This window comes from Molothrus ater, chromosome 5 (genome assembly GCF_012460135.2).
Source record: "Molothrus ater isolate BHLD 08-10-18 breed brown headed cowbird chromosome 5, BPBGC_Mater_1.1, whole genome shotgun sequence".
In the NCBI taxonomy this organism is placed as follows: Eukaryota; Metazoa; Chordata; class Aves; order Passeriformes; family Icteridae; genus Molothrus; species Molothrus ater.
The window spans coordinates 42,766,347-43,054,704 of record NC_050482.2 but is presented as its reverse complement, the minus strand read 5'-3'; the positions used below and the strand labels follow the sequence as shown (position 1 = coordinate 43,054,704).

At 38.1% G+C, this 288,358-nt stretch overlaps 1 long non-coding RNA gene across 2 annotated transcripts; it reads right to left on the bottom strand.

Annotated features, from left to right (window-relative positions):
- Positions 1-125,427: 125,427 nt before the first annotated feature.
- Positions 125,428-267,657, bottom strand: LOC118698451 (uncharacterized). Of its 2 annotated transcripts, none has more exons than XR_004981883.2 (3): positions 267,335-267,657; positions 139,300-139,360; positions 125,428-129,345 (listed from the first exon to the last, which is right to left on the bottom strand). It is a non-coding gene; the product is annotated as an uncharacterized LOC118698451 (long non-coding RNA). The 2 variants fall into 2 exon arrangements; XR_004981882.2 differs by lacking the exon at positions 267,335-267,657 and adding an exon at positions 223,309-223,416.
- Positions 267,658-288,358: the final 20,701 nt, after the last annotated feature.

Below are 288,358 nucleotides of genomic sequence, written 5' to 3'. Positions count from 1 at the left end.
TTGTCAGTTCTAAATACTAAAAAAAAAAATATTTGAGGAAAGATCAGAGTAGCGTATCTTGATCTCTCAAAACTGAGAGTTCATTTTTTTCTCATAAGAAGTAACATTTTAAAGAAATATAACTATATTTGTGCTGAGAGTTAAAAGTTTGAATCAAAACACAATGCTTTGAAATTACTAAGCAGTTGTTTAACTTTGACCTGAAATTCATGGTTTACATTTTTGATTTGAGGAATCTTTTTTCCTCTTTACCATGATATTTTCTCCTCAGATTTGCTCTTTGATCATGAGTTGGAAGCTTGAGCTGCAGTTTTGGAAAAACTTCACTCAACGTTCATGTGATGACAGTTTCTTGAACATGAGTGGTGCTGCTGAGGAAGAGTAAATGAAAGATCTGTATAAATTACTTTTCAGCAACCATGAATCATGTTAGTGTTGGTGCAACTATCCATGGTTTTGGCAATGAAATGCAAGCCTGTGTGTAATAAATCCAGTGAAGACTTTAATCTTTCCTGATGAAATGCCAGTCAGTCATATCAAATGGGATACTGGACAGTCATCAAATGAAAACAAATGGGCAGTATGATCTGGAATAAGGTGATCAACTTCATTTTAATCTGTGGCATCCATGAGTTAAACACCTCTATGACCTCTCCTGAGTGTAGAAAGGGTACTTCTGCAAACATAGATATCAAACAAGAGTACTTACAAAATACAGATTAGGCAGTAAAGTAATTGTCTAGCTGAGTTCTCCTCTACTTATTGGGCTTGATTTCTAATATAATAAAGCATGATTTGCTCCTGTAACCCTCAGAATAGCTATTTGGTTTAATTCTTAATATTAGCAGGAGTTGATACGAAAGCAGATCAGAGCTTCAAGGAAGCTTTTACCTGATTCTGATAGGATGCTGATCAAGGATCTGATAGACCTTTTAACTTCTGTCTTTTTGCATTAACTATATGCTGAAATTTGAAAGGCAAACACTCTGTTGAAGAAAGTACTAGTACACAAATGTTTCTTCTCTCCTACAGAAGGCCAAATTTCTACACAATATGTACATGCATTGAGGTCTCAGAAAACAGGAAAAATAAGCAAGTGAGTAGATAATGAGAAACCTCTGTACTGTTTGAGGACAAATGTGGTGACCACCTTTAAAAAAGCAAACCTTTGAGCAAAAAGTGCTAATTATTTCCTTTGGAAAACTTACCTGTATAAGTCATATCCATTAAGTTGATAATGTGAAGTGTAAAAGCAGAGTGCTATCAAGGTTTGATATTTTCACAAATTCTTCTTTTTCACTTTTAGAGGGTTTTGCTATTCCACTTAGGACAATAAAATAACTTGATCCATTACAGAATGCTTTATTCTGATCTGTTTTGCAAATAGTACCATGAAAGAAATGTGTACAAATTCTAGAGACAAGGGGAAGTTTTTAGTGTTAAACTCAGCTGTGAATGAACCATGGCAGTTTGGGTTTAAATCTGAGTTTTGCATTATCTGCAGGAAAACTTCAACAGATCAGTTAAAATAAGTAGAGATGAAAGTTCTGTAGAGTGGTGGCACTTCAAATTATCTTGACTTTCAAGTTTTAAAGAAATTCTTTGCAGAAAAAAATGCTCAAGTTAGGATGTTAGGGACAGATGCGCCCGATCTCACAGGAAGCCTGACAGAACATTAGCATTTTTTATTGCATTTGGACTGTCACAGTGAGATGACAGATCAATATTTCAACTCAGATTTTTTATCTGGTGCAAGGCGTTCTAAAGTCAGATTTAACACATCACCAAACTATCACTTCAGGGTGACATTTGTGGCCCTGTGATATTTGTGGCCCTGTGAAAGGCCAGTAAATGGTCTGCAAAACATTTAAGTCTTACTCACCATCTCTAAATAGATCTTAAATGAGACCTCTATCTTTGCTAGGTCTCAAATTAGTCCTTGGTTATTGAGAGAAATTTGCTTCCCTGTGTGTGCACATCACTTGCTAGGAGGAAGGACAGCAGTATGAACTGATCTGGCAAGCCTTGCCAGACACATGCTGGACATAGGCTTCTCTTCAAGCAGGACTGTGCTTCAAGGCAGAACACCTATCCTTTCATCATAATACACAGCTTTTGTTCACAACCATGAATACTGTATTTCCAGCTGACCGTGCCACTGGCACACAGGAAAAGGTCAAAGAAGGAAAATTAAATGTTTCCATTACTTTTGTGGTGATGTTTGTTGTAGGTGCCTGATGCTTTGTTCCCACAGCCTGTGAAGGAACACTTTAAAATCAGGAGGAATTAATCCAACAATCTGCCCATGCCTGAAATTTCACCTCTTGAAAAGACTTGAGTCAAGCAGCTGGGGCCATGGGAAGCCCAAGCGTAGAACCTAAATCTCAGCAGACACAGCAGCACTGCAGAATGCTCAGTTTATCCTGAGTGTGAAAAAGAAAACAGATGGCAAATGAGGTAAACATAAGGAGGTACCAGAATTAAGAAAAACAGATCATATGAAAGACAACAGAAGAAAAAGGCACATGAGCAAAATAACACTGCAGTCTTAAAGGATAACATTTTAAGAGAATTCAGTAAAAGATTCCCCAGAGACAGAGAAATGTCACACCTGAGATGCAATAATCATTCCAGATGTGTGGAGACTCAAAAGTGGTCAGAAGTGGTGCAGGAGATCTTAGATGATTTGAAGAAACCCATCATATCCTGGGGCTGCAGGAGGTGCTAGTAGATTATTGTCTTCTAATACTATTTGCCTGCAATAAAATTAAAATGTAATAAGGAAGCAATTTTAAGTTGTGCTTAAAATAATATTTTCAACTCTTACATCCATGTGAAAAAGTAATTACTATTACCAATAATACCTACAAGTACTGGAAGCCAAGTTTACTACAAGAGTAGTTCCTGTAATATTTAGGGTTTTGACATGTTATGCATTATTAGCTTCACTATGTTCCCCTTTCCTGTTAAAAAGTTTATTTCCCTTGTTTGCAGTAGATTTTTTTAAAAGTACACTTATTAATAGTCTTATTTTTTTTTTTCACTTTTAGATAATATTGCTAGAAGGATTTATAAAGCCCTGAACCTATTTTAGGAACTGCATAATACCTTGTTTCAATTGATTACGTCCATGGAAATTAGTGTGAAATCCCCCAAAAAAGGACATCTTATTTCATTCCTGTGGTGAACTACATGTATTTCTGTAATAAGGGAAAACAATGATTGTGTTAACTTTTTTATGACTTTTAATGAACAATTTAATTTTTCTGATAAGCTTTTCTACTGGTATCTACATACATAATTTCATCTCATATGTGACTTTCTATCTTTGTTCAACAACAATTCACATTAAATAAAAAGGATTTTTTATTCTAATGTAAAATATATGCCTACTTTTCTGTGCGCACACTAAAGACTTCTGTTATAAGATAAGGAAAAAAGTAAATTTTAAATGTCATTATCAAAATATTGTTGGACTAACATCTTTAGATGAAGTCTCAAGATACATATTGATTTACACAGGAATGAAGAGAATAAATAACCAATTAATTTCAACGAGCAAAAATTTCAACAATGACAAATAAGTCAATCACAAAAGATAAAAATCTATTATAAAAAATATTGAAAACTATTTCAATTTGGGGAATGAATGGTAAAAAATTTACTTTAGATTTCAGATAAATTGGAGCCTGGGAAAATTCTACCTGAAGTTTGCCAGGACGAGATCTGGAGCAGAATCCTCCAAACTGTTTAATGCCAGGTAATGACATTAGAAACATCCAACAGTTAGAAGAAAAAATGACAATCAAAGCAAACCATGAACACTTTGCCAGGTGACTGGAACCACTTTTCTCCTCAAAGGGTGGGAGATGAACTGGAGTTTTACAATTTATTTGCATTGTGACCCCTTTCATTAGCTTAATGAATTAGACTGCTGCAGCCTCATTGCCTTTATTAGGGATGTGAACATTATGAAAAGATAGGTCACTTAGTGGTTAAGCAAACATTGAATTTTTCCCTCTCACTTTAGGGTGTCTTTGCCATTGTTTTCTCAAATTTTCCACAACAGGCAAAAGTAGGACAGAAGTTTGACAAAGCTGTTCTAGCCACTGTACTGTGACATCTGTGGGGACATTTGTTTGTACATGCCAAACCCCAGATAGGCATGTGCAAGTATGTAATTACATCTTAACCTGGCTGGTTAAATGTCTGCTTTTCCACATAAAAATTTCCAATCTTAAGTTCTGTGAAATTCATCCAGCAAATAAAATCTTTGATAATTAAAAAGTCTGCATTTGATCATGGTCAACATAGCTTGAAACATATTGTCATATGAGGCTGAGATGTCTTTGAATTTGGTTTTCTCATCTATGTTCATTACCTTTTAGGGCATCACTGTTCAAAATACATTATCTTCCTATGTAAGGAGCTGAATTCACACTTTCTCCAGCATATTATTTGCTATTAAAGTGAAAAGAGAAAAGAAGACAAATGAAAATTTCTCCTCAATTGCATGAAGCGGAATTTTGTACTTACTTGACAGCTAAACATTTTTTATCCTGCCAAGTTCTGTACAAGAGTTTTGGGAAGCTCTCTTCCCATCTTTTCTGAGATAAATGCAGATTTCAGTCAGTTATTCTTGACTCCTTTTCAAGCTACCTGATCTACAGGCTCTGAGCAGCCCCTGTTACAGTCACAAAAATCTCTTCCCTAGAAGCAGCACTGACTGAATTGAGGATGGTAACTAAAATAATGTGTTCTTCTCTGTGAGCAATGAAGAAAGAGCACACAAATGTGGACCATAGACAGGACATTGTACTACATCAAAATCCTCTTTAGAAAAAGCTCTGTGGTAGTAGGCCAGCCTGGTAAGTCTTCCTCTGAGAGGAATCTCTTAATCTGATCTATATTCACCATATATGCACCCCCCACCTTTTTTTCTTCAGAGATATTAAATGATGTGGTGATCTCCAGATCCACAGAACAGTAAATGACTTAAAATTGTTTTATCTGGTTAAAGATAGAATATTTTATTTAGAGTTCTTGGTCACTGATAGAGAGTATTTCAGTGGAAGGTCTGATAATACAGTGGAAGAAGAAGCTGTTCCCAGAAAAATGAATATATTAATTTACCTTTGTTTTCATCACTCTATTGATTGATGAATGAGGTTTCTCAGCATCTCTAGTTCAGTTTTCTTACTGCAGTTACTGTGACTTACTGCCTTCCCTGTTTTTCTGCTGAAGTGACTGAGATGTGCATCACATCTTATGGACTGGTAACCTTCAACTCTGGCTCCAAGCTGGACTAGGTGTGCTTTGCTTTACTTTCCCCCACAGTCCAAATGTCTCTTCAGTTCAGATAGCACTGCTGCTTTCTTCTTCACCCTCTGCCGTTTTTTTTTTTTTTCAGAGGAAAACAGTGTGTGCCAGTGGATAGTACACACTCTGATTTTAGCTTCACAGTGCTGGCTGGAGTGTGTGCCAGGTCAGGGCAGTGGGGACCAGAGTACAGCACACCTACACCACAGTGTTACTGCCAGAGGCACCTATTCTGGTTCCCATAATTATAAACACGTTAGTTGCCTTGTCAAGAGGCCAATTAATGGCTGAATCATCTGTTATTTTGAGAGCAACATGTCATTTTTCACATTCTGCTTGGATAAGTTTCCTATAGAAGCATTAGTGGTAAGTATTGCTAATAAACCCACCTCTTTAATTTGTGTCCCAGTGCTCTCCAAGTAAAACAGAAGACAGTGATGCAAATATAGGAAGAAGAGCTCGCTTAAGCTGACTAAAATCACTGGAGATATGAACCCTCACAGGCAAACTCAGTGCTTGTCAGTTTGCATTACCTTCTGATCTGAGAACACCAGAAATAACACTGATATGCTCTTTCTACAGTCTCAGCCAGCTGAGTTTTCAGCAGCCCATGTATGCCTTGCCATGAGTTTGGACACAGATGAGCAAACTTGTTTGTCCTTCCCCTTGCTGTTGTCACACACAATCAGGTCCTTTAAAAATTCACTTGTCGAAAGCAATCAGCTTCTGCTGCACATATCAAGGTCTGCTACTCAGGGTTATGTGCTGTCTTTAGTTTCCTCATTTGTCTAGAGCAAACTCCAGGTACATTCACCAGTTTTGGTGTTGCCTTTTACACCCCTACACTAGCAAGGAAGGATTGATCCAGGTTTAATGCTAGCACAGTGCTGGCAGGAGTCCCTGCCCACTGATGTTCTACCAGAGGAAAGCACCTGCAGCTGCACAGAGCCGCCAAATCTGCCTGTGCAGACAGATGCACACACTGGCAACCAGTGCAAACTCAGAAAAAAAAATACCCCAAGCCTTCAAAAGCTACAGGAGCAAAAGCAGAGAAGTGAAATGCATATTCAAAGTCTCCCAGAATTTTTTTAATTGGCTAAGACCCTTGAAGTCTTCAAGTCCAGCCATTAACCAAGTACTGCCAAGCCCACCACTAAACCACATTCCTACACATCAAATGCACACATCTGAATACCTCTGGGGATGGTGACTCCACCACTTCTCTGGGCAGCCTGTTCCTGTGCTTAACAACCTTTTTGGTGAAGATTTTTTTTCTTTATATATATATACCTAAGCTTTCCCTGGATCCTGTTGAGGTTGTTTCCCTTCATCCTGTCATTTCTTACCTGGGGAGGAGACTGATCCCCACCTGGTTACTGCCTCCTTTCAGGAACTTGTAGAGGGTGATAACGTCCCCCTTGAGCCTTCTTTCCCCCAGGTTAAATAACCCAGCTCCATCAGCCACTCCTCATACAACTGTTCTGTAGACCCTTCACTAACTTCTTCTAGGTATTATTTTCAGCAGATTTCCAGTGGTGCTCTGGTAGGGGCTAAACCTGGCTTTGGGCTGAAAGCAGCTCAATCAGCAAAGTAGTCACTTCTCATGCAGTGGAGAAGGGTAGTTTAAAGCAGTTTATGTCAGGCTTCTTGCCCTTTGCCCCTTTTAGTTGGTCTGCTATCTCTCAGACTTGTAATTAGATATAAATTAAAACCTCTGGAGTAGCATCTTCTCCTCTCTACTCTTCATCTACACAACAATGGTTGATGCTGAGTTCAGTTTTTGATATATTTTGGTAAGCAAGGCTAAGGTATTTTCCTGGGCATGTAAACATTGATATACCTGGGCCATCAGCAGCTATGCCAGGGCACTGCCTTGCCTGGCACCTGTGTCTGCACTGTGCATCCCTTCAAATTCCCTGGTTTTCTCCCCAGCACCTCTTTACTGGTGCAGAGTACTTTCTCTCAGCTTTTCCTGATAATTCTCACAGGAAAACAGTCACTAATATAAATTTTACTGCGAAATATGTGTTCTATAAATAGCCTGGAGTTTGTCTTCTGTGATATTTTTATTTTATAAACTGAAATATGAGGCTTTCTTGACATGTATATCTCAATGGTTACTAGCTAGCTAAGGATTTGGTGGCTAGTGGATCAGAATTGATAAATATCATTGATTATCATTAATCATGTCATTTGTTATTAAGACAGAGCAAGAACCAAATGTATACAAATATTTTTCCTTGTCATATACTCAAGGAATTGCAAGAGGATTGAGGCCTTTGAAAGCAACCTAGGAAATTTTGTGGTCTATTGTGCATTTTAAAGCTCCAAAGAAATGCAAAACAAAATGAAATGTCTGGCAGCCTGAATTAACAATAGCTGCAAGTTCTGAATAAGCAGAATTAGAAGAAAACAAATAGAATTTCTTCATAGTAGCAAACCTTTTCAGTTTATCCTCTGTAATGGGTTTTTCATTATCTGATATTCATTCTCCTTACTCCTTTGATCAGGCTATCCCTTCTATCACCACAATTTTGTGAATAATGTCAAATCCCATATTTAATCCATCTTCTCAAATTGTTAGGGGAGTGTGACTGAACTTTTCCACCATGGAAAAAGAATAAAAATTGTTCACTGTTGGTCTTTCAGTCCTGTTAATGGACTAGAGTGAAGGTATTCCTATGGCACTAAGAAATGCTCTAAGGATTCTTTTCAAAAAGAAAACTAAATGCATCTGTCAGGTAATTAATTCATGTACTGTAGGCTATGCTGTCATGCAGACTTTTCAGTCCCTATCTTGACTTTCTGATTTTGCTCATCAGCTCAGCTCCATCTGCTCTAAACAGTTCCCTGGCCTGTTGATTTGCTCCCAAAAGTGAAGAAGCAATGAGTTACCGGCACCTGAGAAAACAAGGATTGATTGCCACAAAGGATTTAAACTTGAGAAAATAAGAAGCACCTTTCAATCTATATCAGAGATCCAAGTAGCCCAGTACACTGTCATCAACCCACATTTCCACTTCTGGGTTGGCACCTAAAAAGGGATAGAAGTGGAGCTTGTGTGTATCTCCTCTCCAAAGAATAAAGAATGATGAGAAAAAAGAGAAATAGAAGGTTTTTCTTTCTTGTACTAATGTCTTTTGCAGAATCAATATGTGGTATTCCTAAGGTATTTCTGACAGCTTCCATTCAGAACCTGAGCTACAGTATTTGAGAAGCAGAGGTTGAAAAACATGCTTTTAGGCAAGACAAAGGAATGAAAGTGTATTCCTTGCAGCTTGGTTATCTACAGGCAGATATTAGTTTGTTATAAATTCGATGAGTTCTAAAACTGAAATACTAGCAATGATCTGGGTTTTCCTCGTAGACTTAAATAGACAGACAGACAGACGGGCTTCTGATCTTTCCCACACCTCAGTCCAGGAGTCACAACTGACAATAGCTTCACAATGCAAATGATATCTCCTTTGAATTACCACTGTATTATCTATTAAAAAAGAAAAAAAAACAAGAAAAGTATGATTGTACTATTTCTTTACACTGCAGGAATGTTGTGAGTATATGCTGCTTACTTTTTCCTGAGTAATCTCTTAGAAAAAGTGGTGTTTGTGGTGTCCCAGGAGGCAAAAACTGTGCAGGCACAATGGTGCAGGCCCAAGCAGAAGCCAATGCTCCAGTGCAGTGCACAGAGTCAATGACATCCTGAGTCTGGGCAGGCATTTTCAGCATGGACAGTCGTCATGGAAGGCATGAGCCCCAGACATGCCTCCCACTGCACAGCAGAGATGTGACATCACTGGCATTGAGTTGCTGGGGGAGAGCAAGTCCATTCTTTCACCATTTTTAAGGTCTATAAACTAAAGAGTCCTGAAAATTTGCCTCCTTGTTTCAGTTTAACAGAAAAAAAATCATTCTGTGTAGACATGCATTTCAATTTCAGATATGCAGAATTTTTTTTCATCTCACAAATACTATATGCATAATACATGACTATTCAAGGCACTTCTACTAGGAGAGCATAATTTAGAAAAGGTGTCTTATCAGGTGGAGGTACAGTAGTGCATATTTGATGACACTTCTGATTGCTAAAATGGTTTCATCTTTGTTTGATGTTAATTGGGTGTAGTTTTCATTGTCTTAATTTTTCATTTACTTGGAAGAAAGATTCTGGATGCAGATTAATTTCTAGGTGTGTCCTTTTTACAAGAAAAATATCTAAATTCTTTTGTACTTTTGGGAAAAAAATAAAAAAGAAAAAATCATACCCAGTCTTCCTTCTTGGTTTCTAAATGCAAAATCATCCATGAGGACATTAGAAAAAGCAGCTGCACCTAATGTGATGTGTTGCAAGCCATCCTTGTATCCTGAGGCCAGGAGCTGCCTTGCTGAATATGCTTGTAACCATATAAACTCCTGGTGCCTTTTTCAATCACACACAGGAGTAGTTGGGAGTAGTCATAATGTCCTCAGGATTCATTTAGAAACACCACATAGCAAACTACTCAAGATCTAGCATGACTCAGTGTCTGGGAGGTGTCATTCTAACCTTTTGTTCTCCAGACTGAACCTGAGCAGTGTGCTGCAGCAGCTGATTCATTTCATTTAAACATACAGTCATGTTAAGGAAATCTGTTCAAATATGCAGTGTGTAAAGTTTGATTAATTCAAGATGTTTGAATTTAGACACTCTGGTAGCTGTAGTAGCCCTGTAATTAGGATCATACAGGGTCTAATTTGTCTTTGATTAAGTAGGTACTCAATTAAAAAGTCCCATGAATATGTGCATAGAAAAAATTCATGCACTTTTTCCTTATCTAGATATTTTTAATTACATAAAATATACAACTTAATTGTTGTGTAATCATAATACATTTTTTCTTGCATATTCTTAATAAAATATTTTTATAAAAACACAGAATTATGGTATCAGAAAAGTCTCCTGTAAAAATAACAAATGGTCATATTTCCTGACAAGCAGGCATGAGTGTTTAAATCACAGCAGATCCTCATCAAGCTTGCACTGTTGATAATTAGAGGATATTTCAATTGATCTAATAACTTTTTTTTTCTCCAAAATTGATGCAAATATGGCTGGTAGGGTGTATCACACTATTGATGCATTCAGAATTGTAGTTTGCCTCACCCCATGCTCCTTGTGACTCAAGCCAGGCTGTCCATGCAGATTAAGTGCCTGCAAATTTGGAGCATCTGAGTTTGGAGACCCTGCACAAAAAATACAGACAGAGGAGGAACAACCAATGCATTCAACAATATCTATCCTTACAAAAGATTTTGTGAATTAATGCATCATTGCAAGAGACATGTGAATTGATGCAATATGTAGGACATATTTTCCAAAAATCCATTAGAGAAAAATCAGTCACTGAACCATACAAAATTTTTGCAGTACCAAAGTAGTGTGTGAAGACAGCTTTTGTAGCCTAACCGGTTGATTTACTGAAGCATAATTTTGCCACAAAACTCAAAGTGCAGAATCACGAAACTCAGATTTTGGGATCCATGTCACAAAAAGCACCTGTTTGAACACTGTACCTGAGACATATCAGCAGTGAAAGTAAAATATTTCAGACAGCCTTATAAAATAAGATTCAAATACTGCTCTCATACCTGGTTAGGGTAGCACAAATTCTTTCTTTCTGTTAGAACATTAATAAGTGAGCTCAATGACTTGTTACTCTATCACAGACATTTGTTAAACCTTTCCTTTTCTGTACCCTGTCTACATTTCTTGCCTTTATGGAAGATACTTATCTTCCATAATTTAGTGCTGAAATCATGACAAATTAAGGACATAGACAAGACAAGATACATAAATACAGTCATAGCTTGTACTGTAGGAACTTGAAAATTAGGCTCCCAGGAGCAGAAAGAAGTCCTTTCTCATGTTCTGTCTGCAGAAATATTTGCCTAATTTTCTAACTTCTATTCCTACTTTCAGGCACGTCTTTATACATGGTGATTTCTGCTTAAAATGTCAGGGTGTTATTCCTTCTCTTTGAATTGAAGGAGTTCAACACACAAGTAGTACTCTGTCACCTCAGAGATTAAAAAATCAACCATGTAACTACAAGCTGCGGTTTGGGCTTATGTTCCAACATCACTGCTGGAGAAGCAGCAGAACAAAGTTTCAAGAAAAGAATCAAGAAAAGGGGGAAAATGCCTAAAATGGATGTGTAGCATTGCATTCTGCTGGTGGAAAATCGCCACCATCACTAAAAGGGATAAGAATAAAACCTTTGTTTACACTTAATGTAATGTCACTTGGAGCTTCCTAAAACCAGCAAGATATAAGAATAATTTCTGTGTAGTCTTCTAAAAAAGAATGCTAGAAATAAAGGGCAAAAAATAAAAAACCTCCCCACCAAATTTAAAAAAAAAAGGTCAGTACTTCAAAGATCCTCAGGTGATTATTAAAAATATAATACCTAAACAAAGCAGCAGTGAAGCACAAGGTGGTATTATAAATATACATATGTGTGTGTGTGTATGTGTGTGTGTGTATAAAAGTACAAAGCAAAATAAAAGACCTAAATTCACCCACAGCAGAAAAGTTTTAAACCAATAAGAAATAACTGCACTTTAGTTGCTACAAGCAAACCCTTAAGTTCAAATAAGGAACTGAATACCCCAGGCAGGAGTCCACTTTAAAAGACAACACTTTAGTGAATAATTCGCATGAACTACTCCCTAATGGGACTACAAAAGTAACTAAAAAACATAGCCCTTTTGAATTTGCTTCAAAAAAAGCTGCTTATCTGCTGAAAAATTCATGGTGGTCCATACATTATAAAATCTTAATACCAACTACTGCAAAGGCAGGATATTTTTGAATTGTTTCCTTACGTACTTGCTTGAGAAAAAACTCCTCAAGACCTTCAGCAGCAGCTGGTGGAATAGACTGATTTTAGGTAGATTTTGAGATATTTTTTCTTTCTGCTCTTTTTTTGTTTTACTTTCTCTTTTTCTTTAAATCCTGCCCTTTCATACATGTGCTTTCTAATTTACAAGCCAGAATGTATTTGTTTGCTTGGTGGAACTTTCTGTTTTCATTTAAAGCTTGGGTAGTATTTAATGGTCATACAGTGGATTACTGGAATGGTCTTTTCCATCTGTCTAGAGGAAGCAAATCCAAATAAATGCCAGCTACACTAAATAATTTTGAGTCCAAAGAGCTGTGATGATTTGAGTCCGTCCAAGGACCAATTACACCAAGATCAAATAAAGGGAAAAGATTTCCTGTTGGAGTAGCGGCAGGCAACGGCAAAGGAAGGTCTCTAAGTCTGCTGAAGAAGTTTTGGTATCTGTAAAGAAGAACTGGACAATTTCTTTATGACAATATCCAGGGCTTGACATGTCTCCTAACCAGGTGTCTTTTACTCTTGTCCAGTAGAATTTTTTTCTTCTTTTTTCCTCCAGTGATCAAGTTTTACATCTAGTTTATTGGTGAAGTTGACCTCTACTTCTTGGCAACGGAGTTTGCAAGATAAACAGTCATTAATACCAATAATCAGAAATATTTGTGTGTATTATTTCACATTTAAGTTTCCTCTGGCTTCAGTTGTTCCTAAACCTGCATCCTGCCTCCTCATTCCCTTATGGTACCGTTTGTCCTTCTGATAACCCTGGAGTAATATTGAAAATTCTCTAAAATGAGTTATCTTCATTTTAATTCCCTGAAATGAAAGAAATAAATGGGAACTTATTTATGATGAAGTCATTAATTACTAATTCAAAAAATCCAAAGCAGAAGGGTACACCACCCCCTAGTAATTAAAATAATAGGTTTTCCATTAAGATAGACTATGCCAATTTATGTATTTACTCAGAAAAATTTCCTACAGTTTGCAAATAAAGAATGCATTGCACTCCTGCAGTGTGTTCGAGAACAAATATAGATAAATCCTTCACATTCACTTTAAAGTAAAAACATTTGGCAGCCTGAGAAACTTGCTGCTGGAGATTATAAATGTCTATGACTAGCATTCTGAATTCAGCATGATATTTACTAGTTTAATTTTTACATCTTATGGTTTGGCTATAGCTGTATATTGTATCATTTGAAATTCTGGAAGTATACACAAGCAGTTAAACAAGCAATAGGCTGCAGCATAAAACAAGCCTTTAATTTGGAAATCTAGCTAGTTCATTTCCTCAAAATTTAAAGTCTGCCTCTCTTTGTATCTTTCAAAAAGTATTTCCATGTATTGCAATTTACCATCATGTAATCTGTTTGGAAAAGTAAAACAATAAAGCCCTAGCTTGTTTCTCATCTAAATGGTAGCTAAGATTGTCTCAGCAGGGTGCTTCAAAAGCTGGGGGGACAAAAATGTCCTTGTGAAGACAGGCAGACAGAGCAATGTGTTAATTATTGGATGTTAATGGATGAGTATTATTCATAATGTACTTTCAGACTGTTTTTTATGAAAGGAATGGTCTTTCTATGGCTGCAGTGGTCAAAAATTGAAAGCTAGTAGATATCATTTTTAATTACGTAGTATAGAGAATAATAATTTTTATTCAATTGAATTGCCAGCATTTGTTTCTTAGTTAAATATCATTGACAGCATAGTGAAGTACTTGTAGCTTTTTAATACTATTTTAAGAGTTAGGAGAAATGTTAACCTTTTGAAGGATTGTGAAATAAAAGACTAATATGGCAGCACTGCAATATCTGAATAACGATACCTTATAATCTTGTTACATGTTTAGTTTCGGTATTGCTGTTTGCTAGACCAGTGCAGGCACACTGCTTCCCTCATTGTTCTGTCACTCCCTGCAAGAGCCCAGGAGAACCATTTTCCTCTCACTGCTGCCAAGAGCATGGCTTAACAACCCTCCACAACCAAAAGAGGGATCAGGTCAGGGGTTCATCCTTCTTACCTGCCTGGCCCAGGACATAACCTCATCACAGAAATAAGAAGAAACTAAACTGAGAAAATGAATACAGACTAAGAGCAATTTCTATGCCATGTGAGAGAAATCACCCCACAAATCATAGCTGTCCAGCCTCCACTCCCTTCCCTAACAGATCTATTGCTCTAATGAGTCCCATTAGTATAAGGTCTTGTGGTCTAATTAATCTTCCTCCAGCACGTTAGCTGAATAACAACCAGAGGAGAAGCCTGGCTGTTCTCTTCACACTTGGTAACTCTTAGGTACCCAGCAGTAGGATTTTAATGAGGAGAAATTATCTGTGTCTTTCAGGGTGCAAAATTTACAAACTAGGTTGGGATTTTGTTTTTGAGCAACTTTTTCTTTTTTTTTTTTCTTTTTTTTTTGAGACAGATGAGGGTTATTTCCCCCTCATTAAGATGTTAATGGAATGCTGACAAGTGTTTTGTATTTTTAACATAATTAACTGTTGGGCTATTTTTGTTCTTTTCAAGCTATTTTTCTGTGTGCCTTTTTTTCCCAAGTAGCTCATCATATAATTAGGGATAATGAAACTGTTCAGTCCCAGAAACACAAAACCAACAAAAAAAGAGAAGACCTCAGACCCTCTTGATTCTTTCAGAAGAATGAAAAATTGATGATTTGTGAGACAGGTTAAAATAAACATTATACAGATTACATTCATGTATTTCAAGATAAACGGACCCCAATGCAGGACATTAAGGACCCTGTTTTGAAAAATGAACTTTTCTGTACTTACCCATTGAAATGTGCAGATGCTTACTGAAAACAAAAAGTGTTGCTGAAAACTACTAAAGACAAAAGATGGAGAAACTGTCTCGTAAAGAGAGCTGTGCCACTCTGACCTTCACCATTCTCAGGCTGAGCAGCTGCTAAATAAATACATTATTCAGGAATAGATAAACATACAGCATGCTGCTGCAGAGATATCAGTGGTAAAAGGATTTGAACAAGACTTTTTTTGATTTTTTCCTATACATTGAATGAATTTCATCAGTTGAATCAAATCCAATAAGCAGAAAAAAAATTCTGTGAATTAAGCACACAGTCTAGCCAGGTGCTGGAAAACCATGCAATTTGGAGACAGACTGATAGGTACAGCAAGACTGAGGAGTAAACCCTGTCCTCCATCTAAATGGTCCATAAATAGGTTTTTGAAGAGAGTCTAACACACTAACATTTTGCATATCTTGCTAACTACTGGCCATAACAGCTCTAATCAGATGTGATATTTTGTACAATTTCCTCACCAGAAGGTAAATGTGTATTTCCCCATTTTTCACTGAAATGTTCTCACCTGACCAATTTGTAGGCCTAGCAAAATTCACTGCTGGTTAGTTTACACACTGGTGTTAATTTTTACAAACAGGGTTATGAAGAGGAAGTGATCTGAAAAGAAAATAGAAGCATGATGAATAGCCATATCATATCACTGCAAGGAAGTGCTTGGATCACCTTTCTGGCATTTGAAAGATATGTGGATGCCCTTAGGGGCATGGTTCAGTGGTGGACTTGTCAGTGCTTGGTTGGTGGTCAGACCTGATGTTCTTGAAGGTTTTTTCAAAAAATTCGACGATATTGTGTTCCTTAATGCATAGCAAGCATTAACTTTGTTCTCTCACTCACATACCTTTTCTCCCTATTTTATTTAAAGAAAGTATTGTGAATACCCCTGTGTTTAGGAAAGTTGAGATAAACCCCAAGTAGCTGACAAAAGTTTACATTTGTCATTCACACATATAACTGATATTAATCCATAATGTGATAATATATGTATATTGAATGAATATACTATATGTGTGCTAAACAAAAGAAACATAATTATTAATTAAAATCATGCTTAAATGCTATAGAAATTTCTTATTGGAAGTGAATTTTACTTTAATTTTTTATTTTCCTCAGTTTATCTTGGTCCTTTCAAGTAATATCTGCAGTTTTGCCATTCACTTCTGTGACAAATGACAGTGACCTGCTGGGCAAGGTCATATTCCCAACCCAATGAGTTGTATCACGTCATTACATGGGAAAATAGAGGTGTCCTCCTCTAAAAATAAAGGTGTTTTGTAATGATAGCATTACCAATCACAGCCCAAATACTTGCCCACTTCCTGTCAATCTTTTGATCCTTTCTTTCTCTACTTTCAAGCAAGAGACGAAATCTCTTTGTTCTCCATCTGAGTCCTCCCCAAAATTCTCCAGCCTACTATCTAGCTTAATTTTCCTGAGCTTGTACAAAAGAATTTGTTTTGCCAGATTAAGGCACCTGTGTTGCTACTTCCATGGACTGTGAACTGTCCTGAACAGAGATTAACTGTGCACATGTTTTTGCAGAGAAATTGCTTTAAGATGGTTTAGTCTCATGGCATAAAGTCTTTGAAAAGTACTGAACATTCTTTATAACTTTTATTTCTTCAGAATATACCAAAGAGTTTTACCTTTTACAGTTATAGCTGCCTTACAACTCTGAGTCCTACAGTAAAAAGAAGACCTGGGAAGGGAAATTATGGTAATTCTGCAGGATCATTTGCCATTCTACCTGCAACTCACAGATTGTTTCTAAGCTTGGTTCCTATTTTAACTTTTAAATAAACAGAATTTTCAGCACATAAACGCTCCTTGTCAAACACATCTCAAATTTTTGGCTTGTCAGCAGCTTAGAACACGAATGAAAGACTGAAGCAGCAACCCGCTGTGTTAAAATAGAATGAGCATAAAGAGCTCCTGCAGGTAATTGGGAGTGCACTGCTTTTTTTCCTCTGCACTGCAAAATATTATTACAGCTCATGAGATAGCCCAAAACCTGTGTCAAATCACAAAGTGAAGTGAGAATTGTAGGGTCTCAGCAACCTTAAAAAGTCACTCCAGCTCTCCAGCTCCAGCACTTTGTACAATTTCTGGCTACAGCATCAGTTCCACTTCATGTACAAGAGACATCTCTTCCTTTAATCACACCCTCCAGTATATTCCTGGGTGTGGGAGCAAGAGCTCACTAGGGTAAAATGATTCCTTTTCCCAGCTCTCATAGAAAGCTGTTTGAAACCTTGATATGAGCCACAATAGGAGTTGCCTGGTGGTCAGGGGCAAGCAGGAATCACCCACCCATCAATCCTCACATTCAGCAGGACAGCTGTACAGTTACTGCAAAAAGGTTACAGCTCCACTGGGGGGCTTCTGCATGTGGCCACTTCTTCCTTGAATATGTCCCTGAAATTTTTTACCCCCCAGCAAGCCAAGATTTTCCCCTGTGTTGTTTCTAAGGAACCTCTACTGTCACCTGGAAGGAATGCTCCCTTTGAAACTGCTGTCCCACCTAAACTTTCTCATCCCAAGCATAAGAAAGATTGCCTCCAGCCAGCTGTGCTCCCAGAGTGAAGTTTGGAGACAGGGCCAGCACTATTCCAAAAATACCAGCAACACAGAGTTTTAAAAAAACCTTTGTCTTTCATGATGAGCACGTCAGTGGAAGTACGTTGTCATTCCAGGCAGCTTCTGAGCACTTCTGAGAAATTAAGGAGCTCTATGAATGACTGACTGGGAGTTCCCAGATTTCTAGCTGGCCATCAAGCCCTTGTAAAGCGACCTGACAAACTGGCTTAGATTTGCACTGTGACTCACAAGGTGAATCATTCAGCTTTCATTAATCAAACTTTCAGAAGTTGACTTCAAAGAGGTGCACTGTGGCTGGATCTAAATTTTAATGTACCTCGTGACACATTGCACCAAAATCAAAAGCTGACCTCAGGAATAAGCAAAATTAGACTTTACAGATATTTGTAACAGTAATATTTAATATAGCAATGACAGATTATTTATCTTTCTACCAAGTATTTTAGGATCCTACAAACAATTTACGCACATTAAACATATGCAAACACAAGAAAAGGCAGAGATTATCAGGGGCAGCTGGCACACTTGAGTTTCAGAAAATCCAGGTGTTGGTTCTCGATGGGAGTCAGGCAGATGGCCCTGAATGCTGGATTATAGCTATTCTCACTCTGCAAGGATTCCTCAGCTACCCAGCTGGGCCATGGTACAGTCACATTTCATGGTTCCCATTTATGTTTGCAGATGAATGATACTGTGACTAATTTGGTGGCATAATATATAACATCTTAAAATGAATACACTCCCTAGACTCTTTTTATAGTGTCAGTGACTTGGGCCAGACTAGATAGCATGTATCCCAAATGGTGTTTTGGCAAGAAGACAGTCATTTCCAGATGGATCATTTAACAATTTTAATTTTTCTAACTAAATTGCATTCCTGCTAAATGAATGTGCTGTGGGTATTTACAACTGTAGGGATCAATAGGCCATTTGATAGAGATATTTTGGAAACCTACCTCAGAATATCTATCAGGCTTAAATTGCACAGAACTATAGAATAAGGAAAACCATTTCTCTGTCTTTAGATGTAAAAATATATACACCAAAAGTAAAAAGCAGAAGCTGTTTTGGGAGACACAAATTAATTAAAACATTTAAATATGCATATGAAACCAAATGTAGTCTGATTTTAAAAACTCCATAATGCGTCCAGTATTGGATGCCTTGTACCTTTAGATTAATTGAAAATATTGTTAATAACATTAGTTTCATATGGCAGGTTTTAGTTTCTATGATCTCTTTCCTGAGAAAAGAGCTTTTCCTGAATTGTAGCAGATCTCACTATTCTTCATATATGTGATGCCTAGAGAAAATTATAATGTATAAGGTGAATTTTTTGCCAACTGAAATCTCCCAGGCAATCATTCCTCATGAATGTGAAGGGTGTGACAAGATAATTATTTGCTCCTTAGTTATAAATATTCACTGACCCTCTGTGTCTGCTTCCAAAGGGAAATAAAGCTTTTACAATTTTTATTTCATTGCAATAAACTGTGTGATTTCCCTGCATGCACCAAACATTTATTAATTGTGACTTTTTTTTCAGGCAGCTGTGAGTCAGTAGTGAACAGGGGCACCTGTAAGCCAAGCAACCCAGTGTGTCATTTTCTCAGGTTTCCTAGTGTGAAGCCTGAATATACATGTAAGGCTCTGCACCGGTTCTGGGAAGACTGAGGGGTCACCGGGGAGAAGCCCCAGAGTCTTGTGTGCTGGCCATCACAAACTCACTGGAGCAGATCCATCATCAGTCCAGCCCTTCCCTGGGGAGCAGCCTAGCCATGAGCTGAACTGCAAGTTTAAATGGTTTTAGTGCAGAAAGTGACCAGAGACATATGAGATCAACTGATAGAGTGAGATAGAAAGGAGTGCTCAGGGTACATAAGAAGAGTTCAGGTAGGTTTGGGTTCCCTCAGTCTCAAATGGGCTGATTTTCTCCTTTACACTAATGCAGTGTCTTTTCTTTATAATTTTGTCTTTGTCCTTCAGATCCTTGGTTTATTTCAGTACAGACTCAAGTATCCAGTACGTGGGATGCGTTTTTACTGAAACATTTCAAGGCAGAATACACAATGTTAATTCAATACTTTTATTTTTGATTGATTGGGAAAAAAAACTGTAGAGCTCTTGAGTAGAAATGCCTGGTATTTGGTATTTGGTTGATTGCTTCTCACATTTCCATTAGAGTGACTGTTCAAAATGAGTCACATAGCTGAACTTGTTTACTCTAGTTCTTGTCACAGGTAGACCAACAGATCACCAAGGCTTGCATTAAAATGTCATTGCATCCAGATTATGTGTGATGTCTGACAACCTCTCCAATAACCTCTTAATGTTGAGAATTGGGGCTGTATTGCTACACTCCATAAGAGAGACAGAACAAGATGGTTTTGTCCCTTAAGGACTAGTCTAGCAGAATCTTGAGTCACAGTAAAACAGATTTCAAAGGAGTTGAAGTGTAAAGCAGAGACACAGGTTGACAGACCTATGCTTTAGTGGACCTGCCCACCTGGGAAAGCACATGTATCTCAGGCAGGCCTGATTCTTACTGTTTATGCTGTTTTAATTGTGATGGTAAAATAAGGAAAAAATATTCCTGTGGGAGAAGAAATCTCTTTTATTAAACCAACAATTATGGGTAAGTGTTTGAATATCTAGAAATTACTATTCTTTGGGCTTGAAACAGAGAAACAAGCATTAAATCGTGTTCATTTGAAGGCCAGTCTTCCGTGCCACAATGGCAGCTCTGCAGGGGTGAGCCAGGCTCCATCCCAGGCAGCAGCAGCAGGCATTCCTGAACCCAGTTCTGACTAATAACACTCAAGGAGGCTGGTTAGAGAAAAAGGTCATAATGATCCATAAGCTCTTTCACATTTAAGATGTTTTTGTGTTTTGGGTAAAAAAGCCCTGTGATGAGTTTTGGTCTAGCACTGAACAAAACAGTGGTTTAAATAGTGTACCTTCAGATCAAATGAACATTGACAAATATTTTGATATGAAGCAAAGTGAATTTTTCTCCAGTTTTTTATAAGCATGCTAAATAAACCCCCATTTTGTGTCAATCAAATCACACTACAGTTTGGGTTTTTTTGGTTTTTTTTTTCATTTCATTTAAATTAAGCATTGAAATACAACTCTTTTATTTAGCTGAAAATTCAAGCTTGCTATTTATTTGGGGAATAATTTTTTAATGCAAAACAAAACAAGTTGCAACAGGAAAAATTGCTTCAGTAGAAGCACTCCTGCTACAGGACACATAGGCAGTACATACCATGGCTGAGACCAGTAGACTGTCTATGTTAAATCATCAAGTAAAGATATGTATTCTTGGGACTAGCTTAGAAAAGTCACTTTCTGTACAAATAAAGGGAATCAAAACTGTCATAAGAGTAGTTTTGTACGTGTTTGTTAATTTTACAGTGACAGTGTTAACATTAAATAAACATCAAAGCTCTGCCATCTGACTTCAAACTTTGACAGGTCTTGACTTATGTGTAAGGATAGCATCACTGACACCAGACAACATATTGTAATAATTTATCTCATTCCTAATTTCATACTTCTCCTTATAATTTTTTATCTATTTTCACTGGACTGTTTCTGTTAAAAATATTTCCATAATGCTTCCCTTGTTTTGAGATATTGTGGTTTAAATTTTCGTTTTTGATAAGCACCAAGGGATATGCTTCAAAAATATTGTCAGCCAGGGAATATCCCACACAGTCCATCCTTCCAGATATTTTCCTCTCCAGGGTGAACTTCAGCCTCTGCCTTGAAGACACAGCTTCTCCTCTTGGACCCTGAGATACTTTTTTACCTTGAAGGAATTTTCAAGAATCTCTCTGGCCTCACTTTTGCTCTGGTCCCAGTGTCTATCTATTACTTCAGCTCAAAAGTGTCTTAAGTTTTAAGATGGGTAATTCTTAATGGAAAATCAAAAAGAAAGACCTGCTCAGAACTAAGCCTGTGTTATGAAAGGGTTCATTTTCTTCAAATCAACATTTATTTTGAAATGGATTCATTCAAAGAAAATTTATTTGAATGTTATTAATTATGTCTTAAAAAGGAGAATGGATTTCCTCAAAGAGTCTAGTGAATTAAATTCACTTGTTAAAGAGATCTCATGAAAACATCCATATCTGCAAGTGTGTTCAAATTTGTGTGGAGTTTAATTATGCAAGTTCACATCTTCTGGAGGAAGGACACAAAGTGTCTTGAAATTTTGAATAATTTGTAAGTACTAGCAACAGTGACACTAATTCTCAATGACAAAATTGCTAACCCATGTAATTATTTTATAATCTATGATTTTGCAGTTTAGTCTTTCATAATAAAAAGATTGAACATATTGATGTCACATACTCAGAATAAGACATTAAAACCAAACATCAATTTAGGAATTAATTTCTATTAAATTCAGGAGCCTTTGAACTGAACAGTAACTGCTGTCTAAACTCTAGGGACTCTGACCACAGAACAACAGCCAAGAGGCAAAGCCTGCTTAAGGCGTTTTAGGAGAAGGGCAGGCAAAACGAACTGTTACTGTCTCAAGGATATAGATAAAATTAGCCAGTCCTTGGGAGACTGATTTCCTGGATTTGTGTTCACAAGGGGATGGATGGTTTGTTTTCACAGCAGAAGCTGCCTTTTCTGCTAAGTCCCCTGCCTTGCCCTAGCAAGGCCATGTCATTGCAGAAGGACCTGACCGTCAGGAGTGGTGACGAGAGAAAGCATTCTCCAGAGATGTGGCACAGGCAAAGCAGCAGGGAGCAGTTCCTGAAGGGCTTTATCTTCCATTTTCACCTAACTGTAATGCTTAAGATTTTGTAAGGTGTTGGATGGCATAGAAGAAAGAGAAACCTAAAAGAGATGCAGATGGTGGTGCTAGCTGGTATTCTGTTTATGCATGGTATAAGAGAGAATTGATTGAAAAATCAGTAAGAATTTAGGCGGTGATCTCAAATGAAGATAAAATTTTACCTATGAGGTTGCACACACGCAGACATGCCTCCATCTGTGTTTGGGTAGAACAGTGAGCAAGAACATAGGTGAACAAGCCCTCATTTTTACTGTTTTATATTGTTTTTGAAAACTCCTAGAGTGGAGTTAAAGGAATCTATTCTTTGATCCATAACAGTTAACAGAGAGAATAAAGACTAAAATGAAAGAATTGTAAGAGATCCCCTTCCTTTAGGGTTAGGTCCCATTTGCTCCTTATTGTAATATTATTCATCTATTTTGTATTATATTTCTTTGTGTGTGGACATATTGAAGTAATTCTTATTAATCTGACTTGAACATATTGTTTTCACACTCACATTCTGTTAATTTTCCTTAGTTTTTCATCACTGAACATATTTTCTCTAGAGAGATGTATTTATATTTGCCTATATTAAACAATTTTTATTCATTTGCACTTTTTACAATGTTTTAAAATATGTCACTAGGTACATTTTTTGGAAAATAATTCACCAAATATATTTGTGTCAAACTGCTCAACTTTCCAGTTTCACTCTTCACTTCTTTCAAGTGTTTAGAGTTAATAGAAGTTGCATTTATGCTTTACATTATGCACCTCACCTTTTCCACAATGGGATATAATGCAGTTTTACAAATCCACAAAACCTAACTCAGATAGCACCCAAAGCTTTGTAAAGGGGGCTCTTTGCAACAGACTACCAAAGGATAAAATCATCCACTGATAGAGGCTTAGAATAAACATTTGAAGACTGAAATCCATTCATCTATAAACAGAGATGACATGGTTGACATTTGCTGAAAAAATAAGCAGAGATTATCTTTTCATAGTGGCAGGAGGCTGAAAAAGAGTTGAAAGACTGGGTTCTTTTCTTCAGACGGGGAGTTCTCTTCCTCCTGGTAAGGTGTGGTAATCATGGTCTTTATGTTTAAATGCAGCTAATGAACAGGCATTGTAATTCAGACTGCATGCAAACAAAGCTAAAGAAGTTAAGAAATTAGATATACCTTCATGAAGAAACAAGAGTCTTTCACTACCTTCACCTGGAAGGACAGAAATTTTAAAGATAATCTTTGTCTATAACAGTATCAAATTTATTGACTTTGCAAGTTCAGAGTTGGCAGCACTTATAAATAACTTAATAGACCTTGTGTTTTCTTTGGGGAAGCAAACCTAAAATATACCTAAGGTGTAAGTTGCATTCAGTAATATAAATCCTATTATTATTATTATTATTATTATTATTATTATTATTATTATTATTATTACTATTACCATCCTTGGCATGCCTCTATGGGTCTTTTTAAAATAAATAAATACCTATATTTCAGGGAAATATTGTAATAGAAAAATAGAAATATATTTCAGGATATCAAATGTGGAATTAAAGAAAAAAAAAAGAAAAGCATGCCTAAGAGCTTGAAAATTTCCAAGTTAAGCTGGAAAAAGAACTAGTCTGAAAAGGAAGGGAAAGATGGATACCAAAAGAGAATGTGTACAAATGACCCTTTAAACGGGGAATAGCAACTCCATTTGCACTGGATTAGAAAACACAATTTTAATACTGCTTTGGTAAGGGAATGTAAGTGCAAGTAGTGAGGCAGGAGAGTACAGTATTCCACACTGGTCTAGGGTTACCTGTTTTGTTAGCAATTTCAAGGACACGGATAATATAAATGAACAACACCTAAAATAAAAATGTAACACACTCCAGTACAGTGTTCCTTTTCTGTGAGACATCTTTACTTCTTTGGTCAGAAAAACCCCTGTTTTTCTGGAAAGAAAAAACCAGCCTGAGAGTTAAGTGGTGGATTTATTTTCCACAATGAAATCCCAAATATAAATCATTCTTTATTTCCTGAATATGGCTGGTTTCCAAAGAATTTTCCAAGCATGTGTTTCACTTTGCTGCTGCGACATCCACTGTCTGGCTACAGATGCAGATGATCAGAGCTGATTCCCACCCCTCCAAACTCCCTCAGCAACAGAATTCCCCTGGGAACTTGCTCACAGAAAAGCCTGGATCCCACATGCTCATCCTCACCTCCATGTGCTTTAACTCCAGGGCTGAACCTAAACCAGGCAATGCAGGTCCAGCACAGGAAGCATTGGCTGTAGGAGGCTTTACAACAGCACAACTTCCTCAAAGAAAAAAATGTTGTGGAACAACATCCAGCTGCTCTATACTCAAAATACAATATGTAATAAATAAATAAAAAAGTGAGCAAACTGAACTCAGAGAACTGGAGGAGTTAACACAATATCTGCTAGAAGTAATAATATCATACTGTAGTTTTGTTTATTATGCTTCATTATTCTACCCATCTTTCTGGTTTTGTTACTGACCAAAACAGTAAATGCAATGCTAACTTACATGCTATAAATAGTCTGCTGACTTCTACTCCAATTTGTCAGCAGTAATCCTCGTGTGTGACAGGCAGATGGAAATTTTTTTAGGATTTTATTTTTCCTTAATTCTTCAAGCAGACAACTTTGTGTCTTCTCACTGTTCCTCTTCTATTGAGTCCAGTTTCTTCTTCCCTCATTCCAAAGCCAAAGAAAATTCGGTATTCCAACAGGAGAAAACAGATTCAGTTCATTCATGTCAATCTCTCCAAATTGTTTGTATTTGCTTTGCAAAAAACTGAAGCTTAGAAACCAAACCTGTGTAAGCCCATGTCTGCCAGCAGACAGCAGCTGTCAGCAAACCAAAGCCAATCACTTTTCATTGAGTCTGAAGGAACTCGAGCTTTTTACCCCCCTTGTTGCCTCTTCGTCCTGCCAAGGATTTCACAAAACAAAATCTTCTTCTGCAAAAAGCAAACAATCAGATTGGCTTTTCAGAAGGGATTGGCATTTCATTGTCATCTTCTTTGCTCATATAAAAACGGATTTTGTATTCTGCTGTTTTTGGGACTGGCCCATACACTGCAGCTCTGTCACATGAAAAGCCACCAGTGGATCACTGTGAGGTCTGCACTGGGTACCTCACTGCTCAGCTGGTGCAAGTGGTTAACATGTTTGGGCGAACCAGGGCTGCAAGCCTAGCTGAATCCTGAAGCCATGCTGAGGATGATGAACCCAAGCAAACAGAAGGGATGAAGGGAAGATTCTGCTGGCTCCATGTGAATGCAGGTCTGGGGCTTCAGGGCTTGAGCTAAAACACAGGTGGGATCTCACAGGCTGCACCTATCCTGCATTGCAGTCCAGTTTTTAAAGTTATTAGAAATGTCTCTGCCTGAATGAAGGGGCAAACGAGACCATATGCCAAAGTCAATATTATAGATTTTATTTAATAGTGACTATGAGAGAGAGAGAGAGAGAGATAAAAAGGAAGAGAAAGTAACATAAAAGAGCTGGAGGGGACAGAAAGATACTGGCAGATACAAATTAAAGTGAATATCATAATGCCATGGATCCTAACAATGTTCCATTGATCCTCTTCATTTGGTGAGGATCCTCTCTTCTTAGTGGTGAGGGTCCCCCCAAAAAACATAGAATCCAATGGGTTAATATATGCTCAGGCCAGGTGGGAATGCCCAGATAACCCTCCTGAGTGGGGGCAGGTTTGACACAGTCTCTTGCAGCAGGCTCTGGGTCTGTTGCCTCCCTTCACATCACACGCAGTCTTGTGGTGCAAGGTCTCAGGAAGGAGTCTGGGTAGCACTATTGGGGTTGTTTGGTGGATTGTGACACCTCCTCAGCTGCCTTTCACATGAATGTCCCATGGATGTAGCCTTTTGAGGTTGAGCCAGTTTGTGGTGAGCCAGTTTGTGTAAGGGAGGATGAGTGTTCACCACCTCTGATCTGAGGTTATGCCATGCCGAAATTCTCCTCCTCCTCACTTCATTGTGGGACAGGTGTGTCTGCAAACCTGGCCTCTGTGGGCTGTGGTGTCCCCCACCCCAAACCCAGCCAGGGATGATTTTTCTGTTGGATTTGGCTTTCTTGTGGATGCATTCTTTTCCCTCAGCCTTGTTTACTTTTCCCTAGACCTGTGATGATTGAACAATGGTGTCTTATCTTGAATTCCCTTAGGTGGCTTAACTCATAGTCCAAAGTTCCAGTCAGGCATCTTCAAGGAGGGATGGGCTACAGTGGTTGTAGCTTCTTTGTACAGTTTTTGTTATAATGGGCAATGCTTCATAACAACGCTTAAGGCATGAACCATTTCAGTCTCTGGCACCTGGTGAACATGAAACATCTCTAGGTTTCTGCCAAGATCACAACCTGTATTGATGCAAACTCAGATATATCATACCATTTATACTCTTCATAATTTAATTGTGTTAGACCCTCATGGCCCCACGTAAACTCACAGTTCTGTGCCAGGTGCAACAAAAACATGCAATTCAGAGATAGACTGATGGGTACACTAAGACTGGGGAGTAAACCCTGTCCTCCATCTAAGTGGCCCATAAAAGATAAATAGGTTTTTGAAGTGAGAGCTGCCTCCAAAAAAAAGTGCAAGCATATATCACTGTCTTAATTAAAAAAACATGTGAGGTAGTGCTAGAGTTGAAACTGTCTGGTGAGCAGGGCTTGATTGAATAAAATTTTAGTTAGGAGCCTGCATGTGCATGAAACACCACAGAATAAATCACAAAGGAGCAGAAATGTAGCACATGGCTGATCAACAACTGCAGCGCTTACTAAGGAAACATAAAGAGCCTTGGAATGAAAAGGACTGAAGGCAAAGAAGCTCTGTGCTATTGCTTGATTCATGTTGCATTCAGAAAATCAGGACTTTTGTTCACTCTTGGTGAGTAGATATGATTCCTCCTAAGCTGCCTGAGACATAATCAACTTCTCTTCTCAGTTGAAAGCAACACAAGGAGCCCTGGAACACAGTGAACTGCTCAGGTCAAAAAAGTGTATAAAAAGGCATAACTTGTCCTGATAGAGTTAATGTTGAAGTGGCAATAGAGCTGTTATGAGGGCTGCTGTCCCACTTGCTCTTGCCACAAGGTGTTAATTTCTATCTATGACTTAGGGCTTTTGCTGCCTTAATTTTCACTCGAACCTTCAACACCAGAGCTGTATTTGGAATCAGTTAGGATTAAACCTACATTATGAGAGAAGACATGCATATTCTGACCTTTCCTGATAATATATACTTAAGGCTCACAATAGCATACAGGCTGAAATTAATTTGTGTGAGTTTGCCACTTTATCATCTGTGGAGCAGTTTTCTCCCATGATGGAGGCCATCCTCACCATACAATTGCATAACACTTCTGTCATCTTACAGGTCCTTACTTTTGTTGTCAAACCTTCTGGACAACCAGCCTGTGTGTGCAGCTTTCTGTGCCTGCAGCCTCATGAAAGAAAATGTCTGTGGAAAATCCAATTCATTTCTTTCCTTGTGAGATGCTTCTCCCCTAGCATTTATCTAACACAGGGTAAAGGCAGAAAAGAGGGATGGGACGGCAGGTCCACTTCTTTCCTGGGAATGTTTTTGAAAGCTGGCTTTTTCTGCATGTGTATTCCTGATAAGGAGGAAATGCAAGACAACGGGTGTATGAGAAAATAGCAAATATTCAAGCACAGAAACACTGCTTGTTATGAGGCATATTACTTTGTTTTTGCATTTGGAGTGTATTTCTATATGTCTATATTTACTTTTTGTGGCTGAGGAGTAGATGCACCCAAAGCACTTATATTTGAATTAATATTCTTTTCTGATATTGCTGACATTTTATTAATATCTAGTAATGAATGAATTACATAACAACATAACAATAATAGTACCTTAGTTTAATGTTGATTCAAGAAAACCATGGTGTGGAGCTTAAGTTTCTTATTCCACATCACTGCCTCATTGCAATAGAATTGTACCATCTTTTCTATTCTATTCATAAGGCTTGTAAAAAATGTCTCTTAACTGTTTTCTAGTAAAATATTTAGGGGTGACTGCAAAACAAGTTTTGATCATGCTACAGAAAACAACATCTGAAAAAGGAATGTTAAAAGTGTTTGACTCTTGGAACTATAAATCTATTTGTTAATGGTGAATTCAGCCTAAGCATCAAGAAACTTTCATGGTAGTGTTTTACACAAAATCATACTTTGGCTTCTTTTCAGTACAGTATTGCATAATTCCTTTAAGGTTTTCTGAGAATAAAAACTTGTACATATGGTCTACTGATGGCCTTAAAACTTTCCTGGGAAATGGTGTTCTTTATACATTAACTCATTCACAAATGAAAAAGGCAGACCCTGTAACATTATTGTCTTCAAAGCATAATGCTCTATGTGATTTTTTTATTCTTAACTCTCAACACAGTCAATTTTCCAGCAGCCATAGTCTAATAAAGAGGAGAAAAGTACTTATGCTACCTGGTCAAAATAGTCTCTTTGGATGAGCTTGCTTCCCTGCTGCTGCTTTGACTGTCCTGCTCTTGAAGGACGTGGTGCTGTGCCCCAGTTGCTCCTCAGCGACCATTTCAGTGAACATGATATCTACACAATTGCCTCTGATCTAAATTCAATATCTTCCTCTAATCTCTTATTTCTCTTGAATAATGTCTGTTCAAAGAAAAAAAGAAAAAGAGAAAGAAAAAGATAATGAAAAAGAGAAAGATAAATTTTGCGGGGATGTAAAAGACAAATACATATATTTCCCCTTTATTGCTTCCCTGACACAACTGCCTCCAAAATAGAATATAGAATTCTTTCTTTTCTTTTCTTTTCTTTTCTTTTCTTTTCTTTTCTTTTCTTTTCTTTTCTTTTCTTTTCTTTTCTTTTCTTTTCTTTTCTTTTCTTTTCTTTTCTTTTCTTTTCTTTTCTTTTCTTTTCTTTTCTTTTCTTTTCTTTTCTTTCTTTTCTTTTCTTTTCTTTCCTTTTCTTTCCTTTTCTTTCCTTTTCTTTCCTTTTCTTTCCTTTTCTTTCCTTTTTTCCCTTTCATTTCTTCTGTTCATTAAATGACCACTCCTTCTCTACCTCCCTCTTTTTCTGTGTTTTTTGGCAAAGCTGCAAAAGTAAAAAACAATGTATTGAAAATTAATTCAGATTTTGTTGTTGACTTGAATAAAACTATTGACTTGCATGATGCTCTTCCTTTACCTGCAATAGAACATTCCTTGATTAAAAAACCTCATATTTTAGAATAATGTGCTGGGGTAAAGTGTTGATCCAAACTTATTATTTGGCCTGTATTAAAAATGTGTGAAATACATATCTGTGTGAACACAATACCTGTGAAATACGGACTTTAACAGTAAGATTATAATATTTCATGCACTCTTTGCCAGTCCAACTTCCTTAAATACATTCATGTATGTTTTTGACTCAACCCTTAAGAATTAATTTTGGAAGGCTGATACTGCCAAGACCACTGAGTGTTTGAGAACTCATCTTTCTTATTCTCTTCATAGCTGAAAGCCCATAGTGCATGCTTATTCCAAGTCCTTGATAACTTTCATTAATGCTGTTTTCTTCTTTGAATATTACATGAGCTGGGAGTCAATGTGCTTAATAGGTAGAAGAGCAAAGAAATTCAACAGTAAAAAATGAGCAAATGAAGTGCCTTTTTTTTGATGAAAAATTATGATCTGCTTGGGAGGTGCAGAGTTAAGATTTTAATTTTAAAGCAAAAGATAATAAATCCCCCAGTGCTGGCTCTTTCTCTCTCACCTTATTTGCCAGAATGATCCCTGGGGTGGTCATATAAACAACACTTTTGCCATGGTTTGTTGTATAACAGATATCAATTGGGAGAGGATATTACAAGACTTTAAAATCAGATTTGTTTTTATTGCATTCACTTCTCCACTTTGGAAACTAACTTTGCACTCTTCATGTGACTTTTCTCATTGAAGATCAGAAGTCTAAGAGTTTTGCTGCTGACAGAATTATAGTATAGATCTTCTAAACATTTTGCTGCATGCATAAGAAAGTTGATTAACTCTAATAAGCCTAGCTCACAATAGTGCACTGAAATGTTATTCCTTTAGAGTTTCTTTTGGCAATCTTTATTTGATTTAATGTAATTCAGTAAGTATCCATACAGATGCCTCATCATGCCCAAAGAGACAGCACTGACACCAGCAGTCAGTGCTGCATCTCAGCATTAAAATTTTATACTGCTTTATGTAATATTATTGTGTAGTCTTTAATTAAATCCAAGACCTAGAGGAAAGTGAGGGCTGTGCATGCTATTTGTATGCTGGTAACCATGAAGAGCACCCAGAAGAAAGTGAAAGGAAAGACAACTGTTTGCCAGTGCTGTTATTTGCAGTGAATCTCTTGGTTAGTTGTAGCCGTGTGTGGCAGCCAGTGAAAGGAGCTCTTAACTGGCACAAGAGAGAACTCAATGGTCATGTGAGTGAGCCCATGAGCACTTGGCAGGCTGTGGCTGTTTGCTCTCCATGGCTGGGTGAACACAGAAGGAAGCAGCCATGCCTAGGAGTCTTTTTGGATGACGTTTCATCGACAGATTCCCCAGGCACAAGGTGGCTCTTCCAGGCAGTTGCCCAAACACTCTTCTGGGTGAAGACCAGTTCTTCTGAAACCACCCCAGAAGGATTCATAAGAGGGAGATGTCGTTGAATGTGTCACTGTCTATTCTCTATGAACATTGAGACAATGATAAGGGGTTTTTTTGACACACTATGGCCAGAAAGTGATGGATACAGCAGACTCCATATCAGACTGAAGCTGGTGGGGCTGAGAGGGAGCTAATTCTCAAGTCTAGTTCAGAAACAGCAATGACAAAAAGTCCCTTTATAGACAGATTTGCAGGGAAATTAAGAGAATATGCTGGAGACAGCACCAAAAAAGCCCATAATTAGAAGTATAAACATTGGAGTAAAATCTAGGAGTTTCTTAAAGGTATTAGGCAATAATCCCCTAGAAGGACAACTCCTTCACATCAACCTGATTTTAAGAAGGTATTGCCAAGAAGTGGCTAAGAAAATCTAATCTGCTTTTGTTTTATTATTTTCAATCTCAGAAAAGAATCAGAGTGACAAAGGTAATAATAATATATCCTAGAACCTTAACATTCCATTTTCCCCTTTTTTTTTACTGTCCTATGTATTTTGAGCCTTACTCTCTCTCCTTATGTAGAGCAGGTACAGCTTCCTTCTAGCAGCCACAACGTAATTTTCTAGCTCTCTATGCCTTTGCTCTTTTCCATGAAAAATTTCCCTTTTTTGCCATCTTACTTTGTTTACACCTGTAACTTTGTTTTAGATAGTTCCCATTCTCCTCTTACTCCACTCTTATTCATTCTTGTTTCCTCTCTTTGACAAACGTGTCTCAGAATGAAAGACAACTTAAATCAAATAAATACAAACCAACTTACAAAATAACTTACTCTTTTGTTAAGAAAAATTATAAAACTTTGAAATCCATTAACCAGAAACCCTTTAGGACTTTTCAGTATTGAAAAACAGAAACAACTTCTACAAATGCATAAAACTCTTGTTCCTAATTTTGTGTGGTTGGGAAAAAAAATGCTAAACACAGACACATTTTCATCTGTAAAGAAAAACTGTCATTTGTCCAGAACTGAACATTGCCCGTTCTGGGCATTAAGCCAGGATGATTTAGTGAGAAGGGAGAGAGGAGCCTGCACTTGGAGAGGCAATGAGGAAATGCTTCTCCGACAGGTTGATTTAAAGGAATGGCAGCTGTGTGAAAGTGCTGAAGGAAGAATTGTACATTACATTTTGAGGAAGAGAGGTTACTGGGCACCCAATGGAAACAGATATGAGGGAGTGATAAAAGCTAAAGCCTTTGTAAAATGTACTTGTAGACACCTGAAATTTTGTGAACCTGTATATTTGGGATGATGATATTTTTCCTCTGTAGCTTAATATATCTTAAATAATGAGGAACAAACCTCCTAATAGCTGGCAGGGAGGCTGCCCTGGAACATAGCAGCTGTCTGCCACCTCCCTCTTTGTGTGTCTCCAGATGAAGGAGATTAACTGGCTTTCCAGTTCAGACGAGAATGTAGGAGCTTTGATAACATGGTCAGATTTTAATGATCATAAAAATATCCAAATCTGATTCCAGCAGGTTTGAGTGCAACATTTTGCACAGCTCAGTAGATGATTAATTAAAAATTAATGCCTAAAATGCATTGTCTCTTCTGCCACGGTATTACTGTTAGCCTGTGTGTGAGTGATCTGCCAGAGCTGGTGTTATAGATGGGAGACTGAGGGCTTCCATTTCCATGCCCAAAGTGTAGCATTTCCCGAACACACATGGACTGCTTGTCATCCCATTAAGCTTCAGCTCAGACTGTGCTCACAGACAGGCTGTATGTGCAAAGCTGGCCATGGCAGAGGCAGAAGGAAACCCTGGGTGTGACAGCAGTCAGTGTCCACTTCCCATGGACAAGGACTTGTTAGCATGAGTTTAGGGGTACCTTGTTGGCACCTTCCCGTCCTGTATTTCATTTATTCTCCTGCTTTCCTATGAGACCACTTTGTCACCGCATCCAACAAGCCATGACTTGTCCCAGAGTTGTTTCTGACTTTCTCTGGGGACTGTCTGTGTGTGGAACTTCACTTCTCTCTAAGCCAAATAAATTTTCCAGAAAGCACCAGTCAATTTTGGATGCATCCTTTTTTTCAGAGATTCAGCTTCCTCGCTTTCTGCTAAGGGCTAAAGATGTCTCTGCTAAAGCTACCTCCCTTGATCCTAGACATTTGTGAAGAATTTATTAAAAATATTGTTTTCTGCATGACAGAATATTTTAATACAAAGAGTCTACAATACTTTAAATTGACTGAATTTCATTATCTTCATGCACAATATCTCATCTGGAAATTTTCCTTAGCAAATATTATTAGCATGCAGTTGGTGCAGTAAGTCTGGAAGGAAAAGGTCTTATGTAGTTTTGGGAGAGTTATGAGTCACTGCTATTTTATATCCCTATGAGAAAATACTGTAATGCATGTAAGCCTTCATCCCAAACCATAACTAGGTTAGCAGTATTTTGCCTTTCCACATTCCTCCATGGACTCAGTTGATATGATATTCCCCATTTTTTGTCTTAAATCATTGCATAATGCTGAAAGGTGCTGTTCAAGCATCTTTATTTCACCCTACTTTTATGCAGTGAATAAGTAACTCCTGCAAATAATTTGTACATGGGTTGGGTAAACTAAAATACATTTGTGAGACACTAAGATGCAAAGATAACATGTAAAGGCTTTGGGTATATATTGTTACAATTCATATGAAATAAATTTGTAAATAAAATTAAATATTAAGAGATAAAGGAAAAAAATAGAACAAACAAAATCTTTAGAATAAAATATTTCATTTGGAACAGATGGTACAAGCTTTCAGTTGTGAGGAAAAATTTATTAGATCATGGAAAAAGAAATTTGAGAGAATCTATAAGTCATGTAAAGTCATTAGGGGTAACTGCTGCAGATATTGGAGATGCTGGAGAGAACAATCTTGTTTTAACAATGCAGTTCTAAACAGTCAGAGAAGCATGCTGTGAGCACCTTCTAAGAGAACAGTGTAAAAGAGCTGGAGCAAATAAATAGCTGATTGTAAATGTCCACTTAACCTTCCTGCAAGAGCTGAAGTGCCTTCAATGGATTTTTATGGGAAGTGAGGAATTTCTAAAAACTTGTTTTCCCCAAATTACAACTAGTCCCCATGTATTTTATTTAGAAAGAGGGAAAGTATAGTAGATATTTTTGCCCCCGACGAGGGGGAGAGAATGATGCATCTGACTCCATCTTATCAGAAGGCTAATTAATTACTTTATTATGCTATATTACACTATATTACATTACATCTAAACTGAATCTGCCAAGCACTCAACTCTGCACTCCACTGCACAGACTCTCCTGACTTTCAGCTGACAGTCCCAACACACACACATGCTTGACCCTGATAGGCCAAGGAAACAAAACACCACCACTTTGGGTAAACAATCTCCGTATTGCATTCTACTTTGGCACAAACACAGGCACAGCAAATGAGATAAGAATTGTTTTCCTTTCTCTGAGGTTCAGAGAATGTGAAACCCAGAAATATTCTTGGGAAGAATTGTGCCTTGCTTTTCTCTGTGAAGATAAATGTGGCTACAGGAAAGAAGGAAAGGAGCTGTAGGCACGTGGAGACAAGAAGGAAATGTAGCCCAAAGGAGCAACATGAGCCACTTTTCACAATCTGGCATTTAGATTCATCATATATGAATTTTAATATAGCCAAATATAAAACCCTCCTGTTACAGAGTGTCATATAAGAACAGAGGTGAAAAGCCATTGCAGATGAAATGTTGGAATTTTTTCCACTAACTCCAATGATATCATGATTTCTGTTAGAGCGACTTTCCCCATTTAAAATGGGATGGCATGGGTGAGGCTTGAGTTCTGTTCTGCATATTCACTTGCAAGGGCTAAAATGGATCCACCACTTCTCTATCCTCTCTTCAAACTCTGCTGAGTACTCTGGCCAAGTACCTGTCTTAAATTACCTCATATTTGTTTTATTTATCTATCATTGAAAGCTATTTGAGTCAAAGCTATTTGATGTTCACTATGTAAATTTCCTAAAGCAGTGCATTTTTGTGTGTTAAAATTTGAAGTAATTTCCGCTTATTACACATAGCAATATTATTGATTGAATTATAAAATAGTCTATGGCTATTGCGAGGAACAATATGAAAGTGAACTTTATTATTGTTTTATTTTAATTTAATACGTCATTCAAATTACCACCAGCATTGTGATTTTAGTTTTAATATTGTTTTGGGAGCGATGCAAAAGGACAGACAACATAAAAAGAAGATGGTTTGGAAAATAATCATCTGAATCTGGTTGTAGTTAAGTAAAGCTGAGAACATCCTGACCTTCCACACAGCCAGATGTGGAAAATATACTTCAAAGTCTTCAAGACCAACCTAATGGCATACAAGATTAATGGGTGCTATTCCTGAAGGACATAAAGGGCCTTATAATCTTGGAATCCATGAAAACAAGGCATACATGTGAAGTACAAACTGATATTTTTTAAATAATCTGGATGAGATAAATTTCTTATCTATAACTGAATAAATGCTTTGAGAGGCTACTACCTCTTCAATTTGTGTTTTCATTTATTTAATTTAGCAATACTGTAACATTGGCTTCATCTTTCAGTTTGTGTTTAAGTTTTATCAAAGAAAACTAATTAAAAATAAGTGTTTTAAAAATATTTTAAGTTAAATATTTACAGAATTTCTACTATTTGAAGTTAATGTGTGTGAACATTAATTTCCATTTACTGGTGCAAATGGAAATTACAGACAACAAAATTACCAGACAACAAAATAATTTTATTTAAAATATAAATTGAGTTAAAATTTAAAACTAAAAAATTCTTCAGCTTTTAGCAACTAATGCAAATGAAGGGATTTTTTTCTTTTCAAGCCAGGCTATCACTTAAAAAGCAGTATATTTGGGGGAAAAAGTATAACTTTTTTATATTACACCCTGATAGCAAAATTAAAGTTAGTAGAATTTTTTTTTTCAGTTATTATTTGATTTTAAATGCTGACATGTGGTAGGATATTCACCATGTCCTAATATAACTGTATACCTTAAACAAAGGTGTATTTTCCTTCAGGTTTCATATTTAGGGACCTCTATCTGTGTTTCTTTTATGAAGTAGAGCAACCCCAGCCACAAACGACTACACAGTATTCCTTGTTATAAAGAATAAAACAGCCAGTCTGTCCAGAGAGGTTGTTGACATCAAACTTTTAGCATTTCATGCTCTTCTTTTTTCTCCCTTTAAAGAGAGAAGGGAGAAAGAAAGTAAAAAAAAAAACTAAAAACTAAAACCCCAATAACCACAACTCATACCCAGTGAGTTCTACTTTATTCAATAAAATGGAGGAGCAGGTAACTTGAAGAATTGGTAACAAGATATGAAGATTTTTATCTCCCATGTGAATGATTTGAGCACAGCTCAGTGTTCATAGTGGCTGAATCTGTCCCCAGGAGACTGTTGCTCAAGTGAAAAGCCTGTTGATCATTTTGGTACAATGTCAGTGCACTGTGTAAGTGCATCTTAGTAACCAGCATCACAGCTGTCATCTCTGCAGCCTCTGCAAGGAGGATAGAAAATAATGCTGGGGAATGAAATACTCTCTCAAATGAATCATTGCACTGGGGAGCCCTCAGACACTGAAATAAAAATGCAGGTGAAGCTTTCACTGTGGCTTTTTCTGATTTTGTACTTGTATGTACACATGGGAATTGTCTGGTTTGATCCAGAGCAGGAATGAGTGTGCCAGGCCCAGCAAGAAGGCCCAACCAGTAACCCATGTAGCATTACACTGGGTCAGCTCGTTAAGGGATGAGCTTTTAGCGATTCCAGTCATCAATGCACATATTTCCATTCTACTATTTATCCTATCCATACCAAGGAAAGCAAAAGTCACTCCTCAACCCCATCTCCTCTGTACTTAAACAAATGGATTTGAAATAGAATTACTGTCAGACAACTCAGCAGTTTTAGAGCTCTAATGGAAGCTTTTCCCCTTGGCCCCTCCTTGCAAACACTTAAGTAAATTAACAGAGTATAGACAAAGCCATACACAGATCAAAGGAGCAAATCATACTAAATGGCTTAAGACTATTTAATGTCCTCCTTTTATACAGAAAATGAACCTTTGCTTCTGTTTTCACAAGGTGCAGCCCCGCTTTAAAGGCTGTCATATGAGGATGAATTAACTCTCTCCACCTGTCAGAGGATCTGTGCTTCTATTCCTTTCCAACAGGACATTTATCTTGCCTGCAAAACCAGAAAATTTGCTCCAATTTGGCTTTTGAAATACTAAAATAATTTAAAATAACCTGCTTATGATGCCAAGTTCTCTCCATTCTATACCCACTTCCCCTATTTTCTGACAGGATATTCTTAGCCCTGTCTTCTCCAAAGCACCTTATTCAGAAAAACCAAAAATCTGCTAACTTCCACACTGTACCTTATTGCTTCTTTGTCTGTTTCTACTTCCCTTCCACAAAGACATGGATTTGTTAAATGGCAGAGATTACAACTCTCCCCATTTATGCCTCATTTTGCCTTTTCAGGTGATAATGTACTTTGTTGCTTTTTCTTCCCTGTAGTTCTAAATTTCAGACGTTAATGTGGTTTACCTAAATATGGGCATAATTGTTTCACTGAGGAACAAGATAATCTATTAGCTGTTCTGAAAACTCCTTCTCAGCTGCAAGAGCATAACCAGGATTACCCTCTCATGAGGGATGGGACTGTACAATGCTCAGGGGGAAAAAAAAAACAACACAAAAAAAAAAAACACCAACAAACAAAAAACACAGAAGAGGAGCTTTGAGTTATGGGAAGAATAAATCTTTCAGAAAAGTATATATCTGTCATCTCAGACAACCCCCATGAGCAGTGGAGGCACCCCAGCTGGGAAATGCCATGCTGCAGCCCAGCAGCAGAATTTTATAATGGTAGGGACTGGCAGTAGATTTCTGTCCCTTTTCAGGATGGAAGCCAGTGGCTCTCTGATTCCACCTCCAGAAAACACATGAGCATGGCTGCTGCTGCTCCCAGCTGGGGAAGCACACAACAGTGTGTGTGCAGAACCACTGTGCTCCTCACAGCTGGCCAGCTGCAGCAACAGATAAACGTCCTTCTCTGCAACAGGGGAGGTCGAGCTTCCTCAGCCCAAAAGAAACAGTCTTCCTCTGCTTAATAGCCCTTCAGCTGGAAATCATTAAGGAGCAGATAAGAATAATATGATGATGGCTTGGGGAGAAGCATTTTACATCTTTGCCTCTTCTCTGTGCTTGAAGGGGCTTTGCTGAGCTTGAAGGCAGTTGCGTGCCTGGAGCTGTGCCGGAACAGACAGTCCTCCCTCCCCAGCATGGTCAAACTGGCATCTGACTTCCATTGCCCCAACTAAGAGAGCTACTTGAGTTAAACACCTTGAGGCAGGGACCTGATTAGTTACAAGGACTCCAAGGTCCTGCCAGTTACAGGAATGGTTTGTCTCATATTAGCAAAAGGCGAGGTCCAAGGTAGGTTTGAATGCATGACATCCCTTCAGTGTTTGCTTTTCTTTAGTCTGGCACCTCTTGCTGCTTTATGAGAAAATGTATGTAGCCAAAAAAGGGGACTCAGCAACTACTCACAATCACTTCAGCAGCATCTTTTATAGGAATGGAAAAGGACATCACTGTTTGTGTGTGTGTTTTTGATTTACTTTTAATAATCTTCATATTTGCTAAGTTGGTGGCACAATACAAGTTTCTTTGGAATGGCAATTTGCACAGAACTGTGAAATGTCAAAAACTAAGCTGCTGTGAAACAAACATCTGTAATTATAATACATAATATTCCCTGCAAAATGCTTCAGGCCCAAAAAAATTGTCAAAGCAGACGACTGGACAAGTGCACTGTGATCTTCAGCTTATGATGGCCTGACCCACCCACTGAATCATTGCCATCCTAAATGATGCAGGGTAACCCTTTCTTTCTCATTCTCTTATTCTGTGCTCCTCTCAAATCAAAACTTTTCATCATCTGCTGTTTGGCTGCTGTCTTTGGTAGGGGGTGGGGATGGGAGGTTTAGTTACTTTAGTTTTCCTACTCACTGTGTGACTTCAGCAGCAATCTTTCTTTAAAATTATTTTTCTTCATTTTTGAATGACTAATTTTTTGCTATATAGATGACTCATGACAGCATTCATTTGTGAGATACAAGTGAGTGCTGGAGGTCTTTGAAACAGCAAAAGTAAGTCAGTGCCAGAGGAGGACACCCAAAATTCAGGTGCTGTTTGTTCCTTGGGACATTAGAGCATTGAACAGGAAGGGAAACAACCTCTTTTGCAGCCTTCCAATCTCCATGTTTTCTCTTTCTGTTCCTATTACACCAGGATGAAAACCAGCTGTTTATCAGCTCATAGTTTGCTTTGCTGATTGTGGTTTTGGCAGACAAATGAGATTTCCTCTTTTGTGCTTCTTGTATTTCCCACAGTACCAAAGTCTATTAGAGGGGAAGAGTACTGAATATTAATTCCAGACACTGCATTGTAAAGTTGTACCTGGCAATCCTGTTCAGATGCATTAACATTCCAGTTCAAATACATTAACATTCCCAGACCCAGCTCTGACCTCACTTGTGCTGATTTTACACTTATATAACTGCTGACAGATCAGGACTTGTCCTTAATTTACACTGAGCTGCTTTTACTGCCCGTTTGCAATGTTTACAAATGCTTGGTTATTTACTGTACTTCTATTCATCATCCTATTTTGTAAAGAAGATTTGTATCATTTATCTCACAAGGCCGTGGCATGCATCACAATAGATAGCATATTTTTTATTCTTTTCTTTACAGTTTGATTTATTTTCATTATTTCTTTTAATAGTCTCTTAATCATCCTTCTCAATTAATATTGCCATAAGTTATGTAAAATATTTGCTCTTCATTGTTCTGCTTCCCTTTCTAGATCTTGCTAAAAGATTTCTCATGTGAGGACTAGAAGCTTTTAATGGCTTTTTTCAGTCATGAAGAAAGCCGGCAGCAGAATAGAGACAACCAGCTTCCTAGCTCTGAGCCAGAAGACCACTTTTCCCTGCACTTTTCGTTGTTCTTGGCTGCTCTGAATCCTCCAAACTTCTGAGTTGAATAAGTATTCACTAGAAACTGATGAATAAACCTAATGAATGTTCTGTGACCAGTCAAATTCATGTTCTCTTTGTTTCCCTTCATTTATTTATACCCAGGGGGAATAAAATTACTTTTATTCTAAGTTTCTAAAGCAAATTAAAGGTAATTGACAGCCTTGTGCTGCTTGCTGCTGATTATTGAATGAGAGTGAAATGAACTGAAAAGCAGTATTTCTAAACTGATCTAGTCCAACTTCCATTTTTCTACAGCTTAAGAGTTACATTTATTAGCATTCTTCAGCCTTTAGTTAAAAGGAAAGGGAGAAAAAAAAAAAAAGAAATGATCTGTGAATATCCTCAAGTCTTTTATATATATATATATTTTTTGAATGCATTCTGGAGCTTCTGATAACAGCATGTAGACCAGATAAGACTAGCAGGAAATAACAACAAAAAAATCTGAGACAAAATATTAGATAACCTTTGGAAGTAATTTCCTCAGAATCAGACGAGTAAGTTCCAACATATATTTTATCTTGTTGAGTATGTTTTTAAAGCAAAACGTAAATTGTCTCCATGCAAATGCTATTTCATGACAAGAATAATAGTAAGTAGTTATGCTCTTACCATAGCCCTGCACTGTCTAGTCAGCTGCTAACACTCTTTAATAGTACCTTTTTTCCTGATTTTTTGTGTAGTGATTCAATCACAGCTACTATTTTGAGCTGCTTTGTGCTTCGGTTTTAAATACATTCAGCTGGTTCTCATTGGTTTACAGTGGCTGAATAATTGTAATAAATGCTTCTTGGTTTCTTTGTTTTACCAGAATGGCCTCAATTACTCACCAACTCACCAGTTTGAAATTTGCTTCAAAGAAATGCATGCTATGTTACTCATTTCCACTTCTGGGTTCCATAAGGTTTTTTCTTTAAAAAAAAAAATCCAAATTTTCCATGGGAGGAGCATACTGATTCTTGATTCCCAGCTTTATCCACCTGTTGAGGAGAATTCAGACGCAGCAGAATTCCCAGCCTGCCACCAGGCAGTCAGCTATGAGTAATTACAGTTGATCGAATGTTTTCCATATGCTACTTGTAAATAGTAAGGGACAGATTTGAAGGTGGTCAATCAAATTCCAGCTCTGCTGACATCAATGGAATGAGGTGAATTGACAACAATTATTGATAGTAATGCTTTCCCACTAAAGTCTCTCACATCAAACTGCTAACCACTAGCAGGCACTGATAATTTCTATTGTATCTCACAGGTGTATATATTAGAAGAGTTCTTTTCCATTCTAAAAGTGCTAAAATGTTTCAAAAGCTTCTTACCTACAACCTCCAAGAAATATATCACCATTTTAGTCATTATTATTATTATTGCTGTTAATATTACTGCTTCTAAAGCTAGTTTTACTCACTAATCTTTTGCAAAATCATGAGGAGATAATGCAGAATTCATTATTTCCTTTGTCTTGCCATTATTTCTAGGATTTGTAGCAACTTCTTTTAAATTAATGAGTCCCAAGAGCACCCATTTTCTTTTGGGAGTTTTTCAAATACAATAAACTATGATTAGTGAATGCTAATCATTTGTATAAAAATTATGGGGAGAAATTATGTTTAATCAAGTTAATCTCATTGTCTATAAACAAGCCTTTGACATCCTTTTAGGAAATGGTTGTATCTTTTAGGGCATCTTATCTCTCGGGCTGCAGGATAAGAAAACAGGAAAACTTGCTTGTCTCTGGTAGTTGACAATATTAATGCTGATAAATTTATTTGCAAGAAGCACCAAGGTTGGAGTTGGATGGCAAATGTTGCTCCTGTCTATAGAAAAGGATGTGGAAGGCATCCTGGGATGTAGAGGCCAGTCTGTAGTCTATGATGAGGTGCAAGAACATTGTGCTCTTATTCTCTGCAGCACATGCCAAAGTTAGTGAGTTATATGCATGTTGTGGGGGAGTTAATGTGTGAGTTGATCATCATGCAAGGCAATGCTTAGTAACTTTATTCCATTTACCCTGACAGTTTGCCATAGAAACAAAGATATAAATCCCTGCAAATCTGAAGAAAATAATTAGCTGTAGTGTAATTTGGGATTAATAAGATTGTTATTTGCTATTTGCCATGTTGTTGCCTCTACTGTTTGATTTATGAGAGATAAATTGATTTTCTTAATACCACATTTTGATTTTTTTTAGGCAGACTTGCTAATGGCACATTATACCTAAAAACATGTTGCTGCACTGTGAGCAAATCCTTCCTTCCCTGAGGCTATGGGCCTTCAATTTCTCAAAGTCAAAATACATAGTCATTGCAGTCCTTAAAATAAGTACCAAGTCTTATAAATTGCTTTTTCTGCCACTGATATAAATGATGGCTCCTCATTCTCAGATTCTTTGAAAATTTACTTCCCCCCATAAAAGAAAAAACTTTTGTAATGCTCCAAGGAAATGGATTTGCCTTGACCTGAAGTTTCTGAGAAGTTCTCTGCATGTTTGTGTGGGCAGTTTCAATAGTGCACATAGCACAGGTTGAGAAGCACTGCAGAAATCAGGAGACATTACTCAGAGCTGTGAACCTGTTTCTATAGAATTCCCAAAATAAACAAAGATGATTCAGGGATATTTTGCACCTAGGAGCTTTGTTGTTTTGTTTCAGTGATTATATTATTTTACACTGATAATCAATTAGCAATGGTGAAATCATGATCGTTTTTTGTTTTATTGATGAATAATTGACTTTCATGTTCAAAACTAATGAAATGAGGAGAATCTAACTGAATACAGCTATTCCTTTTCTGGGGAGAGGATGGATGAGAGATTTATGTGCCAGTATTCTACATTTAAAAGGGTAAAAATACAATCTGATTTCCTTCAGACATAAAAAAACCTTGTATGTGATCTGTATAGCAAGCATCACGTAGGATTTATGTGAGAACAGTTCAGAATAGCATAGTTCAGTCTTTTCTTCTTTCTAACTGGATTGTAGCATATTTTGCATTAGCTGTATCTTTGCTTCAAAAGCTATTATTATGTCACCTAAGCAATTTTTCAATAGAATACTGCTGAAAAGCTCCTTCCACAAAGGGAGAGAAAAGACTATTAAAAGAATCTGGAAGATTAAGAAAATCCAGTGGTCTACTAAATAGTTTACTGAAAGACTGATCTTCAAAGTCCAGAAAACAACCATTACAAAGTCCAGAAAACAATAATTGCAAAGCAAAGGCAACAGAATAGAATATAAACAAAATAAATCTATTTAAAACAAATTACACGGAGGTTGAACGTTTTCATTCTACTTTCAGTAAAATCACTGGCAGTGCTGTCAGATCAGTGTTCAAAGAATAAAGAGCAGGATTCCTGGAAAAGAAATTCCACTTTCATCCTGTAAAGTGATACAAATTATCTAAAACACATGGTCACTGCAAACAACAAAGGGGAATAATCCACATTTTTTACCATTAAAGGAAAAAACTTTGCAAACAAAGGCTGCATTGTTATTGATGCTGATATCTAAAATTAAACTTTGAAGATATTTGTGCCTGTTATAGGAGGAACAAACATTCTGATGCGAATGTGGAGTGGAACAAAGCTGTGAAACTGTGTTTGCTATTCCATATATTTACAGATGAGAAATTGAGTAAAAAAATACTTAAATAACCTTCATGTGTTGTTTATAGGAGTTCTAAGTGCTTAATGATGAAAAGGACAGTTTGTTTTAGTTTTCTTAGTAAAATTATTAGTTAAATGCCTCCAAATCTCAAAGCACACAAAACACCAAATTGTTGTGGGTACTGGAAAAGGGACTAGTCAAAAGGGACAAATGTGTGGCATAAATAATTATTTTATCACAAGGAACTGGACTTTGGAGATTACATTTCTGAGGTCAATGAAGTTACTTGCATTTTGCACTACATGCAGCCTTTCTTGATCCTGTGTCTGGGGAAATGAAGAACCTTGAAATTAGTTCCATATGCCAGTGGACCTTGTAGGAGTATAAAACAAAGAAATGGTCCTTTTCAGCCTGAGTTCTAATCCTCTAAGCCTACTTTAAGGTTTCAGATTTCTTTTGTCTCAGAAGGTAATAAATCAAAGTAAGTAGCATAGAATATTGATCTTCTGCACACCAAAAAAAAAGAAAAGCAAAGGGAAAAAAAAAACCTCACCACCACCAAAAAGACAAAAAAGAATAATCACCTTGTCCAGCTTTATGCTCTTATCTGGTCTGGCTTGAATATCAAGTGCTGGTTAGCATTTGTTTCTTTGGAGGGTAAAATAAATGCAAGAATTCCATCGCCTCAGTACACATAATTTAATTTTATCAGCCTGAACCTATGTGTTCAGTCCAATTGATTCTCCTGTTAAGAAGGAAAATGGCTTTCCCTCAGATCTTTAATGTCTTCAGACCTAGTGGGAACCTGCATGACCATCAAACAAAGACTACTACAACACTGAAACTATTGAACAACTATCACAAGCCCACTGCAGTGATCTTTAAATAAGGTTGCTTTTTATTACTTGTGCTCCCAGTAGGCAAAAAATAGATTGAATCAGAATGAAGTAAATTGCTCTGTTTAGTTCGTGCAAAAAAAAAAAGAGTGGCTGAAGTGGACAAATTGCATCTATTTTTTTAAATTAATGCACAGTAGCTCTTTTTTAGGTAACAGAAGGAAGGTCAAAGGTTATTGCCCAAGAGATTGATGGTTTTCCCAGTGTAGCAAGGAGGACTTGTGAAAATAAAAGTTCTACTTTTCTGTGATAAGTCTAGAAGGAGGAAACTAACCTTGTGCCCCACTTCTGAGTAGAGCTCCAGCATTCTGCTTCAGCAGACTTTTCAGAAAATGGTCCAGGAAGTTTGCTCACCCGGAAAATTGTTGGACTAATCAAAATTTAAGACCTTTCCAGAGCTTAACCTGTCTCAGAGTTTCAAAGTTTCATTAGGAATTAACCATGAAGAGCTGAGCCTACATGTCAGTCACAGAGGCACTCTGATGCCAGGAATGGTGTCTGGCTGCCCACAGCTTCCCCACCAAGTCCAGGCCCCTCTTCTTCCTCAAGACAGTGAGGTAATGTGAGACCTGTTCTGTTAGAATCAGCCTGGCAGGCCCTGCATTATAAAATAATCATAAGAAAGGAGATGGAGCAAATGAAAAGAATACACATCTGTCACAGTGGATGGACTTCTAAGGAGAGGATTTTTCCACAGCTTTGCAAATAGGCACAGCCATGCATGATGTCTCAGGTTGGAGGCAGACACATGAACTTTTCTGCCTCATGGATCTCCTCTCCTTCTGCTAACTGTTGTTTGTACAACATTGTTTGGTATCTTCCACTGACGTCTATTCTCTTAGCAGCAAACAGTGGAAGGATGTGACACAAAGTTGTTTCTCTTTCAGGTGCTGGGACATGGTGGATCTATATGAAACAGGCATGGGAGCAAGCACACTGGGATTAGGCTACAAGATATTCATCCTATATACTGACATTCCCTTTAAAGTCAGAGACAGTTTAAAGAACTGCTTTCCTCCTCACTTATGCATGTACACAGACTAATGGCAACAGGAGTCTGCATTTTGGGGTTTCAGCTGCCTCACACCATTTTTTTAAATTGATGTATATATTTTCTGATTTTTTTAATTAACAGCAAAAATCTTTGTCAGTCTCTCTGTACAAATATCATAGCTTTCATTTATAAAGCTGCCCAAAAGCCATCCTGTTAAGGAAGACTTAGAATTTCAGTTTATGGCAAAAAGCATTTGGGGGTGAAACTTCTTGGCAGTGAGAAGAGAGCAAGCTGGGAAGCCCCAATGCTGCTGCCTGCCATATCAGAAATGAAAATCCTGTTATATTAAAACATTGAGAATTCAGGCATTATTTGAATTCAGAAATATACAGTATTCAGAATTCATTATATACCTGTCACTTCTGCAGAAAACATCTTCTAAATCCATTTCATATCAAGAATAATATTTAGGAGGATTTAAATAAATATACATAAAAATATAGCATAATTTCTCCACAATTCTGTCAAAACATATTCTGTCAAAGCAGTTTGGGGACAATCTGGAAATCATCTATTTCATAACCAACTAAGATGGAGCTACACAAAAAACAAAGAAACCCTCAAAAACTAACACAAATGCAGCAGACAAAAAAATACGGATTTAACCTAAAACAAAATTTTGGTACAAACATTTTCAGTCCCAATTATTGCTGTTTACTGCATTTGAAAGGCAAATCTCTCAAGTGCCACTAACTTTAAGTTCTGTCCTGAGCTTTTATATAAACACAAAGAATTGGTGATATTTAATTTTTGGTATCACAACAAAATAAAAAAAATATGAGAGATTATTATACTATAAAGTCTCAAGCGCCCCATTATTTATTTTCCATCATCCTTACTCTGTCTCAAACATTTATATTCTCAGAAGTAAAGATAAATGTCCTTTGGTATATGCATTCACATATTATTCCAAAAAGAGAGCTTGACTATCAATATGTATCTGTTGATACTGTTGAGAATACAACTCCCTATTTAGGTTTTGAAAGCCCCGTTTTCAAAATAAAGTATGAAATTAATTATTATTTATTTAACAAGGTTTGTTGTTGCAATTCAGACTGAATCTGGCTACACCTCATTATAAGTGTTCCATATCCAGAAATTTAATTTCTCTTTAAGGACATCTACTACAGACTTCCTGTATAAATATATCTACTAAGCTTTTAATACCTGATAAACAGTAAGCTACAATACATTTATTTTCAGAGCAAATGAAGAATAGCAGTTTCACATAATTTCATGGTATGTAGTAAAACACTAATCTCTTTGAGCCATAAAATACACCACAGCAGATACCTGTTATCATTTTACTAAAAAATATGAAGTCATTATTAATTCATTCTACATAAATTATGGTAGCCATTAATCACAATGACCTTGTTTAGCATTCAGATTTTTCAAAAGACTATGATAGCTTGGAGATTCAGTATTTTATTCCAGAAGGATTAAGTCAATTAAGGTGATGCAAAATCATTATTTTCATAGCAATATAATGTCCAATTTTCACCTTGATTAATAGTTTATAACTTGAAACTTTTACTAGGTTTCCACTTTGTTTGATTCGTGGAAAAATGCAGGTTTTGCAAATTTTTTTTTTAACTGATGAATATTTCAGTCCAATGGGAAAAAAGCAGAGCCTCTTAAAAACTGAGCACATAAAATTACAAAGAGGCAAATCTTGTATATGTTCTGTCTGGGTAGACCAGATAGAATGCTCATTGCATAATAGGGAACATTTTACCCAGATTTATTTCAACTCATCTAGGGCACATAGAAAGAATTCTGAAGAGAGATCCCAGCCTGTTGTATGACAGATAATACCATATCCACTGCATTTTCACATTCAAGCAGAGGCCATATCTTGTTCATTTTAACTTAAATGCTCTGTAAATACTTCCCCAAAAATTAAATTGTAAATCTTATAATTTATTATCATAACAAGAAATAGTTTGCTCTAAAAATTATATTGGCAAAGAAATGTCCTTGAACAACAGGTGAAAGGTGTGGATAATATTCCACATAAAAAGACTACTCGAATGGCACCCCAAGAAGTTGAAAGCATAAATATTTATGATATCTTCTTATTTCAATTCCAGTTTTAGTACAGTTCTTACCTTCCTTCATTGCACACAAATAGTGGTAGTGACAGATTCTGCACCTGGATGGGGCATCCCTGGATGTATGGACAGACTGGAATGAGAGGCTGGTGAGCAGAGCTGCAGAAAGGGACCTGGGCTCCTGGTGGATGGCAGGCTGAAGATGAGCCAGCAGTGCCCTGGCAGCCAGGAGGAACCAGACAACCTGGGGTGTCCTGGGGGAATCAGGCACAGCATCACCAGCTGGGCAAGGGAGGGGATTGTCCCCTCTGCACTGCACTGGGGTGGCCTCACTCGAGTGATGGGGGCTGTTTTGGGTGCCACAGTATAAGAAATAAAGCTATTAGAAGCATCCAAAGGAGGGCTACAAATATGATGAAGAATCTTGAGAGGAAGCCATACAAATGGCTGAGGAGTAGCTGAGGTCACTTCCTCTGTTCAGCCTGGAGAGGAAGAGACTGAGGTACCTCATTGCAGTCTGTGACCTTCTCAAGAGAGGAAGCAGAAGGGCAGGTACCAATATTTTCTCTGTGGCCACCAGTTACAGGACTCAAGGAAACAGCATGAAACTGAGCCAGAGGAGGTTAATTTATATACCAGAAAAAGTTTCTTCACCCAGAGGGTGGTTGGGCCCTGGAACAGGCTCTGCAGGGAGGTGGTCACAGCACCAGCCTGACAGAGTTCAAAAAGCGTTTCAACATTGCTCTCAGATGCATGGTGTGACTCTTGGGCTGCCCTGTGTAGGACCAGGAGTTGAACTTTGATAATTCTTGTTAGTCCCTTCCAACTCAGAACATTCTATGATTCTACTAGTTTATGAATGGCCTTAATATAGGTTTTGCACAAAATTCAAATCCTGTGAAGTTATTCATTCAGCACTAACACAAGCCTAGTTGTTCCATTTAGTCATGTGGTAACTACACAATCATCCACAGTGAATTTGTGCCTCCATGTAGTCCTGCTCAAATCAATGTGATATTTCTTACCTGCCCAGCTATGGATGCGGATTCGCAGTACTGTTGCCTGCTAGAACAAAATCCTGCTTGACACAAGTGTTAAAAGTCAAGCTGGCACATCTTATCTGCTGCTCTAAAATTTGGGATCAAATCACTCTTATCAGAATTAGCAACTTCAAAATTTTGTTGAAAGGCAAAGCTGAAAAACAAGAGAAATGAGGTAGCATTTGAACCACAGAGAAAACCTTGTTTGTTGCAGTGGAACAATGAGAAAAGGTATTGGGACATAACTAAAAAGGTCAAAAGTGAAAAGAGAAATGAGAGAAGGGAGTAAAAAAAGACACACTCATCCAGAAGAGCAGATGTAAGGGTTGAAAACAGGTGAGGTGCACTGACAATTATAGAAAGAGAGAGGTTTGCTTAGTCAGAGCTCTTTTTTTTCTGTGAATGAGCAGAAAAGAGAGAATCACTGAGTAGCCCTTTTACACTTTTATTTCAGTTGCTGCTGAGCTATAAAAGTATGTCCTGACTTTTGAGACTTTTGACAGAAGTGAAATTAGTATGGCGTGCAAGTATAGTTTCTTTGTCTGAAAGAAAATCACATGTATCACATTTTTACATTGTAAACTTCTAAAGATTAAAAGTTGCAAACTGTCAGAAGCCTTATCCCTTGTAAATCCGATCTAGACTGGACAAAGGCACCACTAAATACATTGAACAATGCCAGATTGCACTGCTGAGAAGTTGCACTGGATGACCTACTTGGCCTTTGCTGCCTTTAAATTATGTAATTCTCCTTAATGCTTTATTAAGGTTTTGAGACAAAGCCAATGGCTCCTAAAAACATTTGCCAATCCTTTTAAGAGAGAAAACTAAATAAACCCTCAAAGATCCTCCCAGAAAATTTCTGTGGCTAGTGGAGGAGAGAATGCTCCTTCAGGGAGGGCTTTCTTTCCCCCTTTTTATTGAACATTTCCTCTGAAATGCATCTAGGGTAATGTTTTATAAATACCTCTTGGCAGTATTTTTAAATCCCTGTCAGAATGAGATGCACAACTGCTGCTGGAGGAACAGGAGTGGAACTGATCTGAAAGGTACCAGCAGATGTCTGCAACAGTGTGGCTTGGTGTGGCAGCAGCTACCCCCACAGGGTGCAGAAAATGAAGAAGAGGGGCACAGGAACCTCAATGCCAAAAGCCGTGCCTGTGGTCGGGAAGTGTCAGGGAGCATGAGCCTGGGCCAGGAAGGGTTTGGAAAATAGTTGGGCAGAGGACAAGGAAGGCTTTGAGATCACAAGAGTTCAGTGATGGATAGAAAAAGATGGGCTAGAAGGGCTTAGAGCAGCTCTGAGACTGAAAAGATGAGGGACAGGAGTCCTGCGGCAACTGAGGGAAAGCTGGGAGGCCACTACTCTTTTCAATCACTCAGAAAGACCATGGGCACTTCATGCTCATACTTAATGACAGTACACCAAATTCCCTGGGCATTTTTGGGGTAGCTCAGACATAACCCAACTGCATAATGTTTTCTCATCGAGAAATACCACAGGTCCTCACTGCATGTCTAGCAAGACACTCTTAGTTTTCACCCACTGTGTATTATCTATGACATGAAATACCATCTTACTCCAAAATGTGCTGTCGTCACACCCTATATTCACTCACTGCACTAGTTAGACTATGTGTCATAAAATATCATAAATGAGGTTGGAAGAGAGTGGGAAAGTAAAGGTTCTAGAGAACAATAGATGAATCCAAAGATTCTAGGGCCTACCACAGAAAGAGGTTTCCCCAAAAGGGCAATTTATCTTTGCTTTACTGGATATACTAATTATGTCTGGGCCAAGATGGAGATTTGCTTTTCCAAGCTGAGAAGTGGCTGGTTTTCAGCCCTGGGGACAGGTGAATGTTTGGGGAAGCCTAGATACTGGATGAGAAGCTCGTGCTTGCACTGCATACAGAGAGACCATATTTGCATTGCCTCTTCCACAGCAGGATGGTGGTCCAGTGCATTTTTCATTCTTAATAATCGACTGACCCGAGCTACATCATAAGCAGGTCTGTCCTTTAAACTGAAAGAGGGTAGATTTAGATTAGATATTAGGAAGAAATCCTTTACTGGGAGATTGGTGAGACACTGGAACAGGTTGTCTAGAGCAGCTGGATGCCCAGCCCAAGTGTGGAAGACCAGGTTCAATGAGGCTCTGAGTCTGCTCTAGTGGAAGGTGCCCCTGCCCATGGCAGAGGGTTGAAACTGGGTGACCTTTAAGGTCCCTTCCAACCCAAACCGTTCTGCAATTACAATATGAGACCATCACCTGAGACTAGAGATTCATTTGTGGTGAGAAGAGACCAAATCACTGGTATTCCTTAAGGAGAGCCATCTAATGGGATGCTGGAGGTGCATCTCTTTCCCAGGTGAGACTTGAGCTGGGGATTGCTGGGCACCTGGCATGCTCAGTATCAGAGTGATTCACAGGCTTCCTAAAGATATTCTGATGGGCCTGAGAGCTGAGCTCCTCTCTGCCAGCCTCCTCCAGCCATGCTGTACTCAGGATGTCCTGGAGATCACTCCTGGAGTCAGACACTGTAAGCATTCCAAGGATTCACTTTGAAAGCCAAACAAAAGCTTTGGGGGTTCTATAGCTGTGCAACACAGACAAAGCCAGAAGCTCCTCTTTTGCTGATATATCCAAACACACACTCAACACAGACCCACTATATCTGCTGTGCCTGTGCCATGCAGAATTCCTCTGAAACTCCTGAGACTTGTACTGCTTTCATTTTGAGAAATGCCACAAAAATAGTAGATGCCTTCTCTTGAAAAAGAGAGAATATATTTCAAATGAGCCTTAATATATATTAATATATATCATTGATATCTTCAAAAATGAACATTTATAAAATTAACTTCTGTTTTTATCAACTTTTGTACTGCAGAGAAATGTTGAAAGTTGCTCCAGGAGTAAGGACAGTTATTTGATGGAAAGAGAGCTGACATTTTATATATAAACACACATAAATAAATATTTTCTGTGGAAGCACTGCTGTAATACAATTCATTTCATTATCCTTACAACTGTTGGTATATTAGCTGGAGGAAGGAATAAATGTATATATTCTCTGCATGCTTCTGCAATTGGGTATGCATCTATATCCCAAAAAATCCCAGCACAATCCCTGTGTTGTAGTCTGTGGCTTCATTAAAATTGCGTACAACACTCTTCCATAACGTGCATGTTCTGTTGTGAGGAATAGAATAATTTTCTCTGTAAAACAGACTGCTATGTAAAGCAGAACTGAAATTCAAGGAGACTTATTTTCTTTGTTCCTTTGTAACCCCAACACTACATTCCTCTTCATCACTATGCTAAACCTGAAAAGACTTCTATTAATAAAAATTAGAATTGGAGAAAATATATTACACCATCTCTATGCCTGTTAAATTAATTATAGGCAAGTGATGAACAAAATTGGGATTCATTATGCATTCTATGACAAAAAGAATAATTTATAAATTCAATGTAATGTTATTTCTTCTGTAATAGCAAAATGAATCATCAGCTTTTAATTTTCTGCTATAGCTATCTAAACCCTTTTTAATAAGGGGTTTATCTATCTCTTGAGGTGTCTAGCAAAGTCTGATGGAACTTCTCAAATTTTAGTTATGACAGACTGCACCAGCTAAAAAATTGCAACAGGCTAATTGCTTTCAAATTCAATTATCTCTTAATTATTACAGTTATTGTTATATATTATTCCTTGAATTTTTATCTTAGATTTTACCACATATCCAGCTATATTTCATCTACTGGACTTCACAGGGTATGCCTCACAGGCAAGTAACTTATAACTTTTTTGGTGAAAATAAATTAATTAATCAATAGTCGTCAACTCCAACACTCAGGTATGTTTAAAAAATTGATGCTGTGATAAAGTTTGTTAAAAAGCAAACCAGTAATAAATATTTGCATTGCAACCTATTATGTATTTTGGAATAACTGCTGCTTGTTTCTAAATGCTGCAGCTTGAATGTCTTTAGTTCCTGTAGAGGCTATTGGAATTTTAAGGACTAGTTAATATGGTGCAGTTCCAGCTCAGCCCCAATACAGAAGAATTTACAGCATCTTCCTGCCAAAGTTTGGCATGCCAATCATAAATTGACTGTGTATCTATCAGGGCCACCATTTAAAATGGGATATCAAACAGGATTTGATATAACTATATTTTTTGTGTGTCACACAGAAAGGACAAAACCAAATTGGCCAAAGACAATATGGCCTGTCCTCTAAGAAAAAACACCCAATAGTACAGAGATTTTGCCTACTGCTATGACCTCTATCCTCTGTGATAATCTGCACTGAGATACATGACTACAACCTGAAGGATAAAGAAAACAAGTCATACTGGATGAATAGTGGGTTTGGAATACGTACCCTGAAGTTCTTAGGATTTTATCTGATTTCAGCCTTGAATCTTTAAACTAAATCTCTTAGAAAATGATGTTTCCATATACTCTGATGAGAAAGTGTGACACTAAAGCCCACCTGTATCTATAGAGAAACCTTTATCTCTCCACCTGACACACATAGAATAGGAATCCAGATGCTTAAAAATGCTTTTGAATTCTCAAAACATTCAATTTGTTAAATGTTTTCAGCTTGTGATGGAAACTAGACTTTTTATTCTGGGAAGCCTAATAATTTAGCCACCCTTAAGAATCAGGGAAGATATCAATGGAATGTATTAACATTTTTTCATTTCTAACGTATTGTGTACTTATGTTATAAATTTCATTACTGAATTATGACTGTGATCATAGATCTGCAGCAGACCAGCACAGGAAGGTACTCCTGCTCTGGTAGAACTATTAGTATCTCTGACAGTGAGGAATGAATAAGCTCCCTAGGGCAGGCTATGCTCTCTTCTTCTGTGTTTGCATTTTTCACTGCACTCTCAAAACTCAGCTGAGGACCAAAGGTTCTTCAGTGCACCCCTGGCACAAGCAATGCAGATAATCCCATTATCTTCCACCTCACAGTCTTTTTCGTGTTTCTGTCATCGTGGAGAAGTATTTAACATAAGGTGGAATTTATCTTGCCTAATTTTAGCTCTCTAAATGTCAGGAATCAAGTATAAACTGATTGCTCAAGGCAACCTGTAGTCAGAGGAGAAAGACAGGCTTCTCCACACAGCAATTCTTCCCACCCTGCTTTAGGAATCTCAGTGAATTCCCATGCTCTGACAATTTCCATCTCTCTTTCCCTCCCTTGAAACAGGACACCAAAGACCTAAGATTAAAGTGACTGCTCAAAAAAATTATGTATTCCCCTAAAACTCCAGTCTTAAAGTCTTGCACTTTCTAAAATGGTAAAGGAACTGTATATTCCTCTATTTTTATCTTCCATATTTATTAGTTTTAGAAATATATTTAGTTTCTTAAAATAGATTTATTTTTCTCTTTCTATGGTTTTTGTGTTTGATAATGTAACTCCATCACTATTCTCCATAGCCGGAATAGCTGAATAAGAGGTTTTTCTTTAAATAAGAACCCAAACTGCATTAGGATATTTATTACTGCAAGGCCACATTATCTTAAGTAGTATAATGCTCACATTTTGAATATTATGGCTGAGAACGCTATCAAAATTAATTTTACTCTGGTATCAATGAAAATTTATTGTTGGGAGCTTTTTCAGCCATAATGAAAGAAGAGCAGTAAAATGTTAAAGAATGGCATTGATCTTCAAGAGCTAGACAAACACTTTCCAAAAAACTTAGGGATACCATTGCTAGCTTTCCTCAAAATTGTGGTTGTTACAGAAGACATATGGCCTGCTTTATTCAAAAGTGAATTCCTTTGTCTTGAAGGCTCTAATGCACCACAGTAACTGTATGATGATAAGATCTGTAATAATAGTATAATAATAAAGGTTTGAAGGAGTAAACAAATGTTTTCACATTGGAGTGGGAAGCATTGCCATTTTTCTTCTGATTTATGAACTCGAGTGAAAGGCCTGGTCCCATGGAGTTGAGTAGAGTCCCCAAGGGTTGTTTTACCTCTCTTTGTATTATTGATGTAATCAAATCTGACCTTGATATTTGGCACTTCAAAAAAATTATAGAAAGGTCTTTCACAGACACCAATTTCAGTTTGACACCTCACTGGCAGTTTGTAGATCTTAAAAATTACATTAGGTGCTTGTGTTTCAGTTTCAAGAAAACCTGGAATTCCTTGAACCAAACTGCTTGGAAAAGGTGTGTAGTGAATGAATACACATACAGTAAAAAAGAAAACATTACATATAAAAAGAGGACACATAGTGATTTATTTTATTTAAGGTCAAGAAAAACAGCACATATTGAATATATATTAAGTCATTGCATATATTCACAGAATAATACTTGGAACCTGAAAGGCATTTGAAGGCTTTAAATTCCATTATTTTTTTTAGCTTTCCTATTTTCAGTGGTAATTTGGGATATGAATTGCTTCTGTCCTCAACTATTTTATTTACAGCAGCACATTTTTAAAGTGAGCATTATTTATTCTTATAATAGTCACTCACATGTTTTAAAAATTTTATGAATAAAACCAGATGTGTAAAATTCTTGCCAAATTTGCAGACCCATGGGTAATGCACAACTCTAAAAAGAAGCTTATCCTATTTAATTATTGTGGAAGCTGAATCTGGCTTTTATTTAAGCAATTTTTAAGCATAAGTAAGAGTCATTTATGATACCAGGATCTACCTTTTCTCCTTTGCTTCTTTCTTGCCAGAATATATCAATATTTTTGAAAGAACAAGATTAAGGACAGGTTCTCTCCCTTAGAGAATATGTGTACAATTTATGTTATTTCCACTTGAAGTGAAAGGAGTGTTCAGCAATGCTAGTTTGGACCATCTCCGGTAAAGGAAAAGTTTCCATCAGTTCTTGTGTTTGTTTCATGCCCAATGCAAATGATGCATTTCAAAACTTCAGTCAAGAGCATTTGGAAATGCTTTGAGACCCCCAGTGGAAGCCACTCTGACCATGCAAACTACTCTTAAGATAGACTGAAAAGCCAGCTATATCAGACTAAAATAGTCCGTGATTTTATATTGATTCTCTCAACCTTATCTAAGGAATTAAGTATTTAAGACAAATTGTCTGCTTCTCTGCATGGTTTCCCACCTGTCTGCTTGCCAGAGAGCCTGAATGGTGTGTCAGAATGCCATATTCTTTCAGCCACAGAATTTCCACCTGCCTGTGGAGTCATGTTGCTGGCTTCTCAGGGATTTAGGAAGACGGGATGTCTAGCTAAAGAAAGAGCTGAAAATGAGATGATTTGCTGTTTGTTGTTCCTTTTCTTCTTAAATGGATTTTTTAAATTCTGATTCCTCTTTCACAGAGACAATAAATCCAAACTTTTAACTTTTTATTTCCATTCAAGGATATTATTACTTAAAGTGAAATATATCAGATTTCTGGTGGGCTATAGCTAATACTGTATCTTTTATCTTTCTCAGGTCCTGATTGTGTGGGAAGCCAAAAGTACAGTCAATCTTTTAATATAGAATCTTGGGCAAGATATTTGAGTATCTTGTTCTATGTTTTTTCTGCCAAAATATATACCTAGTGAAATACAGGTATTTGAAATCCATTTCAGATATCCATCTCAGTGGGGACCTTCAAAATATAAATATTTGCCAGGTTTATGTGACAAGATTAGTCTCACTTATATTCTACCAGAAATTATTTTTGTATAAGAAAACTTTGAAGGCTGACACAAACGAGGTGAATTCCCACTATTTTTCAATCTATTCTTCCAGTGGAAATCATTTTTTTCAAGACAGGTCCATGCCTAACTCTGTTTAAGTTTCCATACATGTAAAATAGATCTATGGTTTGGATATCCTTGCCTTTCCAAAATTTGAAAGTACCTCAGAACTCTGAAAACCAGCGATAATTCAGCATTAGAGCTAACAGAATGAGTTTTCCAATTTAGGTTCGGCTGTTCTTGTATTTTACCTTGAATACTGTTTAAGTCACTGCAGGAGTAATTAACTAAAAGGTGGATTTTAAAATATGATCTTGCAGAAGAAAGTGAAAAAGTGAAGAGGATAGCAACTTCTAAAGAAATGGACAGTCTTTCACAGTATTTATGTAATAAATACTTTTATTATGTAATAACAGTAAGTAAGCATTTATGTAATAGCAGTAATAAATAAGACTATGTAAGGAAGACTATGTAAACAAATGTATGAGAAAGGAGCAAAAAGATAAATATTTCACATAAAAATGTCATTCACAGCAATACAAATGGAATGGTGGTTAACTTACATTTAAAAGTAGATTGGTTCAGAAAAGGAGAATGAAGTTGAATATGGCACCACTTTTCAAATGTTAGTTATTGACTCCTTGTAGCTCATCTTTTCTTTCTGTGGATGCCTATATTAAAAGCCTATTTTGGGTGCTCATTACCAAAACAAAAATTGAAAAAATGATGACTTTAAATTGAGGTTAGATGTATCTATATTTGAATCCTAAAATAAGTAAATAATAAAAATTGAATGGTTTAGAAAATACACGCGTAGCAAAAGTACACAATGTCATTCTATTAGAGTGTCATAATTTCTACAAGAATACATTTCATGGGGAAGACAAAATAATCATGACAGCACATCATGGTAGAGTAGGATGTGTAGCTGTTCAATGATGTTAGAAAAAAGAAAATGTGCTGGTTCACTGGTTATCTTTTCTGAAGGGATTAAGAAGTCAACTTGTCCAAAATAGAACACTACTGGCTTTCATTCTTGCTTTCTTAAAAACTGAGCTAAATGTCATCAGGTGATTTTCACGAGGTTTGAAGTTTAGTTAAAATTCACAAATACAACATACCTAATCCAAACTGGAAACCCAGATCATGTTAGAAAACATTCTATCATTTTAAAATGTTTTTGACCACATCCTAGTCGAAGCCACTTCAGATTCCATCTGAAAACTGATACAAACTTCTGTGCATGTACATCTTCACAAACTGTCCTAAGTTCAAAGGGAATGGTTTAAGCAATTTCTTTTCTGAGAAGTATTTTATGGGACAGACCACCAGAGGGAAGTACTGAACACTCTTAGGAGACAGCATTTGAGCAAGTTTTCATTCTTGAATGAAATGCCATATGGCTGGGGGGTGGGATTTGCATCTCTGAGGAAGCTGTGACAAGTGGCAACGTTTATTTTTGCCTTAATCTTTCTGTGGCTTCAGTTTTTAAAGCAGACTTTTCTCCTGAAGAAGTTTAGATTTTCAATCCCAAGAAGGAGATTACATATAATTTCTGAACACCTTTGCTGCTGTTCACATTTGCCTGGACTCTGTGCAACATATTTCTAATCAACAATAAAATAACCTCTTGGTCTTGATAGGCTAACATTTTAAGAAAATCAACAGTATTTTACACAAGCCTTCCATGAAAATAATTTTCCATTTATTGCCAAAAGAATAAAGAGATTGTGCAGATATGCGAGTCAGGAAGATTCAGCAATCGCACAAATTCAAACATAATGCAGTACGGAGGGGTCCATGTGTGTGTCCATCTGTCAGAGGAGGGGAAGAGCATCTTTGGTAGTAGGCTTGCCAAGCTGGTGAAGAGACCTTCAGACTAAAGTTGCTGAGGAAAGGGAGCTGTAATCCATCTCACCCTTACCAGTATCAGCAAGAGATGCCCAGAACCTGGAGAGGAATTGCAGGTCATCAGGAGAGCACCTAAAGAGAAGCACAAAGAAATCCATTCCACTCCAGCCAGCAAGTTGACTTCATAAGAGTTCAACTTAAATGCTCCTATCAAACATATATGAAGTGTGCAATAAACAAGATGAGTTAGAGATATACACAAACTATCAGGGCTACTATCTTATTATCACAGAGCTGTGGTGGGGTGGTTCCTATGACTGGGGAGAATGCCATGCAATAAAACCCTGTAGGGAAGAGGGGCACAAGAAGGCTGGTTAATATTTAAGGATCACCTCCTCCAAGCTCAGGAGGTCAGACTGGATGGGGATCTGAGCAATCTGTCTAGTGAAACGTGTCCCTACCCAAGGGGGGGGTGGGGGTGGTTATAACAAGATCATCATCAAGTTCTCATTCCAACACAAACTGTTCTATGCCTCTATGATTCTATACATCCAAAGGTTGGCAAAAACACCTTTATACCTCCTGCAATTTAAAAATGTGCTCTGCCTGGTAGTGCAATTTAATCAGAAAAATTTTCAAGTGCGTAACAACTTTATTGATCCTAAAAACTTAACAAAAACAACATTATTTAGTCCCGTATGACAGCAGATGGCACTCTAAAACTGTTGGCATGTACATGCATGACTGCATATATGTAGACATACACAATCAAAAAACATGTTTCTTTCCAAATAATGAGGCTTTGGAAAAGTCTGGGATCTAAGATTGTGATGCTATTTTTTCTCAAAAAATATTTGAAATACAAAATCTTTCCATGCAAGATTTTAGAAACATTGTCACATTGGAAGATCTCCAACAGAAGGGAAATAAAATATATTTCTAATATTTTAGTTTGTTTTTATTGTCTTTCCATATAATAAAATCATCTTCCTTGAAAATAAGGGTATATTTACTTATAGACAACAAAAAATTATACATAGATGTGGGGTTTTTTTTCAAATGCCAAAATGGAATATCTGCTCAATATTTACCATGGATCCCAAAAAGTATTTAACTTGTTAAGACTGTATTAAGAAGAGGAAAGAGAGGAAATATGGACTCCATTGCAGTCTTCTTTGCATATGCAAGAAATATGATCATAGCATTATATGAATTCTGTCACCTCATTTTGAAGTTTTGTCAAATTTTATTTTCTCTTATATAGAAGGAGAAAGAAAAATAAGTAGTAGATTTAATAAATTATTGAAGCTGGAGAAATCTGAGAGAAGAACAATAATTATTCAAGCAAGAAGCAACAGTAGTGGGAAGAGAACAATACCATTTTTGAGAATAGATTGTAACTGGATGCCAAATTACCCTACTATTTTTGACCATAGTGGGTGGTTTTGCTTGAATAAGGACTATAGTGTTAAAGCCAAATATACATGCAATACATATGTTTGAAGAACCAAAACTCTTGAGACTCTGGAGTACAGTCTGTAACTGGAGGATCAGATCTACCTTCCTTTGTAATATAAACAGTCCTGGAAGAGAACTGACCAGTTTTTATAGTAGCTGTGCTAATGCCAAAAAATAAAATAACTTCTGTGGTGACAAGGAGAAAAGTTTTTTTGGTTATTCCTGTTTTCAGGAATCTCCAGCTAACAAAAGAGGCTCTAACAGTCTGTACTCTTGAAGTACTGAAGACCAAATTCACCAAGATAATATTCCTAAATTTTTCTGCAGTCCTAAACAATGGCTCTATATACATCAGTTTAGTTGCTTTCTGGTCCCAGAGGTGCCCACCTGATAGATTTTTAGCTCTTCCTCAGTGTTGACTTACATGAAAAGCTTGATGCATAAGGCATGGCTGGGCTGGTACTTCTCCCTCTGTGTTTCTAGAAGGGAATGGCTTGGCAAGATTTCTCCTAGCACCAGTAAGCACACCCCAATAAGGACAACAAAAAGACAAGTTTAATTTTTGCTGCTGTCTTGTCTTTTATCACTGTGTGATTGCTGGAATACCCATAACAAAATGAGGAATTTAGTTTTTAGAGGACAAAAGCACACTAAGAAAATATTTTAATGTTCCATGTAACCTCCTGTAAGAGTGTCTGGGTTTATCTGGAAAGACATTTAGGGAGAAATAGAAAAATTCTGGAGGATGTTATGATGAAACCAAGCTGTAGAGTAATAACAAAATGAGGATCAATTGGATTGGAACATTAGGAAAAAAATAAGCAGAAAAAATTGTCTTTGGTTCATAGCTTAATGGTAAAACAGTGGCAATAAGACAGCTGAATCCTAATCCTTTTCTAAACAGTCTTTACACAGTGATTGTTCCTTAAATCTTTATAAAGCCTCTGATAAGGACAAGAAATCTATATATTTGCCTCTATGGTAAAATACAGAAAAAGCAGTCTAGCGTTGTGTTGCATTTTGCTGTAGAACAATAAATCTTGCTTTCTTTTTCACAGTAAGAGAGCTTCAACAGGAGGGGATGAAAATATTCCCTCTTTCTCCCATAGTGCATTAAAGTGTCTATAATGGTTGAGGAACACTAGAAAATACAGCTGAGTGTCCTGTTGGGTAGACAAGAGCATGAAATAAGCTTTTTCCTGCTTCTGGATGAAAGCTCAGGTTGTTTTCCCAGGAGAAGCTGTTTATATAGCTGTCAACTAAGAAAAGTAAACCTTATATTTTTTTTCAGGAGTCTTTTTTGTGCTTGATACACTGTATGGTGGCCTGTGAAATGGCCCAGGGACTCAGGAGGCAGAACATGTCTGGGCAGTCTGGGACATGCCCCTTCTCTCTGGCAGCATCTGAGCTGGGCAGGACTTTGACTCAGCTTTGGGCACAGGCACCAAAAGTCATGTTTCACTGGAGTGCACTCTTTTAGGTTTTTCACTATCATGTGAGGCCTTGGGTGCAGAATGCTGGGGACTGAGGGTCTGATCCAAATCTTTGGCTGTTAAAAGTCATTGACAGCAATGAGTTTTTGGTATGGCTCAAGCCACTACAACTCTTCTAGAATGCATTACACAGAACATGAAGCATTTGGAAATTGGCTGAGGAAGTCAGAATGGTGAAATTCATGCTTGTGTTCATCTCCTGCAATTATTCCAAGCCCTATTTTCAATCTGCATGCTGCTTATTTTCAGTGATTCCCCCTAGTGTGCGATTCATCTGGCTTGGCAGCTGCTCTGTGTGCAGTACATTTCAAGAAGGAAGGGGACAGAAGCACAGGCATGTTTCCAAGAAAACAGATAAACTGCTTTGGTGTCACTGACGTGGAAAGTGGGTTAGTCACACTCTCAAAGACTGGTATTCCTGATTGGTTTTCCTTGTCCAGAGCAACATATGGCTGCGCTAGCCCACCACTTGGAGTATAATTCAGTGGGTCTTCCCTGAGAGTAGAGCAATGAACTTAGATTTTTAAGTTTACTATTTAAATGATGCAAAGTATTCCACTGTTTTAAGGCAGCATGTAAAGCTGATTTAGGGATTACTGTTATGTCGCTTCTCTTTTTTTAGATACGCTAAGTATTTATCTATACATTTAAACCTTTATCCAGACAGAGAATAGGTAGGCAGATTAGATGACAGAGAACTAACAATTTTCACTCTTTCAAGCACAAAAAAAGCTTTATTCATTTGACAGTTTTCAGTTAACCTTTCCATACCACAAGCTTGCTAAATTCCCCTTAAACCTAATTATTTTTAGGATTCAGATTTGATTACAAAATCTAACACAGTATAATCAAAACAAAATATGGCAGGTTATGGGATGATGATATGAAATGTGTGTAGCTGTGGGTTGTGAAGAAAAGGAGGAACATGAATTATAATATTTGGTGGATCTGAAAATAAAAGGAAGCATTTTCTTCTTTGCTTGTTAATATGCAGGCATGTGCTTAGCACTTACCTAACAAAAGCCAGTAATTTCTTTGTCCAAAGAAATACAAGAAAATCTTAAAATCCCAGAGTAATAAAATTTGGTAAGGTTTACAGTGATATATCACATGCTTACTAAACTTAGGCGTGTATAATGATTCTATTTAATTTCTTATTCTCTCTTCCTCCCACTACTGATTGAGTTGATTGGTACAACCTTAAACTGAGAAACTAATGGCTCAAGGAATCACAGTACTAGGTCTTGAAGACATTTCATTGGTGTTATTTTTATATTGTTGCAACTGCATCAATTTCAGTGAATTACTTCTGATTTACACTGGTGCTTGTTGCACCACTGATATTTCAGTCCAGTAATCTTCCCATGCAGAAGGTGCATATTGAATTTTCAAATAATGAATACTTCTGGTTGAAGAAATGTTGTTGCCATGAGGAAAAAACAAGCCCTGCTTGAGAATCCAAGTTGGTCTAGTAAATTTTAAGAAGACCAGCAGACACAAGAAAAGCAACTCTAAAGCAGAAGGAGAAAATTTGTTTGTGAATATACATTTTTTTCCTTTCTCTAAGAGGTCATTCACCCAGAATGAGCACACATTTAGCTGTACTGGAAGCTATGATAGGTAGGTCACTGGCTGTGGGATATGAGTTATTACATTGTGAAAAATTAATGGGTGCCATAGCCTCTTTGAGCTATGCACAATTATACAACTGCTTGAAATCAGTGGATATGCTGAAAAAATGTAAAAGGCTCAGTAGATGTATTCATGCAGTCCCACACAAATGCTTTCAACTCTCCCCTCAAAGCCAAATTCCTGAAGACCCTGTGCTATCTGACCACAGAATCAATGTCACAGTATGCCACATGATAAATTCAGGAAGCACTACAGGATTTTCTTATGGGAGTGATCCATGGAGCACAACCTCAGGCCTTTGGTGATAACATCCTTTCATCTGCCACTACAACCAAAGCCCAACAGCCTCCCAGCTTGCCCCTACCCCCAAGCCATGCTGCAGGGTGCTGCTCTGTGTGTTGGCTGGCAGGCACAGGCTCTCCCAGGCTCCCCTCTGCCAAACCTGCAGCTTCAGGGGGGTGCAGCCCACCCGGGCACATCTCAGCAGCAGCAGCAGCAGCAGCAGCACACTTCCTTTCCTATGCAGGCAGAAAAGAGTGCACCCTACACCAATTCTTTAGAAAGATGACTCTTAACTACATTCTCTGGGGTTTTTTTATTATTTGTGTCACAAGAACAGAATATTGCCACTCAGACACATTCTACCATATCAAGAGTCTTCAGTTGCCTTGACAGGATTGCTCACCTGATAGAGGCATCTACCTGCAATGAGCAACCTGTTTACTTAGAAATTTGGTAGGAACTTTCCAGCCTTCAAGTACATTCATCCAGCAATGCTCAGGGATCCAAGAGTGTCCCTGGCCTCTTCAAAAGAACACTGTTTGTATCAAGTAAGAAGAAACCACTTGTGAATCTATTTTGGGGCAGCCTGATGACAAGTGGAAGGAGGAAAGATGGGTGAATCCCTTAACTGGGTTGTAGAACACATTTGAACCTCCAGTTACCTAAGGAGAGGCAACTGAAATAGTCCATGCTTGAAATGGCAGGATCCACCTGACCCTGAATTTAATATTAAGACTTTTCCTTCTTATTTTAGCCCTGAAAAAATATTCTTTCTCAGAATGGCCTCAAGCATTGCGCATGTACCTTGAGCACAGAGGTTGTGCTGGATGTGCAGCTGCTCATACATGAGGCTAACATGTGCCGTGGACTCAAGGGACCACAGCACTTCAGAAAAGAATGGCAGCTAAGCAGCCATTTCCTCTAGAATGTACTCAAAAAGCAAAGCCTTAAACCTGCATGACATATTCTTATCCTGACAAGTCTATCACAGAGGATCAATAAATAAAAACCACAATAAGCCTACAAAGGTCCCTGTACAGGGATGCATGAGCCACAGACAGGATGAATGGGCCCAGCTGAAATGTAGGCATGTGTATGTGACAGAACAACTTGAGAAAAGAGCACTAAGGCATTCTTATCACTAGGGTTTTAGGGATCAACATTGCCCCAAAAATCTTGTTGACTGTGATGCATGCAACCATAAAACTTTATCTATGTGAAGGGAAGGGCTGGAAATGAAAAGATTAGCCAAATGACCCCATCTTCTGGGATCAACCTGAAAATGCATTTGTGATGCATTTCACACTGGCTGTAAGCATGTCTTGTTGATCAGCTTGACTCAGTAGTGAGATAGCAACAGGGAGAGGTTCAAATTTATCCATAGTTTGGCAAAGAAGGTCTGAAAAAATATTAAGGGCAACAAATATAAGACAAGGGAGAAGATGAGAGGGAGTTTTAAAGTCCCATTTCATTAATACTTATCTTAAAGTATTTATTTATATACTGACAAACATGTAAGAAAACACAGTACCTGAATGAGAACCACCCAAGTCATGACCTCTGCCCTTTAATATGATACTTGATTGAAGGCTGTAAACTCATGCAAAGCCTTATTAAAGCACTGTTAAAGAGATGTCGGAGAGACAGACCCACTAGGATTAGTGGATTATAAATGTAGTTATGCTCTATACTGACCTTAAACTACAGTCATGTATTTAATGCTGGTACATTACTTATGGAAGTGAAAAAATGGTGCTATCTGAGACCACATTCATAGTTTTACCAGCTACTGGTTTCTTAGAAATGCTTCCTGTTCATATGATGAACTAATTCTGAAGGGGAAAATGTTGGTAAGATTTTATGGCAACCAAGAGACACTACTTACTGAAAAAGTTATTAGCTAAAGGTCATAACTGCATTCCCTTTAAATGCCTGATTTTGATATAGTTTGGAATGCTGCCTACCTTCTAGAAGAACCTGTGGCTATGTAGTTTCAACAATCAGACATTATGCCTATCCTGTAGTTATTTACGTTTCAGTTGCTAAATTATAGCAACTTTCCATTCAAAACACCAGAGTTTCTCTGTAACTATTTGTCTCCAATAAGAGAGGCTATGCAGGGAAACACAAAAGATGTCTAAAGTCTCCACGATTCTTTTTTTTAATCATGGCCATAATCCTTATCCTGAGGACAAAAAAAATGTAAAGCATGAATAGGAAAATAAAGAGAAAACAATACAACTTATCTTGTGTAAGTAATGGAGATACTAGACCTGCATAAACACAGTTAGGAGTGGGTTTGATTTGTTTCTGAGTGAATACTACTTATGTTCCTTAAGGAAAAGCAAATCCTCTCTTGTAGCCAAAGAAAAGAACTTTCTGAAGATAATGGTTATTTTTAACAGTAGTCAATTATTTGTGGCTCTGTTAAAATTTTCTACAAATTCGTATCTGAGAGGCTCTGTTAAGCTAGGAAAATAAAATTAATGCATACTACCAGCAAATTTGTTTGAGGATTCTTTTCAATATAATTCAAGTTAATTTTTGGCTATTTGAATTTGTCACATATTTATAATTAAAGACCACAGAACCCACTTTTATTCTAACCGGTAATCTTTGTTTCTTCCTGCTAAAGTCACTGTGAAAGAGCTTGTTGCTTCTCCCTCTAAAGACTTTCATTCTCTGCTACTGTTATACCATAACAATATTAGCAATGTAATGCCAGAAACATTAATTAACAACCTATTTAGTGAAATTCACATCTCTGCTGATTAAAGCCAAAAGAGACAGAACAAGGGACGTCAATAGAACTGTTCACAGATCCTTTTTTCCCCAAGTATATATATGTTTGTGGGTGCTAAAAGGAAATATTCAAAGTTGTTTTCATCAATGCAAAGGAAAATCACACATGTCCATCTGTCGCAGACAAACTGATTATTTTTGAAAACTCTGGGAAAAGAAGTATGCAGAAACAAATATGAATTTTTGGTTACAGGAAAGCCAAGCACTTCTTGTTGTTCCTCACCTTCCCTAAATCTGTTTTGTTAATATGTAACAAGAGAATTAGTCTTCTTTTTCCCCACATAATTTTTTAGATTTCTTCTATCTACTATAAAGAAAGCAAAAAATCTCAGACTCCTTCCATTCAGTCCATTTATAGACTGCCTTTAAAAATGTTTATTAAAGTTATTACACTCTAGGATTACAGTATTTTATCACAGTGTTTTACTTTCTTAATAATTCTAAATAAAATGGAATTGATCTTTTTCACTTATTCTTTCTTTCAGACATGTGGATGTTGTTTTACTGGTGTATATGTGAAATGCTAACCTGATTTTCACAACCATAGGCTACATTTCATTTCTCAGTTATTAAAAGCAGAAGCATGCAACTTGAGGTTTATTATCTCATGTGGATTTAGACAGGAGACAAATTTTTCCTGGGACACAAATATAGTCATACAGGGACCCATCTTGAGTCAGCACATCTGGTTTACCTCACCTGCTCTGAAAGATTGCCGCTGATTAGAGAATTTTGGAATTGCACTGCAATATGTATTAAAACAAATCAGTAAGACCTTCTTTGGACTCACCTAAGGAGTCCAAAGAAACCCAGATATAAAATTGCTGAATTTCATGTGTTACAGTTGCTTTCTCACTCTTATGCCATCTACTGTCAAATGGAACAACAAATCATGATAACATGATTTAAAAATTAAAAAAAAAAAATAAGGCTTCAAATAAATAGGATCACAAACTAAGGAATAGATTTTCAGTCCAAGTCTATTAGTGGAAATTATATTAATAATCAAAAAATAAACATAATTGAGGAAATTTAACCTCTGAAGAGCAAATGTACGCCTCCCAGATTTGAAAGGTGTGAGTTCTTCCAAAGAGTCTGAAATCAAGTGGAAAGAAGGTTTCTCAAATGACGCACCTTTGGATTTTCAAAATCTGTTACAATGTTTTTCAAAGAAACTAAGCTTTCGTGTGGAAAAGTAGTAAGTTGTCTTGTGGATCAGTACTTGGTAGAAAATTAAATAACCAATTACAGCAATAAAGGCTCAGTTTCCAAAAAGAAAGAGAGGATTCTTAGGGGAGTCCCATATGGAACTGTCTCAGGGACCAAGCATATTCTTAAACAGTCTGCAAAAGGGACTGAATTATTACCCAAAAAATATGCAAGTAGTAAAAGAATAGCCTTGATGATCAAAATTAAAATCGACCATGGTGTTCTGAAAGAAAAAAATCTCAAATATTTTGTAATGTTGAGCAGCAGATTAATAAAATGGAAAATAAAATTCATTGTTAGTGGTACAAACACCCTCAACTATACATACAAATGAAGAACTGAATTAATTTCTACCACCAGAGGAAGATATCTGTATGTCACAGGTTTTGAAATTTTCATAGCAATGCTTAGTCAAAAGGAAAATTGAATGCCAGGAATTTGTGGAAAGATAATAGGAAATGAAACAGCAAACTGCTATATTCATGTACAAATTCCTGATGCCAACACCTTTTAATTATTATGACTTGTTCTGGTCATTCCACCTCCATAAAGATACATTAGAATAAGACAAGAAATTATACAAAAGGCAACAGGAAGGGTTAAGAAACTGGAGAGGCTTCTTTCTACACAAGCAGAGCCTAAACTCAATAGAATTTAGCCAAAAACCGCAAAGGAAACACATAACAGAAACATGGCAAAGAAGGTTAACATTCAATAACTTGTCATTGTTTCTCACAACACCAGACCTGGAGTGAACTAAATCAAATCCTGAGTCATCAAGTTAAAAACAAAGAGTGGAAGTATTTTTTTATTTCAAAATAAAAACACATATGAAAGGTTCACGGATGGGTAATAAATACAGCAAAGAATAGGCAGCCTCTGTAAAACTCATGGCCCAGTTCATATCCTGAGGAAAATATTCTATTGAATTTTCCTGCTTTATCCTCTTTTCTAAAATAGCCACTTTGTTCATTTTTACAGAGAAGGGACAGTGACTTAATTTCTCTATGCCAGATCTTCTGAAGCTGTAGTGCCCTCAGGTCATACATAAGAACAGGAGGAATCTCCCAGATTTGTTATAAGCACGGTGAAAGAAAGCTGGTTGAATTTTGCCTTGGAATCCATGCTATAGTCAAGGTCCATCCAAGCCTATAAGTTCTCCCCAGCAGGATTTAATGGGAATAAAATCACCATATTAGGAGTCAAGAGCATCTGGCAGTATGGTCAGTGCCACAGGTCTCCCCTTATGACTACCGAACTACAAAATAGATAAAAAAATACTAATGGGACCACCCTGCAGAAAGCTGTCAGCCTTTCAAAGGGCAGTGACAAAAGCTATCTTAAGATTAAGTCTGGTTTTATTGGCAATTTCTTTAACTTCAGAAATTCCTTTAGAAAGTTACACTATATATAGTTCTTACTAACCTTATTTTTAAAGTAACCGTGTTGAATTTAAGAATTTGTTGAAAAGAAAGACTCTGCTATTGTAAGGAGGTTGTCATTGTCGAGGGATAGGGGTCAGCTCTAGCCATTAATCCACTTTCCAAAAGTCTCATTATCAAGAAACAGGAGTTCCAAAGACAGAATTAGGTCTGTAGAAAACTTTTCCTAGGAATTTTTCAGATTTGTCTTGCAACACATCATAAATATAAAAAGAATGAGATAGTATCTTTGAAGATTTAGAGAATTTTACCTTACCTCATCTGATAGGTTTTATATCATAAGTCAAAAAAACACACAGGGAGTGAAAAAAACATTGTGCAACAAGACCAAGATAGAAGAGAAGGCAGTGATTCAGGAATGATAACTACAGATATTTAATGGTAACAGCAAAAAATGCCATCCCTTCACACAGCATCTGAGCACTGACCTAAATGTTATTGGCAATGCTAGGCACTCATGCACCTGCTAAGGCACCTGCACTGCATCTCCACTAATGAATGGAGAATGACATGAACTGGGAAGACAGACAGAATGTCTACAGCTGCACAGTCAGAAATGATTCCTACAGCTCCTCTGAGCCCTGGAAATGCTGCAGCAGAAAATTCTACCCATGGCTGCAAAAGCAGTACTGCACTGGAAAACCAGACAGAAACGGTTTGAAAGCACTTGCTTGAAAAAAAAAAGAAAAATCTTATTTTTACTACTTTTAGTTATTGCAGACACCCTTTCAAATTGAGCATTGCAGACTTAAATGGGGTTATCACTCATAGACTTTTAGAAATGCTGAACTTCCACATCTATCAATGGAAGCTGGATGCTAGCAAGAACCAGATTTACATTTACCCAGTTTAGAGTCATCATTTTGGTTGCTCTGATAAAATCTGGTTCCAGTTAAGCCACGTGTTGTTTTTGACTCAGTAGGACCAGCATTCTTCAGAACAGAAGAAAACTCCTTCACTCCCCTTGCAGGTTATTTATCAACTGGCTCTACTTTACCCTTTCATTCCCATGTTCATTCTCACACATTTACAGGAAAGCACATATATATTTCCACACATTTCATGTATGTGTCTGTAGCACTCTTCTAGTCTATGCTGGTAGATACTTCCCTGGACATCAAGGGTAGGATTTTTCATACCTAACTCCACCTATGTCAGAGTTTATTCTAACCATTTAAGTAAGAAAACACTTCCAGAATATAACTTATAATAGTGATGTTTAAAGTTTACATACCAGTCCTCTAAAAGCTGCTTTAAATGTCATTCCTGTAACTGACCATTATCTCTGAGTCACCACAGTAGACTTTGAAAAGTACTTGAAAATAAATTACATACTGCACATTTTTATAACCAAAATAACCTGCAAGGTCGATTTCAGTGAATCAAATCATAGCAGCTTTCTTACAGACAAATAAAAAAATTCAAAGCTTTTTGAAGCTGGCAACAGGTATTAGAACTTAAATGGCAAAAAATCTTTTGGAACAGTTCCTCTGAAAATGTTTGGAAACCTCCTAAAAGCAGGTCATAGAAATTGTACAATAAGTCCCCTTGAAGGTGGGTACCATTAATTATTGCTACCATAGCAATGTGTCCTTTTTTTGATTAGACAAACACAAAATTTTGCAATTTTGTCCGTTCATTTTTGGTTTCAATGTTAAATAATATTAGGTATTGTTATCTCCATTTAAACACTAGTTTCACACTGCATATGAATAGAATTAAGAATATACTTTATTGGTAGAAAAGATGTGAACAAGTAAGAGCACACAAACACTGCAATTATGAAAAAAATCAAAATATCCTACTTACTTTTCATTCTATTTATTGGTTAATATCAATCACTAAAGTTATTCATGCTTGGGACAAATAATAATTGAAAAATCCAGGAATTTCAGATTTCTAGTAAGGCAAGACTAAAAGTTTGAAAGCCATCAGGTACTAAAAATTCTGTGAAATATTTGTGATGCAATACAGTGGAAAACTAAAATGGTAGGGAAAGGAAACAAAACATTTGGCTGCATTGCTTTTCTACTGAAGACAAACAAATTCTATGTCTTCGAGACAACAGGCTGTCAGTAGCTGCAGATCAGGTACATTTTCATTCAAATGCAAATTTAAGAAAAAATTTTGCTGATCTCTGTGCAGATGGTCAAGCCTAGCTCTAGCAAAGTTCTTCCCATTGTAATTTTAACTGTCTTCCATGACAAAAGTGAACTATTGATTTTGGGAAGGAAATAGTTTTTTGCATGGCTTAACTAAAAGAAATAAGGATAAAACCCAGATCCATTAAACTCAAATAAATCAAACATCTGTCTTCTCAAGTTGCACCTTCACTTCCCTTCCTCCCAGCCACTGCACAGGGTGCCCATAGGCACAGTCACAACAGAATTCCATGTCAGTGTTCCTCAGATGATTAAGCCCCTGTCTGTGGGCATCAGCAGAAACATCACAGTCATTACACACCTGACCACCTAAGCACCTAAATGTGAGCCATCCCTCTCCATCAGGCACTCACCCAGTGTTTGTTTCCAAGCACATCTACACTTGTAGGCTCTGCTCAAGAACAGGAGCATTGTAAGCTTTCTTAGACCACCTGCCTGGAAAGTGGAAAAATCTGCTCAATAGTGTGTGAGTTTAGCGGTAGTAAAAAGATTTGTGAACCAGTCCTAAACGATGGATAGAGCCTGTTTCTTTATTCCTAGAGGGACTATTTGAGTGAAATGCATACACAGCCCTGAAATCAAGAATGGGAGGCTTCTGTCTATGAAAGACCTTTTCACATAGCATGTACATTTCTATTTCTATTTCTACATTTCTATGTACATTTCATAGGCTTTCTATTGAAGCCTGTGAAAGGCTTCAACTTTCTATGTGTTTGAACTTTCCTACAGAGACATATAGGCACTCTGAGCAGGAGGGAGTAGAGTTAAGAGCAGAAATAAGGCACGGTGCTCTCTGTGACCTCTGTGCCAGACAACAGTCCTGAGCACAGCCATTTCACTGGTCTAGAAGTGGCAGTATTTGCTGTATTTGTGCAGTATTTGTCACTAACCTACCTGAAGCAAAGGGATCACTGTGAAGAAAAAGTGCAGAGAGTCTCTGGCCAGATGGCTGCATGTCCATAAATCTCAGCTGTACACACAAGAGCAGAGCATGTCTGACACCTCTGGTCACGCAGACGACCGTGGGAAGCATCAATGCTGCCGGTATTGCAAGAAATCTTGAAATACCAGGCATGTTCTGCAAAATCCCCGTGATCAGGATTTACGTTAGAAAGAGGATTTTGTTGGAAATTTAGGTCTACAGTAACCCCATTTTTTAAATCTGTATTAATGACTTACATATTTAAAGTCCACCTTGGTCCTAGTAAAACACTTCTGTATTTGGCTCTGGCCTCTTGCTGCTGTGTGTGGATGTGTTGGCTCAGCAGTGTTAACAGGAGCAGAAGGCAATAAAAGTTTATTTTTGTTTTAAACAGTGTAAGCCAATCTGCCCTAGAACGTGCACAGAGAGTTGTTACATTATTTAACAAGGTGCCACTTTTACTTGGTCACTTTTTTAATAATAACTACATTATGCTGCTAGATGTGCCAACTAACATAAGTTTTCTTTCCTCCAACTAAAGATCACACTGTGAAGAAATTCTTTGCCAGAACATGGGATTATTTATATCTAGTAAGAACTTCTATGAACTAGTTAGTGTTGCCAAGCACTTACTCTTTTGCTGGAGATGGTTATGCTAGGGCAGAATTACTCTTTTTAAAGTTACTTCTATACTTTAAAATATGCATAAACAAAAGAATACAAATTGAAAATAAACCACAAATGTAGTTCCAATGCTGTGGTTGTCCAGTTAAGAAGGGAAATATAAGGCTTATTCAGACTTTCCTGAATGCTTCCACGACAGAGTTAGAGCGTTCATTTCCTCAAAGGCAAAACCAAACCCAAGAAGATTAGTAATTAAGGGATTGGCATTCTAAACCTGAAAGCTCTAAGATCCATGCTAAATGACTAACAGCCCATTCAGCACCTATTTCTCACCCAGATATATGGAGAAAATTACATTCCTGTTTCAACCAGCAGAAAGAAACAAAATATTATCATTGACAAATTTGCTCCCATTGCAAGTGAGAAGCAGCACAGGCATCCAACATATGTGCTTTACACACTTTGTCCAAAGTGGCAAATCTGTTTAGTTGGGAAGGGAGCAGACTGGGTTGAAGAACAACTTGGAGTGCGACAGTAGGAGGATACACTACCAGCATTATAGCATTCAAAAAGCACTCCTCAAAGGGCAGAGGAAAACTGCATGGCTAAGGAATGCCAGCATCTGTAGCCAACGGCGTGTAAGACAAGCATTATATCCAGCTGCTTTCAATTCCCCAGCTCAAAGGAGCAAAACCTCATTCATAACAGAGGCAGCCTGTAGCATGAATCTGGGGTATGGTGTAACCTCAGACCTCTGCTTCTGCATGCAGCGGGAAAGAAGCTTTTCACCTCTCTGTTCTTAGGTTGAAGCTCTGCTTAGCATCATGGGGGAAAGCATGATGGCAGGGAACCACGAGCCATTCTTGTCATACCATAGACAATGATAAAAAGGAAGCAGACACTGAATGTAAATACTTAGGCACGTCTGTGTGATTCCTTCTTTAAGTTGTTGACTGGTCTAGTGTTCTGGCTGCTTCTCTAACACTAAAAAGAGTCTATGGGAAGTATAGCTGAATGCATGGAACTTGTTTTGTGGCATTGAAAATGTCTTTAATATAGGGCCTTTTAACTTCTGAATTATGAGAATTGATAGGCATTTCTGAAGTAAAGCAACTGGGGCTCAAACTGGACATTAGAAAACATCTCTCCTGGGAGCACAAGATAACAATCACAGAGGCTGTAGGATCACCATCCCTGGAGGTTTGTTGAAAACCTTTGGAGACTTCCAAGATCCAGCTAGGCAAAGTCAAGGCTGATCTGATCCAGTTTTGGCAATAGCCCTTCTGTAATTAGGCTTATCTGAAGACTTTAATAACCTAATAGCTGATAAATATAATATTGTTTAAGTATTTTTTCAGAGACTCTGAAGCATGATTAAGTCTCACCAATTAAATGGTTGATAAGGGCTGATTTCTCTGCAAGGGAAAGAGTAGCAACAACTGTTTCCCAATGTTCTTGGCTGTATCTGGTAAAAATGCTCAGCACACAGAGTACAGCCTGTAGATGCTATCAAACTGAGTTTTGAAAAATAAAAAATATCTTGTCTCCCTGTGTGTTTCTTTGAATCTCAGTAATTGTACCCTTTCTTTGACTGCTTTTTGCAGCTTCTCCTTCTTAACTGATATTTTGCATGCAATACAGTATCATTTCCAATTTGAATCCTTGATCAGCTCCACTTGTCCATTGATATCACATTCAAGCTGCTTACTTATTCACCTTTGTGCAGTATTAGGTGATAAGCTGCTGCTTATTCACCTTTACTATCTGCTATCTACTACTACACTATCCATACTTGCCTTTTAGTTCCTCCCTTTCTCTTCTCTTCACTGTCCCAAAGGTATACCTTTCTTTCCTGCTACTACTATCAATTTACAAAAAAGAATGTTTATTATTTGCCTTCTTCTATGCTTCCTTCTTCTTTATTAGTACATATTAATTTTATCCCTGTTTTGTTTTGGGGGGTTTTTTTCTCATTATGTAGTTACATTCTTCAGGGGAGGAGCTATTTTGAAATCAATGCACTTTACATTTTTTCTATTTGTAACTCAGGATTAGCAGAGTAGAGCCTGTCAGGAGAGAAAAAACCTTTGGATTACTCCTTCTTTGTCAGCTAATCTCACTGAAGCATATGCCATTGTCAACTAATACATAGAAGTTTTCTCTATACTCATGTTCTTACATCATCTCTGCTAAAATATGTTCAGGTAAATCTGACCATGACTCATATGTTTGCCTTAACAGTTATTTAGTCCATTATGTTTACACCTAAATATTATATTTAATATAAAATCTATACTATTTGGATGTTTTACTTGAATGTGTTATGTTTGATATAAATGAAACTATTTCAGATTTAAGCATTTTGGGAAACACATTGTATTGCTATGTTTTAATCAAATGTGGCTCACACTTTTGATACTCTGTACATTTTTAAAAATCATTTCAGCTTTGGTAGGACTTGTCCTTCAATCTCATCTATTCCTGGATTTGAAGGGAGAGAAGCATACTGTACACTTAGGCTGCTGGGGTGCCATGCCTGACAAACATAAGCTTTTAAGAACAAAATCCAACTCAGTTTAAGCAGCATTCCTAAACCCGCCAACTGTTTACTTGAATCAAACCCAAATTGTTCAACCAGTCTTCTTTTAGCCAGAAGATATTATCTTTTCAGAGACCACCGTGGCACTGAAAATTCTAAACTCTCTGATCAGCTGTCAGATGCCAGCTGCCAGCTCATTGCATGCTCGAAGATAACTAGAAACTCTATGTCTAGTTTAAGGCAGTTTCAAGCCTTCAGAATGCTGGGTAGCTCCAATAGGGGTTTATTCCTCTAAACTCACCTCCTTCACAGGAGACATTTTCCTGGGACTTCATGACTAAACAGTCAGAAGTCTTGAACTGTAGAAAGCATTTCTTTTATATGTCAAACCAGTTTCATCTAGATGCAGTTTCTTTGCTGCTACAATCAGCTATCGACTGATCATTAATTCAATTTTATTAATAGGGAGCTTTTTGGACCTTGACTTATAACACTGTGCTTTAATGCTTCTTCAAGCAGAAGGTTTTCCCTTCTTGAGAAAGATAAAGCTTAAGTCACAGGGTAGTATCAGGAGAGCATAATCATCTTTTCCTATTTTCCTTTCACAATGCAAATCAAGGAACCCAAATGATTTTTACATCCTTCTTAAACTCTAAATGGAAAAATGTATTCAGGGACAGATGGAATTCTCTATCCACATGGACTTTTTGTCTCATCTCAGCTGCAAGCTGTTCAAGCCACTTTCCAGTAAGACCATTAGACCTTTCAGCTGGCACAGCTTTCACTTATCTTGTACATTCTCTAGTCCTGTTCCAATGTCTCTGGTCTATTATTTAATTTGGCAGACAAACACACTCAACTGTCCCAAATATATTTTCTGGCCCCCTGTGTTTCATTAGCTGCCAAAATGTCAGTATAACCCGCAGCAAAGGAAGTAAGAAGGACTTTTTGTATGAATGTATCTGATTCATTAATCCACTGGGGCAAGTTTTCTTGTTTCTTTCTTAAAAAGTGAATTGTGACTCATAGACATGTTTAGTGCCATAATAGAACACCCATTTCTTGTTTCAAAAAGCTGACCTAAGAGATTGTGACATACTGCTCTATAGCACCTTTAGGAAGTGGCAGTTCCCAGGAAACAGGAGGCATTTCTGGATCACAGAAGCAAGGGCTTTATCAACAGCTCCCAGAATGGCATATTGCAGTATTCTTGTAATCTTAGTTGTGCTAAGAGATCTGACTGCATATTATTTTGCAGTTGTACAATGACCAAGTATCTCCTTCTGCATTTCCCGCCAGGCTTCCTTGTAAAGTTGTAATATGACAGTATCCAAGTAAAGGGAAGAATTTAGTTGAAAACATTTCACTGAAAAGCATTCTCAAACAATACCTTTTCTGTCAGCCCAAATGATGAGCAATACTAAACTTTTCACCAGAACTTCTTTTTTGTTGCATGAATATAAAGAGGTACTAAATGTAAATACCGATTTTGTTTAGGAAATATTATGGATTTTAAATACTATACTCACAGCTGTTTTCTCACCCTTTGTGGAGCTGCAAAACAACAACAGGTTACATTAACAACAATGTACAATAGCAACAGCATATATTAATTCATGCATGACGTTTTGCACCTGTGGAGATACTTTCTACAGAAATTTTAGTAAATATATATATTGTCTTGAATTTTTAACATTTGGGTTTATTAAAAAGGAAAAAAAACATTTAGGTAGACTGTTTCACTACAACACTTATTCAATTGCTTCTTTTTGCAAATAGCTGACTTTTCTGGAAAACTAATGCACTAAAACCACATCAGTTTAAATATTGCGGACTGCTATCCCATCAGAGCTAGAAGTCTCTTCAACTTCTATCAGTACGTTTCCTGAATATGGAATCATATATTTATGAGACAAACATCTTTTGACTCTGAGCTTTTATCAGTATGTTGCTGCTATCCAGCATATTGCTCCATATATATTTTAATATTAGACAGGAGAATAAAGTATTGTGACATCTGGTAAAATCAAAACACTGGTGAATCTCACTTAGGAAGAGAAGCCCTGTGCTTCTGCCCAGGCAATATCAAAATCTGTTGTGCTGTTTCTAGGGATAATAGTAAGAGCACCCTCATTGTGGTAGAAAAGAATGTCTCATATGGCTTAATGGAAGAAATAAATTATGATCAACAAAGTAGCAAAAATAGCACATTGATTTTCAAAAGGTGGCTAATGCTAACTTCTTAACTACCTGCAGTCCTTGTTCCAAACCATAATTAGAAAGTCTTATCAGAAGCTCTGTAAATTAGCACTGAAACTAATTTGGTCACGTGGCCTATAATGCCTAGTGACTAGTTTAGACTGGAAAGGAAGGCTGGCAGCCAGCAATGTGGCCTCAGTATGCTGATGCACTGCAAGCTCCATTCTTCCCACTCTCACATATGAACATGAAATCAATTTTCACTGGTTTAATTGCCATTTAATTGTGAAGATTTTCCCCTACAAACTCATTTGCCACTAGATGCCACTAAAGGTCAAACAGGCTGCACAGAAGGCTGAGCATTGACAGCATTGTACTGACAGTGTCCTGCCTTGATGTCCACAAGATGCACCTCTTCTGAGAGAGAGGCAAGAATTCACACTTCTATTGGATGTGGCTATAAAATGGATGGAACTGGTCACATATGCTTAATCATAAATGTCACAGTGTCTGGAGATGGTTTAGGGATTTATTGAATCCCTCTAAGCCACAGGAAAATGAATTAAACATATCAGGGAATTCCTGTGGGTTCACAGTTTCTGAACGAAAGTGTGCCACTGGGATGGAAAGGAGTATAAGAAAGGTGTAAATGAGACAGCAGTTAACTCTTCTGAAGCTTGTTTTAGACCACAAAGGAGTAAAAATATATGTAGAAGACAGACATGTAAAAATTCCCAGCATAAGAAAGTTAAAAGGAAAATGCTTTAAAGTCCTGATATGGGTCCATACTGCTGCTGAGAAAAAAAATCTCTGCTGGTTTTGAGGTGAGGGAGAGTTGACAGGGAGGGAGAATGTAGCATGCTTTGTTTGCTGGGTTTTCTATGTTCCCCAAAGATCCTTCTTCCTCTTTCTGTTTTATGGGGAACCATTCTTCTTTCTGTTTTATGGGGAACACTGTCTTCAGATTGGATTGTACCTGTCTATCCTAACTGTCATGCAGAGAGTGATAGCAAACTGCATTGTCCAAGGAGAGCTCTGAAGTCCCTTATGTTAAGGAGGTAAAATCCTGTCATTGCCATTTCCTTTGAATAAGACATGATGTTATTTGGAAACACATGGTTTGATGTTCACAATATGCATACACACCACTCAGAGTTTTGACTTGGTTTAGGCATTTGGTTACTTCCCAGAGAAGATTAGATATGCCCCAAAGAAAGGAATCTGTGGCCAGCATATTTTTCTGTGTGTCAGGCCTTCAGGTTTTTTTACCTATGCATGGGGTATTCCTCTCAGAAATGTTGGTTTGTTGTTTTTTTTGCTGGAATTTAGGATTTAAGACATTGTTTCTGTAGTTCTATGTAACTCAAGGTTAAGACAAGCAATGTTAACACCATCACTAATATTTTGCATGTTCAAACTTGTAAATAATTTGGGGATAGCTATATGAAAATGCAAAAGACAGTGGAAGTCTGAAAAATGTTTATGAAATTTTTAATTGTCCCAACAGTTTGAAAAAAACTTGTCCCCTATGAATTTTTCTCAACTAAGATGGCTGTTTAGGATATACTTTTCATGAAGTATAAAACTCCATGCTTGCTAATGAGTCTATGCAGGGAGACTGAAGCATTATAAAGCATTATTCAATATTAGCTATGACCCTACTGATTGGCTTACATTTCACCAGAAAAGACCATCATAAAAAAATACTGTGATTTGTGTTAGTTGTTGTGGCTTATGGCAGTTGGCCTTGGCAAATAATTTAAATATGGTGTAAACAAGCAAATTCATTTTAGCAATGTGGAAGTTCTATAGGGGCTTTCTTATTTGTGCCAGAAAAAAATAGGCAGGTTATTTCCCCAGTTTCCTTCATATGAGTGCTAAAATGTGTCCAACAAAAAACAGGTTTAGGACATGTTTGTCTAAGCCTCTGTACAGGTCAAGAAGAGCAACCAATCAAGTATGATTCTGTCTGCAGCTTAAAGCAGAGATGGGTAAGATTTTATTTATAGGGTAGCACAATGTCCAGTACTACAGAAATCCACTGCACTCATGTCAGCTTCCCATCTGCAAGGTGATTCCTGCAGACCATTCTGCCTCCCTGCACTTTAGGTGATGAAACTCTATCCTTGAATCCTGGTGAGGGAAAACACTTTGCTTTTTGCTCTGATAATACCAGTGGCTGTGACTTAAATGAGAAGATGGGAATAGAGCTCTCATGGACACACCCAAATCATCACTTACACGACAGCACATGTAGAAAGAAGGAGAGGAGACAAGTGCCAAACATCCAAATAAATGGCACTATTCACACAAGCCAAAAAGGAGGAAAGATTCAGCATGTCCAGAACTAGAGAGTGAACTGAGGCAGGGAACGTCTGCAAGGAACAAGTATGCCGATGAGAAGCTGCCTTCCTTACTGCTGTGCAAAGCTAAGATCTATTGATAATCCAGAAGTGAACTGTATTTGCTGAAAAATCATTTCACTCAGCAGTGTTGGCTAGTGGGAGACTGGGAAATGCTTTGGAAAAATAAAACTAAAAACTATAAAGTAACCAAGATCTAGCTCCTTGATTAAGGATTTATTTATTTATTTATTTATTTATTTATTATTTATTTAGTGTTGTTTTCTTTACTGTTTTTAAGATTTTGCTTTCAAAGTTGGACAAGTTTGGAAAGTACAGAAACTTCTCAAAAATCATTTTAATTTGGGAAAAAATAAGGAAAGAAAAGATCTTTAGCTTCCATCCAAGTGGGTTTAAAGATGCAAAGTGTCTGTATGTACAGCTTGATATTTCATTACAGTGCTTTGGCACAGGACATTTTATGAAATAATGATTATTTGGAGCTTTTATGGCATTTGGCTTCGTTCCATATAGGAGAGATATCAAGATTGCACCTGTTTATGTCATTCAAAAAATTATTTGGCTTTAGTAAAGAGAAGAGTAATCACAGCTAAACAAATTTCATATTCAGCACCTAAAAGGCATATTTTTATCTGATTTAGGGAAAAAAGGGTAAATATTGTGGCTGCTTCCCACCATGGCTCTCCTGTTAGGAGACACTTGTATGAGAAATGCCTTCAGGCACGTCTAACCAGTTTCACCAACCCCACGCGCAAAGCCTGTCACTGTGGATCCAAACACTGTCTCCTGTCTGCCACTTCCAGTGTGTACTGCAGCCATGTGTGGTCCTCCAGCTGAAGAACTTGGGGTAGTTTGTGCTTTTTTCAATCACTGCTCCAATTGCCCCCAGTCAGTCAACTAAAATTGGCTCAAAGAGTGTCAACTTAAGGAAGTGCAAGACCAGTAACTTCCTACAGACTTTCAACATCAGATCAGGCGAATAAGGCAAATCAAACAACCTCTGAGTTATACAAATGTTTTTCCTTTCAAACATAGAGAAATGCATTTCCTCTATGTAAAACAGTATCAATGAGATGCCAATGTCTGTTGCCATAGTTCCTTGCTTAAGGGACCATGTGTTTTCTTTCCTTCCCAGCATTATGAGGTCATACCTTCATTGCAGAGAGTTTGGTAGAGATCTATTTTTAGATGCGTTACTGCAATTGCATGAATGACAATTACAAGCAAAATAGAACCTAAGGTGGTACTGCCTTCAAAGCAACTCAACAATCGCCTCCGGTAAGCAGAGATAAAAGATGGAATAAAAAATTAGGAAAGAAAAGGCCATTTTACATCTCTGGAAAGAAATAACAGATCATCTTCTCTCTTACATTTTAGATTCTGTGATTATAGAAGTCATTAATTTATATTGTTTAAAAGTTGTCTTAACATTAACTCTCGTAAAAAAGTCCATAGGTGTGCAATTGGAATGAACTGCAAGCTAAAGAATAAGAACTATACAGAAAGATCTGGGGAATTATGTTATTTTTGCTTACAGCAGAGATGACTGAGTTGTGGGAGGAAAGATGAGCCAATGGTCTTCACATATTTTAAGTGAAACTGTCAGAGAAAAAGAATATAAACTGCACTCTTTGTTCTCTGAGAGAAGAACTAGGGGTAACATGCAAAAATTGTAGCAAAGATCTATATTAGACATTATAAGAGAGATGTATAACTGTCTGGTGGTTATTTACTAGAATAGTTTGCCCTAGGACCATGAAATTAGTGTGGCTCTTAGGTTTCAGGAAGCAGTAAGATGGTCATCCTTCAGGGGTGGTTCAGAAACAGCTGCTCTTGTCTTTGTCTTTGACCTGCAACGCTGTGTCTGGCCTTACTTTCTATAAGTCCAGAACTGGCCCAGAACCAGGAGATGCAGCAGCTGGCATAGCCTGTGCTGTCAGAAGCTGGCATGGTGTGCCTGCCAGCCCAGAGTATCCTATGTAGGAAAGCTGCCATAAAGTGTATCAGACAAGTACTGCTGGCTCAGTCTATCTGTTAGCTTCCATATATACTATGGCAAGGATTTAATATTTAATTCATTTGAAGAAGTGTTGCACAGGAGGCAGAGAGAGAGAGAAGAAAAACCTCCAAGAGGACAGGAAAAGGTCTTTATGAAAATTTGGAATCCTACTAATATTTTTTCAGATTGGGAAAGTTTTGACAGCTGATTCTCTGAAGTGATACAAAGTCCACTATAACATACATACAATTAGTAACATAGATAAAATTAGTCCATACTGCTTGTATGTGCTTTCAAGTGCCTTTGGTGTATTTGGTCTAAACTGAAAAACAGAGGTTTTTTATGGATATGGATGGATATGAATATAAATGGATATAGATAGTTATTTATATATGTGCTTGCATACTAATATATATACATACATACATGCCATAATACAAAATTTCCTAGTCATTATTAGTACAAAACTGTCCATATAACTAACTATGTGTATAGCTATAAATATATAAGATTTCTATGTATATATATGCAAAAATGTAACGAAATATTGCAGCCAAACACACTTTGTCTTTCAGATTACTGTTATTTTTGTTCAATTGATCAATCCTCAGAAGGAGCTTCACTTTCATGAGACTTTTTGGACCACTCACTGCCGTATATATTCTGGCTTTTTAAATCATTAAGGTCTATACAAGGGTCTGTTCTGCTTTTCTGTCCACTCTGCGGTCTTCAGTGCCCCAAAAATCTGTTTTACCTTCAACTTAAAAATTGGATTGTATTTCTCTTTTGTCCATCATACCAGACTGTTAGGGGGACAAGGCAGCTGGATTTTGTTCAAGTACATTGTACATTGAAGACCTCACTTCTAGGACAACCAATAATCACTGTACATTTAGGTCAGTATCTTCTTGTCATTTTAACCAAAAGGAAAACTTATAGAACCCTTTTTTAATAGATTTCATATTGGGTTGAGAGAAAGAGTTTGGGAGTATTGAAGCCAACTGTTCCTGCCATTTCCAGCACATTTCATTTTCATCTACTTGTAGTGAAATGAAACACAAAAACCACAAAATAAAGTATGGGAAGAAAGGAGAAGTAATGCTTTTGAGCAATAGCTCATTGCTTAGAATAGAGGGGGTGGGGGACAAGTATTCAATTCACTTTTTTCTTCAAATCCCACCTTTCAATGCCTGATAGGACTGCATTGTGTGTTGTTCCAGAGGAAAATGTTCTCGAGCTCTTCTATTCATGCTATTCCAATGTGTATAAAATGCTGAAGCATTCACGGAGAGCCATACTGGCACCTCTCAGGAGAGCCACTGTGTGAGCAAGAGATGTGATGTCTCTCACAGGGTGAGACAGAGAGAAGCACATCTACAGAGGCACAAGAAAGAGAGCAAGAGGCAACACACAGGGCACTAGACCTTGATGAAGGGATGGATACCCACACCCGTGGGTCTGCCTCTTTCTGCATGTGTACTGCAATGTCTGCTACCTGTGCAGCAGGGCTTGGAGTGGGGCAATCAGCAGTCCCAGAGCTGATCACCAGCTTCTTCTGTTTATCCAGTACAGATGCTCTTTAAGTGGATGATACAATACTTTTTCTCCACCATCCACATATGCCTTTACCACCAGTGGTTGTCTGCAAAACTTCTGAGATCCTTCTAGGGCAGCTCCTGACATTCTCTTCCAGAAAGGAGCATGGCATCTGCAGGAAAGCAGAAATCAGTGTGAATCCTAACTGCTTACAAGGACAGTATGAGCAGCCAAGGTGATTTTTGTCATGATCTGAACACCTGTGATTTAAATTTACCCATCTGAGCTGTTCATTCTAGGTTTCCCTTATAACCAAAAGACATAAATAGGCATACATAGAGCACAGTTCACCTTATTTATTTCATGCTTGAGCGTGTCTAAAATAAGGTTAATGCAGTCTATCTGAAGTTACTTCTCCTGTTGACTATCAAAGGAATTCAGGTGCCTAGTGCAGTACAAAATCTTCTTTATGCAAAACTGGAGAGAGAATCTCGCTCCAAACTCAGACTAGTCTGTGAGGTTCTAGCAGCCCTGATAATAGTTGACCAACCACTATTTAAAGAGCACTCACTGAGACTCTCTCTCTCCCCTTACCAAAAGGCTCTGAACAGTGGACACTGAAAGGCTGAGGAAAAAGCACAGATTTTCTTGTTAGCATGGTTACCTTTTATACTGTGATTCAAATTCTGGAGGGCTTGTTTCCAACTGCTTTGCTTAACCAGCCACATGGTCCCAAATAATAATGGGTTTATAGAGATAGATCACAGAAGATGGTGGATGATTTTTCAAACTTAATTCTCCTCTGACACTGGTGTTAACATGAAACCTGATATGATCAGCTTATAAAGCACTTTTTGGGGATGTATATGTTATATTCAAGCACTCACCCTCTACTATGAGCCTAGTACTGTAAAATGCCATAAATGTAGTGTAGTGTAGGTAAAAGCCCAGACAGGGATGAGTAAGAGTTAGATGTTTACCCATACACAACTTTGACCAGGCCTGGCTCCACTACTGACCCTGTAGCTACAGCCATTCTGCAAAGTGAATGGGGCACACCTCAGGGGAACACCCACACCTCACTGATTTGCCTGACAAAACAAGTGAGTATGGGCTGAAAGCAGAGTGAGGCACAGCAGAGCTGTGAGAGGCCAATCCAGAGAATGAGAAAGAGCTGCCTGGGAAAGGGACCTCTTTGAATCTCGGTTCTGAAGAGCAAGTTGGTAATGGCATGGTAAGACCAGTAAAGATGTCAGTCTAAATAGAGAAAGACCTCAGATGTACCAAAGGAAAGTACAAAAAGAAAAAAAAATTATAAAAGGTAGTAACTATCACAATATTTTGTATCTAAATTATATTGCTGCAGATTCCTCATGAATTTTGTTTTATCTACAGATAATCTGGGTTTTCTTCTTTTTTCCTAAATTGATTCTTTATAGGATTTGTGTGGGTTTTCTCTTGTTTCCATGGTATTTATTATCCAGCCATTTGCTTTCTATTCTGAGTTGAACACAGAATGAAAAGCTTGAGTTACTGGGGCAAGATTACTACTTGCTGTAAATCAGGACAGTAGTATCAACTTCAATGAAGTCACTGGTCATTTATATCATCTGACCTTTATAATTTTATGATGTAGCATATTATGAAGAAACCTTGAAAAGAAAGGCCATTTGTTTGTTAGGCATCTTTGTGTTTGTTAGTATTGACTTCCAGAATAAATGAATAATATGAGGCAGCAAATGCACTACCAGAATTCAGTCATATAACGCATTACAAAAGAGAAGGCAAAATAAGGACAAGCTGGACAGCTCCAGGCTCACTGAACAAATGGTAAATGCAAGAACTTGATATTTTTGTTTTCATAGAATTTAAAGATATTTTCAACATTTTCTTCTCTTTTCAAGGAAAGATGTAGGTCGTGCAGCTTAGGCACAACAGCACTTAGCACAGGCAGTGTCCTGCATCTTCATTGATCCCTACAACCTGTGAGTTCCTGTATTCACAGATTTGTACTGCCACAGACAGAATCAATGGTGATCATTTTGGTTTTTTGTTTGGCTTTTTTTTTAAAACCTCCTCCTTCAAAAACTGAGTAATTTCTTCTCTGAGACATGCTCAAATGGACAACTTACCCACCAGTGTGCTTATTTACCACCATGAGAACTTCTTCCCATTTGTGATGTTATAGCATCCCTATGGCAACTGCAGCACTTGCTTACTTTGGAAAGTCATTTTAGGAAAGTATTGAATTTATTTTTAGCTTCTTTTAGTGAAATCTAGCATCTGGAAATGAAGTGAGCCAGCACCATGTTTCTAGCCAGAGCAATGCAGAAGAAAGAACTACTGGTTTAAATCATATTATTTTCATTATTATTTAATTATTTCTGTACTTAATACCTGAGAATACCCAGCCTGGGTCTATGTCACAGATTTGTATGTTTAGGAACAGCAATAATGAAGAACCAAAAATCAGTTCAGATGTCACTTTTCTGTTTTCAGGAAAAAAAAAAAAGTGAAGCTATATTGCCTCCTCAATGTATATTGTGATAATGGGAAAAGTAATTAAGAAAGTCAACAATAAACATCACCTACCATCAGAAGCAGCAGGCATTAAACTCAGAAGTTTGTTCTTTATTAATGGTAGGAGTCTCCATTCAGTCTTGCCATAATCTGGTAGTACCTATCTGATAGTCTAATTACTAAAATTATGAGCTTGCAAATCACATTTTCTAGTTACTTTTCTCTCCTGACACAAGTGTTAAGTAACCTATCACACATGTTTATGATTTACTGCTCTTTTCCATGTTTCATGACTGTATTTGATCAATCAAGCTTCACAGGGAAGCTAGAAAATGCTACATAAATTAAACCTGGAAGAGAAATTAATGTGCCTGCTTATCTATCTTCACAGGCAAAAGGGCAGATACTGAACAAAAACAGTGAGACACTGTGGCAGGTAATGTTGTAGTGCTCCAAAGTTAAGAGCACACTCCTAGTTACTGAGTTCCTAATGCCAAGGAAGGAGCTGAAGATGCTGTGCAGCATCAGACAGAGGTTAGGCTCCTGCATCACATATCACAAGCAATCTAAGCCCTGAAACATTTTCACCAGACCACAAGAAGGAATAAGGAGGAGAACATGTCTGAAATAATTTTCCATAGATGAAAATTTAAAAAACTCATATGGCAGTAAGTTCTAAAAGTTTGATTCCTGCTGTGTAAAGAAGCACCTCTCTGGCTCCAGTAGTGTGAGACTTGATAAATAACAGTTCTGCCTTCACCTTACCCACTGCCTTCAGGAGTTTTAAACCTCAGGCTGTCATCCTTCAGACTTCTCTCCCCAGAAAGAGATCCCATCCCTTTAGTCTCTTCTCAGAAGATGGCAGCTCCATCTCCTATCATCATGCCTTGTCTCTGGCCTTGGGTTTCCAGGTCATCTCCTGGATCTCTCAGTCTTGATTTTTCTGACCCCTCAAAGGACTAAGTTTTGGAAAGCCCCCATAACCTGTTGGTAGTGGTACTGTTTTGTAAATAGCAGACTAGGAGTAGTTCCTAGGAGCCTTTGGCTTCCTCATGGAGGTTCTCATTTGAAAGCCATAGAGCAGCAATGGCAATCCATTTTTCATCTCTCTCAAGACAATTGCAGGATGCCTACTCTGTACATTTGAAATCACCTTCACGAGGACCTGAGCTAGCTTAACATTGTCAGGATTATTATTAAGCCATGTCAAACAGCACATGAAATTTTTTGTGTCATTTTGGGTTTTTAGCTTGCCTCAAACAGTCAAATATCTTTCTTTGAGCCTTTCTCCTGAATTTAATGATGAACATGCTTTTTAGGCAACATGATGCTTTCTTGAATGTTTGCCAGCATGCTCAGAGCCTTGCTTATTTTGCATAAAATAACCATAATGATGTCATATACTTGAATCCTAAGAATAAATATACTTTTTTCTTCTTCTTCTTCTCCAAGCCCCTTCTATGTATAGATTTAGTGTGTTTCATAATGCTCTCAGCTTTTTTTTTGGCAGCTGTGCTCTGGAACATTTTTGGCATGAACACTTACTTCTTGGCACTAATACAAGCTTTTATTACACTATATATATTATTTCTTTTCAATTGTTCTGGTTTACTATATAAATGTGTCTCTTACAGTTTTCTTTCAGTGGAGTACAGTCAAAATGCTTAAGTTCTTGCATTAATAGGCAAGGAATTTCCATGCATATGCTTTTCTTGCATTCAAAGGTCTACACATTTATATACTCCAAGTGCTTTTGTTCATAAAATGTGGGAAATACAACCATGAGAACAGTTTTTTTTTTTTTCTCAAATAAATTAGTTCAATAAGCTTTCTCTCTTTGATTTTGTCAATGTATTTGGGAGCATATATTATGGTGGGGGGAATAGTATTTCCTGTCATCTATTGATGGGCAATTGATTAAGATAATCAAAAAGATGCTCCAAAGTGTCAGGTTTGCTGAGAGTATAGAGAAGTAGATCAGTAAATATTAGGAAATTAGGAAACCCTTAATTCACATGTATAAATACACTGTCACTATTAGTGTGTTTTGGGTTAATATGCCATATTGTCCAATGGCAGATGTATATAGTGCATTTCTGGACACTGTACGTAATACTGTGCAGCAACAGATTGCAGTAAGTCAAAACTAGTACCTCTCCTTATTAAAACACTGAGAGTAACATTTTTTTGATGAATACATATTGGAAGTTACCCATCTTCCTTTTAGATTCTATCTGCTTACACATTCTATTAGTTTATGTACAGTTTACTTAAGTATTTGCTGCAGCATTTTCCATGAATTACAGTTTAGCTGACTGTATAATTTTTCCCAGCTCATCCTCAAAAAGAAAAAGGTGGATCTGTTTTCTCTATCTTTTGGACTCTCAGTCATGCCCTCCTAGGATCTGAAAAATACCCATCTTCAACCCTGGAAGTGCTCAATCCTGTTCCTAAAACATAACATGGAATTATGCTTAATATTATGTCCTTAAGAGATTGCCAGCATTCCTCTAGGCGTTTTTTTTCCCTTGAACTTTCTCTGAGGAGAATGTTAGTTCACAATTCCCTGGATATTATTGAAAACTATCTTGAATCTTCTGGGTTTGTTACACCTTTTCCCTTATTTTTCTTCCTACCATTGTGACTTTGCACCACCATTGCCCGAGTTGCATTCAGTCATTACTAGTTACTCTGTAGTGTGGAGAATCAATCCCTTCTGTTGCATCCTTTACTTTCTCTATCAAATCCTCAGCTCATTCCATGAATCTACTGAATAGCTTCAAAATTCCTCTCCCAGCAAAAGTTCATTTAGTGCCCTGGTAAAACCACTCAGTTCCCTGATTCAGAGAATTTTGTTTCTTCTTTATCCAAAGTTATATCCACCTTGACTCACTTGGCTGTCCTGGGGTGACTCAATGGCTCACTATAAACCCTAGTCTGATATACTTTTCATCATTTGCTGTCATGCCTCAGATATCTTTGGGTTCAACAGCATTCTGGACTTCAGAGTAGATATATCTTTGAGCTAGATCAGCACTCCTTCCCTTTTCAGCTTCTGACCTCTCACATTAATATAAATATTGATTTTATTGTTTTAAGTTTGTATGGTTTAAAATTTTATATTCATATTACCTATTAAAGATGACGTAAAATAACACATATTTAACATTTATTATTGTATTTTATTAAGTTGCTAGTACTAATATCATATGACTTGTGTATCATGAACTTTATCTTTCTATTATATCATTAAATGTTTATTATACCATATAAGTCATACTATTGATCAAATACCAAAGCTTCCAGGTGTATTTATATGCCACATTTCTTGTCTTTAGACATCTAACGTAATCAGACAACTGATTTTCCTATTGTTTGGTGGTTTCATTTATTTAGTTTTTGTCATGTCTAGAACAACTAGGTGCCATTTATTATTTTTTCTCTCAGGTTTAAAAAACTGTAAGTTCTTAAAAGCCTCTTACATTAATAGTGAAAGTATTTCGTTCCCAGTCAGCAACTGTGTATTCAAACCTGAATTAAAACCATCCTTATTATGAGACAGACACACCTTTTAACCATCCTAGCCATCAGTCCAATAACAAAAGGGAAAAGTCAAAGATAATTCAACAAGAAAGTATTTTCAATAATGTAAAAATTTAAAAAATAGATAGTCAACTATATTGTCAGAAAGAGAGTTTTAATCTTGAGAAATGAGATATTAATTTATTTAAATTAGATACTAATTTAGTAATTTAGAAATGGAAAATATTAGTTTATACAGACCTCTGTGGAATATGTCTAAGAGATTATAAGGGGAAATGTTAGGGGTTGAAATTACAATAGAATATGTATTGGAAGGATTAATTTTAACCATCAAAAAATACTTGTGTAATAAAATCTATTTGTGTAAATCACTCTGATAATCAATATAGAAAAATAATCACCTCTACAAACTATGTCTTCCCATCCTGAGACATGAAAGCATCATGATTTAGTCTCTCAAATTGCCTTTCTTTCTTAACTTCAGAAGTAAAAACGTAGGATGAGCAGCTCAGGCTGCATCCTAGCTTTTAGATTAGGTAAGATTAGTCTGGCCTAATTAATAGCAACGTGGAACAAAGGAAACTAAAAGACTCTGCTGTTCTTCAACGGGAGAAGTAATAACTACGGATAGAAATTGGAGGCTATACGAAGAAAAATTGATAAACAAAGCAGCATAATAAAAATACTACTTTTCACAAGAGAAAACAAGTGCAGATTCAGTGCCAGATTGGGGAAAAAAATCATGATCAGGTCAAAAATCAAGAGCCAAGAGGCGGTGAGAGCAAGGCACTTTGTGTATGTGTGAAATGAAGGACATGGCAAGAAAAGCTGAGGTATCAGCATTGGCTAAATCAGTGGGGGGTTGGAGGCAGTAACAGGCTTCTGTGCAAAAGTGAGAAGCAGGAGAGGGACATGATTCTGTCTACAAGGGAAACAGGGCATGGTTTAGTTTTAGAGAAGGGACAGAAATGATGGTAGAAGAAGTAAGGAGGAGAGATAAGAAAGCAGTAGTGAGGAACTATGGAAGAATTTTAAAAGTTTGAAAAAATGAAACCTAAGGAAGGACTAATAGCAGGAACGATCAAGTGGCAGGCAGTGATTAGAGGTTTTGTAGAGAAGGACAATCCCATGTACATACAGAGACTGAAAAATACTATGAGAACAGTCTGTGGGACAGAAAGGAGCCATTTGGACCTTGGGTAACTGAGAAACATAGTCTTAGGGAAAAAAGATGCCCTTGTTTCAGTATCAAGAGGAGACTAGTAGTTAAAGTCATCAGAAAAGAGGTGCCACCCTTTCCAGAAAAATAAAATTGCTTAATTTTCAGCTGAAAACGAAGGTGTTTTAGCAAAGATATTTTGTTGTTCAAGACTTCCACAGTCCTCACAAAATAACTGCAAATGGTATCATGTTTTGATTATAAAATGTAATTCAGAGTGATTTACTATTGAAAAACAGTAATAAAGAGATGGTTGTCAAAACAAACACTCTAATCTGCTCCTACAATTTTATTCATTATTCTTATAGTATAGTATCAATTAATTAACAGTATTTCCCTTCCCCTCCTCTCTTCTGCTAAAAAATGGCAGGACAACTGTGACATAACAGTCATATTTTTGCCCTTAATTGTCTTTTATTAAATGTTTTAAGATGTGCTACTGCACATAAGGGAAAACTTATGAGAAGCTAAATGACATGAACCTCAGTGATACAGACATTATTATAACCTGTAGTAAAGATAAAATACAGCAAATGGAATACAATATGTTTCTTTTCCAATAAGGTGAAGGAGTTTTCTAACATAAGTGCCAAAGTAGAAGTTAAGCCTTTTTTCTTTCTGTTGATGAGACTACAGGGTTAATCTGTTGAATATTAACTCTGAAAATAATCTGTATGGAGAAGATTTTTCAAAGGTACAAACTGGATTTCAGAAGTTTTACTGATCTAAGTAGAAAGTGAGTACAAAGACAAACTCTTCACTTTGAAAAGTCTTCCCATCTCTGTATGTGTATGTCTATACGCAGATGCATGTATTCTAGTGTGTGGATATACACATGTATGTGTGAATGTGTGTGTGTGTATATAAAGATATGTATTTATATACTTATGCTACCTTCAAATGGCAATGGGAGAATCAATGTCTCCGTCAATCAGGAAAATTATTGTTAGATTTACAGTGGAACAGAAGATTCACTTTTTCCTTTTAACCTTGCGTTGAAGTAATATAGATCTAAAAGCAAGAACAAGGACATTTAAAGCCATAAACTTCAAAAGACTTAATTAATAGTAATAAAAGTAATAGGTAAATGACTGCCATCTATCATGAGCAGAAGATCAAGTTTGCACCCTAGATCATATCCATTTGGAAAGCAACTTGGAACAGAATCAGTTTAGGTTACAAGAAATTTAGCCAGACAACTACTTGCATAACTAATTTGGCATGCATTGTTTGTAATTTTGTACATATTGAGATTGGATTTTCAGTACTTCTTGGCAATATGCCATTGAAGTCTCTGTATAATAAATCTTAATACCTGGGCAGGAAATGGAGACAGATATTAACATTTTTCTAGCTAGTGTAATGTTGTTTCTGGGCAAAGTTTTCAAAAATCTTCAGGGTAATTGTTCCTATTCAGAGGGATAGGACATGAAGATATTTCCTTTCAACTTCAGCATGTAAAAGTTCTTAATTAACATTTATATCTAGTCTAAGATGACATTTCTTTCTCTGCTTAGCTTGCAGCTCTTTCAACTATTTTGAGGTAGAGTGATGTGATTTCACAATTATTGCACTTTAAGAAGCCTATTTAACTAAGAGTATAAATCTTTCACACAGACATCTGACATTCATACTACTACATTAAATAAAGAGCAAACAAAAAACACTGGATGCAGGAATTAGGAAATTGGGGTTCAGATTGTGTAACAGAAGTAACTTCAGGTCCCTCAGCCACTGATGTCTTTGAAATGTACTGAGAGAACAGTGCTAAATGAAAAATGTTTCTGCTGTCTGCTATCATACTTTTTACCCAGCATAATTGAACACAAGGGTCTGAAATGAAAACCAACTATTCCTAGAGAGCAGAGGGGAAGTGAATTAGACTGCTGTCAGGAAAAGACTTTAATGACTTTAAAAGAACTTTTAGTATCCCAAGTAGTGATACAAGGGCCATTAAATGTTCCACACCCAACCTCCCCTCCAGTGGACTGTCAGGTTTTGAATGATGACTTCAAGTTCCTGAAAACTTGCCATTTCCTAGTTTTTATTGCTACAATTTAAATAAGAAAGAAAAATTAAAGCTGGGTGAACTCGGTGACTTATTAACCTGAAAAGAATTATATATTTATGGCATTTGTATGTGTTTTGATCAACTGATTTTTATGCTGCTCTCCTTGGACTCTGTTACATATTGTGTTTTAGAAAGTGTTGAGAAGTTTGTTACCATCAGAAGCCAGAGCCATTAATCTAAACTGCTTGTGTTCTGTTAAACAAACATTTGATAAAATTACTCCAATATTAATAAATGCACCTTCAATGACCTGTGGTGGTAACAGACCAAAATTACAGACATTACAAAAATACATATTTTGCAAGAATGATAAAGGATATCACTCAATGAATTTTTAGTTGCTTGGAATATCCTGTCCAAATGCCATGAGCAATTTTAGGCAGAGACACTTGAGTATACAGGCTTTCTAATGATAAAGACTGATGACAATTTTGTTCAGAAAAACAAAAACTTGATATGATCAAAGTGGCATTGTGTAATCCCTGTTTTAAATATAACCACTTAACATTGACAGATTTGTGAACTGTAATATCTAAGGTTAATATCTACCAAGTAATTTCTAGGTTTCTGTTCTTAACAGAGCAATACATATGGACATATGAATATCTGAAAGCCATAAATTTGTTTCGTCCTTATCAATCCTATTTCAAGCAATTACATGCACAAAAAATCAGAGAATACAAAAAAGGAATTATTAGGACTGGAAATTCCTCTGACTTTGAATAACTCAGGTCTCAGGCACAGTTACAAGCTTCTTTGTTGTTCACATTAGTGCAGTGAAATAAAAGTACCAGATACTCTTGTTTATTATGAATGTTTGCTTTGGAATATTCTAAAAAAGGATATTCCAAAGCAAACATTTTTAAACCAAGGTTGCCAATATAGAAGATAGAAATCCCTGAGGAACATAGTTATTGACAAATAAAAAGACCATTCATATAATACACATTTTTCCTTAAGTCAGAAACAGAGATTCATCAAGATAAAGTTATACCTAAGAGAAAGAAAACTGTATTTTCATATTTTATATATCACAGAAAACTGTGAAAATTCAAAGAGTAAGAGATGAGAAAAGACAAGGTCAAGAGATTGCCTGTGTCAGGATTTTGAACACCTCAAAGTGTATGAAGTCTCCCCCAGTGCCAAGGAGGTTGGCTGCCTGTGCCCTGAGGGGGTGCCTCCAAGCAGCCCTGCACCATCTCCTGGGAAAGAGAGCCACAAGGATCCCAGCCTGTGGGAAAGTGTCCCCAGCCACTGCCACCATTCCTGCCCTGCTCACCTTGTGCAGGTGCTGCAGCTTCACCCTTCCTGGTGGCAGCGTGGCATTGCCTGCCCTGCCAGCCCCCAGCCCTAGAACAGCCCTCTAGCCCTCTTCTGCCCAACTGTTCCCTGACAGTTAGGAACATGCTAAGAGAAATGAAAAAAACAGTAACCATTTTCATAATTGCTATTCTTAAAGAATGGCTTAAAATGCAGATGTACTAGTCTGCCTGTCTTTTCTATAAATAAAGCCTAATATCTGCCACATCACTCAGAATTGCCTGCAGGGTAAGCACAGTATGCCATAATAAGAAGGTCTATCAACACTTCTGGTAGCAGTTTTTATTTGAAATCTTGGTATTCATCAGAATACATTTCCACGTTCACTAACACATCAGCAGAATCCTGTTCTTTTCACAAAAGAGTTACTTCTTTCTCTTCAGTCTTATTTCTCTGAATTTCTTATTCAGGTCTTCTGCTAACATTCCTATTTTGTATTTTATTTCATGCTTAATATACTGTAATGACAGATATGAAAAAATGTATCAGTCACTCACCATAATGTACATATAATTCTCTTAAATTTCCTTTAAAAGTAAGTTCTGTTCCCTTACAGAAACACATAAAGTACTTTCTAGCAATTTATAGATTAAATTGTTAAAATGAGTTAGTACAACTTCATTTGTTATAATAAGACTCTCTGTGGGAAGCTAATTCAGATATAAAATTATGAATTCTAATTTAATTTGTAGAGAAACAAAAAAGATGTATTACTGGGTGAATAAAGTGGGATGAAAAAGGCCACTGGCAACTACCATTTTACAAACCCATCAACTGCAGAACTGTGGAAGATTCTCTACTTTGCAAAAAAAATCTCAAACACAGGGGCTACCTTACAGCCTCATCCTCCAAATAGTTAAACTCTTAAAATATTTATCTGTCTATGCATGATACATACAAAATAATATGTTTAACAAGAGGTGTGATTCTAAGCCAGGAACTTGTTTTCATCTCTGCTGCTACGTGACTTTTTAGTTCAAGTTTCAGTTCACTATTTAGTAAGTGGCATTTCTCTGTATCTAGAGAAAAAAAGCAAACCAACAAGTTTAATGGTTAAACCATCATTTCAGTTGTTCTGGTCATGAAAAAATTGCATTGAAAGCAAAACCCCTTTTAAAACCTCCTGTATTACTATAGTTGCAAACTCTGAAGCACAAAAGACCATGCTTGGTGAGACATAAGCACCACTGCTAATGAATTTTTAGTCTAATGCTATTTGTGAATTACCTGGTATCTCAACCTACTTGTTGTTCCCCTTAAAATTCCTTTTGTACTTAAATTTTATCAAACTACCATAAGTTATTTTTCCAGGTAAGTAATTCCCAAACCTATTTTACAAAACTTCAACTGTATCTGTGCTTATTGAATTTTTTTTAATGCTTGCTATAGCATGACTGGTTCTTTCAAAACTGCTGTTCATTCAGATCTACTTTTTTACCTCTCATCCCTTATTCTTTCAATGCATTCTCCATCAAATTATTATTTAAAACTTTTTCACTCTTTTCATCTTTTTCCACAGTGGAGAAATGTAAGCATCCACTTTTATTTTTCTTTTTATTCTCTGAATGCTTTATTCACAATAAGCAGTCACAATAATTATTTTTAGATAATAATCAAGTTTTTAATTTGTTTCGCTTACCAAGATCCCCCAAAGCCTGGAGGCACAAATTCCTTGACATAGTCTGGCCAAAAATTAGGAAGTTTTTAAGGCTTGCAAAATTGCATATAATAACAAGTTTCTCAACACTATCACATATACTGCTCTTTGCTTTCTGAAAAACAATCACCACAAACACCCTTTCAGTTTGAGGTGACAGAATTGAAACAGTTTTTCCACTGTCCCTGGTTTGTGTTCTATTTCTGATAATTATCTCATTTCCTATCATATGACTCACCTACTTCGACTCTGAAGTGCAGACTTGTTTTGCTGCTAAACACACTCGTTTGTCTCATTATTTTCACTAACTTTCCTCCTTGTCACCATGGTTCATACAGGCTGGGTAGTGACACAAAAGGCCTGTGTGCTTCTAAGAAAAACAGACTTTCTATTCCTTGTTTACAAGGATGTTCTAACTACTGCTAGTGGATTTCTGAGCACCTGGAGGAAGCCTCCATCCAAGCTTTTTTCTACAAGTTGCTTGCAAACTGCTACAAACTGTTTCAACTAACCCAAAGGGAGTCTTTGGAATTTGCTGTAGATGTGCTTGGCTCCACCAAAGGTTAATACAAAATGAGCAACACAGTTTCCCTGCAGAAATGGTGTAGTCTGAGTAGGAAACAGACAGCTGTTTCCTAATTGTGTTAGATCATCAAGGAGTGAACTATCTTATGTGTAAGATAGTTCACCACTGAGCTTCAGTTAAAGGCTACCAAAAGTGCTCATTATTAACATCCTTAATTGAATCTGATATCAAGAAGGAGACAAATTTGACTAAATCTTCCATGCAGCAGGTGACTTAGGGCACTTTCCTGGTTTAATTCTTTGGTACATAACCAGATATAAATTCATGTGGAAATTTTACTTTCATTAGGACACATAATCCTCTACCCAACCAGATTTTTTGAATTATGTACTCAGGAATTCTTCATTAAAGTTCTACCTCTGCATTGAATTAGTCTGAAATCAGCTGACAGACTCAAAAGTTATTAGAAGTTCAGGAACACACATGGCTGACAAACCTGCTATGATGACACAGAACAAATAGGAAAGTCTTCTTAAATAAACACAAACTTAAAAGAGAATAAAGAACATATATGCATTTATCAAAATTCCTGGGCAAAGTTTGATTTATTTTTTTTATGATTCATGAATAAGTAAATATTCCTTATCAATATCAAATAATTATCCTTCTTGTTACTGTAATCTGGATAAAAATTATAACATTAGTCATAACTAAAAGTAGTTGGAATTTTGAGGAAAATCTAATACTGGAGTAAGTATTAGAGGGCAAAATATGAATATTAGAGTGATAAGATCAAATTATAGAAATGATAAATGTTGTTGTCTCATATCTGCACAGAATACAATGGGAAACTGTAGAAAATGCCCAAAGCTTCTTTGGTTCTGTTATACAATTCATTCCTTTGTGGCTACACTAGAGAACTGTCTACTTGGCAATTTGACTGTATTTATGTATTCCATGTACTACTCAGTAAATGCTGGTGTGGGATTTCTTTTTGAATAATTCCATAATGAGCTTTGAAACATTACCCCTTGGGTAATGCAGTAACTTATGACAACTATTCATACTGAAGACAACTGTTTAATTAAAAGTATTTTTTTCCTTTAAGGACGATGCCTGGCAACCACAAGTTTCTGTATATTAGCATAAGACACTTACTGTTTAATATAATATATCAAGTGTAATGAAGGTACATCCTGTAATTGAAGAAATGAGCCACTGGTAGAGTGAGAATTAGCCTGTATGAATAGCGAGAGGTGGTGAAATGAAAAACATATTTCTTACAGCTTTTATTAAATTGAAAAGTCAAACATTGGCACCATGAATGTTTGTACAATTCCTTTTAAAGATCAGCTAGCAATATCTAATTTTCATTATTTAAATTTTGCACAATGTTCTTGGTGACACAGTTTTATTTTGTAGTATAGAAATAACTCATTACATCTTTCATGATTTTTTAATATATGCACTCCCAGCTCCTGTAATGTTTCTGAGGCCTTCATTTCTTTAAGGCATTTTCTGAGACATCAGCTCTTGGAGATGAGGAGCAAAAACATAATTCCAGTCTTATAAAAACCTAAATAAAAATATTCCTGCCTGAAAAAAGTACTTTGACAGCATGCTATAAGCACACCTACAGCCTCAAAACCCAAGAGGAAAAACAAAAAAATGTGCTGTTGGCATTTCTTAGTTATTATCTTATATGTGTTGAGAATGGACTTAACCCATGATTTCTGACTGTCTGGAATTGGGGAAACCATAATATCACCCCCTATCAAAAGAGAGCTCTCTGTCAAAGAATGACTGTGGTTGCCCCTTAGACTGTACTGTGAAATAGTGCTTTACTGCAATAGCATGTTGTCTCTGAAAAGCAATTTTATCTTTTTATAAAAAGCAATATAGGATTCAAGAGAGAGAATTATGCTCTGCTTGTGTATTTGGCTTTATGCATTTGTGCCCACCAGTTTAGGCAGGGAAGTGTAATGGGAATAACCAAGGCAGTTATTTTCAGAATCAGTGTGAAAACCAGTGCAGATGAACTCATGCAACAGACAGGAAAATTATTATGTGTATGTAGATACACCAGACAAGTCCCAAAAAGTTGTAGTGATTGGCCTAGGAATATATTATTTTTTGGTTTTTGATAATTATCTCATATCATCTGGAGATGATAGAAAGACACATCAAGGACTTTGTAGCCTATTTTTAAGTGCTTTATTTTAATGCTTATTTCCCTTCTGTTTTTGCATAATGCTTCTGAAGAGAACATTTCCTTCTATTGTAGATAAGACTGTTCTATTGTCACTTTGCCAGTTGAGGTAAAAGCATTTCTAATAAGTGCTCAAATTTAGAAGCTGCAGAGCAGTTGTTTGTCAGGTGTGGTACAGCAGGAGAAAAAGCCTTCTGGACCTCAAGAGAAGTTTATTTTACATAATTCTTATACACAATATTTGAGTGGGAATCATGCCATCTTATCCTGAAGAATATAAACAAAATAGACATAGAAACAAAAAGAAGCACAGAGAAATTTGCTAAAGGGAAAGTGAATGAAAATCACACATCTCTGCTGCTATGACTTGCTATGGAAAATATCAGGTACTAATCTTTTTTAAGAAGTGCAAGTTTTCATGTTCAAAAGCCTTACTGCAGTACCATCTCCCATATATTTGCCCCACCAGGACTGTTGTTCCTAAGGGTTGTCAGGTGGAGATGGACAGTTTGTTCTTGGGAAGAAAAAGTATGAGGGATGCCATTTATTCAAATTTGTCACTACTTTGCCTTTGATCGAGACTGGAGGTGAAAAGCCAGAAAAGCTTTTACTGTTTTGGAATAGAGGCAGATTTTACATAAATGTCACTCATTATATCCCCAAGTTTTCAAGCCACGATTTTTTAGTCATGTGCAAAAAATCAATCACTGTAAGGTTCTTTCTTTTGTGGAGAAATAAAATGAGGAAAAAAGATAGTACATCAATAGAAGTTTTTAATTTAAAAAGGTCTTGACATCAGTTGCTGAAGAGACATACTGAGTTTCTAAATATCTCACCTACTCCCAAAAGCCTGAACATATGAAGTGAATGACCATGCCTAACTTATTTACACCCTAATATCCAGGAAGCAACAGTGAAGACAATATGAAATTAATAGCAATATATAGGTCTTCTTTTCACATCCTTTTCATAATAAGTCTTTTCTGCACAGATGGCAATTTTGGACTATGCTTCACTATAATCATAACAAACATAGACTGAAACTTTTAAATAAAGAAACTTATACTGTGTCATAATCATTTCTGTTTCAGAAGTACAACATTCTTGAGATCAAAAAAAGCTAATTACCAATTTAAAATCAAAGGTTCAAACTCTGAGTCAAGACAATTGCATTTATTCTCATTATCTTTGCTCTCAGATGGATGTATTTTTTACAATAGCTTCCTTTGCTTCACAAGAAGGTGCTGAAGACAGAATCAATATTTTTAATAGAAGAGATGAGCTTCTGATGTTTTTAAAACTTGTTCATGTTTATTAAAGATGCCAGACAAATGCTGAAGACATTCAAATGTCAGTCAAATATTTAAAATTCATGCCCAGTTTAGACAAATAATTCAGGAAAACAACTTCACAATGCCTTGTTTTGAAGTTCTGGGAACTTATAAGGATAATATCTGTTGTAGTCTGCATTTACTACACAACACCAAATGTCTACATACAGATAATGAACCTAGATGGGCAGGATTCACATCACTAATTTTAGTAATCTAAAATGTGAGTCCAGTCAAAGTCAGTCTTGTACTTGCCTCTATATTTTATATAGAAATTTGGGCAGCTCCTGAGAGATTCTTCTGGTCTTGGAGAGAAATGAAGGCAGAAGGCATCAGCTGTCCTCCAGAAATGACCAGTGACCACGGACACAAATTATGAGTCTGATTCTTGAAATAGATGAAGATGCTTAATTTAGGGTGGGCTTTTAGCCTTTCAGATTCATAAAGAACAAGATTGCCCTAAGACCCTGGGGCTAATTGAATAATATAGGAGCTGCACAGACATGTGACTGAATTTCTTTCCTTTTAAAAGGGCATATATCCATACACATGCATATATATGTGTTAGTATATATCAGCTTCTAAATAGCAAGATAGATATAGTATTTTAAAATAATATTTTAACATACATTGTTTTGTTGTCTTTTTTATTTTTTTCCCAGTTAAAAGCAAAATAAAAGGACTTTAATTTGGATCTTAACTGCAAAGATAGTCTGCACTTCTGCCATTTTTTACCTCTCTGATCATTCTTTGCTATGGCACCTTCCTAGAATTGTGGATCCATTGTAACCTATGGATCTGTGCAGTTTAGCAGGTACAAGAATGATATAATGAGACTTTAAGCAAGTTGGCGTAACAGCTGATACTTATGCCATAGTCTGAACTATACTTTTGGGTGAAACATATTGTCTTGGCATTGCCTTACAACATCACCAACATGCTTTCAGATCTCTCAAATATCTAATCAGCTAGAGCAGAGAGGCTGTTGTCCTATACCTATCATGGCTTCTTACGAACTGTGTTGTCTATAATGATCTTAAACATTTGCTGAATGAGGGCTAATGTTACAACCTTGCCAGAGAAGTACATTCAAGTGTAAATAAGGCTTCTGTTTTAAAAAATTAGGTGAAACATTTGGACAAAAGGGAAACAGTAATAATCATTATCAGAAATTTTAATGTCATAGTTGATGGGAATTCTACAGACAAAATTTCCATGTAGCTTTGGATAATGGCATTCTGAGATTGTAGTTCTACTGAATTTAATAGAATTGCTTCTATTTAGAAAACTTCTGGTTTTAATGAATGTACTATTTCTTTTCATATTTACAGAGTCCTTTTCTCCCCTGACATTTATGAACCATCTTCCTTTAGAAACAAACAGTACAACCACGTCCATATTGATGAGTAGTGATTCTCTGGGTTGCTCACTGATTATGATGGGACCACATACCCAAATGACAGCAAGGCCCTGGGTAGCCATAGTTCATCATTAAGCAGAAGGAATTCAATGGAAAAGCTCCAGGCTGGCTTTCCAACAAGTGTTCACAGAGTTAATTATTTTTAAAAGGACAATTGCTCAAACTAGCTAATTTAGTAATGGCACTTGTTTTATGTAAAGTACAAATAATGTCTGCAAAAACTAAATACAGAAGCTTGCATCATTTACAATAACTGATACTGTAAACAAAACATTTGGTCTTGAAATGTCATTGCTTTTCAGTCAGTATTACTTACATGAGATTTTCAAGCCAATTTTCCACAATCTCATTTTGGGAGGAGCTGAGGCATAAAATGGCTCTTCTGGAAGCCATTGGATGTTCTGAGTACACAAAACCAGTAAAGATCTGACATAAAAGTAACCAAATGAGGTTTTATATGTTTAAGTTCTATTGCTTGATCTAAGAATTAAGGTCTAAGGTTCCAACATCAGAAAGTGATTTCTGATAAAATACTCTTCTGGTTATTAGTGAATGCAGACAACTCATTACGATAACAGTGTTTGCCCAGTAGCTTCCATCAGCAGAATCTGATGCATGCATATCTGATGCATCCCACAGGTAGTTGAGAGTTTTTCAAAGGCATTTTCTTAGCTTTATGGTGAAAATAAGTTACACAAAGTCCCCAAAGTGTAATACTTTTCTCTGAAGAATAATTATTACCAAATCCTCTTTCCTATGTGCAAATGGATGATCACTATGCACTAGTAAAACGCCATTCTCTCAAGTCATTACAGCTATTTACACAGGAATCACATGGCTGAAACTATTGTGCAAGTAAGTGTATGGAATGAAACTATTTAAATATGGGGGGTTTTAATACCATGGTGTTTTATTTTTATGTTTTCTTTTTACTTTATAAAATGAGAGATTGTATTTTACATGTGGTGGTGGTCCTGAATAACAAGAATGTTTTTGTAAATGAGTTTGCCAAATACACTACAAAAAACACACAGTAAATTAATGCTGAAATAATTTTCATTAGGAAGCACCATTTTAACAAAATTAGGCAGATAAGAATGAACTAGTTGAGACATTTTTAAAGAATAGCAAGTGTACTTGTTTTTTCTTAACTGAATTCATTTTCCCATAATTTATTGCCTTTATTGTCCCCCTAATTTGCCCTGTTGTCCTATCTTGTGTTCCTTACAGACAACTTTTTTCTTTTATTTCTTCTATTGCCCATACCCTTAGAGGCAAGGATGGAGGGTAATGTGGATCACTAGTCTACCTAGGGAACACAGCAAAGAATGAGAGCTGTTTTCTTCTCTTGAGGAGAATGATAATTTCTCTGATTATTCAGCCTTCTTTCCTGCGTTGTTGACTTGTTTCACATGAAGTCATATTGCAAAGTATTATAGTAGCAAAAGATGTTGGTAGCTAATTTATTTTGCATTTCTTCTATATTATAATTAATGTTGGAATTTCTTTTAAGTTCTTAAGTCCATAAAGGTTCTTAAGTCCATATTGTGTCATATACATTTTTATGTGATTTTACATGCAATTTACCTCATCAAGCTTTAATCATCTAAAAGTTAGACGTGACATCAAATCTAGGATGGTCATCCAGGCACCATCTGTCTTTAACAGAGAGGCAGGTATCTCGAGAGAGCCATTCATACCACTGGCCCAAGACACTTGCATTAAGGTGGTATGGAGGTGTTTCAAATGAAGCCTGCTTGATTAGTTGAGACTAAATGCATGCATATTTCATGGATAAAATCTGGGGAGATGAATACAACCTCATGCCAAAGGCTTTAGTTTTTCCTTCATGAGAATGGATGTAGTGTGTTATATATTAAGAACTCAAAAACTGTACAATTGAATGTGAAAAAGAATTATAAAAGCAAGCAAGAAAAAAAAAACTCTTAATTATGATTTCAGTGTGGCACTCATTTGTTATTGTTCAAATAAAAGGTTTAGGATATTATGATATTTTTTGTCTTTCCCTGTTGGAAAACTCCTGTTTCAAAAGGCAGTTTTAAAGATGTCAAACAGCATACATGACAACAGGGACATTTTACCTACAGCTGAAAAGAAACTTGTCAACTTATAATTCAGTTACTGCATCCAAGTTATTTCCACTGGGTTTTTTTTAAAGAATATTCAGGGATGAATATATTATTAAACTAAGTAGCCAATAGCATAAAAAAAAATTGCTTAAAGAATGTATGTTTAGCATTTCAAAGTGAGTTCAAATGTTAATTGTTTTCTTTATCAAGTAGGGTTCCCAATTAGCAAATTACTAGTGGTTGGAAACTATACTGCATACTACACTACCCCAGAAGCAAAAGGAACAATTTATCAGGAATTATTTGAAATGAATGAGAATGTCAAGATATGGATTTCATACAGAATATTCTGTCTTTGAAACATGGACATCAGTCCTCTCATCTCAGTTCTTACAGTGGTTTCTGCAATTTGTCAGCCACCCTTCCTTTCACCTCTCACAACTACAGCCTGACTCTGTAAATCAGTGATACCAAAGAGAGTGGAGGAAGTAAAGCAGCTTGTGCCACATTGCTTGAAGATATCAGAAAAATACATGACCTTACACTAGGGCCTAATATACTTCAGTCACAGTCTAACTTTTAGCCATCTGCCCTTGGAATAGCTCTGCTACCTTGCATGACATTCAAAATTTGACATATCTTCAGTGATACCGTGCACAGGTTCTCATACGTAGCAACCAGAGGCAGTAGGAAAAGGTGTTTGAAAGTGCATACAGAAGTAGTACTATAAATGCTTAAGCTCTCCTGACATATGCCACATAAAATGTAGGTCAGAAAAAAAACAAAAATGAAGCAAATCACAAAAAAGGCCATACATCTTTTCGTGTAATCCCCTACATGCATTCTTTATTAAATGCTCTCAGTGAGGTAAGAGAATAAACAGATCTCTATAGTTCTGTTTGCAAAGCAACTTGCACACAGTGGTCACAGTGGTAACTGATACTAAATGAACAATTATTGACTGAGTTCTTTCTTCACTGTGCAATGACTGGGTAAATCATCCAAACAAACACCACACACTGTACTTTTTTCCTATGTGGTCTTGGAAATTACCACTGTATACATCAACAAAATACAGTATACTAATATGCTCTGGGAGAAAAAAAAAAAAGCCATGCAAAGTAATTTCTGAGCAGAAGGAAGAAGAAAAAGATCATATTTTCCAGAACCAAAAATAGCATATGGCCTGATTTATACGAATTCAGAGAGCAACAGTACTAATTTTTTTCTGCAAATGGTGCTTATCCAGGAAAAAAAAAAAAAAAGAAAAAAAACCAAAGTGGTACTTGGGAGCTGTTGCTGGAACTTCTGCAAAAAGATCTGAATTGAGATCTTGTATAGAATTATACAGTCATATTTATCTTATTCTTTCTAAGGAAATAGTTTAACAAAGTTATTTCAATCACCCAGCAAAAGGGCTATGCATGCAGTCTTTCAGGCTGGGGATACTACAGCAATGGTGTATAAAAAAGGAAGCACAGTAATAATTTCCTTTTTATCAGGTTCAGTATTCTGATCTAAGTAAAATAAAAAATTTTTAAAAAAAGAACCCAAAAACAAAAAAACAAAAGAACCCAAACAAAAAACCCTGGACTAATTTATGACCAGAGTATTGTGGGTGTATTTTTAACAAATAACTTACCTAAATAATAGACAACAGAGAAAAAGGACAATAAGCTGAAACATGACTCATGATGATGAGGTAGGTTTTAGGGAGTGCCAATTTACTGTGTCTGTCTAGAGCTGGTAGTGGGTGAGACAGGATAGAGAAAGAGAGAGAAAGAGATTTGTATCTCTCTGCCTCCAGACATTTAAAATTAATGACCCATAGTTTGATGCATGAGTTTATGCAGAGATACCTGAAGGATGTGTTACTTCTATAAAGCTCTGTATCTGTGCAGTAATCCTTTATGTGTAGCAGATTGCAGCTAAACTAGTCATAAGCAGCAGCAGAAAATGTGCAAATGAATACATAACACCCACTTAAAGCTTATGTTAATTCAACTGCTGCTTTGAAAAAGAATTAGCAATGGGTAGTATGTGCTCTGTCTTGCTGAACAGCTAGTGTCACCCTACAGTTGTTTGAAAGCCTAAAAAAAGAAGAAACACCTGATGTGCAAATTGTGCAGCAGGCTGCAATGTTAGTAATAAAAGAAACATTATGAAGCATAAATTAATTAACTTCTGGAGGAAAAAAAAATGTACTTTATGCAGAAAGAAGGAACCAGGATTTTCTACATGAAAAACGCATCATTTCACAAACTCCATTGGCACTGTGATGTGAACAGATGCGTGTCACAGCTCTGCTTCCTTGGCCCTCTCTGAAGTTCATTTATTCCAAACAGGTAAGGAACCACTGTTAAAATTAATTGGCCCTTGAGTGGGCCAAATGAATTATTAGGAACTTGAAAGAGTCTGCCCCTTTCACAGCTCACAGTCTGGGTCAAGGATTATAAGCACAACAATGCACAGCCTATATTGAAGGCAGTTCCTGGTGATGTTGATATTCAAAAACTGTTGTCTTCCTTAGCCAAGAAGATGAAATCTGCAGGAAGAAATGAGAAATGGCCCAATAACTGAATCAGTAACTTTGGTTGCTGGATTTCCACTCTGTTCCACAACAGAGACAACTCACAGGTACAATCCATGCAGTTTTCTGAATTCAAGAAAATACACACAGCAAAACAGTTAATTTCAGACAGGGAGCCTGGACTCCTGCTTTCTAGGCAAAGATGGTACATTGAGCTAAAGTAGCTGTGTTGCCTTAGGTGAACTTCCAATAATTCTCATCATCACCTCTACTGTTTCAAGCAGCAGGAAAACTTGGTTCACTTTCTCCAAGAGTGTAGTACTTCTCCATACAATGGGATAACCCTTTTCTTCTAGCATAAACATCAGAATTAAACCAGAATGGATTAAACAGGGCCTGTTGTATAGCTCAAGTTGCTAGCTGTCAAATGGATATTTCTGTCCCTGCCTTGTGCTGGCACATGATTGCCTAGGATTATACACAACAGTATATTGATAACACAGCATTCTGATTAGGAATCTGGCAACAGGTGCACACTTTCCACAGATCAGCCATAAGGGAGAGCTACACTATCTGGTAGGTTACACTATCTGCTTCTTTTTTTTACTGCTGACATTCAAAATTTTAATTTGCAAAGACTCCACAAACTGTAATCAAACAGTTTTGATTTGATTTTTTACTGCTGACATTCAAAATTTTAATTTGCAAAGATTCCACAAACTGTAATCAAACAGTATAATGTCTGAATTTTGCAAATGTATCCTCTTCTACAAGTTATACTTCCAGTTTTTAACAGCAGAATTGCTACCAGTTGCCCTTAAAAGTTAATATAAGCAAAGCTGTATATCCAGGTTCCTACTGTTAAGAGAAATAGAAACCTTCAAGAACAACTTAGCCCATCAAGATGTGAGCCTAAGGTATGTAGGATGAATAACCCTCTGACAGTGCCTTCATTGACTAAAGAAGGGAATTCATCAAGATCAGTCCCAGTTTGACCTCAAATATCTACTTATGTGCAGGTGAAAGACCACTCAAACCATACCTGTGTGAACGAAATATCCACTGAACTAAAAACCCAACTAAATGTTCCCTCGAGGTCTAGGAGTTCTCACAACACTTCTACTGGATCTGTCATCATACACAAAGAAAAACTGCTGAAAGAGGTGCTTATGCCATGTTCACTGTTGTCATTAGAGCACTCAGAAAAGGTTTTGAAAGTCTTCAACTCACATTCTTCATCTCCCTCAGAGGTCTTGAACTCCTTTTCTGCAAGCACGGCCTTGGTTTTAACACATTTTGTAACAGAGAATCTGGTCTACCTCTCGAGCAGAAACAGATCTATTCATATGCAGTCATTTAAATGTTGGGGTAAACACAGAGAATAAAACCATCTTTTAGCTTAATCACTTGTCAGAATATTCTGAGATGTGTATTAAACATCTTCATCTAATTTGTATTTTTTTCATTAAAAGGTGAATAGCTTCAGCTAAAGAGGCCAAGAAGACTCTCTTCCTTCCCACTCTCAGGCTCTGCTGAAGTGCAGTCATGAGGGTAGTCCTAGGGAATCTAAAGGATTGCTGCTCAAGTCTCCTTGGGCAGGAGAAAAATACTCTATGGAAAAGGGCTAGACTTAATAATTGTGAGAAATAGCTGCTCACTTTTCATAGTTTAGGAAGGTTTATTAAACCTTATCAAAAGTACAACAGAAGACTGAATAGAAACAAAAGGTTATGGCACCTGGACCAAAAGATTTTCCCTGCCATGTGCTCTCTCTTACAATGGAGGTGTCTCCTGTTTAACTCTTTAACCCCTCCCAAAGTTCTGTCCATCAACCCTTCCTTCACGGTCCAGTGGTGGAGATCTCTTCCTCAAATCCTGATTGGAGGTCAAATGTCACCAAATGTCAAATGACAATCCAGCCCTCCCAAATGTCCCAACTCCAGCTGTCCCTTGATAACAACGCGAGAGGGTACAACATAACTATAAATCTATAAAAATTTTCTTAATCTATATACATGATATTGGTCTATTAATTGTGAGAGTCAATCATCACATTACTCATCTATCACATAATTAACCTAAGGAAAGTTTCCTCCAATCCCTTAACCATTTCTTTTCTCTTTTACAGAAAACCAGACAATTAACATATGTGAAAACAACAGTCCTCTTTAGAACTATTGGCTGGAGTCACATCCTGTGACAGCAATTAGAAGTGAAGGCACTCCTGGTTTACAAGTAGCAATTTAAAAAAACAAACAAACAACAGAATAAAACAGAAATCAAGCCTAAGCCAAACTAAAAAAAAAAAAAAACAAAACAAAACAAAACAAAAACCCAACAACAAACAAAACAAAAACAAACAAAACCACAAAAACTCCTGGCATTTACAAAATAAGCCTCCACACAGGCTTTAAGGAAGAAATACAAAAGAAACCTTAATGCATGTTTGGAAATGAACTTACATTGAACCCTTCATGAGCAAAATTATTTGGCACCTCTGATTTCCACCAGGGACTAGAGCTGGAAATGACCATGGCCTAACAGAAAGGCTTTTCTTCTGGTATTTCCAGCTGAGATGCCAAGTGGAAGTGCTGGAATCTGATAAGAAATCTTGTTTTCATAGATGTTTGTCCAAACATGACCCTAACAGTAAAATTTTGGTTATCTGGCTGTCTTTGCAGACTGACAGAGTTAGCAGAACAGTTTTAATTATTTATAATGAAGCTCACATTTGATGTTTTAATAGAAAACTTCTCTCTTTCCAAAGAAACCAAAGCAATGAAAGTATAATGGAAGTCCTGCAGGTTAATACAATAGTGAAAGACAATGCCTAACTATCAGGTGGCTAAAATACAGACACTAGATACAAGGATTCCCAAACAAAAGAAATACTTTTGAAAAGTCTGTCTTGTCTCCTTACTCTCTTAAATTACAGCAAGAAAATATTTTACTCTGAAGATCTTGTAAAATCCCTGAAAACACTGTGAAACTACAGAAAAGACCACTACTGAATTGGCTCATCTTTGGAACAGACTTCTGTAAAACCTGTATTATCCATACTGCCATATACTCTGTTCCTCTCTTAAGATGTACTTTAACTGAAATTGTTACAAGAATGTTGAAGGTTGCAATGCACTGTTGTCTTCCATTACCATTTGTATGGCAGATTACCTTTGTCAAGTGGGCAGTTTGCCTTATCTCTCTCTCTGAGTGACCACAATCACTCCTCCCTCAGGAGGGGACACCTGCTGATAACAGACTATTGAATGTCGCTGCATGACTGATAAGAGCTATAACATCCCATTGTGAGATGCTCCGCCCAGAGGGAGGAGCCAAGCATTGCTACCCAGATATAATCCAGAGGTTTTTGAGACACCAGCACGGCTTTCTCCATGGTATTCCCCAGAGAAACAGCAGCTACCTCTTCTTCCACTGGATCTTCGGAGAAAGAATACATCCTTCTCTACAGATTCCCCTTGCTCCAACAGAACCACACCTGACACTTCAGGAGGAATGCAGCCACATTTCCAATTGGACTGCTACCAGCATCCTAACTAACAGGGTGTCAGGTTGGGTTCTGACTCTGTCAGTGTTGTTTTAGTGTACTGCATTGTTTATTTTATCCTTTATTTTTTTTCCTTTCCCTATTAAAGAACTGTTATTTCCTGCTCCCATATTTTTTGCCTGAGAGCCCCTTAATTTAAAATTTATAGCAATTCAGAGGGGTGGGGAGGGTTTACATTCTCCATTTCAGGGGAGGCTCCTGCCTTCCTTAGCAGACTCCTGTCTTTCCAAACCAAGACAAAGAAATAAGATCTTAGACAGTTTCTCAGTGGAAGTCTCAGTCCTCATCCTGCCCTAGCAGCACTAGTTGGTAATAGTCTCCAAAAACAGACAAGCTGTGCTACCTGTTTTCTGAATGCATTACTAAAACATTTATGATTGTATGTGCTATGTTCAGAAAGGCTAATAAAGAGATTATAATGCACCCTTAATGGTGAACTAAAAATAAAACACTCTCTGACCTGGTAAACAGGTGTGCGCAATGCAGTGATAGTGAGGGACTGAACCAAATAAACTATTTCGGCTAACTGCTTCTGTTTGCATCAACCTCTGAAATAACTTCATTCCTCAGTGCTGGGCAATGAAGTCATCTTCTCTAATAGCACAAATTATTAAAGAGAAACCTTCAGATAAGTATGTCTGACAAACCACAATCGTGCCTCAGTTTCTGTACCAGCAATTTTATCGCATTTCCCAGCAAATTCTTGCTTTTAATATCTTCAACATCTATGTAATTAATGTAATCATCTGATCAATTTATATGATGCACCTGTCCTAAATATTCTGAATAAATGTATATATTCACATACATATACAAAACCTCACTTTATTGATTAAATCAAGATGACACAATTTAAAATAAATACCTTCCAACCTTCAAAACCTAGACAAGTTTGCTCTTAATAAAATCCCAAGTTATTATAACTTCATTATAATAGTTATATTATATTGTGATATAGCATATAGATATTATAATAAGTTATTATATCAGTAGTATTCAATGAAAATCAGCACACTAGACCAGAAAATAAAGAAAACACTGGGGTAGAAGTTTATCCATCCAGAACTCCAGATATGAGGACCATGAGCACATATTCCACTTGTGATCTTATCTGTTGCCTTGTAAGTGACTGTGTCCTTCAGATACAATGAACTAAAATGCCAGTAATTAATGTGTGTCCAGAATGGAAATGGTAGTGGAAGTGAGGATAGCAATTAAGCAGCAATGCACAAAAGACCTGCAGTAAAAAACAAAGTGTATTTTTCTCCTGATGAGGTTTGCAATGCTTTTAAAACCTAGAGTGTATAATTGCTTACCCTGGATAGACAAAACATTGGAAAATCTTCATTTGGACATGTGCTTGTAAACAAGAAAATAAAACAGAACAATTCCCTGGCTACTGTTGTTGCCAATGCATCAAGATGCCCCTAAAGATCCTAAAAGGTTCTCTCAATCCACAAGCTTCGCTAAAAGGAAGGAAATTGCTCCTTCAGACTCAGACAGTACCTCTCTCAGACAGTCTGCCAGCATCTCTCAGATGTGCTTCAGGTAATTGCCTCTCACCCAAGCAATGATCTCAACCCAGCATGAAGAAAAATGAGGAACAGTGTCATCTGGACAGTATGAAGCACAGTGCAGCTTTGTGACATCACCAATTGCACTCAAGGGGTCACAGTGTTCCCTTTAATGACTACCTATTACCTATATGATTTTAAATAAGATGTATGAAGTAGAAGTCTGCCATCCAACAAACTGCTTGTCTTCTTTGGTAAAAGAATCATTCTGAGGTTCCCCTTTCTCAGAGGAAAATAGTGGCTCTTTGGGTGTGTCTGTACTGGCTTTTGCCAGGAACTGTAAATGTCATATAAATGATGATCCATGTAAAAAGTCACTTGTGACAGTTTTGAAATAATTTGTTTGGAGTCAAAATGTGTTTGCTAGTGTCTTATGTAGCCAGAAGGTATTGATTCAAAGATCAAGAAAGGCAAATGCACTGTTGCTGACATTTTTGAAAGGGTCATATGCAAAACACATCTCTCTCAGAATCAGAGTTTATAAAACAATTTTCTGATTTCCATGTCTCTGTGTTTGAGACTATGGAGCTATCAGAAGACCAGGGATGACTTAGCAGAAGCTTTCATCATCTCACTTACATTCTCTGTCTAACTGAATTCTCAGAATACCTGCTTTAAATCAAATCTAGTTTGGTCATTTCTGCAGAGCTCATGGATTTCCCATAAGTGCCATTCCAAAGAGGGAGAGTCAGCTGCTCCTGGGAATGAGAGGATAGGCAGTGCCTGTTTTATTTTTGCTTTTGCAATAGTATAAACCTACAGTAGCTTTGATGGATTTAGAGCAGATATATCCCATGCATGAAAAAAAATTCTAGATATAGCTAGGTTTAGAGGTAACTGGAAATAATTTAGTTTGAAGTAGGAACACCTATTAAGTTGTTCCAGAGGGGAACTACTTTTGAACCAGAGAATGCATTTGGATCATCTCTACTATGAAGTGATAAGCTGTGTAAGTTCAAAGTACAATGGAAAGCCCTGACATTATCCATCATTATCCATGCCTATTAGTAAACAGTGCTGGTATAAGAGCTATGGGAAATACCTTTGTGATTGTGACACAGACCTGTTGTGACTGTAAGACTCTGTATGTCTGTTGTATTCTGTTAGAGGTTATTACTGAATCTCTATGTGTCACGGTCTTTCAACATATTCTGAAGTTCAGTAACTTTTTATGTCTTATTATTTAGTGAAGAAAGATCTAGCAGATTTTTCTAAAAAGTCACTATAATGATAATAATCTATAACCATGAGTTAAACTCTAGTCTAGTAAGCCTCAAAATTTTCTAGAATTATCTATCACATTACTTCTAGACAGCAAACCAAGAGTACCAAAACTGAGATAGATAATGCTTCTGTCTTCTCTGAAAAAAAAAGTAAAGTGACAGAAACTCCTCTCTACACTTCTTCTGTTCCTACAAAAGAAGAACCAAGACTTAGGATAATTGATACATGCTATACACTGCCTGTCTTCAATTTTATGCTGTGAATGCTAGGAAGAACTGCAAGAGACCAGACAGAGCCCAAGAACAACATCTGCTTGTTATGTCTCCTCAAAGATAATTTCATTCCTAAAAGAAGGAAGTGGGTTGCAGTCCATAACTCTATATCCATGTAGTAAATATGGATATGGTCTGTGCTTAACATCAGTGTAACTCTAGTTTACACACACACAGAGACCAAAAAGAAAAGAAAAAAAAAAAAACAAAACAACAAACCAAAACTACAACAGTAGTATATACCAGTGGTTGCTTCAGAAGAATACTAGATTCGTATTTACGGGCAACTCCAGTCACATTCAAAGAATTATACTGTTAAATGCTTGCTCAGAGTTTGGACATAGATGTAACAACTAATAGTCTGAGGACTAAGGAAGATGGTAAAATAGCAAACCAATAGGAATGTGGACTTACCATGCACTTACTGAGTGTTTCACTGGAGAATGAAATTCATCTATACAGAAGGATATTCTTAAAAGGGCACCCTGTCTGAATTTAATAAGGTGTGGAAAAAAAAAAAGAGAAATTGCAAGGGCTGTTCTAATTCCCTGTTTACTGAAATAAAACATCATAATATATCACTGCTGGTGTATCTGCACTTGTGAGTACTCTCTAGCTAACCAGGTTAAATATTTAACTTTGCACTAACAACCACCTTCATGAGTTTTCCAGTTCTGGACATTGAGTTTGCACTGAACACCTTGCACAGAGTATTTTCTGTATTTGCCTGATTGTAATGATCCTTATTCGTGATTCTTGCATGCAGACAGGCTTTTTGAGAGTTCATCAGTTCCAGAGGGCTATTTTCCACTTGATGTCAATAATTCTTTATTCAGCTATTTATCAGAATTCTATTCACTGCATCTAACGGGTGATGTCACCCAGAAAGAGTTATAATTGCAGGTGGGAAATGAAAAGGAGACCAAAAGGCTTTCAAGAAACAAAAATTCTCTATTTATACAAGTTCTAAGAAACAAAGAATGCAATGAGAAACAAGCTGACAACAAAATAAAATTCAAATGGGAGCAAAATTATGGCTAAACACACTAATCTTCAAAGTTTAACATGGATTGTTAGCAGTTCTTTGATGAAATCATGTTTCTGAAATTGCAAATGTAGAGCCATTAGTCAGCTATATATGAATGAATATTTCCCTTTTCCAAATCAGATTTATGGAATATTTTGCCTTCTGTCAGATTACAATATATTTGCATCTAATAGTCTAATTTAGAATGCTTGAGTTATAAATAGATGGGAAATGTGGCATAAATTAACATTGATACCAAAGACTAACGTGTTTTCCTTATAAACTGTAAACTGCTCCCATGTCAAAGAAAAGTGAAACTGCTCTGCACTTGAGGTTTTCTGAGGTAAGAATGCATTGGTGTGTTTGAGCAGGCACAGCACTCTCGGATTGTGAGATGTGCTATCCAAATTCCTTTCCATGTTAACTATTACTGACCTTCAGCCATGGAAAGCAGCTAGTAGGGTGACTTAATTTGGCACCTGTTCTGGGGATTTCTGGATAGCTGAAGCCAAAAGCAATCCAAATTTAGGTGGCCCAGCCTGTTCTCAGCACATACTGTATTTTACGGTGGATTTCCTCAGGAGATTGTAAGGGCAATGCCATGTGGGAATTCCTAAGTGTTGCCTTTCACTCCTTCAAATACAAATGTGAGGCTGTTTTTTACTGACATCTTTTTTTTCTGGTGGCATCCATAGGAGAGATTCCTCCAGTAGAATAACACATTTTCCAAAATCACCTCATGGGAACACACATTTCTTGTGAACTAGAAAGGAAAGCAAACTATTAATCAAGTGAAACTAGGCTTGCAAACCTCTTGGGTATGGACATTGTGTGGAATTTTCTTCTTATTTCTTGAGAATAATCACAGGAAGAGTGTGGGTGGATTGGCTCACATATGAAAAGTCACCTCTCAGATAAAGGAAAAACAATGTTTGGAAACACAGGGTTTCAACACAACCCTAGACAAAGGACAAAAGCAAAGAAATAAACTGGAGTCAAGTCTTGTCTGTCACTCTAGTCTATGCTGAAACAATTTTTCCACTTCTAGTAATAAAGGTAGGGCAGCTTTTCAGTTTCTGATTCTGGAACTATACAACCCTATATGTATAATTTTATTACTTTAGATTTTTTAGAAATAATGCTTATAAATACTTACAAAATTGTTAGTTTTCCAGAATTAAAAAATAACTACAAAGACCTGAATGATGTAGTTAGATTCCGATACTCATTATGAAAGAAAAGAAAAAATTACAGAGCTTCAGGTAAAATTCCCACACAAACAATTTTTTTTCAAGCTGCATCACATTCTTACATGAGTTTACTATTTTCAATGACTGCAACAGAACACAGAGGATAAAAATATCTTTACTTCTTTACTTTCACAGATATATGGAGGCTATAAGAATATGCATTAAAGAAAAGATGGGCATGATTTTCAGAGGAATGAAAAGGGACGGTTCTGAAGCTTGTTTCCTCCCCTACCATAGCATTTTTATGTTAGTGCAAAATATTCTTGAGCCAGCTGGTTGTTTTGTTCACACTGGCTTTCATTGCCTAATCTAGTGAATTCATTATAGCTCCCTGCCTGAGGGCTCAATTTTCAGCTGTGCTGAGCATGACCCATATCAGCTGTGGGAAAAGGAAGGCAAAGGCTCTGCGGGCCCCTCACACCTCCCTGCATTCTCAGGAAGCTGTGGGGTGACCCTGCTGCTGCACCAGCCCAGACAACCATGACTAGGTGACATTGCCTTGCATGGGCCTTGGAAATTACTCTCCTAGCAGGAGTTCGCTTGTCAAAACGTGAATTTGGTGTCAGGGACTTGCAGAGTAGGAGAAGCTGCCATGAAATAATGCTGGTTCTGGGTCAGAAGGGGACTTTCCCATACCAGGCATTCCTTGATTAATTCACCCTGGGAAGTGCTTCAGGGCTGATTTTGCAATGTAGAGAGAACTTTCTGGAGTCAGAATCTAGAATTGAGTGTGTTGTTTCTGAGGTAACCAGACTCGAATATCATCGCAATAAGTAGTATAATTTTGTTTCTTGGTTACATGCTAGAGATGTGACATTACAGAGAAGCTCTGTGTCAAATGCATTCTATTTGCTCATGTGCTACCAAAGGACAAACAGTACTCTGTTTTTAAAGCATTTTGGCTTAGATTAGTGGTTGCAGAGAGGGAGCTGTGTCCATTTTGTCCTCGCTAGCAAGTGGGTGTTTGCCTCCCACACTCACGTCACTGCCACATTTGGCAGTGGTGACACTTTGGCAGCAATAATTTATCTAAGCAGTCCCAGCACTGTAAAGTAGTCCCACTACTCCCTAAAAATTTTCTTGAGTTGAGTAGTTTAGCCCTTTACTTCCAGTTCACTGACCTATGGTCACTTCTTACATGCACACAAAAACACATGTGAATGCCCATCTCCGGAGTACTGCAAGGAACCTAAAACTTACAAATCAACAAGACAGAATGGTCCTAGCCAAGAAGGAAGAACAAGCAAGATGAAAACATCATAAAGACCCCATGCTGGCACAGCATACTGACTCATACTTTCCACTTATAAATGTCATCGATTAGGTTAAAAAAATAATAATAAAAATCAGTCTGCATTCTGGGTTGTGGGTTTTTTTATTGCTTGCTTTAATAGCTCTGCTCTTCATCAGCTCCAGTATTCGGCAGCTGATCCCTCTTTCCTTCGGTAAGGACATGTGATAGTTTTGCTGAATAGCTGCAAACATGCTCTCTGCTGGGTACTAATAGCTGGCACATTAGGCTGCTTGGTGAGCTGTGGCAGCCAAACAGAAATGCTTTCAACAGAATGATTTCAGTAAAGAAGTGGAGAGTTGGGATTTTTTTCCCCTTTCTCCTCTCTGCTTGGTGCCAGAGTTCTTAAAATAGTACTCTCAGAGTTTTCTTGTTACCCATTTTGGAACCCAGATGTAGGAAGCCAGCCAGCACAGCTGGTGGAACCTAAGTGTCTCACAGATAGGGAAAGATTATGTGGCCTTCATTTTTCTCTTAACTGTTAGTTTAACACTTTATTCCTAACTGTTATTTATGTTATTGCTATTGGAGTGTCAGAAAAAAATGCCCAGGGTTGTTGAGTTGGAAGTCCTAGGAGCTGAAGACCTTCCTCTCCCTCCTGTTGTCATTGTCTTGCCACTGTAGTTTGTTACCTTCCCTGATTCCCTCATCAGGAATGTGGATTTAATTAGTTGTTCCATTCTGAACTCACACTGATACCTGTGCTGAGCTATTACAACTGACATGCAATGATGCTGTGAACTCATTCTCACAGCAGGCTATGTATAAAATCACCTGTCTTCTTATACTCAGGAGTATATGCTGGATTTCTGAGGAGAATAAAGTATATGAAGTACCAGTACCAAGCTTTCTGACAGCAAGCTAAAATGTTCACAACAAATTGAAAAGAAGTGATATGACAACCAGTAGAGCTTCCTTATAAGTCATCTAGTAGGTACTGGGCTGGCCACTTTTAGAGACATGGGAATTTTCTTCTCCTAAGGATGCAAATCAGATTGCTGGAAACCTTCAGTGAAATTTTGCTTCTGTGAAATTTTTTTCCTCTTAAAGCTTTGCCATCACCTGAGCAGCCTCATGGGATCCTTCCTCATATAATGTGTGGTAACTCCTACCAGCCTTGAGTTACTTATAATCATATGGTTCCTGAAGGGTGGCTTTTGAGAGCAGCCCAGTCTGGGGTATTACAGTTACAGACCACAGAACTCCATGTTCCCAGTACATCTGTGAAAGCATTTGGGGGAATGGCAGTACGGATGGAAGCAACACTGATTCATTCTATCTTCATATGGAAACAGAGGGAACAGTTGGCCTCTCCAAACTGGAATGATACAGAGATCTGAATATGCAAAAATAGCACAGCAATTTCTAGGCAAAAACTAAATGCTTCTCAGAAATGCATTGAAAAACAGTGCATTGAGGTCCACTGTGAAATACTTGAAAGGTACAGAGGACAACACTTTGTTACAGTAAGCTTCTTGATTTATAACATAGGTTATGCTGAAAATCAGGAGGAGTCAGGTTTTTAATCCTTGCTTATGCTTTTAGACCTCCTCTAGCACTAAGCATATTTTCTTCCATAAACAAATTTCTGTTTGCAGCACACACGAAGGAATGATAGAGGTTTTTGGAGGTAGTGGAAAATAAACTTCTTCACCAATTTAGGTTTTTGAGAAACCATTTCTGGTGGATGTCTGTCTATTAATTTACAGCTTTCCATTGCTCACCATTTTCTTCTCCCTCCTCATCACAGAATCAGAATAATTTGGTTTGTGCCTGTATCTCCCTGATGGGACCATAAGGTCCAGAGTCTTCGCTGACACAGGTGATAAAAGTGGTCTTGCATGAAGATGTGGGTGTGTAAGTGGGAGCCTCTGATTCATACATATTCCTTTCTACCAGCAGAGTTGCAGGAACAGTAGCCTCCAGTAAGCAAACAGCTGAGAAGGTACTTCTTTAAACAGCTTCTGCTGTTTGCACAGACAGTCTCTACACTCTCCACTGACTCATGCATGTGACCGTGTTCGAGCTTATGCCTACCTCCATTTCCTTCCCTTGTGTCAGCAACTCACTGCTTCTGTTGCTTCTGAAGCTCACTGTAATTATATATACAAGCAACACATGACTAGAGAGCTTTAAATGAGATCAGAATTTTTGCATGTAGGCTTTTGTTGCCACATGCCTCCTTTTCTAGGGAAGAGGGGCAGCCTAATGCCTGAGACTAGTTCTATCTGTACCTGCTGAAGGCTGTACCCAGTTTCCACTAGGACTTTGCAAGACCTGGATGTTTCTCTCTCCTTGGAGGGCTTCTCAGAGAGTTTAACCTGAGCAGAGAGGTTTCTGTTGTATCCCAAAAGCAAGTTTTATGTTATCAGCCACTGGAAATCTCTCACCTAAGCTACTATTTAGGATCTGTATAGTAATTGCTGAGGGATAAGAGTTCTCCACATCACAGGACAGGTGTATAAGACAACAGATTAATTTCCATGTAACATTGAGACATTGTGACATTGTAACATTGAGAGAGAGGGTCATCATGACTGTATGAAATGCTAAGCTAAAGCTTATGTGGCTAATCTGTACAAAGTAAACATTTTTTTAATTCTTCTGTCATGACTGAGTACACAAAAGAGAAACCATATTGAAATCTCTATGTACCTTCTTTCCAGATGATTTTCTACCAAGATCCTCACTAACTCAATTATCCATAAAACTACCCAAAAGAAATACGATCTTGAAATAGATAACAGATGCACTTAGGAGTTACATCTTGTGATGAATGAATACAAAATCCCAGCTTCATTATAGCCAGCCCACACAGTCACATTTTTTATTGCTCATATATAATGATCAGAAATCATTTGGGACCAAAAGAAGATAGATAAACTCCAGCCAAAATCCTACCACTATCTAAAATAAAATGAAATAAAAATAAAATAAAATAATAAAAAACAAAACTAAATTAAATTAAATTAAATTAAAGGAATAAAAATGAAACAAATAATAAAATATAATAAATAATGTAATAAAATAAAATACAAATATTAAAAAATAAAGTTTAAAATATTAAAAAATAAAATCAAAAATAAAAATAAAAAATATTAAAAAATTTAAAAATTAAAAAATAAAAAGTTAAAATAAAATAAAAAAATAAAAATACAATAAACAAAAACAAATAAAACACTATCTTTATTTTCTTATATTCTATCCCCCTACAGCCCTCACTACAACACATCATTCTCAACAATCTGTTCTTTCTATTTACAATATCTTTAACTGGAACTTCACCCATGAAATTTAGCTTCCTGTTTATTCCTAATTCTGAGTACAAACTCTATGACAGGTAATATTACTTCTGTTCTGTTTAAACATGCTCATGATTTATAGCAAGATTTTTGGCAAGTTGCCTTTAAATATTTGTAATTGTTCTATAAATTCTCGTGTTAAGGGATACATTCAGAGCAGGTAGCTCAGTGTGCAGGTTCAGTGTGCGTAGCAGGTTGGGCTCTGGGTGGCTGGAGGAGGAGGCAAGGGGCTGTGAACTGCTGACGCCTTGCATAAGAAAGGGGCTGGGGACCTGTCAGCCAGGGGACCAGACACTCAAAGGCACTCAGGAGCTGAGGAGTGAAGAGGAGGAATGTGCCCTTGGACTGGGGGTACAACAGCCCAGGGGTTCCTTTGTTGGGGGTCTCTCCTTGGAGGCAGCAGCTCGAGTTCTTTCTGTTTCACTGCACTGTGAGTAAATGGCTTCAAGGAACCAGAACTCTCACCCTTCTATGGGAAACCAGGAGGTGAACTGGTCAGGAAAACTGGTCTGACACTGGAATGGGGTGTGTGGGGAGCTAAGCAGGACAATTGTGGGTTCACTGGTGCTGCCCCCTGTGAAGGGACTTTGGTCCCAGCAGTGGAAGTCTCTGGCACTGGGAGTATGTGAATGGTCAGACAGGGGAGTTTGCTTAATAGTTATGTGTCCTTTGTATTTGATCCTTCTTTCTCTCAAAATGGCATTTCCTGTACCTACCTAATCTATGAAATGCATGCTACATGGATTCCACTTGCCTCAGAGTTTGCAAGTAAACAAATGTAGGACAGAGAGGTTCAGACTTTTACATATCCATTCTGCCTGAGCTCCAATCTGGCTGACTACAGTGTAGTGCAAACCATTTTGTCCTGCTAAGATTAAAGTGTTCACTGCATTCTAGGCTCTGGGAATGAGGGTGCAACTATCTGGACCCATTCACATGATCACATTATTTGCATGGCCAAAATCAGAACTGAACTGCAGTTTATGCAGAAGGTATATGATATTTGCCTACCCAAAGTACTTCTCAAGATTTACAGGGATGTTTTTCCTGTACTCTGACTCATTATACCAGTGCTGAAATCATTTGAAGTGAAAGCTTCTTTTGTGAGGAAGTTCAAGGCTTTTAAGGCTTGAGCTGAGCAATCTCCTAGTCTAATTGCAGCATTTCATTTTCTTGCAGAAGTAACATATCACCAATGCAAGTGATTCCCAGCCAGGTGATGGGAAAGAAAATTCTATTCAGTTTTGCTCAATCTTGCAAGGAACAGTAGTAGAAGGCTGATGAGTACCTCTTAGTACTTTTTGGACAGATAAATTGGCAAATTTCTTCAACAGTGATGGTGTCAATCTCTGAGCACTGAGGTAAAGCTTCCTGCTGCTCTATAAGAGGCCAGCTATATGCTGCACTAGAACATTTACCAGAACATCTTGGCAGAAGGTTCCCATGCAACATTATGCTAGATTAATTGAAGGCATAAAAGGCATGGAAAATTATTACAAGTTCTGCATACAACAATATAATAAGAGACACAGGATTCCAGAGAACAGCAAAGAGAAAAATGGTTAGAAGATGAAGCACTTGGCTGCAACAGCTGCTTACTTAATTAGCAATATCCCTAATCTAATAAAATCATCATACTATGAATCATCTTGCCCAAGTTCATTCACTAGAGGTGTCAAGTATTCAATCAGTGGACATTTGTTCATTTTTTCCTGCTACCTCCTAACTTTGTTTCTTTTTTTTTTTTCTTCTTTTTGACCTGGTCAAACACGCTTAGGATGACAAGGTCTTAGTCAAATCCTTGTCTCACGTGGGTTAGAATACAGGATCTTCTTGGCTCCCAGTCAGTTGCATTGTTTTCATCAAATAAAAAACATCAGTAGAAAAAATTCATCATTACACAAAAAGCAAATAACTTGAAGCATTTTAACAATTGTGTATTAGTGGTGGCATGCTTCAAAAATAAGTGCTGAACATTGCTGAGAGAAATGCAGGACTATATAATTATTTATGACAGGCTTTCATCATATCTTTCTTCTCCTAAATGATTGGTGTTAGTTGAAGGCCAAAGGAATACTATGAAAATAAAGCAAGGAAAGTGTAGGATGTTTTTATGTGGCCACCGTCCTCCATCTACACTCACACATGAGCAACCATTCTAAGCATCTCCTGCAAGGACCAGTATTCAAAGGTGTTTGGACTTCATAATCTGAAATCCGTGGAAAGAATGAAGATCCATGAATAGAAATGAGCAGGAAACTGTTTATTCCCATTCCAGGAATATGTTCAATTTGAGAAATAGTTTTCCATTCCATATTGGGATGAAATGGAGATCTTTCAGACCTTTCTACTTTTTCTTGGAAAAATACAAAGAGCAAGTGAAAGCTTTGCTTTCCCTACTCCTGCTGCTCACCTTCATGTCCTCTAAAAGAGCCAGGCAAGTAGGGTGCCAGCACAGAAGAAAAAGAAACTTGATCTGAAGCCCAGCTTTGCTGAACTGATGCATTCACATGCCTGTTCTGAGTACTTGACAAGCCTGTCACACATTATAAAAGAGTGTCCAACCTGCAGACTTATTCTGAGGTCAGCTACAATTAATTCTTCATACTTAAAATAGCCCACCCTAGAGCTCAGATGCATTTCCAGCCATCACTTTTCTGATGCTGATGTATTCCCACTAAATCTCTCAGTTTGAGCACACTGACTCAGCTCCTGGGCTCGCCCCCAGCCTCCCTCTGCCACAGGGTTTAGCAGAGCTTGTTTGTTTGAGCACTCGATGACACTAGCAGGACCCCAGTTCACTCCCAACACACACACAACACACAAATAAAAATGGAAAGGAAAATAGAGAGAAAAGGGAGGCATACATCCCATACATCCCACAGAAACATGAATTTTACCTCTGCTCTTGGATTTTTTCCAGATAACTGAAAGATGGCCAGCTTCTGACGTATGCCTAGGATTTACATTCTTACAACAACAATGTCATTACTAGCCCACATCCCTGGGTAGTAAATCAGAGAGTTGTGTTTATTTTCCTTTCTTATCTCCAAATATCAGCATCACTTTTTGCCTGCGTATTACTATCCTTGCTGAATTTCACTGGACTTACATACCTAAAATTCAGCATCCCCATAAGTATTTGCAACATTCTGGCCATGGTTGCAACATTCATGGTTATGTCTTTTTAATGCTGGAATACCAGAAAATATGTAGAAATTGGAGTTTGTAATGGTGTGCTACTCCTTGTGCTCCACAATTGAAAGAAAATCTTCCTATCTCTAACATAAATAGCAGAATCAGTTCTTTTCCCCCAGTGAGGAATTTGCTGCTCCACCTAAACTAAGCAGTCTGATTTCTTCTGAGATGAAGGGCTGTTTGTGAATGATGATGTTGAAATCTGGTCAGTAACAATGAATGATATCAACAATAATAAAAAGATACTTTAGAAAGAAAGATGATCACCCTATATAATCATTAACAATCTGTCACTCTCTGTGTCTTTGTGGGCACAAAGTCATAAACATCAGCACTAACAGCTGCTGCCACCCTGAAAAAAAAGGTTGGAAAAAATTCCATTCCAAGTCTTTAGTTTCTCAGACTGAACCCAGGGATGTAAATGTCTCTGACCGCGGTATGAAGGATTTCCTGGATCTTCAATTTACATCTGGACACCACCCCCACCCCCGTAAGAATTTGGACACAATAACAAAAGCTTACAATGACATAGCAGCAGCTGCATTTGAACATATCTGTGTGTTACTGGGAGAAATTAAACCATTGCAATGCCATGAACATTGTAAATCATCACTTTATCCCTATTGCTCTTCAAATCAACTTTCTGGAACATTTTGACTCAGACAGTAGAGACAACTGCATGAATCAGAATTCATGAACTATTTTGCTCTGATGGGATAAGGGGGTATGTAACTGAAGTAAACTGGAGTCTGTGAAATGGGACAAAAGAAAGCTGTTGCCTTTCTTCCACACCCTGCAGGTGGAAAGGAAACAGAATAAATCCACTGAATGAAGTTCTGGACCTTAAATATTTCAGCAGGCCAGTGCCAAATTCTCACCAAATGGGATTTGTAGCTATGCCTTAGTCCCTATTTCCTACTGACTTTGCAAGTCCTATAGAATGTCTTTACAAATGTGTTCTGTGAGATAGGATTTTGTATTTTGCTGCAAGACAGAACCTGCTCTGTAGAAAGTGTGTTTTAGCTCATGCTGCTTGATGCTAGGTTACCTCAAAAGTGTATTTGAAGGAGGCTGGGAGTAGGCCAAAAGTGTTGCAAATGTGTAGGTCCTTTTAGGTGCAATGAATTTTGGGGGAAGAATAAGGGCAAAAATAACTAACCCATCTCATTTTACAGCAAGATGACCTCCTTAATGGCTGACTATTCTACCCAGATGTTAGTAAAACCTTTAACACTGCCTCCCTCAACATTCTTCTGGAAAAGCTTCATGGCTTGGCCACATGCACTCTTAGCTGGGTTAACAACTGTCTGGGTGGCAGAAAATGGTGGTGGATGGAACTACATTCAGTTTGTGGCCAGTCACAAACTGTGTTCCCAGGACTCAGTTTTGGGGTAATCCCTGTTCAATATTTTTATCAATGGTTTGGATAAGAGGATTGAGGGCACCCTTGGTAAGTTTGCAGATGACACTAAGCTGGGCAGGAATGTTCATCTGCTGGAGGGGAGGAAGGTCCTGCAGGGGAATCTGGATAGGCTGGATCAATGGGTCAAGGACAATAGTATGAGGTTCAAAAAGGCAAAGTGCCAGGTCCTGCCCTTCTGTCACAACAACTGCATGCAGCGCAACAAGCTGGGCTAGGAAGCTGGTCAGTAGAAAAGGACCTGTCAGTCCTGGTCAACAGCCGGCTGAGCATGAGCCAGGAAGGTGCCTAAGTGGCCAAAAAGGCCAATGGCATCCTGATCATAAAGTTTCCAAATTAAATGATTGTATGATTTAAATGACTGTATGATCTCTATGAAGTGTTGAATGGCCATTTTCTATTTAGTTCAATCGGTAGTTTGTACCTCATGCAACAGTTGCCAGGGAGCCAAGAAATAGTTCTGAGTATGAACATGCAGTTCTTGGTGGTCTCTGGTACGTGGATGGTAGGACCTGGCTTTCTTTGACTGATGAATCCCCCTGTGTCTGCAATGTCCATGTAAGGCAGGGTGACCAAGGCTAGATTTGTCACTAAAAATAAAGCTTGAAATGCTTTCTCCTCATATAAATTAAAATGCAATTATGTGTAGTCATAACAACAATCTGGAATGGAGTCACTGATGGCCAAAACCTTAGAAGTCCCTTGAGACTTGTAGCAGATGTCCACAGTGAACAGGAACAGTTGTTATTGAGGCTGTCAGATTTTCTGGGCCATTGTTGTATCTGATCAGACCAGAAAGTGAAATGGGAATGCACAAAGGAACATTATCCTACTGTGCCTTCAAAGAGTATAAATCACAGAGGACTGTGCCCATCAGAGGCATCAGTGGTGATGGTTTTAATATTTCTAGGGTTTCTCACAATGAGTAGAAGAGATGTCAGGGTACATGACCCTTCAAGTAGTCTCCTGAGTAACATAATCCCAATGTTCCTCAGGTTTTACATCAAGTTCCCAGACCTATAAAATCATGTTGTTATGCTCTTAGCACAATGACAGTAAGATAGTTAATATAGGCCAAAAATGAGAACTGACCATCCTCTACATTGAGGGTATCTCTGCAAATCCTCAGCTGGTTTCTGTTCTAGAAAAGGTATAGAGGAACAGACACCACTCTATGCTGTCACTGAGTTTACCAGCTCCTTTCCATACTGTCCTTTACTTCCCAGAGTAGGGACCAAGAGTGATAAACAACTCGGATCAAATTAAACTGATCACCATTTCTCCAGGTGACTCTGTGTGCGTAAGTACCTGTTCTGTCACCTCTTCTGTCCCTGCACAGTCGATGAGCAAGGCAAGTCGTGGTTGTTGCTGACAGGCTTTCTGCTCAGCACTGATAGAAGACAGTGAGGGCAGTGCTTGGCTCTCTCTGACCCTATCTGGCCAGCTGGCTGTGCCGAAAATACTCTCAATTTCCTAAAAAGGCATCTCAACCATCATTTCTTGCATATGGAGATCCTTAGGGAAGAGCCCCTCCCAGATTCTTCCCTGAGACAATAGGTCTCTGCACCATTCCCCCTCTGTGCTTTCCCTAATTTCCATAATAGTCTAGTGTGATTAATAACCCTTGCTTCTACAGCCAAATAGAAAGGGAAGTAGCATTATGCTATGTTTCCAAACAATGCCAAATATCGCATTAAGACTGTAGACAGTAGTGCAGTATTTTAAAGAACAACAGCTTAATTTTTTTTATTAAAGTGGAATCTGGAGTTTATTTGTTTGTTGTTGTTGTTGTTTTTTATTTCTACAAGGTACAGCAGCTGCTTAAAAGAACATTTCACCATAAGGAACAGGCTGATTCACTGCATTTCTCCTGAGTACAGATTGTTGTCTTCTCCCACACAATCTTCATAAATTAGGAAGAAAACTTGAAAAGCATCACAATATATGGTTTTGATTGTCCCTGGATTACAGTAGTTGAACTAAACCTCAAATATCCAGTCTTCTTCTATGAAAAAAAATGTTTAATAAGATATAAAAGATGAATTTAAAGTTTAACTCTGAAATGTCTCAAGGTAACTGAGGAGGCTTAGCGTGATTTAAACAGGAGGTTCGGTGATTTCTGTATCAGAGACCCAACCTTCCCTTTGTCAGGTCTGGGGACATTGAGTACCTCCACATCTTGGGACATGTTCCTCAGCTCTTGCACAGAGGCACAGGAAGGTGGGACTCTGTTACACTGCCGTGTTACTGCCTTGTTCAAATGCACTAAGCTCTGACCTCCTTTAGCTCACTACACCAAACTTCATTCAAACAGGAGTTTAAATGTCTGAAATGGAAAGAAAAGTCACCCACAAAACCATCCAGACTCCTGAGTGCAATCTATGAGAACAAGACCAGCAGAAGGCTAAGCCTTCATATCAGTAGAAAGGTTTGGTTTTCGCTGCCCAACCTTTTCTTTTTTCATGCAATTTATATTTAGTCCATTGAAACAATTAGTAAAACTTGCCTGAAATGAGACTTGGTTCCATGTTTCAGATTACAAGTGAGATGTCAGAAGTAATTCGCTCAGAAAGTGGCAGGATCCCTTCAGGATGGTACAGTCCTCTGTTAGAATAATAAATAAATAAGCCCAAAAGCTTTTTGATGTTTCTGTTTGGGTTTTTTTTTAACTATAAGCAACATGAGAAGGTTATCAGAAAGTTGCCCCCATAGAACAAAGAGCTTTCTTCCCTGGTTAGCAAACTGCAATATATCACATTGTGATTCCTTAACAATAATTTTTAATAATTTGTTGAGATTCTTAGACATTGAAGAATATCTCCCTCCTACAGAAAAATAAAGATAGCTGAAAAAAGTTCATAGCAAAATGCAACTCTATTAGTCACTTATAGGAAGGTGGTCTCCACTTGAGTGATGTATAGCATTCAAATCAAGTAAGATTTTCCTACTAGGGAACAGCTGAAATGTCATAAAGTATTCCAATTCTAATGGCACACATGTCAGAGCAAGGAATGCCATAGACCTTTAAATATTTTTATACTGTCATGGCAGCATGAGCTGAGAGTGGAACAGCAAAGATAAATTATCTTCTGTTTAGCTCTGCTTCTGCCATGAGCTGGGGACATATGGGCAGTACAGTTTCCAGGCAATAAAGAAACAGAGATTTGAGATTACTGTGTTCAGTACCAAGAGACAGAGAGGAACATGAATCAATATTTGCTAACTCTCCTCTCCTTTCCTTCCAGATTGTCAGTTCTTCCAGTACAGCTCCACGCTTTTTTATTAAATCTCTTCCTCTCCACACTTGACCCAGGGAAACTTTCCTCCTGTAACCTATGTAGGAGGATTGGCAGTGAGAGAAGTGTTGGAAAGACAGTCTTTTTGTTTGCAGTTTTAGTGCCAGGGAAGCAACTGAAAGGAAAGTTATTTCAAGGGTGAGTGTGTGCTTGTTGCTGTGTGAGAACAGTTCAGTGAGTTTGGGAGCTGGTGAAGAACAGTCAGTATAGGCAACAACCACAGGTGGTCAAGTCTGCTTAAATCAACTGTTGACCACATGCTCCCTGATGAAGTAATGCCTTAACACACAGGTGCATTCCAAGTAGTGTTAAATATACTATATCTCCTCCTCTTTCATAGAGTATCCCAGGTTGGATGGGCCTTGAAAGGTCATGTGGTCCAATCTTGCACGGGAAAGAGAGCCAAGACAAGGTTTTATAGCACCCTATCCAACTGTGTATTGAAAACCTTCAACAATGAGGGCTCTACCACATCCAAGGGGAGATTGTTCCAATGATCAGTTGTTCTCACTGAAAAAAAATTCTTTCCAATAGGAACATGAAACTTGTCCTGTGCAACTTGTAATAGTTGCTCTCTGTCTTCTCCATGTGTCTCCTCTTTGTAGTTGCTCTTTAACTACCATAGTACTGTGATGAAGTCCCCCCTAAGCCTTTTCTTCTCCCAGCAAAGCAAATCCTTCAGTCTTTCCTCACAGTGCATGTTCTTCAGCCTTCTGACCAACTCTGAGACCCTTCTTTGGACTCTATCTAGTCTGTCCACATCTTTCTCAAATTGTAGGCACCAAGCTGCACTCTGCATTCCAAGTGTGGCCTGACAAGTTCTGAGCAGAGTGGGACGATTCGATCTCTGCTCCTTCTAGCAATGCCCCTGCAGATGCAGCCCAGGATCTGATTTACCCTTGTTGCTACAGCAGTGCACTGCTGACTCCTGTTCATCCTGCACCAGGTCCGCTTCAGCAAGGCTGGTTGTGCACCACGCAAATCCTGACCCATACTGGACTCTTTCAATTTTTCATTCCAGCTGCAGGACTTCCCACTTGTCTTTGTTAAATTCTTGCCACTCCACTCTTCCAACCTGTGCAGGACACTCTGTAAGATGGTTCTTCCTTCTGGTCTACCTTATCATACAGTTTAGTGGCACCAGCAAACTAGGTGAGGGTGCTTTCTGCCTCATTGTCCAGACCATTTTGGAAGATGTTGAACAGTGTGCAGCCCCATATTGACCCCTGGGGAATCCTACTTGTGACAGGCTGGTAAAAACCTTTGATCATCTTCTTATGTGTGCATCCTGGGAGAAAATTTCCTACCCATCCAATTTGTATCTTGCCAGTTTGTCCCAGAGAAGGCATCAGGAAAATGTCAAATTGTTTCACTGAAGTGAAGTCTTTATTGTACCTCTGCCTTAATCAGCATTCAAACCTTATGGCATCCCAGAAACAATGCAGCTCTTAATGTTTTTCAATTTCATCTTTCTGTTCTGCATGGAAACCCTGCAACTGTAAAGATTGGTGTTTTCTCATCTACCTTTAGCTTAAAGGTAAAGCATTGAGTCTATTTTGGTGTCTTTTACTTATTAGCATAACTTTAAGTAGTGAATATCTGAAACTTAAAGTGGAAATTTACCTTTGACCTAAAGGTAAGTGCATTTACCTCTATTTCTTAGAGCTGTTGGGAGAAATAATTTCAAAAATAAACTTCTTCGTTCTGTGACATATTCTGCCTGCAGAAATCTGTCTTGCTTTTCACTCTGATTTTTACCCTGAAGTAGATGTTTTTTGCCTTAGGTGTACAATCAATGCCCAACCTTTCTAATCATAGAATAAATGAGGCTGGAAGGGATGTCTATGGGGCATCTAGTCCAAACCCTGCTTGAAGTAGGCCAGTTACACCAGGCTGGTAAAAGATTTACTGAGTTTTTAATATTTCCATGGTTGGAAATTCTCTGCCCTAGTTCTTCAAATATTTTACCATGCTCACATGGTGAGAAAGTTTTTCCTTGCTTGTAATTCATGGTCAAATATATGTAAGCTGCAGCAGCTGAACATAGAATACTGATTTTCACTTATATTTTAGTTTCCTCCTTTGCTACACTGTTTGCTTGGAAAAAATCTCAAAGGAAAAGATCTTATAGCTCACTAACATCCACTCCATTGAAGCATTTCAATTCATGTGTGGGCTTTTCCCAATCCAATATAATGAGATGCTGCAATCACCTTCAGAAGTATTTCTGTCTTGTGAAATAGCTACTAGCTACTTTTTGTCATGATGGAAAGAACTGGATTTTTTAATATTCAAGAATCCATGCATTCACACAGATTCTAGCATCACAATGTAGTCTGTTGAAATTAGTCCAGGATATCCTGTTCAGATCATACATCTGTAAAAGTAAAAGAATAATCTGAATATAAATTACTTTGCAGGGCAAAGAGAACAAGTTTTTATTTCTTATTTTCATGGTTTATGCTGAGGATAAGTATCATCATGCAGACAGTCCACCCAGATCTGAAGTAATTAGGTTTCTTACTCTCTAGTCATCTTAGCACCTCAAACCCCAAGCTATGCTCCAATATCCTCAGTATTTTCTTTCAATGGAAGTGGAATTTAACCTGAGATTACCACTGTAAACAAGTTTTCAAAAGGAGATCGTGGTCTCTTTTTTTTGCTGATATTGGGAAGCCCTAGTTACACTCAAGACACAATCTCATAAGTGAGGAAAGCTATTATTTTCCAGAAGCACAAGAGAGGAAGTTTTGCTTTGCTTCAATTTGTGCCACGCTCCATCATGTCATGCCACAGACGAGGCACTGCCTTGGCTCCACTTCTTCCTTTCCTTCAAGTCAGTCTATGATCTCTCTTAACCCTTTCTTAAACCTCTTAAAAAACCTTTATCAGATATTAAACAGGACTCTCTAGAACATGAAGTCAAAAATATTTTCATCCCTTTTTTCTATCCTCTATGCACATGCACAGCACTTTCTACTTTGACATCTACTGCTTTGAAAAAAAGAAATGTTTCATTTTTTAAAAGATATATCTTGTATATCATTTTATGTCCTAAAAATGAGATCTACTAGAGGAAGATGAAATTTAAAAATAGGTAGATCTCTAAAACCTCCAAGTGCTCTGCATTTTTACTGCATTTGTTTTTCAGATAGAATGCTTTCCTGAATAGACTTCAGCAACCACAGATGGACAGTATTTAAAGTAAACTTGAATGCAGTCCTATACTTTTGAACATATTTTAATGCTGAAATTTGAAATTGAAAAATTAGCTCATTATCAACTTTATTTGTAGACTCTTCTATGCATCCCACCACCATATGAACTCTGATCACCTCTCAGAAGTCATAAATACACTTGAGGTTATGAAATGGTTACAGAGTTTATCAACTATTAAAATAGTTTTGTGGCTGAGTTAAGATCTAAATCTGCATTTTTGTCACTTCCTCTGTAACATATTTCTGGCAACAGATCAGACTGCTTTTCCAGCCTGGCCACAGAAGAATCATTGCAAATTATGTATGTTAGAAATGGACTCTGGTTTTCAGTAGCACTGAATGTCTGCAGCTTCCATTAGCTTCAGCTGACAGTGAGGATGATATCTGCCTGAACATCAGGTTTTAAGACTAGACTTCCTCCAAACCCATGCATATAACTGCAAGTTGGATAATCAGTGAACATCCATCTCATACCAAGCCTGTGAGTCTCACCCGACTGTGTCTACGTGCCTGTAAAGTGGGCCTGGGGTGACCAGCTTGGTTCTGGCATCTTCACTGGAGTGGTCTAAAGTTAGATGAGATTAATTTCATCTTCTGTCCAAATTTAGCACTGAACAAGCAGAATCTGTAGCACACTTTTAGTTGCAGAGAGATGGTAGAAGAGTTAGAATATGACTTTCCTGACTTTTTGTCCAATGAGAAGTAATATATTGACCACAACTCCACCTCATTTATAATACGAAATCTTGAATTCTAATTCATCTCTGGTCCCTGATTGCTAACTTCTGTTATCCTTTCATAAGCACATCATATCTGTATTGTCCTATGAGGCAAATAGCAGGCCTTTTCAAGGTCAAACTGATGAGACCCATAGCCATTAGTTATAGGAAACCAAAAATAAAGATGGGCTGAATATAGCAAATAGGATTTATTTGGGTATCAACTATCACCTCAAAATAGCAGAAGGCATGGTTGCTGAGAGAAAGAGATACAAATATATTTTAGAAACCTTATATAGTTTTATAAATAACTGGATAAACTTATATATACACAGATATTAAAGAAGTTTGTCACTATAAGGACCTATCTCTGCTTCTCTCCATGTAGAGAGGAACATCTGTGAGACAGCACACTAGTAGAGGGTAGTCATAAAATTTTTAGTGTCCTGTATCTGAAGCACTTTTATTGTTCATTAGATTCCTGTGTATTAGTGATTAAAGTGGCATTTCCAAATGAGGCACACTAGCTCTCCAAATTTCCACTGTCACAATGTGGTCAAGGAGCACTTCTCATACAGTAGTACCTGTGGTCTGTGTGTGCATTGTCTCTATTTATCAGCACAATCTGATAGGTATTCCCATTTTGTAAACACATCTGAAATTTTGTGGTTTCCAAAAATAAAATTTATTTTCTCTTTCTAGGTCAATGTTTTAAATGTAGATTTCAGCTACAGAAGCTACACCAGGGACAACAACTTGGGTATAATGACAAGCCTGTAATAGCATGGTTGACATCAATAGTTGTATTTATATAAGGGAGTAATGTGCACCAAAATGAACAAAGTAAAAGATTATTTAGAAAAATTTTTAAGCAAAATATATTCTTGTGTATTATGTGACATCCTACTTTTTCTGAATTTAAGTAAAACTTACATGGTTTTATACAGTGTAATAATATAGCATGACAACCTTCAAGGTTAGGCCTTAGAGAAATTTGCTTTAATAAAACTTTTTAAAACTCCAATATTTAAAACATACCCTATTTTGCTCGAAATGTATTCAAACTGCCTAACAACATTGCTAATGCCATGTTTTTTCTCCATGGAGTTCCCTTATGGTAACCATAACTACTATTGTTGAATCTTTCAAACCATATTTTCAAACATAGACACCAATCATTCATTTTCATTCCTTTCATGCTCTGTTTATCATAGAAAGTTTTTGTGATTTTTGTTTACTCGCTATTCTTGAGTAATTCTTGAGTAATGGTTTCTGTTTGTACTGAATTAAGTGAAAGCACACAACTATATTTATAAGTGAATAAAAATATTTTGGCCATCTAAGATAAACTGATAAGAGCGTGTAATCCCACTAAAATGAGTCAAAAATTACAGCCCTCAAGTACCTTCTTTGGGACACCATTTAGAAAACAACAAAAACAATAGGCTGCAAGGTAGGACTGACCAAACAATGTAAATACAGACTCTGAAATGTGACCAATTTTTTATTTCAGGGAGAAAAAGCACAACCAGGAGGCCAAATAAAATATTCACTGAAAAGCAAAGAATTAAGAAAATATTTTTTTAAAGCATCCCAGAAGCAAAGAGTGCTAAACAAGCAGATAATCAAATGTGAATATTAACACCTCCCTATATATTGAATGTTCATAATGTACTTTCTATTAGGAAGAATAATCACCACACAATTACTCTTCACAAAATTTGTTATTTGACTGAAGGCTGCGACCAAGAAGAGTTTTACTGCTCCTAGAAATTTTTATAAATTGTTAAAAGTAATAAATAAAACATGGAAAGAGAGGAAGTGAATGATACGTTTCCATGTTTGTAAATGCATCTGCTTACAGCATAGACAACAAAAATAACAGCTAACTTGACTTAGTGAAAACTGAAGGTCTATTTTCATGAATAAATATTTATCCACTATTGATGCTTCTAGCAAAAAGTGTTTTCTTTTTTTGCTCTGACTCAGAGCAGATCTAGCCATCTTGGAGCTCACTAGTACAGCTGATATCTTAGAGGAAGTGAAACCAACACCGGCCTAAGGCCCTAAAATTTTTGTTGAATAGGGCTCCAAATGATTCTAGAAAGCAAATCTCAGATTAAAGTAAAACACATAAATGTCAGCCTTCCTGGTTTTGTCTAGCTGTGAAAACAACGATGAGGATAATATTTTGTAATTTTAAATTAATGAGGATATCACTGTGCACTTGCACAAGTCATGCAAAGCAGACATGAGTGACTGGAACAACACTTGTAACAGGTGACTTACACTTTTTCTTCAGATGAATTTTTCCAAACATAAGTGAAGTGAAGTGGGAGTGGAGTATAAGTAGAGTGTGGTTTCCCGAACCCCACAGGCAACACCAGAAATCCTGGTATCCTGGGTGATGTATCCATTGTAAATGCAATACTCTTGAACGGTGATTTCAGTTCTGTCTAGGCCCCTTAGAGAAACTGGACAGTACCTAAAGGTTGATATCACATATTTCATTTCCTAGTCTCATAAACTATTTAATCATATAGTGCTTTCCATTAAACTTAGAAAAGGAAAAAAGGAAAAAGTCACTCTCCTGGCCCTATGACAACTGCAGCTGTGAATCTTTCCCTTTGCATTTATTTAGGAAATAGAAAAACCAGGAGAGAATATCCTGACATTTTTAAATGTTAAAATATACTTTCATTTCACTTCCAGAGAGATATGAAATATTTCCATGTGCAGCATATGTATTTTAAAAGTGAGGCCACAGTCTGAAAGTCAAAAGAAGATTATTATGTGGGAAGCCTTACAGAGAGTTTGTCTAACAAATCTCCATATCCAAAATGGTACTCATCCCATTTTTACTTCTAGAAAAAGTACAGATTATAAAAATAACACATTACAACATGATAGCATCCACAGTATATGTTAAGAGGAAGTTCAAGAGATATGTTAATTAGGTGGAAGATGATCTCTTGTAGTAATTAATATATTATTCTTTCTACAGTTTATTTACATAGCATAGGATCATATTTAATATTTTATAAAAAACAGTACCTTTTTAGAGGATGACATAACTCCTTTCCTTATACATCAGTGAAAAAAATATTCAAATTTCTGTTGTGAATAACCACTGAGAAAGTTCAAGCTCATGGCTGATCTAAGAGCATTGCTTTTATTATGATTACTTAAGTTATTTTTGAGTAATCTGTTTTTCAAAAGGCCTGGAAAAACATTCTACATCTCATGTCTGGGAAACTAAGTTTCTGAATAGATTGACTCAAAAAAATCCAAGGTCTCTAATTCAGTCCAATGTTTCTTTTTCTGTGCAAGATTACTCTTTTCTCTTTATCCTGTGAAGAAAACACTGAAGTGGTTCTTCTAGGTCACTCTATGAAGGGTATGATGTCAGTTAGTAAAGTTTACTCCTTTTTCTTGCAGGACAAGGATCTAAGCTTTGGAAGCATAGAGGCATGTACGAGGGGAACATGCCACTTCTTGCATACAGTGATAACAGAAATAAAAGGGAATTACTTCTGTTAAATGATGTGGTTTGTGAAGATATTATTTTCCATATTTAGCTGTTCCATGTTTAGCAGGTTAAGACACAACCTTTTGGGATTTTTCACTCCTTTATTTTACTGATTACAATGCTGTTGCATTACATGGAACAGGAACTACCCTGAGTTAGGATTGTATCACCTGATGCAGGTGCAGGTGACAGAGAAAATATTAGGCTCAATGAGATAGTAAAAGCCAAAAAGCAAAGTAAATAACTGAGAGATCAGTAGTTCTGAGCCCCATACTGCTGCCATCCCAATGATCTCAAGCTCTGTCACTTACAGTTAACTTTCCTGTATTTGAAACCTATATACATTGAAGTATAAGGGTATAGGTGAGTGCTTTTTAGAATTAAATTCTGGGCCAAGGAAAAGTAAATTCATTCTTTTAAAATTAAATACCATATGTTCAGAGTCAAGATATGTAGGCCACTCCAAAGATTTTATCCCTTGTCAAGGCAAGAATGGGAAATTGTAATGGATTTTTGTTCAGATGAGAGCTGATTTTATAACCTATCCCATTAAATGGCATTACATTCACATGACCTGACTTTACATAACAGAGTTATCATAACACAACTGACTGAACACAGAACCTGCATTTTGCAGTAGCAGATGATATTTAGACCATCATTATTAACTGTTCTGTGCAGAATTTTTTTCCTGCTTCAGTGAAATGGAAGGAGTCTTCTTTCCTTTTAAATCACATTAAAATAACCTGATTGCTTATTTGTATAGCTATGTACCAAAATTACCCTTTAATTAAAATCATGCTGAGACTGTCACCTAAAGAGTGCTGTTACAATCCTACTTTCAGCTGGGTTTTTAGTAAATAAGGTCTTTGAATTCATCTGTCAGTACCACCTAATAACTGCCTAATGAGTTAGCCAGTTACAACAAGATAGGACAAACGTAGAGGTCTTGGATATATCATGTTCCTGCATATTTTGTTAAGACTGTGACTAGAAAGGAGAGAGGGACCTGAAGCAGCCAGTGAGATTTGCCCTGCTAAAGCCTTGCCAGCTTTCCATCACAAGATAAGTCAGTCTGTTTATGGTGGGTCTAAACCTGCCATTGCTAGTTGTGCTCTGGCCTAATGTGATTCATGAGAAGCCTGATTTCTTCCATCCTGCTGCTCTAACTGAATCTCCTAACATGTTCTTTCATTTTAAGGTTTCGTTTAGGGAAACAGATAACAGATTTTACTACTTTTGTCAAAGACTCTTTTGTCTAATTTTTTTTAATTTTTTTTTTCAGAAGTTTCCTTTTAGATTTTGTATTGTTCAGAGACCCCGGACTCTGCTCAAACTTATTGATGGCAGTGGCAGAATATCTTTTGATGCCCATGGGAGCTGAACTGGACCAGACTTGTATCTTTTCCACATGCTTAAAGGTTTTTAGGTTTCTCTGGCCAAGAATGTTGTATTACTCTGCACATCTTAGTTCTGTTAGTATAGAAAGTAAATATATGTGACTATTTAAAATTAAGAATAAAATGGATTTTTCCTACCTCACTTTTTTGAGGCAATGCCAAGGCTAATATTTCATTCTGAATGTCTAAACAGTTCTGTGCAGGATCCATACAGTGAGTTGGACAGTACAAGATGTTAATTTCTTATCACTGAAGCATAACATTATTAATATGTGCTGAACATGATGGCTGGCAGAGAACACTGGCCACAGCCAGAGAGCATGAAAGTCCTTTCAGAGACAGAATGTTTTAGCAAATATCCTTACTAAGCACGAAAGAATACTGAAGGAAATAGAGTCTGTGCTGTGCTGTGAAGTCAGTGGGAAACTGACATTTTTGAGCAAAGAAGACTAAATCTACTGTTTTTCTCATGTTATATGCCTAAACATGTATCAGTTTGAAGGTTTGCTTAATCTATATGCTAATATAAATTGCCAATAGCCACTTTGATCAAGTAAAGTGCTTTGTTTCTCATATTGGTTTTGGATTAACATCCACTGACTTGGAAATAGCCACCTAAAGTCTTGGAAAGAACAAGTCAGACCAAGAGATTGCATTCATGTGCTGCTTCTCCCTATTGTTTAAAAAGCCCTACAAGACAACACATTAAAAACAACACAAAACAAAACAAACAAAAACACCAAAACAAAACAATAAAAGGGACCAAAACAAAAAGCAAGCAAGCAAGCAAAAAAACAAAAAATCAAACAAAACAAAAAAACCCAGAAAAACAAACAAAAAACAACAGAAGGACATTGTAAATGCTGGTCAGGTCATTTGATACTACATGCTATCATTTCTTCCTTTTCTGGCCAAGCATAAATAATCTTGTGAATTTGGAGTTTAGACAGCCCAAGTTGTCTAACAAAAGCAGTTACTCATGAATAATTTGGATTTCAATGTGTACATGAAGAAAATGGCTCAACAAAGCTTTTTATATTAAAGCCATCTGTGATTCAACATCATCACACATGATATGGGGTCATTGTGTGAAAGCAGTAGTGCATGAGCAGCCATGGAAATGGTGTATGAAAAGCCACTTAATGCCATACACAGTTCCTGGAAATGGTAATGTGGGGTTTGAGGAACAGCGATGCACTTACAAATCTTGCTGGTTTTAAAATTAGCTGTCTTTTCCATGCTCAATATAGTTGTATGTGAAATTTTGGTGCATGGAAATGACGTTATTAGCACGAGTTTTTTACTTGGGTATGTGAGTCATGCAGCTTTTCCAAAAGAGAGCAATGAAATGCTGATAACACTAATGTGCATTCTGTATGTGTGATATGTATTCCAGAAAAGCATTTCTTTGAGGTATGGTAGAGTGCCCTTAAAAATTAAGTTGTATAATCTTTTCTTACCTGTGTCTGCCCATCAGATTTTTTAAATGAATATTGGAGTCCATTATAATCACATAAAAATCTCATTGATTTCAAAAGCTCCACATTATATACTGCAAATTCCCAAGCATTGCAAAGTGGAGATATACACATATTTGAAACCTAAAATAGATTTTATGCACAAAAAGAATGATTTACATATAAATAAATATTGTCTTCTTCTCCCATAGCCTTTTACACATGAATTTTAAGAACTTTGCAAGTCTGAATAAATATATTCATGAAAGTTTGACTGCAGATTATATAAAGATTCCTCCATTTTGACATAAATCAAATTAATCCTCTTTGAATCTTCACTGAAATGATGATGCTAGGCTAAATAAATCTCTTTGAATTCTCATTAACTATTAGTACAGCTGATTCTTTGACTGGTTCATTAGCATGCTTGGTGGCATATGCTCAAAAGAAGAAGAAGAAAAAAGAACCCTACAATTTAATGCAAAATAGAACAAAGCTGTAGATTTCAGTCTTTGTCTTGTACACACTGTAAGGTACATGGAGCAATGATCTAACTTAAGCATTGCATGAGATTCTTCTGAATTGCCATTCAAATCTTTTCCTAACTTTGACAAAGTATAAATTAATTACATAGCTGCATATAGATTTTCATCTGTCAAACTCATCTAAGACTATGGAGACAAAAAGTGGTGATATAGCCACAGTGTAACACTGACAAATAGATATCAGTAACTTAAGTTTGCTACTTTGCAATAGAAGAGCATTATTTAGCTTTAGTGATTTTAGAAACAAAAGAAAAAGTCATATCTTCGTCCCATGAACATCTAAGTGAGATAATTTTACATTGCAACTCTCAAGACTGGGAAATTCTCATCCAACTCCCTGTCAGTCATACAGCTCAAACTGCTACCTACTAAAGAAAACACATAATGTGCATAAAATGCTACTATATGTAATAATCAATTATCCAGTGAGAAGCCATATAATTTAGAATAATTGTCATGGTACTTGGCAGAATTCAGAAGAAAGGAATGCACAAGATCACAACGAAAATGGAGCAATCAGCAGCCATTTTCCACATTGCATGTCGGCAGCAGATCTGCACAAAGGTTTCTGCATTCTGTTTCCATGATCTAATATTGCACCACAGAATGAGTTCAGTTCCTTGGCTTGTGGCAAAGGTGGGTGGGATTTCCAAGAGGTCTCTATTTACATAAAGTCCCTACACAGCCGGACTGAGCATCTGTGATTGAATGTGATGGGGTGCACCACACCAGGCATAGCCACAGGCATCAAACTGCATGAGTAGCCTTTTAGAAGAACAGGATACTGCATTATTTAATCTATCATTAATAAGTTCCACTTTAAGCATAATGCCTGCTGTCATGTTTCTTGACTTTCATGAGCTAATCCAAGTTGCTGCTTCTTATTATATAACTGTACTTCAATGCAATCCTAAAGACAGCTTCAGGATGCCTCTTGCAGATTCCCATTATTTATGTATTGTCACAGAAAACCACTTCAAAGGCATGTCTAGGTGTAGGGACGACCTAAGATTTATCAGGTCCTCCCAGCTCAAATAGAGGAAAACTATTCATTGTTGCAATTCCTTCATTGTAAAGGCAGTCCTCTAAAATCCACATGGCAAATAATCTTGTGTTATTCCTATTAACAGTATCTTGGAGAACAGCTATGGCTTTATGTTATTTACACTTTGTGATAACCAGAATCTCCTTGTTCTCCCTGCTCCTACAGCAATGCCCTGAGTGATCTCTGCCAGAGATGGAGTTCCTTGTGGGTGCCCACATTCTTGCCTGGTTCCCTCTGTCCATTCAGATCAGTGCCCATACTTCAAATACTTTTCATGCAAGCTACAATGCTAACTGAGATGAAAAGCCGAGGATAATGGAATAAAAGCTTTATTTCACAGACTTTTCCAATCTAAACACACTCTGAAAGTTATGCACTGAGAAGTTGACTTTCTTTCCTCTTTCCTTCATATCCTTACCTCAGGAAGAAGTGAAGAACAGCAGCTACACTGAAGAGAAGTGAGAGCAGTGTACCAAGCCCTGTGGAAACAGAAAGGAAGCAGTAGATCATTTCAACGAGAGCAGTATGTCTTGGCGTTGTTCCTTGACACCACCCCCGCCATCCCAGCCTCCTCTGCCCCTCCCACACTCACACATCTAAAAAGCAGATGGAAAATATTCTGCCAGGAGACATTGAAATACAGTGTTAGAAAGTTACTCTCATAAGGCTGGAGAAAGTGATGGAGAACTCTGGCAGGCAAATTAAATTATTCATAGTCAGTGGCATTTTGGAAGGAAAAGCAGGAAGGGAATAGGAGACTAAAGGATGTTATAGGGATTGTACAAGAACCATCTGGAATATTGGAAAAAGATGCACTTCATCTTGCTAAACTTCAGAGAGAGACCAGTGAGGCTAATTCTGAGTTCAGGAGACATTACCAGTCTTCCCAGTTTGTTTTTAGAGCTGAGCATACTCTAGTGCTACCACGATATTATGGATATCAGTCCATGCTACCAAATCTCTTCCCTCAGACTTCACTCTAATGGCACTGAGCAATGACACTCAGATCCTGAAGTTACTGTAATTTCCTCATCTACTGTGTCACTTGGTACACATACTAGTCTCATTTTAAAGGTGTGACATGGAGATGAGATGATTATTGGAGTCATTCTCAGTGTTTCAATGATTAAACTTTTATTTAAATTTTATTTCCCAATTACATGTTCTCTTATGTCTCTGAAAGACTGCAGAACATGTCCTCACAAGAACTAAGGTACTCTACATTCAAACTAAACACATGCCTTTTTTGATATGTCTCACTAAGAAAATATGTATGGCATATCACAGAGTAACAACAATTAGAAAGTAACTCGGTTCAACCCCCGAATTCTTGCATGAGGATAGAAGGAAGGAGAGGAAGAAAGAAAACCATGTGTGAGAGCAGACACTGCAATCAATGTTTTTATGAATGTGTTAAGATGATGTGATGAACACAGGAGGTCAACTTAGAGAAGATATTTTTTCTTTCTGTTTCTTCTTCTGAGTTTAGGCATGTGATGTTGACAAACATCATCTAATTAATTTTCCCTTCATAAGTCAATCCCACCATGTCTTTGCACCAAAGGTGATAGAAACCAGATGGAATTGCCCACTTGAATATATAGATATGCATAGTACATGCATGTTTACACACAGACACATTAATTTAACCCAAATAAAAATAATCTTATCAACTTCCAGAACTTCATCAAGATAATCTTGTATTTAGGTTTGAATGTATATATCAAACTCTTCAGAAATGTTGGCAAGCACTTTGTCCTCTCTGTTCCCCAAAACAATATAGTACAGTCTGCTATGGGGCGTGCACTTGTCCAACCCGTGGAAATGAAGAAGCTGACATATATTGCAGAAATATTCCAAGCATTGTAATTTTCCTATCCTCACAAACTTATATTGCTAGAAACCAGATTTTTTTGTTGGAATTTGCAAATAAACCAGCACCTGCCACAGCAATCTAATGACCTGAAGGAATTCTTACACAATCAATCCTTTTGACTTTTATTGTAGCAATCAGTGAAGTGTTTCAGTATCCTGTGGCATATTAGTCTAATGTTCTTTTCAGCATGCAGATTATTTAGACCAAAGATCATGGTTTCAGTTATAAATCACATAATAAACTTGGGATACAACTGGAAAAATATAATGAAAAAAATTAACTAACATGAAGCACCAGAAAGAATCAATAGGGAAAAGATAAATGGTTGTCAGTAGGAATATTAGGCATGTATGCCCATGGGTAGATAAACACCAAGCAGATTGCTTGTTTAAACATTCTTTATTTTTCTTGAGTTTTTGCCTGACGGGGACTGAACTTCTCTCAAGAGGAATTGTAATGAATGTATTTGGCATAGCAGTGTTACCTGCTTGGGGTAGTTCTTCCACATGAAAACCATTCCAATTATCATCCAAAATTATGTTCCTTTAAAACAAATATGAATAGTATTTTCATTGTGAATTCAAACAAATCTTTGCAAAAAGAAATCTGAGCAGAATCTCTTAATAAAAATGAAAAAAAAAACAAACAAAAAATCTGTAGTTATTTCACAAGAATAATGATTTCTTAATATAAAAATTCTCTTTTCTTTATCCCAAAACTGTAGTTTCTTGAGGTGGAGAAAAACAAACAAACAAACAAAAAACATTTAACACTGAAAAACCACAAAGGACTGCTAGGATTTCAATAAAGAGTAAGTTTATGAAGTGAATGCATCTAGAAAGTAATATTGGGACCTAAGTTACCCAATAATCTTTTTGGATGAGTACCTGGGGAATTAAAATTAGTCATTGCTTAATTTACTACCAAAATATGAAATGCACGCCTGTCCATTCTACTAAAACAGCTTTAGCACTCACAAATATAAAAAGACATGTGTAGCATGCAAACCCCTTTTGCAGTTGAAATTAAAGATAATATTGTTTGACTGGCAGAATATATTTATAAACCCTATTAATTCTTAATCTGTGTGCGCATCTAGTGTCCTTATCTGGCATTCCATGCAGTCTGCCCATGGTGTCTTCGTGCCAGGGCCATTCACCTGCCATTCATTCCTGCAGAGAACATTGCAGAGTCAATCTTTCAACAAGTTTTTTTTTTATTTTCTTGTCCCCAAAATGTAATTTTCAGCTAAATAACACAAGTTGCTTACTATTTTTGCAGTAGCATTATCTTGCACAGAGTAAATAGAAACTCTGGGGTAGATTGCCTAGCTGGAATTCTTCCATGGAAGTTAAAAATTTCATTTAAAAGGGCAAAGTTGGGGTTTTGCTTTCTGCTTGCCAAATCTAGGTCAGTCTTTGCCAAATTTTCTCCAGGTGGAATAAGATGAGAATATTCTGTCCATTTGTTTCAGGGAGACAGGCCTCTGAGGATGACCCCTGGTCAAGACAAATAAAGACCTTGGGTTGAAGGAAAAAGCTTTCTTGGGGAAAAAATAAAGACAGGGTATCCACAGCAGGTGTTTGCATTAGATGCTGAGACAGTGTCTCTGTGTCAACATCTCCTCTCATTCCAAGAGGTCTCACAAGCACAAAGCAAGGGAACAGTGTTGGAGTTGGTTCTGTGTCCTGTGTGCAGTGTAGCCATCAGAGCAGCACTATGTTTGACTGCTCTGCCAAGAGAACAACCCCAGAGCCAACCTGACAACCTTCATTTTGATGATAGCAGGTGTGCTAGAAGGGCAAAAGAGTGAGAGCTTTGGGCTCGTCTGGATGTCTCTCTGCCTTGTAGGAGTGGAGGGTGAGAGAGAAGATTTTCCTGGTCTTTATAAGGATTATTGCTTCCTCTCTCATTCAAATGTTTCCTCTGTTGAAAGAACTGTGAGGTGAAAAATAGTTGTGACCACAGCAGGGTGTGATTCTGGATGCTGAAGCATGTTGCTGCTGCCTCTTATGGTAGGATCTTGTTTGGGCATTTGAATGATGTTGAGGCTTATTGCCTGCAGCAGGATTTAGGCTCTTCCAGGCTGGACATACAGGGTGAAGCTTGTAGGGATTTTTGTCATTAAAGTGAGTGAGGCTCAGCAGCTTCCTGATGAGGGAATATAAATCTTCTGTTTCTAGAGTCAGAGGAAAGTAATAATGTGGAGACAATGCTGAAGAAGGCAAGGAACCTAAATCCCAGAACACATTTGCAAAAATGGATTTCAAACTATCACTGTCACATGTAATTCTGAGATTCATATGGCACAAAACTCAGCTTTCTCAGGTTAATGCATATATATGTGTAGAGAGAGAGTTTTAAGTAGTTTATTTGCTAAAAATATAGACAAACCTTTAAATATTTCCTCCTAAATATGATGAAAAAACCCACTTAGTTTGATTAGGCAATCCTGCCTAAGCTCAGCAGTGCTTAAGATTCTCTATGGATAAAAAAAATCACAAAATAATCAAGGCTGAAGAGGACCACTGGAGTACTCTAGTTCAAGATCTTACTCAAAGCAGGGTCAGTTCTGAGATCACAACAGGTTGGCTGAGGTCTTCCATCAGCTGGATCTCGAAACCTTCAGTGTGAGTGAGGAGCTTCTCTCAGACACTGTCCACCTGGAGAAATAGCTTCTCCCTGTATCTAGCCTGAAACTCTTCTGTTTCAATTTATGCCTCTTCCCCTGCCTTGCAAGTCTGTGAAGGGCCCAGCTCCACCATCTTGATTACCTGCTTATAGATATACAGGGGAGACATTCTTCTCCAGGTTAATCAAGCCCAAGTCCTTCAGCCTCCCCTCTGTATTTTTTTTTCAGTAAGTATTTCTGAGACTTCTGTGCCCTAATAAACATCATCAGAATTGACCAGTGTGCTCAGAAATCATTAAAGGGAGCCAACGAAGAAAACTTCAGATGAGCAGAATGGGACAAATCCTTTTAGAAATCTAGCTTGCACACAAAAAAAGAGGGAATAAAAAGGATCTTCTCTAGATAACATTGCAAGGCTATTCAAAAGAGATGAATCAGATCAGATCTGAAGCTTCTAAAAATTCTGGGCAGTGCTTAAGAAGCACCATGAAGAGAGAAAGAAAGCAAAACAGCATGTCAAAACAGAGCTATGGGAATATAATCTGCTCGACCCTGAAGCAGTCATTTTGATAAAAGCCCAACTAAAAACGTTTTCATGGAAGCTAACTTTAGCGTAGTGAGGATAATCACCTCTGCAGTCACCAGAGAGAACAGGATCACATAATGGTCCTGCATGCTTCACTGCTCCTGCCCAGGCTATAGTGGCAGTCTGGTGGCATGAGTCTGAGCAGGCTAAGTCAGCCTTCATGAATGCCCTACAAAAAGTCTGCCTGCACAGTTATGATGTTAGGTAAGCTGCATCCACTGACAGCAGATTTTCCTGGCAGCCCAGTGGGCTGAAAACCATTGGCAGCAGAAGACTTTGCTTTAGCAGAGCTCCTTCCTTTCACAAATGCTGAGTTCGGGTGCCTGTGACTGCCGTTTCTTTTCCCTGTCTCAAACATGTGTGAAGCGGATTGCGGGTAGGAGAAGCTGTGTTGCAGGTATCTCCTCCCACATGCAGCTATTTGGAGCAGACTGTGGAGAGAGCATAGGCACCATTTTGAGATGGGGAAGAAAGCAAATGAAAAGCAGATTGCCCAGACCTGTTATATCACACACCAGGCAAATGAGGCAGTGCCCAGGTATCATTTGAGAAATCCCTGGCTCCTTGTCAGATGTGCTCTTTTTTCATGGTACTGCAGCTTCATATACAAGCTCTGACAGTACAGGCAAAGCAACTTGATGTCAAATAAAAACTAAATGGACTCGCAGTAGCACCAGCAGCAGGTCTTTCATCAGTGTCAGCGTACAAACAATACTTTAATGAGTTCAGACATGCCTTGGCTTTTCTACAGCAGTATTGACTGAACTTCTCTTTTAATCAAATAAATGCAATATACAGAGAGAATTAGCTTCATGTAAAACCTTGAACAAACACCAAAGAAATCCTCCTACCTTAGCCCGCACAATCATTCTGATAAACTAGCTGTTCTTTTCTTATTAAACAGATAAAGCTTTCAAACACTTTACAGTCATTCTTCCTTTAGTGGCAAAGGATTTCATGTGCCACTGTTACTTCAATGATGATAATACAGCAGAGTTAGCCTTATTGACTTTGATATTCAGTTACTTTCTCCTGGCTGTCTTTGGAAGACCTGAGTGCACTTCCAGGAGGTAGGCAGGTGCATATAGGTAAGTAGATATATACAGTGACTATATACAGAGATTAGTCAAAGGATTTCAGTTTTTTAGAGCAGAAAGGAAGATTATCCATGACAAATGCAAATACACACGTATACATCTGAGTGTGGTTTGTGCATCACAGATTTGATTCAGTCACGCCTCCTGTTCTTGAAATAGTTTCTTTCCTGATGGGTCGCTTACAACTGTTTATATGCCTAAAACGCTCTTTTGCAAGTTGCTTGGGTTTTTTTAAGTGCAGCTTGGGGCATATTTGGATTTTTTTTATGGGATTGAAACAACATCCTTCAGCTGAATCAGTCCATACCCGTGGAGGTCTTTGCCGGTTCACTCATACACTTGTACACTGTGCTCTTCCTGAGTCGCTTAGTTGTGTGACGTCAACTCCCTGGAGGCTAGCAATGTCATTATCATTACCAGACAAAGACAGTTAGGTAATTTTGTCTGATGGGAGTGCAGATATTGACCTGAACTAATGTATTCTTATTTCCCAGAGAGAGACGCTTATTGTAGCAATGTGACATAGCAGGGTTTGCTAATATTAATCTAAAGGCTGTGTTCTTTTTTAGCAGAGAAAAGCTTTTACATTCACATTCAATTTCATCACTTGACATATCTCTAGTCTACTTGCTAGACTTGAGATTCTTTGGCTGTTTAAAGACAAGTACAAGGTCTTTGTATGTGCCTGTGAAATATTTTTGGCAACTTCTAATTTGCACATCTCTTGACCCTGCAGAGAAAATTGCCAAGCCTGTTCAAAAGGCTTGCTTTCTTCAGGACAGCCTAAGAAAAAATACCTTTAGGGGAAGGAGACTTGTAACAGTGATCACATCTGATGTATCTTGTGACAACACACTATACATATCTTACTCTGTTTTTCATTGTTGGCTGCTGGCAATGCACTTGGAATAAAAAGTCTTTGCCTTAAAGAAATTGTTATTTGCACATTTTATTGCAATTTCCTTGAAAAGCAGATATATGCTGTGCATATAAGAAGCATTACATAAACAGATTGTAGAAACAGGCACACTTTATAGTCCTTCTGCGACGTTTTATGATTATTATAACAAATACACATATATGCCAGAAGAACAACTCCTCCTTATGAATGTATGATGAAATTGCTGTCAGTAGAAAACTGGTTAATAAATACTAGAGTGTAACCATTTAGTGATGCAGTCAGGGATTTTGTGCAATATGCTAAAATATAAACTTTGGTACATAAATACAAATTACTACTTGCACACTGCAATGATTCTGATTTGTGTTGAAGTCCAAATCATATAACACTCCCTCCAGATGTTAAGAAAGCAAAACTAGACAGCCCTGAAAAGGCAATCAGCCTTCCCTGAGATATGTAGCTTTGACAGTGCTATCATCCTCTACTAGCTATGGTGGGAAAATAGCCACAGCAACTGCTCCAGACAAGCAGGCATTGCTGTAACTGGAAAACACGAGTTTCCAAACACCAATAAACTTGTTGTGATTCCATGACAGTCTTCAACACCAAAACATTTTAGTTGTAATGCCATATTCTCCATTTGCAGTGTGAAGCCTTGAAAAAGCCAAGGGTTTAAGAAAAAATTCAAACAATTTTATCTCTGTTTCAGCCACTAGCAATCTGTGTAAGTGCATAGAAGATATAATCTGGCAGTAAGCATTACAGGCAGAAGATAATTAAAAATAAACTATCTGTAAATAGAATATTGCCTCAAGTCATCGAGCTCTATTTCTTTTATTGAAATGCTGTGTAATGAAAGGTACAAGCAAAGTACATTTTCAAAAGAGGGGTTACTGGTTTTACTTTTCTTTGTCCAGAAAACTTCAGAAGTAAAGCTGTAAATCAATGGGTGACCTAATATTTACCAGGTACATAGTATATCCCCCAGAGGCTAGACCACGAATGTCTTTTCATCCCAAGCATAGCAATAAAAACTATGAAGCCAGAGACACTTTGTCTGAGCCTGCCTTTCTACCCAAAAGTAAGCTTTATCCTAGCAAAAAGGGCTTAGGTCCTTTGCTGAATTATATCTGTTCCCAATGGTTGTGCTGCCTCAAATTTAGAGTCCAAATCTGAGGATTTTTCTTAACAAGTTGCTTCCTCCAACTTAACAAAAGGGATGTTTTGCATGGCAAAGGGGACTAACACATTTGATCAACAGAAAAAGTAAAGCCTGCGGCAGCTGCTGACAGATAGGTTGCAAGAGGTTCACATCTCCAAATCAATGTACCCTCATATCAGGTGGAGTGTTATGTTTAATAATCAAAGCTAGGAAAAAAGCATCACTCTGGGTTTGGAACTTTTAAAAAAACTTTCTATAGTCATGATGTTTACCTACTAACTGCATAGCACTTTCCTGAACAACTCTGTCTTTGAACACTACTGTAAATTTTAATACAACATTTCATGCTACTGTATTCCACAGTCTTTTGCCTTACTTACTTGCCCAGCTGTAACAACACTGTACCTTTTTGTAACCAACAATGATGCCAACAGCAATGAATCTTCAGTATATTTTCAGTATATTTATTGGCCTTGTACAGGCTTAACTTGATATTTGAAAGTAAGAAAGGTATTACTTTTTGGGGTTTTTTTTGGGTTTTTTTGGGTTTTGGGGGTTTTTTGGTTTGTTTTTTGTTTTTTGGGTTTTTTTGTAGTTAATACAGAAACCATAATTGATGATTGTGGAGCTGAGCTTCTGTAGCATCCTACAATTGATTCGCTATTAAACTGGCAAAATAAGAAGATAATGTCACCAGCATTTACAGATTTGGCAGCAAAATACTTGGCACTTCATCCCACTTGGGCTTCATTCAATAGAATTTGCTAAAATGGCTTTGTTTAGGGCAAAAGCTGGTAGAGTGATTTGGTTTAAGTAAAACAAATTCACACTCTTTACCTTAGCCTTTAATATGGTTAAAGGTAATTATATTCCTCCTTTTCTTTTGCTTCAGGATGTCAGGAAACCCCACAAGATAACATTTTTACCTTTAAATATTTGTATCTAAAGAACAAAGTAGTATATATTGCAGTTAAATTTCCTGTCCTACTAACCAAAATTGTCATTGAAAAAAAGAAAACTCTCTCACTGCTGTGAAATTGGTAGACTATTTTATTCCATTTTTTTTCAGGTTAGAATAAGAAAAGAAGGTGTCAGCATGCTATTAGTTCTTTGGAGGTAGTATTTCAATAACTGTCAATATAAGATTAAAAAATATATCCACACATGTATGTGTACATTCACTCAATAAACCCTGCTGGGTTTTGACCAATATTGCTATTCACACTGAATTGGAGTCTCACAAAATATGGTATGTGATTAAACCTCTATAAACCATGCAATAAAAAGTGAGGCTAGTGTTAACTTACATTTTTGAAATCTATGTATACTGATGCTTCCCTGAAGATGGAAATTGTCACCTAGATCTATAGTCTGGCAGTTAAAAAAGGCTCTAACACTGCTCTGCTGGAGTGGCAGACCCTTCCTTGGGGAGTTGGTTCAGGCTACCTCCATCTGTCACCTCTCAGTATCTCTGGATCTGTGGAACCCAGCTGAAAACTGAGCAGAAGCAACAGTGCAGGGCTGTTATAGAGGGAGTGGGGATATAGCTACATGGCCTTTTGCAGGTTGAATCTTCCTACACTCATGCTGACTGACTGCGTACCAGCTTTTTTCCAAAAGGCACACATCCATGGTTGCTGCTGCAGCTGCCGGAGTCAAGGAGACACACAGCTTTGAGTGATCCCAGTGCAGGGACAAGACATTCTTAAACACTTCAAGGCTTGAATGTGTACTTTCTGGATGAATATTAAAAACACCTCTGGAACAGCAAGTCAGTGCCAATTCAGCTTTGGGGCACCTAATTTCCTCTTATTTACCAACACAGCATTTTTGAACCATACCTGTTATCTACAGTGACTCCTTTTTGTTGCCTACTTGTGTCTGCCAGCCATTCAATTCTCTGGCTCTGAATTAGCCCACTTTTCCTCACTGACCACCTATGTGCAGCTCCCAGTTGCTTTTCCTAAGCTCCTTTCCCTAGCTGTCCCCTTTGCTAATGAATTGGTATCACCAATGTGGCACTTTACAACAGAAAAAGGAGGGGGAGAGGAAGGAAGACCAAAACTGCAATTAAAATAGGTAAGTGGAAATCTTTATTGACAGTGAAAGAATTTAGGGGAGCAAGGATAGGGAATCACAAGAAAAAAACAGCGGTGTGTGATACAGGATTAGGACACGTCTGTGTTATCTTCTTGTTCAGCTCGAGTTTCAGAGTCATATCAAAATTTCTGATCCTCTCCAGGCATCATAATCATTCACTGTGTTACAAGAGTTTCCAGATGTTCAAATAAATAGTACAGTGGGAGAACTCAACTAGGAGATTACTGTGGGTATTTAAGAAGAATGATGATCTAACAGAAACACCCCCAGGTATGATTCCCTTTCCTCTGTCCTGAATCTGCTCGTACAGTTGAAAACACCCTCTTCACTGTTATCCACCAAACATTATCTTCTTAGCATTGGTTCCTCCACAAAGCTTTTGATGGATGAACTAACTCAAACCTTTAAAGAATAATCAGAAGACTAAAAAAAAAATCCTAAAATCAGTGAGCCTGAAACTTTTTTAAACATGTGAACAAGAAATTTCTTTCAAAATTCTTGGCCTGCCCCTTGCTTTTCATTATTATTTTACATTATAGAATTTGTTTGTTGTTCCCAGCTTCCAAAAGCAAACATTTCAATTAACATTCATATTTTTATTTTTAGGTTATTTCCTTATCTCCCTACTTGTTCTGCTTCCCTTATTTCTGTGCAATGTGATTGCACATAGATTTATATAATTATTTTTTATTTTCTTCCTTTTCTCTTCTATTTTTTCTATTCTTCATTTTGCTACTCTACTGCACTTTTCATCTTTCTAGTCTTCTAGATTCTTTCCACTGCCATTTGGTTTTGGTTTTATTATCTGTCTTCATTGTTGTTACTTTTAAAATTTTTATTCCTCTTTATTGTGAGTCTTTATGTATGTGTTTGTTTTCTGCTTTCTTGCCTTTACTGTCTCTTCTTGTCATACTTGCAACAGGAATTGTTTGTTCATAACATACTTCTATCAAAATATTGTACAAAGTTGCCAACAGCATTTTGTCTGATCAAAGTGTCAAAAAATTAAAAGTAAGCACTCCAGGCTGTATTACGTGCTTAACTAAGATCCACAGCTCTTATACAAGAAGGCTGATTTTTTTAAAGCCAATGTTCCTTTCCCCGGTTATGGTATCAACTGTGTGGGGGAGAGGGATGTGAAAAGACTTGCTTCATTTCATTTTATATGTTTCAGGACTGTGGTTTAACTTTGGTTCACTTTTATTTGTTTCAAGAGGCTGATACAGGAGAGACACAGAGTTTTTCATGACTGTGAGAACCAGATGAATGAAGAGGGTTTAGCATGGTTGGGGAACCAGAAGCACTGATTCCAGAATTTTGGTTCTTAAGATACTGCTGCAGAGTTGCAGAGGAATCCAAAGAGGAGAGGTAATCCAAAGAGGAGGTAACTTCACTGTTTGGAATAAACTTTTCCATTTGATGCTGAAATGATATATTAGTTGTGCTTGAGCTCAGTGTGCAAGTTGGATTGCTATTCTTCTAGGGTAGAAACTTATTCTTGTGTACAAGAACAGTCAATATTTACTCTGAGTAAATTAACCACAGTATTTACGACAGTATAGCCCTTTGACCAGCTCTAATTTTCACACTTGAGGTTTTCAGTTGCTGAATCTGGTTATTATTGTGTTAGCTTTAGTACATTGTGATGCTGTCAACTGAAGTTATAAATGAGCTATAAAAGAGCTTTTGCTTCCTGGGAAACTTATCTTTTCAATATTGGATCATAAATTTTACCATTTTACCAGAAAAAAGGCAGACAATTTCAAATTTTCTTGAAAGCATCATTTATCTTTTTTCTTTGCTTTATGATTAATCACAATATTTTGTCTCACATCTGATTTTTTCCTACAGTTGTATACTCTATAAACTGGTTTGAGTATAACATTGAGCCCATTATGAGGAGGAGACTGGATTAAATTCCTTTCAACATGAATTTTTCTGTGATTCTTTGATTTTATGCATTTTTAAAATTCAAAAACTGTTTAAAGATGGAAAAAAAACCCAAAATACTACAGACCTGGAAAGAGAATATTTTTAAGTTATGAAATAGCTTTTCTGAAGCTTCAGTGAAATAAGCAAATTCATCTAACCAGTATTGATTTCATTAAAATCATATTTTCCAATAGGAAGATATCATTAGGAGCAAACACATATACTATTAACCAGAGTCTTCCGGTTTTATTGCAGCATATGTAACCTGGGAAGCTGGAACCATTACTTCTTCAGTTCAAGGATTGTTAGTCTTGCTAAGTTCATGCTGTCTTCACATTCATTGCTCTTAGCAGTGTTGCCTGTCCCTGGTATATCTGCCAGGTAAAGGTATGTGTGCACAACAAATAATGCTCATGTATACATACTCAATTCAGGATTTATTCTGCATTTACCAGCTTCATAGAAGCAAAATCAGCCACTTCCGTTAGCACTTTATAAACAATGTCAGCTGCATCTTATGTATGCATAGTTTGATCTAAGTGCAGCTCCCATGGGATTTACCTCACTAGAACAGGATCTAGCTAAGAGGTAGCAACATAATGAACCATAGTGCAAAAACCTCAATGAACCAGATTTGCAGAAATTTGTTGTTTTGCACATTAAAAGCCTGAACCAATATAATCAGTGATGGGGAAATTTGAAAAAAATAAAAGCTTATTCTAATCCAAAGATCATCCAAGTGTGTCAATAAATCATTTTGTAAATATCTCACTCTCATTTTCTTGTGAAATTGCTACATTTCTGCAAAATGGAGATTTAGTATTTCTAAAGACTGTTCCCCTAATATCAAGATTAATTTAGTTTCCTGGATGAAAGTTCAGTTCAGTGTTGATCTTATTCAAAACGCCTAACACATATCCTGATAAATTAAAGTGATTGTGCATGAAAAAAAATCTCTACTGCAAGGAAAAAGTACTAAGAAAAAGAGAGAAAGAGAGATGCTGCTCAGCATTTGCAGGATCTCTAGGCTTATAATTTATCCGAGTGGCATAGAGGGTGACCTGAAGATTAGCAAATTCATGGCACATTCAAAAGAAAGCTGAACATATTTCAGAGTATGGTCCTCATTGTTGATGAGGAGACCTCAGGTCAAAATGATCTATGAAGAACACTTGTTCCACTGACAACTCTAAAATGGAAAACCAAGAATGAAATTATATCATCTCTGAAGAGACGCCACTAAAGTGTCCCACATAATAATAAAAAAGGACAAACTAATAGTGAAGATTAAGTGATAAACCCACATTGCCTTTCAATTTCTAGTGCATATAAGCTTTGCAATCGGTTTAATGGAAGGATATTCTGGAGGGCATGGAATTATGCCAGAATAGGGTCTCTCACATTATGTGAAATTTCCCTGGACTATTTTTATCTTAATTGTATTTTACACCTAAATCACCAGCGTTCTGCTGCAGTGTCATGCTGATGTTTAAGTTGACAAACATGTCAAACCAGACTGCCGCAACACAAGTGAAGCCTTGAGGCTCCATAGAGGACAAACTGAACCATCAGAGTGCTCTTAGTAAAGGCAGAAGTAAAGAAAAAGCTTTTATTTCTTTACTTAGGGTTCAGAGGGCAGAACTACTCCAAAGTTAAACTTGTAATTAATTCTTCAAAGAATCAGATAAGTGCCTCTCTAGGAACTGAAACTTCCAATCAAATTCAAAGGCAGCATCCTTCTGTCCCTTTATTTCAAGGCATACCAACTTTGCTAGATGCCTCCTAATTAAGAGTTCTTCTAGGCTCCTGTGTCTTCAGCATATGCCCATTGTATGTAGGTTGGTGCCTAGCCCACTCTCCTCACCTGCTGAAGACCCCACTCTAGCAGAGGTATCAGTGCACTTGCAAAGTAAGGAAGGGAACCATTTCCTTACAGCTGAGGCAGCAGAGGTAGATGTTTTCTGTGGCAGAACAGGTAGGAAACATTGCACTAAATACTATGGAATCCTTAACTTGAGGGAAGTCCAACCCACATATCCAAGAGAATAGCATGAATGAGCCTGATAGGATGGACAACTGCCATGGACAACATGCTGACTTTCCTGCACTGCATTGCAAGAAACTTGAGTGGCATCATTAAGGGAAAAGAATATGCAGCAAGGAATATTAGGGGTAATGGTTTTTGATAATCCTGGGCAGTAATCCTCACCCTCTTACTAGCCAATGGGTAAGAAACTCTAAAGAAGTTTTCACAGCAAGAGCTGGGGCCAGAAATCTACTTTTCAAGTTGTACACCTTATTTTAGCACTCAAAACTATTTGCTTATACACTCCTCTCTGGTTTATGGTATCTGGTATTTATCCACACCCACTGTCTGAGTTTATTGTAGCTCAAAGTCTGGTCTTGCCTGACCACCTTGCAGGCTGATGCTCAAGGTAATGTCTAGGGAAAAGGAAGCTGAAGCCAAAGATTTCTCTAATCTCAGGGGAAAAGAAAAAACAACAACAACAACAAAAAAAAAAAAAACAACAAAAAAAAGAAAAAAAATACATTATCTGTAGCTGGAGAACTGATCAAAACATCCTGAAGGCCTAAATCCGAGGCCTAAGTCACAAGAATTAACAGTATTTCAGATATTTCTCTTAAAATTTTGTTAGTCAACTAGAGTTGACTAACTCTAGGCATTGACAAGTTGCATGCTGCGAAGCAAAGAGAAGAGCCAGAGTCTCCCATGAAGTCTGTAGAAACCTCAGATTCCTCAACTAAAATGTCGGACTCTTTTATGGGAGTGATAGGACTGACACCTGAAACTTAAGAGATATCACAGGTGATTGTTAGATAATTTGTCATCTAGTGGATATGTTTCTTTTAGGATTCTGCCCAAGCAGAAGACACCAATTAAAATTTGGTGCCTGCAACATTGTAGGTGCTTTGCAAATCCCACGAGGTCCATCTATCAGCACCAAAGATGCCTTTGTAACTTTGACCATGGGTCTGTATTAGAGGACAAAACCTTTGCTAGTGTCCAGGCCCAGTGATATAGATTAAAAATCAGAATTGTTCATAATAAGTCCCAGTTAAACTCACTAAGGAAGACACACGTGCTTACTGGTTTTATTTGGTTGAAAACACAAAGTATCTTTTTGTCCAGAAAAATGCACGAGACTCTCCATAGAAATAAACATAGCATCTGAAACATTGTCTTTTTGCTGTGCTTTTACACCACCCTGAAGCAAGCACTGGTGTGGAAAAGGAAGGATGCCTGGGACTTCCTTTACAGAAGTTTCTGATTGGCTGTTCCACCTGCCCACCAGCAATTACCATAACTTTAAGAAGCCTTCAGGTGTTTAAGACTCTCCTATTTTCCCAATGAGTTCAACATCTTGCTGTGAGACCTAAGGCACCACAAGAAGGGCAAATGGCACAAAATTATTCCAGCAGCTGGCAGTATGTGCACAATGGGGTATTCTCTCAGGAGCTGATAGCTTCTTCATGCCATAAGGTGGCAGAAAGAGAGATGCATTCCCTAGTAGCTGTAAACACTTATATATGAGTCTAAAGAGATCTGTTTGTGGATGTTTGTGTCAATAAAGGGAGATCTCTGAAAAGTCTACGGAGTGTGAACTTCAAGGCAATGTATGCAGGACCAGATGAACATTTAAATTATGGTAACCAAGAACATGTAATGTCTCTGTTGTCATCTTTTTACATTGAAAATTTCTGCAACTGAAAATGGAGATCTATCCCAAATCAGTGAAAATACAGAGCTCCACATTTCTTACCTTGTGTTATCCATGCTACTTCTGAAACCCTGTGTGTTTCACTGGCTGGACTACAACATAGCTTTGAGTTTTGGGTGTTCTGTTTGAGGGGAGTAAGGGAGAAAGTTGTGAGTTTTTTGCTTTAATGACAAGTTTACCTCTTAGCCTTCTGCACTATCCTCTGCTGGTTTGCTGTTTCAGTAATTTATCTCCCTTGTCATCTTGCACATTCACCAGTGCAGGATTGATGTCATAAAATTTAAGGGCACTAGTTCACTTGCTCAGCTGGAGCACAGATTTTACAGGAAGAGTAAAGCTAGTATAGATATCTAAGAGCTGAATAATAAAATGTCCCTTCATCTATGTATTTAATTAGCTGCTTTCCTCATGATTACAAACATCAGTACCAGAAAGAGAGGAGCTTTTAGGTCTCAGCAGGTTAACCCCACACCAGAGGATTAGAGAGGACCCAAACTGTGATGCTTAGTGTTCTCAATTCCAGGACAGAACTGGCATTCAGTATTCATCTATTCTGCTCTGCAGTGAGGTGAGATGTTTGTGGAACTGAAAGCTCTGAGTAATTAAAAAACACACAAACAGAAACAAAACAAACAAAAAACATGGAATAATTTTGGATGCATTTTCACAGATTGCTGTGTTAAAAAAAGGCAAATATGAATATGTAATAAATGATAAATTCTTTCCTCCTCCTTGTTATCACTGGCAACTATATTGCTTTGTCATACAACTGCTGCAAAGGCTAATCCTCCACACTTGGAAAATCTTCTTATTCCAACTGCCATGGCCCTTCTGAAGCCAGGGCTTATGTCCCTAAAAATAGGAGCAGGATTACTTAGGTTGCAGTTCACTGAAGTAGTTTAAAGGTTTTCAGATGTGGAGCAAGGAGAGAAAAAATTGTTATTCTAAACTATCAGGGCTCAAAATTACCATTTTAATCAACTTTAATTAAAGACTACATACAGTCCCTGTTCAAAGGCTTCCAGCATGAATGAATTACTATCCCATCATGAAAAGGAACCACCAGTAGGCACTTATTTAAACTCCTTACCTCAAACATTTCATATCTGCCTCAGAACCTCTTGGCTTTAGTTTATTGATTTCAACCTTACAGTGCTGAGTAGGGGCTTTAAGAAGGATTTAGGCACTTGCACCCACAATTGCAATTCCAGCAATCCCTACTTACCTATGGCCTAACCCTGGGCCTTTTGGAGAAAAATAAGGTCAGGGTGATGTTAAGGGCAGCCAAAGTCAAAGACTTACCTTTCTTCTGAGCAGGCAGTCAGGAAACTGAGTCTCAGCTGTATGCTAAGGACAAATGAAAAAGAACAAACTAGAGGCAGAAGTGAGTCCAAAAGTTCAATAGAAGGTTGAATAGAACATGAAAACAGAGCAAAGAATCCAAGCATTTGGAAATGTTTAGGAAGTGAAAAGATGTTACTGAGTATATTCTACTTTGAGAAGTGAAGAGATTAAAATTTGTATGGACTAAGCCATCACCAGGCTTTAGGCCAGGTCTCTACCACTCATGCTTAAGCCCTGCTTAGATTCAGAAACTGGGCCTTCCTCTACCTAGCATTCTTCTACTTAATATTCACTGTTTAATGTGAGGTCTATTCCTCTCTCCCTATTCTGGGAGGCTTGGCTGGGGTGTTTCTAAAACAATCTAACAGGAAACAATTCCTTTCAAGAAGTAGTAGGAGCCACTCTTTCTTGCACAGGATGCAGGAGAACAAATGCTGCTTTTTTTTTTAATAGCTTCACTCTAGAAGGTTTTCACCCAGGCAGAAGAACCTGTAGTTCAATTCAATCTTCAGATCCAGGAAAGATGGATCTGAGAATAATGATGGATGGATCTGAGTCTCAACTGTGGGAGCATAGCCTGGTGCAAAGGGCGAGTTATAGTCTTTGACCCTGAGCCTTCTCTCCACGTTCTCTCTCCCCTTTCTCTCCACATTCTCTCTCCCTTTCTCTCCATCCAAGCTGAGTCACTCTATAAAGGGGGTTGCTGAATCAAAAGAAGAGAAGACAACAGGATAAAGAAGTATTCTAGCCCAATGTGTCCAGTGTTAAGACATCAGCTTCGGATGAAAAAACTTAGAGTTTTGGTGTCTCTGTTACTGGGACAGTTTTTCTTTAGTATAAAACACAGCAACTGCTCTTTGACACAGAATACTGTGGCTCAGGACATCTCCTAAGGACCCTGAACCTGGGTGCTCAAATCATGCTCTACCTCTTTATCTCCTTTATTTTCCCAGTAAACTTTTATTCATTTTCACTCACCTGACAAAGAAGATGCAATAAGAAATTTCTCATTCCTCAGAGAGTGTCCTGAAAGTCAAACTTTTAAATGAAAGTTTCATTCTGAGAAATTTTCTTGGCTTTGGATGTGGATGAGTACCCAACTTTTAGCCCCTTGGGACAGAGTCAGAAAACCCATGCATGCAATCTCATGCTCCCTCCACTGTTTAATGCAATTAGGACATGAAAATATGAGAGAGAAATGTTTTCTTCTCCTCAAACATCCCAGCGGCCCTGAGAGGATGTCCTGGCATGGCCAGTGCTCCCTGCTCAGCTGGCCAAGCCTACTCACTTCTCTATTTTCCTTCTTCCTTTTATTTTTCTGTCCCTCTCAGATATTTCTTTCTTACATAATTGCACAGAGTTATTGCACAGCAAAGCAGCTCCCCTGCTCAGAGCAGACTACATTCCCTTCACTGGAAGATAAGTCTCAGCTTTGTCTCAGGGAAGGAAGCTTACAGACCCTGGGCTCAAGGAGGCAGAACACTCCTTGCTTCTCTGTCTGTGTGGGAATCAGTGTCCCCTCAGTTTCATTTGTCAGCTTGGTGCTTCTCTGCTGCATAGCCCAAGGTGTCCCTCAGTTGCAATGAAAGTTTTCATGGCAAGGCTTACAACCCCTTGCACACACTGCACAGGAAGGTGAGGCACCAAATCCCCTGCTTCCATCTTCTTTCCAGAGACAGGTGCCTACAGGCTAGGCACTCTAGTCACTAAATTACACGTTTTTGGCTTCTGTTCTGTCACATTCCCTCTCCTTAACATTCAGCATAGGTAAGAGTAGCTGAAAAATATTCCAATGTGCAATAAAATAAGGGGTTTTTTTTGTTTTATATGTTTGGCTGTTGGTTCAGGGTTTCTGCTCAGATACAACTGTGAGTGGGACTTCTGAGTCTCCTTTCTGTTTACCTTGATTAAACACCAGTATAGCCTGTATCTAAAAGAAGCCTGTGGTGGCAAGCAGTAGTGGATGGGGACACCTCTACTGAGTGAATAGTTGCAAGTAGGCTCATTCAGGGGATTGTTTTCCCACTGGCCCAGAAAAGTGAAGGCACTGTGCTCTAACTATAAAAATAAGTTTTATTATTCTTCACAAACCTTGTCTGTCATATCAACCAGCCAAAAAAAACAAAAAAAAAAAAAAAAAAAACAAAAAAAAAAAAAAACACCCTAAAAAAGCCAGAGCTCCTCCAGCTAAACCTGAGTTCCTCCAGCTGGACAGATGGTGTTCCTTCCACAGCCAATGTTTCCATCTTCCTCTCTGCTGCACTCCATCTTTCTGCCATGTTTGCGTAATCTGATCCCCACCATAACTGACAGGGCAGTAGGGAAGGTCTCCGTCACTGAAGGGACTGGCTGGAAAATGTAACCCATGGATTGGCAGCAAGGCAGGAATGCTTAACTGGGAACCCAGTAGGCATAAAGATATAAATAGACCCATGCTTTGGTACAGGTCAGATCTGCTTCAGGAACCCTATCCTTGAGCAGTGAACAAATACATGACTTCAGTTTCCACAGCTATCTGTGCCTGGCAGCTCCCAGGAGCAGGGCCTGTAGAACAAACTCAAATGTATTTTGCCAAAGATTTAGCTTACCTGTCTATGGAAATGCTATAATGCATTAGTATTAAAAAAAAAAACTGCTAAGTATTTTAGCAAATAATCTCTTTGCTGTAATTTTAATTAATTCCAGTAACTTCTTTCCTTCAGGTAAAGATTTCTTGAAATTATATTCTTTGTGTTAATTTCCTTAGATAAATAATGCTAAAGAACTGAGGACACTTTCTAATAAATCAGTGTCATCATAAGAAAGTAGTGATGAGACAGACTTCTTAAAAAGAAACCTTCCTATGTAGAGTTTATCTTATTTATTTCCAAATAAAATATTTTACAAGTTGGACAATGGATAGTAAAGCATTTCTATTACAATTTAGGGAGATATGCCCTCAACATAGCTGAAAGCTCCAGCAGATTAAAAAAATAGGGTTTTTTTAAAATTTCTCTTTTTTTTATCCACAAACTTAGCGTATATTGTGGATTTTGTGTTTTGATATATCTAAGACTGAATGCAAGTGAAAAATGTTTAATATCTATTTGTTTAGTTCAAACCTCATCCAATTCCAGCTGCTTCATATGGGTCTCCTCCTGTCTTCACCAAACAGATTATTTTGGTTTGACTACATGCAGTATTTGTTATACACTGTGTGACTACAGGAAACATCTCAGGTTTTGTTTCTTTTCCCTGTTCTCCATGTGATGTTTCTTTTATTTTGGTCATTTAATATTGTTCCCAGTTTTGTCAACCAAGCTAAGTCTTCTGGGACCTGTTGATGTCATACTGATCTGTGACCTTATAGAACAACAAATTATGGATTCACATGGGATGGCCAAGTGCTCACAATATAATCTGATGAAGTTTTTCACTTCAATAATTACCTTCTAAAATGCAGTAGCAGATTTCCATTTTCATCCAACAAGCCTCTCAAGCAGAGAATGCAGTTCCTTCAATATTCTGAAGTGTCTCGAGATTGTGCTTAAGACATTTGATACTGAAATCTCCCCTCTATATCTACTAAGGCATCATGAGAAGTGGGTTTTTTCTCTCTCTCGTAGCCTTCTACTTCAATTACCCAGGTTTTCCTCATTGACAAACTGCATTGCTGATACTATTCTGACACATGTACTTGAAACATACTCCTTGCATAAGCAGTAGCTCCATTTCAGATGCACACAACTGGCTAAGCAAACATTTGTACAATACAACCTCTCCTTGTGCCTCCTACATGGTTTATCAGCAGAGGTCATGGGCCAGCCATTGGATCCCTTCAAGTGATCTCTTGCAGCTTTTAGGTCTGATTGTAAAATTACTGTCTGCTTAAAACTTAAAACTCTGCTTAAAATCGTTATATGCTTACAGAAGGACATTTGGCAGTGATGGACTCAGTTCTGATATGTACCATAGGTTTCCTGGGTGATTTGCAAGCAATGTATCTTGCCCTGCATTTTTCCCACAATTTTAAAATGAAAACAAACAACAAAATCAAACAAAGAAAACAACCAAAAAAAACACAACCATATCCCACATAAACTAGGAAGGCCATTCCTATCTATTGTGATAGGGATTTGAACTCTGTGGGAAATGCATAGCTTTTGTGCATACTGGCTATGTATTTGCCTACAAAAGGCCAAAACTCTTTCAGAGTCTCCAGATGCCGTTGTAGCACAGACAGTAATTTCTACTGCATACAAAGGATTTTGAACTTCTAAATGGTTAGAATTCTCAGCTTTCACAGGCTGAGAGAGAAGGGGTGAAAAACAAATATTTTAATAAATTTTCCAGATCTTTTCTGATAATTGTTATTTTTAATTTCTAAGACTTTAGCACTATGATAAATACCATGCGTCTTTTTTGCTCTTCCAACTGCTGACAAGAATGGCCAAAATTATGTTTCTGAACACTTAAAATTTCGTTCATCCTACCCCAAAACAGCAGCTAAAATTTGTCCTTTCACTATTTTTTAATCTCTGTGAGCTATCTCAGGCTACATGCTGGGCTAAAGAGTTAATTCTTGGATTCTCAGATGATGGAATGTCTTACACTCTCCTGCTCTTCATTATATTTTCCATACAGTTTTATTCAACATCCACCTATAAACCCACCCTTACCTTTTTTTCCTTTTCCACACACCCTGCAAATCTGCTGAGAAGTGACTATCTGGTCAACAGGGTCAATCTCCAGCCTGATTCAGAACCAGAAATCATATTATATGCTCTTTTTCAGGAAACATGATCTAATCATGGGACAGAAAGTAGTGCTAGGGGCTATCTAATTTATCACTCTGTCCAAATGTAAGATTAATTTGTTTTATGATGCTTGAAATAGATGTTTGTCTAGCAAATTCTAAGAGATCTCCAATGATGAAACTGTTAGAGTCTTGCTAAGAAATCTCTCCTGCTCTTTGAAGGGATACTAATGAAATATGTAAAGAAAAGCCTAACCTGATGATTTATAAGAGAATAATTAGGTTAGCAGATGGTTCTATATAATTTCCAATCTTCTCTGAAACAATGAAAATGTGCTTGTGTTCCACAAGGAGCAGACGTAAAAATCCGTAACACAACAAAACTGAAGATGCAGAGGCCATACATTCAAGAGATATCTAGGAGAAATACTAACCATATAAAGTTTTCCTAAAATAATTATCTAGTTCTATTCCACTAGTTGAAATACCAAAATGCTCATCAAAATGAGGAGATCATCCTTTGGACTTACCATAGCTAGGCAAAGAAAAAAGATAGAAAATAATCTTTTTCTGTCTTTTCACTGTTCCAAAATATCTATTTATCTATGTGACCTGAAGATCACTTACAACAAGAAAATTATGCTTTTACATTAAACATATGTATGAAAATTCTTGGCTCTCCTTCATGCTGTTCATGGAGGACAGATCAGGTTATAAAAATGAAACAGCAGTGAAAAATAATGCTTATCACTCTATAAATGTTGAATAAATCCCAGTAAATCAACAATATTGTAAAAAGAATATACATCTTACATGTACAGAACTAAACAACTTCTGTAATTTTCTTTTGCTTGAAACAGCTTTAAACGTGAAGGAAGAAGAAATCAAACAAAGCAAGAAATCACAGAGAGGAGTTGCCATATGTTATCCTTACTATTCTGGTAGGTGTTTAACAACAATGAAGCAGCTACTGGTCAGTTCCATGAACATCGTTTCAGAATGGAAGGACAGATTGAGAAAATTCTCATAATCTCACACATTAAAACAGACCAGGAAATATAAATTTCTCTCTGAGGCTCAATCAACTCTTCATCTACTTCTCCTACACTCAGTATAGCCATGTGTTATGGTATGTGTTTGTATGAGCATCTCTACATGTCCTCACAGTCACAGTACTATGCAACAGAACCTTACCATGCTTTGGAGAGCAACAAAATTTGGAATTTCAAGTATTGTGTAGCCCAGATACAAAAACAAATATATGTCATTAAAATTACTCAAAAAATATATGGGCTAACAAATATAAGTCATTAAAATTCACCATAAAAATAATTGTGAATTACTTAAAAATAAAAACAATTCGGGAAAATTTTTTGCAGAAAATCTTTTTCTACTCACATAAAATTCAACATGTACAGTTCCTTTGTTTCTTCTCCTTTTCATTTTTTCAGATGATTTCAGATTTTTCCTTCTCTAATGGCAGACATTTAATTTGAAATGTAATAAGACCTCTTCGAATCTAAAGTCATAAAACTGAAAATAGCATTTTCACACCTAGACACATTTTTATAGTAAGAGCTATTTGCCTTCTCACATCTTTAGGTGAGATTGACTTTACACAGTACTCTGAAGACTATACATTTGTCCTGAAAATATTGATTGATTTCAGTGTCCTGAAAACAGTAACTAATCTAGAAGACTGTCTTTGAATTTGAAAAAGTTTTTTAGAATGCTTTTGTGTGTAGAAGTTCAGTAGAGAGTAATAAAGATGACATATTTATTTAACTTAAAAAGCTGTGAAGACTGATATAGTGGGGAGTAGATGGGAAAGAAAAGTACAGTGCTCTTTTATGATAGAAATGTAAATTAATTAAGACTTTTGACAGCAATACCTGCTAATAGTGGGGCAGTTAGAAATAGCAGCTCCTTGTAATAATGGTATTTTGTATGTGGTATCCCAAGTACAAGAAAGAATAAACTCACTGAAGAAAAAACTGGTAATTTCTTTCTGATGTACTTAACAGTTTAGATCCTTCTTGCATTATGTTATGGTTGAGCGGCTGTCATTTAGTTTTCATCAACTCTAAACTTCCCCAACCAAATACCTTGTTATTTAAAATTCTAAAACTCAGCTTATAAATCTTGAACATTTTCAAATTATTCTGGTAGTATGACAAAAATTTAAATGTTTTGGATGTTGCAGAAAGAAAAAAATTTTGAAATCTGGTGCTTTTGGAAAATATTTAGTAAATTGAGGCCTTTTTTTTCCTAGATGCTAAAAGTATCTGATTAATGTTCTCAAACCACGTTGTACCTCCTCTTGTGCTCATGCAGAGGTAGGACTTGGTTGCTTTGACAGTATATATTTTTAGGAAACATTTCCCAGGCCAAAACTTTTGCCTATTTCTCTCCTTTCTCATGAGAACATGAGAATGTTAGAATTCATTTTGCTTTTCATTGACTGAACTCATGAACCTTAACAAAGGATGGGGAAAATCAGATCTTTTAAATTAACTTAGAAAGATCTTGTCCATGGCTTCCCTATTAATGCAGACCATCACCAGATCACATTTAACTCTTTCTAATCTTATCTAGTGCCTACAGTGTCTTATGGGGTGACTACTACAGATATCCTCATCTTTGTAAACTAGTCTCTTTCTTATACCCAGGAATATGACTCCAGGGCTCATCGCTGCTTGGATAGCTGGTAAATACATAGTTCTGTGACAGAGTGCAGCAGTGAGAGGCAGAGCCTCCTTCAGGGGTTGAACTGTGCAGCTAGTTAGGTAGAGTTCAGAAGACCTTGTTGTTAAAAACAGTCCCAGTTCATAGCCAAGTCATTCACATCCAGTTGGTGTGAGGATGGTTCTTCCTCTCACTATCCTTGTCATCTTTCAAGCTTTCAAATTCAAACCAAGAGGTCTTGCTCTGTCTCCATGCTCCAAAGCTCAAACCTAATCTGAGCATTCAGAGTCAGCACACTGGAGAGCTTTGAATGGGCTGGAGATACCTGTAAACAAGGCTTGCTGCCATTATATTTAAGGGTCTAAGACTCTTGGAGCTAAAAAACATGCAATTAAAGAAAACTAGTAGAAATATTTCCCCTGCAAAAAGCTGCAAATTCAGTTTTCTTCAGGAATATGCAGTTCTGTCAGAGTTTTGACCAAAATAAGGCATTCTAGGAGAAGATCTGACATATTCACACACCTCTCTGCTTCTCCCTGCCTGCTCCACCAAGTGCCCCAGCTGTGGGCCACAGACTTCTATGGATGCCGTGGCATATTTTCCCCAAATTGCCCATCTGATACCTAACTGCAAAAGTGAGACTTCCAAAGTTTCCTGCTCCTCACTCCCCCTCTAAAATGTCTCTGAGAGTTGGCTAAGCCCACAGTTCCTCTAGCTAGTTGCTGCTTTCTCAACCAGTCATGCCCCTACCCCACCCCAATTCAGGCTGGAGAAACACCCAGACCCAATAAATGATCTATCTGTGCTGGATAAAAGTCTGCATTTAGGAAAGCCTGAATTCAACTTTTGGAGGCTTAGTTCCCTTGAAAATATTGTCTTATACAGAATATATTTCCTAAATCAAAATGAGTGGAGAAGTTAAATTATATTCTTTTTCCTGACCACTTGCAGTTTGGTCTCCGTTGCTAACCTAGAGGGAGGACTAGCTTGGTGATTCATACCAGGAAAATAACTCTTTAAAGTACATTTTGTACTGAAAAGAATTAGGATAACCTTTAATTTATAGTATGAATCACCAAAAAACATATTTCACAGCTAGTGCATCATACTTCCCCTGTACGGCCCCCTGGATGGGAGGGGTGCCTTGTGCCTGCCTCTGTCAGTAGGGCCCTTATCTATGATGTCACATTGTCACTGCTGTGCTTGCCCTGGGATTGACCCCTCCTCTCATCTGACAGCACCAAGCTCTGCCACATGGCAGAAAAAGGCTGTCAAACTTGCTCCAGGCCACTGGAGAGGAGAAAATGCCCTGGTCATCTGCCACCTTGGGGGTGTTTCCATCTGTGTAGTGAGGTGAAATGTCTGCATAGGCAGGGACAGGCAGGAGCCACGCCTGGCTGCTGGCAGCCTTCACCAGGGAGAAGGAAATCCTTGTTCAGGCCTTGTGTTGGCAGCTTCCTCTGCCTTCATAACTCCGATGGGCTTTACACACATCCAAAGATAGGTGACAGCTGAAAAATAAAAGGATGTGAAGATCATGGATCCACAAGCTGGCACCTAAAAATTGGAGTTCATGGTGCTTTTACTCCCTTGTGGATCTAACCCTGAGGGATCACTGATCGCCACACCTGTTACAACAGCTGCTGTTGGCTATATCCAGCTTCCAGAAGTCCTTGGAAGCCTCTGGAGTGTTTTGAGAAGCAAACGGTGACATGGGCTCCTTTGTGGAAGTCCCCTGCAGCTGGCAGGTTATGTCATCACTGTGCATGCCTGCATGCAGTGAGACTGCACCAGCCCTGCACTTAAAGGACCCCTGCAGGGGGGACTCATTTTACCAGTCTGGGAAGGGAGGATAATTCTCCCTAGATCTGCTCAGCACACTTGTCAATCCACAAATGTGTATAAATGATTTTTTTTTCCCCAGTTATATCTTTCCCTGGGATTTTTTTCTCTAACAAGCAGAAAGTGTCCCTGCTGTGCCTCGCTATTCTTTCCATGCAGGGTTACCACGCATCTAATTACCAGCAACTCTCTTTATTCTTGTCTAGATTTAGCTGCATCAGCACTGCTGAATTTTTATACTAATGACATCACTGAAGAGCTCATTTTTGTTGATTTTAAAATCTTGTAAATTGAGGTAAAATATGATTGATAAATAGGGAAAAGCCTTAATTAAAAAATATTGTAGCTTCATTAGGTAATCTGTTGCAATGCATCCTAACTCCCCTCTAACACAAAGCAAGAGCTGAGCCAGCATTCTGATTTATAAGGGCATAAAACACTTGCCTAGTTCTACTTGCTTGATGCATTCAGTCTTGTACTCACTAGTCCTGTAGTTTTATCCTACTTGCCTGGCAGCTGCACCATGTTAAAGGGTTACATGACATGTGTGGGGCAAAAACAAGTTAGAAACATGAGTTGTCCATCCTTTCAGGCTTCAAGGATTTAATTCATTACAGGATGCACACAAGAGGTGAGGATCTACAGTGTCACTGATGTATTTATTGATTCACCTATTACTTATTTGTTCCTACAATTTTGAGGCAGTTTTTAATACATTTTGGGGTTTTTTGTTTGCTTTTAGAGAGACTAAACAATCAAACTTTAACATTTCCAAAGTCCTCCAATCCCCACGCAGCACAGTGGCAGGATGGCCACTGTGTCTCCTGACACAAAGTAAGACAAATGCTGCAGTTATCAAAACCACAGCAAATCAATTGGCTGTTTATGTGTTCCTGTTCCCTCTTCGCAGTAGCCAGACTAGCATCCTGCAGAGATAACTGCTTTCTACAAGCCGTTGGGAAGTCATTCTTCAGTTATAGTAAGTTAGAAAAGGCCAAAAATGTAAATTAAATTGTCCTTTTATTGCCAACATTCCAAACTAAGTGAAGTTTAACAGCACTGAGACACACCCGCTGTTATCTGCAATTTCAGCCCTAAAACTAGCAATTCTGGAACAGAGAAATAATTTACCTCAATCTTCCATGAGTCCTGGATTCTCTCCCAGAAGAAGTGTTCTAGCTAAACCATTAGGGTTCCAGATAAAACCTTGAGGTTGTTTCCCCCATGGACAGTGTATCATGCTCCTTGCAAAACATCTGCATACTTCCCTCAAAATATTTTGGTGATGTTTGTTTGCAACAGTTAAGCTGTAGTAGGAGTGAACATACTCGAGGTCATGCAGGGGTCCAAAAGAGCTGAAAAGGCAGAAGCATAGTGCATGAATAAGCAGCTGGAATATGATCAACATCTAAGTTTGACACAATTTAGGGACTGCTGATTGATGGTATTTATAGGGGTTCTACCTGCAAGAATATACATAGAAAAAATTTTAATTACTAAATTTACTCTTCATAAAAATTCATCAAGTCTGTCATGCTGTGGTAGAATTTTGTTCTGTTCAGTTCCTCAGTGAGATATCAAAGGCTTATTTGTGAACAAGATAGGAAACTTAAGCGGCCAGGGTCTAAGCCGATAATTCTACCATGGATTCGAATAACCTTAAGGTAACATTCATCTGTGTCTACTTGACAGCACTTCCTTTGAATCCACTGCAACAGCAAGAATTAACCATAATGGGTGCCTGCCATGCCACGGGGCTGATAAAGGCTGAGCTGAAGAGCAGAGCCAGACATGAAGTTGATTCCGAGTAATCCAAATGGTACTTAGCGCCCTGTGAATAGGTACTTCAACAAAAAAAAATCACTGACACCAATTCACCTTACACCCTTACAAAGGTGTCTAGTATTGTCACTGCAACTGTGGCAAAAGCAGAAACTCTCCAACACTAACAATTTTTTAGTGTTAGAGAATCAAGGCATTACTTTATTTTGGCCACGAGGTTATTCTGGCCAGGATGTACAATAGAAATAATTTCCTCCATAAATGCTCAGGCTGTGAAGAGAAAATCATTCCATCACACATAATTCTTTACCAGACTTTTCACATGTTTATATGGACAAAACCCAAATAAATTCCTGCTGATTGATCTTAAATTACCTAATTTTTGGTATTTGATCTCCTATTTGTTATAGAGCCCTTTGCCTTCAATGCTAATTTGGTCCTCATTCTTTGGTTCTCTTATCAGTCTTTTCCCAAACCAGGTGTCTCCAACCACTCCAGAGGGTGGTGTTTGGGGATAATGCCCTATTCATGGTTCATGGTTGTTATCTCCGTGCATCTCCTGGCTACTCCCAATCTCTGTAGATGTTAAACTTATTAGACCTGGCCCAGTGAAGATTCTCAGGAAGAACTTCAATTCTCTTTCCCCCTGGGCGAAGGCGAACAAAAACCCTGACAAAAATTACAAAGAAAATTTGAAGTTTTATCATTTCCAGCAGTACCATGAGTAACCCATCAGGCTATCCTGCCTGTCTCTAGCAATGCACAGCTCTGCCAGCCCTGTGTTTATGTCTGTCAGCCTACTGCACACAGGACATTGCAAATAATAATTAGTGATGAGTGGGCAGCAGAACTAAGCCTGAAAGGTCATAAAGCTTCTATGGAACACCAGGGTGTCCCTTTGACAGAGACACCAAATTGAGAAATTACATGACTAAGGCTGCCTGATCAACTTTAATTCAGTTTTTTTAATATGTATATCCATGTGTATATGGAGATCTACTCCTAAATTATGTTACTTTTTCTAGTCCTCTTACTTCTCCATGCTCCCAATTCATCTCTAACTGCTGAGTCCTGCTGTTTCCTCTCTCCCCACACTCTTCCTTCTTCCTTATGCCCAGCATCTCACTGAGCTATGGTAGGCATCTGCAGTACCTGCATTTACACAGGGAGCATAATTTTCTGGCAGTTTAGTGGATTTTCAGCATGTAGCTGCAGATGGCATGGGGGAGGAATAAGGGCTTGTTCATTAAAGTCCCCATAGTCTCTACTGAGCAGACAAAATTTATTCCAAAACCTTCCAGCTTGGCAAGATAGCTGAAAGTAGATTCTTGATACAAAGGCTTCCTGCTACCCCTTAGCTAGTACTTGCCTCACATACAGGAAGCCTAATGCTGCTGAGAATCTTTCGAGCATGGGCTGAACAACCTGCCTTCCTCCAGACATGCCCCTTTTTGGAAGCATCTGAATAGAAATAAAAACAAAACTGCCCATGGCACTTTTGAACATAAATATGACAAGCTATTACTATTCTTAAGTGAGTACCAGAAATTGGAGCTTTCTGGAAGTATCACACAAAATTAAATTACAATTGTGCTACCAGACAAGTCTCTAAGAATGCAAGTTAATATTTTACATTGAGAGCCACAAAACTACATTGTCTGATATACTCATATGTCCTGTTTAAATAAATTTCATATTAAGCAAACCTAATATTAAAATTTCTTTTTGTTAAGGTCTGAAATGGGCACACAGTAGTGTATGGGGAACTAAGCATCCAAGTACTGAATTATCTGCATTATAGCAATGCATATGTAGATAGAGGGGCTGATCATGAAGGAAATGGTAGTCTAGCTGACTGACATCTTCCACTCAGTTCTCTGAGAGCAGGAGAGACGGTAATATAAAAATTGATACAAGATAAAAATAAAGGTTCTAGACCTATATGCATCAAGGACCTGGTTTGGAACTGGGCTGACACAATAGGAGCACACAGATGTGTACTTAAAAGTAAATTTTGGTCCTTCGTATGTAACGTGAATAATAATTTTTCTTGCCAGGTAATGAACTGCTTTAAATAATGAAGAATGTTTTATATAACATTTGCTGGGAAACAGTCAGTATTTTGTTCTCTCCCCAAACCCTCAGTCCCATGTCCCTGCCCCAGAACAAATGCTTGTGTCTCAAGTCAACAATCCAAGCATATTTTTCTGCTAATATTTGTCTTTATCTGAGAAAAAGGCTGCACCTTTGCAGCTGTCACACATGGCCTTTTTTGTCTAATTAAAGACCTACATGTCCCATCCATATGTTCATCCTCTCAGGTCTTAGATCCTGCAACCAACTTCTTTCTTGCTACTCTTTTCCCACAAATATAGTTTGAGTCTACTGTTTTAACCATGTCAGCTCTCTTTTCTGCATCACCTCCTTTTGCTCCGTCCCAGCAGCTGTCGCTTACCAGTGTTCACTGCTAATGTCCCAGGTAGCTTATCCTACCTTATCTATAGCTGTTCATTCACCAGCTTTTGTCTTCAGCCAGCCTAACTTTCAGCTTCTTAGATGACAGCAATGGTGCAGTTAGTTAGATCCCATATAACAGCTGGGCAAAATTTTTCCAAAGGAAAAATAAAAGACATAAGAAAGACAAAGAAAAGTAGATTGGTTCCTTACGCCCTTGCAACAGAATCTCTGTTCTCAACTATACATTTTTAATTAATACACTTGTTCTTTAACTACCTCTTAATTGTTCAACAACCTGTTAAACTACCTGTACTTTCCAGTGTCAGTAAGAGCTTTGATGAGCATTTCACTGAAAGACCCTCTTGATGGCTTTCCAGCATTTATACTATTATAATAGACCGGAGCAATATACAGGATCCCTTGTTCCAGTCTGAGCAAAATGCACACCTTAGAAATACAACGATATTCGCTGTCTTGACACTAAATTCAACGTACAAGCATTTAGGAGTATTATAAAACAAGTGCTTCTTTCTACACATTAAAATTGAATTTAGGTCAAGATTTCTGCCAATCTTTAAAAGGCACAGTCCTGTTTCACATAGCCCTGACACCTGATTTTAAGGAATCATTCCAAGCTCTGTCTAAACTGGAATATCTTTCTCTTTGTAGACTGGCATGATTCATGCTTCTCCATTGTTATGGTCTTCTTTCTCTGGGATGTGCTTACTGAAATGCTGAGTTAGATTCTCAGCAGCAGTAAATGTACATTGCTTTACTAACTTTCAAGGTGTCATGCTAAAATATGCAAGATGAGTGTAAGGGGCCCAGGTTTCAATTTTATCCCATCATAGGAAAAACAGATATCAACGTTTCTCTCCTTGGTACTTCTAGGCCACAGTAATGACAACTTCTGATTTTCAACCTCGTTTGATTTCTACAAAATATTCTTATCACATAAATATTAATTATCTTTGCAAACAGGAAGATACCTGTTTATGCTGAGTACATACTATCACTGAAATACTTCCTAGGCCTGGGTTTTTCCCTCTGAACCAGATGCAATTCCTTTTCAGTGATTTAATTGCTTCCTTTCCATTTAATTACTTTGAAGATTAACTGCAGGCAAGTGTATTCCAATAATAGGCTCATCTACAAAGAACAGGAAGCTTTCCCTGTGGTCGAGGGAATTCACCACTTCCGACTGCAGCTCAGCTATTTAGCTATCAGGTTTCCCTTTGCCCCTGGGCTTTATGTGTCACCTTGTCTGTTTGAGCATAAGGAAATGTCATGGGATGAACTGCTTATTCTTGAATTCACATACAGAGCTCCTGGCAGGAAATAGAAAAATCCTTCTTCTCCTGGGAGCACAGATACAGGCCCAAGTATTAAATTATTAATTATATGTCATTAATGTTAATGACATCTAGAAGACTTTCCATCAATAAATTTCTTGGGGAAGAAAAAGAGTTAAAACCAGACAGCTTTTTATTTATGAATAATATTATCTGGGCAAAGATACTTTCTTGGACCTTACATGCATATTGCAAAGTGATTGATTCAATCTACCTTTCATTGGAACCACTTAATTTCAAAGCTGGGACTGAGATTGTTGCTTTCTGTATGTAAAAATGGCACGTCATGGGAATTTGTTTTCCTCTTTTTATGTGAAGACTGAGTATTATTTTGAGGCAATTTGTGGTTTTGGGATTAAGGGATTTACAATATTTTTCTAACTTCAGATTACACCTAAATCCATCAGAAATTTTATGCTGAGCTAGAGCACTGTGACTGTGAGCTCCCTGTTCCTGACTGACCCCTTGCAAGAACCGAATACAACACACACAGCACCACAACCTCTTGCACATCTGTTAATTAGAAGGGGAAAAGGACCAGGGAACATTCACAAATAGAATGGAAGAAATTTGCATGTAAAAGAGGCACTCTAACCCCTTCCCTATTCTCTAGCACAATGCTCCCTAGTATATGTGCCAAGAGAGGTAAATTGAAAGTGTTCTCTAGCTAATGTTAAAGCAAGTTATGCTACATTGGGTTAAGTAATTTTTTTCTGACAATGCTTGGCATATATTCTTAGTCAAGAGTGCTTCTCATCCAAAAGTAGTTGTACACAAAATATTTTTCTGCCTCTCAAATTCTAAGAACATTTCTGTTTAGAAATGAAAGGTTTATGACTCACTAAATAACCTACATCAAGGGAACATTTTTGTTTTATTTTCTTTTTTTTTTTAATTGAAACTCAGCCAAAGCAATTTAGTCTCCAATTTATTCTTATTGGTAGAAAAACTACCCATCTTAAATTCGGTAAAACTGCAAATGAGTTTTCAGATGCTTCCATTTAATCAAATTTTGGAGGCGATTTTTGTTGTCTCCTTTAATCATAGATTTTGTTTCTGTATTTCCTTTTCCACTGCTTGTGGTAGGTGAAAGGAGACTTCTCTTTGTCCTACCCAGAAGACATGCTGCCTGTTTATTACAATGTACAGCAGTATAGTCATCGAAAATGCAGATACATATTGGAAATAGGAAGGGATGCATCTAGGTTCTTTCTGTGTGCTACAGCTGGCAGATTAAACAGTTTTATATAAGAAGGTGGAGACGTGGCAGGGGAAAAACTTGGCCTGCTTTCCCCAGCAAAAGATTTCTTTTGCAATTAATCTGAAGGAGTGGGATGCTCATCTGCCAGTCTCGCCCAAAAGCTTCTCGAGCTCTGACTTGGGAAAGGAAGGTTTACCCACAAATGTGACTTTGAACAGCCAGTGCACACAGCTCCTGAGGCCGCTCTCAGGGCTAAATCCATGCTGTAGATCCAAAATGAAAATGTGTAGCCACAGCTCTCTCCATAGAGAGCAGCAGGCATGACTTTCCCAGGCATTTTCCTGGGGAAGGTGGTGTGAAGATCAGAGAACAGAATGAGAAACAATTCTTATCTCCTCCACTTGCTGTACCTGTTGTTGTGCACATGTGGAATGTGTTATGGAAATTTGTTTACCAAGGGATGATTTCTTAATTGGACAGTGGTGATGGTGTTTCAATTGATTGACCAATTGGATCCGTCTATATCAGACTGTCTGTGAGGGTGATGAGTTTCTTAATAGAATAATACAGCATAGCATAGCATAGCATAGTATATAATATAAGGTATAGCATAGCATAGTGATTGATCAGCCTTCTGGAATCATGGAGTCAGTGATAATTATTACCCATCTGGGGGCCTGCAACAATTAAAATGTACCAGCTATTTACCCAAGCAGAGGAAGCTAGATGAATGCTAGACCATTCCACAAGCACATGGATTTGGGCTAGCCAGAGCTGATATCACCTCCTGGAGACCCTCCAGGCTAAACCAATGCCAGGTAGGAAATACAGAAGGAAGCAAAGAGTGTTATTATGGGAAATAGAGGAAAAGAGCAAGAACTGAGGTTGATTCATTTAGGAACAGAAGTGAGGTGTTAAGTGTATTTTGACAAGGTGGTATAGACAGTTTGAGGGTAATTAAGTTTATTGTAGTGCTGGGAAGTTTGCAGTCTGATAATAATCCTGGGAAGTCCTTAATGCATTTTGATATATACCCTGACTAGCATACCTTCTCCTGAGTTTTGAGACAGTAAAAATGCTAAAGGCCTGACTGAGGAAGAGTTTAGATAAGGACCCGCTGAGGGAAATGCTGCAGCATGAGTTTGCCCTGTGTTAGACACATGGGACCTAAATGAGGAAAAATTTTCTGGACATCTCAGTTTTGGAGAAGACTCAAACAGGTAGCATGCCCTGTGGGGCTCTTGAGAACCTGCCTCCTTGCCCAAGTGAAAGATGTGGGAAAAGGTTCCACTGCAACCTTAGTATAAATTTGGTTTGAAAGATGATCAAGTACAAGACAGAAGCTCATGATTTTGTTAGTCCTTGACCCCATAGGACTAGGATGTTTAGGGAGAGCTACACTGCAGACAGAGAGCAGAGTGGGATTATTATGCCTCTAAATGTCTCTAAAGCCATCAGAGTCACTTGTGCTCTTTCCAATCTAATGGAGTTAAAACCCCTGCCAATTCTTAGCCAACAGCTTTACAGTTACACATAGCTATAAAAACTGGTCTTCATACATACTTTTTTTTACTTCTGTTTTACTCCAAGTGTATTCCTGTTCTTTAGCCACCATATTTGGGTACTACACAAATAATTAGAATAAATGTAAAAAAAAACAATAGTTCACACACAGTGCTAATGGCTGTGCTCATGGAAAAACACTTAGAAGAATCAAGAATTAGCAGTGATCAGCAGTGGCTGCTACCAGGTCTATCTCATTTATACCAAAGGAGAGTTTCTGAATGCAATTGTAATAACATGTAAGTGTCCAGTCTTACTGAAGTGATGCACTAATGCCCAATACTGACTCATTAGATAAGTAAAATTCAGATTTACAGTAATGTACAAATGACAAAATAGTCCTTGTTTTATCTGCTATGCTGTGTCCTTCCAGCAGAACCAAAAATACAAACCAACTTGATCCATCACAATGCTCTAGAGATTCACAATAGCAATGTTATTTCTGAAAAAACTGTAACTTTTCATTAGAGACTTCCAGTGACAGTGGATCTAGTCTTCCCAATCTAGCAAGTGTTTCCAGTGTGCTCAGTTAATTTTATAATTAGAAAACATTTCTAATAACTTTCATCTTGTGTGTGTCAATTTAACTCTTTCTTCTTTTCCTATTCTTTGTGGATACAGACAAAAGTATTGTTTCCTTTTGTACCAAGAGGAATGGCTTAATATTGTTAAAATTTCTTGCCTAAATGTCTCTCTGTCTTTCTTAGGCTTGATATTACCCACTCTTCCAATCTTACTTCTTTGTGGCTTCTATTACTGATAGAAACCAACTTCTGATCTTGCATGCATCTTGTGGGATATATTTCTGGTTTTTACACTATGAGCCGAATATTTGTCTTTCCAAAAGAATCTGACATTGTTGATTCAGACCCAATATGTAATCCACTAAAGTCTTGAGATCTTTTGAAGACCTTACTTTCTGATATTTACCATCATAATGAATTTGTGTAACAGATGTTTTCTTTATTATCTTGCCCTTTCTCCTAATCTTGCCCCCATTCCTGTTCTGCCTTGAGTTACATACAATGTTTCCAGTCCATGTCTGCAGACTTTTATTTTTACTGCTATCCTCCAATACATTTGGGGTCCTTCCTAGCAAGGTGTCAGATACAAAACTAATGAGCATTTTGACTATTCCACCATCTGTTTTGCTAATGAAAACCTTGAACAGAAGCAGATCTAAGGCAGACCCCCCACAGAGCCCTGAGTATAATTAGATTTTTATTAATTTCTCTATGGTGTGGTTTTGTGCCCACAGAATAAAGGCTATGTTTTTCTTACTTCAGACATGAGAATATTGACAGAGACTGAGTCAAAAACTTTGCTCAAGTAAAGGTACACGTGTTCCTCTGCTCCTCATCTGTCCACAGAACCTATAACCCAGTCATTGAAAGAGTGAATTATTTTGCTCTGATTTATTCTTGGAAAATCTATGTTGGCTTCTGGTTCTCTCCATGTTGTTTTCTGGGTTCTGAAAAGTGGTCCAAACTTATTCTGTGAATTGAAGTTAAACTGATTGATCTAATTCAGTCATCTTTTCCTTTTATTTGTACTCTTCAGATGAATAGACACTGATCTTCTTCTACTTAATAAAAGTCACAATAGATGGACTTTAATGTCTTCACAGGCAGAGAAATATGCACTTAACACCAAAACTAGGTATCTATCGCACTAGAATTTAGATTGTGGTAATGTAAAAGCATTTGATTTTCTTTGGTTAAGGAGGATGTACAATATCATTATTCCATCTCCTTTACACCTTGAAAATGCTAATAGGAATAAAATCTTTAATGATATTTTGAAAGCTTTTGAGATCACTCATTTATGGCCATTGTAGAGTAGAAATTTTGATTCTGACTAGGGTGTCTCAATGTGTCTCAATGTCTTCATCAAGGATATTGTACAGAAATGTTTTATAGGTGTAAAGAGTCCAAGATTTTGGGGATGCACAATAAAAATTTTAAACTCCAGATTTCAGCTTTATCTTTACAATAGGAACAGAAGATGAGATCCACACAGTCTAAGTTTGGCAATAGAAGAGTTAGTTGCCTGGACTACAGTAACTATGCAGGCTCTCCTTCTGGGCAATGGAAACAAGCTGACAACTCCTTCCTAAAAGTGGTACAAAGCAGATGAGATCTCTTTTCCACTTTCTCTCATTGGCACTAACATGCAGAGTGCAGATACATTTTGCCAGCTGCTTTAGGGAGACATTGAGGAAAGCAGGTGATGGGTCCCACTGCGAAAATTGGGGCTTCTTAGTGGAATTGCTGCTGTTATCTCAAGTGTGTGAATCTTCAAGTTACACTGACATCCCTGATGGACCAGCCTAGGATTCAGTAAACAGGCCAGTAAAATAAGCAGTTTTCTTGCTCTTCATGGCAGCCTGACATGTCAGAGTTCAGGCACACTAATAAGTGCATTTCTGTTGCTCTATTATACGTTAGTTTCAGTATATAATAAAGAAATTGCATTATGAAGACTGTTTATTGGGATGGGTGAAATATTTGTCTTATTTCTTCTGTGAAGAAATGAAGATGGTGTACTCCACAAAAGAAGAACTTTAAAAAGGTATTTACCAATATTGGTCATACAGACCAATATTGTTCAGATCAGAAGGGATCCCAGTATGTTTCTAGACCAATCTCCTGCTCAAAGCAGGTGGGGTCTGCAATTAGTTGAAATCCTGAAGATTTAACAAAGGAATGGGACAAATTCTTAATATTTCTGAAGATAAGTCAATATATAGAAAATGGGAGCCAAAAAAAGCTCTCTCTGTGGTCAGAGAGTTCTGCACCTCTTATTTTAGGAATAATAATAAAAATTAGTAAAAAAAAAAAAAATCCACAATATATTTTTTTCATTTTCCACTGCAATTTTGTCATTTTCAATATATGCATACAAAAATTACTTTAGAATGATTTTCAGATTTGATAAACAGTTGGATGCATGCTTATTCAAAAAGAATTTTGTTTAAATGGTCTGAATTTTAATGCAATTAATTGTTTTAGATTTTTCTTTCCTTTAGGTATAAATAAGCTGAAAACAATGCACAAATTTAATTTGTGGTTCCCTGCATTATTTCAGGCAAATGCAAAGTAAAAATTAGTTATACTTTTTTCAGCTTTGTTCCTTTTTTTTTTTTTTCCTTCCCACTAAGAATATTGCTTTGCTTGTTCTGGCTTGAATTTTTAATCCCTTTATCTTTTGTGGTTCAAGCATGAACCAAAACTGCACTGATTAGTCAATTCTAACTACTGTCATGAGCCAGTCAGAAAAAGGATCTTGGCCTAGATCAGCAATGAGAGGCGTACAAAATAGGATCCCAATCAAAGTGGTGTCAGCTCCTCATGATACTTCAGACTTCCATGAACTCACTGACTGTTTTCATTCCATTATTGGTTCCATGACTTTTTAGAAGGTTAGTCAATCAACCAAAATTAATGATAAAGCAACTTCCTTCAGCAGAACCACCTTTTTTCTTGACATACAGTGTTGCCTTTTAACACAGAATTGCAACACTAAGTAAAATGAAAATCAAGCTTTTTTTTGCCAGACTTTTACATTCTGACACTGAGAGTCACCCATGCATTAAATGAGTCCATTGAAACTGTTTTGGTGACATCTGCATCATCAGTTCACTTTTCAGGTCTGTGTTGTGCAAGGTACAGTAAGCTGTTTCTAAGCAATTCTCTTTCAATTCTCTTTCTAAATTGCAGATGTAAATACATATGTGGATATGTGTGTACATATATATATACACTTGACATTTAAGCTACATTGCTTTGAACTAAATCACCTGACAGACCTTAATGCTAACAGGTTTAGCACAGCACTGCTTAACTGATTCATATCCAGTAAAACAGCATCTGTCAGTGGCAGAAAGCATCTTCTACCTTATAAGGTCAAGCAGCTACTAAGAGAAAAGAACTTCAGTACGACAAATTCTGTTTTCACCAGTGTGAATGTAAATTTTACATCACTAAGTGAGAATTACTGGAGCTCTGCATTAAGTTGTTACTACTAATGCTGCAGGAGATCACGTCGTGATAGCACTGTGTGTAGCCTCTGGAGAAAAACAAAACTGCTAATGCAATTGTCATCATAGGAAATTGAAAAATGCAAAATCTTTCTCTCTTTCATATTATCTACAGAAAATTATGTAGGAGAAAGTCATAATTTTTTTTGCTTGCAAAACCATGTAGAGATAGAAGTCATGATTACTCTGGGTAAACAGAAATCATATACTAGAGTAATCCCACCATTTTCTGTGGATCTATTTTTCTAGGTTTGTATAACCTGATTATGCTAGACAGATTTTGGAGCACAAAAGAAAACATATAATTGCCTTTTGTCAAGTCCTTTGGGTCTGAAAAATTTTGAAATTAATCTTTCAAATTTCTAACTGCAATTTTGTCATTTTCCATATCTGAAAAGAACAGAAAGATATCAAATTTTGTTAGGGAAACAAAATATCTTCTTTTTAAAAAGGATTTTATTGTCTTTTGATATTTGGTTCATAATGAATGGAAAAGGACTCCCCATGCTCAAGTAAGAGATGTCCCACTTCCAAGCACCTAAGGGAGACACCACGTTCTCTATATTTCATGCACTGATATTACTGTTCCAACATTGTTTCATCCACTAGGCTTCGTCCAGGATGATGCTGCAGGTGACTAATTTTATAAACAGCAATAAATTTAGTGACTCTGTGATTTACATCAATTGGACCATCTTGACTTGAAATGAAACAGATTGTGCTGTGCTCCACGTAGTTTGAAGGGGGCCTATTGTGTCATCCAAGTATTTGATTTCCAGAGCAGCAGAAAAAAATATTGTATATAAATCAAATCAGTAGGAAAATGTCTCAGCTGAAGTATATTCTGGCTGCAATCAGAAAAAGAGGGCAGAAGTCTTCTAAGGTAAGTGTGAATTATTTAAAAATCTGCAAGTTCTGCAGCATTTTCTCATTAGTTATTCAATCATTAATAAAATTCACAGGTCTCTGCCAGCATCCAATCTGGGATTCTAACTGTATTGAGCAGTCAGAAGCTTGATAATAAAGCAGTTCTATCAAAAGCTAGAAGCAGAAGTCCACCTTGAGGTAGGAAATCCATTAATTTGAAGTCCTAATTACTTCCCATTTTTGTAAAATGTTACCTCTCATTGTAGATGGTGTAGAGAAAATTACTTGGAAATTAATTTTTCCCACAGCTCCAGGGATGACCCAACATGATTTCAGATGAGTACATGTTTGATTCATGGAAAGGAAGGAATCAGCCACAGAGGGTAGATTTTCCACGTGGGGCAGTACATCAGGATGCCATAGCAGGAGGGAGGGTCTGTGCTTCACTGAGACGTCTTCCCTTCCCGATCCATTGTCTCCATGTGAATGAGAAGCTTAAGAAACTTTTAAGGAGGCCTTTTTAAAAGCAAGATTTGTGGTGGATGAAGCTTTCATAAAAGCAAAAACATTAAGGAAAACTTTATAGAAAGGAAATCAAACCCAATAATAACAAAAGACAGGCTCAGAATTCTAATGTTGTTTTTTTTTCAATTCTTATTCCTCACAAATCAGCACAGAAGCTAGGTTTATTGTGATAACACGAACAGGCAGACTATCAATACAAATGTGGAAATAAGGGAAAAATTAGATATCTTGAAGTTGCCTGTCCATCTCAGCTATATCTCTTACTTGTATAAATCCCCTAAATCCTTTATTTTATTAAGGTATTTTAGCATTACTATGTATTTAGAAAATTTATTTTAGCCTTAAAAGCCTATCTAACAAATATCTTTCTCTTTTTTAAGGACTCGACTACCTAATGTTCAGTCTTCCATATTTTGCAGGGGTCGGAAACATTAATTTTGAAATCAAACGAACTTCAGCTGATCTTTGGAAGAGAATGAGAAATAAAAGGAGAGGAAAACCACAGACCTGGTTAAGCTAATCTGTTCATATTCTGGAATAATTCTTGTTGCTCTCTCTGTGACATTCAAGTTCATCTGCAGAAAGAACACAGTAGTTCATGACTTTAGACCGTCACTGGAGAAATATTCATAGGTATCATTTTACCTTGAGTGAATGAATAGCAGATGACTCTTAAATTCCCCAGGAAATTTCCTTACATGAACTTAAAGGAGAAGAGGGAAGAAGTGAATAACCAGGTATATGCTCTACAGGTAAAAGCATATTTGCTTTGCCAGCACAGCATGTGGATGGATTACCATGTCCTAGCATAAAACACAAGCTGCATTTTAGGAACATTTAAAAAGTATTTAGTGAGGGGAGGAGTTGGGGAAATCTTCATGTGCCAGAGAGGAAAAAGTTCATAGACTTGCATTAGACTAGATCTGCTTTAGTCTGCCTATCCCTATTGCAATGTTGCAAACAAAGATTTAAATGCTGCTGCAATTTAACATTTTTTACTATTATTCTTAGGAAATTTTCCTTCAATACAATGTGGGTTTTCTTCTAAATGGGTGCTAGGAAATCTAGGATATAAAATGACATAACTATGCTGACAGGCACAATTAGTCACAGTGCATTTGTCAGATCTAAATATATCTATGTTATTTTATTTCATTGCTGATTTTTCCTAAAGGTTTCAGATTATCAAGTCAATTGTGCAGACATGCTAGAGTATGAGACTAGTTGACACAAATTTTTGAAACATTGATAAATACAGATGAAGCAGAGAGGGATTAATGCCAAATCCAAGCAGATGTGTTAGGAATCAGTGTTGATTGCTGAGGAATGGCACACTAGATGGAGCTTCATTGAGTCTGCAAGGGCACTGTTATATTTGTGGTACACATAAAGCAGAAGAAACAGCCCCAACACTAGATGGTCTTGTTACTTTTTGTTTAGTTCCTGAAAACCTGTCAGTGGTCAAACAAACTGAAATTTTGTCACATTGTTTTATTCTCTAATGCAGATGTGTTAAAGCTCCCTAAGGACCAAAAATGAGTGTAACTTCTGCAACGGCTTGCAGGTCTGACAAAACAGCAAATGACATAATTATGTGTTGTTCTCACGATGACTCCAGCTGATGGTATACAAAAGTGTCATAAAGGGTTTGTTTTATTAAAATTTCAGAATGTGATAAAGGAGTACAATATTTAATACTCAGTGAGTTTTGATGTATTGCCTTCATTCTGATAATTATATTCTTTTTAGTAGGAACATACCCAAAAAAATGCACTGCAGTCCAGGGCTGGTGGATACATGACCTGAAGAAAGACCAGGGCTGTAACAACACTGTAAACCAGGAGTACAGTGCACTTTCAAACAGATGGAGAGGGTGGCACAGGTGTCCAATCTTGTTTCTCCTGTTCCAGTCTCTAAACAGTTCACTCCAACATAAGCTTGTCCAACCTCAACACAGAGCAGCAATGTTTATCTTGGGAAGGTACGGCACTCAGAGTGGTACCATGGAGAAGAGAGGACAATCTTCATGGTCACTTAACAGATCATCACTGAATAAAAATTCATTGAATAAAATTCCTACACTGCCTTGCATGCCCCAGCTGGACTGGCTAGCCCTTGTTTTGCAGTGCACTCTCCAGAGCCAATAGGAGACTTTGGCACCTGCAGGTTCCTGAGGGTCTAAAATGCCTGTGAAATTTTGTCTCATAAGCAAGACAAACAGTGGATACCAGTAAATGATGATCAGAATGGGATTTCAGAAGTAGCTCATTGCAAATCAACATGTTCAGATATAGCTAAGAGAAAATCACGATCTTCTGCAGTTACAACCCACAGAGGTATAAATACATATTGGTATGTATGCGCAATATGCATTGCATATAAGTGGAATTCATATACATGCAAAAAGAAGCTCATTCTATCTTGATATTCATACATGAATCTCCCTTTCAATGGAAACTGGAGGCCCAAATTGCATCTAAATTGTGTGGACCTTCAATGCAGGAAACAGGCACCTTACCAACCCAGGAGAACCTACAATTTCCAGTTAAGGGAGGAGAAGCACAAGTCCCATATAGAACAGTTGTAGCACAATTCCCTTCCTGCAGGCAGCCAAGAAAGTCTGGTGCCAAGCTCTCATCCTGGTGCTGTCATTTCTTCTCTGCTCCTTTTGAGGCATTAGCTGGAGGACAATTCCTGTTCTACATTAAGTGGACAGCCTGCAATTCTGCCCATCCTTCACATGGACGTCACAAAATTATAAAGGCATACAGGACTCTATGTTCTTGTCTAGGCTTTAGAAAGACTCAATCCACAAAGCAATTTCATTTTGCCTATCTACAGTGCTTACATTTAAAAAAGGAGATTCTAAAGTGCATATCAGACTATTGTTTTACGGTGAATTTATGTTAGAACAAGAAAGATCAAGAGAAGGTATTTGCATTTGCAGAGGCAAATACTTTGGATGCCTCTGAATTTTCAAGAAAAAAAGATCTTTCTAGGATCACTGAAGCTTTTGGGGTCATGGCAGAGCAAGAAACTAAATGCAGACTTTCTGCACTAGATGAGGAATATAATCAGTGCCCCTTCTCCCTCCACTGTCTGTTTTTAGGAGAGCAGAGCTAGCTTTCAAGCCTGCCCTTGGCATGGCTAAAAGTCAGCACCTGAGCACACAAGGCAATGTGAGCCTCCATCTAATTTCCCCACTTATTACAATGATTTTGTTTCTTTTGATAAATGGGCAGTACATGAAGACATGTTAGTTCTCTAGGTTTCTAAATTTAGAGCACATGGCTTTGGCTACCCTCAAGGTGTCAGCACAGATATGGAACAAAGACCTTCAGCAGTCCATGAATTTGTTGTAGAAGTTTATTTTTTTTATCTTCTTAATGTAAAGTTTTGACAGCAAAGCACCAACAGTGTCATTCCCCAAAGCAGAACTACCAAAAGGAGGAAAATTTATTGAGCTTTTCTCAGGATGTCTCTAAAAAAGCGAAACTTCCAGCTAAGAAAAGGGGGAAATTTGCCTTCTATGCAATGACACAAAAGTGATGTCTGGGATCCAACACTGGTATGGTTGAACTTCCAAATGTTATTTAAAATAGTAAAATGAGGCTCTAGAAAGTGTGAACTTCAATTATTTTAATTAATTTTTAAAAACTCAACACATATTAATGGCCTTTTACCATAGAATGAAGGCGTGCACATTTACACCGAGAATACAATTTGCATGAAACTTGGAGTCACAGTGGTACTTTTGGGGGTCTTATATAATTTTTATGAGGACATGTACTGCCTCATATAGACAAATTGTAGTGCTGTAAGAGGGTTTCAGTTGTAAAAATCCCTCGTGCCTAAAGCAAACAGGCCACAAAAGTGTTGAGGAGAAGCTCTACTTGAAAAGATTGGTGCTGTCACGCCATTTATTTCTTTGTTGGTCTGAACAGATAGTTACAATCTACATAGAATAAATCCACTATCCTTACTGAGATCCTTTTTGCAATACACATTACCCCTTTTCTTGGAATCGCTGGTGCTCACTGCCTGCATAGAGTCAAGCTTCTAAACAAACAACTCTTACATTCTCCATTGTTCGTAAGAAAAATCCCATCTCTATTTCATTAGTCATGTTGTTAGCTACATTTTTATTTTAGCCTAGACCTTGAAATTTGCAGTGTTCAAGTCCCAGAAGTGGAGGTCAAGGAAGCATACTGAGGAAAATGAATGGGCTAAGAGAGGAAAGTGCTATTCCTGGAGAAGAGATAATTTTGCAGTAGCAGAGGTAATATTTCTTTCTTTTTTTTTTTTTTTTTGGAAAGTTTATTGCTGTTGTGTCTTAGGTAGCTTAAATTCTGGAAAGCCTCTTTTTGCCCTTAGCAGTTCCCCAAGTGTAGGAATGTTTTTTTCATTCATGTGAAACGCAGTAGGAGAGAGTGCAAGTTGTCCACCTTGTTAAGGACTTAACGATAGTTTAGCATGGTTTAAAAGGAATTGTTTTTCAGATGGAGAAGAAGGGGAGTTGTTTGACTTCAGCTTGAAATACTGGAGAGAGGTCTGGAAAGTTTGTTCATGGAGTGCAAAACATAAAACCTGTTCCCCCAAGAAACCCTCTCTGGGATACTTCAGCATCTGGAATCCCTAGAGTATGTGTGCATATGGATCACATTGCCTCCTGATTTAGAAAATGAGGCCAGCCACCTTTTGGTATATGCTTTCCAAGAAATCAGTCTCTCCTGGTACATCACACCAGCAGGTGAGATAAGCTAAGACAGATCTAACAAGTCATCACAAGTATTCCTTTCTTAAACTTGCTTTCTGCTTTTACCTGGCAGAATTACAGTATCTTGAACTCCAGGATCAAGGTGCATTCCTCATCCAGTTCTTCTCACTGTAGAGAACACCTACCTGACCATGCTTTTTTCCAGAGGGATAGGTTACAAACTATTTTTAAATATGGCTTTTTTCAAACTGTTATTTTATAGCTTCAAATCACCCATGCCCAAAAATCATAAGAAACAGGCATTAAAAAAGAAAACAAAAGTTAGTTTTGTGTAAATCAGGGGAGTAAGTGTAATGACTTTTGAGCACTTCATGTTGGAAAAGTGAACCAAATAATAAAGTGTTAAATAGAAAGCATTCTGGACTATACTTGTGTGTCCTATCTTCAATGGTAATATCTGCCTCAATAATTCACAGAAAATACCCAAATTGTTTTGTTTTGTTTAAGGAACACTATCCGGTATGTAGAGCAGCCTCTCCAGTGTCTCTTTTTCTATGACTTTTCAGGAGATGGCTAAGAGGTTTTATCCTTTCACTTTATACCTAAGAGCATCATGTTCTACAGACTCATATTCTGAAAGATGCAGTGATTCACAAAGTGGAAAAAATGAGAATAAAAAAATTGCTCTTTGGGATTCAAATACAAAAGCAAGAGCAAAAGCTGGCTTGTCTTTGTTTTCGCAACAAACTGACTACCATAATAAAAAAGAAAAGAAATAATGTCTTAGCAGCAAACTGACTACCACAATAAAAAAGAATAGAAATAATATTGGGATGTCAGGAGGATAAAGAGACTTTTATAGGACTTCAGGAAAATTAATTGTATCAATTTAGCAGTGCTGAATACCTAATAATGGTGAGCAGCTGAGAGTGACTCAGCATTGCATCAAGTATGCCTATTCTCTCAGGAAGTGTTTCAATTCAGCATGAGAAGCAGACTGTAACTTTTTTGTGATTGACAATGACTAAGACGCATAAAAGATGCTGGAGGATTGAGTCATTCTCCTTGCATTTCTCAAAGTGATAGCAGAAGAAATAATTCAAGGAAATAGACTAGCCAGATTCTCAAACTGAAGCAAATAATTTTTAAGACTTGAAGTGGTTTTCTAGGATCCTACTCCCCTTTTGCTGCCCCTTATTATTTCCAGAAGGCAATTAATTGTTGCTGGCATCCATCTCCAGAGCTTGTTCTACAGACCTGCAAGCTGTTGCTGGCTCTGCTGCCATCAGAAAAGCTTTGCCTGGTTCTGTGTTTCTGTGCACAAGGTGCCACAATTCCAGGAACGCTGCTGATTCCCCAGAGTTTGTGTTTTCCTGATAGGTAATGTCACTTTCACAAAAATGGGCTTTGATTTTCTGACAAGCTTTAAGCCTCTGCTGTAGCCAGATGCTGCAGACTCCTGATTACCAAGAATTGCTCTTTGTATGTATCATTAAAAGACACAACAGAAGGAATAAAAAACAACAGTGTCCTGGAGAGAGAAAAAAAAAAAAAAAAGGGGCAGAAACAATCCTAGGAGACAGGAACAACTTATGTTTACTCTGTGAGCTTAGACAGCACACAGAGAAGATCCTCCTGAGATGTCTTGGGGAACAATTCCACTCTGAGAAACACAGCAATAGATTTTTTAATTTACAATTAATTAATGAAATATTCAAAAGTGCATGGCTGTAGTTCTGTGACCATTTTCAAATGCCATTTCATTCATATTTCTGCAAAGATCACAATGATATGCAGGACGCACCACTCACCACTATTTAATCTGAATCAATGGAGGTCTTGTTTGTAAAGAATGTAAAGTCTATCTTAATATCAAACATGCTGATAGGAGTTCTAAAAGCTGAATCCTCATGTAAAAAGTTGGAGACAACATTTCAAAACACTGCATTATTTATTTTATTTTCCAAAAAAAGCATCAAGCAGTCACCAAAGTAAGTTTAAGTGAAGAAATACATAACCACTTGTTATGTATTACATAACAAATGCACTGTTACTCCATCCAGTCTTGTAGCCACATGAACTATGGCACATTACCATAGAGGAAAGACAAACATCAGTAAAGATACATTAAGACTCATAAAGTCTTGAATTTCAAGGCAGGATTTGATTTAAAGTGACAACACAAGGACTAGCACCAGAGCAGTCAGTCAGAGTTTAACTCAGATGACAGTAAGTGAACATAAAACCACACAGAACTTTAAAATATTAGTACTTATTCCTGCTGCCTACATTGAACTCCTACCAATCCAGACAGCTTTAATAAGCCTTTATCATTCCTTTAACCCCTAGGAATCCACATGTTCATGTGTTTATGTGATGTTCTCAAGTATTGTGCATGTTCATGTCCTAACTTCAGCCTCAAATCACTGCTAAATGCACATCTGTGTTATCAGTGGTCACAGGTCTCTTGTTTACTGTGCCCACTGGGCACAGACACTGCACTAAGTTGAGGCTCTGGTTGTAAAGCAGCGATTCCTTCTTTGCTGCAAATTGCTCCATTACAAGGAATGCAACAAAACTTACATGTAGAACTTACCTGAATATTTTTAAATCTCTTTCATGTCCTTCCAACCACCTGTTTTCTTTTTACTGATGTTTCTCACTGCTAGTTAAACTGCATGCTGGTTCCCAATGTGCAGTGGGCTCTGTTTTCTGAATCTAAGCTTTGGATTCGTAACAACTACTCTAGATAGAATACACAGAATGAAATTAATATTATAGGAATTTTTTCCCTCTGCCATTCTCTGGCTGCTATTCTGTGTCCTAGATGTTCACATGATTATTGTCTTTTCAGCATCAATATGTAGTCTGTCTGTCAGAGGCTCCCAACTGTGTTTCCTCCACTCTTCCATCTTTTGAAGTCCAAGGACTTCCAGAGCACCTGGCTAAAGAGATCTGATTAGAGGGAAACATAGGTTCCTGTAGTCCTAAAATAACCCAGTGGAAAAAAAAAAAAAAAGAGGCATGGCTGAAGGCCAACAAGAACTAGGTAATGTATGATTAACTGTCAGGGAGTTTTATGTTGTGTGACTGCTCTATCTCAACTTGGGGAGGTTGTCACATGCAGTCAGCACCAGCTGGTCTCCTGTTGCTGTTTCTGAGAGCAGCCTTTTGAAGATATTTTCAGTGAATGCTGAGGCAGAGACATTTTCCCTTATGTGGTTGTATTCTCCTTTGTCACATTTTAACTTCTGCATAGGTAAAACCAGGAAAAGTTGGTATTCCATGGTGTAGCCACACTGAACTAACTGAAAGTCTCTCTTGAAACACAAGGAGGTGTCACAATAAAGATTCTCCACTACTGCTGCCAAGCTTATTTGCAAACAATTCTGACCCTCTCCTAAGACCAATTGTTACTCAGGCCGCTGATGGTCATTCCTGAGCTGCAGTGAACTGTATGAGTCACATCTCTGCTGGCACAGCTGCTCTCATAGCTGGTAGTGATGCCTGATCCTGGTGCTATACAAGCCACACACCACAGCTGATTTTTTATCTCTATAGATTTTTCTTGTTGGCTTTTCTATATCTCTAACCCACATACCTTGTTTTTCATGCAAAACAAGCCCATTTTGGTATTCCACAGGAATAGCTTCAAGCTAATGGGCATAGCAGGGCACTGTTGTGTACGTATACCTTTGTTTATAGCATGTAAGTGCAGGCAACAGGCTCTGCAGTCAGGTCTCCAGTTCTTTTATCACATACTTGGTTTCATCCAAATTTACCTTCAAGAACATTGAAGGTAAATTCCAAAATTATCTTCAAAAACATTTATCTTTCCCAGATAATGTCTTTGGTTTTTTAGAGCACTGATGGGATCAGATGAATTCATCCCATTAATCACTCCAGAGAATGAGTGTGCACAGACCAAAAGTTCAGTGCAAGTTGTATTTTCCATGTAATTTATGATGATTGGAGATTATTGAGAGACAACTAATTATTTTCACTGTTTGCCGTACAGCACTGTTGTTTGCTATACATTAAATTTGTTCCAGGTCCTGAAGTGGACTGCATTGTGACTCTCTAGACCTCCATGACTTCATATGTTGAGGAGAGGTCTCTCTGGAGCTCTTCATATCACTTCAATTGATGTGAAAGGTGTCTTCATCACATCTAAAACTTCTCATTTCCTTGCCAGTGGGTCTGCAAATGGTATGATGTTTGTAAGGACCATTTTGTTGTGTTTGATCATGAACTGTGTAGTAGTAGCATGAAGCTGTCAGTCACTTCATTAATAAGTCTTTTTTGTTATCTTCTATGTCTCATGTACTATACAATAATACCTGATATCTTTGAAAGGACACCAAAATTCCATTTATTTCTCCTTTTAAATATACATAAAAGGGAATTTTACCTAGTCTGATATTTGCAGGTTTTGAATCTCATATGTTAAACTACTTACATATTCGTTCTTGTTTTCCTGAGGAAGTTAACTCTCCCAAACTTCTTGTTTCTAGATTCAGCACAGCAGGGTTTGAGCCATATTTTGGCCCTATCAATAAAGTCTTATTGAATGTCATAATGATGAATATACAGTGAGATCTATACATAGAAAATATTCACCATTCACATCAATTCTGCTTCTTAGTAATATTTTGTAACAAAATGTACAGGTCTGTTATGCTACTGATATTAAAGGTATTCAGACTCTGGAAGGTATTATTTAAAATGTTACTTATTAGAGGTAACATTTCCAGGAGAGAATAGCATAGACAATAATAGAATCATTTAGGTTTGAAAATACCTCCAAGATCATCAAGGAGTCTAAATATTATGCAAACACTGCCAAGTCCATCACTAAACCATAAACCATAGCACCACATCTACATGTCTTTCAAATGCCTCCGGGGATAGTGACTCAACCACTTCCCTGGACAGCCTGTTCCAGTGCTTTACAACCCTTTTGGTGAAGGAATTTTCCCTACTACCCAATCGAAGCTTCTCCTGAACAATTTGAAGTCATTTCCTCTCATCTTGTCACTTGTTACCTGGAAGAAGAGACCAACCCCAGCCTCCTATCAGGTCATTGTAGAGAATGGTAAGGTCTCCCCTGAGCCTCCTTTGCCCCAAGCTAAACCCCAGCTCCCTCAGCCACTCCACATCAGACTTGTGTTCCAGTCCCTTCACTAGTTCTGTTGCCCTTCTCTGGACACCTTTCAGCACTTCAATGTTTTGCTTTAGTGAGGGGCCCAGAACTAGACACAGCACTCAAGGTGCAGCCTCACCAATGCCAAGTGGGTTACAGCCCCTTCCCTAATCCTACTGGCCCCACCATTCTTCATACAAGCCAGGATGCCATCTGTCTTCTTGGCCACCGGGGCACACTGCTAGCTCACTGTCCACCAGCACACCCAGCTTCTTTTTCCTCTGGGCAGCTTCCCAGCCACCCTGTCCCCAGCCCGTAGGGCTGCATGGGGTTGTCGTGACCCAAGTGCAGGACTCAGCACTTTGCCTTCTTGAACCTCACACAATTGTCCTCGGCCCATTGATCCAGCCTGTCCAGATCCCTCTTCAGAGCATTCCTGCCTTTCGTGTCCTTCCATCCTGCCAGCTTGATGTCATCTGCAAACTTACTGAGTGTGCCCTTGATCCCTGCATCTATATTGTCAATAAAAGATATTATACAGGAGTGGCTCCAATACTTTGTGAGCTTTTGGGAACACCCTTAGTGACTGGTCACCAACTGTATTTAACTCCATTTACCACCACTCTCGGGGCTGATACACCCAGCCACTTTTTCACCCAGGGAAGACCACATCTATCCATGTCATGGGAATCTAATTTCTGCTTGACAATTGTGAGGGAGACAGTGTCAAAGACTTCTAAAATCTAGGTAGACAAGATCCACAGTCTTCCCCTCATTCACTAAACGGGTCACCTTGTGTAGAAGGAGGTCAGATGGGTCAAGAGGCACCTGCTTTCACATATCCACACTGGCTAGGTTGGTTCAGAGTCTCACTTCCCTTTAATAGGAACACCCTGATAAAGAGCAATCTTTTGTTGGGTGGTGCTTCTTCTTTCTTCTCATGTGTTCATTTGCAAATGCTTGGAGTATCCATAGGTCCCAGCTTCCACTGTTTGGTCTCTTTTGGAGGGGATTGGGGGGAAGGAAGGGGGAAGTAATTTCATATCCTCAGATTCCACATGGCTAACCAAAAAAAAAATCAAATAACTTATTAAGACTTTGGGAGTGACTTCCTAAGTTAAAAAGAGCTTTCTTTTTCCTTTATTAAAGACAATAATGTAATGTAGGATTTAAAATTAGACAAGTATATAATCTGTAATATCGTGTTTCACAATGATGACATTTCTTCATAGGCTCCAAATCAATTACAATCCATAACTAAATTGCCAGAGAAATGGAAAAGTTATCTGCAGGCGGTGGTTAGAAGCCCAAGCAAAGATGTTCTCATGGTCCTGATTCCAAATATGAGGCTGAAAGTGTCAGCTCTAGGGTTTGTATAATGTCTGGACTAGAGCGAATTGATAGAGATGTTGAGATTAGTCAGATAAAAGGACAGAATGTACATGGTTTGTGTGGCCACACCAAGTTGATGACAGGGAATAAAAACACATTTTAGGAAAAGATTGTGTCATGTCAGCAACAATGCAATACTCATAAACAGTGAAAAACCCATTCATACAAGTGTGAAAATATTCAGAAAGGGTTTAATCTGAACCATTAAAACCATAAGCAAAGTCGGGCCAGCAGCAGAAGGAATGCCCTGGGCAGTGTGGGAGTTAAAACATTCACATTGCAAAACAGGGAGTGCAACATTTGGTTAAGAGCAAGGACACTAACAGGAAATGGCAGACAGGGAGTACTTGCAGAAAAGCACTGAAATGTCTCTGTTCTTACTGAAGATTTTGTAGCATCATGGATTGTTATCTGCCCCCTTTTCAGTTAGAAAACAAAAAAAAAAAAGAGTAAATACAAATTTGCAATTACATTTCAAGCAGCACTGCACAAGAGAGACAACAGTTAAACAAAAGCCCTGTTCCCTGAATCAGTGAGGGTGATGCTGGCAGCCTAGAGAAAATAAACGACTACGTGACACTATGCAGCCCTTGGAGATACACTGCAAGGAGCTCAGTCAATGACTGCAAGAAACATTCACCATCAGCTGACAGAAAACATTCACAGAAACAAAATACGGCCATGGGCCTTCCCAGAAGGCAGAGCAACTGCCAAAGGATGGTGAGAAAATGAGGAGCAACTAAAACATAGTGATGCCTTTTTGATCAGAGATATGCATAACTCACCCTTTTGTCCTCCCTCTCTATCTCTCTCAGAATTCCCAGGTACAGCACACCACACTTTGCTTCTTCACCCACATTCCTTGTTTTTTCTCACACTGAGCTCACTTCTTTCACTTTCTCTGGCAGAGATATTTTTTATGCTACCCTCTGTTACTGTACAGGAATGAAGTCCTGTTATATATAGATTGGATCCAGTTTTAACAGAAGAGTTGCTGATGCCTCTCCTTGGGCATGCCCTGACAGAAAGCAGGTGGATTTTAGTCTGATTCAAATCCTGTTTTCAGCAGCCCACGATCATAGTATGGACCTGAATAATTTTGGGGATGGGAAAAAAAACCCCAACAACCATTCTTTTTCAAAGTTTACAAATAAAGTTATGTTTGGACAGAAGGCCTTTCTGGATCAGAGAAAAGTGTCTGTTATTAGACATTAAAACTGGGATATTAGAATACAAACATGATATAACCTCAGCCCTGTGACCATAATAAGCTATTCTGGCAACCAGAACAACTAGGCATCAGCCTTTTCATCTACAACTGTATGTCCAAATATATATGAATTTTTGTCTCTGATCCTTCTCTGTCCAAAGTCTTGATTGCTCATGAGAAATCTATCAGTCACTGTGTACACAGTATGCGGATAAGCAATTACCATGGCAGTTTGTCCATCAGACACACAAAGTGACATATCCCGTGCAATTACCAATATTAGTCTGTGACCACCAGTCTCCCCTGACCTGGGCTGAGCACCCTGAGACAGTCATTGTGGGGAAGTTCCCTGACAGAACTTCTCTGCCCCTGAATCCAGACAGCAGCTGCCTTTTCCATCCCTCATTCCCCTCCTTCCAGCAAGCGTAGGAATAAGGAATATCTTCCTATGGTATGAGCACAGGTGGCGTGGCAAAACCAACTGCAGGGAAGAGGGAGACTGACAGTGTGTATTCATGTGTGTGCATCTGCACTCTGCATGGGGTAACTGCTGGCAGACAGCAGACCATGGAGATCAGAGGGTACCACAAGATTTATCTTGCCTTTTTGCCATTTTCTGCTGTCCTTTTGTCTCTTATCCCTGCAACCCATGAATTCCTCAGCCAAAACAGAACTGTGGAGTCCCCTGTGGTGAAGCATGGATGCTGGATACCAGAGTACAGCAACTACCAAAATAAATTGGAAAGGGATCTGGAGAAGGACACAATGATGATCTCTGCAACAGACCTGGTTCTGGTATGCTGAGAGTACTTTCTTGTGCCCGTATTTTTTCATTCTTCAAACAATACCATTAGATTTGTATTCATTTTTTGGAGACTGGTGAGGGGAGAGGTCTCAAAAGAATTTCCCCAATTCATTTTCTGTCATCTGTCTTGTTTGATAACAAGATACTTTCACAAGCTTGCCACCTTCTTTTTCTTCCATTACAAAATGAATTGGTGGCAGCATTCAATTCAGTAATAGCACATTTAAGAAGCCTGCTGAAGAGCATGATCAGCATTTCTGTGTTTTGGCTCACAGGAAAGTTTTGCCCCAATTCACTCATGTTCTGAGAACAAACCAGGGAGTTAAATTTATTATGCAATTCCTTTCTTCTCCTACAAGTAATTCTTAAAGACTTCAATCACAAGCAATTATGGATCATTTCCCTGTGAATAATTTGTTTTCTTTATCTCTGATAAACCTGTATTTTTTTCACTGCACAGCTGATTGTGCTTTTTATTAGAATGAGACACAACAAAGCCTTGTCAGCCCAGCCACAGCCTCGCAAACTGTGTGGTGTCAGGCAGGAGAGTTGAAGAAACACAGTTAATGGGCAGAAGTTCAATACTTCTTCATGAAAAATGTGCTAATCTGTTGTTTCCAGTGCCTTGAGAGACATGGCTCGTATAGAGTTAGGAGGGAAAAGTAGACAGGAGAAGCCAAAAAATCCTTCTCAAAAATAAGAGCTAGACTTATTTCCAATATATTTAAAGGTAATTTTAAATGTCCCTATCACCAAAATATAACTGAAATACAACAGAAATTTCAGACTTTCACTGTCAGTGATAGGCACAACAGCCAGTCTTTTAAGCAGGCCTTGTCATTCAATTTTCTGAATATGCAGCTTCCTTTCACATAATATGTGAAGCAGAAATTTAAATCAAGGAAATTCTGTTAAAGAAACATCCCATTTGTTCAAATGATCTAGTTATCCTAACATCTATTCAGTATATGTCTTGTAGAAATTATAAAGTGCTGTCCAAAGATTGTCTTCTGAAAATCATAATCATTATATAAGAGAATGGTCTATTTGCAAAATAATTACAGTTTTGAAAAAGAAGACATAAGAGAGACATATCTCCCCCACATCATCACTGATCAGGTTGAGGATGCCCATCCTCTCATATATTTTTTCAGTGATTTTTTCCCATTTTGCCATTGATGTGACTGATGTATTATAAGAAGGAATGTTGTTACAAACCATATTGAAAAGTATTTTCTGCTGCTTCTGTGAAGAAGGTGGCTGGTATTTCACATGCAGTTCTAAGTATAGCAAAAAACTGTCAAGAATTCCTAGCTTCACTTTATTTCACTGTTCTCCGCATATAAAGAGACTTAATTCTTAGTAGGCCTGGATGAAGCAGCTGATGGATCTTACAGTGCTGCAGATAAAGAGGAGGTTGTTAGTGGAAATAAGGAGTCAGGTGAAACTGAATCCCTTTCTCTTTGCCATCTGAGGCATTTGTGATCTTGCTGGCTGCAGCTCTTGATATGAAACGCTAGAAAGAACCTTGTCTGCATTTTTTCCTCTCAGTCTCTCTAATAAAAGTCTTGCTGAAAGCTGTAAGAGACAAAGAGATGTTCCATTTCACTGATAGGGGGTGGAATCTCCAGGGGTTTTTTTGCATGTGTACATGACAGATGGAAAATGCTTCCAAAGGAAGTCTGCACAAGTGGCAGCCAAGCACTCCATGTGCAAATGCACTTGGTAAATACAGAACGAAAAATACCTTGGCCTCCTGCTTGAGAGCTGCCTTATTTTGTACCTCTCCAAGCACATGAGTTATCTCTTTATTATGATAATGTCTCATGACAGGCCCAGGTCTCACAATTTGAGCAGCACAGGGTGCACCTGAGTCCCACAGGTAGCTGACTGCAAACCACCACTGACTGCCAGAGTTGATTCCCCAATTCCACACCCAGCCCAGGAGACACATGGAAATATATTGAAGTTTATATTATATATAATAGATTTGGTTTTTTATTATTCATTTCCTGAAACATGGTTTAAACATGTTCAAGACGTGGGTATACATGCTCTGTTATTTTCCACAAAGTCTGAAACCTTAGTTCCAGTGCCTCTGCTTTCCTTCTTAGTTGTAACGTAACCAGACACAGTGATCTTGATGACTTCTTGATAAGCTCAAAATTGTATTCAGCACTGATCAGTCAAATTTCAGCCAGGATAAAAAACTGTTGTTTTGTTTAAAGCCACCTCACCATGTACTGTCACAAAGAAAATGCAGCACCATAGTTTCACCTGAGATTCTGATGTTTGCATTGCTCAAGAATGAGGATTTTCTTTCTCCAAATACCAGTCATGGAGTAATTAGTGTTTTTCTTCTCATCTCCTGGTTGCCATTAAAATGGCCAAGTCATCTTCTTCACACTTTGCTCTCTTCCTCCTGCTGTTTTCTTCTTGAAAGGAACCCTCTCCTCTTCTATCACATCCAAGTTACAGAGATAGAAAGACATCAGATAGATTTCATCTCCAGCTTCTTTGTTTTCAGTCTGATTTCAGAGTTAGATGCTTCATGTTTTCTATCTGTTTTTCCTTCACTTTTGCCAGAGAAAAAGAAATATTCAAAGTCACACTTTGACAGGCAGCACACCTGTAATCTGTGGGCAGTCAAAGATAGAGCCAAAAGTAGCCCTCACTGGTTACAATCACTAAATAATGACAGGAAAAGTTTTAGAAAAATCTGAATTTGTCACTGTGCAATAAGGTAATTCTTAAATCTGATTCTGAGCAGGAGGTCAGCAATCCAGTTTTAATTTGACAGACTTACTGCTCTTCACAGAAGTATCCTTTAACTGTTATCTCTGGGATAGTTGCATGAAAATTTTTTAGCTATGTCTCATCTAAAATTTTTGTGATTCTTCCACTCAAAATAATTGCATTGGCACCTAGCAAATGCAAAAGAGGATATGCTGAAGAACTTGGATGGAACATGAGAAACCATTATTCTGCATCCAATTTCCCAGAATAGCTCCAAGAGCAGGCCAAGGAATAATGTCCAAAAAAGCACCATAACCTACAGAAAGTGCAAAACATTTTGATAAGATGCCTATTTTTGTAATAAAATAGAACAGGAATATTTCTTAAGAAAATATATCTCTTGTAACATTGCTTCAAGAGAAAAAAATCTACTTAAATTTTTTATCTTTTTTAGAAAAACAGGTTTGCATCCTTGCCTTGGTGAGAAATCTTAATGGTGGGAAATTTCTTTTCAGTGGTTACAGCATATTACACAGAAAACTGAGCATGACCATGCTGGACAAAAATAAAAAATATGTAAGCCCCAGGTATTGTTCTGGCAGTGGTCAAGAGCAGATACTGAGGGAAAAATTTAAGAATAGTGGGAGCATTCAGGACTTTATCTTAAGAATATTCTCTCATTTTTTACCAGTTTACTACTCATGGGTTTCCTGAAAGATAAGCTGTGTCTTTGCGTTTAACACTTTTCAGGTATTTTTATCCCATGAATGCATCCAGTTGCTTTTGAAATCCAGCAGTTGATTTTTGAACTCAAAATTATATCAAATATCAAATATTGATCCAGGTGCAATACCAAAACCCTGTTCTTTTACACAAAACTAAAAAAATGTATCAAAGAAAGTACAACATATGGGCTTCTTCTACAAAATACATATATAAACTGAAATGAAAATTCAAAAATTAGCATCAGAGATGCTGGAAGAGAAAATTATATACGACAGACAGTCCTAATGATCAGTATGATAGTTCCTTATCCAGCCTCGGATACTATTAGCCGGCCATATTCTCCAAAAGTGAGATTCTTTTGCAAGGTGCAATCACATAAGAGATGTGGTTTTAATTACCAAGAAACAAAAGGACTTCGATTTTACATCTTGCCTGAAAAACAGCACATAGAATAATTATACTGAGATAATTATTCATTATGGACTCAGCAATCTGACACCTACTGATTCACCCACATCATTTTATTGTAGTGCCCACATTTTCCTTTGAGATGCCAATCTACAGGCTTGATTTCAACTTCATTAAGGCAATGGAAATGTTTAAGATAACTTTAAAGTAGTATACAGCAGAATTTGCACTTCAATCAAGCTCGGGGTTTAGTCAGAGAGTTCCCAAAATAAGCAAGGGTGAGAATTAAGCTCTACCTCACTGTGTCCTTATTCCCCTGTACATAGCAAGAGCAAGGCTCCAAGAAGCAGGGCCCACAGGGACGTGGTGGTTCTTCCAAAATTTTACTTGGTTCTGTGTAACTGATTTGCTTGTCCACATCCTCTGTCCTGTTTATTTGCAAAGATGTGTCAAGACCAAAGCCCTAGGGGATATGGCTGCAGATCTGGCAATGATCCCTGGAATAGCCACTGGTGCACAAGGGAAGGAAAACAGGGACTGGCCAGGAAATTAGAGTTGTTTTTATTAGCACTTTATTCACCCCAATCCACCAAGCAGTTCTTCTCATATGGATTTAATTACAAACTCAGAAGTAAATGAGGGAAAGTGTTAGACTTTGTTTCTTTAACGCATATCTAGGAAACAGCCAGATACCTCAGTAAAGTTATTTCTTATTAGTGCATAGAGTTAGCAGAGTTTTGCTCATGTTCCAAAACACCAGAGGCATGCAATTTTTTAAGTGAATGTCTACAAGCATATTTACTATGCAGGATTACAATACCCCTCCTGTAAGCAGATTTGAAATTTACATTCAGCAAATGAAAAGTCTATGGAAAACTTATCCTGAAATTTAGTGAGCAAACAGAGTGCCACTCCCACTGTAAATTGGAATTAGTACTACCAAGTTTTATGTATTTGTACAATTCAGTCAGAAATTCCCTGGGCTCCCTCTCAGCAGAATGAACACCAAAAAACATGGTGTGGTTTAATCCATGACAGGATGGAGACCTCACAAAAGACATTAGGCTCGGACAGCTACACATGTGTTATCTCCACCAGTGATCAATGTGTAAATTGAAGTAATCTTCCTGTAAGTGCCTGTATTGAATAGCTCTTTCTATTCATATGCACTTTTGTGTACCTAAAAAAATGTTGTTATTATTAACTTGGATTGTGTTCTAAATAGCTTTGATCCAAAACAACTCTTCTAGTCCACACAGATTTCACTAGGCTTCTTTTGTAAATCCTTTAAGTAGACAATACATATTTTCAAGGGCCAGGAATGTTTTCCTTCCAAGATCATGGAAAGAAAACAATGTTTTGCTGACCTTGTAGAACATAACATTCAAGGAAATCTTCATGTCTATATTGAAGAGGAAGAAAAAAATAAGATAACCTTGGAATTTAACCATATTACTACACAATGGATGCAACAATGCATGCACAGACCAATACTTGGGAAGGACAAACATCCTTGTATAGATACATGTGAGGGTTAAACCTAACTCATTGTATCTTGGCTACTTCATTCCCAAAATCCATTTCCTTTTCTCTGAGATAAGAACAAATTCTCTTCCTTCTGTTATTCTCTAATGGTAATATTTGTCAATACTCAGTGACCTTATGATTATTCATTACAAGAAGAAAAAATAAATTATATAACCAGAAAATATAGTGTAGAACAACATTCTGGAGATCAGTTTAAGAAGTACAGAGACTCTACAAAGCAAATTATAATTTGTTTCTGTCATTATTATTGAAAATTAATATTTAGTAGAACTTAATGAGCAATTATTTACACTCAGCATATCTGGGCCTAGGCCAGGGTCCAGGCTGCAGTAGCTCCCAAGTGTCACTCTCAGATTTGACAAGCTTTCCATCCCATGTGCTACAGAATGGCTGTGGTCATGCTGCTACTCAGCACTCTTCAAGCTCAGGTTCATTCACATGCTTTGAATTACACTAAAGTGAAAAGGTGGCATATAAAATAAATTTCATGTGCGGCAAATTAATTTTGATGATTGAAACTAGTAACTCTGGTAGATTGTTGGGAAAGGATGGAGCTGGAGATAAGCATACCGGAGCTAAACAAATGTTTCTAACTAGTTTGTTCTAGTTCGTCTGTGAGATCCTGTAAGGATATTGTATGCCTGCACAGAACAAATGAAGAGGTAAATTTATAAGTTGCTAGTACTAATTATCAAGAAAGATTGTTAACATCTAACATGCTGAAGTCACATGTTTAGCAATTCTATACTTGAAAACACTTGTTATCTCAATAAAAACATGAAAAGGACACTTAGAAGGAATTTCTTCTTTGCTTTAGTCTGTCTACATATTTTTTCTGTATTCCCAAGTCAGTTAATTTAAGAATGTTTATGAAGCCTATATCCACTGTTTAAAACATTAGGAACTTGTTTTGAGTCCAAACTGTTCTACTGGCACATTATGATCAGAGTCACAATTTTATTAAATGTTAACTTTTCATTTAGCAATATCTTGTTAGAAAGTTTGAAACTAAAACTTCTCTATCCACTTGGTAAAATATCTAGTTAAACAATTTAAGTAGCAAATCAAGAATTTTTAAGGTAGTTGCCTTAACTATTTATAACAGGACACAGATATACAATTTATTTAATTGTCTTTACATGTCTATTCTGTAGGCATGTATGTATGAACAACTGTTCCTGGGCTCCCTTCAAGAGATAAAGACACTTTAGGAGTGATTCAGGTCATATTGTCAAAAATATATCTTAAGACAAGCCATCTGACCTGCAGACATTGCATTATAGACCTCTAACTGTAATGACCCCAACACAAATCCCTTCATCCAGCTAGCACTGACACAGAGCAAGCTGTGCACTTGTGTCCCTTATTTTAATTGTGTCTCTGAGACAATGGTTCCACATGCTTCCACCCTCTTATGAGGGGACTGCATCACTTAGGCTCCCACTCAGAAACTGAAATAAGGGTCATGACAGGCTCCTTTGTAATGTCCACTCATGACAAAGAAACTCAGAACAGCAAATAATCCAGTCCATATATCATCCATATATGGATGGTATATTTCATCCATATATCATCCATACATTCAAAGCATATGTTTGTATTTAATGCTGGTGAAAACAGGAATGTGTTTTTAACATTGTAATTACGCAACAGATGCATTAGAAGGCTCTGAGTTTCTTCCAGAGATGGATTTTTTTTGCCTACAGTACTAGTTAAATATTCATAATGATCTTTAACCAAGTATTTTGCTCTTTCAATGACTTGCTAATGTAAATTAAAAATCTGAGCTCCTCTCTTAACCTCATTCCATTTTTTAGGGTTTACTGCATTGCAGCCTTCCAGGTTTATTCAGAGTTTGTTAAAGTGATGTTTACCTAACATACCAGCAAGTGAAGCACCAAAAAAACATCAAACCACTTTTGAAACCATTTACCCTGACATTAGATTCAGCCTTTGCAAAAAGATTCAGTCCTCAAATAATTGGGGACAAGGATATAAAAATTAATTACATGGAAAAGTCATCCAAAGCTATTAATTCATCCCTTTTCTGGAAATATCCCAGGCACACAAAGAAAACCACATCTCTGTAGCAATTCAAGAAAAAAGACCAACAAGCCACCAAACCAATAAGTATAGAAATCAATGCATACAGCCCATTTTCCTTGCACAGTGTGCTGCACTTTATAGCAACTGAGAGCTACATTTAGTACCCAGTAGAAATGTCAAATACTTATCATAACCAGTTCATAAGACCTTTGAGATTCACAGTAGCTGGCTGTGGCCAGCTTGTTTCAAATTAGATTTGTCCAAGCTAATTTTCTATTCATGTTATGTACAGTTATTTGAGGTGGAAGGCTATCAGCTCAGGGCAGGCAAACAAGACTCCCAGCTTCAGCCCTCACTCTTCAAAAGAGCATGTGCAACTTCTGTCCTTTCCCCCATGTGTCATTGCTACACCCAGCTTCTAAATATCACACTAAGTGACGTTAGTCAATGTGTAAACATGCAGTAACTTTGGGAATATTAAAGCAGCCCCAGCCCACCATCCCAGGGAAATCTGTGCATCTGTGACTAAATGGGTATTTATCATTTCCTGAGCTCCGTGCTGGCAGCCAGCCAGCAGAGTGTGTACATTGAAATTAGAATAGATTGGGAGACAGGACTTTGTTCCAAATTGATCTGGATGACGATAGCAATTTTGAAGGCAGCTCCACATTTTTAAAGGTTCATTGTGTTTACATATAAAGGAGAGGGGAGAAACATTTAGGAAAATGACAGGAAGGAAATCTAATGCCAGGATATATACGTTATCATTATTTTTATTTTATTCCTTTACAGCATTATTTTACTATCATCAACAGAGGAGCTAGAGTTTGCTAGTGTCACATAGAGAAATGCATGGAGCAAGAATGGAGAAAATGCTATTTCTAGTCATCTGTTTATTATTTAGTATTTTTTTTTCCTACTGCAAATGCTCTCACTGCAAAGGCCAAAAGGTTTTATCAATTGAATCAATTCTGGCATGGAAAAAAAATTATTACTGTTAATAGGAGTAATCCAGTTTTGCCATATGGTTAAGAGGTCTTCACTCATCAGTTTAGTCTTGAGTTTTACTCTTCGTCTTGAAAATAGTAGGTGGACTTACAACCTCAACTTAGCTTATTTTTTCCTGCAACATTCCATATGTACTGTATAAAGCAGGCTATTTTAATAAATGTATGAGCTATTTTTTGTTGTTCACACTCTTCTGTAAAATGATTTGTGAAGTGGTAAGTCAAAATCATAAAAGATGTCAAGGTTCAGCATTAATTTCATTAGCCCACCAGAAGCACTGATAATTTTTTAATACTTTGAATATTTGCCAGAAGAAAGATAGGCATAAGAGCTCACCAGGCATAAGAGTACTCAGTGTGCAACTGCTTAAAAAAAATATCGAATACAATGGAAAGAACACAACTCATGAGATACACATTATTTAAATAATTATATCAGGAACTGACCTTGTGGCACTATTTTTTCATTCCTTATGCTTCAGTGTGGAAAATGAGATAAAACTAAAGAGGGTAATTTTATTTTCACCAAGCACCCGAATACTGTGCATAAAACCCTCAGTGCTGCTCCCAAACTCCTGTCTTTACATCATCTGGAGAGCCATCTGACCCAGCCCCATGTTGTAAGAGTTGTGATAGTTAGAGAACAGCTGCTATTCTGAAAGTTGAATATACAGATTTTCACCTCAGCTTGAAGCACCAATAAGAATACAGTACATGGTATATCTCAACCATACTCCAAGGGTATCTTGAAAACTAGATTGACACCTAGGACTTAAACATATACTGGTCAAAAGCAACATACTCCGTTCACCTAGTGATAGCTTTGGCCATCCTTTGATAGGACTCATGGTGAGTTATATCTTGCTTCAAATATAAGTAAATTCTGTAGGCCTGGGTGTGTTTTAAAAAAACGTTAAGTGCTTTTAGCATATAGCTGTTGGCCATATCATTTTTATGCAATCAGGGAAGAAGAAAATTTGGAGAAAGCTCTGTTCCCTTTACATCAATAACATTTCTGTTTGGTGCCAAAGCAAACAGCCATTTCCATGGCTCTTTGCTATTATCAGTGAGCACTTAAATTTTTTTCAGGCAAAAGGATTGTGTGCTTCACCTCCTTCTCCTTCAGAGTACGACAGAGCTGGCCTCTCATATTTAAAACCATCCAAGGTATCCTGTAAACCTTTGGAACAATAATGTCAGCATTCAAAGGAAATAACTTCCTCAAAACTAGAATCCTCTTTAGCATGGACAGCTGTGTCTCAATGGAGCACAGCTTGCCTTCCTCCTTGTAGCACACAAATGTTCATTGCCTTTGATCTGGCTCCCCTTGCAGCTGCTCAGCAGATAGAACTAGGGGCTCCAAAGGATGTGATAGAGCTCTGAGCTGTATTAATGCCTGGCCTGACTTGTCCCAGTTTCCAGAAATTATCTGGCTAGTCTGAAAGCAGCAGTACAGCAGGACACAATATCCCCTTTCTCTGTCTTTCCTGTGTCCATGCTAAGCCATAAATCTCAGTGGACCTCTGACTCAGCTGAGATCCTCAGAAGAGGAATTTCTTACAGGCTAGGCAGAAACATAAAATCCTGTTGAGGGGACATCACAGACTCATCCCTGAGCAGATGGGGTTTGTACACACAAAAAAAAAGCATTCAAGACAACAGTGTTTTAAATAGATTCTTTCCACAGATCCCTATGGAATCAAGGAAAGCAGAATCAAACTGACTTGCTCTATGTAGTGCTACAGTTAGGATATTTTAAAACAGAAATTTGCAGGTAGGGAGCTAACTACACATGACTGAGTGCCTGTTAGGCTGCTATAACACTCACTTCTCACGGAGACAGAGTTTGCTGCCTACTGCAGATGGGGTCCCTTTTCTTCTGTTCTGTGACTTTGGACCATATTGGCTTACTGTGTAACACCACAGATAGGAGAAGGGAGAAGAAAAAAGGCTTTAAATAGCAAATCTTCCCTCGTGAGCCACTGAGCTCTCTTTACAGCAAAATAGCTGAATGGCATATACACATTTTCAGGAATCCATCCCATCTGTTTTCTTAAGTCCTTTGGAGTAACCTGAATATGTATAGTGCCAAAATATTCACTGCATTCCACAAGGACTTGGTGGGTGCCACACCACGCTTCCAGTGGTGAATGATAAGGTACTGATAATGACAAGTGTGTACTCTTCCTTGTCTGGTAACAAGAAAACAGTGTTAACTTTAGTCTCTATAAGTTAAATATGTCCCATTTACTTCTGGTAGAGAGAATATGCTGAAGACATACTACAGGATCACGAACAAGAATAAAATTCTTACTTATAGTACAACTCACTACTGGCAAGTTAGAGTTTGACAATCATACTGTCAGTACCTTCGACATAGCAGTTTTCTTTGGTGGGCTGGCCTGCCTTTCTTCTGTTCTGTCTGGTAAAGACCATCAAGCACATTTTTATCTTTCTTTAAAGCAGCATTTGCATTCCAGTACCTGTAACACTTTCACTAAGCATGCTTAACTACTCAGTCAATTTTTACAAGTGGTCTCTGAAGTTTGGAGGACATGATTTTTTTGCAGACAGCAAGAAGAATTGTAGGAGGAGAATATTCCAAAGTTTATTTTGTTTGTTTTCTGTTGCCGTCTGGTTGCTAAAATAAATAAGGATTATATGATACTGATGTCTGCTAATGTCTAATCTGTTACTTACTTTAATAATTTCTGAATCCACTGCTGATTTTCTACCAAATTTGGTGTATGGAAAAATATCCCAAATGTATTAAATTCTCAGAAAGAAATCGAAGGTTGAGAAACTCAAAGACAGCCTCACTGAGGAGAAGGTTAAAATGAGATTTCATACTTCATTTGTCATAACAGATGCTTACTATAACCTCAACATTAACACAAAAATCCACAGGAAAACAGTTTTGAGTACTACTTCTGCTTACCAACTTGGCCTCAATGGTATAAGAGAAATCTGTATTTTTATGTACAAAATAGCTTCTGTAGGAAGAGGAGCATTGTCTCACGTATCCCTGCATAAGCTTTTTGCATTTGTTTGAATTAAGTGAACAGCAGAATAAAAACTCTGCTGTGTTAAGTAGCTTCTACTTGACTTTGGCTTTCATGAACAAAACTTCAAGCAGCCCTAAATCACTTTAGTAACTTATTAGCTAAGTGATTTCTGAGAACTTATATGCATCTTAAGTTGCTTTTACAGACTTTGAACAACAAAATAAATACCCATTGGAAGAGCTGGAGTAAAATACAAAATAAAGATGGCAGCCAATTTAACATTGCAAACAATCCCTAGCAAACAATCCCTTAAATAAATACTACCTCTTTTTTCTGTACTCACCCTGCCCATTGGCTCACTGAAGTTTTCATTCAGAGTTCAAAACTATTTTAATTATCTTTTTTTAATAATCTGTGGCATAAAGTGGTTTACTGCAGACATCAGATTTTAAACTGTATTCTAATTTTATTGTATGGATGATACACATCCTTGGCTACCTTATTTTTCTCCCTTGAGAATGATTTCCTTACCACCTCCATGGTACCTGCTGAGTGCATATATATATATATTTCTTGGGATGTTTTCAGATTTTTAGGGATTTTACTAGATCAAAAATCTTTTTAATTAAAAATTTGAGGATCAAAAGTATCTCTCAACATTTCCTTGAAAGCAACTGAGTCTAAGAAGTTTTGTAATATTGGTGGGAAACAAATTCCACACAATATGCAAGGATAATAAAACAGTAGAAACTTTCACTTTGATAATATGTGAATATTTATGGACTTATTTACAGTAACCAGGTCACACGACATGTCTAAACAACTTCTTAAAGCTGTTCTTCAAATATAAAAGTTTAATATGGGAAAACATAATTTCATCAATCCCTTGTTCATCAATCTCAAATCCTTTTGATAGCTCTCTCTTCCTTCCTCCCTCCCTCCCTCCCTCCATACCTTATGCTTCTCTTCTTGCTGATGGCTTCCCTCAAATATTAACCTAAGTATCCTTTGATGCAAGATTACACAATGGCAGGAGACACAAAACCTGAAGTGTTACGTGAAGATACATATTAGTTTTTCATTTTAAAGTTTCCTCCCTTTGAAGTTCTAAGGAAACTACAATTTCCTTTCTCCTGCTCTAAGATATATATATTCACACACAGTTAAATACATCTCCCATAACAATTCATTTCCCAGGCCTAACCAATACTTAGGTGCAGTTCAAAGAGTGCCTTTGATCTGCACACAGTTCCTCAAAAAATCTTTATCTTTCCATTGAGGTGATGAGGAATCCTACCAAGAAATAGCTTCCTGCATCTAATTAATTGAGACCATGTAACACTTTCAAGCAATACCTTATTAACATTTGCATTTGAAAAGTTCACATCAGTAATTATTTGCATAAAGTAGAATACTGTGCTTGGTTGGACCGATAGAGGAGGAAGTGTTAAAATCATGAATTCACTTTAATACTGTACATCAAATAAAACCTTGTTTACCATTCTGTGTCAGATTACACTCCACAACAGTAGTGACTACGCTTGGGAGCCAGCCATTTATCATGTTAAAAACAAGGACTTTTGAGGCCAGTGATCTACAGTAGCTCTATATAAAAAGCGGTTGTATTTTTATGCCTTTGCTAAGTTTTGTGGTTAAGTGGCTCACCTCATAAGCACTACCCAATGTAAGCCATACAGAGTATTTATGCAAAGCATCCCACTGAATTTAGTGAGGCTATTCGTGTATACTCTCCAGAATGAAAGTGTGGTTCATGCAGCATAGCCCTCAGCGTGTGTCTGAGGCTGCACAGAGCTCAGAAGGCAGTGCCCTGCAATCTGCTGGCTGAGGCTTGCGGGGGAGACAAGCAGCGAGCAGTAAATTAGAACAGCGACTCAGAGCTGTGCCATCATCACTTACAAGTACTTATAAATTGTTTATCCTCCCCCTTCATGCTGTAGCTATAGGCTTTCTTGTTCCTACATCTGCTAAATATGACTGCTCCGCTTACTTACCAATCTCCCAGGAAGGCAGCAAGGCTCACTTACAGCTTACATCACATTCCAAGGGGTAAAGCACCAGCTCTGTACTGAGCATTGCCATCTCTCTTAATTTTGATTGCTTTCCTTTCACCTGAATTTAATCAGATTAGAGGCAAACATGTGTTTAAGGGCAACAGCTAACCTAACAAAGCTGAATTTTTCCTTGTCTATGGATGTCAGTATAACAAAATAGAAATGCAGGAGAGGCATAAGATGCTCTTTAATGGCTTGGGCTTCATTCGTATACCCCTTTTGGCTTCTCATTATAGCACCCTCTTTTGGCTTGCCACAAGGCACTCCTTTCCAGAAGCAGCTACACAGAACAATAGCAAATGATAATTCACCAATAAGCCTGTCACCTGAAATGATGTGTTTTGTATTACACTTAAATAAAGTGCTGGTCTGGTTTCAGACCATGTCTCTCAGTCACTGTCCCTGCTGCAGTAACTGGCAGTAGCTGCTGCCCAGGGCCATTGCTGTGTCTTCACCTCCATGTGGAGGTGGGAGCCCAGATAAGCTATGGATCAGCATAATCCTACCACCTGGTTAACAAGAATATATGGGAACAAAAGAAAACAAAAACTTGTTCTTATAGACTCCTTTTCATCTAATGAGCACACCGTGCTTTTCCATGCACGTTATTTATAGGGTCCCCACGGCAATTTGATCATCTAAGATGTAGAATGGATTGGCTAAGTCAGTCCAGCCAAAGGGCCCGTGGCAGAATTAGGACCTACATTACCTTTACTCACAGCCCTCTGCTTTGACCACTAGATGATGTTGATGACTGGATACTTTGAGGTTATATGAAAGCTTGCTCAGACACATCTGTTTCCAGGCAATATCACAGAGATATCTCCTTACTTTAAAACTGACTGCAATTGAAATCCTACAATAAACTCCATTTAATATATTGCCAAACTGACATATAGCTCAAATTTGGTCTGTGAAGTCTCATCTTTTCAAGAGCAGAAACCCTTCTGTCAGTGAGAAAGACCTGAAAAGCTCCTGCATTCTCATAGGGAGTATTAACCACTGATGAGGATCTGTCCTAATACACAGGAGAACAAGGGTCAGAGTAGTTCAACAAGAAGCGTGAGGGCTTAGCAGCAGGAAAAATCCTTCTGAAAGCCTAGGGTATAAACATGATTAGAAGGGAAATTTATAATTTTGTCCAGCAAATTTCAAGCAGGCCAGCCAAGCTGCATGAGGATTTTAATGACATTTTCTCTTGATACCAAGGATGCCTTGCCAGAGCCCTCAGACCTGCCTGCAGCCATATTTCTATACTTGCAAACTGTACTGCCCCAAAGATGGCGCAGTCTATTTCTGTCACAGATTAAGCGACCTCTGCACTTTTTGCATCTAGCTGTGGAGAAAGCTGCAGGTGGAGGAATGTTCATCCCTTGGTTAAGCTAAACCTTTGTTTGCTGTGTTCACATGAATAACTTATAGGGCCTTGGCATCATGAAAGCAGCACTGACACAGCTGACATGACAGCACTATAGACTGAATCCCGATCTGCCCTCAGAGGAGAAGATGGGATGTTTTGCTCGTTTCACATTTCACCAAGTCGGCCTGTTCAACTATTTATAAGATGAATAGAAATTTCCACTACTTCAGCTGACACACCTGCCTTTACCTAGCAACTGCTCAAAGGGAGCCAGCTGAAACAGAGGAGGCTTTGAGAGGCACAGCCCAGAGGGGAGCCCGCTGCTGCCACCCCTGTCAGCCCTCTTTGTGCCACCAGCTCTGGCCTCTTGGCAAGACAGCAGCCCTTTCCACTCACCTCAAAGCTATTTATACCTGCACAGCTCAGGGGAGGAAGCTCCTTCCTGCACAGCCTTCCCTGGGCAGAGAGAGGTGTGAGGGCAGCAGGGAGTTCTGCAGGGGCCTCAGGGCAGAGCATGGGGAGACTGCCCTGCCAAGCTTGGGGTCACCACCATGGTGACATGAAGCAACCTTCCCAATGGCATGGCACACCACCCATCCTGCTGCAATGCAGTCCTGGACGCCATGTGGGCCCTTCAGGGTGCCTGGGCATCTCTGACAGTGCAGGGAGCCCACCTGGCACCAATCACTGTCCATCTTCACCCAGCTTCAGGCCTGTGGGATTGCAATCACCACCTCCTAGTCTTCTGCTGGTTTTGACATAAATAAGTGAGGATGAGGAACACCATTTAATCTGAGCATTTGTCCAGAACTTGTTTTGCTGATGACTTGTAACCTGGCCCACATGTAGCACCTGCAGTCAGTAAGATTTCACATTTGACTCACGTATCTGTAGGGTTTCTCAAACAGCCTGTTTTCACCAGACTGCCAGTGGCAGAAAGGACAGAGCCCCATTGCATTACCACATTTCTGTGCAGCCTGTCTGGGAGCTCCAGCCACCACAGGGTGGACTTCTAAAGAAATCTCCTAGAAGAAGAAGCCATTTTAACAGGGATTAAAATATAGATAAGCTAATGCAGCCAGGGAATAATGCATGAAAAATGGCACATTCCTACCTTAATGCTGTAACTGTGGAGAGTGACTCACAAAATTCTGTGGTAACAGGTCCAGAGCTGGACTGGTCAGAAGACCAGCTCTTACAGAAATACTGAACCTAGTCCTAGCCAGGAATAAAGTCCCATCATCCTGGTGACTTCAGACCCACAAAAACCGAGGAAGGAAGAGGCTATACATGGGATGCTGCAGCCCCATTTAAGGCAGGAATAGGCAAGGACATTGAACAGACAAAGAGGGGGTGGCAGCAAGAGGAAGATGTGCCAGCACAGATTCATCATGCATGCTGTTGCCGGGCTAAGGAAATAAAAAAAATTAAAAGGTATCCCAAATCAAATTGCATTTACTAGGTCTTCCTTCCTCAGCCTATTATCTGCAGAAGGGATGGGGATTCATCCAACAGCAGTGCCCCAAGCCAGCCAGGAACACAGGCTGGGGTATCTGGGGAGTTGGCTCCCTCTCAGCATGGAGAGGAGCTCTTGAAAGGCAGTTTTCTTTACTCTGATACCTTAACTGTTTACCCACTAACATTTGATGTTTTTTGGAGAGGGAGGACTGTAACTAAATATGACATACTCTTGCTGTTCACATCGTACCACGTGGCAGCTTTAAAAAAAGAATATTGACTACATGGTTTTGATGCTGAGGATGAAAAGACCATAATTGCTACAGCAATGTGAATTGTGTTTGTGATGGAAGGAGTTTACCAAACAGCAGGAAAGAAGATAAAGTAGGGCAAGTTTTATAGTTAAAATTAGATTGACCTGAGTTGAGATTATAAATGTTAGGAAACAAGTAAACGTGGTTTGGATAGGGAAGGGAAAAGGTGCTTCCAGGAGACATGCTTCCATTTCAAAATATCTTGTACTTTTTGCAAAGAAACAGACTGTGACCAAAATATTCAACTTCTTTTCTCCCTTGTGCTTGACACATGCTCTCAAATGTAGAGCTGAGATCAGATGTGAGGGGGGGCAGGGGAGGAGATTCCCAACATCAAGTGAAGCTGAATCAGCCAAGTAATCCTTTTGTATTTCAGTAATCTCAGAAGACACTGATGGTAATCTTCAGGATATTTCTTCCCTTCCCTTCCCTTCCCTTCCCTTCCCTTCCCTTCCCTTCCCTTCCCTTCCCTTCCCTTCCCTTCCCTTCCCTTCCCTTCCCTTCCCTTCCCTTCCCTTCCCCATACGTCCTCCCCAGCCCTAGCACTGCTGTTCATCTTGGTAACAAGCTCTTTGAGCTGTTAAAGCTGTTTGCTGGAGTTCTGGGTGCTCTCTTTAGAACTGAAAATCATCCTGCCATCATCCACCTTGCTTTAACACCCACCCACTTAGGAAATCTGAAAGCTGTGTATCTTGTCAGAGGCTGCTAATGCTATTAATTCCCCTACCTTAACAGGCTATCCAGAATATGAAAGCAGATTTTCTGCAGATTCCTGGGCCATAGCAAATTCTGCAGCATTTCCCATACACATTCCAGTGTCTGTTTCCCATGTTTAAAAATAAAAAAGTCTGATTCAACACTCTCTCATTTCATTTGTACGTGACTGAGGTACCATTGGTTTTTACCTGCATAATACAAACTTTGCCCACTAAATCTTATTGTGAATCTTTCCCTGTTTCTTGGCAGGCTAAATTGCCCTCTCTAACCACAACCAGACCATTTCCCAGACCCAGACTAGCACAGCTACAAATATCCTGGATCTCTTTAGCTCTCAATGGAGACATACCCAAGTGTGGAGCACAGCCACTGTTAGATTTATTATCCGGTGGCCATGGGTCTCACATAGCTGCCTACCTAAGCATTGTTAATGCTTTACCTATCAAATTAAGGTAATTGCTGAAATATCAGATGCTTTAATTGTACATGAGATTTAACTCGTTCCTACACTAGGGAAATAATCATAAGGTGACAAGTTTAGTACCCCACCTCTCCCCGCATATAATCAGCTGGAAGCAGAGAGACACACTGCTCTTAGAAAGTTTTCTCTCACAGCTTGATAATTCCTTCCACAAGGCATTGCCATCCCAAGAGGACATGGAAATGTATGTACTGAAGCTGATTTGCAGTTGCACAAGTGTCTTGCTGTTGAGCCCTGGCTTCAAAAAGGGACTTTTAAAAAAGCAAAAAAAGGGAACATCTGATTTCTGTGAAAGCAGTTTCAGCCATCCTAGATTCAAATAGAATCTAGGATGGCTGAAACTGCTTTCATAGAAATGAGTCTTAGATAAATTTAGCCCACTGTGTAGAGGATGGTGTGTCCAAGGGGAAAGAGGATGCAGACAAGAAGCAGTTTGCTCTGCTGGTGGCATGCTGATCCCCAGATGCCATAGAAGCATAGTATAACAGGTTGGAAGGGCACAGTGAAAGCAGACTGTGCTTCAGCACAGAAAAACTCAGAATGCTATAGGAATATATAAGCCAGGCTTTGACACAGCTTCAAAAAAGCCTCAAAATGGCCTTACAAAACCAGTTGAGCCTATATGTCTTCCCTGTCTGATCTTGATTCAAAGCAGTCAATCATGAGGCCAATAAAATATATTGTGCAATCAAGGGCTGCACTACATTTCCTTTATAAAAAGAGACTAAAATATTTCAAGGATTTGTGACATCTTTAGCTACCCTTACATTACAAATATCTTCAGTACTAGAAAAACTGCACATTTGACTATAAGGCAGAAGACGTCACATTGGGAGCCACAAGTGTGCTGCTCACAACATGGCCAGTGACTGTACTAAGGTAATAAAGGTGAGAAGAGTTTGTTGTGGTGAGCTGTCCTCATGACTGTTCTGATCCAGGGAAAATATTGACCAAAGGTCGTAAAACATAAAATGCTAACTAAAACAATAAAATGACCAGATGAAACACAGTAGCATAGGAATGGTTTAATCTTTCCAAAAGGTTTAGTTAATTTAAAAGGTAACTAAGACTCAAGAGTCCCTTGGGAGACAACACTGTAATACTCTATTCCATGCACTATGACTGAGACAAGATCTAAGGAGGTCATGAGCAGCGTAATAGGAAAGATCTTACTTTAAGCCTTAGCCACTAGTGGAAATAAAACTCATTTTTCTTTGTGCACTTCTCACTGTTGTAATAGCATGAACCATTCTTTCCTCCCTAGTGACTTCATTTAAGCAGAATTATGCAGTTCAGAGCAGCTTTATGAATAGGTTTGATGTGGTGAATCTTCGTCATTAAAAAAGAGGAAATTACTGAGTACACAGGCACCAGGGAAATACACCAGGTTGGGGAGGACCAGCATTGCTCCGTGAAAGTCCAGGTAACCAGAAGGAACATGCATGGCTGGCAGAGTAACAACTGTTACTCTATTACAACTGTTAGCCCCTTTCATTGTTCCTATCATGTGTAATAGGCTGCAGCACAGTACTAACCAAATTCACAGCAGTCCCATCACTATAAGGAAGACCTAAGAGTGGAATAAATTGTCATATAAATAAATAGTCCATGTTTTCTGGAATTCAGATCAGTCTTTTTTACTTTTGCACAGGTAGCTGTGATGAGATTTTTTAAAGTTAGTGATATAAATGAGGAAATAATTAGGCTTAGGTTTTCATACCTACAGATTTTAAAACCATCCAGAAAATCACTATGAAGTGAACTGCGGCATTTAGAGTATCAACTTGAAGACAGACATGACTGAACAAACCAGAACAACTATTTTGCTGCATAGTCTGTGTAACACAGGCATGAGATCTGAAAAGCTAAAGGAATTTCTACACTAGTAGTAGTGTGTCAGCCAAGCTGGATCTGCAACAGCCACGGTGGTACCCTGCCCTGACCCCATGAGGACTCCACAGCCATCAAAAAATGGCAGTAACACATCTCATAACTGAGCATGAGAGTGACATTACCTGAAGGGAGATACTCACTCCTCCTACTTCCCACCCTCACTTGCCATCTGTGCTTGAATTTGCTGGAAGTAAGATGATCTCAGGAGGATATTATCAGTCTTCCACCCCAAGCTGACTGCACTGTACTAAGTGTGCACTAGTCCCAGACTGTCCTAGCCCATGGATCTCCTTGCTGTATCACAAGGTGTACATACACCCTAATTGTCCCTAAATTTGCACCCTGCAAACGGAGCTATGCTCACAAACTCATGAAGGATTGAACACTGAGTCCATGAAAGAACAAATAATTCCAAACCTGCAGTTAGGTCTAAAACTGCATGAGTAGTTTTCCTGTCCAAGATGAATTCTCTACTTTGCTCATAGGGCTGCATGCTCACTGTGAAGTCCTGAAGAACAATGCCAGGGCTGAGAGGAGATACCTGTCAAATGTCATTATATGTGTTCTGAAATGCTGACTAATCAGCAATATTTGATGACTGACAGAATAAAACATGTATCCTGGCAAATATCACTCTGTTGTAAAAACAATCCTTCCAGCTAAGTCTCCTTCATGTCCAAAATCCCTACTTACTTTAATAGAGTGTTTTGGAGTGCCATGGTTCTCTCTGCACCCAGCTGGAGCCAGGCTGTTGAGCCACAATGTATCCATTTTTCTAAATTAAAAGGCTCTGGTCGTCATCATCATACTCAGTCACTGCCTATTCCAGGAGATCACACCTCTTTCCCTCTGGGATAGACATTGGGGCTTTTTTCCAGCTGGGATTCTTTTCTCCAGAGATGGAACAAACAAACCCACTCAAATGATAAGCACTATTATTTCCCCAGAGAAATCCTATCACAACATTATATTTTCTTTTCTTGAGAGAATCTACTGGTCCTCGAGGTTATCCTCTCCTCAGCCTGCCTACTTTTACAAGTATTTATAAGAGGTAAATACATGGCTCCATGCATTTACCTCTAAAGTTCTCCAAGGACAAAAGATTGGCAGCTACCTGAGCATGAAGGTAGTTTAACTTTACATGTGAGGGCAAAAATGGAGATGGAAATAAGATCAGCAAAAGCACTGCAGCTCTATTTTCCTAATGAAGCAGAGCTCTCACACCGAGCTGGGCTTACACACTTTAATCAAGCACACTTCTCACAACACTGGGGTTATGGAGAGCCCTGTGCAGAGCAAGGTAATTATCAGCTGCCATGGCTCAGAAGGGCTCTTCCTCTTCATTTTGCTCTGTTGTCAGCTAATATTAAGGAAGAAAATTAAGAAAACCCCTCATTTTCAGAAGCATCTGTAGCATAAAAAAGACATGCAGTACATATGTATCCACTTCCATCTAATCCACACCCCCTGCCAAAAAAAAAGAGTGGAGGAGAGAGGGGGATCAGAAGATGAAATGTTGTTATGCTGGTCATCTTTGTGAAACATGTTTCTGCAAGGATGAGCCAAATCTAGTTTCCAATTCCATTTCAGAAGGACTGCATTGTGAAAATTACTTCATATGTGATCAATAGCATTGATTAAATTAAAGTATTTTGAGAAGGGCTTCCCTGGTACTGGAAGGCAGGGACTGGTGACAGCCTAGAGGACAATGAAACTGCTGAGGAGACAAACTGAGGCAGAGTAAGATAAATCTCTGACTTCCTCATATTAATGAATGTTAGTACAGATACAGGGGTGTGGTTTATTTAGGTAGTAATAGTAATACAGGGTTATTTTCTCCTATCCAAATTTGCAGAAAGTGCTATGTGAAGAGTTTGTTTGGAAATCCTTGTGGGACTGCAGGACCTAAGACAGAGAAAAGCTTTGATATCTCTATGTATACAAGTGTCCAGGCACATCATGCCATAAAACCAAGCCAGGCAATGCATACAAGCAAAAGGAAATTTCATTGAGAAATCAGAAAATTGCACTGAGCAAGAAGTTGTAGAATAATGAGTTCAGTCAACAGAATAATGAGAATAATAATTCAGTCAAAAAAAAAAACCAGAAAGCTTTATCAAAAATAATATAAGTTTTATTTAACAGCATAAACAGATATGAAAGAAATAAAATCACTCAGCAAATGGTACTCAGGATGTGACCTATGACAAAACAAATCATACCCATGTGCAATGAAAAAGCAGACCATGAAAGCCTGCAAAATGAGGGGAAAAAGGTTAGAATCTTATAGGAGTGTGAGGGAGAATCTCAGAACCACAGAATGGTTGAGTTTGGCAGGGGCATCTGGGGATCACCTAATTCCAGCCTCTGCTCAAAGCAAAGTGAACCACAATAGGTTGCTCAGGTCTGTGTTCATTTAGATCTTGAAGACCCTCAAGGATGGAGCCACCACACAAACTGTCTGGGCAAACTGGTCCTGTTGTTCAATCACCCTTATAGTAAAAAAGTGTTTTCTTATTTTAAATGTTTTGTGCCCACTGTCTCTTTTCCATTCATTGAACACCGCTGAGAAGAGCCTCATTCCAACTTCTTTATTCCTGTCCTATCAGTATAGGACTAGGTGTATAATACACATTCACAAGATCCCACTGAGCTTTGTCTTCTCCAGGCAGAGTTGTCCTGACTCTCTCAGGATTTCCTCTTAAGAAAGATGCTCCAATCTCACAACCATCTTTGTGAGCCTTCACTGAACTCAGGCCCCTATTCAATGTGCCTGTTGATGTGCAGACCCAACACTCCAGCTGTGTCTCATCAGGGCTGAGTGATGCAGGACATAATTAGTGCAATAACTCAAAGGGAAAACATCACTGGTAAAACATATGATAATTTGATACTGGGGATAAACTTCAAAATATCTGAGGGCAGACTGCTACTTAAGCCAAATATTCCAAAAGATATTTGAACTTGGTGGTGCCTAAAAGGGTTTCAATGATACATTAATGGGCCCAAGAGAAGAACTCAAGATCTTTGTGCTTATTCTTTAGGACATGACAAAAAACTATCAGCTTCTGAACTTTGTGAATGTGGTTAGCTCAAAAAAGTGGTAAAGGATGGTGAAGTCATTACAAAGTCAAGATTTTGCTACTTCTGATTGGGTAAAAAATGTCACTGAACATTTCTTTCAGGGCACCTGGCAAGCTAGAATGTACATGTGATTGCACATGTGGGAAAATATATGAAAGTACACACAAAAAATGAAGCTTCTCCATGAGCTTCTCAGTGACCTGGAAAGAATATTTTTAGGTATGTTTTGCCTGGTGAGAGCAATGCTGGTCAAAGCTTACTTAATCTTTGGCAAGGGAGGGTGGGCAAGTGAATTTTCATTAAACTGAACCATGATGCACCTAATGGTCAGAGAAGTACTCTCACAAACACACCAGCATATCCCAATCCATTCCCATCAGAGGATACACACAAGTTGTGACCTGAGAGGATTGTAAGCTATTAACACAATATCTAATTGGCTCCATGTGGAAAACCAATTACCTCCATAAAAAAAGGCATTTGTTAGTCATGGTCCAAGTGCTAAGAAATGAAGTTTCATATCTGAAAACTGAGGAAAATTGGAGGGACTAGAGGAGAACTGATGCTGTTTATCTATGGCTTCATATTTTAAGTGGTTAGCTGGAGTTCTGCAATTACACCAGAGTTCTGTATTGCACTTATTACCCGACAGTACATGTATTCACAGTCCTAAAATGTCAGATGTTTCTAGGACATCTACATGCTCCTGACCTCACACATACTTTCACAGCAGCCTGATTGTACAGCTATATCTTTGAAATTTACATTCCCTGGCAATTAATGTAGCTTAGTTTTTGCTTAAGAAAATAATATTCCAAAGTTTTTTAAAAATAATAAAGCCTGGAGACTCTCATGCCAGGAATGAGACTTTGGCGATGAGCAAAGGAAATGAGCAGAGGTCTGTGCACTCAGGATATTGGAGACTGGAGGAAGGATCCTGCAGGGAAGAATTTCATCCTACTTTGGTTTGAAAGTCAAATACAGCTCCAGATCTGAATCATAATTAGACTCCTGCTGAAAGTTTAACTCCTAATTTCTGAATTGGGTAGTGAATGCAACCAAATACTAATAATGATGCCTCAACATGTCCCTTATCAAAAGCAGAAGTAAGTAGCCAGCAGTGCTCAAGACCTAAATATTTAAGTGGACTAAAATAAATAGCCTCAGAATTTGACCTATCTCATCTGGGCAGGTAGCAGCAAGGCCATAACACCCTATATGTTCTTTGATCATCGTGGAAGAATTTACTCTCCAGATGTTTGTGTTCCTCAGAAAAAATGATTGGTATTCTATTTTTGTAGAAAACAATTTATGGGAGAAGTCCAACGATATGAATTTAAATTTGGCTATCTGCCAAAGAGTGATTTGATAAACATTCAATCTTTGTTTCAAGTTTCCAAGAAGCAGTTATATATAATTCAACAGTTCCCACTGCTGCAATAAGAATAAACAGACCAAGCACTGAGTGGGGAGAAGCCCAAACTAAGAAACTTAACTTGAGGAGCTGCGTTGGTGGAACCAGACTGAGAAAAAGACCAGGAAAATGGCAGAAGAGAGTAAATCGGTTGCAAGCAGACAGAGACACATTGTTTGGGAGCAGCAGGGTACCCACAATCTGGAAGGGAAAGGAGAGAAAAGCAGAAAGCATAGCAAGGAGAAAGAGTAGGAAAGGTGTGAGGAGACAGAAAAGGGAAAATAAACAGCAGCAGTCACACCTAGCTACAGAAAGGAAAATTGCTCATATAGATAACATTAAGAAGGTAATATTATTTTTAAGGCTGTAGAGATTAAATAATAGCAATAATTCTAGCTAAAATATATGTTTCCTAAGCATCTCCTAAGTCTCTAAACTGGGAGAAAATCAAAAAAGCTAGCCCATTGTTAAATGAGGGAAGAATTGCAATAGCAATGGTATTGAGGGTAAATACCAGTCCAGCAAAACACAACAAGTGGCTAATAAGAGCAGCTGGGAAATGTTTCTGTAGTGAAAGTCAAATGCAAGTAACATCCTGATGAGTCATTAATTCTATCCAATAATGACCTCAAATTAGTTGTTTCTATATTTTATTATTGTACTTCCTCATAACAACCTGCATTATTTCCATTAATGTATAGGTCATCATGTTGAAGGATATGGAATCAAAGCTTTGTGGATTGGGAGAAGTGGTATTTTTCTGTGATAATGACACCATTTCTGCATAACTAGTCACTGATCTTTGTTCTTCTCATCAGCAAATAGACCATCTCTGTAACAAAAGTAAAGCTGAGGCATTTGAAAATGTCAAAATAGCAAGCAACAAAGAGCCCTTGGCCCATATAAATATTTACATTTGAAATATCCATTTGCTGAACTGAATATTTCAGCTGTTGAGGGCAGCCTGAATCTCATTACATCAGCTCCACAGGCCTATTGGTTCTCTTGCTTTGAAGACAAGAACAGCACATTTATTGTGCGATATGCACATTCCAAACACACAGCACACTTACAAAGTGGGTTGTATTTCAGCAATGCCATGTCTCTGCTATTCAATTTTTATGATAGCATCTAGACTCCACAGCTGTGCAGCTTTCTAATATTGAATACAGATCCCTCAAAAGACAGCTGTCTTGGAGGGAATTTTTGGTTTTTGGTTTCTGGGTTGGTTTGTTTTTTTTTTTTTTTAATTAAGGAGAAAAAAACCCCTCAAACTTCTAAAACCAGCCTTAGCAATGTCTTGCCTAGCAGAAAATCCATTTTAATTCACCAATTATTCTGATTTGGAGCTCCAGTGAGTAAAATACTGTCCAACACTTGCAATTCAGGAAGATTAGTGCATGCAACCCTTAGTTTGGATGCAGCTAGCTCAGCCCCAGAAAGATTTGAGCCAGTCTTTCTCATGATCAACACATAGACAGGCCCCTCTGTGTACAGACCTGGTACTCCATCCTGCTAGAGACTCCTCATGCCCCCATGACCTTATGAGGGACCAGGTCTTTATTGGGATACGATTAGAGGAGGAGGGAAGAATAGGAAGATGTCTTCCCGCTTTTGGCCTTGCCTTGCAAAGGAAATCCATGAAAAAAGGCATCTCAGCTCCTTTCTGGGAATGTCTATTATATAAGGGCAGTGTAGGGACATCTGCCAGGTCAACAGTCCTTGCTACCACTGCCCTTATCAATCTTTGCCTCCCAAGAAAAGGCTGGGGGCAATAGGCTGCAGGTGTAAAACTGCCAAATGTTCTCCAGTGGAGTCATCAGGCCTCCTCCTGAGGTGTTGTCACCCCTGCCTCTTCCACTGGAGGCAGCCTGGCCCATGATATAAAACAGGAGAAATCCAAGAGATGAATGCAGATGCTTTTTTTTTCCCTTGCAAGTGTTTACTTGATAGAAAGAGATCCAAAGTGGCATTTTTCATGTAACACAGTGTGGTTGCTCTATAGTTCTCCCAACTTCAGTATGTCTTTAGCATTGAATACTCCCAATTGTACATATATTTACCATTCCAACTCATTTGGAAGTGTTTTGTATAGGCTGCTTTGTTACTTCTGTACATCTCAATATGCCAAATAGATAGCTGAAATGTTGCTGTGGGCCCCTTTTTAGTAGCTGATTGTCTGTTTCCATACACATGCTAGATATCACTATAAAGTGCTGTCTTCACTTCAGAAAAGGCTCTAAACCAGGAATTACTGGCTGAGTAACTTGATTCCTCAAAAGTCCTGCACTTTCAATTCTTTCTCATAGATTTTTCGCAATTCTTCCTGAATATCCTGGTAAAAGATGGAGCTAAAGAAGTTTCCCAGTCTTCAGATTTAGATTCCATTTTTTTAGATGTCATGTTACTTTCCAGCATTCATGACAAATAAAGATTTCTTCTCCTATTAATATGTTATAAACCAGCAACCAGCTGTGTAACAGATCAAACCCAAGTTTAGTAGTCTATAAATGGTAAACTGGCAATACATGTAAATGCTGGCCTGACCATGATATTTCTATCTTTCTCTAAAGTTCTTTATAACCAGCATTATCACCAAATACATCCCAAGGGAACTCTGTGATAACACAATTGTCCTCAGAGAGTTGTGCCAGAACACGGAGTACGTTTACAATGAAAGCATCACTCTGGCTCAGTCTGTGTAACTATTAATGCTTTGCAAGTCTGCCTTGCCTGGGATGTAATGTACTACAAATAATTGCCTAATGTGCTTCAGCTTTGTGCAGGTTCTGTGAAAATACTCCTTTCCTATAACTTAGGTAATTTTTTCTCATTAACCAGGGATTTTTTTCTCATTAGCAGGGATTTGTTTCTCATCACTAACTAACTCATTAGAAGGAAACATACAGTTTCCAGTGGAAAAACTGGATATAATAGTGCTGTGATAAAGACTAAAAAGTGATCTACAACTCACCATAGTCACCAATAGATGACATTCATAATAAGGTTTGTCGCTGTTTCCAAGTACCTTTCTATTAAGCCATTATTTTATCAAAATTCAAGCATAGAAAATTTCCTTCACTGTGGCAATTAAGTTTTATTATTTACCCCAGATGCATTGGGTATGAGAGCTAAAGAGCTGGCATTAACAAAAACGTACAGGGTACTATTGGTAAGTGCTATAAATAAGTTTTAGACAAATAAAGGAGCAAGCACCTAAACGCACATACCCACACATACATTGGCACACACGGGGCTCCTTATGTACTTTGACACAAAGAACAATTTTGCAATTCAAAGGCTTATGAATCTACAGGCAGCTATCTGAAAGGTGTGTGTCAGGTCTGTAAAACCAAACAGCTGCTCACAGTTCTCACCTTTGAGAAGCCAAAGCCTGGGGCCTGTGCACACTCATTTACACGTGGTTGTACTGTCCCTGGTGTTTAGGCCCAGGGCAGCCCAAGGTGGAATTGCAGGTTATAAAGTGCATTGTAGTAACAAGCACAGTTTCATGACACAGAGGCCAAGGCTTTTACAACTCATTGCCATTAATAGCCTGGGTTATGTTGTTCTTGACCTATCTCTGTGAGGGGTGCTCGGGCGCTCGGGGCACAGTGAGCTTTTTGTCTTACCCCTTGAGATGCTTTCTCTGGCAGACAGGGACTTCCTTGCGGCAGTGGATCAGGAGTCCTGCCACCTCCCAGCTTTCAGGTGAGCAGCCACAATGAGTAAAATGTCTTCCAGCCTTCCTATCAACCCACAGAAAGCTGCAACAGCAGCTTCTCAAAGCCTGTGCTCCTTACAGTGGAGTGAGTCATGGAGGAAATGGGTCTTTCAAGACACCACATGAGGGGAGCTACCTGCACAGCGTCCCCAGCAGGAACCTGGATTCAAGTCATGAAGTACCCTGCTCCTTGCCTCTGGTCAAGGCACCAAAAACACATTCTAGCCAGCTACAACAGGATATCCCCATGCTTTGTCTGGAACCTCACAAGGACTGTCTGTCCCTCACAAGGTGTGACCCAACCTCACTCTGATTAGCCTGAGTTATCTGGTGTCACATGTAAACATGAAAGGAATCTAGGCACTTATTAAATATGCATTTCCCTTCCTATTAACATAGTTCCATCAATATTTTAATGCCATGTTGCCTTTTGGATTGTTTTCCTACTGTAACATGAGGTCTCTGCTGCAGCAGACAGACACCACAGGAATGGATGAGTTTATGGATGACATTTATTTCAGTATGACCAGCTGTCATTAGTGGTGATTTTCTGCTGCAAATACTTACATTTCATTGTGAAATAACACCTCTAATCCCTTCTACCAATAAAGTCAATGGGACAGCATGAAGGTGTACAGAGTAGGGCTGAAGGTATATTCAAGCAGCAAAAGAGTTTTTTACTCCCAAAGGGAGCTAACTCATGATCAAACAATTACATTTATGTAAAAGAATATATTTAACTCAGTACAAATGTGCTGACTCTATTGGCATACATGAGGAGGAAATTTGATAATTGACTGGTTTGGGGGTAAAATTCATGTCTATAGGAAGTTTGTCTGAGGGTTTTATTTCCTGTTTTTTACAATCCCTTTCTCATCCTGTCTAGTGTTTTTGCTCTCCTCTGGTTATAGACTAATCATCCCAAAGTCCCAGTCGTTTGCCTGAAAAGCAATAGCTGGCAGTTATTGTGCTAAACAGCCCATTTTGTTATCCCTGCCACAAGCCCTGGTGTTCTCAGGCATTGCACTTGATAGGCATCATTAAGGCTCCCATGCTGTTAGTCACTTTCCTGATCTTCATGTTTCTTCTACTCGGGAAGCAGCTTTTCCTAGAAACATTCAAAGAGCATAAAACCAGATTACATCCAGCACCTTGGGGTAATGGCATCTAAGATCCAAATCCCCCACTTTTTTTTTTCTGTGTTTTTAAACCGGTCACTGCAATTAAAAATGTAAAAGGCTGGATTATTCCCCTTGTGCTCATACAAAGTCATTCCATAGAAGGCTACATAACTAGTTATAAGAGAAATATTGTTCAGTCAGTAATTTTTAGATGGCACATTCTAAGAGTCTGTAGGACACTGTATTATCATGAGCTGGAGTGTGCTAATTGAACTGGCACAAACCTGACCATCTCAAATACTGTGAGGTCACTGTGTGCCATCCACAAAACATTTTTGAAGATGCTGTGAGTGTGTCTATACTCAGACAGCCTTAGAGCTCTGCTTGAAGGATGGATGTGCAACCACCACATAGAGAAGGAGACCTTCCCATTTGCAGGGTGAAGCTCTCTTGTGCTGCTGTCAAGGTCCCTGGCATATCTTGTGCAAAGCAAGAGAATGCAACATGAGAGGGTGCCAGTGGGTCAGTGGTGCCCACGTTCATGAGGAGTCAGCAAGGGTCTGTGAATGTGCTGGAAAACATGTGCTCATTGCTTTGCCTTGGTATCTAGAGTCCAACCCTGAAAGCAGAGATTTGCTGAGTCAGCTCAAATCTAAACTGATTGGACCACTTGAACCAGGCAGCCTTGCCCTTGGTGGGAAAGCAGAATGTAAAATAAGAGTTAGTTTCCCTCAGGGGAAAAAAGTTTGAGGTCACAGGAAAGAAAAATCAAGTTTATGTCACTTCATCAAACACCCTCTCTGCAGAAAGTGCCACAGGTTCTTAATACCCAAACAGGAAAAGCAGATCATGGACTAGTTTACATTGTTTCATCTCAAAATTTCACATCCAGTAAACTGGATCAAGCATAGCAAATGCTAAGGGTTCAAACTGCAGTTAATTTGCAATCCTAACAGGAGCAATCTGTTCCTAGCATTCCTAGCAGAAAAGGATCAAGACTTTAGTTAAGATGCAGGCAGAATAATGCAATTTTAGAAGAAGAATTCAAGACAGATGAGGCTAATTCTTATCTCATATATTTTTATATGAATTTACAGGCCTTGGGATTGTCTTATGGCAAGTACAGAAATGGCAGGTACATGGACTAACTTTCATCTTTGCTATAAAGCTGAGAAAACAGGCCATTTTAGTTAGTAATGCAGTAATAAGATATAACTTGTCTCATTTTTATTGCAGTTTATATTCCAAGCAACAGTGGGATACCTAGCACTGCATTAGCATGCACCATAAAACAAGTATACATTTCCTATCTTCTTCTACTATTAATGTTCAAAAAACTTTTCAAGATACTGTTGGCTTTTTGTGCCCAGATTTCCTAGGAGATTATATTTTGAAGGAGACTGAGGGGTAATCCATGCCATAATTTTTGAATTAGGAAAGATTCTCAGAGGAAAAAAAAAATCACAAAAACTCTCAGGAGTGAGAGAGTATCCACCATATCTTTCTCTTTCCGTCACAGATTCCTCCAGAAATGACATAGCTGTGAAACTAAAAGCTCAGCACAGAAACAGTTCCTGGACACCTCCTTCTTATGCATATATTTAGTACGCAGTTAGGGACATACTTACGGGTAACGATACATAAGCAGCGGAGTCACCATCAGCTGAACCAGTGACTTCAGAGAAGGTGAAATAGTCCAGAAGGATAGGATAATATTTTAGAGGGAACGTGCAGGCTTTCTGTTGGCCTTTTAATTGAAAAAAAAAAAAAAAGCCCCATCTGGGAGGCTCAGCAGAATAGGGATACGCTTTGTATTTCACCAGAAGGAGAGGGTAAGTGGTGTGGCTGTGGAAAAGCATAATCCTACAGGCTGGGAAATATTCTTTCAGCTCCACACTGGTTAAGCCTCTTTTTGATATAAGCGTAAATCATCTTTTTGTTGGGGGGTTGAGAGAAGGGAAAATTTGTGCCCAGATTTCTCCTTGAGAATCCGCCAGTGCATTTGCTGTTAGGAAATGACTAAAATAAGCCTCTGCACATATGTCCTTAAAAACACTTCGACTGCATTCCTCTGTAATTATTAAGCTTCTTCAGAGTCTGTAAGCCAGTGAGAAAGGGATTAGAGGGGTTACTTTGTGCCTCTGTGCCCATAAAAATCCCTTGGCTAATGCAGCACACTGCTAGGAGCATCCTGAAAGCTTTCACATAATCCCTGCCTCCCAGCCACCACCGCCGCTACATTCCCATTATTTCAACACATTCAAATTTCATGCAGTAATGTGGAAGCACTCCAACATGGAAACAAGATTCACATTATAAGACACATTTGAAAACTAACCTGCCAGTTAGAGTGGAGCAGCAACATAACTGCATGATAAACACACCCTCAATTTTATGCTGGAAGGACAACCAGGAGATGTAAATTGTCACTTAGTATCTGCTAACATTTCCTGTTGTCCTAGCAGTCAGGACAGGAATCATTTTCTATACCTGTCCTTGTAGGAGAGGTCAAAAGAGAACACCCACCCTAAACTGGAGCTGCATCTGAGTATAAATACATGATAGCAATGACAAGAGAGTGATCTGCTCCCTGTCACCATTCAGGGGATTTCATGTCAAATGAGAACTTGCAATGCTCAGTGGTGTTGCACTGAAAATAAGTCATTGTATCATAGGCAACAGTAACACAGGACTGGAAGTTATCTTCTGGGTCACAGAGTCTGTTTCTAGTGCCAGCACTGTATTATATAATGCCTTTCACTAACCCATCTGTAAGAATCCTAATTTTTTTAAAGGCAACATTTCCTCGTGATAAATTCAGGGAGGAATCCTGGACTGTGGAAAGGTTTGAATGAAGCACTGCTGTTAAACCCAAGAACAGCTGTAAACATCCAAAGTGAACAGCTTCCAGATCATGATGTTAAAGCAGAGAATCAACTGTCAAGTGTGCATTAAAACAACATCTGCAAGACAGAATGGAAAAAATCTCTTTGTGAAGCCAACCATTTACAAATACTTCCTGGGTATACAGGAACCTTGCACCACTTGGCAGAAGTCAACTATGAGGGCCAAACTGTGTGTGGAGGAGCTGGGGAGGAAGCTGCTTGTCATGCACTGCCCGTCTGCAAGCAGAGGGAAGTCCATATTCAGTTTGCAGTGGGTGCAAGGAGGGAGAGTGGTCACAGTCAGGGCAAGCTGGTAACCCAGCTTCAGCCCTGGCTCACCCCCTCCCTGCCCCCTCAAATTTGCCTGTATCCCTTGGCACATCACGTCAGTTTATCTTGGTCACCATCTGTGAAGAGGAGATAATAACACCTCTTGCTGCATGTCTATTTAGGCTGTAAATGCCTTCAAACAAAGACTGTCTCTTACTATGTTTACCAACAGTAGTGCATGGGCTCAATCTTTTGTATAGATCCTGGTCATTAATACTCATCATTATAGTAGTGATGATAAACACAGTAATCATTCAATATGCATCTAACAGTAATCAAGCAGCTTGGGCTTTGTTTCTATCAGAATAACTATCCTAAATACATGAGGCCACAGGAGTTAGGAAAGCAGTGCAGTTCTGCCTTTTGTGGGCAGAAGGGCTGCTGCACACAGGATGTGCCTTAAAACACAAGCATGCAACAAATACACAAGTGTTCAGGCACTGATCATATCTGACTATTTAAAACTATGATCTTCTATGCACTCTCCCTTTGCAGATTATCCTTCATATGAAAACTTTAAAATCTCTGAAATGCTATTTTATGACAATATCACATGGCAAATAAACAAAGGACATGCATTACAAAGAGAATAGTCCATTATTTTTTCCTGATAAATTCACTCACCTCTTTCTCTTTCAAAATAGTAAATGGCCAGGAATAACAATTCTTCCTCATTCCAAATAAAGGATTCATGGATCCACGGTGCAAAGCAGAAGTTAAAACAGTAGTTAAGAACTGCAATCTGATCCTAAAGCCCTTTGGTGTTTGAAGAAACTCTGCTGACACTGCTTGGCTAATTTTAAAAACTGATATAGTTAATTTTTTTTAATAAATGAGCTCCCAAAATGACATATTTTAAACATAAAATTTTAATATACTTTTCTAGTAAAGTGTGTGCCATTGTTCATGGGCAAAGAGAAGGAAGCTCTGAGCTAATTTTTAAACCCAGGGGAATATCGACAGCCAGACAGCTGCTAAGGCTTTTTGCTTGATCCCTTTGCAAATTCTCCTCAGCTATTCATGGCCAAAACATGTCATGTGCCAATCTAAAATCATGTTGGAGGAACTGGTGGAAAGGGTCTCCTTTTTCATACTCCCAGCAGGCTTATGTCAGAAGGCTGTGAGGGATAACCATTGCTATTTATAGATAATCCCCCTTTGAAAGGTCACCCTTCATTGTGTGCTCATTTTGCCCCATAGCTGTCCAAAAGTCATTCTCCTGCAGCTCGTCCCTAATGAGTATTTTTTTAAGCAGATAAAAATGAAATAAATCATGCAATAAACCAGAAGATAGTGTTTGTTTTACAGATGACAGCCCAAGCAATGCATGCCACTCACATTATCTCCTGTGCTTTTAATTACAACATAGGCAGGATTATTTTCTTTGAGTTTTTTTCACAAATTCACTATCTTCATCTAGTAGCAGGCACTTAACAGGTTGTACATTCTTGATAATAGGACTTTTGGACACTGAATCACTTCCTTTATCAGGAACTACTCATGTGGAATCACAGAGCCACTTAAAAGCCCAACAAACTGCGGCTTGCAGCAAGTCAGGGAGAAGAATGGCACCTGCTCTGTAATTCTCAATTCTCAGTACTTCTGATTCTGAGAAAAAGAACAAAATAGCTCCCATATTATGAAACTAAACTTTCATTCTTTCTATGTATTTGAGTGGTCATCCTGAGCTAAAAGCTGACTGCCTTTCCTGCTTTCTGCTGAGATGCATGTTGGAGGAAGCAAGTAGAGAGATGACAGCACTGAGCACTAAAATAAAAGAAACATTGAATAGCAGAAAGAAAAAAAGTGTATTTTTATCCAAAGCAGTGCACAGCAGTACACCAACACAGTGATATTTTCTTTATTTAAACACCATCAAAGTTCAATTAACGGAAATGAGAAGACTGTCACTGTGGCAAGAGATTGATGCAGAGAAGAAGAAATATGGGTAGGGAAGGGAGATAAAACAGGGTGAGGTTTTGTGGAAGAAGAGGCCAATGTCACCTGAAAAGAAATGGGCAGGGCATTTTAGAAGATATGACTTAAAAGCACAGAGATAATGCATAACATTTAATTCCAAAAAACTCTCTTGTGCTGCTATCCTTCTTAAAAGAGAGGCAAAGGCAATGAGTGAAGCCTTCTCGTCACACTCCTGAGAGTGGGCAGGCAGGGATGTGGGTCGGCTTTCCTCAGGATCGACAGCGCTGCCTTTTGCAGAGCTTTATCATCATGTCAAGCAAAATGGAGCACGATACTGCCAGGAAAGCAAAACAGCTTCAGGTTATGAAAGGCTCTGCCAGAAGACACTCCTAGTGCTGTTACTGTGTCTTTTCTCCTGATTAAATTCTGAGTATAGATGGCAGGACTTATTTCACAGAAAACAATGGTTAGACTGCTGAGGTGGACAGGAGAATTGGTGATCTCATCCCGATGAAGCTTATTCTCTAACATATATTGCAGCAGCTTTGTTCCTGCTGTTCATTAAATAAGGCCTAGCTTAGAGGCAGTCCTTACATTCTTTAAACAATTAAATCATTAGTCAAAGCAGCACTTGCATTAAAAATCAGAAAGCACTAATGTTCCTCCTAAAAAGAAATTTAAAGGATTAAAGAGATCATGTTTGAAGGGGACAAACAGGATTATAGTTTTTGGACTAGTCATGTAAATGACTCATTTACATGACAGAGAAAAAAAAGAAAACAAACCAGCCTGTAAATACCTCATCACTGGATGATGATTTTTTTCAGCTTGCACTGGGTAGATTGCTAATTCCAAAATTTCTTTATGGACCTCTTCCATTGTGTTTCAATAGGCATACAGGTTTAACTCAGCCATATTTATCATTTAAAGTGCTACTCTGGATACTGTGTGGTTGGAATTTTAAGTTTAGAAAGGGTTCACCTCACCTAACTGCAGGCTTGCAAAATTGAAGCCTCTAGTCTGAGACTGTCATCATCCATGTTATTTGAACAGACAGTGCAGAGAACATTGTTCCTCTAGAGGGTTCATTCCATCTCTATTCTACACACTTAATTTTTGATCATGGATTGAGAGCAACCCTGAAGAAAAAAGCTTGGGTGTGTTGGTTGACGAAAAGCACAACACAAGCTGGTAATGTGCACCAGCAACCCAGAAAACCAACCATGTCTTGGACTGCATCCAAAGCAGCATGGCCAGCAGGTCAAAGGAGATTATTGTGCCTCTCTGCTCTGGTGAGACCCTGCCTGGAGTGCTGCATCCAGTTCTAGGTGCAAGGGCATGGACTGAGTTGCAACCAAGTCCAAAGGAGGACAACAAAGATAAGCAAAGGGCTGGAGCACCTTTCTTTTGAAGACAGGTTGAGAGAGTTGGACTTGTTTGGTATGGAGGGATCAAGACTCCAGGGATCAGGGCTTATAGCCCATTCCATTAGGACACCTACAAGAGGTCTGGAGAAGGACTTTGTACAGTGCCATGTAGTGATGGGACAAGGTGAAATGGCTTTAAAAAGAAAGAGTGCAGATTTGCAGATTTACATTAGATATAAGGAAGAAATTCTTTACTGTGAGGGTGGTGCTAACCTGAGAAAGAATTGCTGAGAGAAGTTATGGATGTCCCGTCCCATCCCTAGGAATTTTCAAAGCCAGATTGGATGGGGCTTTGAGAAATCTGGTCTAGTGAAAGGTGTCCCTGCCCATGGTGAGGGGTTGGAACTAGATGGTCTTTAAAAGTCCCTTCCAACACAAACCATTCTATGATTCAATGAATCATCGTTTGGAAACACTTTTAACCCTTAGTTAACGACAGAGGGGAACATGCAGGGCCCTTTGAGAAAGCATTTGTCTCTTAGAGGGCTGGAGTACCATCTTCTGTAGTCACTATTGAACTAATACACCCATATCAAGGTTGCTAGCATTTTGTATCTAAGATGAGTGGGGAAAAGGATTCTGTTATGCTCAGTGTCCCTTCGCTGAACTGAAAAGTAGGGATGAGAAGAGAGGTGAATTCTTTCACCTGCACACTGCCTGTAGGAGTCAGAGTTCAGCAGGAAGGAAATGTGTTCTTCTGTACTTGTACCTTATCTTACCTTCCTGGAGATTGAAGGAAGGAGAGAACAGACTAGAAATCTCTGAATAAAACATCAGTCTAGTTTTAATTTTGTCTAAATTAGTCCTGATTCTAGATAACTTATCATTGAGGAAACTATTCCTCATTGTAAGTGAAGAGCATTGCTGGAGAGTTTGTCACAAAATGTGTTGTGACCCTGTGACTAGCATCAAGGCCTTGTCTTTCCATTTGCCAGTATAAAGCTTGTGGAAGATTTTGAAAGACAATTTTAATAGAGAAAGAAAGGCATTAACTAGCACCCAAACAAGTAAATGTAGTAACACTGAGGCTTCTTCTCTCATTAAGATCACTGTCTGTCTCTCACTCTAGAGAGAGACAGAAGGTTTTATCCAAAGTGGGTGCTAGTCATGGCTTCAGGAATTTTGTCTTCATCTTGCATTTCCCTGTCAAGAGATCCTTACAGACAAAGGAATCCCAACTAGACCCCCAGGATAACTTTGTGAAGCTAGCTAGAAACTTACTCTACATGGTTTTGCCTATGTTTAATAGATCAGTAGATGTCTTCTTCCATTGGAGTAGTAGAATGATGGTATACAGGTGATGTCTCATACTCCAGGCAGTTCTTAGTATACACTCCACTGCTTCAGTATCATCTTCCACTCAATCTTTAGTATCAGTGGGGTGGGTAGGAGACCATTTCTTTTAATATTTCTTCCAAATTGTTAGCAGTCACATCACTTGGAATGAGGATGAATGACTGCAAGACTTTTGTTTGTCTTCATCTGATGGAAGAAAACTGCCTCAGAGACCTGTAAATGATGGTTGAATTTGAGCTGTTTAAGTGCCCAACAGGGAGTCCTTCTCATAAAGAGTACAGATTTGGTTTCTTGGTGGGGTACAGCAAAGTTTGCTCTTACTTCAAAGTGAAGTACATTTTCTCCCCAACCCTAAGAAATGGAGAGGAGTATCTAACTGAGAACAGCATAATTTCTGGGTAACACACCAATATTTCAAATGATCCAGAGATTTCCATACAACTGTACTTCTCAAGCAAAGCATCTGTCCGTCTTCTATTACTGCCAGGTAGACGCTACTGTGAGCTGGAATCACCAGTGCAGTGTAGATTTTGGCATAAGTGGCACCAAAATATGCTGGTTGTCACCTAATTGAGGAGGTGCATCTGTTGCAGACATCTTTTTATGAAAAACCCTTTCCTTAGGATTTTTCCTCCTGAGAAGGTGAGAGGCCTCAGGAACAAAATGTAAACAATGGTTATCTGCTGCTGTGGAATGAAACAAGTGGATCTTTGATTGCCCACCTTGGATGTTTATTATTAATGGCCAATCACAGCCCAGCTGACTCGGACAGAGAGTCTGAGACAGCTGCCTTTGTTATCATTCCTTTCCTTTCTATTCTCAGCTTAGCTAGCCTTCTGATGAGATCCTTTTCTTCTATTATTTAATATAGTTTTAATGTAATATATATATATATCATAAAATAATAAATCAAGCCTTCTGTAACATGGAGTCAGATCCTAGTCTCTTCCCTCAACATAAGACCCCTGTGAACACATCACAGTACATCTAAAATCTATTGGGTTTTTAGCATTTTGCAGAAGATTGCTTTGATTTATTTTTTTTTTAATTCTACAAGTATTTTGGGCTTTTAGATTCACCTATTTTGAGATTTTGTGCATTGTTCTGTCTGTCTCCGCTTTTCCTTCTCCAGTGAATCAGTTAGAGTCTCAAACATGGAATTGTTTCTGAATTTTTTCTTTGGAGTTAAGTTGTGATTTGCTCTTTAACCTTGATCAAAACATCAGCATTACACCAAGTCTTTGGCCTTTTCAGTCACCACCCTGATGTGGGCCCTTCACATTCTTTCTGTCATCACAAGGGAGGATACACAAGACAGGATTTTACACCCACAACATTCGACGTACACACTACGCTTATGCTATTGATACAAAGTTGGCTTTGTCTATTGATGTTGTCAACAGGCTATTAGAAAACTACTCTTACAGTAATTGCAAATCATTTTTTGTTTAAGGAAAGGATAACCTTATTTTAAGGCCTGGACCAGCATCTAGCTTTAAGCATTCACTCTGCTGTCCAGTGCTGAAAACAAGCAAAGAAAAAAACCTCTGTCTTGCCTTGCTGTCATCCCAACCACTTTCTTTTGATCTTTCAGCTGGTGGGGCATGGAGTGTGTGTGTGGGTTAACAGGTCTTTAACAAAAACAGAAAAACAATTTTTTTTTAAATCATGATTTAACAATTTCCTAATACCTACCTGATCTATAGGTCATACATGATATCTTACTTTACTTACTCTACTATTTTATCTTTAATTACATAACATCTTAATCAGAGAATGGAAGGGATGTCTAAAGTTCATCTAGTCTAATCCCCACACACATTGTGATAGGTTCACCTGGAGCCTGGAGCAGGTTGCACAGGATCCAGGCAGCTTTAAATATCTCCAGAAGAGATATCACCTCTCTTCTTGTGTTCTTGGGCAGACTGTTCTTGTGTTTTTCATCTTCAAGGCAAAGGAGTTTTTCCTCAAAGTCAGATGGAACTTCCTGTATTTAGGTCAATTTAGGCTCATTGACCCTTGTCCTATTACACCACTGTAAAGAGTCTGGCCCCATCCTCTTAACTCCCTCTCTTTAAGATTTTCTTATGCATTGATACTATCCTTTCTCAGTCCTCTTATTCCAGGTTAAACAGGCCCAGCTCCCTCTGCCTATCCTCATAAGACAGATGCTGCTGTCCCCTAAATATCTTTGCAGACATCTGTTGAATTCTGTCCAAGAATTCCTAGTCTTTCTTGCCTGAGGAGCTCAGAACTGGATACAGGACTCCAGATGTGCCTCACTAGGGCTAAAGAGATGTGCAGGATCACCTGCCTTGACCTGCTGGCAATGCTCTTCCTGATGCACCCCAGGATCTCACTGGCCTTCTTGACCACAAGGACACGCTGCTGGCTGATAGACCTGCTGCTGTCCTCCAGGACCCCCAGGTCCTTTTTCAGAGGCTGCTTTCCAGAAGGTCAGCCCCCAGCCTGTGCTGGTACTTGGGGTTATTCCTCTCCAGGTGCAGGACCCTGCATCTGCCTTTGTTGAATTCCATGGGGTTCCTTTCTCCTTAACTCTCCAGCCTTTCAAAGCCCCTTTGAATGGCAATAAAGCTGTATGGTCTATCAGTAGCTCCTCCAGAACACTAGATGAAGGTATACTCTGTCCCTTCATGCACATCCTCAATTAATAAGTTGAAATCTGCATCCATACTCCACAGCAGGCCTGACAGCTGAAATTTAAACCTTTGGTTTTTTCCATGTTATGTCTCAGAATGCCTTTAGAGTGTTAGGAATGTACTGGAAATTTTTTAAGAGATCTTCTTGGAGTGCTTTAGAAAATGTGCCAGAGATTGAGGAATTCACAGATTTCTACTTTCTTTAATATGTAACCTCATGTACATACAAGGCTGAACTCTGCCCTTTATTGGTCCAATTTCTACAATCATAGCCAGCACAGAAAAATTTGTGATATCCTGTCTTTCTATAAAGAATACCCTCCACCTTCCTATGGAGCACTATGAAATGGAGAAAGGAAGAGAGATAAAGTTCTTAACATTTTGTGCTGGCAAGAGGTACAAGATCACAGAAGCTGACTTTTATACAGGCTTTAAGATTATGTGCAAGAGATATAATTAGAGTTTCCCAGCAGACTTGATTTTACCACCGATTGTGATTTTTTTTCCCCTCTGGGTTCTTTGCATAACATTAAGCAGCTCTGTAATAAAGTTACATGACTACAAAACAATAGCTGCACTCTGCCTCTGTCCACTGTGCTTGCCAGCCACCAGCTAAATGTGAATCCTTCATGTCATTCATAGCTCTGTGTGCTTGGAAGAAGGACTGGGTTCAAGTTAAGACTGATATTATTAAGAATGACAGGTCCAATTTTTAACCATACATCCATTTGATGATGTTATTTTTTCTGCTGCCCTATAGAACCAAGAATCTGCCCAGTGACAATGTGCAGTACTGCTAAAATTCAGTTTTCCCAATGGTATCATGGCCACAGCAAACCTAGAGGAATAGGACGACCTTTGTGCAGATATGTGCAGGTCACAGCACTCTGCCACTCTACTCTGCTTCACCTCTGTGTGCAGGCAGGGTAATGAAGTATGTGAGACTTGACAGCACGACTCTTCTTATGACATTTGTGTCAGTGTCTCTACTTAGAAGAACTGAATGGACAGGCAGAACAGAGGAGTGGTATGACAAGCTCATCATATACATTCACAAACAAAAATATGGATCTTATTTTAGGCTTACCAGCAATCTCTCTTTATAATAAGAGGAACAAAGCAAATGTTCAGCTCACTAGTAAAGGGAACTTTTACTGTACCAGTTAGATATCATTTTTTATAGGCATGGCTCTGGACCAAGAGAAAGAAGGTGCTATGTGAAGTCTGATCTTATGAAACACATTGAAGAAACTGGAAGATTGAGTAAGTATCTAGTCCAGATCAGACACAGTCATCCTGACCCTCTGTGGGTTTACAGTCACATTAGCAGCTGTCATCCTCATTGGAAATATTTTAAAATCTGTGACTAACCAAAATAAATTACTATCATGAGTAAGCCTCAATGAACAGAAGCCATAACATCTAAAGTTACACATACACACGTGAGCTGAGGAAAGTGGCCATTTACATCCTTGTTTGTCAATAGAGGGCCAAAGGCAAATTCATTCATCATGCCTATATCAGATTTCTGATCTGAGAAAAGAGGAGGTGAACTCCAAACTTCCTAAGTCTCTCCTTTACTGTAGTTGCCACCTGACATGTAGCCTTCAGCACTTTGGAAGTGAGGAAATTTCATTTTGTGCTTCAAGGAACAAGTCTCCAAAATATAAGGCCTCTGGTCAAAAAGTACATTCTTCATCCCAACAACTGAAGTTGTGTAGCACAGAAGCAGCTGTGCCACAGCCATTGCTGAGGCACACCAGGACTATTTTTTTGGAAACTATTGCCTCAACAGTATTCAGGATTGCACAGCACTGGTCTGCAGTAACATGCTTCTGCTTAGGTATCTACAGCATGTCCTGTCAGATCTGTAACTAAAGCAGACACCAATCAACAGCAGGAAAAAAAAAAATCTTGCAGACATGACACAAGCGAGTGGGAACCATTCAAGACAGGGTTTTTATTCTACCTATCTTGTTACCTAATTTTACTAATGTGTTGGTTGTTTACAAGCTTTGAACCAGACTTGTCACAAAAGAGTAATGTCATAAACTTGGTCTCCAAGTTGGAAAGCTTTTCAGCAATATTTTTCTGTTATCACTTCAGCAGCTCACAGTAGTTAACATATAATTGAACTTTCTATAGCAAGAACCACATTAAAGAAATATTGCACCAAGGACTGAAACTCTACATGTCTTTTTTCTTTATCGACAAATTACTGTGATGATAAGCACCAGCAGATATATCAGAAAGCATTTGAAGGAAGGAAAATGTTATATTTGCACAAATTTTCATCATTCAGTTTAGTCTCAGAAACCGAAGGAAAATCAGAGGTAATGGAAGTGAGTGCAGCTGTTGTATTTATTTGGTTCCATGGGCAGTGCCATGACAGACACTCCTGTAAGTGCAGCTTTTGCCCAGCATTTCATGTTTCCCATGGAGCCTATCTTTCCCAAACAGCCTTTTTGTCATTCAGCATTTTTCAGAATCAGATCCTTACCTATTATCACATTTTACATTACAATAAATCCCCTGTTATAATGTTTTGTTAACTCACTAGTAAATTAATTTAAATGGGGTCTGCTTCCTCTGTGAAGTACTTGATTCATTCAATACACTGAGTTCACAGTAACTTATTCCTCTATATTTATATGGATAGATTAATTCGTGGACCATGATGCTTGCAGAAAAATTGTTAGAAGCAGAAAATTATAAGATATATAAATGTAAACCTAAATCTATACATGTGCCTTGGAAAGGCTTGTAGGTAGTTTTGTTAATATTTGTGAACTCAGGGTTTTGTTTTTCGTCCACACAACTATAGCCATGATGGCACCTTCAGTAGCATTGGCTTTAACCAAGTTCATTCCTCGCCTCCTGCCTCTGTCAATTTCTTGTTAACCTTACAAAATGATGCAAGGAAAAAGACTGGTCATTCTTGCCAGCTGCTCACAGCCTGTTGTCAGTATTCTCTGATGATTAATATCTTTGCACTAAATTGCAACTCTATTAAATCTGATCCAGTAAAACAGAGCTACAATATTAGAAACAACACTTGGGATGTCCTAAGTGTATAAAATAGGGATTGCATTTCTTAGAGCTGGGGCTGATTTAACCTGCCACATAGCAGGAGGCCCTAATGTTCTGGAAACCTTTGCTACACATTAGAGAGAGGCACTTTCAGGGGTGGTGCTATGCCAGGATGACTTAAACATCTGGTTTAGAAGAAGGTAAATTGCCAACTAGACTTGCCTCCATTCTTTTATCAGGGAGCCATCTGCTCATTCTTTTGCTTTACACTTAACTTTATCTAGGGCGAAGTTAGTTAAGATCACCCTTGTCTTTCACAAAAAAATGACTGAATTCAGAAAATTCAAGAGCAGCACAGATCTATGCAAGATCTATTTTTATCCCAGGAGACTGAATAAAAAGTATTCACCTCAATTTTTACAAGCTTTTTTTGCTAGAGCTTTGGAAATATCTTGACAAAGAGCAAAGATCTTAATCACATTTCAACTTGCCTATGCCATTCTAAAAAGATAGATGTCTTGACACTCAAATAGCAGAATATTCTGTTTGGTCTTAGTCATGATTATGCATAACACACTGGAGCAAGCCTTCAGTGCCCTATACAAGGAGCCCACTGGAAGAAACACAGTGCATGTCATTTACTGATGTAAAGCTTACATTTCTGACTGCCACAGTGTTAGTAGACTGATTTATCTGTCCTTTGGGAAAACTCTGGGATGGGATTTGAAAGGTCATTGATATCAGTGGATGTCTGTGCCACATTCTGAAGTACAAAGAGCAAGAGATTTTGTGGAGGATTAGAAAGGAGTTGCACAACAAAGATTTGGTGATCGTATCTGTGGTAGCAGAAATATTCTACAAAAACTCTTAATATACTGTCGGTAGAGTTACAATTTGTGCAGAAAAATATAAAAGCAAGAGATAACAGGAGTAAATACTGCTTCAAGTCAGCACATCATCTCTTATTCACCAGTACAGAGACTGCTGGACTAAAGATTGTGTCTGTATTCATAACCCTGGGGAGTTTTCCCTGTGAATTCTCTGGCAGTATGGCTGCTTTAGGAGCTTGCTGGGAAGCACAAGAGGGCTCCTGGTGTCTGAGGCCCTCTTCCATGAGGGGCTGGTAGTCAGTGCCCCCCTGGGAGCCAATCTGGACCTGTGAGGGCTGCAGGCTTTGTGGTGCCATCCACTGGACCCCACAGCAGGTCCCTCTCTACCTTTAAACATTGATGAAACAATGCAGCAGGAAGGACCTCATGGAGAGGTTCCTCTCTTGTTTATCTGTGGTTTGTTCCTGATGAATTTGCAAGCAGGACAGATGGTGGTTGCAAGGTGACAGACACTTCAGGTGGCACTGGTCCCAACTTGAAACATCCTTCAGGAAAAAGGGAAAAAAAGACACTTATGTTGCTCACACTGCTAGGGACCATATCTTGAATTGACTTCTATTGCTGTTTGTGTAAGAGTGTTTGCTTGGTTGTAAAAAAAAGAGGCAAATAAAACAGAAATATGTATGCTGAAGACAATGAGTTTATAGTATCAGCCTGATTATCAGGAAAACTCAGGTGAGAGTTGACAGAAAATATGTGGTAAAAAATCTGCCTTTGAAGGGCGATCTCAGAACAATAAGGTCTAATTCTAGGAAACATGCAATAAACAACCTCATGTCAGCTTTGTGAAGGCACAAGCTTGAACACAAAGACTGCTCTGAATATGCTCTAAGTTCTGTCATTTTAAAGCAATGTTCCTACACTCAATATAAGTGCATAGGTAACTCAAAGCTCTTTGATTTTATCCAAAAGACAGTTGCTGCTTGAATAGAAACTTAACCATGAATGACAGAGCTGGGAAGCAAGTAGAGCAGAATCCCTCTCAGCAGGTCCTCCATAGCTTGGCCCATCTGAACCGTGTGGACTGTATCCATGGCAAATTATTTTAGTCACCAGACATGGGAGAAGACAAATAGTAGGATTTGTCTATTGTCAGATAGAGGGAATAATTATTTTTGTGTCACCGGGAAGGGGGAATTCTCAGATTTTTCTGTATTTTAGAATTTACAGGCCACTGGACATCAGGAGTTCTGAGATTTTATTCAATGAGATACACAGCAAGCAAATGTTCTACTGTGAATTAGAATTTTATGGGAGTTTTGAATAGTTAAGCATTTTGAATGTTCTCAGGATCGAGTAGAAGCAGTCTGTTTTTCCTTTTCACCTGCCATTATGTCCTCTCTATATACTCAGTGTTTCTGCACAATTCTTCCCAAGATTCAGCAATGTTCTCTAAACTCTCGATTAGACATTTTGGAAAATGTTTCTCCAACACAATTACTAATGTAAAACTAAGGGCAAGAGTTTCCACTATCTTTAGTTAATGGTAAAGCCCCCATCAAACAATGCCATTGTTTCCCATTAGACAATCGTGGAAAAGTATCCCTACAGGACAAAGAAAGATTTCCCTTCCTAATGAGACCAAAGGAGCAAAGCAGCTGCTGCAATAGTATTGTACCCTATGGATTTGAACTACATAGAGAAATGCTGCACTTGTGGAATGCAATCCATGAAGCAACCCTGCAAATCTCTGACCGGTGTCAGCTTCTTGAGCTTTACCATGCGGCCATGTGTCACAAGGTCCCAATCATCCCAGCCTCCGTCAGCAGATCTCTGATTTTACTCACCTGCTAGACTCTTACTGTATAAGTCATTGAGTTCTGCAGTTTTCTAAACCTTTTAGCTTTTAGCTTGTTTGCCCCTACATTAAATGCAAGATAATGTATCTGACTGCTTAAAGATTTTATTGTTAAGACATAAAACTTTTTATAAATTATTGTCTTTTATTTTCCAGGTTGAAAAGTGTTTGAATAAGCAAATCTGATTTGATTTTACCTGATACTACAGCTCCATGACTAATTTACTTTTATTGTGTCATAAATGAACTCCATGACCATTTTACTCTTAGTTCTGAGTGCATTTTTTATGAAAGCAGTCTATAAAGTTTTGTTTGTGAAGCAATAACACTGAACATGTTGGCATAAGTTACAAAGCCCTAAGTGGTCTGGGGCATGTTTTTTTCTTTGCTTTATCTCTTAAGCCATTGAGTTCACCTGGAATGCTTCTGTTGTCAGTTCCAGTTCCAGTAATGGACAGGAAAATATTTGCCAGGAAAAATGCTCAGTTCTAGAACTTGCTTCCAGCTGGACTGCTAGTCCTGCTAGACCTCAGGGCCACAGAGCAAAGCATTTTTGTGTTTCTTCATAAGAAAATCCACATACTTCTTATCTTAAGAGACTTAGTGGGGAAATTAATTACACCTGAAGTTTTTAGAGGGCTTTTGTGCTTGTGGATATTAATTAGCTTTGTGATTTTCTTTTCTCTAGAATAGTTGGTAATACATTGTGAATTATTTATTAGGGTTTTTTTGAATGTAAATCCAACCAGATGCTTGGGCAGTGGTGACATATTTCATAGATATGAATGACAATAAATAAATAAATAGCTGTGGGTGCCTCTCCCAGGCAAGATTCAGGAATTGTCAAAAGAAAAAAGGTAAAAACAGAGTGAATATTTTGACATTGAGTCAAAATGGTCTTTTTTGGCTGATGTCATAGCTTTTCTTTCCTTCAATATCCTCTGAATTCTTTTGTGGTATTTCCCAATAAACTATGTCAGTACTGTGAGCAGTAGGTGCCATTTTTGGAAGAACATTGAATGGATTTTGCAAAGTGCTAAAAGCATACTGGTTACAAGGACACACCTTACAAAATCAACTTCCATTCAAAATATTTTACCCTCAAAGTCCAGGTACAAGACCTTGAACTTAATAAGGGAAATTTTATACTACAGATACAGCCTTCTGCTGCTCTGTGCAAGCGATCCAAGAGCAGACATGAGCACTTTTACTCATCGTTTACAGCTGTCCAACAAATACTCCCTGTAAATGTATTTCAGGCTACAGGTGGTTCATGAACTATTCAACTGCCTTTGAGTATGTGCTTCTCTCAAGGCTCTGACTCATATTCACTAAGCAAACAGCTGTGGTGGCTAAGACCTTACTGCCTCTTCTCCCCCATCCCAGCTGTTTGTTGCTGACCCTTTGCCAGAAATTCTTGCTCCCGTTCCAGATACAGCAAAACCTGCTGCACCTCAGCTGCTCCAACTCATAATCTGGTGTCTTACTGCAAAACAACTTCTATTGCTCAGTTAAGCTTATGTACAGGGCTGTAAAATTGAACAGCTGAGGTGCAGTAAAAGGCTCTGTTCTGCCAGCTCTTTAATTGGGAGCTATAGCTTCTTGAAAGATGTGCTGATTTAACTAGTTCAGCAAGACCTACCAGGGCTTGTACCTGCAAGACCTACATGGTCTCCTGACCATGTATTGGCCCTGCACTGCTTTTAGCTGTCTAAAAACATTATAAATAAAGTTAAGAAGTTTTGATGCATATAATAGCACCAACTACAGTAACAGCACATCATTTGACAGTTTTTTGTTTTAACAACCTGCATGGTAGTTACATATATGAGTATATTCACTTTAAAAGTGGAAATTCTCTACTCCTCTCAAAGCAAGCACCTTAAATTCCTTGAACAGCAAAGATGTATGAACATAAGATGAGAAAAGTCAATCAGAATTTGCAAAACTATTCTCAAATGGTTTTGCTCACATCTATCTCAAACTTAATATTAAAGCAGACAGAAAAAAAAACTTGTTTTTCAATCTCTTCAGAGTAAGTGAAAAGCATGTTTCTGTAAAAGCAGCTACTCTGACTTAGATTACTGTGCAGTAAGTATTTTCAGGATATTCCATTCAGGCCTGCCCGGTAAAAATCAGTGCACAAGGAAAGATCATACACAACACATATCAATCTGTCCATTAACTGGATTGTACAAGAAATACAGCAGCTAAAAATTTGGTCAGATATGTATGTTTCCATGGGAAAAAAACATCTTCTGCTCCAACTGAAGTCAATCTATTACTATACTACACAAGTTGTAAAACATCCAGACAGAGAATTCCCAGGAAACTAATCAGTTGTTCTTTATAACTGACAGTAAAACTGCACCACTGTTGAATTAACACTTGCCACACAAACAGGTCAGCCACTGAAACAGAGCCCAATTTGCATTGTTTTACAAACATAATGTGCTGTGAAGTAGATTAAAGCAGCTGTTGCATAGAATCAAACTGAAGAGAAATTCAAATTATTTATACTGTTAGACTTCTCCACATTAACAGCTGCTTCAGACCTTTTGCCTTGAGGGAAAGTACAGATGGATTTTGCAATACAAAAAGCACAGTACATGGGACTTCATTTATTGGAAATAACAACATTTTTAACAGGGAAAGATTAATACCAATGATGATGCAGCTTAATAAGATTTTCATGGTAACAAGTAACTTTTACTAGCATGATCACAGCTTGGGACGTAGGTGTGTTGGATATATAATAACTCTAATTACAAGGAAAATTGAAGGAATTTGACTATAATTGCCCTGTAGCTAGTTGTCCTGAATATGAGATCCAGATCCACCACATCTTTTTTTGCAACAGCAGATTTACAAAGTGCAGAACAATACTGGTGACTCTCCATTCTGCTATATGGTTATTGATTATGCTTTCAGCTAACAAGAATTAGTGCTTTCTGAATGTAGCCCCTTCCTCCAGCATTCACTTCTTCTGCTGCTGTGCCATTTACTCTGGCTGTGAAATCCAGGAAGAGAGAAGGTGTACCCAAATTTATTATTATTATTTATTATTATTTACCTTCAACGGTTTTGCTTTGTTTTTGTTATTGTTTCACTTCACAGTTATAACAATTTTCCATGCAAAAAATTTGTAAGGCAAAAGCTTTTATTTGCTCCCAGAGCAAGCTGAAGCCTTTGAAGCAAAAAGTTTTTAAAAATAAGTGTATTTTATCATTCCTTAAAATTGCCTTTGGACCCTGAAATTACAAATTCACAGAAATACAAAATGGTTGAGGTTGACAGAGATTTCTTGGAGATCATCTAGTTCAAACCCACAACTAAAGCAATTGGCTCAGGACTGTGACCAATAGAGTTCTGAATATCTATATGTACAAAGACTCCTCAACTCCTCTGGACAATCTCTTCCAGCTGTTGTTGCACCACCTTCACAGTAAAAATATTTTTTCTTAGCCACACACAGTAAATACAGATTCATGAGAACATGTAATATCTTAATTATTGCTTAACAGAGTAATCTTTCTATTGAGTTTCATTTTTCTTCTACATGCTTTATGGATTCAGCCATTTGTCTTCTGCTGGTACCCTCCCCTATAACACCCAGTGGGGGATCCATTTAACCCTATTTAAGTTGAGACACTCTTCCATTTTATTCAGTGGAGGTGATATTTTGTATGAGGGGAATAAATCCTAGAGAAACCATTCTGGTTTTACACTGTGCACAAATAGAATTTGGCTGCTCCTATCTAATCTAAAATATACCTCAATTATTATGCAATTAACATCAAAATGTGATATGATTCATGGAAAAAGCATTCAACAATTAGCAAATATATCTGGCTACAGTACATTAGCAATCCTACTGAGAAATAATACATAATTAATATATAATCTGATTTCCTATTTAAGTTTTCAGGTTATTGGAATGACCCCATAAGGAAATTCTAACCATTGCAATAGTTTTGCTTTCTCTGTAGTTTTCATAGCATCAATCCAGACAGTGAAGCAAAATCAGGCAGGTAGAAATGCCAAAAAATCTTATCTCAGATATACTATGCTTCCGTTGGTATAAATGAATTTAGACTCTCAAACTAATTTTCAATCATGTAGCTTATATCTCATTCAAAACATCAGGAGAATCACTGGTTAGGACAGGCCTGTGAAATCTTTTTGAGTTCAGAGTATCTGCCATCAGTGTGGTTCTGGCTGTTTGGAGGAGGGGCTGGAAGTATGAATATTCTCACATCTTTTTAGAGTCAAAGACTCACCCTTTTCAGTTCCAGGTTGGGATCTAAAATTTACCATCAGAAAAAGCTAGATCACCCTTATTAGAACAGTTGTGTTTGTTTTATTTATTTATGAAGAAACTGAGATTTATTTTTCTTTATATCAGAATATACATGTTTATATACATAAACATGTATATAAATAAATACATAAATAAATATACATTTATTTTTCTTTATATCAGAATATACATTCTTAATACAGAATGTATTAAGAATATACATTATATTCTTAATGTCAGATGAATCTCATTTCTTTATGAAGAAATGAGATTCATCTGACATTGAATCTCCTCAATGTACCTCCATGGTCTTTGATGAAAAAAGTATAAGGTCTTAAAAAAATACTTGAAGTAGACAGCTGTCCAAAACACACACACATACACAAATGCAAAAAGCAAACAAAACAAATAAACAAACACAATAACAATAACAAAAAAAATAAAAAAAAGAAAATGTCGGGTTCGGCTGTCTGTCTCTGCCCCAGCACGGGTAGTGTGGTTCTTGGGTGGCACGCGTTTCAAAGGACGAGTCTGGACTCTTCAGCTTTTCGATCTTCAGATTGTTTATTGTTTCTTATCTACAAAATTTTCTGTCTGCCCAACAGAGGTCTGATCTGCAAGGCAGCCACGGGCACTCTGACCACCCACGGGGCAGGTCATGTCTTTTTATACTAATATCTACGTACATAATACTTACCTTTATTTTCCAATACTTTTCACCCATGTTAGCAAGTGCACCTTCACCATAAACCAATCCCCAAGTGCCAACATCACCACAGAAGATGGAAGACAAGAAGAAGAAAGAAGAAGGACGAGACACGCCCTGATCCCTCCATCTTGTCTCCATAACCTCCCTGTACTAAAAACCTTAAAGTCTATATTTCACTCTCTAAATGTGTCCCTTTTACACCCTTCACTCTAAAGTGATTCTCATGTCCTCAAACTCTTGTTACTTCTGTGGATGGATCAAAATCAAGCCACCAAACACTCTTGGCAACATTCCAGGATTTCCAAGACCCCCAAGGGTTCTCCTGGCATCTCTGGACATCAGGAGCGATGTGCTGAGATCCCACAAGAAAAGAAAAACCAAAACAAGGAATACCTTGACAATTTATTACAGATCTCTACCTTGATGTTTCAAACTGTGTTTCATCCCCAGTCATCAGAGGGAGATCTGATGACTGATCCAAGCAATCCTCCTCTTCTCTAACTTCTTGTTGTCATACAGTGGCATGGATTACACACATCTGTATATACAACTGGTGGTTGGCTGTGCTTAGACTCAGCTTACAGAGGTGCATACAAAGGGAGAGAAGACAAGTTGGCACTTGATATGACCTAGTTTGCAGTCACCCAGAGACCCAAAAACTAATATTCTCCAAAAAAAAAGGCCAACATGTGAAGAGTAAATCCATATTTATACAGTAAGCACAGTTAGGTAAGCCAACTGGCAGCTCTACCTGCATGTGCTCCCTGGGAGAGGATCACCAGCCAGGCAGCTGCAGAAGCATGGCAGGTTTACACACACAGATACACATTCTGTCAACACCATTCACACAGGAAAGGAGAGGAAAGGAAGGAAAACTGAATCTAGATCTCCATTGAGATGTCCCCTGAGCAAAGTGATGATATGTCTCTGCCTTCTCCTAATTTATTTCTTCTCCCTAGAGCAGCTTTTCCAGGTCAGTAACAGACTGTGCCATCTGCCCTGGCTGGGAGGAATATGGTGAAAACCCCAGAAGAACAGACAAATCTTCGTAGGGGGAAAACACTGCTAAAAAGCAGCTCCTAAAAGCAAAATGCTTGGAGGGAGTTCTGGTGTGAGTCACCAGCCAAAAGACAAGGCAGAAGGCAGAACAGCACAAATGTTATTAAGGTGGATGCATGCCCAGTGCAAAGCGGACAGAATTCCCTTTTTGGTGCCACTGCACAATAGCACAACTTCCCCGTACCTGCAGGCCACCTTCGCAGGTAATGATGCTTTTACCTTTCACAAAACCCACAAAGTGCCTTCTCTGAGCATTTTCCTCCTAATGCCCTCAAGGTATTCAAGCTACTGCTGCTCAGAGGCAGTGCATTTTCACACTTGTGCTCTTTTCCTTTCACCTTCCACCTCACCACCCCATCTGAGTCCTTAAGGGCTATAATTTGTTTAGTGGTTAAGTTTAGCTGGTTGAGTTCTATAGAGACAAGAAAGTATACCTGAGCTTTTAGCAGCATGACTCACTTGAAAGCTAGTTTTCATGCCCAGCACAATAGCTGAAGTCAGGATCCATTTTGCATGTGCTGTAAGAGGGTTCAGAGCTGCCTTCTTGTAGGAGGATGTAAGGGAGCAGGCAATTACAGCCCACAGGTACAGGTATCCTCCTACCCTGACAGGCTCCTGCAGAAGTCTTTTTCTGTGATTTTTTTGCTCATGCATATGGGAATGACTGGATTTATAGCAGTTCTCAGGAGAGGCAGGTACTTAAGGATTTGGAGACATAAGGGCAAATTCTTCTCTTGAACCCACATGGTGGATTGAAGAGGAGAAATTAGCTGTATGAAATAAAGCCAGGTACTGTGACTCTTTCTCTTAGGTAAATATTTCTTTAATTTTTTGGTATATCCAGCTGTGGCCTGTAGCAGAAAGGAATATCTCATAATGAGCTCTGTTATAAATGGCTCTGAAACACAGAGTGTTGGAATGCCACTAAAAATATTTTGTCTGTGGCTTTTGCTAAGGCTCAGCTCCTCAGGAAATACTTTCATTGTTTAATGCTGTCATTTTGTACATATCCAATATTTTCTTAATCTGTCACTGGGAATGGTTTATTTATAACATATAACAAGCTTATTTTCCAATTGCATGCTGTAAATATGTCTTAACAGTCTTGCCAAAAAACTAACTATTCACTATAGCTGCTCGGTTATAGACATTTAACCACTTTATTAGCTTTTAAAAATACCAGAAGTATGTGTCAAATCCTCCCCCTTTTTTTCCACTGAAATAGTGGACATACAAGTTTGAGTCAGGATTTAGCCCTGAATTTGTCATTCACACCTCTCCAGAAGTAATACCAAGGGGCAGAGGGACTTAAAGACACCTACTCCATGTTTCTTACCTGGCACTTAAAAATTTGCCACCAGCCCATGATAAAAGCAACTTATGGAGCTAGAAAACAAGGAAACCCTCTGGTCTTGCTGGGACATCTATAGGGAGACTTCAGTGCCATCTGAAGCTGTCTCTTGTTCTCCCCTGAAAGTTATGAAGGGAGCAAAAAAGACCCTCCCTTTCTTAGGTCTTGGGATTGTTATAGAGATTTCCTGCTGCATTTTACAGCTGGCATCCAGGTAAAGCTTATAAAATGTGTTTCATAAGCAGTACAACATATTCTGCCACAGATCCTGTTTGCTTGGAGACTTAATTGATCAAAGAGTTTTGTACTCTAAACGTTACTAAGTCTATACACGTGTGTGCCTGTGTGTGTGTGTATGTAGAGGATAAAAATGAAGCTATGTGGAGTACAGAGATCTTGCTAAAGCATTCATACATCTGCCAGCAAGTCTGCTGACAGTTTAGGGTTTTTTAATATATTTACACAGCTGTAATATATATACTTTTATTGGGAACATTTTCCGTCATTAGCTTTCCAACAGGTTAAGGAGGTTATTCATAGATATATCTACACACAATGAGCCAAACTCTGCTCTCAGCTGTAACAGTAAATACAGAGTCACTCATTAAAATTGATTGCTTTTCCTTTTTTATTTTTCCATTTAACTTGTACCTGGTAACAAAAAGGAATTTGTCCTCCCTGTATTCCAAGATATCAGCAAGACTGCTGACCTTCTGTACTCAAGCAGATAATCTGATGGTCATTTCTGTGTCAGAGCAGTGGAAACAGCCTGCCAGCACTTAGTGTGTTCTGCAGTCATATGCTTTGGCTGATAAGATGATAGGAATCAATCTTTCTGCAAGTAGTGTACAAAGGTTGCCTCTAGGACTGTTTTTAATTCACAAGTGCTGCTTCTACCTTATTAGTGTCTAAAAGTTAGTCAAGAATTTCCTCAGATATATATTTCTTCTGACTAAAAGCCATATACGCACTTCAGTCACACTAGAGCAAATTTTCATTAGAACATCATTAAAATGTGGCTTGTGATATGGGCCCAAAGCTGATACTGCCTCTGCAAGTGGAAACCTTTAGTAAATGCACTTTGGTGCTTAGAAAGTAATTCCAGATTTCTGCTACTATCGTAGAGACTGGAGTTTGTTCTTTGTGAGTCACTCTTTTTAACTGATATGGTTGGACAAGTTTTTAGAGCAAACATTCTTTTTCAGCTGTGTCAAGAGATTTTTAAAAGCTACCTTGTCAACTATCTTAATGTGGTGGCTCCATGGCTGTAGGGACACTGTGTCTCAGCACTGCCTGCACTGCTGTTGCTTTCCACTGCAAGAAACTCGATGGATGAAAAGGAGCTGGGGAGGGCTATGTCAAACCAGAAATACAGGGATCTCCACAGAGAGTAAACTGCACAGTTTTCAGGATCATATTAATTTATTCATGAGGAAATAATCAAAGTCATCTGAGAAACTTGGGATGCACTCCTGCAGTATATTAGCAAACTAAGCAGGCTGTAAGGCCAAGGTTGGATGTTGGCAAAACTTGGATGTTGCCTAAACTGAATGATATCTCTATCAAAGCAGTCTTTTCTCTTTGCAAAAGCTAGTTACAAAACAGTGAATTCCCACACAGTGTGGCATTCCATCTCATTGCAGGACAAGCTGCAAGACAAACATGGAAATCACTGAAGTGAATTAGACTGGAAACTATCTTCTGCAGGGGCCAAATCTTTTCACATATTTCTACTCTACCAGACAGAACTAAGCCCTGACCCCCCCAATTTAATTCTCTCAGTAAACCTGGAGTGAATCCCAAATAGGTCCTAGGTTTCCAATTTAATATGGGACTTCCTTTCAATATAAGGATTGGGGCGAAATATGGGAATGTTACCTATTTCTACATTTGTTATACTTTTTCAATAGAAGCCACTAAATTTAGATTGAAGCACGTGCAGTTATCAGCCTTCTACACTCTGCTCTGCCCAGTCCTCCCACTGCTACCTCCAGCCACTGTTACCTGTCAGCAACTGGGACAGGAAGGGGACACAAGCAGCGAGACAGACACTGGGGACCACAAAGGGTCACTGGGTGACACTTTGTGCAGTGCCTGTGTGGGAGCAGCTGGGCAACAAGCAGGTGGGAGGGGTGGTTCAGGTGAGACACGGTCTGAGTGATGATCTCACTGCCCCTCGGTGGGCTCTGCAGCGGGGCTGCTCCCCTCCAGGCTGGCTGCATGCACTGCCCAGGCTGGAGCTACCTGCAAATCCCAGCTGCCTTCAAGGGCTGCTTTAGTTTGCCTGAGCAAAGGTATCCCTGAGGTCTGGTTACACAGTGGTCTCTGTCACATGCAAAGGAAGAGGGAGGATTTTTCAAGGAAAGGTTATTAAAGTCTGTGATAAGATGCTGAGAAACCCAAACATAAACTCCCTCAAAAATAATAGTAACTGTGTGAGAAATTCTTCATTGCAAGTGTTTGTATAGTGTAGCCCTATATAATGTTATAAGCTGTAGTCCTGAGTGTTGCAATCTTAACTATACACCAGCATGTGTTTTTAAATGTAATGCGTTTTGATGTCCTGTTTGCATTGGACTCACTGCTTTGGGTCTCTGCAGGACACTGTTTACAAAAGAGATTACCAAAAATAAAAATTACAAAACAAAGTGGTGTAAGTTTCAGAAATGAGAGTAGGAATGCCTCCCTCCGGAAGTTTTTGCCACAAGTCCATACATAAACAAGGCCAAAGGGACTCATTATAAATCAAGTTATTTTCCTATTATCTCAGTAAGATGGGGGATCAAGAGCTATCCTGGTCTTATTTTGCAGGCTAAAACCTGGAACTAGTTTAAATCTACTTTAATCTACTTCACAGTTCATGGAACAGCTGTATTGAAACAGAACTTTTTTGTGTTGAGTTCTGTACCTTCTAGATGGAAAAAAAAAACCCCATGAAAAGTAGTTATTGTTTATGAATAATTTATCTTTCTAGAAGCATAACAAGAAAAGGTAGCCTTGGTAAAGTTAGCTCCTTTCTATGCCACCAAGATGTGGGAACTCAGCACATCGCTCCCGATGTCCAGAGATGCCAGGAGAACCCTTGGGGGTCTCGGAAATCCTGGAATGTTGCCAAGAGTGTTTGGTGGCTTGATTTTGATCCATCCACAGAAGTGACAGCAGTTTGAGGACTTGAGAATCACTTTAGAGTGAAGGGTGTAAAAGGGACACATTTATAGGGTGAAATATAAACTTTAAGGTTTTTGGTACAGGGGGGTTATGGAGACAAGATGGAGGGATCAGGGCGTGTCTCGTCCTTCTTCTTTCTTCTTCTTGTCTCCATCTCCTGTGGTGATGTTGGCACTTGGGGATTGGTTTATGGTGAAGGTGCACTTGCCAACATGGGTGAAAAGTATTGGAAAATAAAAGTAAATATCATGTACGTAGATATTAGTATAAAAAGACATGACCACCCCGTGGGTGGTCAGAGTGCCCGTGGCTGCCTTGCAGATCAGACCTCTGTTGGGCAGACAGAAAATTTTGTAGATAAGAAACAATAAACAATCTGAAGATCGAAAAGCTGAAGAGTCCAGACTCGTCCTTTGAAACGCGTGCCACCCAAGAACCACACTACCCGTGTCGGGGCAGAGACAGACAGCCGGACCCGGCACCAAGATGGACTTAGCTCTGGCTTTTGCACTGGCTTACAATTAAACATGTTATCGGTGGGAAGAATATTAAATTTTCCTGTCACTCTCTTTCCTACTCCACCCCCCAGATTTCCAATTTATTGCACTAAAAATTTGCAGTTCAATATGAGCTGCTCTTGCTTTATCTCTTTTCTCATTTTCTTCTTTCTTTCTTTCTTTCTTTCTTTCTTTCTTTCTTTCTTTCTTTCTTTCTTTCTTTCTTTCTTTCTTTCTTTCTTTCTTTCTTTCTTTCTTTCTTTCTTTCTTTCTTTCTTTCTTTCTTTCTTTCTTTCTTTCTTTCTTTCTTTCTTTCTTTCTTTCTTTCTTTCTTTCTTTCTTTCTTTCTTTCTTTCTCCTAGATTTTAACCCTCTTGGACCATGAAGGCAATATTTGTTATCCAGAGCACTACTGAACAATTACTAATGTACACCTTATCGCTGATGAAAATAATTTGGTCACCACTCGATGATATCCTTAGTTTCTATTATAGGAGTATATAGAAGTCTTGTTCATCATCAAGGTCCCTTCAGCCTAAATGCTGTTTAATATATTCTGTAGTTATATGGCACAGCAGAGTGTGAAGAGCTGGGAGACAACATAACTTTGTCAATATGCCATTTGCCTGAATAAATTAACTTTCACAATTTTAATGGTCAAATGACATGCTGGTGTTACTATAGTGATTCTGATTTAGTAATATGTACAGAGCTGGTGAGGACTTCAAACTAGTGTACCATGTCACTCTACATATCAATAGAAACAATCCCTGCCCCAAAACTCCTTATGGCCTGAATTGGCAACACGGCACGAGGGTACCTGGAGAACAAAGGCACAGAAAGGAGAATATCCATGGCCACATCCACTGGCCTGCTCCTGAGAGTGAGCTATGCACTCAGCTAACTCCTCTTGCTGCTCCAGTAGCAGAGGCAGCAGAGGCAGTCTTAAGGACATAAGAGCTGTGAAACTTAACTCAGTCAGGCAAGCTGACATTCTTCCTAATTACGTTGTGCAAACAGACTCATGAGTGAAGTGTGTTCACATCAACACTTGAAGGAAATAAATATAAGCCCTGCTTGTTTCAACAGCTCCTGGCTATAAATCTAATAGGAGATAGCTTTGTACAAGATCAGATCTAAGTTGTACACATGGTCTCCTGCATTGTCACCCTGCTACTGAGCCTGGCTGCAGGAAAGAAATCTGCCTGAGCAAGGATTTACCACTCCAGGCAAGTGATGCACTCTGGTTTATTAGTATAAATTTCCACAGGTAGGAGAAGCATTTTGTTCCTTGGCCACAATAGATGCTGATACATGCCTTAGCTGGGATCCACTGTGCTCCTTGCTGATGGCTGTAAGGTGGCACAGTAAATGGATCCTGTGCTGGCTGACAATATCACAGTGACAGACGAGTATTATGATAATCACAAGGTACTGGATAATCACCTCTGTTACTTGCTTGCTGCCTGAGAATTAGGTCTCCTCTTCAGAATAAGGAGCAATTTTACTGCAAACTCCATGATTTTGTGCTGCTCCAGACAGGACTCTGACCTGCAGCTGGCCCTACATATTTTTCTCAAAGATTCAGAATAACGTAAATATTTGAAGATTATGCTTCATTTTAGATATATTGGCCATTGAATGTAGGCATTCACTTCATCTTCAGGAAATGTGAACCACAGATCATCCAAAGTAATGGCTATCATTTATAACTCTGTAATGATTGGTACTCTGTAACATGAGCAACTGTATCATTGAGATTTTTCACTGTGACTGAAGAATTTTTGTAAGCTTCTAGTCAACAGTTATGTACCATCATATATATCAATTTAAAAAAATAATCTGAGAAAGCATAATACTAACTCCTTTTGGAGAAAAGCACTCAGTTCAGGCTTTATGCAGCAACAGAAGAAACAAGGGCTGTTTACCACAGCACACATGTCACAAAAGCTGCTGGTATTCAGCTGTCTGATTTCTCTGCTTGAAAGAACAGTCCACTGGGTGCAGTTAAAATGCAAAGGAGAATATAAAAAGTGGAATCCTGAGTGGGTGAATAAGCAGTTTCTTTGAAGCTCAAATCTGACGTATATTTCAGAGCTCAACAGAAGCAAAAATCGATTCTCAGATTACTCTTCTTTCTAGCTTTGGATGAACTTGAAAGGAGAGCTGACACCAGCATTTACAAACATGTCCACAACCATTTCTGGGCCCTTTGCATTTCCAGCAACAGGCAAAAACAACCAACACGAGGAAATAGCTTGGCAAATAGAGCCAGAACACTGTCTCTATTTTTTTACTACTCTTAACTTCTTTGAGTGATGACCCCAGAAGACCTGGGGTTTCTGTTTCCTAAAGCTCCCAGTTGAATATTTGTCGCCTGAGGAATGTTAGCTACAGATTCTTCATGAGAACAGAGACAACGTGGCTCTGCCTTCTGCATCAGCATCTCCAAGATCAAACAAGTACAGGGAGGTGTGTTATTCCTCCCCTCCTTACCTTCTCTTCAGCCAACAAACCTCCCTTCTGCACCTGATGAGTAGAGGAAGAAAGAAGAGATGGAGAGGGAAGTATGAAAGAAGAACAATTTGTGGTTTACACAGAGAAATTTCTCAGCAGATTAGGGCCACTGGATCACCTCTCAAGCACAACCTGGGGCTGGTATCTGAAGATGTCGAACCACATGGTCAGCTTTGCCGGTGGAGCCTGAGGTTCTGCTGATGACCTGAGAACTTGCATGGGATGGGAAACTGGTCCAGCACATTGCTCCACAAATAACAGTCTAATCCACAGTCAAGGGCTCAGCCTGAACCACCCTTGGCCATGAGATACTGGTGGCAGGCTCCCATCCTTACCCATCTGGTGGGCCATCTGTCCAGAGGCACCTACCCTTCAAACCCAACCCCTCACAGAAAATGTTCACATGGCTCAAGCCCTTTGAAAACCATGGGGTGGCAATTTTCTGTACAAAATGCCATGCTCGGTGGAGGAAAATATTTTGTAGGAAGTTTATTCACAATTATTCCTGATTAACTGAAATAGAAATGTATAGTGTATTATTTTGATTATCTAAGTACTGCTGCTACACTAGGAAAAGTGATTCGCCCAGCAGCAGGGGGTTCACAGGCTCTTCCCACCACTTTACATTCTGCTTTGAGCAACATCCAAACTCAATTTAACATTTGTATTCTCTTCCTAGTGCTGTTATGAGGTAATGGTTCTCTTAATCTAAATCTTATCTGCCCTAGCTGCAATTTTTATATTTTCTTCTGACTGTGTTAGTCACATAAGATTGAAGAACATGAGAATTTAGTAAATCTTTCAGAGGTTAAGATTACAAAGGGTGGAATTTGTTTCATCAGTCAACTTTATTAATAATCTACAGTCTGAATTGGATTTGAAATTGAAGTGAGTAGCACTCACTAACAAAAGAAATAAAATGCAGCATGAGCAACATTTTGTCTATTAATGTCTGCTGCTTTTCAGTTACAATAATGGAAATAGATTAAATGTACAACAAGGACTGAAGAAAAAAATAAAGTCTCTTTATTCCTCTCCTTCTCTGTTGTTGCTCAAATAAGATATTAAGGTATACATTGTCATTAAAAATTGGTTTATAATCTTTATTCAAGCATTACTCCAATAAAGGCAGAAAAATAGTTTTTCAGAGTATAAATTGAATATCATCGATCTGTACATAGATCTACCACCTTTTAGATGCCATCAGCTGTGGAGTTTATTATATTTTAGGCATGAACTCTATCTTTACAGGGAACAGTGAGGCCTAGATTGTGGCTGACATTTCTGTGTGATGTGTAAATGAATGCATGGGTGTTTATGGACATGCAGGTGTCCCTCTCTAAAACATCTTACCTGAAACTTTTCTAAGGATTAGGCAGCTGACCAGCTTCTGCAAACTTTTCATCATTTCTCCAATCTCTCTCACTGCCTTCCAAAGGGAAATTCTCTCCCCAGGAAAATGTGCACAAATTGCTTGCCCAGAAAGGAAATCAAGGACTCAAAAATTGTGATCGACAGAATGCATTTTGAAGATAGCCAGTCCCGAGAAATGTCATCTTTGTCAGACTAATTTCTATTCTCTAGTTTTTGAATTTGGGTTGTTTTTAAATGGTGGAAGCTGAGGTAACATGCCATGTGGCTGTGGAGCTGTATCACAGGATAGATCACTGCCCTTCTTGGTGGTGCGAGTGTCCTGGAAAAGAGACACAGCTCTGGGAACTGTGGTTCCAACCCTGCCTGTGCACCTTATCAAATCCATATCAGCACTGTTTAAAAGCCAGAGCACAATTTCCATGCCATTTCAAAGATCCATTTTGAAAAATATCCTTACCAATAAGAGCAGTTCTGCTTCGATAATCCATTACTATGCATAATTTCAGGGAGACACCAAGCAAGGAGGCACGAGAATTATTTTTTTTACTGTGTGCTACAATAGTGAGAATGTGAAAAGAAGAAAGAGTTAATTTCTAACCCTCTTGGAGGTGGAGAAAAGCAAAATGGCTGTTACCCTCCATCCTCAAAATGTGAGTCATTCAACATGAAGATATGTTTATTGCAGAGTTTTTACATCATATTTAAATGGCCCATCATTCAGGGCTTAGGCATAGTCACAAGTCACAATATTCTTCCCCTTCTCATAAAAGTGAGGTAATTAACCTGTGAGATATTTATTCTATACAGGCAATTTTCTATCAGATATTTTTATATTTGATCAGTATGTATCCCAAACTGCTTATAATGTCAAAAGAGTGTTCAGCCTGGAGTTGTGATGAAGAGGAGTGTGTAGCCTTTTACATGGATGGCCCTTCCAGTCAACAACAGTTCACCAGTACACCCAATTGCCAAAAACCAAAGAGAGACAAAAGATACTTCTCTGATTTTATGTGATCCAGAAGGAAGACCGTATAACACGTAGGTGTGATAAATTGGATTAAATCTCTTTAATGAAAAGAGAGTTGCAAGGTTTTTTAGGGTAAGATAAGAAGGCTACAAACATCTCTGAGTAACTACTGGTGAAACCAGAGTGGCGTCTTCATTAAAGGCTTTTATGACCCTATCCAGCTTCCTTGTTTCTTGCTCTTATTATTACTGTATGTATTAGAGAAGAACCAGCAAATGAATTTAGTGCAACAAGGGAGAAGAGAGCAAGGAAGAACAGAAACAGAGCCAGAACAAATACTGGCAGCTATCCTTCAGAAATGCCCGAAAAGACATTTACGGGATGAGTGTTCCCAGAGGAGAGCTTAGAAGTATCACCAAAAGAGTGGCTTCTTAACAAGTTTCTGCTGTGTGAGGGGAAATGGGACTTTGCATATTCCTTTTAAGCAGACAGTTTGGCAGCAAAGATGATCAGTTCCACTCACTCCATCAGTGAGCTACAATTTATTTTCCTATTGGATAATAGCCAAAGCTAATTTGTGCCATGGAAAGATTACGATTGATTTCAGTTCCAGTGGATGTTGTCCTTAGGCCCCAAACAGAGGCTTCCTGTTGCACCCCTCTTAATGCAAGGCTTGCAGAGGGACACTCAGCCTGGCCTTCACCTGTCCCATGACAGGTTTGACTTGCACTTCAAAGCAGTGCCTCCCAAGAGTACAGCAGGGAAACAATGTCATTTCTTACCTGCCTTTGGCCTATGGAGATGAGTCTTGTTCAAGAATTGCTTTCATACAGGTTGCAAAGTATTCTAAGGCAGGGATTTTGAAATCAGTACATCTTTCTGTATCAGTAACTGTCATTTCCTATTAGCAGCTCTACCCAGAGATGCCTGCAAGAGAAGTACTTAAGTATAGCTTTAAGGTGAATGGTAATTCTGTTTAATTAAGCACATAGGCAAGAGTTTTACTGACTGGCTTCTCTTGGTAGAGTACATAAACAAATGAAGTCTATAAAAAAAATGACAATATTCAAAACAATTGGTCAGTATTCTCAGAATATTTTCAGTATTCTCAGACTCAGAACTAAGCAAATTTAGAAATAAATTAGAAAAATAATTTCTGGGTTTAACTGACCTTTTCCTGTGGATTCAAATCCTGGTGGCACACAATTACTGATGTAAAACAAGAAACATGGTCTCTAATTTAGGGAAATATATCAGATGTGAGGAAAACAAGTGATAGAGAATGGTATTCATGAAGAAAGGGTAACATGACAGATTATTTTGAATGGTTTTGTGTGTGTTTATTTTTACACTTAAAGCTAACTCACATAAGTAGCAGAGATGTATATTTTCTCTCTGCCCAGCAGTGCACTGAGCAGCTGCAGGGGCAGAGCCGTGTTCACGGAGCTCTGTGTACGTCATGAGATGAGAGCCAGCAGCATGTGCAGCAGGCACAGCATCAGCATCAGAGCCTCTTAAAGCTCCAAAGAAGCAGCTACATCCCTCATGCCTGTGAGCAATGATGGATTTATGCAGTGAGCCCTCACAACTCCAAGGGATACCTAATTTAAAACTCTGATCATTTAAATTCTCATATACATATATATATTTACTGAAAGGGCTGTGAGCCATTAAAAGGAAATGACTGAGAATAAACAAAATACTGTTTTGAGGAGGTGGCTATGTGTCCCATATAGCTTTTTTTCAAAATACAAAGGCAGACATGTAAATCTCAGGTACTCAGCTGGGAAGAGGTGGGAAATTCAAAGCCAAGGCTGCTACTCTGTCCTAGGTTGGCCTTTTGGTGCCGTGTGATTTTAAGAACTTTACCTCGGTGTGTGTAATCTTGTTTATAAAATGTGTCACAGTACTTACTAACAGGGGTGCAAATTCTGCCTGCCTGCAATGCTGTTGCTTTATCCAGTGTGCATCCAGGATGAAATTGGCCTGAGGCAAAAGTGAATGCCACAATCCTGCCCTTCATTTTGCAGGATTGCTCTCTCAGTCAGTACCCCTTGTTTATTGCAAGTGGTCTGCATGGACTGATTTGAACCGTCCTTTATCATGTGACAAGGGAGGCAGAAATTATCAAGGAAACCATTAAAGCAAATGCTTACGAAGATGTCTGCTGCATTTGACCTACATTTCACCCATCTGTTACAAATCTGATTTATGGAAAAACTGAAATTATAATACTTCCTGAAAACCTAAACACTTTTAACTTGGCCTAATTTTGTTGAGTCACATCCTTTTTCTGATACCTATCTCTTTTCTTACTAAGCCAAGATACTTACATATAAGACATAGAATGATAATGTTCCTCAGTCACAGCTGATTATTTTCTCTGATGTCAGACATGGGAGATGCATAACAGCATAGAAGTCAGGATAAGGAAATGGTGGAGCAGCACCAAGTAGGAGAAATTACAGGCTTTGCTGTGTGATTGCCAGCTAGGAGCCTTAGCAGGTCAGCAATCTCAATGATTATTTATGCAGAGCAGATTTGCAGGGAACCACACGTCTTTGTGCTAATTTCAGTGTCAGAGACATACAATGCTCTGTCACGTTGGGAAAGGGAGGGGAATGAGCAAAAGTGCTGCAGAAAAGGGTCTGGGAAATGAAGCTTTAATAAATTCTGCTGCAGTAAACCATCTGTTCCAATGGGAAATCTACGCTGTCATAAATCTGAGTGTTGTGGCTAGAAAGACGAAGGGCATGCAACCCAAATTTATAGATACTGTGTCATGAAAACTGCAGAATAGAGCTAAGGCATTAACATGATAAAGTTGGATTATTTTCTGGTTGGGAATACTTCTTGATAATGCTTTGGTCCCCTTTATTTAATTCACTACATAAGCTCAGTAGGTGACAAGGTTTGTAACAAAAACCTAACACAAATATTGACAAAAAGTTGACCTGTGTTCATTTACTGTGAGTAATTACTGAGCATAGCAATGTGTTTTCTACTCCTTTTGGTGGGCAAAATTTTTACAAGGGGAGAGTTCTGAAGAAATCACCAGACCTTGGACTCTTAGGGAGAATTCAGGTGGGTATCTGACAGTAAGCAGGATTAACATACCTGAGCAAAATTATGAATCTTCCTCTCTGTGTCTTTTAATTCCTACCTGACTGAACAAAAGGTAGCAAGAGCAAGATGCAACATAATTAATGATTTTTTAATTAAATTTCCTATTACCCACAAAGCATATTCATGAACAAGGACTCCTTAAAGGCAGCAAAAAGAGACCAAAAATTAGTCTCAGTTCAAATAAGTGTCTAATATAATCTTTTTTTCCTATTTTTTAGTATTCATAGATGCACAATATGCCTGCTAATGTTGCTTAAAACAGGTATAATAACATCACAGGCAGGATAATACGTGTGCTCTGTGACAGAGCTCTTTTGAAAGGGATTTCTCTCTCTTTCTTCCATGACTTCCAATGCCTTCTCCAATGTAATACAAATGAATTCTAACATAAATACCAATGGATGCCCTGCTTAATATTTGCTTTTTGTCAGTACCGTTCATGTACAGCTCAGTCACAGAAATGCAGTGGAAAATTCTGATGTCCATGCAGGATTTTAGAAGAAAAAGGTAACATATTTTTGCAGAACTGCCACTATCCAGAAAACATGGTAGCCTCCTTAGAACTGGGACAGGAGCTAGTGCATACCAAGCATGCAGTATGCAAAAACATATTTTTGTCAGTGTTGGGCATGCAAAGTCTTACAAGCTCACTTTAAAATGGACATTCCTTTCCCTGTTCTATCCATTTCCACTGTTTGCTCAGAACCACAGTTTGAAAAATCCTTTATGCAGCCACAGAAAAATATTTTTTTGCACTTCGTATATATTTATATCTATTTGTTGGTATTGTAAATAAAATAGATAAGCCTATTAAAAATCAGAGTCCATCTCTAAGCAAGAAAGACTTGAATAAAAACTGTGCAGACCGATGGTAAGATCAAGGCTTAGTCATAGCTAGTGACATAAAATAATAATGTCATATATACACCTTTTGAAGTACAAGCAATTGTGTGTAAATATGCATTGAAATCCACTCATTTGTTCATGTAGGACAATTTCAAAATCAGAAATTTTGAATAGACTAGAGGGCTAAGTCAGGTTCTTCACATACTGATGCTAGCAAGTTTTTTTCAGCATATCATATTGCTTGCAAAATCTATATCATTTCCAGATGATCCTTATGACTAACATGTAAGATGCACAGCATAGGACTACTGGTCAGAAGTGCTTGGCTCTGAGTGGTTCTATTGGATCAAATCCCTGAACAGCTTTTCTATTCTGTATCCACTGCTTTTGCATTTATTTAGCTCAGGAACAGGAACTCACAGTAACAGGTTTTACTTGCTAGAATGCCCCTGGGACAAAGATGTCCTTTCTGTGAGATGGCTCCAGGAATTGGCTACTTACAGAAATATGGAAGCTAAAGATTGCATATCCAGCTGTGCTGGGATTTATATGCACTGCAGAACTGTGATTTGCCCATGCCTCTGAATGCTGAAACTGCCTTATCAAGGGGTAGTGCTAAAAAAAAAAAAATGTGTTGACATCCACAAGAAGTAAACAACATATATATTGTTCAAACCAGGTATAGGATAAACTTTTTCTCTTTACCTTCCCCACACCTTCTGCCCTCAGGCAGAAGAATGGGGAGGACATGGTCGGAGATGACAGAATGGAACACAAGAAACTCCAGCAGTACTCAGAAGAAGATGGATTGCCATACCAGAGAAATGCTTTGGAAGACATTTTGGGCTGTTCTGGTGCTTCAACAATCTGAGTTTACTAGGTGCTTTGAGAGGCACTTGCAAACTGAACAGCCTGCAACACATCCACGAAATAGGTAAGACATAGCAAGCTGGAAAGAGCAACTGATCTTTTGCTTGGAATCATAGTAGGATTTGGCAAGCACACAGTGAGCTATAACAGAGATGGTTCAAGCTTTTCCTGCATTCTGCCGGACTCATGACCACAAAGAAAAGGCTTGCCTTGCTGAAGCAAAAGGTAGGAACAGATACACTTACCAAGACTCTCAGTATGAATAAATGAGTGTAGAAACACAGTAGAATTACAGTAATATACAATACCTGACAACATTCATCCAGATATTTCACCTAAAGAGCTGAGGAAAATTGAAGAAAAAAAGTGTCTTCTGGAAATTTTGTGGTAGGTTTTCACACTTAAAAGGTAGACTTTCTCAAAGAGTTAAGTAATTGTAGTCATGCTGTCTTAAAATCTGAACTTGGAGAAGATGACAGCTACTGAAGAAATTATGGTTTGATTTATCATTTGTACTATGTAGGACACAGAAAGAAAAAACAAAAGAATAAAGAAATTTGCCCCGTTCATTCACAGAAATGCAGGCACTTTTCTCTGGTCACTACCTGAATGAATGGAAGTTTTTGTCTGCCACTCTTATTCAGGCACCAAAGATCTAAAGTGCTGTCAGGCACCTAAGTCTTTGTCCTTAATGGGAAATCTACTTTCTATCTCATTTATAACAGGTCACTACGTAGGAAGCCTAACTACTACCATAAACAAAAGTGTAGTCTGTAGGTCTGGATGGTGCCTTGCAGGGCAACAAAGTCCTTTGCTGGATCTACACTCATCCAGTATCCTAGGGGACATGACAGGTATCACAGGAAACTGAATTCAGGTGTCCCAAATCCTAAACTAATAATACCTAAAATTTCTGTTTCTCATAACAGAACCTTAGTGCCAATCACACAGAAAAGACAGACTATTTGGTTTCCATTGGATTATGCTGAACTACCCATCCTTCTTGAACAGCAGGCTTAGATTCATATTTTGAGGTCATCAGGTGAATTATGGGTACCATTTGAAAGAAAATTACCTCATTCAGTTAAAAATTGGAGGCGGCCTGTGATTTGCTGAAGAGACAGGACAGTGAATGGCCATGGTATATCTAAGCAATTGTTTTGATCCTCAGTCTGAAACATAAATGAAGACTAAGTGATTTCCACTGTTTCCATTGGTTGGAAACACTCTGCTTACTGTCTTATCACTATTATAGAATAGAAATTGTGAAAAAAGAGGATAAATATCAAGTTTGTTGAGAGTCATTAAGACAGGCTAACATCAGAATAGTCATCCATCAAGCTGTCTCTTTGGTCTATATAAAGATTATCAAATACATGGTATTTCAAAGTGCTAATCTCTGCCTAAGTAATGCATTAGCATTAGCTCCACTGTATTCCTAGAAGAGGATCCTTATTTCCCAAGAGCTCAGGACAGCATCCCAATCCTGTGGGATGCTTCCATAGTCCTATGCTGTCACTGGACTCTTTCTCCTACTTCTATTGAATCCATAGTCAAAGTGGAAAGTCTGTGCATGTTTGCTCTTAACAACTTGTGCAGGATTTTGCCTACAACACCTACAGAGAAGGTCAAAGGGAGATTGTTACATCTGACTCAGGAAGGAAAGACTGAATCAGCTATGCAAACAAAATAAATCTGTATTATGGGGTAAAGAGATTGACCTTTAGACATAGCAATGATAGCCGAATGGAAGAGTCATAAAGATGTTAACCAAATTATTTGGTCTGACATTCTTGAATCAAATTGAAAAATACTTTTTTTAATCTTTCATTTCTGCAATTCTTTGTTGCAGTATTAATTGTCTTTTGTGATCAAGTTTTAATTAGGTATCTAAAACATGAAAAATCCCACATTTAATGCATAACAAGTCTAGAGCTGGTTGGACATCTCCCGGACTTTATTTCTTAAATATAAAAATTAACAGAAGTTCCCATAATTAAGGATTTATAATCCTGGGCATTGTGATAAATTTTTGCAGGTTTGAAAATATGAACTTAGCTGAAATGAAAAATTCACTATACAGCAACAAAAAAAATCACTATACAGCAACAAAAAACCACTCAGGGTTTTTAGAAAAGTGGGACTTTAAAAGCCAAATTTATAACTCTTTTGATTTTTACACAGTACCAGTGATATATGGACTGGAGTACATCTTCAGTGCAAACACACCTGAATTTGTTCCACAGCACTAAAAGCACTGTGCAGTTTACCCTTGAACCTGATCCATAAGAGTCACTTTAGATCTGAAAACATCATGACAACGAACAAGGAGTAAATATTAGCCATTGCCCAGACACTAGGAAATGTGTCTTGCTGTAAGGAGTCTGCAATACAAATAAACAAGATAGGGAATGACAGGAGGAGATAACACTGAGGAAGTGATTTGTCTAACAGAACAATGGCTGACTGCAGTATAGCATCTGGCTCCCCACCCTTCATGAGTTCAAGTCACAAGTGTTTTGCCCATTTTACAGACATGTTACTTGTCCAAACACGATTCTGATACTTATTTTAGAAGTAATTTCAAAACATAGTGTTATTCGCTTCCCAATGAGATTAAAATACCTTTAAATATCTCTAGTCATTTCACATACTTAGTGAGAAAACTACACTGTTTACAGACTCTTGTGCTCCAGACACCAGTGGACTGTCTTTATTCTCCCTCCTAGTGAGTGATTAAATGATCAGTGTAAAGAGGCATGTATCCTGTCACCTGGGAAACTTTTGTTCTTAAATGATTGTTCATTTGGACACTGTTATTCATATTACCATGGGGCATGGAAACTCTTGTACTTCCCAAAATAAAACCAGAGTAGCCAGAGCATTGATCTAAGGCAGTTTGTGTCCTCTTTCTACCAAGGTACAGTGCAGGATGCTTTCAGGAAAGATGCCAATCCTCTCATATTGGATAATTATTTTAGACTCTTCTGTTGTCCACCACTGCTGAATCTCATCTTAATGGCAGCTTGAGATATGTGGTCTGCAACATAATAGGACATTATCTCAAAAGTTCATTCCTCTGTTTACATTCTCAGTAGGCTTTGGGGAATAACAGATGCAGACAACTGACATGCAAACATTTTTACTTCCTTTGCCCTTCCTCCCCTCCCAAAAGAACTGCTAGGAAGACACCCATTATCTCAGTTTGCAAACACACAATTGCCTCAGCCAACTGAGTGAGATGGAGAGGAAATGCTAGGGTAACCCAGCAGTCTGAAACATAAACTGTCCTTACTCTGGCTGCCTACTTGGCAGAGATGAAAAGCTATTTGAGAGGGACATGAATGATATTTCAGCACCACAAGCTCACCAATCATTGTCACCTCTCTAGGGCAGGTTTACAGTGCATGCTGGAAAGCTGCTTCTAGTGACTGAACTGGTAGGTCCCATGCAATGGGACTAGTTTGGAATTACTGGCTCAAATCCAGGACAAATGTATTTAATCCTGAGCCTATCTCCTCTTAGTCTTTTGCCTTTGAATGTCTTTTAGTAAGAAACTCCTTCTGAGGAACTTTTCCTAGAAAGCCATGCACCGTGCCCAGTACGTTGATGCCTTGCCTATGATTAAGGCCATAAGTTTCCAGCTAAACACTAATTCAAAGGCAAGCATTAGATAGTGGTTGATTTGCTCGTCTGAGCATTTTCCATCCTTAAGGGAATGTCAGAAAACGTAATTGTTAAATGAATATTTTTTTCCCAATGCTCTATATTTCCAAGGTGATTAGAGGTTCTGGGGAATATTATGGGCATGTCTAGAGCAATGCCAGCAGCACTGCACAAAGAAGCACTTTGTCCAAATCAGTAGAGACCTTTAACTAAACACTTGTCTCTTGACTGTGAGGAAGGAAGGAAGAAAGAGCTAGAGGCATGATAATTGAGGTAAGAAGGCTACTGAAGTCGTTCTTGGAGATGATCTTTTATATTCTCCTAGAAATAAAAGGCTTCCAGTGAGAGGAAACAAAAGACCTGAACAGCAGGAATATTTTGGGACTGGAGCCAGGAAAAAGAGTCAGTAACAAAGACTGGTAATTTTGCATGAATTGCTGTTTTGTGTTGTTGAGCACCAGGACACAGCTGGTGTACTGGCGAACCTGAGGTTTTGTATTAACTGTATTGAAATGATAATGAAGTTTTTATTTTATGATTGCAGATGTTAGTGGATTATTGTTATTAAGCCTATTAGTGTAATAGTACAAATATGAGTTTCTTTTTCTTACAGTCTTATTTGTTGTAGGTTAAATTAAATTTAGATAGGTATTAAATATTTTGAAACAACATAAAGGTTAATTAAGGAGATAAAAACACAGAGGAGAAGGTAGAGTAGCTTGTTTCAAATTCTTGAGAATTTGGAGTGAACTTACAGCCTTCTGCTATTAGATTCCAGGCATGTACTTAGTGATTCTGTATGGTGATCCCAGGTACAGTTCATGCAAGAAGGTTTTTTCATGAAACATTGAAGGAGAAATGGTCTGTTTTACAAATTGGCTTCTCCCTGTGCCTCATTTGAAAAAAAGAAAACAAAACCCAAAACAAGTGGAACTGCAAAGTATCTAACTTCCTGGGACATCTAGATTTCTGCCTGCCTAAGGTGGAGCATCTCAGAGCTGCTCCATTTTCAGAGAGGACAGTCTGCCTGTTCACATTTCGGTGAATTAGTATTTTTCTGAGTACCTCAGCTGAACACCCAACAGGCTAACCATGATTGTCAGTATTAGCTTATTCCATAAGTAATGCATTTTTCAGTTAATTCAGAATAGAAACATAGAATAATTAAAGTTGGAAAGGATTTCTAAGATCATTAGGTTGAGCCCTCGAAATGCATCACTTATTATTCCATTTATTGGCATAATAATATGTAACTCATTAGTCGCCATAGGTATAACATAAAACACATCAAATGGGTGTACCGTGACATTTGACTCTCTGTGTATGCTTTAGGTATGCGTTACTTACATTAAGGCAATTCACTACCCTTGTGAACTTGCAATCTCTGTGGCCATTAGAGATCAGCTAAGGATTTTCTCTGTAAGGCCCAGTGGTTGCTCCACTCTAGGCAGTGAGACTTTTTACGACAATAGTTTCTGCCGTGTCACACCTACAAACATGAAGCTCTGTTTTTCAATACACCTTTCCAGGCTGTTATAGGAGGCCTTTGGCAGCTAACCAACCAGGCAGTGACAGGTGGTGGGGCACCAGAAGAAAATCATGCTTCAATACAAGTGAGCGCTGCATTCTGGACATGAGAATCTAGCATATGAGTCCTCAATTGTGTTCAGAGCAAAGAAAATTACAAAAGGATCATTCTACCCCCTTGTTTGGCTACAGGCATTTGGCTATGGATGATCCAGTGTCTGCTGATGCCCCTGAAGCCTTACCTAGGGCACAACACCCAGACAATGTGTAACTGTTACCACGAGCCTCCCTCTTTTCTCATGGGTGTGATTAGCCAGCTCAACCACAAAATCATGGTAACTGATTTCTCCCAGAGAGTGCTATGGTTTACTCTTCCTCTGAGCTGTGAATAAGGCCTCTGCTTTCAAAAGTAGGCATAAACTCTTGGCTTTGAAGACCCTGGGAAAGAACTTTAAATTCTTGTCTGTCTATGTGTGTGCTTTGAGACATATAAACAAAATAAAACAGTCATTGAAAACCTAGTCCTTAGAAATCATAAAATAAATATTTTTCACTTCCTTTTAACTATAGGAATTTATCAGATGTACTTTGTACAGTACTTTCTCATGAAGAAAATTCATAATGATAAATATCTTGAAAAACATCTGGTTAGACACAAGGTTTACAATTCTTAATACTTCAAATTTGTTGTTAGCTGCTCTTAATCTCTTAATTAGTTTTATTCCCTTTGCGATGAAAAAATATTATTTAAAAAAAAAAGGAAAAATGTTCATTGAGAGGTGATAGCTGTAAGGTGCAGAGAAAGACTGGTGAGACTTTATTTCTTGTGAATCCCCTTAGGAGCAGAGCCACTTATGAGAGTCTGTATGTGTGTGCCGTGTACATGTGTGCATACATTTTATATATAATTGAGCATTTGTACAGATATGCACACACAAATTTCTCTCCGTTCTTAAAGAAGCTGTAACACATTTTCCTGCTTGAAGGCAGTCAGAATAAAATAACCATTAATCTTCCAGCACAGCATAGGCAGTGACAGGGTAAGCTCCCACATTACGCTGCCAACAAGCTTCCTGGACTGAGAAGACCTTTCCTTTTTTGTCCTCTTGGCTGAGCCTACCTATAGACATGCCAACAAGCCTTAAGACTTATAGTGCTTTCTGTTATGACACCTGACTCATCAAGGTACTAAACCACCAGCTCGATTTTGAGCATGGGAAATATTTCATTATTCAGTCACATTCTCAACTCCCGTAGCTGAGCAGGAATGGGATTAGTCAGAAAACATAACTGGCAGGACTTACTCTCTCATTTCACATAGACTAACAAATGGTGACAGCAAATAGTCACTGCTTTCCTGACTTACATGTAAATTGTTGCATTCGAGTCAACATTTTCTGTAAGTCCTGTACTCTCAGATTTTTTTATACATTCATTCTGATTCAGGACAAATTTCTGTATCCAGTATGCATAGGCAGTTCCCATTGCCTTATATAAGACTGTATTTGCAAACATGGAATGGACATATCTTTCACCTCTTACTATCAGCAATGTTGAAGCTGCACTTTACAGTTTATGGCTGTTTAGCAGGTCAAAGCCTAATAGTAAAGTACTATAACCTTAGTGAGAAGATAATTTTAAAATGCAAGTAGAAATGGGAATGATCCTTTCCTTCAAAGTACAGAAAGTTATATAAAGATTAGTGACTTCAGAAATGCAGAAAACATTGATCTTCCCCTGAAGTATAGGTCTGTCAAGAGTCAAGGCTGAAAAGGATTGCATCCATTTATTTCTTTCACACAACTTAGTACTGAGAAGCAGGGTGCTGCTCAAAGTGGTTCGACAATGAACAGAGCAGCTTAGAATCACCACACTGCAGAAGACAAAAGTAAACCAAGAATTGTGAGATGAACTCTAAGGTCATGTGAAGGGATTGTGTTCAGTATTTAAAGTGCTCTTGTATTTGTATCAACAGAGCCTTGTTGATTTAATATGATTATTCTGATTCATAATTTAGTTGATGGCAGTTTGGAGCTAAAAGTGCCTGTGATTTCAATGCATATCAAAGTATCAAAGTAAAGCCAACAAAAGATTCACATAGCAAGCAGTTCTGCAGGATCAAGTTATGTTGGTTCAATTTGGAAGTCAGAAGACATTCAGTGAAAACATAAGGACTGCTTTCTGAAGCTGATGTTAGATGACTAGAAAAAGCATGTATCTACCTTAATATCAAACCCACACAAAGGTTCTCTTGTCAACATTTAAAATTATATTGAAAAGCTGAAAAACTAAAATCTTACAAGCTAGTCAAAGTAAAACCTCGACATTAAGTATACAGCTATTTCACTCTTCAGCTGTTTTGGTTATGGATAGTAGGACAAGAACACGAATCTGACTAACTAGAAATAAGTGGATTTCTTATTAAAACACATTCACAGAAAGTTCTGCAGGGGGCTAAACCTGCCCAAACTCAATCTTGACTTGGGCACATACCCAATAATAATTCATTTCAACAAGAAAGTGATTTGTATAAGAAATTAACCTTCATGGAACAATCTCCGAAAGCAGAATTTCCAGTTTCACACAATGGCAACATAAACCAAGAGACCACCCCTCAGTTACACCTGTAATGACAGCGCTCCTCTACCTTTTTCCTTAGCAATGACTTCTCTTCTGCATAGGTTTTAGGTTTCAGGGGGTTTGCTTCTGGCAGAGTTCACTGCCTAGCTAGAAGTACTATCTTCCATAATAAGGATGATGAACATCAGACTGTGCATTGTTCACCACTCATTGCCCTCAAAAGACCTGCTTGAAGTTTTCAGATTGATCTTACATCTTTGTCTGATTTCCTCTAATTATAGTAAACTAATTTGCTTTACTAACACTGCAAAATTAATCTTATATTTGAAAGAAGAAATATTACATATTCAAACAGATGCATAAGAATGTTCTGTGTCACATACAGCTAACAAACTTATCAAACAAATATATGTTAATTATCTTTTAAAAACTGCTTGAATCATAATTTTAAGCAGGTACAAACCAGAGAACTAATGAACAGCAGTATCAACAACCATTAAGAACTGGGGGGAAAAAATACTTTCATTATTGTTTTCTCCTAAATTAGCATAAAAAATATAATCCAGCTAGCTTTAAAGAACAAGCCAGAAAATACCCAGTGTATGGTGTTCTTCAAGACTCAGGACTCCTCAGAACAGCAGCCAGCTGAAAGAGATATTACAGCACCCTGAGAGGCATCTGTATTTACAGATGTTTGTATTTATAGAGTTCTGTATTTACCTCTTCTCTTTCTGAGTAGAAATTTCACACTGGATATGAGTTGCCCTCTTAGCAAACCCTTTTCTCAAAAGAAATGCTTTTTATGGATTTTTTTCTATCTCGATAATCTAGTATTTTCCAGTTTTAAAGCATTCCACTTACCTCTCTACAGTTCAGCATGGCTTCTTATAAGCAATTCCATCACAGTGCCAAAAAACCAATCAAACAGGTGGCCACCACATCAACATGGCACCAGACCAACAATCCTCAGGCCAAACTTCAACCATCAGCTTAGCTGAAGTCACTGTGACATCTAACTTTCTGAAAAATCACCTTCCCTTGTTCAAATAGAGAAGGCAATATGCTTCCCAATTCTCCACAACTTGACAATGACACTGCTTTGAAAATTTAATTCCTAAGTTTTTGTATAAGCATCTTCATATCTCATGTTCTTTGGGAAATTTTAATTTATTTAGAAGTAATCTATAAATTTTCTTCTATTTCTTCCAGAGCTGATGATACCGTAAGAGCTACTGGATATGTGTGAAGTTTTACAGTTTTCTTTGAGCAGTTTCTGAAGGTTGAGTTTATTTTGTTGACAAGGGACTGAGCATGTGCAGATGTTCCTGTTTCATATGAGTAGCAGCTTTGGAGTGTTAAGGCTAAATCCAATTGTGTGAAGGATTCATACAAAGCAAAACAAAATTGCATTTTTTAAATTCACTGCAGGCAAATTGCTACTGACCTTGAGGAAACTGTCAGAAAAGTGATTTTTTAGGAAGTAATTTTTACTGAAGCACCACGTGTAATTCTGGTTACACTACTGCAGAACCCTGTGAGGAAGTCAACATGAACCAAAATTTAATAAACAATCTGAGAACTATTAACATTTAATTTGGGATTATTTTGTATAAATTAATTTTGTATCAACAGTAATGAGTGTTTTTTTTCAGATTGTGGCAGTGTTTATTCTTCACTGTACACTGACTGTAGGCTGACTGACAACTTCAAACTAAATACCAGTAGCCCAAAATAATGTACTCCCTCTCTCAGCTTGTGCTTGAATATTCAAAACTGCAGATGGAGGAGTAAAATACAAGACAGAAAGTGTAAAAAGATTCAAATCTTACTGAGATTCAAGGTGCTGAATGTTTGACATAGGCCCACCTCACTGAACTCTCTCTCCTTGGACAACTGCAATTGGACATTGTCATGCCCACAGAGATGTTTCAAATTTAAGACTCTAGGCTTGCAAATTCTGTTCAATAATAATTCCCATAGAGTAGACCAATGAACTACTATGCTTTTCTCACCCAGTATGGATTTGCTGGATTACATCCTGAACATGCATTTTTAAGAGATTCTGAAATAAATTAATAAATAAGTAAATAAGTAAATAAGTAAATAAGTAAATAAGTAAATAAGTAAATAAGTAAATAAGTAAATAAGTAAATAATCTGATGCCTTAAATCAGAGAACTCAGTGAGACTGATTCCTTTTCAATGTGAGGTTTTTGACCAGAATTGCAAGGTACATTGTGGATATGCAGGCAATATTAATATGTGCAAAATGAGTTTAAGGCCCTATTATCTCCCTTGCATAAGCAAACTATTTGCTTGTGCAACAGTTTAGCATCTGGTTTTACAGCAAAAATAAATTATTCATGTTCATTACTGCACTACTGCTATGGATAAAAAAGGAAAACCCACTTCAAAATGAAGACAGTTCTGCAGTTACATCTTAACAGCCTTACACTTAGCACAGAATAATCTGTGATACTTACCACTTCTGTTGAGTAAAATGGAGGCTACCCAAAATGAAAGGCTAAATGTTCCCCCACCCTCTATCATGGCTGATCACCTGGACAAAAGGCTTATCAGAATCAAATTTAGTCATTCATGAATGTGGAGCATCAGTCAAAAGCTACAGCCTCCCCCACTGAAAATTAACTAACAGATATTTTTGTACATATTCAGGCTGTTAAGATTTGCAGAAGATTGCAGAAATAGTATCAAGTGACTTCAGAGATTCTGTAAACTCCATGGTCATGCAGCAAATATGGAATAATTTAGTCTTTCCAGTTCTTAGTTAATATCTCCAGGAAATATCAGCCCATAAAGAAAGGATAGAAACTGGGAAGTACAGTGAGGGTGCCATGGATTCCTTCTCTGAATTGCTTTATCATGTTATGGAGACTAATGAGACATTGTGAGAACCATAAAAATAATTTCCATCAATATATTTTTTCACTGCCATGAAATATTGGACCTTTATGCCTTCATCACAAAGAAAAAAAGATTAAAATGCTGACCTGAAACAGATTTACTGGTTTCTTTGACATAGCAGTATGTGAGTAGAATAAGAATTCTTTTGCACAGTAGGAAAAATGCCAGACTGCTTCCTTCCCACTTCTGTGTTTTATTCTAGGTGTAGGGTGAGTGAATGTTCAGTACACAGAGACTATCAATATATTTTGTCTGGCCACAGCCCAGCACAATCGAAAGTTACTACAATTTACACTAACTTAAAAATATGTCCTAAAAGTAGAACAATCTAAAAGATATCCCCAAATATCAATCTAATTGATATATCTGTGTCAGTGGTAGAGCAGAAAACAAATAACAGATGCAAAATGGATTAAGTGTGTCCAGATTTTTTCTGCCATGAAAAAATTTAGTGAACAAAAGCAAAATATTTCACAATGGGGATTTTTTTCATATTTCAGGGCATCTTTAATGTAGACTTAAATAAAATTTGGAAACCAGGCTAGAATAAACACAATAGAAGAGAAACTCAGAAGAGGGAGGTGGCAGAACTGTTGATGCTGTGATAGCTCCTCCCCTGGAGCCATGATGAGGGTCTAAAAACCAATCAAGCAGGGAGTGGTAAGTGTTCAATGCCCTAGATAGCCCTATGGAAACCTTATGTAAACTACTTTTTCTCTCTATAGTGAGCACTGCTAGAGTGTTTCTTTTTTTCACAGTATGCCATGATTTGGGTGATAAAAATAGAAATAACCATGATAGAAAAACAGGAGACTAGGCAGGCTGATTTTTCTCATTAAATAATTGTGCGAAACAAAGATATCTAAAAAAAAAGTAGTAATGTTGCCATAGAAAATGCCGAACTAATAGAAAGTTAAGCATGAATCATAACATGGTACAGAGTGTTTTATATTTACATTTGCAGGAGTGCATTCTAACCCTTGCAGACATACCTAGTGTAATTTAAACTTTATTTCAGGTCCTAATCTCAGCAGTAGAAGAGGCAGCCACCAGCCCAAAGGAGGCTGCAAAATATGCCCCAGAAGCAGACAAACACAAGGGCAGCTAGCTTGGGCTGTCATGATGATGGTGTTAGCAGGTCCCAAATTAGCCACCTCACAGCAAGATCAGTTGTTTGACCACAACAAACATATCTAAGCATCTGAAAAGGCCAATGCAGCTGTGACTCAAAATCCACCAGGCTACAAAACAATCCCTCTCTCAACTAATTACTGTTTTTATGTTCTGTTCAGCTGTTGGGTTTTCATAATGGTATGTATGAGGAAAAGGGGAAAAATGTTCATCTTGAGGAGGAAGCCAATTGTGAAGGATTAAAGACTTGACACTGTATATTTTTAAGCTCAAAATGTTTGCTTCTTTGAGATTCTTTGAGTAGCAGTTCCTAGGCATCTGAGTTAGCATGTACCTTTGCCTTGTGCAGTCCTGTATTTCACTGTCTCCAGGACAAATGGTAGAACAATAATCAAGGCAAAGGCAAATAATATGCAGCTATTCCATAGCTGTACCAGGCATAAGGATCCAAAGAATAGTTTCAATGCCATATGATATGGCAATGCCAGAATTTCTGCATCTTCTAAGCCTTACACCAGATCTGGGCCAGTATGAAAAGGCAAGGCAGCTGGAAAATGCATGCTCTCTTATGCTGTTAAGTTTGTTCTGAAAAACACTCAATTATCTTTTTTTCCAAAATAAGCAAAAACAACAACAACCAAACAAACAAACAAAAAAAAAAAACAAAAAACAAACAAACATCACGAAGTTCTGAGATATAGAAAGAGAGCATGCATGTCTCAGGAATGATCAGTTTACAAACAGGAAGAGCAAAGAACCAGTGTCTTACATATACAGCTTTAACAAGCAGACTCCAATTCTCATAATTAATCTAGACTTGTCAGTGTACTTTAATTCTTCAATAGAAGTGTGTGTCAGCTCTCTAGAAGCACACGTCCTGACTCAGTGGGTTTAAAAATTAACACTAAAGCACTCAGCTAATCTTCTTTTTCCTGTTTTTAAGAAACTTTCAATTCTGCATCTCCAGGGTATGTGACCAGCTATCTTGAAATAAACATAATTGTTAATTATTGCACTGACAGGTTGATATTTTTAATGAGTATGATATTTCATTTCCATTAGCCTGATGCACTGGGAGACGCTATGTCTCATCTTTATTTCAGAGAACAAGGGTCATCATCCAATCACCAATACATCCCACACATAGTTAAATAAGTCCACCACAGATCTTTCTCCTATAATTATAATGCAAGGTAACTATGGTAACGATAGTTGGCAAATCTTGCCTTTTAAATGGCTTCTGTTGCACACGTTTTTATATCTTCTTCCCCCTCCCCCTTCCTACACACTATTTCTTATTATAACAAGAAGATATGGGTAACTATTATGAGATCTATGGATTCCTGTCCTCAGCATTGCTGAAGATCATGGCTTCATCAAGACTGGCAATCGCATTTAACCCAGTCAGTTTAGGTTGCCTTCATGTTTTATGTTCTCAAGAATCCTACAATCCAAGATTCCTGCTCGCTAATACCTTTACTAGGTCAATTTATATTCTCCTTTTTCACCAAATTCTAACATTACTGAGCTGAATCAGCTTCAAACAAGATTAAAATCATGATTTTTCATGAACCTTTGGCATTTCCATCTTAGAATTAGAATGCATAGAAATTTGCCTCCTTATAATTTATATAATTATGGCTGCTCATAGTCTGTCTGAGGTAAGAAGAACTTAAAAGAACTCATTTATATCTAAAGGGAAGACTGTGGTAAAAAGTTGCTGTGAGCTCACAGGCAACAAAGACTCAAAGGTCTGTGTTGCCTGTGAGCTCACTGGCCGCATCTCCCGTCTCAACTTTTTTTCTATTGACTCACCTTTGATTTTTGGCAGATTCTGAACACATTATTCATTATAACACTGGTGATGTGATCATAGAATAGATGGCACTACTTGCTTTTTAGAACAAAACAGTACTTTGTTCTTTTGACTAGTTTAAGATGCATTATGCTTTTTCCATCCATCAAATCACTTTATTTTAATCCTGAACTGGATGTCAAATTGTGCTTAAAAACTTTGGCTGTACATTACTTGTAGCCAAAAGCACAAAAATTCAAGGGCAAAATCAAAGAGCTAAGGAAAAAAATTATATTCTAATTATAATATGCAATGCTATCAGTTATCAGTTGCTTGATTATTGGAAGAGTAAAGTTTAAAAACATAAAAATATAAATAGAATTCCAGTGTGCAAAGAGATATGGAAAAAAAATTACGTACAGAACCTGATCTATTGAATTATCTTTATATTTAGCATTTTAAAAGGCTTAAATCACCGTGATAAAATTCCAGTGGGTTAAAAAAATGAAATCTATGGACTAAATTCAGCTGTGATATAAATCTAGACTAATTCAACTGTAAGCAGTGGTGATGTTCCAGATTTACACCAGTGTAATTGAAACCAGAATCAGCATCATTTATTAAACTCTAGAGGCCATGTTCGTCTCTCAGTATGTTTATTTAAGTCTCATTAGCTACTGAGAGGGAACTGTATACCTAATGGCATGCAATGGATAGCAGGCATAGAAGCAGGGAAGGCAAAGGGATTTTCAGGGCTCAAGAAAGGCAGTCTGCTCCCCAGGAAAGGGACAGTTGTCCCTCACATACCCAATTACATTATTTACTGCCATGGTTTTGTTTGGAATAGAGATAAAGTTAGTATAGTGTGGTGATTTGGATTTAATATGATTATTTTGTTCCCAAGCAGAGTTTAGAGTAAGTCAAAGACTTCTCAGCTTCTCATGCCCTGCCAGTGAGAAGGCTGGAGGGGCACAGGAATCTGAGAGGGGACACAGCCAGGGCAGGTGACCCAAACTGGCCGGAGGGGTATTCCATGGCATGTGGCATCATGCTCACCATGTACATGGGGGAAAGCTGGCTGAGGGCCACTGCAGCTTGGGAACTGGCAGGTCAGCAGGTGGGGAATGCTTGAATTGTGCATTACTAGTTTTGTATATTACTATTATTAGTAATTTTATCAATATAATTATCTTCTTCCTCTTCTGTCCTATTAAACTATCTTTATCTCAATCCACAGATTTTCTCACGTTTGCCCTTCCAGTTCTCTCCACTATCCCACTGGGGAGCACAGTAAGTGAGTGGCTGTTTGGGAATCAGTTGCCAGCTGGGCTTAAACCGCAACATTTACAGAGCCACAGGAAAATAGCAATAACCACAGACAGGGAGATTATAAAGTTAAATTGTTATATCTGCATGTCCAGGCCAGTTATGACACTAAAGTGTAGCTAAATAGTTCTAGTTTACTTTGATGGGACACTGCCAAAATGGTGCAGCTTTTTTCAGACGATTTTGGTCTCCTCCAACCTATACCTCTTTTATTCAGACCTGTAGACACCTGTGTTTCAGTGCCTATGTTGAGAACAACTTCTGGGAACAGGACAAAAAATATAATATGACAGTTGCTAGATAGGCTCTGTACTCTTGGATCTTGCTGCTACAATCATGACTCTTAATAAAAGAAATAGAAATCATTTGAAATCTGAACTAGATATAAATACAGCTACGGTAAAAAGTAGCCATTTCTTCTTTTTGGAGAGAACTCAGGGAAATGTAAAATTAACAAGCCTATGTAGCTAAAGAAAGACTCAAATGTATAATGAAAAATAGTCCAGAGCAATTTCAAAGTTTCTTATTTTATGTACACAGAGACCTGAATTCCTGTATTTGTGATGTAGGTCTCCATACATTAAAAATCATTCTCTGAATTTTGTAAATATACACACATTTTATAGCACAACCTGAGCACTAAACCAGGGAGATAGAGAAGCCTTGTATACCCATTTCCTTCTTCATCCTGAGATCATCTTGTCAGTCTGAGCTAACCTAAAGATCCCCAGATGCTGTTGCAGAAGATAGGTCAGCCTTGCTCTTTCTATTACACTAGCCAAAAGATCACTCTTATCTGAAGATCTGGAAAGCTCTGAGGACAAAGTTTTTCATTTGTTTCGTATGAAACTCCATGCTTCATTGTAACAAAAATCAAAAGAAATACATGTGTCTCAGCAATGCAGTTTCCTTTCCTTGGCTTAGGTCACCTTCATCTTCCTGGTACTAGCCATTCAAGACTCCCAGTTTATTTTACTCCAAGTCAATTTGCATGACCAAACTGAGGGGTTTAGTATATATATTTTTTTTGAGCACATATAATTCCTTATGCACAAAAATTAAACTCAGTCACAGAAGCCAAAATGAAGCCCTGCAGACCTAAATACTTTAAGGAGGGCATTTTACTTTGCTTTTTGTACAGGCATCAGAAATCAAAGACCCAGATCTGCTATAAACCACTCATATTGATGAAAGGTCTCAAAAATTACAAAATATAGATACATACACACACACATATATATAAAATATATATATATGTATGTCTGTATGTGTATATATATATATATATGCACGCACATACATAAAAAGATATTTTTAATCTTTCCTTTTCTCCACCCTCTATAAAAATTATGTTTCTGGGCAGTTAAGTCTTGTTGGCCAGTGGTGGAAGAGCTGCATTTCAAATTGCCTTCTAGCAAGGCCCAATGATCAGAGAAGTTCTAGAAAGACCATCTTAATTTGCCCTGCTCAGGAAAGCCTTTGGTTCGTTCTAAGTCCTGAGCTCATTAGAAAACTCCTTTAATTTCAGTTTCTGCAACAGGTATAATTCATCTAAAATGAGAGTCTGGCCAAGCAAGAAAAATAAAGGCTTTTAAAAATACAATTCCTCTAACAAATTATTTGTCAGAGAAAAATCATTTTATAAGAGATTCAAAATCAGCATCACATTTAATCCAAGATTCTTTCTAGATTTTTAAAAGCTAAAATAATATAGAATAAGGCAAAAGACTATGGATCTCTGTACAACATGTAAAAATGTCAAAGCTGGTATTTTGGTTTTGAAATAACAGCATAATATCTTAGCATAAAGCTGGTGAGTCATCCACATGCTAAACATTTGGAAAGTCCAGATGCTCTTGGCAAATTTGTTTTTTAATAACAGGAAAGATTTTGTTTTCTTTAATTTTTTTTAAAGTAGAAGTAAGAATGATTTCTTTTCCTCCAGGTTCTGAACCTGGTTCACTGAGTTGGTAATTTTTTTCCTAAGGTATCCTAAGCACCTTCTACCAACACTTGAACAGAAACTGAAGTCATGCTGAAGTCTGCCTACGAAATGGATTTTTTCGCATTCACTTTGACAAGAATAGCATCAGCATCCAGATTGAACTAGAAAAAAATAATTATTTTGCTGTTCTTTAGACAGTATTCCCACTTTATAATGGGGAGTCCTGAAGACAAAATTATTCCTGGGGAATGGATTTTTTTGGTGCTACCTGCAACACTCTTGCTTCAGCAATCACTTTGATGACTTACCACACATCTTTCACATTGCCAAAATTGTAACTGGAATATTGCAATAGTCATAGGCTTTGGAATATACTTGCCCAATTCTTGATTAGGCAATTTATCCCATTAATAACAGAGATGTACAGATAATGGATGGTGAGAAATAAGATAAACTTGTTAACCTCAGTACCTACACTGTACTTCTGTTACATTCATCATTAATTATTTCTGCCTTCATTAATTAATTACTTGAGACAGAACATAACATCCAGTATTTCTGGTGCTTAGGCTTCAGGCAGGAAGGTAGGAACAGCCTCTCAGGGCTCTGCTCAAGGCCTTCCAGGACCACCCCAAGGCTGCCATGAGTGACTCCCCTTCTGCTGCATGGCATGACACTATATCATATTGCATGGCTGGCGTGTGCCTGGTATTGCCAGAAAGACAAATAGTTTTGGAACTTAAACATTTTCCTATTGCATTTATCATGGAAAGCTTGTTGTCTTTATGGTAAACTATTTCTTAGATTACAAGAGAGTAGAGAATTATCAAGGAAGGAGGTACCTTCTCAGTGACATGTGCACAGGACACAAGTTGTCTAGATTAAGGAGATATACTGGGTAGTAAATCAGGCATGTTTTTCACTCACTCATAACCAAGCCTTTATTAACATTAGCTTTTAAAATGGATGCCTTGCAACCATAGATCCAAGAAGTGCTTCAAATGGTATGTCAGGATATACAGCCATTTCATGCTGTTGGAGAATTAACATACAAGACATGAAGAGTTTCTCCAATCCATTTTGGGGGAAAAAAAAGCCAAAGCACAAGTCTTTCAAATAACCTCTAGATTTTCTCAGATCCTAACAACTATTTTGATTAATACTCCAGGACTTAACCACCTATTTATTAAGAAGTCAAGCCAGTATTTTCTACTAATGGTAGCTAACTACTTTCAGAAGTTCATCATCATTCACCTTTTGCATTACCAAATTAGAAGAGAGTGTCATTTTTATACAGTGTCATTAGACTCAGCATCTTCAAATACCAAAGATGAAAATGAAACCTTATCTACCAGAATACACTGTAAATTATATCAGTATCTCTCCCATACCCTTAGGACACAAATAGAGGGAATTGTTTTCCCTGTTAAGTATGAAACACAGTAAAGGTTAAATTGGTTAGTGACTTGAGGTGACACATTTTTCAGATGTTCTGGATGAGATCGTCCCTGAAATTCTATTCTAGAGGTCAAAGTCCCTTTTTTCCTTATGGTAAATAGGCAGTGACTAACTGAAGAGCAAGGATAACACTCAAGTTTATTAGGTGTTCCACAACTACTTGGAAAATGTTTACATCTTTAAGTGAGTTTGATGGTGGCTGAAGCCAGTGATCAAGCAGAGGATCTGGTAATGCAGAGTGCACTCTGGAAGAACAGCACTGACTGGAACATAAGTGATCGCTTGTGATTCTAGCAGAGGAACTGCAGTCATCATTTAGTCAATGATGTTTATTATTAACTGTGAAGAATGAGCTTTAGGCAGCAGAGTGGGAAATCACTCTGGGTGCAGTGGAAGTAAATTAAGATTTTTGTCCACTCAAGATAGGTTCTTAGCTGTTTCAGTTAGATATTAATTTTTATCCTGAATAGAATAAATTATATTAAATTAATTCTGGCTTCCTATAAATATAGCTGCTGTGCAGTTCTGTTCTTTTCCTTCACCAACCATTTATTGGTCACAAACCTACCGGCAAAATAGAATTGATATAGTATAACAATTATGAAACAGTAAAATGGGAAAAAATTTCCTTAATTATACTGTTAAGATAAGAAAACACAAGATGATCTCTGCTTTGGTGACACTGTCAGCAATTTACTATAAATAAGTTTTGGGAAGGTACCTTTGTTTTTTGCATCTTTCTTAAGCCATATACTATTTGCATCTAGTCCACTTAAGTGCAATCCATGAGTGGGGGACTTCCAGATCACTCCAGAAGGTAAAAGCAAACCAACAAAGATGATGCACATTTTCCTTGAGCCTCTGTCCTTAGGAAGCATGAAAGTCAACTTGTGCCTGTGCCTCATTCAGAATCATTTTTCTTTTATGCTCCGTTGTACTCTGAACAATTTCAGTTATAATGTGATACATTTTCTCAAAGTCAAGGGGACATAAAACAGTACGTGTGTTTCTTAACAGATAAATCCTGTCCACTATAATGTCATATTAACATTTTGGTTATCTACCCAAAGTTCAGGGACCTGTTTAAACTTAAATGATCTACATAACAAGATATTAATCGGTGAAGAAGAGATACCACGATTTAATATCATTCCAATGATTTTATGTTATTGCAGCTTTATTGCAAAAAATATTTTAATTGCAAAGGTTATGCTCTCAGCTAATATTTTGTATAAAAGTTTTCCTGTTTATGTTTCAAACATTATCAATAAATAAATATTATAAACAATATAATTCATTTTGCAACAAAAGTGATTGATAGCATTATAGCTTCACAATTACTAAGCTGCCATGGTGGTAGATATTCTACAGCTATAAAAAACCCACAGAAATGTAAAAAATTATAAGATTCAGCCTCAGTATTTCTCAATTATTCATCAAAAGACCAAAGCTACTTCCACTTCAGGTTTATGTAAAGAAATACTGCCCTAATGGAGTCGCAGAGTTTGCTGTGGAGCACTTAAGTATACCTTAAATCAGATGGCTTCTCTAAGTTGCACCCAAAATCATATGAGTTCTCACGCTGGCATGTGATTCTCTCACAAAAGAACAAAGATGGATATTTATACAAAACTTGGGAATTACTTGAGGTCTACAGTCTCAGGACTTAACAAAATCTCAGTCATTATACCATGCACATGATCTGAATAAAAATATATCAGATGTTTCCTAAGCACGTGGTTGACAAGCACCATATGGGAAGTGGGCTTGCCCATGTTCCCATTAGTTTCCATGGGCGTTTTGTCCCTTGGTTTCAACTGCAGCAGGGGGAGAGCCTGGTCCAACAAGCGTGAGGAGCACAGCAGAGCCTGTGTCCTTGGGACACTTGTTGGTGCTGCCTGGAGTTATGTCTGAAGCTGAAGCTGAGGTTTCTCAGCCCCTGTGGCTGCTGAGGAAGGGCACAGAGAAGTGGTGGTGGTAAGCCATGGCCGCCTCAGGCAGACACGCCTCACTTCACACACCACACAAGATTTCAGCTGATCTGCACTGTTCCATTTATGCACCACAAAGCCAAGGTCTCCATCCCACTCCAACACTCTGTGCCACTGCTGCTCAGTCTGGTCTGTGGCTGCTGACCAGCTGCAGGCATCACAGAGCAGAAGCAGACATGCTGACCTGTTCAGTAGATGCACACCTATGAAATTCAGCAAGGTCAAGTGCAAGCTCTGCATGTGAGTTGGTGCAATCCCAAACATAAATACAGGCTGGGCAGAGAATGGATTGAGAGCAGCCCTGAAGAGAAGGACTTGTGGATTGATGAGAAGCTCAGCATGAGCTGTCAATGTGCACTGACAGCCCAGAAAGCCAGCCATGTCCTGGCCTGGCAGTAAAAGAAGTGTGACCAGGAGGTTGAGGGAGGTGTCTTTCCCCTTCTACTTTGCTCCCATAAGTACCTGCTTGGAGTACTGCATCCAGCTCTAGTGGCAGAAAGTTGACATCTTTCCAACATAAGAAAGATGTCAACCTGTTGGAGCAAGTCCAGAGGAGGGCCATGAAGATAATCAGAGGGCTGAAGAACCTCTTCTATGAAAACAGGTTGAGAAAGTTGGGGTTCCAACTCCTGGAACAGGGGTTATTTGGTCTGGAAAGGAAAAGGCTCCAAGATAACCTCATAGCAGCATTACAGCACCTGAAGGGGACCTACTAGGAGGCCAGAGAAGGAGATTTGACAAGAGCATGTAGCAACAAGACAAAGGGAAATGGATTTACACTTAAAGGGGGCAGGTTTAGATTAGATATTTGGAAGAAATTCTCAACTGTGAGGGTGGTAAGGCACTGGAACGTGTAGCACAGAGAAATTTTGGATGCCCCATCCCTGGAAGCCAAGTTGAGTGGGGCTTTGAGCAATCTGGGCTCGTGGTCAGCATTCCTGCCCATGGCAGAGCGGTTGGAACTAGGTGATCCTTAAGGTCCCTTCCAACCCAAACCATCTTATGATTCTATGCCTGGACACCTGCCTAGAGTGTCTGGCAGGCAGCTGTGTGGATGCCACTTTACCTGTGGCTGCCCATTTATTATAGCTGAGGTTTTCCATACCATTGAGGCAGAAACAATTTTTTTTTTTCAGGATGTACCAGTCTGCCAAGAACCATGGATGCAAACTCTTGAAATGTGCCTTGAAATGCCAGCTTTCACTCCATCCTTCAAAACTGTATATATAAACAAATTCATGTTTGTTCAAGATGTATAGCTGCAGTAAGCAGAACTTGCTCAATTTGCCAGGAAACAGCTCAAAGCAATGAGAGCAAATGTGACAAAATATGTTTGGCATGAAGAGCAATGTCAAAGACTAGAGACCCTGTAGCACACCTACCCCTTTTTACTCAAAGTGATTGTAAACCACTTTGCCTTGTTTTATAAATTCATTCAAGTACGAGAAATGTTTTTTCTTTCCAGAGACAATGCTGTTGAACATATAGCTATTTAGCATGTTTTTGCCTTCAGTATGATTTCTGAGAAATGTTGCTTTAAATATGAAGCCTATACCAAAAAGACAGCCATTTGTATAGGCAGCTTCTTCTCCTCTCTATCTTTTAAAGAATTGCCTGTTGAAAATACATTGGGCCTCTATTTGCTTGCACCTTGAGTACTTAATTATAAAGGAAGCTCAGGTTTTATTGCACAGCTTCATGGAGGAAATATGTTGGCACAACAGAGGCAGAAGGCAATACCAGGAGAGGGACAGCTTTCATAGAATTTTAAGAGAACTGAAACAGATGCAGTGAATATCAGATATTTCCACTGGCAGGTTCATTTCCAGCTTTTCCAGCTCAGTTGTTAAAAGCCCTTCTGAAGCTGAATTTTCTCAGTTTCTCATCTGCCCTTCTACTCTCCTTTCTTGGTGTCATACAATTGTGATGTCTGGTGAGGGGATGTTTGGCCTATAGGCTGTTCTGACACATCTGACTGGAATGAGTCAAGGCACACGAGCCAGGCAGCAGTCACATTACTCTTTCAACCTCATCTGAGATTTACTAGAGGTAAAGAAGAAAACTAGAAGGCAGAGCAAACAGAACTTCTGTCCATCTACAGTTGTCTGCATGTCATGTCACTTCAAGCCTGAAGCAGGAGAAAATAAGCTTATATGAACCTTTCTGGGTTTGGGTCCTTTCTTAAGGATGCTGAGGTAGGTACCACCATGGTCCACAGGAGCTGATCTCTTCAGCAAGGGAGATTCCTCAGGAGATTGACAGCAGTGATTCTTGCCAGCACATTTTTCATTCACAACATGCGCTATCTTCACAATACACACATGTGCTTCACTGGCTTAAATAATTTTTATCTTTTTTACCATTTGGCAATAATATACAATGTCTACCCTCTGAAGTCCCTGTAGGGCTGGAAGAAAATCTAGTCGAATGGCAAACTCGTGGGCAGCAAACAAGCATTTACAGTGCAAAGGAGGTTTCTAGAAGGCTGCCAGCAAAATAACACTGAAGCTTCTTCCTCTGCATGTGCTTAGATTTGCTTCCCACAAGGCAGTACAAGCAGTGGTGGAGTGGGCTGGATTAAGAATGAGCAACAGTGAGTCACTAATCATTGTCAATTCACTGATAATCACCAGAGCACCACTCCACAATGACAACCTGGTATTGCCATTGATGTCTTGCTGTTGTTGAGGGGATCCTTCACAGGATTGCATGCAGCTTTACTGCAAAAATCAGGTAGCTGCAAAGTAAGATTAAAAAAAAAAAAGGCACTTTTCCTAGCCAAATACAATTCAATTATAATGAGTTCACTTTGTGTGCCATTGCTAAAGGAAAGAACAGTCTGCAATGTGACACATGCTGTATCTATCCTATTTCACAGCCTAAGATTTCTGGTTAATCTTCCCTTCTGATTTTTTTTTGCTGTTGTTTACTCTGGTTTTGCAGTAAGTGCATGATGAATATACCCCCAATTAAGTGCTCTTTAACTGCCCCACAAAAATTAGCCACTCTTTTAAAAACATTTTCCTGGGATCCTAGCTTTTATCCATTCTGAATTTAACATAAACTCCAGTCTCTCTGATGTCATCTACTAAACAGTGTCAGACTGGGGCAATGCTTTAGTGAGAAACTTCCAAGAAAAATCTAAGTGCTGCAGTGACTCATTCTCTTCCCTCTGACTCAGTACTAGATTGCTCTCCTAAGATGCTCTCCTGGAGGTGTTATCTTTCAGATGAGATAAAAAACTCTGTTCTGACCACATACAGGAATTTTTTTAACAGGGGGAGGAGATGTATGCTGCGTTTTGCTGTATATCCCCCATACCCCAACGGAAATTAGCTCAGAAAGTGTCTGGAGTGGATAGGACACTCTCACCCCAGATGTTTGTTTCCACTCCCCCGTTGGAGGGTTAGGGGACAGAGAGATAGCTCACATACTGCTTAATCTCCTTCAGCCAGAGGCAATTTTAAAAAACAAGAGTAGGTGATTGTTAGCTATTCCAGCTTCCTTCGGGTGAGTCAGATAGGGAGAGAATTCTCAAGTCCTCCCACAAAGGGAGACCGGGGCAGGATGACCCCCAGTGCTACTGAGCACCGATAATGGTGCAGAACAGTGATGTGAGAGATATGGGGATGAATATCCCTCTGAAGCCTCCTAGGTGTACCCCAGAGGAGAGTTTCTATTTCTATTGGCTTTGATTTCTTTGTGATAGTACCTCACAACACTCACATAATTTCTTTCCACAGGCAATCTGTGAGTGAGGAGTTGCCTGATCAGCTAAATCACAGTAACTAAATAGATTTTATTTTTGCCCTCCCTACCCATATACCTTTCTTCCTTACCAATTCTAATTTGCATTTCACCCAAGCCTTCACAAAGTATCTTTGCTACAAGCTTAAGGCTTCCAGACCAGATCTAATGGGCCAGGTCACAAAACATCAATGAGCTGTTGTTCAATGAAGCTTTCCATTCCATGGTTCCAGATATTTTCCTTAAAAAAAAAAAAAAAAACTTTTCTCCTCCACCATCCCAGAGAAACCGAATAAACTCCACCCCTCAGAGTTATGGAAAAAAATACTCATGGTCCTTTTAGAAGTCAACTGATAAACTGATACCTTTAATTGCTGCTAATAGGCTGAAAAAAACCCACTCTGAAAATGGAATGAGCTACTCGAGCCGTGACAATAGGTGATGATGATGACAATGTCTTGACTTTTCAGTCTGTGTTTGCTAATCATTGTACATCCATGTGGGGGAAATAAAAAACAAAAACCAAAATCTCACGGGTGTCTACAGGTTCTAGGCCTTCCCAGAATTTTTCTGCTTGGGCAAGCATTACTATTTTCCTATACTGCCCTAAAATTTTGCCCAGGGCAGCAATGCAAGAGAAGAGCCTGGTTCATGGGTGCTGCAGCACTCTAGAAAATGGAACAATACTGATGAATCCCCTTCCCATCAGTGCTTCAGGGATCAATCTCTGCCCTTCTGAAAAGCAGCCAGAGTATCTATTCACCCTACTGCGTGTGACTCCTCGAACAGGCAGAAAAGAAAGAACAAGCAGAGTTTGGCAGGGTAACCCTGCCATTTGCAACTCTCCCAGCTCAAACTTAGTAACTACAAATGCTGCAGTTCTGCAATGAGTAATGAAGACTGTGCCGTACTCGATGATTCATTTCTTAAGTCTGCCTGCAGCTTTGAAGTCTTTCATTAACTGTGTGATACGCATTCAACAGATTAGCTAAATGATCTAAGTATTATATAATTAATCAGCAGAGTGTAGGATACCCCATCTGACATTTAGTTGGGAGCATTGATGTGCTTGTATTTTATGGCCTTGTACAGGCAACTCAAAGCAAATATTTGCTAAGAGAATGAAACACCTTGCCTAATTAAAACAGCCCTGGTAAGACTCCTAACGTATCACATTGCATCAGTCTGATGTCAAGCACAAGGTTAATGTGATGTAATGGTATGCCACAGAACACCTTAGGTACAAAATAATTAATTGTATCCAAGGCAAATAATAGGAAGACTTTCAGATAAATACAGCTACACTGTGTGGGTAGGCAGAGCCCTTTTCCAGTTCTGCATTAAAGCAAGCTACTAGCAGCTTCACTGGTCTCCAAGGAGCCTGGGGGAAAAGTGTTTCTCTCATCTGCCTCCAGTTTTTCTAAGTACAATTTTATGAATAATGGCCTTTTAGGTTTCATGAAAAAGATTGGTTCAGACTGGCTCAGAACACAAATATGTTTATGTCCTTGTTTGTGGAATCTGTTTTCTTTGAATAAAAAAATGTCTTTAAAATAAAAAAAATTGCAAAATGTAAAGATTACGGACTAGAAAAGTAGACATAATTCTTTAACTATTTAAACAAGTATTTTGGGCTTTTCTGTCAACTCTGAGTCTCTTCTGTGAATTTGACCTATAATTTAATTCCCACAAACAATCCCAGAGTGGTTTTTTGGTCATAGACATACAAAATAGTAATAATTTCTCTCCTGCATTGGTTTTGTGAGGCTTAACATGACCTCTAAAAAATTAGAGAGCCCTTAATATTCACTATTATATTAGATTCAGGCATCTTTGTGAGAGTGAAAGAGAGATTGAGGAAGAGAGAACCATGAAGGATTTACTCTTCATAAGGAGCAAGTGGCAGTCAGGAATTAACTGTTCCCATAGCCCTCAAGCCACATCCCTCCTCCTGAGATTAGTTATTGAAATGACAAGAAGGTCTTTAAATAGAATTAAGTTTCTAAGGGAAGCAAATTCCTTCACAATATTTTGTTGCCTTCATTCCTAAGGGAGGCAGATGCCTGCTTGTGCTATCTTCTACTAATTGCTGCTTATCACAGTCTTTCAAGTAAGTGGCAAATAAAACCTGCAGCTGGACAGATCAGCGAGGAAAGAGGACTTATCCCTGAGAACACCTGGTCTGGAAGCAGGTGTTCCTCTTCTTGTCTCAGGTCACAGCTAGTCTCATGTCAGGGACACCAGGAGCAGCAATCAGCAGAGGTGTCAGAAAGGCCAGGGCTCAGAGACGGATTGATTCCCTGTGCCAGAGGGCTGGAGACCAGGCTGCCTGCTGCAGCTGAGGGAGGTGTCAGAGCCTGGGGTGAGAGCTGTGAGGATTAAGCCAAGTCCTCTAAATTTTCCAACTTTGCCCTGTTCCTTCTTGTGCTGCAGACCCTGCTCTGACTGTGCTTCCCACTGCACAGAAATTTTCATTTTGCCTCAAACTCAGAAGCTGTAACTCAGCTCTGGTCCAAGCCTGGCATGCACAGAAGGAGAAATTTATACATTGTGAGGTCTTTCAGACTGTGCATTTTCTTCAATCCTTACAGATCTGACACTAAAGAAAAGGACTGAGTTGACAAAATACAAATATCTATAATGCAAACCTCCCCATCTGAGCTTGTAGGCTAAACAGCCTTTAGAGCTAAGAGGGAGAAACAGGCACTCAGAGGGTGCAATCTCTCTCATCTGAAAGGAAATGGCTAAGATAGGGCAGTTCTTTCCATTGACTATAAAAGGACTAGCATAATTTGGTCAAAGGAGATATCTACAGTGTGAGTGTTTACAGTTAGGTGAGATGTCTCATATCTCCATCTAATAAAGAAAGATAGCAGAATATCATTGATTTGAGTGGCAAAAATCATCCATACTTCCATTCCCTTTCCATGTGAATGAGTACCCTAGCATTTCAAATTTATGTGTTTCTTTAATGGTGTTGCCCAGGTAAAAGCTTTCCACTAAATATTTTCAGTCGGGAGAACAGTAGCAGCCACTGGCATGAACACAAAGCAACCAAAATCATCTCACAACCCACATAAAACCCTAACAAAAGACTGTTATTTTGGTATGAAAGTAGTGTCCCATGTAAAGACAGAAAAGTAGATGCTAACAAGAATGAAAAGAAAAAAACAAACAAAACAAAGCAAAAAACACAGAAAAATTAACTACCTTGCCACCATAAAGTTATATTGCAAATTTGCAGTATTCTTTTTTTTAACTATTCCTTCATGTGGTATATTATCTTAAGCATTAATCAAATTGCTTGATATGCTTCTTTTATCATTTCTGTCTTCAGTTCTGCAAGGGCACAATTTGCCACATTAGAATAGTACTTTTTTGCTTAGTTTCATGATAATATTTAACTGTTGTTAAAAAGGTACATTTTGCATGGAAAAGAAGTGGGTGAAAATGAAATAGCAGGATTGCACTGAAAGCATTGTTCATAATGAGTATTCTGGTCTCTCTTTTCTTTGTTTGTGTTGGTAGGACCTAGGAAAGACAATCTGTCATTAAGAACAGGCACGCTTTTACAATACTGCTCTTAATTGAAACGCCTTCTTGTTGTGGCAATGCCGAGGACAAACCAAGATTTAGACCCCGTTATTTGTTCAGCACTTAGCTGCAAACAGTGCTCAGAGTATACAGTCCAAGTAGACAATACAAAGGAAAGGAAAAGCATGAGGTATGTGAGCAGAGCTAGCAGCAATAGCAACAGCAGGTCAGGTGGTTTTCTGGGTTTTTTTGTTTGCTCGATTGGGTTTCTTGTTGGGGGGGGAGGGGGTTGGTTTGGGTTTTTTTGGTGGGGTTTGTGGATTTTTTGTTTCTTTGTCTTTTTTGTTTTGTTTTGTTTGTGGTTTTGGTTTTTGGGCTTTTTCTCTTCTGTAACGATTTTTCTGCTATTTTTTCTGTTGTAATGATAAAAAAGTGAAAATTTGTTCAAGAACTTAAGAGACCAAGGAAATATGGCAGGTCAAGAAGGCAAAAGTAAGGACTGCAAGGATAATAATGGGGGAAGTTTGGATAATAACATCATTCAGCACAGGGCACAGCAGGACAAGGTCTCAGCAAGCCTTCAGCTTCCTTCTTCAATTGCTCCCAGTGCACATTGCTGGCATCTAGAGTACTCTGCCTTCACATTTCCATCAGAGGCTTTACTGGCAGGGGGACCCAAATGCCGCTGGTGGTGAAGGAAGAGATGGACTTGAACTGTGCATCCTTTCCACATCGAATGGAGTGTCTGCTGCTTTAATTGTTTCTGAGCAACTCCAGCAGGTTAAACATGCCTATTTAACCAGGTGCCCGTTGGCAGGTTCGAGTACTTGAGCAAGCATAAATTAGCATAGCCTTACTGACATTAACAAGATGGGACTGATTTACAGTCACCAAGGAGCCTCAGCTTTGTATCCAAGTAGCCAGTAACATTCCTGAACCTTTCCATAGGAAAAGAAGGCTTGTCTGCAGGAACTCCTTCAGACAGCATTTGTTAGGAAAGAATTGTTTTGAATGTTAAAAAGTCTAATTTGTTGTTCAGAGCTGCAGGGAAGAGTGATTAAGCAAGGAGATGTACAGCAATTTTTATCCTCATTGTTCTGTTGGCTCACTTTGTATGAAATACGTAGGTGAGGGGTTACAATATCTTCATTGTCATGTGGGTTTGAATTAAAGATATTTCAAATTTTATCTGAATGTATGGTTCTTTTTTCATAATTTCTGTGAACAGTCTAAAAACAATAGCAATTTCTGTCCTCCACTCACCCTCTCACCCTCCATTTAGCACAAAGAAGAGCTGCAGCATGTCTCTGCCTGTGTGTGTATTCCAACAGATGAAGTGTAATAACAGGTCAGTTGCACAGCAGATTTGCTATTGCCAGGATAAAAGCAATGATTTCAGACCCACTGGATGGAGAGGCTCAAGGAGCAGGCAGCCATCTATTGGTACCACACAGGGGGACTTGTACAAGCACCCCTGTGCTCACCTGCAGCAGCTGCCCAATCTGGACTAGGAAGCAATGTCTCTGGAAGGAGACAAATGCTATCAGATAAGGATTCCCTTCCTGCGTTTTGCACAGGTATGTGGGTGTTTAATTCTGAATTATCATAAAAACAAAGGAAGAATAAGGCTTCCTAGAATTATGGACAAGGCTATTAGCTTATTGTTTCCACTAACACTAGTGGACAACGTGCAAACAGTGGTCTTTGTTCTTTCATAGCAGCAAAATCAAATATTCAGAGAAGTCCCATATAGATAGTACATTTCATAAACAATCATGGCAACTTATTAAAAAAAGACATCTAATCCATTACTGTTGGTACTGCTTACCAAATAAAAAGCAACATGTGGAGACATTAAGGATTAAAACCTCAAACACTGAAGGAGTTAGAAGGCAGAATGGAGATCCCTGAGAGTGGATTGCAAAGAAAGAGGCTGGGTGAGCATGAACCATGTGTTCTACTCATGCTCAGGAGTTTGTGTGGGTGTGTATGCCACTTAGTAGTTTGCAAGTCACAGAGATAAGCTAAAGCCAG